Genomic DNA, 288,358 nt, shown 5'->3' with positions numbered 1-288,358 from the left:
CATCCGGTCCATCACTTCATGGCAAATAGATGGGGAAAAAGAGGAAACAGTGACAGATTTTATTTTCTTAGGCTCCAGAATCACTGTAGACAGTGACTGCAGCCATGAAATTAAAAGACTCTTGCTCCTTGGAAGAAAAGCTGTGACAAACCTAGGCAGTTTTTAAAAAAGCAAAAATTACTTTGCCAACAAAGGTCCATCTAGTCAAAGCTATGGTTTTTCCAGTAGTCATGTATGGATGTGAGAGTTCAACCATAAAGTAGACTGAATGCCAAAGAACTGATGCTTTCAAATTGTGATTCTGGAAAAGATTCCTGAGAATCCCTTGGACAGCAAGGAGATCAAACCACTCAATCCTCAAGGAAATCAACCCTAACATTCATTGGAAGGACAGATACTGAAGCTGAAGCTCCAATACTTTGGCCTCCTGATGCGAAGAGCTAGCTCACTAGAAAAGATCCTGATACTGGGAAAGATTGATGGCAACAGGAGAAGGGGGCAACTGATGGTTGGATGACATCTCCAACTCAACAGAGATGAGTTTGAGTAAACTCAGGGAGATAGTGAAGGATAAGAAAGCCTGTCATGCTGTCCATGGGATCGCAGAGTCAGACACGACTTAGTAACTGAAGAGCAAGCACAGACCAGATGTGTCAATAGTGAAATGGTTAAATAAACCGGAGTAAATTCATATTGCAGAATATAATTCAGTCATGAAAAAAGAGCTATTCTGCCTAATTTAAATTTGTAATTTCCACAATGTATAGTTATCTTAGAAGAGGAAGATCCAGAGAAGTGTAAAATCTATGGTCTCATCACTGTAAAACAAGCAATGCATTTTTTAAATCTCTCTTTTACATGGAGGACATGTGACTAATAGAGACTAAGATTATAGTACTGGTTTTTCTGGAGTGAGAGTGGAGATAATAATGAATGAAGTAGAAGAGAGTGAAAGAATAACAGTTCCATGAGTAAAGCAGCATATATATATATATATATATCAAAAATATTAATTGGAAATTAAGAACCTTAAGAAATATTTACCCTGCATAAATTGGCCCAACTCCTTCTAAAACCTCAAATAACCAAATCATTACCAACCTTACTTTTAGTTCCTGTAATGTATTAATATAATTTGGACAAGAGTAACTTTTATGAATTTTTTTCTCAAGAGTTAGATAGCGTGAAGAGTCTTTTGAAGTTACCTTTAGTGACTTTAGTGTACATACTCATGACTCCATGTAATTAAAGAATTTTTATTATATATAATAAACCTGAAGCCAGAATTCCCATTCTTAAAACTTACAAATAAGTTAACTATGGGCTGCAGAACTTATGTCTCAATTTTTAAAGCTTCATATTATAAAATACACTCTTAGTTTTTATCACTACTATTTTTTTCTCTTTTTCATTCTTCTATTAATCAAAGTTTATTATTTAAAAATACCTTAACAAATGTGCTATCTACACATTCTATCTAAATGTGCTATCTAAACATTCTAACTGAAATTAGAATATGCTTGTTCACACAAACATTTACTTGCTCAGATTTTGTTTGCTGATATAAAAAAGGAAAAGGCCTGTCTACAGTTTTAATATCTTATTTAGATATTTTCTTATAATACAAATTACAAAGCTACAATAAAAATTATAAAAATGTCTGCATCCTCACCCAGCTCCTGTAAAATATGGGAAACTGAAAATGTGCTGGTTTTCTCAAAGGAGCATAAAAGGTACAGAAATGAAGTACAACTATTTAAGCATTGCTTTTCCTTGGAAACGCAAAACTGGAAGGATATAACATTTCTTTCTCCTATTTGCAAACCCATTCTTAAAAAGTTTTGAAATTCCCTTAATGTTTCCAAAGCATTCCCAGTAGGTAGGATGAAGTAAAAGTTGTTCTACTGGGCATTGTAAGCTAATCATCAAATCATCATACACTTTTAGTTATAACAATTAAAACTAAACATAATGTCCTAAAAATAAACATAAAGTTCACTGTCAGGGGCATTTTTATAAAATGTCACTGAATAGAATTTAGAATAAGCTATTTTCCTTCCTCTTATTTTTCTTAATCCTGCCACTCCCCAACTACCTACCTGACTTGCTCACTTGAAACTCCCAAAGATACCTTAGAATTAACAGGTCCAAATCTGAAATTATGGTTTTCCTCTATTCCGCCCTCAAACCTGGTATTCTTCCAGGGTTTCCTGTCACAGGAAATAGCGTCACAAACCAAAAGTTTATCTACTAAATATATCTTAAATCTAACTATTTCTTTTTATGCGTTCAGTACTAAAATATAAAATACAGTCATCCCTTGCCTGCCTTATTAAATAACCTTTTAACTATACTATATGTGTCTCCTAACAGAGTCATCCCATCTATTTTCCACACTGATACCAGACTGATCCTTATAAAATGTATACTGTTTCAATACCACACCGTAACTCATGCTTGCCACTATTTAAATGTTGTTAATAATTTCTCATTGAAAATAAAATAACAACTGAAATTCGTTTTTAGTTTTTTATTTTTTATTGGAGTATACCTGGTTAACAATGTTGTGTTAGTTTCAGGTGTACAGAAAAGTGATTCAGTTATACATATCCATGTATCTATTCTTTTTCAAATTCTTTTCCCATTTAGTTTGTTATATAATATTGAGCAGAGTTCCCTGTGCTATATAATAGGTTGTTGTTGATTATTTACTTTTTAAAAAAGAAATTATTTATTTGGCTGTTTCAGGTCTTAGTGGCAATGCACAGAATCCTCCTTGGGTTCTGTGGGATCTTTTGTTGTGATGCATGGACTCTGTAGTTATGGCACACGACATCTGTAGTTGTGGCACACAGATTCTAGAGATGTGGGATACGGGCTCACTCGCTCCCCAGGATATGGGATCCCTGTTCTCTAAGCAGATATCAAACCCATTACCCCCATACTGCAAGGCAACTCTCAACCACTGGAACACCAGGGAAGCTCCATTACCCGTTTTAAATATAGCAGTGTGTACATAGCAATCCCAGACTCCCTACCAATCCCTCTCCCTAACCCTAACCCCCTGGTAACCATAAGTTCACTAAGTCTGTAGGTCTGTTTCTGTTAACAACTGAAATACTTAAGCCTTATATACATGTCCCTGTACTGAGAAATAGGCCTCATAATTAACTGTATGCAGTTAAGGAACTTTATTGCATTGTATGTGTGTGTCTTTTACAGTAACATTAATTGAACTTATAGATAATTTTCAATATCTAAGTAAAACGAGAAAATAGAAGGTAACTTCTCATTCATGGTAAGTATAGGTCACATGTTCCTAGTTGTTAGATTATTCTACCCCAACTGATGATCCAGAATCCTAGGCTCCATCTTATCATTCAGGGATTTTCCACACATAACTTTCAGTATTGCTTCTGCTTTAAGCCTTGGCCTTTTGGCCACGAGGCATGTAAGATCCTAGCTCTCCAACCAGGGATTGAACCTGCACCCCCTGCAGTGGAAGGTGAAGTCTTAACCACGACACTGCCAGGGATGTCCCCACACATACCTTACTTCAGTGATTTTGTTCTCGTCTGGATCAAGCTGGAAGGGGACAATTCATGAGGGATTCCAACTGTGAACGGCTGATGAGCTAGTTTATCATTTGCAATCCTAACCTCAATCATGATATTGCACTCAGTTGAAAAGGGAGGCCATTTATCTAGGGAGAGAACAAAATGGTTATCTGGATTTGGTTATCAGCTAATGCTTTCTTCTTCTGTACTTCTTTTGTTTATGATTTACCTGTTTTATCCTCCTTTTCACTTGTAGAACAATCTCAGCCTCTCCCAACGAGAGTCAAACTAATTGAAAATTCAGTTCAGTTCAGTTCAGTTGCTCAGCCGTGTCTGACTCTCCACGACCCCATGAATCACAGCACACCAGGCCTCCCTGTCCATCACCAACTCCCGGAGTTCACTCAAACTCATGGCCATTGAGTCAGTGATTCCATCCAGCCATCTCATCCTCTGTCGTCCCCATTTCCTCCTGCCCCCAATCACTCCCAGTATCAGAGTCTTTTCCAGTGAGTCAACACTTCGCATGAGGTGGCCAAAGTATTGGAGTTTCAGTTTTAGCATCAGTCCTTCTAATGAACACCCAGGATTGATCTCCTTTAGAATGGACTGGTTGGATCTCCTTGCAGTCCAAGGGACTCTCAAGTCTTCAGCACCATAGTTCAAAAGCATCAGTTCTTCAGTGATCGGCTTTCTTCACACTCCTACTCTCACATCCATACATGACCACGGGAAAAACCATAGCCTTGACTAGACGGACCTTGGTTGGCAAAGTCATGTCTCTCTTTTTAATATGCTATCTAGGTTGGTCGTAACTTTCCTTCCAAGGAGAAAGCGTCTTTTAATTTCATGGCTGCAATCAGCATCTGCAGTGATTTTGGAGCCCAAAAAAACAAAGTCTGACACTGTTTCCACATCTACTTCCCATGAAGTGATGGGACCAGATGCCATGATCTTCGTTTTCTGAATGTTGAGCTTCAAGTCAACCTTTTCACTCTCCTCTTTCACTTTCATCAAGAGGCTTTTGAGTTCCTCTTCACTTTCTGCCATAAGGGTGGTATCATCTGCATATCTGAGGTTATTGATATTTCTCCCTGCAATCTTGATTCCAGCTTGCGCTTCTTCCAGCCCAGCGTTTCTCATGATGTACTCTACGTATAAGTTAAATAAGTAGGGTGACAATATACAGCCTTGACATACTCCTTTTCCTATTTGGAACCAGGCTGTTGTTCCATGTCCAGTTCTAACTGTTGCTTCCTGACCTGCATACAGGTTTCTCAAGAGGCAGGTCAGGTGGTCTGGGATTCCCATCTCTTTCAGAATGTTCCACAGTTTATTGTGATCCACACAGTTAAAGGCTTTGGCATAGTCAATGAAGCAGAAATAGATGTTTTTCTGGAACTCTCTTGCTTTCTCCATGATCCAGCAGATGTTGGCAATTTGATCTCTGGTGCCTCTGCCTTTTCTAAAACCAGCTTGAATATCTGGAAGTTCCCGGTTCACATATTGCTGAATACTGGCTTGAAGAATTTTGAGCATGACTTTACTAGCGTGTGAGATGAGTGCAATTGTGCGGTAGTTTGAGCATTCTTTGGCATTGCCTTTCTTTGGGATTGGAATGAAGACTGACTTTTTCCAGTCCTGTGGCCACTGCTGAGTTTCCCAAATTTGCTGGCATATTGAGTGCAGCACTTTCACAGCATCATCTTTCAGGATTTGAAATAGCTCAATTGGTATTACATTACCTCCACTAGCTTTGTTCATAGTGATGCTCTCTAAGGCCCACTTGACTTCACATTCCAAGATATCTGGCTCCAGGTGAGTGATCACGCCATCGTGATTACCTTGGTCGTGAAGATCTTTTTTGTACAGCTCTTCTGTGTATTCTTGCCACCTCTTCTTAATATCTTCTGCTTCTGTTAGGTCCATACCATTTCTAGATACATACATACGTATATATACATATCATATTATCTTGCCACATGTTATACATATCTTATATGTATCTCATCTTGCCACATGTTATAATTACACACTCCCAAAATGCAATTTTTTAACTTATTTGTTTTTAATTGAAGGATAATTACACTATTGTGTTGGTTTCTGCTGAATATCAACATATCTCAGCCATAGGTATACATATGTCTCCTCCCTCTTGAGACTCCCTCTTACCTCCTGTGTCATCCCACCCTTCTAGGTTGTCACAGAGTACCAGTTTGAGTTCCTTGAATCACACAGCAAATTCCCACTGGCTATCAGTTTTACATATGTTAGTGTATATATTTCCATGCTACTCTCTCCATTTGTCCCACCTTCTTCTTCTTACTCCCCATTGGGTCCATAAGTCTGTTCTCTATCTCTGCATCTCCATTGCTGCCCCACAAATAGATTTATCAGGATCATCTTTCTAGATTCCATAAATATGCATAAATATATGATTTTTTTTTCTCTTTCTGACTTACTTCATTTGCATAATAGGTTCTAGGTTATCTACCTCATTAGCACTGACTCAACTGTGTTCCTTTTTATGGCTGAGTAATATTCCATTGTATATAAGTACCACAGCTTCTTTATCCATTCATCTGTCGATGGATATCTACATTGTTTCCATGTCTCAGCTATTAAAAATAGTGCTGCAATAAACGCTAGGGTATTGCATGCATCTTTTTAATACATGTGTTTAATAACACATGTGTCTTTTTCAGTTATGATTTTCAGGGTATGTGCCCAGTATTGGATTGTTGGGTCATATGGTAGTTTTATTCCTAGTTTTTTAAGGAATCTCAAGGCTGTCTTCCATACTGGCTGTATCTATTTATATTCCCACCAACAGTGCAAGACAGTTCCCTTTTCTCCACCCAAGATGCAATTCTTATAGGATTTTTCTGGCATCCTGTGGAGCACATGAACTTTATAAAGATATCCATAGTACTTATCAGGTTCAATTAACATATTGTCATCAATATAATAAACCCACCTACTGTTCAAAAAAATTTCTGGAAATAAAGTTTTCTTCATATATCCCTGGGGCAAGACCTTCAGTTTATACTGTTACCCTTCCCAGATGAACATAAAAGACTTCTAATCCTCATTCATGATTGGTATTGGCAGAATACATTTTCCATACATCAGTAGCATATGTCTCATACCAGATACTGTATTGAAATTTTCTACAGGGCTGTTTCTGGTTTCTATCATTATCAGCTATGCCTTATACAGTTTTTGCAAAGACTAGGATAGTAAAACAAATAATGATTTATTGAGGATCATCACCATTGCAGCTTTTGAGTTTCTGTGAATCACACTAGTTACACCAAAAATGCCTGATACATTGCTCTGAGATGCAAACTTTTCCATTGAACCAAGGTGGCAGACCCCACCATTTGCATGGGGAAACCTGTAAAGGACTAGTTGAACTGCTTGTTCTGAGGAAGTCTGTTCTAAAGAAGGTCACAGGCAATTTCAAATCCTTTAAATGCTATAGGAAACCATGGTCTAGCACTGTGTTTATCTGAGGTGCTTTGAATACCTGCAAGAATTGAATTACTTAAAAAATGTTAAATCACAGAATCACCAGAAATAAATGTATGTATTTGTGTCACAACCCTCTCAAGGTTTGGGTTGTTGTTTCCATGTTTTGACTATTGCAAATAGTGCTGCTATGAACATTGGGATGCATCTATCTTTTTTAGTTAGTGATGGACAGGGAGGCCTGGCGTGCTGTGATTCATGGGGTCGTGGAGAGTCGGACACGACTGAGCGACTGAACTGAACTGAACCCAGGAACAAGGTTGCTGGATAATACAGTACCCCATTTTAGTTCTATAAGGAAACCCCATACTGTTTTTCATAATGGCTGCACAAATTTGCATTCCCTTCAACAGTGTACAAGGGATTTCTTTTCTCTGCATCCTATAACATTTGCTATTTGTAGACTTTTTGATGATAGCCTTCTGACCAGTGTGTGGTGATATCCCATGTGGCTTTCATTTTCATTTCTGTAATAATTAGTGATATTGTATATCTTTTCATGTGCCTGTTGGCCTGGGTGTTTTCTCTGGGAAAATGTCTATTCAAGAGTTTTGCCCAAGGGGGAGGGAACAAGATGGCTGAGGAATAGGATGGCGAGACCACTTTCTCCCCTACAAATTCATCAAGAGAACATTTGAACGTGGAGTAAATTCCACAAAACAACTTCTGAATGCTGGCAGAGGACATCAGGCACCCAGAAAAGCAGCCCATTGTCTTCGAAAGGAGGTAGGAAAAAACATAAAGGATAAAAAGAGAGACAAAATAAGTAAGGACGGAGCTCTGTCCCGGGGAGGGAGACTTTAAAAAGAGAGAAGTTTCCAAACACCAGGAAACACTCTCACTGGAGAGTCTGTGGCAAGCCTTGGAACCTCATAGGGCCACATAACCAGGAGGGAAAAGTAAGAAATAATTAAAACCCACAGATTACCCACCAAAGGGTAACTCCCAACGGAGAAGCAGCGCAGATGCCTGGATCCGCCATTAGCAAGTGGGGGCTGGGCAGGGAAAAGCCGGCTGAACTGCTTAGAGAGAGGACTGGGCATGAATGCCACGAGAACAATCTGATAGAACTAACTGGGGATTGCAAAGCAGACTGGGATAGCTTCCCCCGCGAAAAAGCGGAAAGCCCTAACCTAAGACTCTGCCAGCCCTGCTCACAGAACAAAGGACTGAGCAGAGCGAGCTGGTTGCAGTCGGCCCATCCCCTATCCCCTGCGAAGACAAGCAGGGAGGGCAGCCAGAGCCGGAGGGGGCAACTGCTGCCCCAGAAAAGCATCCAATACCAAGCTGCAGGCAAGCATTGTTGCTAATCAAGACTTCTTGGGCTCGGGCCGGTCGATATCTGCCTGAGAAGGTGTGCCGGTTGTACACCCAGAAAACTGAGTGTTAGGGACCAGGGAGGTGATAAGTAGCAGTGACTGCGCTCACCAAACACCTGGTCACCTGAGCTGCACTGACCGGGGAAGGCACAAAACGCAGGCCCAACCAAGCCTACGTCTTTGTGGAGTACCCGAGGACCTGAACCTGAGCCGCTCAGACCTGGGAAGTGCATACAACCCAGCGCCGGCCTTGGACAGTTCCCAGGAGAGCAACCTAGAGCCTGTGCAGTGTAAACTGGGACAGCACATGCGCTGTGAGTGGGGACAAACCCATTGTGGCCAAGACACTGCGAGCACTCCCCACAGATGCCAGAGATATTTGTCTGCAGTGTTCCTCCCTTCCCAGAACAGGACTGAACTACTGACCCCTAAAAAGTGTCCACCACCGCCCCCTAGTGCCAGGGCAGAAATTAGACAGTGAAGAGACCAGCAAACAGAAGCTAAAACAGAGGGAACCACCTTGGAAATGACAGATAGAGAAGTCTAGAGGCTGCTCCAAGAATAAGACCGAAAACTAGAGCAAGAGGCTTAAGCCCGAATCCTGAGAACACCAGAGAACTCCTGACTCCAGGGAACATTAATTGATAGGAGCTCATCAAATGCCTCCATACCTACACTAAAACCGAGCACCACCCAAGGGTCAACAAGTTCCAGAGCAAGACATACCACGCAAATTCTCTAGCAACACAGGAAAATAGCCCTGAGCTTCAATATACAGGCTGCCCAAAGTCACTCCAAACCCACTGACATCTCATAACTCATTACTGGACACTTCATTGCACTCCAGAGAGAAGAAATCCAGCTCCACCCACCAGAACACCGACACAAGCTTCCCTAACCAGGGAACCTTGACAAGTCACCCGTCCAACCCCACACACAGCGAGGAAACTATATAATAAAGAGAACTCCACAAACTGCCAGAAGACGGAAAGGCCATCCCAAGCAAAGCAATATAAGCAAGATGAAAAGGCAGAGAAATACCCAGCAAGTAAAGGAACAAGATAAATGCCCACCAACACAAACAAAAGAGGAAGATATAGGGAATCTACCTGATAAAGAATTTCGAATTTTGGTGGTGAAAATGATTCAAAATCTTGAAAGCAAAATGGAGTTACAGATAAATAACCTGGAGAAAAGGATTGAGAAGATGGAAGAAAGGTTTAAGAAGGACTTAGAGGAAATAAAAAAGAGTCAACATACAATGAATAATGCAATAGATGAGATCAGAAACACTCTGGAGGGAACAAACAGTAGAATAACAGTGGCAGAAGACAGGATAAGCGAGCTAGAAGATAGAATTGTAGAAATAAATGAAACAGAGAGGAAAAAAGAAAAACGAATTAAAAGAAATGAGGACAATATTAGAGACCTCTGGGACAATGTTAAATGCTCCAACATTCGAATCATAGGAGTCCCAGAAGAAGAAGACAAAAAGAAAGACCATGAGAGAATACTTGAGGAGATAATAGTTGAAAACATCCCTAAAATGGGGAAAGAAATAATCACCCAAGTCCAAGAAACCCAGAGAGTCCCCAACAGGATAAACCCAAGGGGAAATACTCCAAGACATATATTAATCAAATTAACAATGATCAGACACAAAGAACAAATATTAAAAGCAGCAAGGGAAAAGCAACAAATGACACACAAGGGGATTCCCATAAGGATAACAGCTGATCTTTCAACAGATACTCTTCAGGCCGGAGGGAATGGCAAGACATACTTAAAGTGATGAAAGAAAATAACCTATAGCCCAGATTACTGTACCAGCAAGGATCTCATTCAAATATGAAGGAGAAATCAAAAGCTTTACAGACAAGCAAAAGCTGAGAGAATTCAGCATCACCAAACCAGCTCTTCAACAAATGCTAAAGGATTTTCTCTAGACAGGAAACACAGAAAGGGTGTATAAACTCAAACCCAAAACAATGAGAAAATGGCAACGGGATCATACTTATCAATAATTACCTTAAACATAAATGGGTTGAATGCCCCAACCAAAAGACAAAGGCTGGCTGAATAGATACAAAAACAAGACCCCCATATATGTTGTCGAAAAGAGACTCACCTCAAAACGAGGGACACATTCAGACTGAAAGTGAAGGGCTGGAAAAAGATATTCCATGCAAATAGAGACCAAAAGAAAGCAGGGGTAGCAATACTCATCAACTTTAAAACAAAGGCTGTGAAAAGAGACAAAGAAGGAAACTACATAATGATCAAAGGATCAATCCAAGAAGATACAACAATTATAAATATTTATGCACCCAACATAGGAGCACCGCAATATGTAAGACAATTACTAACAAGTATGAAAGGGGAAATTAGCAACAATGCAATAATAGTGGGAGATTTTAATACCCCACTTAAACCTATGGATAGATCAAGTAAACAGAAAATTAACAAGAAAACCCAAACTTTAAATGATCCAATAGACCAGTTAGACCTAATAGATCTCTATAGGACATTTCACCCCAAAACAATGAATTTCACCTTTTTCTCAAGTGCACACGGAACCTTTTCCAGGATAGATCACATCCTGGGCCATAAATCTAGCCTTGGTAAATTCAAAAAAATTGAAATCATTCCAAGCATCTTTTCTGACCACAATGCAGTAAGATTAGATCTCAATTATGGGAGAAAAACTATTAAAAATGCCAGCATATGGAGGCTGAACAACACGCTGCTGAATAACGAACAAATCATAGAAGAAATTAAAAGAGAAATCAAAATATTCATTGAAATGAATGAAAATGAAAACACGACAACCCAAAACCTCTGGGACACTGTAAAAGCAGTGCTAAGGGGAAGGTTCATAGCAATACAGGCACACCTCAAGAAACAAGAAAAAAGTCAACTAAATAACCTAACTCTACACCTAAAGAAACTAGAAAAGGAAGAAATGAAGAACCTCAGGGTCAGTAGAAGGAAAGAAATCGTAAAAATTAGGGCAGAAATAAATGCAAAAGGAACAAAAGAGGCCATAGTAAAAATCAACAAGGCCAAAAGCTGGTTCTTTGAGAGGGTAAATAAAATTAAAAAACCACTAGCCAGACTCATCAAGAAACAAAGGGAGAAGAACCAAATCAATAAAATTAGAAATGAAAATGGAGAGATCACAACTGGCAACACAGAAATACAAAAGATCATTAGAGAATACTATCAGCAATTATATGGCAATAAAATGGACAACTTGGAAGAAATGGACAAATTCTTAGAAAAGTACAACTTTCCAAAACTGAACCAGGAAGAAATAGAAAATCTTAATAGACCCATCACAAGCACGGAAATAGAAGCGGTAATCAAAAATCTTCCAGCAAACAAAAGCCCAGGTTCTGATGGCTTCACAGCTGAATTCTACCAAAAATTTAGAGAAGAGCTAACACCTATTCTACTCAAACTCTTCCAGAAAATTGCTAAGGAAGGGAAACTTCCAAACTCATTCTATGAGGCCATAATCATCCTAATCCCAAAACCTGGTAAAGATCCCACAGAAAAAGAAAACTACAGGCCAATATCACTGATTAACATAGATGCAAAATTCCTTAACAAAATTCTAGCAATCAGAATCCAGCAACACATTAAGAAGATCATACATCATGACCAAGTGGGCTTTATCCCAGGAATGCACGGATTCTTCAATATTTGCAAATCAATCAATGTAATACACCACATTAACAAGCTGACACATAAAAATCATATATTATCTCATTAGATGCAGAGAAAGCCTTTGACAAAATTCAACATTCATTTATGATAAAAACCCTCCAGAAGGTGGGAATAGAAGAGACATACCTCAACATAATAAAAGCTATATATGACAAACCCACAGCAAACATTATCCTCAATGGTGAAAAACTGAAAGCATTTCCCCTAAAGTCAGGAACAAGACAAGGGTGCCCACTCTCACCACTACTATTGAGCAGAAAAAGACATAAAAGGAATCTAAATTGGAAAAGAAGTAAAATTTTCACTGTTCACTGATGACATGATCCTCTACACAGAAAACCCTAAAGACTCTACCAGAAAACTACTAGAGCTAATCAATGAATACAGCAAAGTCAGTTCAGTTCAGTTCAGTCGCTCAGTCGTGTCCGACTCTCCGCGACCCCATGAATCACAGCACGCCAGGTCTCCCTGTCCATCACCAACTCCCGGAGTACACTCAAACTCATGTCCACAGAGTCGGTGATGCCATCCAGCCATCTCATTCTCCGTCGTCCCCTTCTCCTCCCGCCCCCAACCTTTCCCAGCATCAGAGTCTTTTCCAGTGAGTCAACCCGTCGCATGAGGTGGCCAAAGTATTGGAGTTTCAGCTTTAGCATCAGTCCCTCCAATGATCATCCAGGATTGATCTCCTTTAGAATAGACTGGTTGGATCTCCTTGCAGTATAAGGGACTCTCAAGAGTCTTCTCCAACACCACAGTTCAAAAGCATCGATTCTTCGGCGATCAGCTTTCTTCACAGTCCAACTCTCACATCCATACATGACCACGGGAAAAACCATTGCCTTGACTAGACGGACCTTGGTCGGCAAAGTAATGTCTCTGCTTTTTAATATACTATCAAGGTTGGTCATAACTTTCCTTCCAAGGAGCAAGCGTCTTTTAATTTCATGGCTGCAATCAGCATCTGCAGTGATTTTGGAGCCCAAAAAAACAAAGTCTGACACTGTTTCCACTGTTTTTCCATCTATTTCCCATGAAGTGATGGGACCAGATGCCATGATCTTTGTTTTCTGAATGTTGAGCTTCAAGCCAACCTTTTCACTCTCCTCTTTCACTTTTATCAAGAGGCTTTTGAGTTCCTCTTCACTTTCTGCCGTAAGGGTGGTGTCATCTGCATATCTGAGGTTATTGATATTTCTCCCGGCAATCTTGATTCCAGCTTGTGCTTCTTCCAGCCCAGCGTTCCTCATGATGTACTCTGCATATAAGTTAAATAAGCAAGGTGACAATATACAACCTTGACGTACACCTTTTCCTATTTGGAACCAGTCTGTTGTTCCATGACCGGTTCTAACTGTTGCTTCCTGACCTGCATACAGGTTTCTCAAGAGGCAGGTCAGGTGGTCTGGGATTCCCATCTCTTTCAGAATGTTCCACAGTTTATTGTGATCCACACAGTCAAAGGCTTTGGCATAGTCAATGAAGCAGAAATAGATGTTTTTCTGAAACTCTCTTGCTTTCTCCATGATCCAGCGGATGTTGGCAATTTGATCTCTGGTGCCTCTGCCTTTTCTAAAACCTGCTTGAACATCTGGGAGTTCACGGTTTACATACTGCTGAAGCCTGGCTTGGAGAATTTTGAGCATGACTTTACTAGCGTGTGAGATGAGTGCAATTGTGCGGTAGTTTGAGCATTCTTTGGCAAAGTAGCAGGATATAAAATCAACACACAGAATCCCTTGCATTCCTATACACTAATAATGAGAAAATAGAAAGAGAAAGTAAGGAAACTATCCCATTCACTGTTGCAACGAAAAGAATAAAATACTTAGGAATATATCTACCTAAGGAAGCAAAAGACCTGTACATAGAGAACTATAAGACACTGGTGAAAGAAATCAGAGAGGACACTAATAGATGGAGAAATATACTGTGCTCGTGAATTGGAAGAATAAATATTGTGAAAATGAGTATACTACCCAAAGTAATTTATACATTCAATGCAATGCCTATCAAGCTACCAACGATATTTAGAACTAGAACAAATAATCTCACAATTTGTATGGAAATACAAAAAACCTCGAATAGCCAAAGCAATCTTGAGAAAGAAGAATGGAACTGGGGGAACCAACCTGCCGGACTTCAGGCTCTACTACAAAGCCACAGTCATCGAGACAGTGTGGTACCGGCATAAAGACAGAAATATAGACCAATGGAACAAAATAGAAAGCCCAGAGATAAATCCACACACTTATGGACACCTTATCTTTGACAAAGGAGGCAAGAATATAAAATGGAGAAAAGACAATCTCTTTAACAAGTGGTGCTGGGAAAACTGGTCAGCCACTTGTAAAAGAATGAAACTAGAACACTTCCTAACACCATACACCAAAATAAACTCATAATGGATTAAAGATCTAAATGTAAGACCAGAAACTATAAAACTCCTAGAGGAGAACATAGGCAAAACACTCTCCAACATAAATCACAGCAAGATCCTCCATGACCCACCTCCCAGAATATTGGAAATAAAAGCAAAAATAAACAAATGGGACCTAATTAAAATTAAAAGCTTCTGCACAGAAAAGGAAACCATAAGCAAGGTGAAAAGACAGTCTTCAGAATGGGAGAAAACAATAGCAAATGAAACAACTGACAAAGAATTAATCTCTAAAATATACAAGCATCTCCTTCAGCTCAATTCCAGAAAAATAAACGACCCGATCAAAAAATGGGCCAAAGAACTAAACAGACATTTCTCCAAAGAAGACATAAAGATGGCTAACAAACACATGAAAAAATGCTCAACATCCCTCATAATCTGAGAAATGCAAATCAAAACCACAATGAGATACCATTTCACACCAGTCAGAATGGCTGCTACCCAAAAGTCACATGCAATAAATGCTGGAGAGGGTGTGGAGAGAAGGGAACCCTCTTACACTGTTGGTGGGAATGCAAACTAGTACAGCCACTATGGAGAACAGTGTGGAGATTCCTCAAAAAACTGGAAATAGAACTGCCATATGATCCAGCAATCGCACTACTGGGCATACCCACTGAGGAAACCAGAATTGAAAGAGACACGTGTACTCCAATGTTCATCGCAGCACTGTTTATAACAGCCAGGACATGGAAGCAACCTAGATGTCCATCTGCAGACGAATGGATAAGAAAGCTTTGGTACATATACACAATGGAGTATTATTCAGCCATTAAAAAGAATGCATTTGAATCAGTTCTAATGAGGTGGATGAAACTAGAGCCTATTGTACAGAGTGAAGTAAGCCAGAAAGAAAAACACCAATACAGTATACTAACGCATATATATGGAATTTAGAAAGATGCAAATGATAATCCTGTATAGGAGACAGCAAAAGAGACACAGATGTATAGAACAGTCTTTGGAACTCTGTGGGAGAGGGTGAGGGTGGGATGATTTTGGAGAATGGCATTGAAACATGTATATTATCATATGTGAAATGAATCGCCAGTTCAGGGTGGATGCACGTTACAGGATGCTCGGGGCTGGTGTGTGGGGATGACCCAGAGGGAGGATAAGGGGAGGAGGGAGGTGGGAGGGGAGTTCAGGAAGGGGAACTCATGTACACCCGGGGCAGATTCATGTCAATGTGTTTCAAAACCAACCAATATAATATTGTAAAATAATTAGCCTCCAATAAATATTTTTTAAAAATTTTAAAAAAAGAGTTTTGCCCATTTTCTAATGGATTTTTTTTTTAATATTGAGTTGCATGAGCTGTTCGTACATTTTGGATTTTAACCCCTCTGTTATTCACAAATATCTTTTGTAGATTGTCATTTCATTTTGTTTTGGTTTCCATTGCAGGGCAAAAGCTTTAAAGTTTAAACAGGTCTTATTTATTTAATTTTACTTTAGCCTCTTTTGCATTGTGAGACAGATTTATGTCAGAGAAAGTTTTGCCTATGTTCCCTTATAGGAGTCTTATGGTCTTGTGTCTTATAATTAGGTCTTTAAATCACTTTTGCTTTATCTTTGTCCATGGCATGAGAGACTGTTCTAATTTCATGATTTACATATAACCGTCCTGCTTTCCTAATGCTACTTCTTGAAGAGACTGTCCTTTCTCTATTGTATACTTTTGCCTCCTTTGTCAAAGATTAATTAACACAAAACATATAAAACTCTTGTAAGAAAAAAAAAAACAATTTAAGTTACATAATTATGAGTTGAACAAGAGCACCTGCTATTTAAGTTTGTTGTCAACTCTGGGGTGGGAAAATGTATTCACTTGGTATATGAATGCTCTGAACAAGGTACTCAGTAAGATTACTTAACAAACTGAAAAGGAAAACATTTTAAAGACTCAACATTTTATTGTACTGCCAGAAAGTTCATTGTATTAACAACTATTTGCTAAATTAATATCTTTCAATGAATACAACACAGATATAATTAATTTTCAAAATACTTTTAAATCTAGAAATATTTATTTCAAAGCCTTCAAGAGGAATGTATGTATTCATATTTAGTATAACAATATTAATTTGATGTTCATATATTTTGGATCATTATGAGTAGCCACTATAGTTTCCAAAAACTCCTTGCCCAACAATTATTTTGGAGGGCATGAGTACCTTTTCAACAGAGTATTTACACAGACTGAATCTTCCTCTAAAAGAATATAAGCTCAAAAGAGTTTTAGATATGTGTATCTGGAAATACAAGAGTTCATATTGCAAAGTTTTAGCAATTTTGCGATTCATTTTTCATTTTCATCCTTGAAAGGTAATTTAGAAAAAACAAAAAGTCAGTGATTGTACTTATTGTATTCATTATTTTGATGATCACATTAACTTGTAACTAAGACAGGCATATCTAGACAAAATATTATTATTTATTCATTTTACAACTATTCATGCAATCCCTACTATGTGAAAACTCAGAGACAGTCATTATACCTTATTTAAAAACAGTAAAATGTAAAGAATAATGAAAGATTTCCTGAAAATACTTATTTCTTTATTATTTTTGTAAATGCACCTAAAACTTCCTTATTTCTTAGGCTATAAATAAAGGGGTTTAGCAGGGGAATTATAATTGTGTAGAACAGTGAATACATGTTATCCTGATATTGATCTGGACCAGACCCAGGACGCACGTACATGAAGAAGAGAGTGCCATAGAACAAGAAGACAGAGAGCAGGTGGGCACTGCACGTGGAGAAGGCTTTGCTCCTGCCCTTTTCAGACTTCTTTCTCAGGATGGCAAAGAGGACACAGGTGTAAGAGGCCATGATGGTCATAAAAGTAGAAGCTTGTATAAAAGCAGCAGAAATAAAAAGCACCAAAGCATTAATAGATGGATCAGTGCAAGAAATTGTAAAAAGTGGCAAGATTTCACAGTAGAAATGATGTATTATGTTGGACCTACAGAAGGATAATCTAAATAATAATCCTACATGTATTATAGGATGCAGAAAACCAATTGCACATGATGCACTTATCAACCAAGTGCAGAGTCTGTCTGACATCACCACTGGATAAAGCAAGGGATTGCATATGGCTACATAGCGGTCATAGGCCATGACTACCAGGAGGAAACATTCCGTGGTGGCACTGGAACCAAAAAAATAGTATTGGGCCATGCACTCAAAGAGAGACATCATTTGACTCTTGTCTAAGATGTTGACAAGCATCTTGGGAGTCACAGAAGATGAACAAGAAGCATCAGCAAAGGCCAAGCTGCCCAGGAATGAGTACATGGGGGTGTGAAGACAGGGGTCCTTCCAGATGAGAAAAATCAGTCCAAGGTTGCCCACCATGGTGGTGAGGTAGATGACCAGGAACACCAAGAACAGGGGGACTTGTAGCCCTGGGAGATCTGTGAGTCCTGTGAGAACAAACTCTGTCACCAGAGTATTGTTTGCCTTCATCATATCCACTCAGGCTGATCACTGCAATGGAGAAGTGAAATAAAAAATAATGATCATGAAAATGTATATTGGATGGTAATGTCTTAGTTCTCTGTGTCAGATGCCCTATCTTAAGGTACAGATTCTCTCTTTTTTGAAACACACTGAAAAGTATTATAAGTATATTATAAATATTATAAATTATTTTCAGAAGTTAATGTGTGTATATACATATATATGTATACATCTATATAATTACTTAAAGGGTTGTGGAGGAGGCTCTAGACATCTACCAGGTAATTTAGTCCATATCTTGTCACTCATAAATACCCTAAAACTGAATGTATTGCATTAACACTGAAATTTTTTTTACAGAATTAAGAGTAAAAAATTGCATACTGCATTTTATACTAAAATCTCTAAAAGTGAGACTCTGGTTCAGAATAAAACATTTTCTCTGATTCAGAGGAACTATTTCATATATTTTCTATTGAACCAAAAAATATCTTTTGGTAGTATACCTTTATACTACTAGTAGTATATAGTAGCATAGTAGTAGTATAAAGTAGTATACCTTTATACTACTGATATATATAATTTTTTCTTTCTAAGACATTAATAAGTAGAGTAAGAAGATAATAAGCTAAAATCCCGTTTCTGTCTATTTCTATCCGTTATCATTATGTTCTTTGATTATATATACAACAACTTACCCCATATCCTTATAGTCCCTTTTGATTATATATTCATAAAACCACTCCAAATTTAAAATACATTCTTGTTATTTCATAATTTTATCCAACAAATTCTTATACATGATTGTAATGATTCCTTCTGTCATCAAACCTTTTTAGTTTAATGTCCTAAACTAGAACACTGTTATTCCTGGCTCAGTCAAATAAAGAACTTCTAACTCAGGTGTTATACTGAGATGCTAAAATAACCCTCCTTTAAGAAGAAAAATAACAGACAATAATCAGTTCATCTACAGATTTGGGAAGGATCTAAGAGACGTTGTTAAACATGCCAAGTAAACAATTATCATTCAGTTCAATCAGTTCAGTTCAGTTCAGTCGTTCAGTCGTGTCTGACTCTTTGCGACCCCATGAATCACAGCTCGCTAGGCCTCCCTGTCCATCACCAACTCCCAGAGTTCACTCAAACTCATGTCCACAGAGTCGGTGATGCCATCCAGCCATCTCATTCTCTGTCATCCCCTTCTCCTCCTGCCCCCAATCCCTCCCAGCATCAGAGTTTTTTCCAGTGAGTCAACTCATTGCATGAGGTGGCCAAAGTATTGGAGATTCAGCTTTAGCATTAGTCCTTCCAATGAACACCCAGAATTGATCTCCTTTAGAATGGACTGATTGGATCTCCTTGCAGTCCAAGGGACTCTCAAGAGTCTTCTCCAGCACCACAGTTCAAAAGCATCAATTCTTCAGTGCTCAGCTTTCTTCACAGTCCAACTCTCACATCCATACCTGACCACTGGAAAAACCATAGCCTTGACTAGACGGACCTTGGTTGGCAAAGTAATGTCTCTGCTTTTTAATATACTATCTAGGTTGGTCATAACTTTCCTTCCAAGGAGTAAGCTCAGTTAACCAGGAATGTTTTTGATGTGTCAAAGACACATAATACTGAAAAATTATTACTTTTTTTTCCTAATACATTTGAAATTAGAACTGGGACTTTCAAAATCAGAGTGAATTGAAACATTACAAAAGATACCACAGTCAAAAAATTAGCCACTGTTTTGAAGCTGTTTCAATTTAAGTAGTAAAAATTATAAATGTTGTTTATATCCAAATCATTGCGGAAGTAACTAATATAAAGATATCTGTAGTGGGAATGTAAATTAATACAACCACTACTTTGGCCACCTCATGCGACAAGTTGACTCACTGGAAAAGACTCTGATGCTGGGAAGGATTGGGGGCGGGAGGAGAAGGGGACGACCGAGAATGAGATGGCTGGATGGCATCACCAACTCTGTGGACATGAGTTTGAGTGTACTCCGGGAGTTGGTGATGGACAGGGAGGCCTGGCATGCTGTGATTCATGGGGTCTCAAAGAGTCGGACACGACTGAGTGGCTGAACTGAACTGAACAGAAGGAGAACAGTATGGAGATTCCTTAAAAATCTAGGAGTAAAACTACTATGTGATCCAGGAATCCCACTATGGGGCATATACCCTGAGAAAACCATAATTAAAAAAAAAAAAACATGTACCCCAGTGTTCATTGCAGCACTATTTATAACAGCCAGGACACAGAAGAAACCTAGATGTCCATTGACAGATGAATGGATATATTAATTGTGGTACATATACTCAATAGAATATTACTCAGCCATAAGAAGGAACAAATCTGAGTCAGTTGAACTGAGGTGGATGAACCGAGAGCCTCTTATACAGAGTGAAGTAAATCAGATAGAGGAAAACAAATATCATATATTAATGCATACAATGGAATCTAGAATAATGGTACTGATGAACCTAATTGTAGGGCAGGAATACAGTCCCAGATGTCGAGAACAGACCTGTGAACACAGAGGGGGGAAGGAGAGGGTGTGACTAATTGAGAGAGTATCATTGAAACATATACATTACCATATGTAAAACAGATAGCTAGTGAGAAGTTTCTGCATAACACAAGTTCAGCCTGGTGCTCTGTCACAATCTCGAGGGGTAGGAGGTGATATATGTATGCTGTGGCTGATTCATACTGATTTATGGCAGAAACCAATACAATATTGTAAAGCAATTATCTTCCAATTTAAAAAAATCGTTGTAAAGCTATCTGCGAAGCAATTAATCCTGGGAAGCATGTAAGAAGCATAGATCCTGTGGAAACCCAGGGGGTAAACCTAAGTCCACATCATCACAATGCATTTCATCAATGAAAAATTATGCAGAATTCTGGACACAAAATGTGCCTTGTGTACCCAAATCCCTGCCTGGTTTATATAAAATAGGGTATGGCCATTTAGAAGCAGCTGACATAAGTACATAACCCTGCAAGGGAGTCCTCACAATTGTTGGATTCACAGCTCCCTGCTTTCATGACATGTCCAGCTAAGTGAGAGTCATTCCAACACAGATCTTTATTTCTATAACCTAGTCACCAATCCTGTACAACGTTGTTGAAGACTTTATTGCTGAGTCTCTGCTAGCCTGAAACATTTTCTCCAAGTGCCTACTTTATGATTCAAAGAGAGGACACCATGTGGAAAATTAAAGAATATAGAGTTTGTGAAAAATTCAGTTCTGACAAAGTTAACCTCTGAAGAGTATATTTTCTATAAAAGAGGTTATGTTGAGAAAAAATTCTTTTGCATCTACATAGAGAATAGGAAAAGAGATTTTTTGAGATTAATATTAGACTTTTTAAAGTACAGAGAGTTGGTAGCATTGGCAGTAATTATTAAGTAACCACACTGCTGTCAAATCCCTGAAAGGATCACATTCTCCTGTTTTACACTCTGCCTAGAATATAAGGTGTGACTCTGTGCAGATGTGGTCAACTCCATCTTTCCACCTATTTCCAGAGAAGTACAAAGTAAACAAGAACCAGGATAAAGGCAAAGACAAACTGCCCTAACAGCTCCATAACCCTATCATTCTTCAGTGTTGGAAAACCTTCCAGATTTTGTGAAAGTACAATAAAGGCCAGAATGAATTCCATCTTTACAGATAAGAATATTAAATAGATTCATTCTATAAGTCATTATACCGGCAAAGAAAAATGTAACAAAAATGTAACAAATTTTCTGAAGCTAATTTTCTACCTCTAAATTATTAAATGATTATACCTAAAACACTTTATGGCTTCATTTTAAGATTCTTATCTGTAGCACCCTGGATTTTCTAAGGAACATCTGCCTACAGCCTATGAGACTATGAGTCCTCTTTACTATTTAGTAAGTAGCATAGAATAGTGGTTAAGCAAACAGACTCTATATGTAATAGCATGAATTCAAGTCTTCGTTCTGCAAGTGTTTAGCTTTGTATCCATAACGATTCAGAGAACATGTATGTGTATGCTTAGTAACTCAGCCATGTCCAACTCTTTGAGGCCCTATGGACTGGAGCCTGCCAGGCTCCTCTATCCAGGGCGATTCTCCAGGAAAGAATACTGAAGTGGTTGCCATGTCCTCCTCCAGGGAGTCTTCCCAATCTTGGGATTGAAACCAGGTATCCCGCATTGTAGGTGGATTCTTTACCAGGGAAGCCCCACAGAACATAATGTATATTTAACTATTCAGTTTAGGATTGCTTTCTGTTGTATTTGGTAGATAAATCATCTGAAAAGATGATTTAAATATTTTGACAGTTGATGAGAGACTCTAGGAACTAAAATTAAATATGTTCTATCCCTTTCTATGGAAAGAATAATGACAATAAAATAAAGCATTGTGTTCTTACCTGAAATTCCCATAAGAAGATACAAAGATGTCGTAAAATACAAACTTTCATGAAGAGTTCGGTGTGTAAGAACAAAAATGTCAAAACAAATGTTCATTTCTAATTAATATTCTTGAAAAATGTCCTGTGAAGAAAAAGGTATTTATATCTTCTGTCTTCAAGTCTGTTTGTGAAGATAATATTGAAATTCCCCCAAAGGCATCAAAGATTCCCTATAGAATAAAGTCAACCTACTGGGCATTACACACTAATCAACAAATCATTTCAAACATTGTTTTGAAGCTGTTATTTTTATAACTAGTTTTGAAACTATTCTTTTATAAAATAAAAAAAAAGAATCACTGTTTATTTGCAGAAAAAAATGAAAATGTACAAAACACAAAGGAAACAAATTCTTCTAATTTCACTAATCACTTGCCATTACAGCTAACTTTTGGGTTTTTTATGTATAATTATACACAGAAGTTATATAGATACTTATATATACATAATTCATATAAACATTTATATATACAAATAATATTAAGGTAGTGCTGCACATAATTTTCAAAAATAAGTTCAGCTAAATAATATATTATTCATATTTTCTTGTTATTAGCTTGAGAAACTTTTGGGTTGTTTCCTTGGCAACATCATTATCATAAAAAACTTTAATTATGAGTACACACATAATCATATTATTTATATTAAGCTTGGCAAGATATATGCCTGACCTATATGTATTTGGCGAACATGTAAAACTACTAAGAGCTATAAAAACTTGTTTACTGTAGCTTTATAGTATAAAGTCAGGAAGGTTGATTCCTCCAGCTCTGTTTTTCTTTCTCAAGATTGCTTTGGCTATTTGGGATCTTTTGAGTTTCCATACAAATTTTAAGATTTTTTGTTCTAGTTGTTTCAAAAGTGCCATTGGTGTTTTGATAGAGATAGCACTGAATCTGTAGATTGCTTTCGGTGGTATTTTCATAATATTGATTCTTCCAATCCAAGAGCATGGTGTACCTCTCCATTTGTGTCATCTTTGATTGCTTTCATCAGTGTCTTATGGTTTCCAGCATACAGGTCTTCTGTCTCCTTAGGTAGGCTTATTCCTGGTACTTTATTCTTTTTGTTCCAATGGTGAATAGGATCCTTTCCTTAATTTATTTTCCCAGTCTTTCATTGTTGGTATATAGGAATGCTAGCGAGTTTTGTGTATTGATTTTTATCCTGCAGCTTTACTAAATTCATTGCTTAACTCTAGACGCGAGAGACGCCCGGCTCCCGGCGGCGCAGACGCGAGAGACGCCCGGCTCCGGGCAGCGCAGACGCGAGAGACGCCCGGCTCCCGGCGGCGCAGACGCGAGAGACGCCCGGCTCCCGGCGCAACCGACCACGTGCAGAATCGTGGCTGAGAGGAGCTGCCCCGCACCCAGGGTTAGGGCGGTGGCCGAGAGGAGCTGTACCACCTCCAGGAGGCGGTGGCTGCTTGGGCGCCGGAGGGCCGAGAGGAGCTGATCCACATTCAAAGCAGGAGGCGCGGCCTTGAGGAGATACCCCTCATCCAAGGTAAGGTACAGCGGCTGTGCCTTGCTGGAGCAGCTGGGAAGAGGTACTCCACGATCAAGTGGAATATAAGAATCCAGTGTTCTGGGGAGGAAGGAACGAGATGGCGGAGGGATAAGACGGCGAGACCACTTTCTTCCCCACAAATTCATCAAAAGAACATTTGAATGCGGAGTAAAGTCCACAAAACAACTTCTGAATACTGGCAGAGGACATCAGGCTCCCAGAAAAGCAGCCATTGTCTTCTAAAGGAAAGAGAAGAAATCAAGCTCCACCCACCAGAACACTGACACATGCCTCCCTAACCAGGGAACCCGGACAAGTCACCCGTCCAACCCCACACACAGCGAAGAAACTACATAATAAAGAGAACTCCACAAACTGCAAGAAGAGGGAAAGGCCACCCCAAGCAAAGCAATATAAGCAAGATGAAGAGGCAGAGAAATACCCAGCAAGTAAAGGAACAAGATAATTGCCCACCAACACAAACAAAAGAAGAAGATATAGGGAATCTACCTGATAAAGAATTTCAAATTTTGATGGTGAAAATGATTCAAAATCTTGAAAGCAAAATGGAGTTACAGATAAATAACCTGGAGAAAAGGATTGAGAAGATGGAAGAAAGATTTAATAAGGACTTAGAAGAAATAAAAAAGAGTCAATATACAATGAATAATGCAATAGATGAGATCAGAAACACTCTGGAGGGAACAAACAATAGAATAACAGAGGCAGAAGACAGGATTAGCGAACTAGAAGATAAAATTGTAGAAATAAATGAAACAGAGAGGAAAAAAGAAAAACGAATTAAAAGAAATGAGGACAATATTAGAGACCTCTGGGACAATGTTAAACGCTCCAACATTCGAATCATAGGAGTCCCAGAAGAAGAAGACAAAAAGAAAGACCATGAGAGAATACTTGAGGAGATAATAGTTGAAAACTTCCCTAAAATAGGGAAAGAAATAATCACGCAAGTCCAAGAAACCCAGAGAGTCCCCAACAGGATAAACCCAAGGCGAAATACTCCAAGACACATATTAATCAAATTAACAAAGATCAAACACAAAGAACAAATATTAAAAGCAGCAAGGGAAAAGCAGCAAATAACACATAAGGGGATTCCCATAAGGATAACAGCTGATCTTTCAACAGAAACTCTTCAGGCCAGAAGGGAGTGGCAAGACATACTTAAAGTGATGAAAGAAAATACCCTACAGCCCAGATTATTATACCCAGCAAGGATCTCATTCAAATATGAAGGAGAAATCAAAAGCTTTACAGACAAGCAAAAGCTGAGGGAATTCAGCATCACCAAACCAGCTCTCCAACAAATGCTAAAGGATCTTCTCTAGACAGGAAACACAGAAAAAGTGTATAAACTTGAACCCAAAGTAATAAAGAAAATGGCTACAGGATCGTACTTATCAATAATTACCTTAAACGTAAATGGGTTGAAATTTTCAAAAAGGCTAGGAAACAATTCTCATAGCCATCAATAGTTCAGTGTTGAGTTCATGAATAGTTTTTAAAGTTTGGGACAAACTGTAGTATTTGCTATTTGAAGTACTATTTGTAATTGGCATATTACGATGTAACATTGGTCTTCATTTCCAACTTAAAACGCCTAAAAATGCCTAACAGGTTTTTAGATTTGTGAATTTTAGTTGAAATGTATTTTACGATGTTACTAAACCTGCAGAAATATTGAAATATTTCAGAGAACTTATTCACTGTACATTTAATTTATTTTATTTATAAAAGTTATGAACTGTAGAAAGTTTTACTTGTTGGGTCAAATGCTTGTTGCTTCAAATGCTTGTTGCATTTGAAGTGCTAGTTACAAGAAAATCAAATACCTTCAATGTATAAATGCTATTAAGTTTTTAAAGGACTCTGGAGTATAAGTAAGTTTGTTTAAAGAAATTTAGTCTATTCAACCTGAATCAGCTCTGTCAAACATTAATTAAAAGCCTCATTTTAAATAAATAAATAAATAATGGTGGTGGGAGGGAGGGTTGGGAAGCTGGCTGGAGGTGGAGGTGGTGAAGTTTATAAATCTAATTAAAAATGAAGTTGCATTTCCATTTTCCAAATCCACCCATCCACCAGCGTACTGTGTCACTAGACATTATGTACGATTTTACTTTGCGACAGAAACCATTACATTTAAAAATTCATTACAGCAAGGTGAGTTAGACACATGATGGATGCAGCTTTAATTCTGCCATATATTATTACAGTTAAAATGTAAATGATGAAAAATATTTTGTGCTTATCAGCATTTATGTGGAAATGTGTTTTACAGTGATATATGATGTTATATTTCTATTACTGTGATGAAAAAACAATACAAAAAGACGAAGTGTTTATTAAAACATGAAAAAAAAAAGAAATAGATGGTTTTGCAGCACTGAAGAGATTATAGAAAGTAAATAAGCTAGATCAGACCTGTTTTATGTAGTAATTTTATAGTTTATTTTAATTATTTCAGTTGTAAAATATTGTTATACTGTTAATTAGTTATGATTGTTCATATTAAACTATTGTAATGCAAAAAAATAAATAAATTAATTAATTAATTAAAAAATTCATTGCTTAACTCTAGCAGTTTTCTGGTTGCACCCTTAGAATTTCCTATGTATAGTATCAGGTTTCCCTGGTGGCTCAGATGGTAAAGCATCTGCCCACAATGCAGAAGACCTGGGTTCGATCCCTGTGTCGGGAAGATCCCCTGGAGAAGGCAATGGCAACCCACTCCAGTACTCTTGCCTTGAAAATTCCATGAACAGAGGAGCCTTGTAGGCTACAGTCCATTGGGTCGCAAAGAGTCACAAGTGCATATTATTATACTCATTGTACACATGAAGAAATTAAGGCACTGTCTACTAAGTTTGCATTAAACCCTTATTCTTTCTTCTCTCTATGCACTAGCAGATTTAATGGAGGTTCTTGTAATCACTTTTAACCTCATCTGAGCTTTAGAAAAAAAATAATAGGTCTTCTGATTTGACATCCAGTGAGCCAGGGCCGGAGGCAGAGAGGAGCTACCCCACGTCCAATAGGCGGTGGCAGCGCAGGCGCAGGAGGGCCGAGAGGAGCTACTCCACGTTCAAGGTCAGGAGGGGCGGCCTTGAGGAGATACCCCTCATCTAAGGTGCAGCGGCTGCGCTTTCTTGGAGTAGCTGTGAAGAGATATCCCACGCCCAAGGTAAGAGAATCCCAAATAAGACGGTAGGTATTGCTAGGGGGCATCAGAGGGCAGACACACTGAAATCATAGTCACAGGAAACTACTGGATCTGATCACATGGACCACAGCCGAATGTGGTCCACTGGAGAAGGAAATGGCAAACCACTTCAGCTCAGTATACTTGCCTTGAGAACCCCATGAACAGTATCAAAGGGCAAAATGATAGGCTACTGAATGAGGAATTCCCCAGGTCAGTAGGTGCCCAGTATGCTACTGGAGATCAGTGGAGAAATAACTCTAGAAGGAATAATGGGATGGAGCAAAAGCAAAACCAATACCCAGTTGTGGATGTGATAGAAGGAAGGTCCAGTGCTGAAAGAGCAATATTGCATAGGAACCTGGAATGTTAGGTCCATGAATCAAGGCAAATTGGAAGTGGTCAAACAGGAGATGGCAAGAGTGAACATAGACATTCTAGGAATCAGTGAATTAAAATGGACTGGAATAGGTGAATTTAACTCAGATGACCATTATATCTACTACTGTGGGCAGGAATCCCTTAGAAGAAATGGAGTAGCCATCATGGTCAACAGAAGAGTCTGAAATTCAGTACTTGGATACAATCTTAAAAATGACAGAATGATTTCTGTTTGTTTCCAAGGCAAACCATTCAATATTACATTAATCCAGGCCTATGCCCCAACCAGTAATGCTGAAGAAGCCGAAGTTGAACAGTTCTATGAAGACCTACAAGACCTTTTAGAACGAACACCCAAAAAAGATGTCTTTTTCATTCTAGGGGACTGGAATGCAAAAGTAGGAAGTCAAGAAACACTTGGAGTAACTGGCAAATTTGGCCTTGGAGCACGGAATGAAGCAGGGCAAAGGCTAATAGAGTTTTCTCAAGAGAACGCACTGGTCATAGCAAACACCCTCTTCCAACAACACAAGAGAAGACTCTACACATGGACATCACCAGATGGTCAACACCGAAATCAGATTGATTATATTCTTTGCAGCCAAACATGGAGAAGCTCTATACAGTTAACAAAAACAAGACCAGGAGCTGACTGTGGCTCAGATCATGAACTCCTTATTGCCAAATTCAGACTTAAATTGAAGAAAGTAGGGAAAACCACTAGACCATTCAGATATGACCTAAATCAAATCCCTTATGATTATACAGTGGAAGTGAGAAATAGATTTAAGGGACTAGATCTGATTGATAGAGTGCCTGATGAACTCTGGATGGAGGTTCATGACATTGTACAGGAGACAGGGACCAAGACCATCCCCATGGAAAAGAAATGCAAAAAAGCAAAATGGCTGTCTGAGGAGGCCTTACAAATAGCTGTGAAAAGAAGAGAAGCGAAAAGCAAAGGGAAAAAGGAAAGATATAAGCATCTGAATGCAGAGTTCCAAAGAATAGCAAGGAGAGAAAAGAAAGCCTTCCTCAGTGATCAATGCAAAGAAATAGAGGAAAACAACAGAATAGGAAAAACAAGAGACCTCTTCAAGAAAATTAGAGATTCCAAGGGAACATTTCATGCAAAGATGGGCTCGATAAAGGACAGAAATGGTATGGACCTAACAGAAGCAGAAGCTATTAAGAAGAGGTGGCAAGAATACACAGAAGACCTGTACAAAAAAGATCTTCACAACCAAGATAGTCACGATAATGTGATCACTGACCTAGAGCCAGACATCTTGGAATGTGAAGTCAAGTGGGGCTTAGAGAGCATCACTATGAACAAAGCTAGTGGAGGTGATGGAATTCCAGTTGAGCTATTTCAAGTCTTGAAAGATGATGCTGTGAAAGTGCTGCACCAAATATGCCAGAAAATTTGGAAAACTCAGCAGTGGCCACAGGACTGGAAAAGGTCAGTCTTCATTCCAATCCCAAAGAAAGGCAATGCCAAAGAATGCTCAAACTACCGCACAATTGCACTCATCTCCCATGCTAGTAAAGTCATGCTCAAAATTCTCCAAGCCAGGCTTCAGCAATATGTGAACCGTGAACTCCCAGATGTTCAAGCAGGTTTTAGAAAAGGCAGAGGCACCAGAGATCAAATTTCCAACATCCGCTGGATCATGGAGAAAGCAAGAGAGTTCCAGAAAAATATCTATTTCTGCTTCATTGACTATGCCAAAGCCTTTGACTGTGTGGATCACAATCAACTGTGGAACATTCTGAAAGAGATGGGAATCCTAGACCACCTGACCTGCCTCTTGAGAAACCTGTATGCAGATGCAGGTCAGGAAGCAACAGTCAGTACTGTACATGGAACAACAGACTGGTTCCAAATAGGAAAAGGAGTACATTAAGGCTGTATATTGTCACCTTGCTTATTTAACTTATATGCAGAGTACATCATGAGGAACGCTGGGCTGGAAGAAGCACAAGCTGGAATCAAGATTGCTGGGAGAAATATCAATAACCTCAGATATGCAGATGACACTACCCTTACGGCAGAAAATGAAAAGGAACTCAAAAGCCTCTTGATGAAGGTGAAAGAGGAGAGTGAAAAGGTTGGCTTGAAGCTCCACATTCAGAAAACGAAGATCATGGCATCTGGTCCCATGACTTCATGGGAAACAGATGGAAAAACAGTGGAAACAGTGTCAAACTTTATTTTTGGGGGGCTCCAAAATCACTGTGAATGCTGATTGCAGCCAGGAAATTAAAAGACGCTTACTCCTTGGAAGGAAAGTTATGACCAACCTTGATAGTATATTAAAAAGCAGAGACATTACTTTGCCAACAAAGGTCCGTCTAGTCAAGGCTATGGTTTTTCCCGTGGTCATGTATGGATGTGAGAGTTGGACTGTGAAGAAAGCTGATCACCGAAGAATTGATGCTTTTGAACTGTGGTGTTGGAGAAGACTCTTGAGAGTCTCTTGTGCTGTCTGGAGAGCCAACCAGTCCATTCTAAAGATCAATCCTGGGTGTTCATTGGAAGGACTGATGCTAAAGCTGAAACTCCAATACTTTGGCCACCTCATGCGACGAGTTGACTCACTGGAAAAGACTCTGATGCTGGGAAAGGTTGGGGGCGGGAGGAGAAGGGGACGACGGAGAATGAGATGGCTGGATGACATCACTGACTCGATGGACATGAGTTTGAGTGAACTCCGGGAGTTGGTGATGGACAGGGAGGCCTGGCGTGCTGTGATTCATGGGGTCGCGGAGAGTTGGACACGACTGAGCGACTGAACTGAAATGAACTGAACTGAACTGAGCCTGGTAGGCTGCAGTCCGTGGGGTCGCTAAGGGTCAGACACGACTGAGCGACTTCACTTTCCCTTTTCACTTTCACACATTGGAGAAGGAAATGGTAACCCACTCCAGTGTTCTTGCCTGGAGAATCCCAGCGACGGGGGAGCCTGGAGGGCTTCCATCTATGGGGTCACACAGAGTTGGACACGACTGAAGTGACTTAGCAGCAGCAGTAGCAGCAGCTTTTCCACTGCTCCAAGCTGCCTGATTTGTAAATGGAGGAAATACCACCTCATAATCAATTAAGATTATTCCTATGAACACATTTTGAAAGACTTGAAGTAATAATTAAATATGAGATAGTGTCTTAGTCCATTTAAGTGAAAGAGAAGTCGCTCAGTCGTGTCTGACTCTTTGTGACCCCATGGGCTGTAGCCTACCAGGCTTCTCTGTTCATGGGCTTTTCCAGGCAAGAGTAATTGAGTGGGTTGCCATTTCCTTCTCCAGGGAATCTCCGTGGCCTGGGTTCCCTATCGAACCCAGGTCTCCCACATTGTAGGCAGGCACTTTTACTGCCTGAGCCACTAGGGAAGTCTGGGCTGTCATAAAAGCAGACTATCTAGACTGGATAGCTTATGAACAGCAGAAATTTATTTCTCACATTACTAGAGGTGGGGAAGTCCAAATCAAGGTGCTAGGATGACCGAATTCTGGTGAAAACCCTTCCCCTGGTTATTAGCCTACTCATTCTCACTGTGTCCTCACATGGAGAATAAAGGTAAGGATCTCTCTGAAACCACTTTTATAAGACTCTCATCCCATTCATGTTGTGTCTGATTCTTTGCAACCCCATGGCCAATAACCTGCCAGACTCTTCTGTCCATTGAATTCTCCAGGCAAGAATACTGGAGTGGGTAATCATTCCCTTCTCCAGGGGGTCTTCCTACCCAGGGATCAAACTCTGGTCTCCAGCATTGCAGGCAGATTCTTTGCCATCTGAGCCACCAGGGAAGCCATCATCTTTGGGGCCTGGTATTTCAGCATATGTATGCTGAAGTGATGCACACATTCAGATCATAGTAGGTAGGCTTTCCTATTAGGAAAAAAATCAGAATTCAGACTCCAACTTGGTGGCCATGGATGATTGAGAAATATTAGTCATTTGACTTTCAAAATGTGGTCCAATGCCTTCAGGCTCATCAGAATCACATGAGATGCTTCTGAATGATGAAAAACCTCAGGCCCAGCCCAGAATGATCTGCTGAATCTAAAAACTGTGAGCTCGTGGTTATCTAAGTTTGACAATAACAAACTCAAGTGAAAAATCTCTATATTATTGTTTGGTTTTCTACTTAAGTGACCTAATTAAATATTATATAGCGGCTATGCACTCCAACTATATAAATTCAATACCTAGTAGACATTTTATAATAATTCAGCTGATATTCAGTGGATTGATTTTAATACCCAATAACATGGACAGATGGATAAGGAAATGGCAACCCACTCCAGAATTCTTGCCTAAAGAATCCCATGGACAGAGGAGCCTGGTGGGCTGCTGTCCATAGGGTCGCACAGTCGGACACGACCGAAGCGACTTCGCATGCATGCATGCATTGGAGAAGGAAATGGCAACCGACTCCAGTATTCTTGCCTGGAGAATCCCAGGGACAGAGGAGCCTGGTGTGTTGCCATCTGTGGGATCGCAAAGAGTCGGACACAACTGAAGCCACTTAGCAACAGCAGCAGCAGCAACATGAACAGAAAATGGAGAGCTGTCCAGCTAAAACTTAAGTACCTGCTTAAATAAGAGACTCTAATAAGGCAAGAAAAGAATTTCTTAGGGAATAATTGCAGGTAGCTTTTTGTGAACTGATAATCATCTGTTTTCACAGGCTTGTTAAGTTTCATAGAAGACTTGTTTCTAGTCATTATCAACACTGACTGTACATTAGAATCACTTCAAGAGGTTTATAAAACTACCATTGCTGAGAACCCTTCTACAAATTCTAATTTGTTTGGTTTGGGTTGATAACCAAGAGTGAGAACCACTATCTGTACTCTCTGGGTGAGGAAGAAGAAAATATTCAAGAACTGATGAACATGATGACATGTATTTATTCCCTGGTTCTGTAACTTATCAGCAGGATCTGATATGTCAAAAATTATTCCTTTTTATGATATGCTGTAAACTGGATTGAAGGTTACCTGAAATGCCCAGTTCTCGTGGATTATTGCAGGTATTGGGTGGATTCCAAACCATCTTTTACATGGAAAACCATGTAAGATAAGTTTCTGCAAAGAGTGCACAAGATCCTATGGAAAACCTAGCATAATGGCCTAAATTTTCATGAAGAAAGAAGAAGTCAAGAAGCAAATACTGAGGCTCACTTCCCTTCTCTTAGTCCAAGGACAAGTGTTACATGAAAAATGCAATTGAGATTTGGCCAGCCCCATCTCTTCCCCTGTGCCTCTTCAGCTGTTAGCATCATCATTCTATTTTCCTATTTTAGTTAGTCAGTTCAATCGCTCAGTCGTGTCTGACTGTGACCCCATGAACTGAAGCATGGCAGGCCTCCCTGTCCATCACCAACTCCTGAAGTTTACCCAAACTCATGTCCATTGAGTCAGTGAGGCCATCCAACCATCTCATCCTCTGTTGTCCCCTTCTCCTCCTGCCCTCAATCTTTCCCAGAAACATGGTCTTTTCAAATGAGTCAGCTCGTCGCATCAGGTTGCCAAAGTATTGGAGTTTCAGCTTCAACATCAGTCCTTCCAATGAACACCCAGGATCGATCTCCCTTAGAATGGACTGGTTGGATCTCCTTGCAGTCCAAGGGACTCTCAAGAGTCTTCTCCAATACCACAGTTCAAAAGCATCAATTCTTCAGCGCTCAGCTTTCTTTGTAGTCCAACTCTCACATCCATACATGACTACTGGAAAAACCATAGGCTTGACAAGATGGACCTTTGTTGACAAAGTAATGTCTCTTCTTTTTAATATGCTGTCTAGGCTGGTCATAACTTTCCTTCCAAGGAGTAAGCATCTTTTAATTTCATGGCTGCAATCACCATCTTCAGTGATTTTGGAACCCAGAAAAATAAACTCGGCCACTGTTTCCACTGTTTCCTCATCTATTTCCCATGAAGTGATGGGACTGGATGCCAAGATCTTAGTTTTCTGAATGTTGAACTTTAAGCCAACATTTTCACTCTTCTCTTTCACTTTCATCAAGAAACTCTTTAGTTCTTCTTCACTTTCTGCCATAAAAGTGGTGTCATCTGCATATCTGAGGTTATTGATATTTCTCCCTGCAATCTTGATTCCGGCTTGTGCTTCTTCCAGCCCAGCATTTCTCATGATGTACTCTGCATATAAGTTAGATAAGCAGGTTGACAATATATAGCCTTGATGTACTCCTTTCCCTATTTGGAACCAGTCTGTTGTTCCATGTCCAGTTCTAACGGTTGCTTCCTGACCTGCATACAGGTTTCTCAAGAGACAGATCAGGTGGTCTGGTATTCCCATCTCTTTCAGAATTTTCCACAGTTTATTGTGATCCACACAGTCAAAGGCTTTGGAATAGTCAATAAAGCAGAAATAGATGTTTCTCTGGAACTCTCTTGCTTTTTTGATCATCCATCAGATGTTGGCAATTTGATCTCTGGTTCCTCTGCCTTTTCTAAATCCAGCTTGACATCTGGAATTTCATGGTTCACATATTGCTGAAGCCTGACTTGGAGATTTTTGAGCATGACTTTACTGGCATGTGAGATGAGTGCAATTGTGTGGTAGTTTGAGCATTCTTTGGCATTGCCTTTCTTTGGGATTGGAATGAAAACTGACCTTTTCCAGTCCTGTGGCCACTGCTGAGTTTTCCAAATCTGCTGGCATATTGAGTGCAGCACTTTCACAGCATCATCCTTTAGGATTTGAAATCACAGACAACTAGCTAATCTGATCACATGGACAACAGCCTTGTCTAACTCAGTGAAACTAAGCTATGCCATGTGGAGCCACCCAAGACAGACGGATCATGGTGGAGAGGTCTGACAGACTGTGGTCCACTTGAGAAGGGAATGGCAAACCACTTCAGTATTCTTGCCTTGAGAACCCCATAAACAATATGAAAAGGCAAAAAGATAGGACACTTAAAGATGAATTCCCCAGGTCAGTAGGTGCCCAATATGCAACTGAAGATCAGTGCATAAATAACTCCAGAAAGAATGAAGAGATGGAGCCAGAGCAAAAACAATACCCAGTTGTGGATGTGACTGGTAATAGAAGCAAGGTCCGATGCTATAAAGAGCAATATTATATAGGAACCTGGAATGTTAGGTCCATGAATCAAGGCAAATTAGAAGTGGTCAAACAGGAGATGGCATGAACATCAACATTCTAGGAATCAGCAAACTAAGATGGACTGAAATGGGTGAATTTAACTCAGATGACCATTATATCTACTACTGTGGGCAGGAATCCCTTAGAAGAAATGGAGTAGCCATCATAGTCAACAAGAGTCCGAAAAGCAGTACTTGGATGCAATCTTAAAAACGACAGAATGATCTCTGTTCATTTCCAAGCAAACCATTCAGTATCACAGTAATCCACGTCTATGCCCCAACCAGTAATGCTGAAGAAGCTGACGTTGAACGGTTCTATGAAGACATATAAGACCTTTCCTATTTTACTCTTATACAAACACTTACTTGTCCTTATTTATATTTGACTATTTTTTCCTCTCCCGTTTGGTATTTTCTTCCCCCCGTATAAGACATTACAGTAATATAGAAGAGTAGTGATTAAAAGCATAGACTCAAGCACCAAAAGATACAAAGGAGATGGAGTATGACTATCTATTGACATACAGCAGTTGCATAATGGCCAAACCTAAACTGTCTGTGTGGCCCTTAAGAAAAAAGAAAGCTTTACCACAGGCTTTGACTGTAAGGAGGTGGAAACAGGAACTCCTACAGAGCTTCTGCATCCATAGGGAGCAAGCTGCTTAGTATGAGTCCTCACAGCAGAGGCAGAGCTCATATGCCTCACAGGATCGAGGGTCTGAGCAAACAAATCCCAAACACACCGTATTGAAGGCTGTCTGCCCACTTGGGGCTTTGCAGTATCTGACCCACAGATTGCTTGTTTCCTCAGATCAGTTAATAGGCTAGGGGTCAGGAGAATGTATCATGTTCATGGAGATATCATTTCCTTTATTTCTCACTAAGATATTCACAAGGCGAAATGTTATAAAGTCAAGAGGCAAACGGCAAAAGAGCCTGTTGGAAACTATGCTTAGCTTTTGTAAAGAAAATTCCATTTAAGTTATGTAATCATGATTTGATCAAGCATAGCTATTATTCATGTAGCTGCCAATTCCTTATATATATACACATGTTCAAATTCATTCATTCAGTATGTGTGTGTCAGGAAAAGGGACTCAGTGAGATTACTTAATAAATTAAGAAAGAGAAGTTTTTAAAAGCTTTTAAAAGCTTAAAATAATAGGAAAATTAACTATTTTTATTACTTCTTAATTTTTGTACCTTTTTATGAATAACATACAAATCTAATTTAATTTGTAAAATTACTATTAAAGCTCTTAGAAGTGTTCATTTAACTACCTCAAGTTTCATTAAAAGTATTAACTGAAGAGAAGGTTTTGAAAAATTATGCGCTCAGGAATTATTTTGGAGGGCATGAGTACTTTATAAATAGAAATTTCACATGGACTTGAGTCTTTCTTTAAAAGCATTTTAGTTCATAAAAATTTTAAAACGTGTATCTGGAAATAGAAGAGCTTATACGTATTTCAAGTTTAGCGATTTGAGAATTAGTTTCATTCATAAGAATAAATTTAAACCAACAACAAGTAAGTGATATCTTACCCTTTTCATCAGTTATTTTGAGGACCTAGGTTCACTTATAACTAAGGCAAGCATATCTAGTCTAAATATTATTATTAATTGATTTAACAGCTACTTTACTGGCCCCTATGTGCAAAACCCAGGTCCAGTTATTATTCTGTCTGTAAATGGAGAGTAAAAAGGAAAGACTATGAAAGGTTTTTTTGATAAATATTTATTTTTTAATTATTTTTCTAAGTGCACCTAAAACTTCCTTGTTTCTTAGACTATAAATAAATGGGTTTAGCAGGGGAATTATAATCGTGTAGAACAGTGAATACATTTTATCCTGATATTGATCCTGGCCAGACCCAGGATGCACGTACATGAAGAAGAGAGTGCCATAGAACAAGGAGACAGAGAGCAGGTGGGCACCGCATGTGGAGAAGGCTTTGCTCCTGCCCTTTTCAGACTTCTTTCTCAGGATGGCAAAGAGGACACAAGTATAGGAGACTATAATACCCATAAAAGTAAAAGCCTGTATAAAAGTGGCAAAACTAAAAAGAACTAATGCATTAATTGATGGATCAGTGCAAGAAATTGTAAAAAGTGGCAAGATTTCACAGTAGAAATGATGTATTATATTAGACTTGCAAAAAGTTAATCTAAATAATAATCCTACATGTATAATAGGTTGCAGAAAACCAATTGCATATGATGCACTTATCAACCAAGTGCAGAGTCTGTTGGACATCACCACTGGGTAAAGCAAGGGGTTGCAAATGGCTACATAACGGTCATAGGCCATGACCACCAGGAGGAAACATTCTGTGGTGGCACTGGAACCAAAAAAATAGTATTGGGCCATGCACTCAAAGAGAGACATCATTTGACTCTTGTCTAAGATGTTGACAAGCATCTTGGGAGTCACAGAAGATGAAGAGCAAGCATCTACAAAAGCCAAGCTGCCCAGGAATGAGTACATGGGGGTGTGAAGATGGGGGTCCTTCCAGATGAGAAAAATCAGTCCAAGGTTGCCCACCATGGTGGTGAGGTAGATGACCAGGAACATCAGGAACAGGGGGACCTGCAGCCCTGGGAGATCTATGAGTCCTGTGAGAACAAATTCTGTCACCAGAGTCTTGTTTGCCTCCATCATATCCACTCAGGCTGATCACTGCAATGGAGAATTGAAAGGAAAAACATTAATCAAGGTTCATGAAAACTTACACTGGATTGCAATTTCATATTTCTATATTTCAGATGCCCTTTACTGAACAAATATAAAGGTATAGGGTCTTTCTTTTTTAAAAAACTAACACTAACTTAACAATGTTAGTGTTAGTCGCTCAGTCATTTCCAACTCTTTGTGACCCCATGGACTGTAGCCCACCAGGCTCCTCTGTCCACGAAATTCTCCAGGCAAGAATACTGGTTGGGTAGCCTTTCCCTTCGCCAGGGTATCTTCCTGACCCAGGGATTGAATGCAGGTGTCCTACATTGCAGGCAGATTCTTTACTGTCTGAACTACCAGGGAAACCCCTAAGAGTATTAAGTATATTATAAAGAATTTTGATGAGGAAGGAGTTTTTTAAAGGTTTTAAATATATATATATTTACTTAAAGGTTTACGGAGTAAGCTGTTAACACCACTTGACTTAGTCCATAACTTTCACTCCTTAATACCTTAAAATTGAATGTATTCATAGTGAAATGTACAAAATTAAGAAAAAGAAGCATGTAGTATGTTTTAGTCTATAATCTCCAAAATGTGAGAACAGTTGAGGTTCAAGAGTGTTTTCACTCTTTCTTAAAAACTCAATTGTAACTTTTCTATTGAACCAAAAAATTAGCTATACCTTTGTACTACTGATATGTTTCATTATTTCCTACTAAGACATTAATGGGTAAAGTAGTAATACAGTAAGTTAAAATTTCATTTTTGGTGTGTCCTATCCATTACCATTATGTTGTTTGATTGTGTATTCATAAAAAGTACCCCAAATTCCTAATAGATTCTTTTGGTTTACATGCCTCAAAGTAAAACCAAATTTCAAATAGATCCTTTTTAATTTTACTGAATAAATTCTCGTATGTGAACATAATCATTCATTCAGTCATCAAACATTTATTTAGTTCTTCCTAACCTTTGACTGTGTGGATCACAATAAACTGTGGAAAATTCTGAAAGAGATGGGAATACCAGACCACCTGACCTGCCTCTTGAGAAACCTGTATGCAGGTCAGGAAGCAACAGTCAGTACTGTACATGGAACAACAGACTGGTTCCAAATAGGAAAAGGAGTACGTCAAGGTTGTATATTGTCACCTTGCTTATTTAACTTATATGCAGAGTACATCATGAGGAACGCTGGGCTGGAAGAAGCACAAGCTGGAATCAAGATTGCCGGGAGAAATATCAATAACCTCAGATATGCAGATGACACCACCCTTACGGCAGAAAGTGAAGAGGAACTCAAAAGCCTCTTGATAAAAGTGAAAGAGGAGAGTGAAAAGGTTGGCTTGAAGCTCAACATTCAGAAAACAAAGATCATGGCATCTGGTCCCATCACTTCATGGGAAATAGATGAAAAAACAGTGGAAACAGTGTCAGACTTTATTTTGGGGGGCTCAAAAATCACTGCAGATGCTGATTGCAGCCATGAAATTAAAAGACGCTTACTCCTTGGAAGGAAAGTTATGACCAACCTAGATAGCATATTAAAAAGCAGAGACATTACTTTGCCAACAAAGGTCCGTCTAGTCAAGGCTATGGTTTTTCCCGTGGTCATGTATGGATTTGAGAGTTGGACTGTGAAGAAAGCTGAGTGCCGAAGAATTGATGCTTTTGAACTGTGGTGTTGGAGAAGACTCTTGAGAGTCCCTGGACTGCAAGGAGATCCAACCAGTCCATCTTAAAGGAGATCAATCCTGGGTGTTCATTGGAAGGACTGATGCTAAAGCGAAACTTTGGCCATCTCGTGCAAAGTGTTGACTCACTGGAAAAGACTCTGATGCTGGGAGGGATTGGGGACAGGAGGAGAAGGGGACGACAGAGAATGAGATGGCTGGATGGCATCACTGACTAGATGGACGTGAGTTTGAGTGAACTCCGGGAGTTGGTGATGGACAGGGAGGCCTGGAGTGCTGTGATTCATGGGGTCGCAAAGAGTCAGACAGGACTGAGCAACTGAACTGAACTGAACTGAACATTAAGATAGGTAAGAAGAAAAGTGCTCCAAATTACACATGTATTAATACCTGTTAACTGTATAGTCTTGGGAAGCAAATGCACAGGCTAGATCCTATGCAAACCCCAGGGTAAACCTAAGTCTGCATCATCACAGTGCATTTTATCAATGACAAAGAGTATATATTTATTTGGTACATCCACATCCTTGCCTTAGTTAGTTGAAGGGTCTAGCCTTCTAGAAACAGCCGATCTAAGTATATAACCATGCACGGGAATACATGTAAGACTTGAATGCACAGTTCCCTGACTTTTATTACATATCCAGTCATGTGGGAGTCATTCCAGCACAAATTTTTATTTCTGTAACCTAGTTGCCAATTCTTCAGAATGTAACTTAAGATTTCACTAGAAGTCTATGCTAGCCTGAAACATTTTCTGAAAGTGCCTACACTGCACTTCAAAAAACAAGGAAACAATGTAGGAAAGTTGAGGAAGATAGGGTTTGTGAATTCAGTTCTAACAAGATAAATATTTGAATAGTAAATTTGTATAGAAGAATTGGGGTATTTTCTACAGGAAGGAACCTAGAGGTTTCCTTTTTCTTTTAAAAGGAGGTGGGGGGCTGTGTTGAGGAAAACAGTTCTGCAACTTCATAAGAGATAGGGAAAAATACTTGTTTGAGATTTATATTAGACTTTCAAAAGGGCTGGTAGTGCTGGCAGTAGTCATTTATGAGTAAGCACACTGCTGCATATCACTGAAAGCGGCAGATTATCTTCATTTTACACTCTGCCCAGAATATGATATTGAGATGTGGCTTGGAGTAGATACAATGAACTCCTTTCTGCCTGTCTCCAGAGAAAAACAGTCTAAACAAGGACCAGGTTGAAGACAAAGGCAGAGACTCCTCTTAAAAGCTTTCTATGATTCATCATTGTTGGTAAAACTTCAAATCTTGTGACAATGTGGTAAAGGCTAGAATGAATTCCTCTTTTATAGACATTTGTAAATAGATTGGCTCAGTAACTCATCTTCTTGGCAAAAAAAAAATGTTCACAAAAATGTGACAAAATTTTTGAAGCTTTGAGTCTCAATTCCACCTCTGAATTACTAAATGATTATACCTAAGCCACTTTATGACCTTATTCTAAGATTCTTATCTGTAGTGCACTGGATTCTCTAAGGAACATTTGTCCACAGTTTGAGTCTGTGACTCCTCTTCATTATTTAGTAAGTAGCAGAGAATGTAAGTTAAGCACACAGGCTTGATATGTAATAGCATGAATTCAAATCATTCTACAGGTATACAGCTTGTATCCATAAGGGTTCAGAGGATTGAATATAATAGTTTTTTAACTGTTCAGGATTGCAATCTCTTCCATTTGCTAGATAAATGAAAATTTTTTCAGATATTTTGACAGCTCCTGAGAAACTCTTGGTACTAAAATGATATGCTCTATCACTTTTCATGGGAAGAATAATGACAATATAGCATTGCATTCTTACCCAATCCCAATAAGAGGATGCAGAAATGCCATAAAATGTAAATTTTCATAAAGAACTCAAAATGCAAAAACAAAAAATGTCAAAAACAGTTATTCATCTCATATTAATCTTCGTTGAGAAATGCAGTTTAGAAGGAAAGGTATTTATATCCTCCTATCTTCAAATCTGTTGTGAAGATAATATTGAAACTCCCTCAATGCTCCCAAAAGATTCCCTGTAGAATAGTCAGTCTACTGGGCATTACAAGTTAATCAACATATCATTTTGAACACACTCTTTTGCCATTATTATTTTTATATCTTCTTTCATTCTTCTAAAAGTAATTTCAGTTTACTACTTAAAAATGGCAACTTAATTGTTAAGTTAACATAAAAATAAAATAGGCAGGAAAGCACAAAGAAAAAAAGTTGCTATAATCTCACTAATCACTGAAAAATACAGTTAACTTCTGGGGTATTTTTTCTTCTACTTTTAAACAATGCATGTAGCACTATTGGTATATTAACATATACATATTACACATACATTTACATATAATTTATTTTAAAATTATATGATTATGATTCTGCTATACATATTTTTAACAAATTATTTTAATTGAATAATACATCATTTCTATTTTCCTGTGCTCTTAGTTTGAAAAATTTGTGGATTGTCTCTCTAGCTGTATCAATTTTATAAAACTCTATAGTTATAAAGTTATAGAGATGAAGCTAATTTGTCCAAATATGTGTGTGATGTTAAGGATTTTCTTTCAACAAATCTTCAATGGACTTCTTGGGAAATTGTACTGATTTACCCTACAAATTTTGAAATTACTAATTTCCCAAACTTTATACTACCACAAAGAAATTTATTATATAGTTGGCCCTTGAACAGCACAGATTTGAGTGCACATGTCCACTTATACTCAGGTTTTTTCCAATGTTAAACTCTACAGCACTACATAATCTGCTGCCGGTCAAATCCATGGAGGCAGAACCATGATTAACAAGGGACCATATTTTCAGAGGGCCAACTATATGTTAGACCAGATTTTCAAGAAAGCAGAGGGTTATCACTCCTAACCAGCATTTTTCAGTGGTCAAGTGTAAGTGAAAAGTGAAAGTGAAGTCGTTCAGTCGTGTCCAACCCTTAGCGACCCCACAGACTGCAGCCTACCAGGCTCCTCCATCCATGGGATTTTCTAGGCAATAGTACTGGAGTGGCTTGCCATTGCCTTCTCCGCTATAAATATATAGGTATACACATATTCATATATATGCACAGATACACACATTCACAAGGGGCTCTCAAGAGTCTTCTCCAGCACCACAGTTCAAAAGCATCAATTCTTCGGCACTCAGCTTTCTTCACAGTCCAACTCTCACATCCATACATGACCACGGGAAAAACCATAGCCTTGACTAGACGGACCTTTGTTGGCAAAGTAATGTCTCTGCTTTTTAATATACTATCAAGGTTGGTCATAACTTTCCTTCCAAGGAGTAAGCGTCTTTTAATTTCATGGCTGCAATCAGCATCTGCAGTGATTTTGGAGCCCCCCAAAATAAAGCCTGACACTGTTTCCACTGTTTTTCCATCTATTTCCCATGAAGTGATGGGGCCAGATGCCATGATCTTTGTTTTCTGAATGTTGAGCTTCAAGCCAACATTTTCACTCTCCTCTTTCACTTTCATCAAGAGGCTTTTTAGTTCCTCTAGACTCTTGAGAGTCCCTTGTACTGCAAGGAGATCCAACCAGTCCATTCTAAAGGAGATCAACCCTGGGTGTTCATTGGAAGGACTGATGCTAAAGCTGAAACTTCAATACTTTGGCCACCTCATGCGACGAGTTGACTCACTGGAAAAGACTCTGATGCTGGGAAAGGTTGGGGGTGGGAGGAGAAGGGGATGACAGAGAATGAGATGGCTGGATGGCATCACCGACTCTGTGGACATGAGTTTGAGTGTACTTGGGGAGTTGGTGATGGACAGGGAGGCCTGGCGTGCTGTGATTCATGGGGTCGCGGAGAGTCAGACACGGCTGAGCGACTGAACTGAACTGAACTGACACACATTCACATAATTATGTTTATATATTAATATATTTATATTTAAGATTAAACTTGGAAAGAAATATGCCTGACCTTATATATTTGTCAGAAATGTAAAACTACTGAAAAGATAAACATTTGTTTAATATATGAAATTTCATAATTTTACCTAAAATGGAAGAATTGAATCTAGTAAAGGTGTTAATTTTACCAAATTAATATATGTTATATGCAATCTTAAAAAAGAAAAATTGGAAGATAGTTTGATTAGTAAATGTTAATTCATCAGGAATCAAACTGGTTTTTACATGTCAAAAGAGTTTTACAAAAAGAATAAAGACTGGAGATGTTCCCTGCTCAATATTGCAAAATATCATAAAGTTAACTAACAACTGAAACTATGTTTGATGTCATCAAAGTTCACTATGAGTACAAATGCACTAAAATATGATAATCTGCTTCTATTATGGAAAGAAAGAATATCAAAGGTGATTGAAAGCATAGACTTTTAAAGACAGACTTGGGATCAAAACTGGCTTTGCCTCTAAAACTGTGACCAATAACTTAAATTCTGAGCCCTGATTTCCTCATTTTGAAAATGTGTACTTACAGGATTTTTGATTTGCACTTACAGCATTGTTGCAAGAATCAGATGAGAAGATAAACAAGTCTTAGTGTTGTACTTGACAGGTAGCAAAGGCTAATTAAATATTAACTTTATTTGTGTTGGTTATTTATTCATAAATAAAAGAGCTAAGCTCTTTTTTTAAGGAAAGGTATTTTGGGTGAGAAGAATTGAAATATTGCTAACTGCTGAAAATGATAGTTTAACTTTGTACGTAAAACAACTTTTACATCTAGCTCATGCCATCTGCAACTTGGCACAGAAACTAGAGAAGTCAAAAAAGTGATTTTTGTGGAGTAAATGAAACATATCACTTGAATGAAAAAAAACCTATAAGATTTACATATTATACTTATCTTACTGAAGTATAGTTGAGTACAGTGTTAAATTAGTTTCAGGTATAAAATGGTGATTCTATATTTGCATAGATTATACTACATTTAATTTATCATTAAATATTGGCTACAGTCTCTGTGCTGTACCGTGTCTCCTTGTAGCCTGTTAATAACTTGCATGGTAGTTTGTACCTCTTAATCCCTTACCCCTCTATTGATCCACTGCCCTTCCCTCTCCTGCCACCCTCCACTAACCCCTAGTTTGTTCTCTACATCCGTGAGCCTACTTCTGCTTTGTTATATTTATTAGTCTTATTTATTAGGCTCCACATATAAGTGAAAGCATACAGTATTTGTCTTTCTCTGTCTGAGTTATTTCACTAAGCATCATACCACCCAGGTCTATCCATGTTGTTTCAAAAGGAAGGTCTTCATTTTTTATACTGAGTAGTATTCCATTGTATATATATGCCATATCTTCTTCATCTGTTTATGGGCTCTAAGCTTTCTTCCATATCTCGGATATTGTAAATAATGCTGCTGTGAACATTGTCGTTATTCAGTCGCTCAGTTGTGTCGGACTCTTTGCCGCTCAGTGGACTGCAGCACACCAGGTTTCCCTGTCCTTCGTCTCTCCCTGAGTTTGCACAAACTCATATCCATTGAGTTGATGATGCCATCCAACCATGTCATCTTCTGTTGTCTCCTTCTCCTCCTACCCTCAATCTTTCCTAGCATCAAGGTCTTTTCCAGTGAGTCAGCTCTTCACATCAGGGGGTCAAAGTATTGGAGCTTCAACTTCAGCTTCAGTCCTTCCAATGAATATTCAAGGTTTATTTCCTTTAGGATTGACTGGTTTGATCTCCTTTCTGTCCAAGGGATTCTCAAGTGTCATCTCCAGCACCACAGTTTGAAAGCATCAATTCTTTGATGTTCAACCTTCATTATGGTCCAACTCTTATATCCCTGGGCTTCCTTTGTGGCTCAGCTGGTAAATAATCCTCCTGCAATGTGGGAGACCTGGGTTCGATCCCTGGGTTGGAAAGATCCCCTGGAGAAGAGAAAGGTTACCCACTCCAGTATTCTGGCCTAGTGAATTCCATGGACTGTATAGTCCGTGGGGTCGCAAAGAGTTGGACACAACTGAGCGACTTTCACTTTCACTCATATCCATACATGACTACTGGAAAAACGATAGCTTTGACTATATGAACCTCTGTCAGCAAAGTGATCTCTTTGCTTTTTAGAACACTGTCTAGGTTTGTCATAGCTTTTCTTCCAAAGAGCAAGCATCTTTTAATTTCATGGCTGCAGTCACCATCTGCAGTGATTTTGGAGTCCAAGAAAATAAAGTCTGTCACTGTATCTCTTTTTTCCTGATCTGTTTGCTGTGACGTGATGAGACCAGATGTCGTGATCTTAGTTTTTTTAATGTTAAGTTTTAAGCCAGGTTTTTCACTCTCCTCTTTCAGCCTAATCAAAAGGCTGTTTAGTTCCTCTTCACTTTCTGCCATTAGAGTAGTATCATCTGCATATCTGAGGTTGTTGATATTTCTCCGGGCAATCTTGACTCCAGCTTGTGCTTCATTCAGCCCAGCATTTCGCATGATGTAATCTGCATAAAAGTTAAATAAGCAGTCAGTCAATTCAGTCACTCAGTCGTGTCCGACTCTTTGTGATCGCATGGACTACATCATATCTTTTTGACTTTTCATATTCTTCATGGGGTTCTCAAGGCAAGGATACGGAAGTGGTTTGCCATTCCCTTCTCTAATGGACCACGTTTTGTCAGAACTCTCCACCATGACCTGTCAGCCTTGGGTGGCCCTACACAGCATGTCTCACAGTTTCATTGAGTTAGACAAGCCTGTGGTCCATGTAATCAGTTTGGTTAGTATTCTGTGATTGTGGTTTTCATTCTGTCTGCCCTCTGATGAATAATGATAAGAGGCTCATGGAAACTTCCTGATGGAAGAGACTGACTGTGGGGAAAACTGTGTCTTGCTCTGATGGGTGGGGCCATGCTCAGTTCAGTTCAGTCGCTCAGTTGTGTCCGACTCTCTGCGACCCCATGAATCACAGCACACCAGGCCTCCCTGTCCATCACCAACTCCCGGAGTTCACTCAAACTCATGGCCATCGAGTCAGTGATGCCATCCAGCCATCTCATTCTCTGTCATCCCCGTCTCCTCCCACCCCCAATCCCTCCCAGCATCAGACTCTTTTCCAGTGAGTCAACTCGTTGCATGAGGTGGCCAAAGTATTGGAGTTTCAGCTTTAGCATCAGTCCTTCCAATGAACACCCAGGACTGATATCCTTTAGAATGGACTGGTTGGATCTCCTTGCAGCCCAAGGGACTCTCAAGAGTCTTCTCCAGCACCACAGTTCAAAAGGATCAATTCTTCGGCAATCAGCTTTCTTCACAGTCCAACTCTCACATCCATACATGACCACGGGAAAAACCATAGCCTTGACTAGACGGACCTTTGTTGGCAAAGTAATGTCTCTGCTTTTTAGTATGCTATCTAGGTTGGTCATAACTTTCCTTCCAAGGAGTAAGCGTCTTTTAATTTCCTGGCTGCAATCAGCATCTGCAGTGATTTTGGAGTCCCCCAAAAAAATAAAGTCTGACACTGTTTCCACTGTTTCCCCATCTATTTCCCATGAAGTGATGGGACCAGATGCCATGATCTTCATTTTCTGAATGTTGAGCTTCAAGCCAACCTTTTCACTCTCCTCTTTCACTTTCATCAAGAGACCTTTGAGTTCCTCTTCACTTTCTGCCATAAGGGTGGTGTCATCTGCTTATCTGAGGTTATTGATATTTCTCAATCTTGATTCCAGCTTGTGCTTCTTCCAGCCCAGCGTTCCTCATGATGTACTCTGCATACTCAGTAAATCCTTAATCCAATTTTCTGTTAATGGGTGGGGCTGTGTTCCCTCCCTGTTGTTTGGCCTGAGGCCAAACTGTCAACCCACGCCTCCAGCAGAGACTCCTGGAGACTCACAGACAAGTCTGACTCAGTCTCTTGTGGGGACACTGCTCCTTTCTCCTGGCTTCTGGTGCATGCAGGTTTTGTTTGTGCCCTTCAAAAGTCTGTTTCCTCAGTCTTGTGGAAGTCCTGTAATCAAATCCCACTGGCCTCCAAAGTCAAATTCCCTGAGGGTTCTCAGTCCCTTTGCAGGATCCCCAGATTGGGAAATGTATTGTGAGTCTTAGAACTTTCTTATCAGTATGAGAATTTCTTTGGTATAATTGTTCTGCAGTTTGTAGGTTGTCTGCTTGGTGACTCTATGGTGGGTAATGCTGCATGACCCAGGTCTCACTATCCTTATTCAAGAGCCTTGCGTTGGAGACTGGAGTCCACTGGCAGAGTTATGGCCAGATGGCCCTGGTCTTTACAGGAGAGAAAAGGGTCCATGTTCCCTAATAAGCAGAGTTTACAATATACAGATTTGATGTACTCCTTTTCCAATTTTAAACCATTGTTCCATGTCTGGCTCTAACTGATGCTTCTTGACCTACATACAGGTTTCTTAGGAGACAGGTAAGGTGGTCTAGTTATCCTGTCTCTTTAAGAATTTCCCATTGTTTTTTGTGATCCACACAGTCAAAGGCTTTTGCATAGTCAATGAAGCAGAAGTAGATGTTTCCCTGGAATTCCTTTGCTTTTTCTATAATCCAACAGATGTTGGCAATTTTATCTCTGGTTCCTCTGCCTTTTCTTAATCCAACTGTACATCTGGAATTTCTCAGTTCACATACTGCTGAAGCCTAGCTTGTAGGATTCTGAGCATTGCCTTGCTAGCATGAGAAATGAGCTCAATTGTATATTAGATTGAACATTCTTTCACATTGCCCTTCTTTGGGATTGGAATGAAAACTGACCTTTTCCAGTCCTGTGGCCACTGCTGAGTTGTCCAAATTTGTTGGCATATTGAGTCAGGACTCTCACAGCATCAACTCATAGGATTTGAAATAGCTTAACTGGAATTCCATCACCTCCATTAGCTCTGTTCGTAGTGATGCTTCCTAAGGCCCACTTGACTTCACATTCCAGGATCACTGCCTCTATGTGAGTGATCACACCATCGTGATTATCTGGGTCATGAAGATCTCTTTTGTACAGTTCTTCTGTGTATTCTTGCCACCTCTTCTTAATATCTTCTGCTTCTGTTAGGTCCATACCGTTTCTGTCCTTTATTGTGCCCATCTTTGTGTGAAATGTTCCGTTGGTATCTCTAATTTTCTTGGAGAGATTTCTAGTCTTTCCCTTTCTATTATTTTCCTCTATTTCCCTCCATTTATCACTTTAGAAGGCTTTCTTATCTCTCCTTGCTATTGTCTGGAACTAAGCAACACCGGCTCCGAGCACACAGAGGTGACGCCGGCTCCGTGACCGACCACATGCAGAAGCGTGGCCGAGAGGAGCTACCCCACACCTGAGGTAAGGGGTGGCAGCCAAGAGGAGCTAACCCATGTCCAAGAGACGGTGGCTGCGCGAGTGCAGGAGGGCCAAGAGGAGCTACTCCACGTTCAAGGTCAGGAGGGGCGGCCATGAGGAGATACCCCTCGTCCAAGGTAAGGTGCAGCAGCTGCACTTTGCTGGAGCAGCTGTGAAGAGATACCCCAGATCAAGGTAAGAGAAACCCAAATAAGATGGTAGGTATTGTGAGAGGGCATCAGAGGGCAGACAAACTGAAATCTAGTCACAGAAAACTAGTCGATCTGATCATATGGACCACAGCCTTGTCTAACTCAATGAAACTAAGCCATGTTGTGTGGGGCCACACAAGACAGGTGCGTCATGGTGGAGAGGTCTGACAGAATGTGGTCCACTGGAGAAATGAATCACAAACCACTTCAGTATACTTGTCTTGAGAACCCCATGAACAGTATCAAAAGGCAAAATGACAGGATACTGAATGAGGAATTCCCCAGGTCGGTAGGTGCCCAGTATGCTACTGGAGATCAGTGGAGAAATAACTCCAGAAAGAATGAAGGGATGGAGCCAAAGAGAAACAACTACCCAGTTGTGGATGTGACTGGTGATAGAAGCAAGGTCCGATGCTATAAAGAACAATATTGCATAGGAACCTGGAATGTTAGGCCCATGAATCAAAGCAAATTGGAAGTGGTCAAACAGGAGATGGCAAGAGTGAACGTAGACATTCTAGGAAACAGCAAACTAATATGGACTGGAATGGGTGAATTTAACTCAGATGACCATTATATCTACCACTGTGGGCAGGAATCCATTAGGAGAAATGGAGTAGCCACCATGGTCAACAAAAGAGTCTGAAATGCAGTACTTGGATGCAATCTTAAAAACGACAGAATGATCTCTGTTCATTTCCAAGGCAAACCATTCAATATACAGTAATCCAAGTCTATGCCCCAATCAGTAACGCTGAAGAAGCCGAAGTTGAACGGTTCTATGAAGACCTACAAGACCTTTTAGAACTAACACCCAAAAAAGATGTCCTCTTCATTATAGGGGACTGGAATGCAAAAATAGGAAGTCAAGAAACACCTGGAGTAACAGGCAAATTTGGCCTTGGAGCACGAAATGAAGCAGGGCAAAGGCTAATAGAGTTTTGCCAAGAGAACACACTGGACATAGCAAACACCCTCTTCCAACAACACAAGAGAAGACTCTACACATGGACATCACCAGATGGTCAACACTGAAATCAGATTGATTATATTCTTTGCAGCCAAAGATGGAGAAGCTCTATACAGTTAGCAAAAACAAGACTAGGAGCTGACTGTGGCTCAGGTCATGAACTCCTTATTGCCAAATTCAGACTTAAATTGAAGAAAGTAGGGAAAACCACTTGACCATCCAGATATGACCTAAATCAAATCCCTTATGATTGTACAGTGGAAGTGAGAAATAGATTTAAGGGACTAGATCTGATAGATAGAGTGCTTGACGAACACTGGATGGAGGTTCACGACATTGTACAGGAGACAGGGATCAAGATCATCCCCATGGAAAAGAAATGCAAAAAGCAAAATGGCTGTCTGGGGAGGGCTTACAAATAACTGAAAAGAAGAGAAGTGAAAAGCAAAGGAGAAAAGGAAAGATAGAAGTATCTGAATGCAGAGTTCCAAAGAATAACAAGGAGAGATAAGAAAGCCTTTTCAGCGATCAATGCAAAGAAATAGAGGAAAACAACAGAATAGGAAAGACAAGAGATCACTTCAAGAAAATTAGAGATACCAAGGGGACTTTTCATGCAAAGATGGGCTTGATAAAGGACAGAAATGGTATGGGCCTAACAGAAGCAGAAGATATTAAGAAGAGGTGGCAAGAATACACAGAAGAACTGTACAAAAAAGATCTTCACGACCAAGATAATCACGATGGTGTGATCACTCACCTAGAGCCAGATATCTTGGAATGTGAAGTCAAGTGGGCCTTAGAGAGCATCACTACAAACAAAGCTAGTGGAGGTGATGGAATTCCAGTTGAGCTATTTCAAATCCTGAAAGATGATGCTGTGAAAGTGCTTCACTCAATATGCCAGCAAATTTGGACAACTCAGCAGTGGCCACAGGACTGGAAAAGGTCAGTCTTCATTCCAATCCCAAAGAAACTCAATGCCAAAGAATGCTCTATTGCACAATTGCACTCATCTCACACACTAGTAAAGTGATGCTCAAAATTCTCCAAGCCAGGCTTCAGAAGACGTGAATTGTGAACTTCCAGATGTTCAAGATGGTAGAGAAGGCAGAGGAACCAGAGATCAAATTGCCAACATCTGCTGGATCATGGAAAAAGCAAGAGAGTTCCAGAAAAACATCTATTTCTGCTTTACTGACTATGCCAAAGCCTTTGACTGTGTGGATCACAATAAACTGTGTAAAATTCTGAAAGGGATGGGAATACCAGACCACCTGACCTGCCTCTTGAGAAACCTGTATGCAGGTCAGGAAGCAACAGTTAGAACTGGATATGGAACAACACACTGGTTCCAAATAGGAAAAGGAGTACATCAGGGTTGTATTGTCACCCTGCTTATTTAACTTCTATGCAGAGTACATCATGAGGAACGCTGGGCTGGAAGAAGCACAAGCTGGAATCAAGATTTCCGGGAGCAATATCAATAACCTCAGATAAGCAGATGGCACCACCTTTATGGCAGAAAGTGAAGAGGAACTCAAAAGCCTCTTGATGAAAGAGAAAGAGAAGAGTGAAAAAGTTGGCTCAACATTCAGAAAACAAAGATCATGGCATCTGGTCCCATCACTTCGTGGGAAATAGATGGGGAAACAGTGGAAACAGTGTCAGACTTTTTTTTGGGGGGCTCCCAAATCACTGCAAATGCTGATTGCAGCCATGAAATTAAAAGAGGCTTACTCCTTGGAAGGAAAGTTATGACCAACCTAGATAGCATATTAAAAAGCAGAGACATTACTTTGCCAAGCAAAGTCCGTCTAGTCAAGGCTATTTTTTTTCCCGTGGTCATGTATGGATGTGAGAGTTGGACTGTGAAGAAAGCTGAGCGCCGAAGAATTGATGCTTTTGAACTGTGATGCTGGAGAAGACTCTTGAGAGTCCCTTGGGCTGCAAGGAGATCCAACCAGTCCATCTTAAAGGAGATCAGTCCTGGATGCTCATTGGAAGGACTGATGCTAAAGCTGAAACTCCACTTCTTTGGCCACCTCTTGCGACGTGTTGACTCACCGGAAAAGACTCTGATGCTGGGAGGGGTTGGTGGCAGGAGGAGAAGGGGATGACAGAGAATAGATGGCTGTATGGCATCACTGACTCGATGGACATGAGTTTGAGTGAACTCCGGGAGTTGGTGATGGACAGGGAGGCCTGGCATGCTGTGATTCATGGGGTCCCAAAGAGTCAGACACGACTGAGTGTTGAACTGAACTCAACTGATGCATTCAGTTGGGTATATCTTTCCCTTTCTCCTTTGCCTTTCACTTCTCTTCTTTTCAGCTATTTGCAAGGCATCCTCAGAAAACCACTTTGCCTTCTTCAATTTCTTTTTCTTGGGAATGGTTTTGGTCACCACCTCATATGCAATATTACAAATCTCCGTCCATAATTCTTCACACATTGTGTGTACCATATATATCTAATCCCTTGAATTTATTTGTCACCTCTACCATATAAATATGAGGGATTTGATTTAGGTCATACCTGAATGGCCTAATGGTTTTCTTTACTTTCTTCAACTGAAGCCTGAATTTTGCAATAAGGAGTTCACGATCTAGCCACAGTCAGCTCCCAGTCCTTGTTGTTGCTGATTATGTAGAGCTTCTCCATCTTCTGTGGCAAAGAATATAATCAATCTGATTTTGATTGATTATAAAATGATGTCCGTGTGTAGAGTTGTCTCTTGTGTTGTTTACTATGACCAGTGTGTTCTCTTGCCAAAACTCTGTTAGCCTTTGGCCTGCTTCATTTTATACACCAAGGCCAAACTTCCCTGTTACTGCAGATGTCTGTGACTCTGTACCTCCAGACAATTGAATATTATTCAGTGCTAAAAGGAAATGAGTTATCAAGCCATGGAAAGATATGGAAACAACTTAAATGCATGTTACTAAGCAAAGGTAACCAAGCTGAAAAGGCTATATTCTGTCTGATTACAACTAGATGATACCATGGAAAAGGCAAACCTATGGAGGCAGTAAAAAGATCAGAAGCTGCTAGTGTTTGAGTGAAGAGGGATGACTAGGTGGAACACAGAGGATTTTTAGGGCCGTGAAAATATTCTGTCTGATACCTTAATGATAGATATATGTTACTATACGGTTGTCCAAACCCATAGAGTATACAACATAAAAAGTGAAAGCCCGTGTAAACTGTGGGCTTTGGGTGATTATGATGGATCAGTGTATGTTCATCAGTTGTAACAAATGTAACACTTTGGGGTAGGATGTTGATAGTGGTAGAGGGGCTGTACATGTGTAGGGAAGAGGGTAAATGAAGGTTCTCTGTACCTTGTTCTCAGTTCTCTGAACAATTTTCTTCTCTTTAAAAACTGTCTTACTTAAAAACAAAAGAGGAAAAAGTTCTGGAGATGAATGGATGGTTGCACAATAATTTGAATATACTTAATACATACTTAACTGTTCCCTGAAAAATTATTGCAATGATGAGTTTTAGGTTGTGTATTTTCCCACAATTTGTAAATTGAGGAAAAAATTAATTCTGTCTGCATATACTAGTGATGTATAATTGGAAGCCAAAAATTTAAAAACCAATGTCATTCATGGTAACTCCAAAAACAGAAAATATTTAAGTATTAAATCTAAAAAGCAAATGTCCAAAATGTAGATGCTGAAAACTGTACAACACTATTGAAAGAAGTCGTAAAAGACTTAACTGGAAGCAAACCATGCTCCATAATTGGAAGATTCAACATAAGATGTCTATTCTCACCAAACTGACCTACATACATATTTAATGCAATGCCAATCAAACTCCTAGCAGAATTTTGTAGATGTATAAAACTGGCCCCAAGGTGTATAAAAAAAGAATAAAGGAACTAGAATAACTAAACAGCTTTGAATAAGAAAAATAAAGTTGGAGGATTTTAAGATTTATTTACTCTAAAGCTACTGATAAGACACTGTTTGCAAAGGTGTAGTAACATAGGCCAATGTAACATAATAGGTTTTCTCCTATAGGCAATAGGGAGTCATTTTAACCAGAGAAAAGATGTTAGAAAAAAAAGTACCACCAACAGAAATTTTGCAACTGGATATAGAAGAGAGGAAAATAGAAAGGTTTGGGGCAAGGAGACTGACTGAAGTATTTATTTATGTTAGAGGAAAACAGTCTAATGGTACTGGAAAGACAAGGGAACTTTTCTTTAAAAGTTTTGAAGAAACAAAAACTCAATTTTGAAAAGATAGGGGTCAAACATGAGTTTGAAATTTCGAATGGTGGTAGTTTTGATCAAAGTCATGATATTGGAAATGCAAAGACTACATTAAGAGAGATGAATAGGATTGGCTGCTGCTGCTAAGTCACTTCAGTCGTGTCCGACTCTGTGTGACCCCACAGATGGCAGCCCATCAGGCTCCCCCGTCCCTGGGATTCTCCAGGCAAGAACACTGGAGTGGGTTGCCATTTCCTTCTCCAATGTGTGAAAGTGAAAAGTGAAAGTGAAGTCACTCGGTCATGTCTGACTCGTAGCAACCCCATGGACAGCAGCCTACCAGGCTCCTCCATCCACGGGATTTTCTAGGCAAGAGTACTGGAGTGGCTCGCCATTGCCTTCTCCAGGATTGGCAGTTAACATTAATTATTTTACTGTGTTTTCAATCTATCAGACATTGTACTGAACAAGTGGTGTTATCCCATCAGTTTTGACTGTAATCTTAAGAGCCAGGTCCTAGTGATGTCATCCCTGATTGACATAGGAGCTAACTGACTCAGACAAAAACACCAAACCACTGCCAGTGTTCATATATCTAGTAAGTGGAAGAATTAGGATTTGCTCCTCAGAAATCTGTTGCCAAAGTTCACCTTCTTAACCACTATATTTGATTATCTCCTCAGGGATTTAAAAAAATCATCCAAATCCATCTGCATAATGAATACCGAAAAGGAAATAGAAGCCCATACAATAGTGCCACATCCCATCCCAGAGCCAAATCTCCTAGTTCGTTATCACATGTGCCTTCAATGCATCACTCATGACATCACTCATGGAAAGCTTCTTTTTTATTGAAGTATATTTGATTTTCAATGTTGTATTATTTTCTGATATACAGCAAAGTGATTCAGCCTATATATAGGCTCTCTTTTTTTCAGATTCTTTTCCATTCTAATTTATTACAAGGTATTGAATATAGTTCCCTTTGCTATATGGTAGGACCTTGTTGTTTATCTATTTTATGTTTAGAAGTTTATGTCTGCTAATTTCAAACTCCTAGTTTATACAACCCCTCCCCTTGCCTTTCCCCTTTGGTGTAAGTTTGTTTTCTATGCTGATGAGTCTGTTCATGTTTTGTAAATAAGTTCATTTGTATAATCTTTTTAGATTTCACATATAAGTGATGTCATATGATATTTTTCTTTCTTTGGAAAGTTTCTTTTTCCAGTGCTCACCTCTGTAGCCAACCGTTGCCAGAGATAGAAATGCTGATTTTATATCCATTAAAAAAACCTTTAAAATATGCTCAATGTTCAATCTCCATACAAGGTAAATAATTGCATCTTACTCAATAACAGGAATTTTCTTTTTGTTTGAATCATTTGGCATTATATTATTCATCGTTTCATTTAATTTTATAGGATCTTAATTGCGTAAGGGACTGCTTAAACAGCATTGTGTCGTCTATGCTGCCATCTCGTGGTTATATTGTATTATTACACTATGACTAAGATCATTTTCCTCACACCCACTTTCCACTAATGCGGAGTTCCCGCTCCCATCTCTCTTGATTCTGTAACTCGGGAATGAAGTAAGAGGGGAATGAAAGAGGCAACTGAACGGAAAGAAGCTCCATCCAGGCTCTGGTCGTTCTGGGAAACGCAAGAGACACCACCATTCCTGAGTGAGCAACATTTTTTGGAGGAATGACAAGTGCCACCTAGGGGCTGCTCTTGGCATAGCCATATTATATTATAAAATATATTTCCAATATACCGAAGAAAACTAAAGCGAAAGCAAATGAAAAAAATAAGCAAAATGGTGTGCTTAATCGCTCCAGTCTTAGTTTCCTCATATATAAAAAAGAGAAAGATTTGGATCAATGATCTCCAACAGCCTTTCCATATCTCTCGTTTCCCTCTCAAGATATTTTGCCTACCCGGCATCATGCAGACACAGTGGGGAATTTCTGGGGGCCTGGAATATTTTATTGTTGTTGTCAGATGTTTTTGATTCAATATAAATAAGACTTCCACTTTCCTTGTGTTTTCTATTTGTAAGCAAAATAGCTGCATACCCCAAGATGAATAATGATGACACAGGCACGCTATCCGAGTGTTCTCTTTGGCTTCCTGCCAAAGGAATAGAAACTAGCTGGCATTCTCAGAGCGGAAGCAGAGTGATCAGGAGGCGAAATATGTGAGGGAGAGCTTAACCATTACAAAAGTCTCTACTGACCCTGTGATTAATTTTGTTCCCTGGTAGTTACCTCTTTCTAATGTTGACAGATGTGGTTTTCTGGTTTTTGTTTTTTTTTTTTTTTAAGAAGCTTACTGGGCTTGCAAAGAAAGCACTAAAGGGATAAGGAGCAGATTCAACAACAGAGACAGATGTTTTGCTGTAATTGAATCGAAACCCTAAGACCTTCTGTAGGCTAACTCTTCGTAGCCTAGGCCATCGCCTCATTTTTATTTTTATACAAACTTAAATTCACACTGACAGCATTTAAACTGCTTTTATTTCTCCCTTAATGTTGATGTTGATATGCAGTTTTTTTAGCAAAGATGATTTAATAAAGAGGTCAGAGGACTTGCGTCATTTCTACAGTGTGGAGGGGGACACGTAGGGCACCTGATAAGACTAAGTGGTGGTGAGGAGGTATATGACCTGCCAGATATTTCTGAAAAACATGTGCCCCCCAGAAGCTCCAATGCTGACCTGGCAGGTGGGTGAGTTCTGCTTTAGTGCTTCATTCCTTTAAGACAAAGTACTGCTTTAAGAAATCCCGTTAATGCTTCCCCAAGGGCTCAGCAGGTAAAGAATCCACTTGCAATGCAGGAGACACAGGAGACTCCAGTTCAATTCCTGGGTCAGGAAGATCCCCGGAGAAGGTATTGGCAACCCACTCTAGTATTCTTGCCTGAAAAATCCCATGAACAGAGGATCCTTGTGGGCTATAGTCCAATGAGTCACAGAGCTGGATCTGACTGAATGACTAAGCACAAGCACAGTGCCTTGCTCACCCTTCATTGGCTACCAGTATTTCATTATGAACTGAAAAGTTTAATAGTCATCAAAAATAGGGGCTTCACTGATGGTGCAGTGGTTAAGAATTCCCCTGCTAATGAACGGGACACAGGTTCGATCCCTGGTCCAGGAAGATCACACATGCCAAGGAGCAACTAAGCCCACGTGTCTGAGCTGTGGGCTACTGAGCCTGTGCTGCATCTACGAAGTTCACACGCTGCATCTGCTGAAGCCCACATGCCAAGAGTCTGTGCCCTGCGAGAGAAGCCACCACAAGGAGAAGCCCTGGCTCACTGCAACTAGAGAGAAGCCAGAGCAGCAATGAAGACCCCTCGCAACCAAAAATAAATAAACAAGCAAAATTGTACAAAAGTAGTCTCAAAATGCTGGCACCTAGACTTTTGATAAAGAGGGCATGTAAAGCACAGATAAACCTATAAATCAGAATTTTTAGGGAATATTAGGAGGTCTGGTGGATTTTTTTTTTTTAAGGAGATTTGAGGTCAACCAAGTTTGGAAAACACTGAATTCAGCAGAACTAAACAGACTTTTTACTGATGCTTTTAAAGCAGCAAATATTTATTAAACACTGATTATATGCCAAAAATGGTTAGAAGTGTTTAGGATAACCCAGGGAACAAAACAGACACAAGATGCTTCTTTGTAGAGCTTACATTCTAGCAGGATTAGACAAATAATGAACAGTACATATAATAAGTAAATTGTATAAGACATGTTAAGTGGGGTTTATGGTAGACTGGTAACATATTTTGGAGAAAAGGGAGCATATTGTGTTTTGTTTTTTTTTTAAAGGAGGTTAGGGTGTGCTTCATTGAATAAATGACATTTGACATTTGAATTAAATATGTTAAAGGAGTTAGTCATATAGATTCTTGTGTATAGAGTGGGTCAGGCAAGGATGACAATCAGTGCAAAGACCCTGCCGTGTGAGTGTGTTTGGTGTGTTGGAAGAACAGCAAAGAGACCAGAGTTTGTGGAACAGCCCGAGTGGGTGGAGCAGACAGTGGAAAAGCCGGAAGGCAGAAGGAATGGAGAAGTGTAGATTACCTAGCCTTCATAAAGACTTTCACACAGAAGAAAAGGAGCCAGGGCAGAGTTTTGAAGAGAGGAGTAGCTTGATCTGACTTTAATTTTTTAAAGATCACTGGTTGCTGTGTTGAGAAGTAAGTGAAACAAGGAAAGGGGAGAGGCAAGGAGACAAAGCACCACTGCAAACATTCAAGCAAAGGACAAAGGTGGTTAACAGACCAGGGCAGCGGCTGAGCGGCAAGTGGGAAGTCTGTGGATCCTGGATGTGTGTTTAAGGTGGATTGGACAAGGAATGTCAGGGAGAGGAGTCAAGAAGGGACAGTGTTGTTATCAGCTGATTTAGAGAAGGCTGTAGGTGAGCTGCGGGGAGAGGGATATTAACAAGCCTACTTTTGGACGTGTTGAGCTTGAGATACTTTTCAGAAGTCCAAGTACAAATATTAAGCAGGCAGTTGGTGGCTCAGATGGTAAAGAATCTGCCTGCTATGCGGGAGACCTGGGTTTGATCCCTGGGTCAGGAAGATCCCCTGGAGAAGGGAATGGCTACCCACTCCAGTATTCTTGCCTGGAGAATTCCATAGACAGAGGACCCTGGCAGGCTACAGGCCATGGGGTCACAAAGAGTCAGACATGGCTGAGCCACACATGCGTACACATAGTTCTCAAAACCTTGAGAATGGCTGAGATCACAAGAGGATAGGAAGGAGGCGTACTAAAGTACTGAGCACAGAACCACTCAAGTACTGTGAAATCTGAGAGAGGAAGGGGGATCAAATTGTAGAACCGAGAAGGAATAACCAAGATGTAAGAAAAAACAAGCAAGTCCAGGACCCAGAGGGCAGGTGAAGAAAAGGTTTCAGGGAGGAGGGAGAAATCAGGTGTGTCGCTGTTTCCAACAGATCTAGTAAGATAAGCAGAGACCAGACCATTGAAATCACATCCTCCTGGTTGCTGGAGGACCAGAGCACTCTCACTGACCCGTGTGATGTGAGCTGTGAATCCCCAGCCTAGACTCGGGGTTGGAAAATTACGCCCAGTGGGCTGTATTCATCCCACCAAATGGTTTTTACAGTGTTTAATTGAGGGGTGGGGGAGGGACAGATTTCATGAGAAGATGAAAACGCTATGAAATGCAAATATCAGTGTCAACAAGCAAGGCTTACTGCTACACAGCCACACACACACCGAAAAAATATTATAGTGTTTCCCACACTCATTTAGCACAGAATGTTTTTTTTTACAAAACATCTCCAGGGTAGCCAAGAACTGCTTTGGGAACTACTTACGTAGATAATGGTAGAACAGGCTCAGGTACTTGTGAGCACTAGGGGTCAAAAGCCAGGGCCCTGGATCTCACGAGATCACAAACTGACCATGATGGCATCCTTCAGCAGCCAAAGTGACAGCCGCTTACGAGCAGTAGATTCCATGTCCCGGCTATTGTAAATAGTGCTGCAATGAACACTGGGGTGCTTGTGTCTTTTTTAATTATGGTTTTCTCAGGGCATACACCCTCGGAGAAGGCAATGGCAAGCCACTCCAGTACTCTTGCCTAGAAAATCCCATGGACGGAGGAGCCTGGTGGGCTGCAGTCCATGGGGTCGCTAAGGGTCAGACATGACTGAGTGACTTCACTCTCACTTTTCACTTTCACACATTGGAGAAGGAAATGGCAACCCACTCCAGTGTTCTTGCCTGGAGAATCCCAGGGATGGGGGAGCCTGGTGGGCTGCCATCTATGGGGTCACACAGAGTTGGACACGACTGAAGTGACTTAGCAGCAGCAGCAGGGCATACGCCCAGTATTTGTGCACTGTAAAGTGATTATCCTCCAATTAAAGAAAAAGAGAGAGAGAAAATGCTTACACTTTGAGGGGAAAAAAACAAAAAGACCAGCAACTTTTCTCACATTTCTTGTATTGACTGGCTTTTTGCAGAAGAAACCTTACTGGCCCAGAAATAGATGAAAAAAATTGCTCAAACTTCTTTAGCCATTAGGGAAATGAAAAGTAAACCTAAAAGACTGATTGGGTAACATTTAGAAACTTAATTATATTAAAGTCAAAAAAGATTTTAAGAAACGAGAGCTCTCATTCACTGTTAGTGAGGCTGTAAATTGGTGCAACTATTGTGAGCATTATGGTAGTCTCCTATAAATTTGAAGATGTGAAAATTGTTCATCCTAGAGGTTTTATTCCTAGGTATTTATACTAAAGAAACTGTTACATATGAACACAAGAAAATATTGACCAAAATGCACCACAGACTTGATTATAATAGATTATTTATCATAGGAAAATAAGAAATAATGTCCATCAGCAAAAGAATAAATAAATAAAATGTTAATTATCCACACATTGAAGTATTGTATTGCACTTAAAAATGAATTGAGTAGGACTACATCTATCGACATAATAAATCTAAGCATAATGTGGAGAGAAAAAAGTATGTTGCAGAGGTAAAGGTATAATTTAACACCATTTTTATACAGTTTTCTGAAATGTGCAAAAAAAACTGTAGATTATTTATGAATATATATAAAAGCATATATTATGAATATATATAAAAGCATTAATGATAAACATGAAATAGGGGATGAAGGGAAAGGTAAAGACTTATTACTTTATTCTGTATATTTGTAATATTTATAATATTTTATATTAAACACATTTAAAGAGGAAATACTTGCCCCAAAAAGCATAGGAGGTGTTAATCCATGGGCTAAGAAAAGAGGAAACCCAAGTCAAAATAAGCATAATCAAGCAGTAACACAAGATATGCAGTGTCAAGGAGACAAATTAATTTGAGGAAATTTAAGAATTTCCTTCACACTATATTCCTGGGAAGAAAACAGCATTCTTTTTCAGTCCTAGTAAATAGTCGGCTGTCACTGACTTGTTCACCTTTTATTTTAGAGCTGAAGAAACTGAATTTCACTCTCATACCCGTGCATTGGCACTTTGCATTATAGAGGGACTATTTCTACTCAATATGTGCAAAGTATCTTTAGCCTCCTATGTGGCCATAATTTAACATAATTCCTTACCCTCTGCCCAAGGCTAATTTCTTCTCTTATTTATCTGGCTGCTCACCATATTAAACCTTAAATTGAACCACTTGATTGATATCAATGGAATAAACCACCATCTTAAAATATGATTATTTATTTGACAAAATAATCATTGAATTTTGTCTGTACTCTGGCAATCTGTACACATTTGGAGAAGGAAAGATTCCTTTCTGGATTAAACTAATCATCTTTGTTCTCATTAAGCATATTATTTTGCTGAGTCGTTAAATATATTCAAATGATATTGTGTTGGATTAAGGGGACTTAAAGCCTAACCTCACTTCTTTGTCTGCCTACGACTGTCACTGAGATTTTATTGGGTCCAGGATCAAGCATCCCACTAAGAACCTTCCCTGCAAAAAATGAAAAAATCTGCTTTGTTTTTCTTGAATGGCTGATGATCCAGACAGATGTTTGCCTCTAAATGATGTCAATCCACTTAACCTACTAAAACAAAGGACACAGCCCTGAAAGCAATGTCTCTATTTCTTCCTTGATACCTTTTTACCTGGCACTCTAATTACTTTTAAAAGGACAAGTGAAGAAGCAGTATTGATAACAGCATTGGTTGTATCTGTCCACATTTCTTTCTTTTGGAAGAGATGATCCTGGCTTCCCAGTTGGTTTTCTTCATCTGCATCTGGATCACACTGATGCCAAATGCTTCTGTTGTTGCTGAAATCAAGACACCCCACCCACGCTGCTCCTCTTCAATGGAACAGACTCGGTAAGACACCCATACTATAGTCCCAATTTCTCTCACCAGCTGCCTCAGACCTATGGGAAATATATCTTTAATGGTAGCACATTTGTGGCAGTGATTGTCCCTAGAGAGGGTGCTCACTCATCAAAATAAATCACTTTTGGTTATCATAGAAAGAACAGAATCTAGGGTTCATGCTGGCATTTCCGTGCTTAATTTTATTCAAAGTAGTTAAAGGGCTCTTGTATGAGTCTTCTCTCAGGGATTGTATTTCTCCAATGAGCAATGCATTTATCATTAATAATGACATGAGTTTAATGTTCCATCAAAAATTTTGGAGTAGAAATTAGTCTAAGTACCAATTTCTGATGTCAAGTACTTGCAGAGTGTATATAGTTCTCTATACTGATGAGACAGTACCGAAAGGCATCAAAGCCATTTGTTGTTTTTCAAGATTCATTTTCCATTTCGAAAATCATCTTTGAAATATCATCCTGAATGTCAATACATTGTCATTACTATCCTGTCCTCAATAATCAGGGTATGTTTGGATCTGCTAGTGAAGGGGCATAGGTCTCTACTAGAATGACCAGTTCATCTGGTTTGCCTGGGGCTCCATGGTCTTTTGGAGAAGGAAATGGCAACCCACTCCAGTACTTCTGCCTGGAGAATTCCATGGATGGAAGAGCCTGGTGGGCTGCAGTCCATGGGGTCGCTCAGAGTAGGACACGACTGAGCTACTTTACTTTCACTTTCATGAATTGGAGAAGGAAATGGCAACCCACTCCGGTGTTCTTGCCTGGAGAATCCCAGGGACAGGGGAGCCTGGTGGGCTACCGTCTGTGGGGTGACACAGAGTCGGGCACGACTGAAGCAACTTAGCAGCCATGGTCTTCAGCGCTAGAAGTCCCAGGAACCCCCTCAGTCTCAAACTAGAACAACTAGACACCGTAGTACACAGGTAGTGCTTCCCTAGTGACTCAGTAGTAAAGAATCTGCCTGCAATTCAAGTGACTCAGGAGATAAGAGTTCGATCCATGGATCAGGAGAATCCCCTGGAGAAAGAAATGGCAACCCACTCCAGTATTCTTGCCTGGGAAATCCCTTGGACAGAGGAGCCTGGGGACTGCAGTCCATGGAGTTTCAAAGAATCAGACACAAGTGAGCAACTGAGCATGCATGTAGCCCAGTGCAATGCCTAGTACTACCCAGGTAACTTTAATAACCAATGAATAGCCTCCTGTGCTAGGGAAAGTCTTTCCTTCTCACCAAGTGCAAGAGTCCCAAAAAGACCCAGTAAGAGAAATTGAGGAATGAAAGTGAGTGAGATCACCCCGCCAACCTTGGTGACATATGTTTCAGCCAGATTGCTCTCACATTTTGAATATTTATGAAGCACTCACTATAAGATCAGGAAAGAGAACATAAAAATTTAATAAATCCTTCTGAAGCCTCAGGTTTAATGACCAAAAACAAAAGCACTGCGGGGGAGTGGGGAGGAGTGGTTGCTAGAGTCCTGATTCCTGCTCTGCTCTTAGAAATCAAACCATCTCCCATACTTCCCTTCCAGACTTGGCTTCCACACTCAGATCGACGATGTTATGAAGTCTTGTCCCTTTTAAACACTTTCTGTCTCCCCCGAGGCAATTAGGCAAGCAATATTTAGGAAATGTGAGGCTATCCAACCAGGCTGTGTGTTTTTTTCAGGCTGCTTATAACGTCTAGTGTGTTTTGGTAGGATATTGTATCAATTTTGAAACAAATGGAGATTGCTTAAAATATCATCTGTGACTTAAACAGTAGGGGGTTTGCCCACTTTGTTTAGTGGATGTGTAGATAAGAAGGGAGATAGTCATAGGGACTCAACAGTCCACCAGCCCACTATTGGTGGGAGAATTGCTGGAGAAAAATCTGCCATGTGTATTTTGTAGGTGTCATTTAATGGGCAAGAAGAAAACATCTTTTTTGTGATGGTGTGAGAATTTCTCTCTCATGTTAAGCGTCTAATTTTTAGACTCTAGTTAAATGAAGAGGGAACCCTGGGCTTTCTACTCTGTGGGGCAAGTGTTTGTTTTCACTCTATATCCTAAGTGATAAGCCACAATATGATTCATTAAAATTTATACCTACCTCTTTTGTTCTTCAAAGAAAAATCCTCTAGGACTCTAGGGATGGCGTAAAATACACACCCTGGTTCAGAAGCAACCACTTACGATGAAAACCATCCATTTCCCCAGTGAACAGAGTAATGCAGCCAGCCAGCTTCTGAGCTGTCATTCAGCACCCTCTCAGGCAGATTTTAAGGCATTTTGACAAAAGTACTGAAATTACTGTGTAAGATAGTTTATAGAGTAAGGAACCCAGGATAATTTAGACCTTAGTATATGAATAAACACTGTGAGGTTCTTTACCCCACATATGATCTGATTATCAATAATTAAATAAGTAATGAATTAATAATCCACTCTGTCATAAGTTCAGTTCAGTTCATTTCAGTCGCTCAGTCATGTCCGACTCTTTGCAACCCCATGGACTGCAGCATGTCAGGCTTCCCTGTCCATCACCAATTCCCGGAGCTTGCTCAAACTCATGCCCATCAAGTCAGTAATGTCAGCTCATAATGCAAGAGAACTAATAGAATGAACATGGAAAGAAGACTTGATCTTTCTTTGAAAATTAAGAAGTATATTTGTATATATTAGGTCACATTTATGTACATTATTTTGAGCCAGTTTTCCTACCATCCTTAAACAGGCTATTAACTATTTACATTCAGAATATAATTTTACTTTTTGCCCAAAGACTCCCTTTTTTATCCAAATACTTTAAAAATCTTTCATCCAAAGATTCATCCCTTTATTTCTTAAAAACAAAGTAGGGGAGAGGAGGAGTTGGTGAATAAATTAAGTATGGCAGGGGAAAATATTCCTGTTTGGCCTAGGGGAGAGATCTGGCTCCCCAGTGATGCAAAGAGGATTAAGCATCCAGACTTGCTGAATATTTATTCATCCTTTCAGCAACTGTACTGAGTGCCCTCTGTAATGACAAGTATTGGGTTGGGAGTTAAGAAGAACATACTGTCTCAGCCTTAAGAGTAATCAGCAGAGTGCCCAGTTTCTGTGTAAATCAGCTTGCAAGAGTCAGTCGTGACATTTTAAGGCTGCTAAAATTAAACTTAGTAAAAATTAACTTATACAGACATACAATTAAATAAATTATTTTTAATGAAAGTAATAAATACTTAAAGTTCACCATTTCCTAACTACTTTACTACATGTTACTATCGTGTATTGTTCTCCACTATTTGTATCTATTGATATCAGGAAGAAATACTACACTGTACTGTAATATAGTATGCTACGCTGTTCGCTCAGTCATGTCCAACTCTTTGTGACCCCACGGACTGCAGCACGCCAGGCTTCCCTGTCCTTCACCATCTCCTGCAGCTTGCTCAGATTCATATCCACTGAGTCGATGATGCCATCCAACCATCTCATCCTCTGTTATCCCCTTCTCCTCCTGCCCTCAATGTACTATAGCACAAACTACATAGTATAGTGTAACTGTATATGGTGTACTGGTACTATATGTGCTATACACTAGTATACAGCATGATGTGGCACGCGCTGGTATACAACATGGTGTGGCACGCGCTAGTCTAAGCATGGTGTGGCACGCACTAGTATATCACATAGTGTGGCACACACTAGTCTACAGCATAGTGTGGCACACGCCAGTATATCACATAGTGTGGCACACGCTATACAGCATAGTGTGGCACACGCTAGTATACAGCATGGTGTAGCACGCGCTAGCATACAGCATGGTGTGGCATACGCTAGTATATAGCTTAGTGTGGCATCTACTATGTAGTGTACAACCATATAGTAGGGTATACTACTGGATAAGTAGTATTGTGTATTACACTAATACAGAATACTGTATTATCATATAAACTGTAGTGCACTACCATACACAAAACTTATATTACATTGCATTGTATTGTACTATACTATACTATGGGCTACACACTTCTCTGTCATATCCTTAGCTTGAAATCAGCTGTGATGACAGTATGGAAATCAGGAAACACCACCAACAGGGCTTTTCTTCCTAGAGAGTTTCTTGTTAAACATTTACTAGCACATCGAGTGGAGAAGGAAATGGCAACCCACTCCAGTGTTCTTGCCTGGAGAATCCCAGGGTGGGGAGAGCCTGGTGGGCTTCCGTCTATGGGGTCACACAGAGTTGGACACGACTGAAGTGACTTAGCAGCAGCAGCAGCACATTGAGAACCTAATGTAGAAGCCAGGAGTGTCCCCGAGATTGCCAATTCAAACTGCTCTGCAAGTAAGACAGAAGTGGCTGGCAGAGACTGAGGCTATTATGGGCTCCATGTTCCTCTAGGGGCAGAGGCTGGTCAGGTTAAGACTTTTCTTCTTGGAAGAGAACTTCAGCCCGGTGTCGCTAGATTTCCTGATTTTTCAAAAGAAGAATTCAGATTTTCAAGCAAAATTTTCCAATTTAATACAAAAGGTTTCTTTCAGTAATGACTAAAAGTAGAATCATTTTTTCTAGAAAAAGGAAGAAGGCAGAAAACAAAGGGTCTTCAAATGATTCTTAGAGGGAATCAGACCAGAAAGTTCTGAGCTAGATCTGGTTCTCTGTCATAAATTAACCTCCCCTTTAAGCACATTTGTTTCTTTTGCCTTTGTCTGTTTTATTTGTCTTCATTTTATTAAACTTTCTACTTGTATGCTTTTTTTTTTTCAAGTCAGGGGTCTTCAAATAGGACACTCATGCTCCTAGAGTATAATGTTCCCCTAAGGGTGCATGCAAGCTCTCAGAGGCACATGTGAGCATGAAAAGTTCTAAAATAATTATTTCTGGATCTCTGACTTCCTCTGACCTCTTTCCTAAAATGGATCCTCCTGAAAATTTGCCTGCAGTCTTCTCTCTAGCCTCCCTTTAATGATTGCTCTGTCCCATTTGGCAAAATAAAAGCACACACACCTCTTCCTTTTTCTGAATCTTAACCGTGTGTGTTACACGAGTGGATAAAACCCACCCGGGTACAAAGGATCCATTACAGATGTTGTTGTTAAGGCAGCTGATGACTTTAGTTTGAATAACACATCCTTTTCCAAACTGTTTTCCTTTTTTTTTTGCTTTCAGCAATATTGAAGAAAGAACCCACCTAATTTGTCAGATTATAAATCATTAGAAAGAAGTCTTGATGAAACACCACAATGTGAATTTTGAAAAATAAGTAAGAAGGAATTGTTTAAGTTATAGTCCTGAAACAAAATTTCTTCCAATTCCATGTCCATGAACAAAGTTTTTCTGTATTTTCATCTATAGAAGTGAAAAATAGGATCAAGGAAATGTAAATCAAAACCATGAGATATCACCTCACATCTATTAGAGGGGCTTTATCAAAAAAGACAAGAAATAACAAATGCAATGAGTAATATCCATACACAGATACACAAAATAGGGAAAATGTACCATCACTTTATTAAGAAATACTTCTCCAATAAAATATAATCATAATTTTAATAATGATTATCAACATTTATATGAGTTATGTTTTGCTCCATTTTTAATAGTCATAGAGGCTACAAAATAATTTATTTTAGTGTGTATACATGTCTTCTTGGAAAGAAGTATGACAGGTGATAAAATTCAATAAAGAAAATAAAATGGAAATGCAAGTTTCAAGAAAACGAATGAGACAAAACTTCTGGTTTTTAAAGAGGAGCTTATTCATGTATTTTAAAATGCATATTTTGAGTATTTCAGGTTCATTGGATACATTTAAAGGAGGAATATAAGTTTTATTTTAAATTATCAATATTAATTTTAAATTTTATGATGAAAAAATTGAAGATGACTACTTAAATATGTGTGAGGTTTTCAAAATTATTTCAGAGGGTGTTTAAGCCCATAAACCTTTTTGAGAAATAGATGGTGTATAAAGTCAAAAGTAAGTAAACATAGGACATCTCACTGCACATAAGTAGAGCCCTCAGGTAAGAAGAGGTGTGTGTGCTTTTAGGAACTGCCAGGAGTGCCCTTCACGCACGCGTGCTCAGTCATTCAGTCCTGTCCAACTCTGCGACCTCACGGACTGTAGCCGGCCAGGCTTCTCCGTCCTTGGGATTGCCCAGTCAGGAAGATTGGAGTGGGTTGCCATTTCCTACTCCAGGGGATCTTCCCAACCCAGGGATCAAACCCTGTCTCCTGCTTGGCAAGCAGATTTGTAACCCTTGTGCCACCTGGGGAGCTTCTTGCCTTTCATAGCAGGTGGCATGTTCATTGTTCTGGAGATTCTTTCTTTGTTTTTTAAGGATTACAATTCTGGAAATTTATTAGGATTTTTTTTCTTCACTAGGGAAGCTCCATGCAAAAGATACAACATACAGAATATCTTTAAATAACACAACTCCCAGACAGGGACAGGGTGATACTTGGGGGAGGGGCATTCTGTCTTTGCTTTTCTATGTTCTATTTTTAATTTTTAAATTTTTTTTTTTATTCCTCTGGATGGAATTTCTGAGATGGGTATCCTGGGGATTCTTAATTAAAATTCATCCCTTCCAATCTCTGGAGGGCTATGCTTTCGAAAAGAGTACTAGAGATTGCCATTGAGTTATATTGCTAAAGAAGTTCACAAATTTCCATGAATTTCTACCCAATGTAATATTCCAATTTTTCTTAAAATAATAACAACCAGCTAGCTTTTATAAAACGTCTATTATTTTCCAGACCAGTAGTTCTCCTGAGAAATTGTTATAAATGCAAATTCTCATACCCTAAAACTATGGAATCAGAAACTCTAGGCATGGAGCCCACCAAACCTGGTAATTGAGATTCATGCCAAAGAATATAGTACTTACAAAACATGTGGTAGAGGGCCTGGAACACAATAGGCATTTAATAAAAACTAGCTGCTATTACTTTTTCAATCAATGGATCATTCTAGCTCCTTGAAAGAGGTTTTCTAGTTAAGAGATCCTTGGAAGAAATAGTTCTCTGTGTCAATTATTCATAGGATAAAATGACTTGTGTTTAAAATCAAACTCATTTGTCTTCTACACAAAATCAAATCTGTTCTTCCAACTACCCTATTTCTATCAATGGCAAAAATGCATACATAAATCTTTGAGAGTTTCAGCCAGAAACTTCTGTACTTAAAGATCATACTGGGTGCTCTCCGGTGCCCATAAACCTCGACATATTTCTTCAACCAGCTGCTTCAGGATGTGAAATTCTCACCATCAAAGTATTGAGCTAAGAAATTGTGTCCACAAGTATTATATTAAAAATTGATGTGTATTTCCTGAAGAAGACATGTATCAATGCAAAAGCCAATCAAGAAAAAGTAACTAGAACTTGCCTAGTAGAGCCCTCAGTGTCTTGTGTTATTGCTGCTGCTGACAATGACAGTGATGGTGACAGGAATGTTCTTTTTAAAAAAATAATTTTATTTATTTATGGCTGTGCTGGGTCTTCGTTGCCGTGTGGGCTCTCTTTAATTGCAGCGAGCTGGGGTTACTCTCCAACTGCAAGCTTCTCATGTTGGTGGCTTCTCTTGTTGCGGTTGCCACTAGAGCACAGGCGCGATAGTGGTGCCTGGGCTTCGCTGCTCCACGGCATGTGGGATCTTCCCAGACCAGGGATGGAACCTGTGTCTCCTGCATTGGCAGGCAGACTGTTTACCACAGAGACACCAGGGGAGCCCAGGAATGTTCTTCTGGAAGAGGGACTGAGCAAGGTCTCGGGCACCTGGGACAAGAAGTCAGCTGCATGTCACGTAAACAGTTAGAACATGTCTGGGAAGTATGCGTCAGAGCACAGGAAATGAGCCAGGGAGACCCAGGCAACTTGTCTGAGTTCAGAGCCCAGGGAGCCACAGGCCTCGCTCCCAGATCAGGTCTCCGTGCACACCGGGAAGGCCACTCACTCTGCCTTTGCCCCAGGTAGTGCCCCTGCTTCACCACTGGGCCAGTCTTAGGTCCCGTCACTGTCAGCTCATCCATTTCCCCCTGGGATTCCTCTCCAAGCCCATAGCCCTCCCTCGTTCCAGAATCTACTACTGGGATTCCTCCTCGAATCCCAACCAGCACCTATACTTTTTGTACTTTTTGTAAAACAGTTTTCATCAGTTTACAATTTTCAGGTCACTTGTTTTGATTTTTTTAACATTATCTTAGTGCAAGAGGTCGGAGAAGGCAATGGCAAGCCACTCCAGTGCTCTTGCCTAGAAAATCCCATGGATGGAGGAGCCTGGTGGGCTGCAGTCCGTGGGGTCGCTAAGGGTCGGACACGACTGAGCGACTTCACTTTCACTTTTCACTTTCACACATTGGAGAAGGAAATGGCAACCCACTCCAGTGTTCTTGCCTGGAGAATCCCAGGGACAGGGGAACCTCGTGGGCTGCCGTCTATGGGGTCACACAGAGTCGGACACGACTGAAGTGACTTAGCAGCAGCAGCAGCAACAGTGTAAGAGGTAGTTTAACTTCTGTGATTCCAAGAGTCACTCGGGTACCACGTTGAATGCAGATTCCTAGGCCGTGTGTCCTCTGGTTCTGGTTTAGTTGATCTGGGTTGGGGTCTATGGGCCTGAATGTTGATCAGCTCCACCCAAGTGCTAGTGATCAGGTTTCCCTACTAAAAACCACATTGTCAGGACCACATCCACACTCAAGTGTGTCATTCAAGGTACTTTACCTTACCTGTCCCACCCTTGTGAAAGAAAGAGTAAATATTGGTTGATCTTTGTCTGTATGAAATATGAACTGAGAAAATGAGCTTTATGTGCATATTTTGGAGCATACCGTGTTGAGCACAGAAAGCTAAACTAAATCAAAATATCCAGAAGCACATGTATCTCAGAAGCATTTTTCTCCTTGGAGGTACAGCAAACAAGAAACTCGAATGAGAAAAGTAGACAGTACCAAAGTGTGGCCCCTGAAATACAAGCAAATCCTCCACATAGACGACCATGATTTTGCAATGAGACCTGGATTTGGAGGTGAGCACTATCTTTACAAAACTCCTGCGTTATAATCCACTGCATTGTCAAAACCGAGTTGAAAATTTGAAGTCATTAAGACCAAAACACAACACCATCAGTTTAAAAAAGAAATAAAAACCTTTTACAATGATCTTCTCTTGAATAAGACCAATTGATAATTTATGCAGTGTAAATTAACCAAAATGACCCATTGTTTACTATATACATTATCATAAAAAGTGTGTTCAATAAATAATACGTGTTCAAAAATAGTGAATGTATATATCTTGCCCATACAGCAATATATTGTTTTAATTAAAATCTATTGAGTTATATGATCCGTTCCGTTCCGTCGCTCAGTCGTGTCCGACTCTATGAGACCCCATGGACTGTAGCCTACCAGGCTTCTCCGTCCACGGGATTCTCCAGGCAAGAATACTGGAGTGGGTTACCGTTTCCTTCTCCAGGGGATCTTCCCGACCCAGGGATCGAACCCGGGTCTCCCGCAATGGAGGCAGACGCTTTAACCTCTGAGCCACCAGGGAAGCCTGAGTTACATGATGGCGTTCATAAAATCTTGTGAAACATGCTTATGAGCTGGAATGCCTAACTTTTCCTGAAGAACTAGTCTGCCAAATGCCATGGCTCCCTGTGAACCGCCTCTGCTGAGGGTTTTTCTTTTAATTGCACCTAGCAATAAAAATTGATTGAAATGTTGGGAGTGCCAGGCACTGTGCTAAGTCCTTTAATGCACTGTCTCATTCCACGCTTGCAAAGTATGTGTTACAACCCTAATATTACAATGTGGAAATTAGGGCTTAGAGAAATTAAGAAATGTTCTCAAGGCCATGAAAAAAGTAATGTGGTAGAACCAAGATGCAATGACTGGTAAGGAGAACAGAAGCAAACCACAGTAGGAGGATATATTACTTGGAAAAAAGCCTTTCCTCCTGTCAGATTGTTTCATGTGCATATAGTTGCATCCCTGGGGGTACCAAGCTTTTCAGAGATACACAGGGTGTGGTAAAATCACCCAGTTAAGCTGTACTCTCCACCTTAGTGCTAAATCCATCCTGACTCTTCTGCTCCTGCCCTAAGGTCTCCCACACCCACAATTTCCTGAAGTGACAACTTTTCATGCTAGAGACGTGGAAGTAAGAGCAATGAGTGTGGGGGTGAGGAACCAGGATCCCCCAGGAGTAGAATAGGTACCACTTTTGGATAATTAACACTGCAAGTACTTGGTGTGGGTGGGAAGACCTCGATACTCATCATATTGTGGTTATGACAAAGGGAAGCACAACACACAGGTAGGTACCACAGCAAACTAATGTGTTAACTGGTAAAATTTAAAAGTACATCAGGTAACTCTTACGTTAAGGATTGTTTCGTTTTGTTCTTTAATTTCCTGGAATCCACTGGGTTGCAATTCTAAGGGTCTGGTTTTGATTTTGTTAGGTTATGTGTGTGTGTGTGTGCTTAACTGCTCAGTCAGGTTCAACTCCTTGCCGCCCCGTGGACTGTGGCCTGCCAGGCTCCTCTGTCCACCCAGGGGGAATAATCAAGTGGGTTGCCATTCCTTCCTCTAGGGGATCTTCTCAACCCAGGGATCAAACCCAGGTCTCCCACATTGTAGGCAGATTCTTTACTATCTGAGCCACCAGGGAAGCCCTTTATTAGGCTAATGATGTAAGTTTCAACAGGCCTCAGAGTCCCCTAGGGGCTCCTTACCACCCAGATCACTGGGCCTCACCCACAGAGGTTTTGATTCAGTAGATTTGAGTGGGGTCACCAATTCTCATGTCTTATACATTTCTTGGTGATGTTGATTCTGCTGGGTGACAATCACATTTGATAACTACTGATTATTTGATAACTACTGAATTAGATTATTAGCATCAGATTAATTCGTGGTGAGTATAATGTTTTGTTTTTCAGGAGCATTTCTCACATTTATTGAACCTAATTTAAGATTTTTAGAAGCCTCAAAATCAGTCAGGTTCAAAGATGTATGCTGTTTTTTTAAATTACCTATAGATCTATTTTTAAACTTCTTTTTTTTTTACATCACTACTCAGATGTGTCATCCTTAACCACAATTCTCCTGAAGATGTACTCTTAACTGCCATTCCCAATAGACTGTTTATTTCCCCCAACAGAATTTGCCCAAAGTTTGGATAATATACTCTGCAACTTTTAAGAAGGTATTCTGGACCTTGGTCTCTAATTCTAAAGAGTCTCTAAAATCTTTCCGCTCCCACAATTTAGCTGGGGAACTTTTTTTTTAATTTAAACTTGACAGGATGTGGGTACTTGAAGCCATTAGGGGGCTCCAGACGCACAGGAATAGCTTGGAATTGGCCTCTCTGGAGTAGTGATTAGCAGCCCAAAATGATCTATTTCCTTCTATAGGAATTCAAAAAGCTGCCCTAATTCCTGTTAGGTTAGGTTCGTCAATTTAATGAATTCCTATCCTAGAGGAAAGGGTTTTATGGGTTTATTTTAGACCACTGAAAGCCAGAGAGATTAAGAGAAAAATTGGTGCCCTTGAATTTGGACCTTGAAACAAGCACTCCACACTTTGTAACTCAAAGTGTTCCATGGACCAGCTGCAGAGTCGCTAGGGAATTAGTTGGACATGCAGAAGATCAGGACCCACCCCAGGCTTTCTGAATAAAAATCTGCATTTTAACAAGATCCCCAGGTGATTCAACTACACTTTACAATTTAAGAAGTACCGTCATAAATTACCAAGAGTCGACCCAAAGCTTTTATCTTAAAACATTTATGCCTTCTTTCTCCCTCCTCTGTATCACCCCCACCTCCCCAGGAAAACATAATATTGATCTTAAGTTTCCACTTCTCTTGATCTGTTAGGGATACGTGTTAAGAATTTTTAAAACATTTTTTTTTTCCTGAGGCTACTTTGTGGGGGTCATTAAAAATGCAATGGAAATGTACTACTTAGTGGCAGGTGGCAAATCATCCCAGGATTAAGAAATTTTTCTAACAATCATGGACTGGGGCTAAACAGTATCCAAGTGGCTTGTGTATTCAGTCAGTTCAGGCAGAAAAAATCCGTAAATTCAGTCAGAAGTGTCAGTCTGGTAGTTCTGCGAAATACAGTCCTTAACCTTCTCTTGTCTTGGTCAGAACAGCTTTTTATACTGGTGACCCATTCTCTGTTCTCTCAAGCCTGCTTTCCTGGGAAAATCAAGCTGCAGGATATAAAAGACAACCTTAAATTTATCTTCTCTTTCTTTATACTTGTCCATAACACAACACACACACATTCTTCTTTCCTCTTGAGCTAAATGTAACTTCAGCACTTCTCTTGCCTTAATGTTTTCCTAATTAGCTTTAACATTAAAACCAGCTGCTACTGCAGTGTTTTTTACTTTTATAAAGCATTAGAAGATTAATTGACTCATTATGTGGAAACAGGAGGATATAAATTTAAGGGAGCCTTTTGTTTAACTTGGGTTATAAATTGCTGCTCATTTTATTTATACTTTCCCTACCCTTTACATCTCCCATAACTAAGGGCTTTTTTTGTTTTAGTTTTATAGATGATGATTTCTTTGTTTCTTTAAAGTGAAATCAATTCAGCATCTTGATACTGGCTACTGAGATAAAAGCTGAATTTGTAAAAGCCACTTGTGTAGTCTTTGCTTGTCAAACAGGAGGACCAGATTGGGAACCAGGGGGAGCTGGCTGTATTCCTGCATTAACCAGCTCTAGCTTTCAGACAAGGTCTTCAACCTTGCTGAACATGAGTTCCCTCATATGTCAAATGGAACTAAATTGGTTCTACCTAGCTAACTAACAAAGTGGCTGTAATAATAACGTGAGATAATATATCAAGTATTTTAAATGTACTACACAAATAAGATGAATAACTGTTATTCAGATCCCCTTATTCCAGCATGCATAAAAGTAAGATTAATGATTTTTATATGTATAATAGAATATAGTATAATATGTATGGGAGCAGAAATGTCTGTGCTACTACCTAGTTAGTGATCCTGGGGAATCAACACCTAATTGTAATACCTAATATTTATTTAATTTTTCAGTTCAGTTCAGTTCAGTCGCTCAGTCATGTCCGACTCTTTGCGACCCCATGAATCACAGCACTCCAGACCTCCCTGTCCATCACCAACTTCTGGAGTTCACTCAAACTCATGTCCATCGAGTCGGTGATGCCATCCAGCCATCTCGTTCTCTGTCATCCCCTTCTCCTCCCTCCCCCAATCCTTCCCAGCATCAGAGTCTTTTCCAGTGAGTCAACTTGTCGCATGAGGTGGCCAAAGTATTGGAGTTTCAGTTTTAGCATCAGTCCTTGCAATGAACACCCAGGATTGATCTCCTTTAGAATGGACTGGTTGGATCTCCTTGCAGTCCAAGGGACTCTCAAGAGTCTTATCCAGCACCACAGTTCAAAAGCATCAATTATTCAGTGATCAGCTTTCTTCACAGTCCAACTCTTACATCCATACATGACCACTGGAAAAACCATAGCCTTGACTAGACAGAACTTGGTTGGCAAAGTAATGTCTCTGCTTTTTAATATACTATCTAGGTTGGTCATAAGTTTCCTTCCAAGGAGTAAGCGTCTTTTAATTTCATGGCTGCAATCCGCATCCACAGTGATTTTGGAGCCCAAAAAAATAAAGTCTGACACTGTTTCCACTGTTTCCCCATCTATTTCCCATGAAGTGATGGGACCAGATGCCATGATCTTTGTCTTCTGAATGTTGAGCTTCAAGCCAACCTTTTCACTCTCCTCTTTCACTTTCATCAAGAGGCTTTTGAGTTCCTCTTCACTTCCTGTCATAAGGGTGGTGTCATCCGCACATCTGAGGTTATTGATATTTCTCCCGGCAATCTTGATTCCAGCTTGTGCTTCTTCCAGCCCAGCATTCCTCATGATGTCCTCTGCATATAAGTTAAATAAACAGGGTGACAATATACAACCTTGACGTACTCCTTTTCCTATTTGGAACCAGTCTGTTGTTCCATGTCCAGTTCTAACTGTTGCTTCCTGGCCTGCATACAGGTTTCTCAAGAGGCAGGTCAGGTGGTCTGGTATTCCCATCTCTTTCAGAATCTTCCACAGTTTATTGTGATCCACACAGTCAAAGGCTTTGGCATAGTCAATGAAGCAGAAATAGATGTTTTTCTGGAACTGTCTTGCTTTCTCCATGATCCAGTGGACGTTGGCAGTTTTGCCAAAATTGTCCACTGGATCATGGAGAAAGCAAGACAGTTCCAGAAAAACATCTATTTCTGCTTCATTTAATTTTTATTATATTCCAAATGCTTTATATAGAGAATTAATAAGAGCAATTATGAAACGTATTATTCATGTTCTGTGTATCACACATTACTATATACTGAATAAGTTGGTTAAGATATTTAATGTTAGGTTAGGCTAAGGACTCGATATGCATTTTTTAATTTAGTTTCACAGCAACCCCATTAGGCACAGACCATATATGTATGCCCCTATTTTACAGATGAGCAAAACCTGAGGCTTAGAGGAGTTAAGGATTACAGAAGGTTAAACTCAGGTTTATATGGCTACAAATTTCATAGTTTTTAATCTTTTTGCTTTATTGCCACCTTCTCTCTTGGACTTAGCTCCTATTTTGCAAAAAAAAAAAAGAATGATCTCTGGAGCTTTTAAGAAGCTCCCAAATTCTATGGTTTTGCTTCTTGCCTTTACTCGCCCTCAGCCTCCACTCTGTCCTCAGAATGTCAGAGCAGAGTTTAAAGTCCTGGACCCAGGAGAAGATCCACTTGGGCATCAAATGCAAAGGAGACAAAAATGATGTCAGATAGCATCTGAGGACAAACACTTTCCTTTGAGATGAAAGAGCTTTTCCTGACAAAAACAGAATAAATAGGAGGAAGGAAAGAAGAAAGCTAAGATATATTAGGAACCCATTCCTAATGGACAAGCCATGTTATTACCCCGCTGTCAGTCCAGCCTTCAAACAACCCCGAGGGCTGTGCTTGTCCAGTGGTGGCACGAATGTCCTTGTATGGTAGTGTTAGAAGACTGCCCTGGCTTGCAGAGATACTCATCAGTAACTGGGTACTGCTTACAAGGCATAAACATCCTGAATCCACGTTGTGCTCACACTTTGTCATAAAATAAACACTGTATGAGAAGCACTGGATCATTCTTTAGTAAAGAATGGACTGATTGTCTCAGTGTTTGAATGTAAGACTGGAAATTGTGGTCTGTTTTCTGAGGAATAGATTTACATTTTTGCTGAATTCAGTTCAGTTCAGTCGCTCAGTCGTGTCTGACTCTTTGCAGCCCCATGGACTGCAGCACACCAGGCTTCCCTGTCCATCACCAACTCCTGGAGCTTGCTCAAACTCATGTCCATTGAGTAGTGATGCCATCCAACTATGTAATCCTCTGTAAATCTGCTGAATTACAGTAACAATAACATATATTCTATGCTATTTATTGAGTATCCACTAAGTTTATCAACTGTATTATTTCTAGTCTTTAAATAAGTCTCCTTGGTGAGACTACTACTGGATCTGATAGTTGAGGACCCCAAGCTTAGAGATTTTACTGATCCTAGTTCTCATGTGAGTCGTGGAGCTGGATTCAAGCTCTGCTCAGGACTCTAACACCAGTATTTTCTCCAGGATGCTCTGTTCTCTCTCCAGGGCCTCTCCCATCACTTTAGTCTTTTGGAGTATTGGAGTTAGTGGGAGGAATTACTCATCCTGAAAGGCCACATAGGGCCAGGGATGAGATCTTTGCATGAAGTGTATATTTTGATAGCTCGACCAGTTAAAGAGGGCTTCCCCAGTGACTCAGTGGTAAAGAATTCATCTGCAATGCAGGAGATGTGGGTTCGCTCCCTGGGTTGGGAAGATTCCCCCAAAGGAAGACATGGCAACCCACTCTAGTATTCCTGCCTGGAGAATTCCATGGACAAAGGAGCCTGGAGGGCTACAGTCCACAAGGATGCAAAGAGTTGGACATGACTGAAGCAACTGACTATGCACAGACACATCAATTAAAGAAAAAAGGCAAAACAAAAGCATCAGAGCTAAACCTGATAAAGGAATAATACTGAGCTGTTCCCATGTTAATGCTTAATCATAATTATCACTAAATGACATTTTAATAGAATTGTCATTATTAATACTATTGGAAGTAATTGGTCCGATATGGCAGGAAATAGTTAGCAGTTGAGATGCAAGTAAGGTGTTCCTACAGCCTGAAACAGAAATATGTTCTAGTGACAGTCCCAGTGCCTGGCTAGTTGAAATCCTTATAAGTAAGGAACGATATTGAGGGTTTAGATTTATAAAAGAGGGAATCTGTGTAGATAAAGTGAAGATAATGTCAGCCAATTAATGGGGCGGGTAGGCATAGATGGTGCACAGGGACTGGTGAGGCATGTCTTGTTTTATAATGTACTATATTGGGGTTTCCCTAGTGGCTCAGATGGTAAGAGAATCCATCTGCAATGCAGGAGACCCCAGTTCAGTCCCTGGGTTGGGAAGATCCCCTGGAGAAGGGAATGGCTACCCACTCCAGTATTCTTGTCTGGATAATCTCATGGACCGAGGAGCCTGGCAGGTTACAGTACCATGGGTTCCCAAAGAGTCAGACACGACTGAGTGACTAAGCATACACACACAGAGTACATTTAAAACACAATAATTTGGTGCTTTATTAAATTATAGGCACATATATGTCACATGTAGCATATCCAGACAATAAGGAATGAAGTCTTTCTGGCCTGTCCCTTCTAAATACCAGAATCCTGTCTGAAATAACCACTTAGGATCCATCTAGGCAAGATTTCTGTTTTTTTCCAACAATAGTTGAAAACATTTTTTAATTAAGGGCTATAAAGCTTGAGAATTGGTCACTGTGGAAAGAAAACATATGAAGAGTCTATGTATAAATATACAAATTATTTGAACATATATATACATCGGGACTTTCCAGGTTGTGCTAGTGGTAAGGAATCCACTGCCAGTGCAGGAGACACAAGGGAACTGGGTTTGATCCATGGGTCAGGAAGATCCGCTGGAGGAGGAAATGGCAACCCACTCCAGGATTCTTGCCTGGAAAATCCTATGGACAGAGGAGCCTGGTAGACTATAGTCCATGGAGTTGCAAAGAGCAACTGAGCACTGAGCACACATGCATATATGCATCACAGTTCATACACGGTACTAAATAATGAAGTTATTAGCATCAGCATCCCCTCATACAGGAACAGATGAAACCCTCTGCAGAGTGTAACAAGGAATTATCTTGGTCTCTGTTTGTTTCCTGGGCACATGAGCCTGATTCTGTGAGACCCAACTGCACACAAATCTAGAACTTGCCTGTCTGAAGTTGCTCCCATTCTGATTTTCAGAATACTCTCAGCATTCACATTTCTAAGGATGTCTGCTTCACCCTACATGCAAGTTATGGTTTCTGTTTATCTGGGAGGGGACATTTCTGAATGTGCAGCATCCTGGGTAGCACTGTTGTCAGTGTGTCCCTCTAGCCTGCCCACGTGAAAGAGACTGATTTTTAAGCAAGAGAAGAAAGGCTCCCATATTTGCCAAAATCATGAACTTCCTGCTAGTCTGCTCCCTGAATATGTAATAATATATCAATAGATAATTGAGAAATTTATCGTTAAAACTTGAAAAGTAATTCATTTGCAGCATTGATCTCTCTCTGTTTTAAATGTTTCCAAAAATAATCCTGATTCCTCACTGTATTCTCATTCTTCTTCTGAAGGGTCTCCAGTGCCAGTGGGTATAGATGTCCAGGTTGAAAGTATTGACAGCATTTCAGAGGTTGACATGGTAAGTTTCTCCATGAGAGGCTTTTTTCTGAAAGGATAGATTCTCAGTAGTGTCAGAATCACTGACGTTTTAATAAATCATCTTAATTATGCATGTTATTTATTTTTCCTGCTTTGCTTAATAAAGTTGAAGTTGTTTTATTCTTTTCTATTATCTCTGCCCGAGATTATAATTCTCATTCCTTTCTTTCTCTTCTCCTTTTCTTCTACTGGCTTTATAGTGTCCCAGAGGACAGGATATACTTAGCTATGTGACTTGAACCTTGGTCCTCAGTATCAGCAAAAACTGGTCTGCATTCTCCATGCCCAGCTTGAAAAAATGATCAAGTGGTCCCCAGTGTTGGCTTCTTTTGCTTCTCATTTATCATTTTCCCACCCTCCCTTATTTCACCCTGAAATCTCTTTCAGTCTCTTTGGTTTTGTCCTGCTCTCCTCCCAGTGGGAGGTTCAGCCTCCTTCCCATGACAGTGCCAAGTAGTGGCGATGCTAATGTACCACTGACGTGCGCCAGTGTCTGCCATTTGACTTCATAGGCTCAGTTGTTTGCCGGGTGCCCTTCAGATCAGACTGAGCATCTAAACACAAATATATGCTTATTAAAGCAATCCATGCAGTAACCCACAGGATTCCCTGTGGAGTGGTGTTATGGCAATGAATGAACTATTGTATTTATTCACTCTTACCCTAATTGAAAATTACACGTGGCTAGTGCTCCCAGATTAACCCAGAGCAATAATACAATGTACCTCTATTCAGATCCTAAGAAAAACAAATGAGCTCATCATTACTTGATGACTTGTTTGTGGTTTGCTGTGATTTGTCCTTTGCCCGTGTAGTAAATGTTGAAGTTCTATTATCTGTGTTATTTCAAGAAGAATTTGAGTGTTGTTGACAAATAAAGGATAGTAAGAAGTAAGCAGTTGGGAAATGTGAAACACATTGTCATTGCCTACATCCTATGACTTAGGTGAAGATAGGAGAATTTCTATTCAAACAAACAAAATACTCGTACCTGAGAGCCAAACAAAACTCAAATCATTGATTAAGCTTTTTTTTTCTGCTAAAATAATAGCTTTTCCCCCTCATCCTTTCCTCCTTAAAACTGGAATGCATATAAACAATTTAAAATCCTGAGTCATACTGGATCAGAATCTCTGAGAACTAGCTTCTGGGGGATGTGCCATATTAACAAATGCACAAGTGATTTTTGGCATATTACAATTCCAGCACCACCATTTCCTGGTACTTGTTCTGTGTCTCAAGCTGAAGATCACCATGTCTTTCTCAGGACCTCTTTCAACGTTGCTGTTGTTTAGTGGCTCAGTTGTGTCTGGCTCTTTTGCAACCCCAGGGTCTGTAGCCCACCAGGCTCCTCTGTCCATGGGTTTCTCCAGGCATGAATACTGGAATGGGGTACCATTCCCTTCTCCAGGGTATCTTATCGATCCAGGGATTGACCCATATCTCCTGCATTGCAGGAGGATTCTTTACCTCTGAGCCCCCAGGGAAGCCCCTCTGACAACATGCTTTCCATTAAAATGCTTAAAAACTCCAATAAATGTTGTGTTCAGGTTCTTATAGGACTATAGTTTATTCAATTTGGGGAGGACTGCTTTAACAAAAACAGTAGAAATATATGGGTATAAAATCAATCATAAAAGTGAGTATTTATTTACAGTGAGAGAGAAAGCAAACTAAACTACCAGGAAAAAATCAAAATAAAATACCAGACCATGAAGTTTCACATCCCTCTCTTCTGATATCATCTTAGGTGATTTACCAGAGTGCTTAGGCAGAAATGCATCACACTTATAACCTGTTTCCCCTCAACAACTTGAATACTTGGTGGTTTTCAGAAACTCTCAACAGTCACCAGAGTCCAGTTGAGGGGAGGCTCTGTGACAGAAGCTTAGTAGCTTCATTCTGAATCTACCTGAAGATATAATATAGGCCATTCAGGCACAGGTCGTTAACACCTACAGAAACCAATGGAGACTGATAATACTGACTGGTCATCCCGAATCATATTTCTGCTGGCCTTGACTTGTCTCTTTTTCTCCCTGCCTAGGACTTTACAATGACTTTTTATCTCAGGCATTACTGGAAGGATGAAAGGCTCGCCTTTCCCAGCAAGACCAACAAAAGTATGACTTTTGATCATAGATTAATTGAAAAGATTTGGGTGCCTGATATCTTCTTTGTCCATTCTAAGAGATCCTTCATCCATGACACAACTGTGGAAAACATCATGCTGCGTGTCCACCCCGATGGAAACGTCCTCTTCAGTGTCAGGTGAGGAGGGCTGTCTCCTGCCTTGGGCTCCGCTGCACCACACCATCGACTCCAACAGTAGGGGGGCACTCACTGCAGGCTGAACTCCCAATGTTGCTGTGTTTAGTAATGCTGGAGCTTCAGACACAAGCAGAAGATGTGACTTTTTTCCTGATTCTAACTCCCAGGTTTTGTTTCTTTAATGACTTTTAATAATTATCATTTTGTTTACTCTTTTTAAGATTTATTTACTTATTTATTGGCTGTGGTGGGTCTTCGTTAATGCATGAGGGCTTTCTCTAGTTGTGGAGAGCAGGACTACTTTTCACCATGGTATGCAAGCTTATCATTGCGGCAGCTTCTCTGTTCCAAAGCACAGGCTCTAGGCATGTGGGCTTCAGAAGTTGCAGCGCGTGGGCTCAGTAGTTGTGGCACACAGGCTTAGTTGCTCAAAGACATGTAGACTCTTCTTGCACCTGGGATCGAGCCAGTGTCGCTTGCATTGCAAGGTGGATTCTTAACCACTGAACCACCAGGGAAGCCCCTGACTTCCAGGTTTTAAAGAATGATTTCCTAATCTAACTGGACCCACTCTGGGTATATATTGGAGAATGATAGGAAATAAGGTTGGGCAAAATGGAGCTGAATTATGGATATCCTTAAGAGTCTAACCCACAGTTTTTTATAGGTACCCAAACCGCTTTTCCTTCTTACCAATACCACCCCACCCTGCACCCCACCAAGCAGTCTTAGAATCTTGGATTAACTAAATAATTTTGTTAAGTATGTCCTTCACTCTTCACATGAAGATATAGTCATCAGGCACGTTACCCCTAATTTCTTCATTTAAAAATTATTGAAAATGAATAACAAAATTTTAATTTAAAATATTTGATCTGTGTTAATGGACCTATCCAAATGATAAGCAGGAGTTCTGTATTCTGTTGGATATCAAAAAATTTAATAAAATATTTGTTCAGACACTGTGCTATGATATCCCTCCATTTTTACTATAACATTTTTTTTTTTAGCCTAATGAGTCCAGTGCTTACTGACTGACCTGCCATAGGTAATCTTAAAAATGTTTGGTAATCCAAGAAATTCATTTTTTCAAATGTCTTAGAAATTCCAGAAAAATTCATTAGTAAACTGATAAAGAAGTTAGCTCTCCAGAGGATATCCGTGTCCTAATCTCTGGAACCTAGGAAGGTTACTTTATTGGGGGGTGGGGGAAAACTACGCAGACGTGATTAAATAAAGGGTCTTGAGACAAGGAAACTATTCTGGGTTATCTGGGTTGGACTAAATGCAATCATCAATGTCCTTGTAAGAGAAAGGCGGAGGATTTGACACACGTGGAAGAGTAGGAAGCAGTGTAATGGTGAAGACAGAGATGGGAGTGACCCAACCACCAGCCCAGGAATGCTGGCGACTTCCGGGAGCTGTAAGAAGCAAAGGGTGACTCTCACCCTAGGGCTCCAGGAGGAGGCAAGGTCCTTCTGACACCTTGGTTTCAGTCCAGTGATACTCATTTCAGACTTAAGGCCTCCAGAACTGTGAGAGAATAAATTTCTGTTGTTTTAAACCCCAAGTTTATGGCAATGGTTTACAATGAAAATATGTTTTTTATTCATTAAAAACACCTTGCTCGCTCTAGTACAAAGATTCTGTTACTTGACATTTTATAAAAAGCTATCAGTGTTTTTTAAAAAATGAAATGAGAGGAAAGTACCACTTTCCATAAGAACTTTCACATCCGAGGTAACCTAGGACTCTAACAAGTACTGGAATCAAGCCTTAGTAGGAATCAGCCCCTGAACAGCAGCATCTGGCCAAGAAATCAACTGTTTCAAATTAATTTTTTTTGATGAGGGGATATCCACTGGAGAAGTAGCTCAGTGAATTGTCCTTACCCTGCACATTCCAAAGAAAAATTTGGCTCTTGCCTGGCTACTGGGAAATAACCTACAAGCCCTTGGAATGTCCTGCCTGATAAGTGTATCTTTGTTTACCCAAAGACCTTGAGCCACATGGTATCAACTTGACCTCTGGACGGGCGAAAGACCAAGATCAGCCATGGCTATGTGAGCAAACCTCAATTAATGCTTTGAACCCCTAGGCTCAAGTAGCTTCCCTGGTTGGCAATACTCCATGCATGTGGTCATATGTCATTGCTAGGAGAAGTAAGCACTGTCCATATAGCCTTGTCCACTAGAACAGAACAACTGGAAACTTGCTCCTGGTTTTTCCTGGAACCTGCCCTGTGCATCTTAATTTCATTGCTGATTTTAACTGGTATCCTTTCATTGCAATAAATGATTAGCTATTAGTATAACAGCTTTGATGAGTTCTATAAGTCCTTCTAATGAAACATTGAACCTGAGGTTGGTCTGGAGATCTCCAAACACAGAAGGGCTCAGAGTTGTCTGCACAGCTATTTCGGCTGAGAGCAGAGCCAGCCCAAGCCCAGAGCCAGGTCACCTGGTTTCAGGCTTGGTTCTGACATCATCTACTGACAATGAGTCTCTCCTTGACCAAATTCTACTCAGTGTCCTCTGAACTGTCTTCTCATGTTGGCCCCGATTTTGAGCTTCTGTTTCTTTCTCTGCATAGTCAGTTTAACCAGAGTCCCCATCCTCAATATCTGATCACCCTCCATATCTGATAAAGTTCCTCATCCACCTCTCCAGCCCCCAGCTGACATCTGACCACCCTAGCCCTCCTTCAGCAAGAATTCTGTTAGGTCCATTTAGCCAGGTTCCCCCAACCCCTTATGTTTCCTCTTAGTAATTGTCCATCCACTGACTTGCACTCCCCCCATCCTGGCCTCCTTGTTCCTTTGCTATAAATTCCCAGTTGTTATGTTTGGATTTGTTCCCAATCTCTCTTCCCAATTAAAAAAAAAAAATTATAGTAGCTCTCCTAAATAGAGTCTACCTTACCATTTTTTAAACAAGTGTCATGAATAATTTTTTCCTTAACACTGACTACCTAATCTCCTTGGCTGTTAATTTATTTATGGGTACTTTGAAGGAAGGAGACTGAAAGACTTCAGAAGTCCTTGTTTTAAAGTACCAGAGAGATGTCAAAATGAATATGTTTTGTGTCTGAAGGTTATCCAGACCCCTCCCTGGCTTGGCATTTTCCTGCATGACTACTGACAGTAGAATTCAAAACACAGCAGATAAAATGGTTTTCCCCCTCTAATTAACTGAGGGGTGCCATGGGTAGGAGCAGCTGTTGCCTTTGTTTTCTGCAGACCTGCTCAGGGGCCTTTTATGAACCTCTGATCTGCTTTTCTGGGTACCACAGTTCAGCAGCCTCTGCCTGAAGCCAGGAAAAGCTAGGAGGACATAAAATGTGAAGAACAGCCCTCATCAGTATGTAAGCCCCTTGACTTAATAGCACCTGAATTATGCATTGTGCACATAGATCTCTAACTGAAAATGCTGCAGGCTTTCCACTCACTCCTGCAAAGATAATTTCCTCAGGTAAACTTGCTTTGTGCAGGAAACCTTTACTCATAGGTTTTTATTACCACCATTCCAGCTCTTTATTACTGGAAACTATTTCAGTTTGAATCTTCCAAAAAGCAGAAAATACTTAAGTCTATTTAAAGTCTTCTCGCTTTGAAGTGTGTTTTCCTGAAGACATCCGAGCCAGAAAGTATAGAGGAAGCTGACCAGGAAATGGTGAGATCAGAAGCAATTCTTACAGCAGGAATTCACTCATTAACTCTGGATCTTAAGCAATCACCCACCTTCCTGGGTTTGCTTCCTTATGGGTTACTTGGATAGAAGATGGTAACACCTGTTTGGCATTATTCTTGAAAGGTGCAAAAAAACAGGCAGAGTGTCAGATAGCTTTAAGCTACATTACTTATTTGACAGTGTGGTGAAATGACCTGCAGTTTTCCTTTTCTTATTCTTCCTATAGGATAACTGTTTCAGCAATGTGCTTTATGGATTTCAGCAGGTTTCCTCTTGACACTCAAAATTGTTCCCTTGAACTGGAAAGCTGTAAGTGTAACCTCCTGATGGAGTGAGTACCTGTGGTCTGAACACACCATCACATACTTGCAGAAAATAAACAGACTCTTAACAAGCATGTGAACATTTTGATATAAGTTAAATATGTTTATCCAGAAAAGCTTATCAGTTGGTTGGTTGGTTGGTCTTTTTGGTAAGAATGATGATGCAAATTGTCTTGCAGATGAGAAGACAAAAGAGTCAAGAAAAAATACTTTGGTAACTACATATTCTGCAGTTTCCACAATGATTTTAAAGGAATAGCTCCCTAAAAACATGTATTCTTGCTACTGTTATTAACATAGAGTGGCAAATTTAGAAAACTCTGCTGTTTATGTTCTCATATGAATCCCAACCTTCCATTAAGCATACTCCGTTTCCCCAGAAAAACCCAGCTCTAACTTTAGATCACCCAGTCAAAGCCGTGTCAAAGGGCATCTGAGCCAGAGCCCTGTCAATTACTTAGATCCACACCCCCTCCCCAGCTATTTTTGACATGTCTTATTAAAAGCTGACTGCAAATTTTCATGATGCAGGTAAAATGCTGGGAATCTCAAAGTATGTCTCCTACACAGACAATTCTCCCCAAACCCATTGTAGACTCTCTATCACACTATTTGATCTTACAAGAAAATTTTCTACAAGCCCATCTCACTTTGCAATTTCATCACAGAGGGTCACAAAACCAAAGTTTGAGGCCTAAAGCCTTGGCATCAGACCTGTGAGTGAGAGGCGGTGCTGTGACATCACAATGCACATAGGGGAGCAGCTGTTTGGAGAGTTTTAAAGCATCATATAGGCACGAGAAAACCCAACCACACTCTGTCAGTAATCAGGGTCTAATTTGGGGAGGGTTTTTTTTTTTATAATATGGGTATTATCAGTCTTTTGGCAAACATATATTTTAGAACCATGACATTGGACCAAACCTTGGGGATACAGAACTTTATAAAACACCATCATGGACCTCATGGAATGTACAGGAGCTCATTCTAATTGCAGGCATGTTATTTTCTTGTCTTAGATGCCTACAATGAGGAGGATCTAATGCTGTACTGGAAACATGGAAACAAGTCCCTGAACACTGATGAGCATATTTCCCTGTCTCAGTTTTTCATTGAGGAATTCAGTGCATCCAGTGGATTTGCTTTCTATAGCAGCACAGGTGCAGTATTTTATGTGGACAAGTCATGAGCATTTATTGAGCATCTGCTGTCTGCAAAGCACACGTGGCTAGTCCTGAGTCCAAACAAGCCTCCCATTTGACCAATAATATCAACCTTCTTTTCCCAGCAGCCGTCTCTATCTTTGCAATACAGGTCTTCTTCAGCTGACAATGGGGTACCTCCCAGTAAACCCATCATGAGTTGAAGTACTTTTAATATACCTAACCTCCTAAACATCATAAAGTAGCATAGACAACCTTACACAGGCTCAGAACACTTATATTAGTCTATGGTTGGGCAAATCATCTCATGCAAATCCTATCTTAAAATAAAGTGTTGAGTATCTCCTGTAATGCAATTGAACACTGTACTGATACTGAAAAAACAGAATGGTTGTCTGGGTACAGAATGATTATAAGTACATCAGTTTGCCCTCAAGATCATGGGGCTGACCAAGAGCTGGCTTGCTGCCACTGCCCAGCATCATGCAAGAACATATGGCTAGCGTGGGAAAAGATCAGAATTCAAAACTGGAAGTACAGTTTCTACTGAATGTGCATCACTTTTGTACCATCATAAAGTCAAAATAAGTCAAAGCATCCTATGTCAGAGACCATCTGTACACATTCCTGTCTTTATCATGTAAACACCTTTAACTAGATGTCTTGATTCCCCTAGGCCCCTGCAGTTTACTCTTCATACAGCAGACAGAGTGTTCTTTTGAAAACATAAAGAGCACATTTCTTTCCTGTTAAAACCCTGAGGTGTTTTTCCACCAAACTTACAGCAGAATTTAAGCTTCTCATCATGGCCCACAGGTCCTACATGATCTCTCTCTGCCTAAGGCTCTGACCTCACCAACCACCACTGCCCAGCCTCCCCACTTCTTGCTTGTCTTCAAACACACCCACCTCATTCCACCTGCAGGAGTTCTGCTTTCACCTTTCTTTGCCTGGTGTGTTTTCCCTGATTTTTTCATGACCAGCTTCCCCATTTTGCTCAGAACTTCATTCAAATATCATCTCCTCAAAGACTGCTTTCCTAGCCATCCTAGGTACAATAAACCTCCCTCCTCACCATTCCCCATGTGTATTTGTCTTCACAGCACTAACCACTTCCTGAAATACATCTCTGTTTGACTGCTTTCTTGTCTGAGTGCCTGGCTAGAAAGAGTGCAGGGATCTATCTGCCTTGTTCACTGTCTCTCACCCAGCCCCTCAAACATGCCTGGGGCGTGATAGATGCTCAATAAATAGCAACTGAATGACTTGATCAGTAAAGTGATTCTTGCACTTTATATGCCTAAGAGAAGTAAGTACAGATATTGGGGAAATTTTCAATTTTATTTCAATACTTCTATATTTTTTGTTGTTACACAGACATACTTTATAATGAGAAAGATTAAAATGGGCCCCTGTATGTGTGTGTGCTCAGTCACTAAGTCATATGTGACTCTTTTGTGATCTCATGGACTGTAGCCCGCCAGGCTCCTCTGTCCATAGGACTTTTCAGGCAAAATACTGGAGAGGGTTACCATTTTCTTCTCCAGGGTATCTTCCCAACTCAGGATTGAACCCAAGTCTCCTGTATCTCCTGCATTGTAGGCAGATTCTTTACCACCAGCACCACCTGGAAGCCCAAAATGGGCCCCTAACATTACTTTTTTTTAAAAGAGAAGAATAAAGCATTTTGAAAGTTGTATTCAAATATCAAGTTATTAATGATATCTGAGTTCATTCAAGCATTTCTTAGGTTTCAAAAAGATCAGCATTTAGAAATTTATTTTAGTTCACAAGTAGGTAATTGTTCTTCCTCACATTATCCATGACTTACCAAACAAGGTCACCTGAGAGACAAATTCAAGTGTTTTTCTCAAATTAAACATATTAGTTTCATAAAAATATTTTATATTTTGTCTTCATTCCTATCATTAAAACAACCACCATAGCTGCCACTCCTAAATCAGCTTTACAGAAAAAACTACAATTCTGGCTCAGTTACAAGAGTCAGAAGTATAGTTACAATTATGAAACTTTAGCTTCCATCTGATAGTTGAACCACCAGGTCCTCCCTTATTCCCCTTGGCATTGCCTTCACCAATGCTTGTCAATATTAACAAGTTGATGAGGACCTCTGTCCCCTCATGTCTCTCAGTATCCCTCAGAATCATGCCCTGTTAATTTAGAAGGAAAAAGAAATGACTGTTGCCCTTGGGGGATGCATTGAACAGTTATTCTTCATTGCAGCATAATGTAGTGGCTAGAAGTACACGCTCTAGGGACTGCGTGAGTTCCAATTCTGGCTCTACCACTTATCAGAAATGCAATCTTAGACAAGTTGCTTAATCTCCCTCAGCCTTAACTTCCTCATTGGTTTCATAATACTTTCTACCTCGTAGACTTGTGAGGATACATAACTTAACACATTTCAATAACTTAGGATTCTGTCTGCCATACTCAAAACATACTAGCTAGTAGCTATCATTTTTACCATTTTTATCAACATCATCATCTTTACCCTTTCAACACAGAATGAAACCTTAGCATCAACAGGCCATCGAAGGTGACAGTCTGGACATAAAAATCTTCTTGAACGTTGTCTTGGACTAACTGCCCAGTTACTGTCTGCCTCTTCCATTTTCCCGCCGCCAGTTCTCCAGCCCTTCTCTCTCCTTCATAAACTTCTTTTTTTTCCTACCATGTGGCAACCAGATGGAGGTGGGTGGACACTTCCACCCAAAATTTGGTTCAGATGTCAAAAGTGATGATGGCACACAGATGCTGAAAGGGTATAAAGAGATTTATTACTTACATAATGAAGTTTTCTAGAGAGAGCAGGGCAGGCTTCAAAGCATATCTGAAAATGTCTTGAGAGAACAGGAAGGGGCCTCTGACTGGGGTTGTATGGTGCTTAGAAAGTGGGACTCAAGTGAGGGCTCCTTGCATGGGGCCATGTTTTTATGGTTTGATCTTCCCGTCAGTAAAGAGAGAACATCTGGCTTTCTTCCTAGCTTGCCCAGGTGTGGAGCAGAAGGAGAAGTGGATCTAGCAAGCTATCAGTAGTCAAATAACAAAAATAGAGTCCTACTCTTTTCCACTCCCAAAATGAGAGCTCCATTCCTTTCCAGAGCAGCACTATCTTTCCTGGTGCGTAAAGGGAGCTCTTCCCAGCTACAGCTTCAACAACAGAAGTATCCCTTGTCTCCCCTTCCCAGAAAAACTGCAAGACAGAGCAACATGTCTCCTGCTTGGTTGCCAAAAAAATTATTCAGAAAATTATGAGTTAAAAAAAGTCCTCATTATCTAAATACATTTCAGAACTTAAAAGCATATGCGTAAGTGTGTCTTTATGAAGTCCTTTCCAGCTTTTCCTTATCCCTTGTAATCTCACAATAATTATATGAAGCTATAACATCAGAGATGCTATTATTCCACTCTATAGCCATAATCAAAATTCTCAACTGCAGACTGTAACATGGGTAATACAAGACAATGAGTAGCTTAAAAAAAAGGCATATTTTGACTTTAGAGTACATTACATCATGTATCTTTTATTACCCTTGGTAATGAAATTGTTTAGTGTTCCTGAAGCGTATCAACTGGTAGTAAGAGAACCTAAAACCAGTAGGAAAAAGAAGGGTAACCAACAGTTAATTAAGAATAGAATACTAGGCATACGGTCTGCAAATTCAGTGCAGATTGACTAGGTGTATGTTTTAGGCTAAGTGCCTAAATGTTTACCCGATCTGTCTAGTAAGTTTGCCATCTTGGGTTCAGAAATTACTACTGAGGAAGTAGAAGAGTTCTCCAACTTTGCAACACCTGTAATTTAATTTTATTATTTTTAACCTATAGTCTCTATGACCTGAATAATTTGGATCACGGTAAACTGCATTTATAATGAAAAAATTAATCTTACCACTTATTTATAAAAGGTATATTTTCATTTTTTTATTATTCATTACTTACTTTAGAAAAGATTTAATAAGATTGGCATCAGTTGTAAAATAAAGCAAGATGATATGAAAGAGAAATGTGAGAAAGAAAAATGTAAAATAAGCATAAGTTATCATATAGAATCTAACATGTAGTTATCAGGAAATGGCATCAGAGAAGTCCTATAGATGGTCCAAAAGCATGCTCTAACCTTCTGAACATGGTTCCTTGCAACCAATGTGAAATGGGAACCTGATCAAACTATGCGTATTGATATGACTGCAATTGGTGCTTTGATCAGTACAAACTAATACCAGCATAAGTTTATATAATTCCAACAAGAGGCAAAGAAACACCATTTGGCTACTCAACAGATTAGTATAGATAAATTAATGGTACCCTTGAAACTTTGAAATAATAAAAATTGTTTATGGATACTCCCTTCCCCCACCCCCTCTTTGAATCCCTAGCTATCTGGATCCTAACTTGGAATCCAATGATAGAGGAGCTGCTATGAATCTTTTCCTCCAGATGAAATGTTTCATTTCATTTGTTATAGCTCATAAATTGTTAATTGGCTTTTGCATCAGTCATTAGCCATATATTGAAGACTTTTTCACCTGCAGAAACACTGCAAACACAATACATTTTGGAATAAGGTGTTTAAAGGCCATCCCACAAAAATATAATAACCATTCATCCCTAAACAGCAGCTATGAAATTTAAAGGAGAATCTCTGAGTCAGATAATTAAACCTACTGCAGTTCAGTTAGTTCAACCAACATTGGAGGCCCAGGTCCTATCCCAGCACTGGGTAATCAAGGGTGTGTTAAGTTCCATGTTACCTAAGAGCTTGGGGTCTAAAGAAGAAGGTTGTTATCACTAAGTATGGCATTTCCACCAAAAAAAAAGCCTGTACTGACAAAAACTTTGACTTTTCCTCATAGGTTGGTATAATAGGCTTTTCATCAACTTTGTGCTAAGGAGGCATATTTTCTTCTTTGTCCTGCAAACCTATTTCCCAGCTATGTTGATGGTAATGCTTTCCTGGGTTTCATTTTGGATTGACCGAAGAGCTGTCCCCGCAAGAGTTTCCTTGGGTGAGTCTTTCTGTACCTTTGTGAAATGTTAATGCGGGAGAAATGTCGAGGAGGGTGAATGAATTGGTGATATATGGAGAGGGAAAGAGGGTGATGGGTTAGTAGGGATAGTTATGATGTGAACTCAGGTTACAGTATTTGGCTTGACAGCCGTAAGGGCAAATTGTAACTGGACTCTTTCCTCGGAAACCAAGACATTCGGTATGAAGACTGTACCAACTGACCTAAGGTGGAGGATGGGGAAGAGACAGGGTGAAGTTATGAAGCATAAACAACCTCACTTCACAGAGGTCTCTTTTCTGCCTTTCAGGAAAACCTCCCTATCTTGCCCAGGTTCACTTCACTTTGCCTGACAAACTCTTACAGTGCAGAAGTTTTCAGTTCAAATGAGTTCACACTCTACTATTGGTACCTTAATAAATTACCTCTTGGAGAGTCGAATGCTTGAATATGGAAACATAAGCGCTAGTTAAAAAAAAATATTGGGGCATAACCTGTTAATAAATACTAAAATCAGAATCAACTGCAGCAGAATTTTAGGTGTCATGGCACTTCAGAGATTTTCAATGGGGAAACATCGCCAGCCTCATTAACAGGTGTGATTGTCACTCTGTCTAGAGACATCACATGCCACTGTCACATACACAGATTTATGGAAACCACTTCAGACCCACTTAGCGATTTTGATTGAGTCCTTACAAAGTAGAGTTGCCAAGTTAAGTACTTAGACAACATGTTACTTAATGAGAACCCAGGAGTCAATCCCACCTGCCTTCTTGGCTGGTTTGGGGCAGAACTCTCTCATTTGGGCTGATTTTGTTCTTTCACCCATAACGCTCTGTTTAGGGAGAAGATTGTTGTAAGTGGTTCACAGTCATCATAATTATCACACAATTCATTCCAGAAGGAGTGATTTCTAAGTTAATGTTGACAAATTACATGCATACTTCTAAAGATATTTGAAAGACATAAACTGTCATTAATATTAATGATTTGTTCACCGCTTTCCCCTACTAAAAGTTTCCGTTCACAAGCATTTGAGTCTTGAAAGTCTTCAAGGGGGAAAATACCATCTGAATGAGTAACGAAATTATTGTGGCTGTTCCTTCATATCAGAGCAGCCTGGCCCTGACCTCAGGACGGCAGTGGGGCAGTATAGACCCAAAGAGGAGACTAAAGGCCCATTTCCAGCCCTTGAGACAGAATGAGAAAGGCATTCAGTCTCTAAAGGTTTATGGACATGAGTTTCAATGGGATCCCTGAAGCTGACTGCCTAGCTCTTATATCAAGAAAATGACAGCAATAAAAGCTGGCTCTCAGGCAGGTTGGACTGAATGGGCAACACTGAAATTCTGTGCTTCTTGTGTCTACAGAGTTAGGAAATTGCTAGGCAGATTTATATAAAATAATATACAAATCAGAAGTGTCCCTCCTTCATTTTAATAGAGAAACAAACATTTCCAGAACACTACTATGTTCTCGGGCTTTTGTTTCTTCCCACCCTCAGGTTGTTTGAAAGATACTTTGCCCTCTGTTTTTTTTTTAAATTAATTTATTTGTTTATTGAAGTATAGTTGATTTACAGTGTTGTGTTAGTTTCGGGTATACAGCGAAGTGATTTAGATTCCTTTCCATTATAGTTTATCACAGGATATTAAGTATAGTTCCCTGTGCTATGCAGTGGGTCCTTGTTATCTCTTTTATATATAGTAGCTTGTATCTGTTACTCCCAAACTCCTAACTTATAGGTGCACCTAGTGCGGAGCAGAGATCCAACCCAAGCTCCTCGGCACATGGTTTGGCGTGACATCCTCCAGAGGAAGGGATACCTCTCACTAATTTGTACAAAGATGGAGTTTGGGCTTGCAGAAGCCTTGTAATTGCTTATCTCACCTCCTTTTCTTCTTGCCCAAGTTCAACCCTACCACCAGAGTGATACTTCTGTGACACAAATGTGATCATCATACTCTCAATCTCACACGTGATTGGAGTAAATACACTCAACTTGGAATTCAAGGTATCCCTTGAGGCTTGCCAGATAAAATACAGGACACTGGGTTAAATTTGTGTTTTAGTTAAGCACCAGATAATGTTTCGGTATAGGAATATCTGAAATATTGCATGGAACATGCTGATACTGAAACATTATTCATCTTTTATCTGAAATTCAAATTTAACTCTTCTGTGTTTTTATTTGCCAAATTTTCAGCCATACCCCTGCCCCAAAATACTTGCCCCTTATGGTGAAAGTAGCTCAGTTGTGTCTGACTCTTTGCAACCCCATGAACTGTAGCCCACCAGGCTCCTCTGTCCATGGAATTCTCCAGGCAAGAATACTGGAGTTAGTTGCCATTTCCTTCTCCGGAGGATCTTGCCAACCCAGAGATCAAACCTGGATCTCCTGCACTGAAGGCAGATTCTTTACTGTCTGAGCCACCAGACTTACCCTAATAAGCTTCATTCAATTTGAATATTCAGTGTTCTCAAACAGGCCCTCTTGCCTATCTGCTTATCTCACCTCTGGACATTTGTCCTGACTCCCACTCTACCTAGAATGCCCTCCCTACCTGTCTTTCTCTGGCAAATTTAGCCATTTCTGAACAAGCCAGAAACCTTTACTGATGGTTTCAGGCAGATATGGTCTCTCTCATTTTGAATCACAGAGCACTTTGCATCTACCCTAAGGAACCTGCTTCATCTATTTCATGTTCAGCTGTGAGGTGGGTTGGTAGCTCATCTTGTCTTCAAGGATGGTGACTAGCACAGTGCCACGCACGTATTTTGTGCTTAATATATAGTTGTTAGACTGCCAGTATTTCACCCACCATGTTTTTAATAGCTGTATTTTAGTTACTAACTGAAAACAAAAATGATTCATTTCTCATTAAGACTCTTCTGCATTTGGGTTCATTTGCTGACTGAGGATGAATCATTTGCTGGTTAAAACCCTTCCACATCTGTCATGTTTCAGAATAAGAACAGTAGAGGCAGAACAGCACAGAGTATCAATTGTGATTAGGCAATTCTATTACTAGAGATAATAGCAACCATAATTCAGAGTATGTATTGGGTTAAAATACTAGTCTATGATTCCATTCAATTTTACATGGAGAAAGAGTGAAGAACTCTTACAAAGTTGTTCAAGGATGTTTTTACTGTCGTGAAGGGTTCTCTTCTCCCCTCTCTCATCCCCTTCCTTCCTTGCCTGCCTCCATCATTCCTGTTGGGCCCCTCTGCATTCCTGTTGGGTGTCCCCTTCATATACAATGTATGAAGTAATGGGGTCATTTGTCAGGAAATAGTTATTTCCTGGCAGAGGAAGGCAACTAAAACTTTCAGACATATATTCATTCATAAAGAGAAATGCATAATGGAGAATATGCCATATACCTGGAAAATAATACTTAGAAGCTATTCATTTTACCGTTAAAGAAGTAACTAGAACATCTAGGCAGTGGACTCCGGCACCACATCTGTGAGATAATGGTTGGTACTTTCTGTCCAAAGAGCAGTATTGGGATATCCAGCCTACCTTCCTCTCCCTTATATCACTTAATATTTTCTTTCTGCCTTGGCCCACAGGGAAAGTGTTTTTACTCATTTAAAGATGAATGTAGACATCTTTCCTTTCAAAAGAGCTCCCCTACAGCACAGCTACTGAGGGGCTGAGCTGACCTAGTTGTTCTAAGTGTCACCTGTAGGCCCTCAGGCCCTCACGGAGATCGAGGCATGTAAACTGCATAGCTCAGGGCTACGGTGGCCGAAGCTTTCAACCAAAGCTTCCTTCCTTTCTCTGGTTCCCGCTCTGACTCTTAATCCAGTGGTCTTTGCATTGCATCCCATTTAATCCACTCAGAAGCTGAGATCATGCTGAAGTTCTCTCACAGCTTTCTCTCTCACTGTCTGCCCATCCCCCAGAGGCGCTTGAAGTTTGATCTGAGTTGTCTGTCACTTACCACCTCTTTAGTCTTCTGCCAGTTCAGGAAACACCATCCTTTCCTGGCATGGTGCCCCACACCCCTGACATTTGCCTCATCATGCGTGGCAAAACATAGCCAATGAGAAATAAAAATAGATAAACAATCCTCCCCTGACTGAAGGGCTCCTAGGATCTCATATGTGACCTTAAGAATTAATAGAGGGGAGAAACTGCACGGCTCAGGGAAGTTGAGTCCCAGGGGCCAGACTAAATATTGTCTCAATGCTTTCCTATCTATGCATAGCGATTTCAGTAGATGGGAAGATAATTCCAACACAGGCCCTTTCTTTGACTAAATGCTCACTTCATATAATTCAAAACTCCTTTATTGCAGTGTTAACTTTAATGGGCTTAGAAGGAATACAATTTGTCAAGATTAATGTATTTCTAAGGGGCGGTTCAAGACATAATATGTGTGTTTAATGTAGTTGTAATACTCCTCACTCTAAATTCTGTTGCTTTAGGAATTTATACATCAGTTTTCTCATCCTTTACTCCCTTTGCCCCACTCCCCGCCCTCCCCATTTGCTTCTTTTAAACAGGAAGATCTAGAATGCTGGTTTAAAAATAAACAAACTTAACATTAGTTCGTTGGACTAAGCACCCTTCTAAAGAAAATGACAGCTTGTTTATTGCTATCTGGCAAATATAAATGATCCAATCCCCTTTTATTGACTCAACAGTCATCAATTTTAAATATATGACAAGAGCACATATTTGTGTGTTTTTCTAAACCCTTATTTCGTCTGCTAAGCCTCATGTTACTGTCACTGAAAAAAAATCAAGTTTTATCTTCCATATCTTCAAAACCCAGTAAGAGGAAACATTTAAAAAATTTTGAACAAGTGAGGTAAGCAACTAAACAGGAATGTTCATTTAGGATTTTCATAGTTTTACCAGTGAAATCCTGACGGAATAAGACTTCTGGCCTCTTGAAAAGCACAAAATACCTTCACGCTTCCTGACATAATTCTACAATCAGTTTTATAGCATCTTGTCTCAGAGATACTCCATGTATAGAGACTGGTCTATAATCTTAAAAACAAAAGGAAACTTCCTTTACAGTTTCAAAATGAGAGGCCACAGGCTTGCATGAAAAAAAAAGCCTGGGTTTCTATATTCAGAGAGAAGGTTTCAATTCTGCTTCTGACAAAATTTAGGCTAAACAGCCATTCTCCACTCATATTTCTTTTCTGCAATGTGTGGCTAATATTTACCTAGGTTTATGGTGGGTAAACATTCAATAAAGGTAAACAAGTTGTATTTATTAATCTCAGCTTCAGCTATATGTACACCTGTACCTTAATAAAAATTTCCTATCTCCATGTTTATGTAGCAAGGAATGCTAACGGTATCCACCAATATGCAGACTGTTGACATGACCAGGTTGGGGAGACCTGAGACTCAATGAGTCAGTGGCCTGCATGTAATGTAATTGTAACTGCTGGAGAAGCATTTAGGTTTCTTATTCTGGAGTTCAAATCCATGTGAAGGTGAGATTTCGGGTCCTCCCACGGTGACTGTCAGATTGCCAAACTGCTTTGGTCTCGACCATCCACGGGAAAATACTTAATTTGAAATTGAATAGCTCTGTAGCACTGTCATTGTCTTCGATATGGGCCTCCCTCAGATGAAAACCTCACAGAATGATAGAATTTGTTGAAAAGGTAGGAATGTGTGGGTGAGAGCTGTCCACCTGCCGTGTGTGTACATTTTAGGAGTAAATCACAATGTTCTTCCTGCTGTTTGGGACTCTGTCTGCTTACATTAAAATGTCCTCACAACTTATAAAAATCATTAAGGATTCCATTTGCACCTCCCTGGTGGGAAGTTAAGAAATAAAACCACGCCAGCCAGCATACATTTCGAATATTTACAATACTAGGCTTTCTCTCCAGGCACTCTTGCAGCGTCCCTCTGAGAAATCAGCATAGACACAGAAGAGCTCTCCCTAAAGCTGTCATTTTTATTAAGGAAATCTCAGTCGCTTCTTTCTCCCTTGTCCCCCAGAATCTTGACTCATTACCTCTGATGCCCATTGCAGGGATTAAAGAAGGGAAAGGAAGAGAAGAAAAGGAAATGAAAGGGAAAGCAGTGAGAAGGGAATAGTAGGGAAGAAGTGGGAAAAATAGCAGACAGGGTAATGGGAGGAGCGGGGCAAAAAGTAACTGGTGTTTAGCAGCTGCTTAGTAAATACTTACTCGGAACCAAGCCTCCACCACCACACTTCCATTCTGAGTCTCAACTGAGCTGTAGTTTCAGTAACACGGGACAAAGTGACAGCAATGACAATGGCTTGTAAGTATTCTATGTGAATGGAAAGTACAGGGACAGCAATCTTTAATGCTACTAAAGCGCACTCCCTGACAAACGAAAGATTTAGGATTGACACGAAGATATTTTTGTAACAGTAAAAGTTGTGAAATGATGGGGAATAGTGATAGAAATGGTTTTAGAATTAATTTCTTTTTCAGAAAAATTTTTTTCTATGGCTGATTCATGTTGATGTTTGGTAGAAACCAACACAACACTGTAAAGCAATTATCCTTCAATTTAAAATTTTTTAAAAAATTTGTTGGAGTATGGTTGCTTTACACTGTTGTGTTAGCATCTGCTATACAGCATAGCGAATCAATTATACATATATCCCCTCTTTGGATTTCCTTCCCACTTGGGTCACCACAGAGCACTCAGTAGAGTTCCCTGAGCTGTACAGTAGGTTCTTGTTAGTTATCTATTTTATTCATAGTATCAATAGTGTATATATGTCTATCTCAATCTCCCAATTCATATTCCCCCCTTTCCCCCCTTGATATCCATCTGTTTGTTCTCTATGTCTGTGTTTCTATTTCTGCTTGCATATATACAATAGAATATTACTCAGCCACACAAAGGAATAAAACCGGCTCATTTGCAGAGACATGGATGGACCTAAAGATGGTCATACAGAGTGAAGTAAGTCAGAAAGAGAAAAACAAATGTCGTATATTAATGCATATATGCAGGATCTGAAAAAAATTGGTATAGACAATCTCAGAAGAATTTTTAAAAATGGAATACGTTTTTACTTTTCTGGGATAGTTAAAAGAGGCCCAGCTGAAGGTGGGAGCCATGAATCCTTAGGGACACATCTGACTCTAGAAACTTTAGCTGGAGGGAAGGGGAACATCATGGACAATGGGGCTGACGGTAAGAAAAAGACAGAGGAAGAGAAACTGAAGGAGAGGTTCTGGCTTAGGCTCAGGGTGTACTCGGTTGACCTGCTGAGGTTCCACGGCCCTCACACACCTGTGATCAGCAGATAGCCACCTGGAAATGCGCCCCCGGTATCCTCCGGCCCTGGGACCTGAAGCTGAATGGTGCTGTCGCTGAGCTCACCACTGTTCTTGAATGGCAGGAATCACCACGGTGCTGACCATGTCCACGATCCTCTCTGGGGTGAGTGCCTCCATGCCCCAGGTGTCCTACATCAAGGCTGTGGACGTGTACCTGTGGGTCAGCTCCCTGTTTGTCTTCCTGTCGGTCATTGAGTATGCAGCTGTGAACTACCTCACCACAGTGGAAGAGAGGAAACGATTCAAGAAGACCGGGAAGGTACTGCCTGGCTTTCACTACCGGATCCTTTTTGGGATGTAAAAAGGCTATCCTCATCCACGCCCTCTCCTGGCAGTATTGCAACCCTTGTATGAAGTTCATGTAACTTGGCAGAATGCAGGTTTATGACAAATAATCTTGAACTTTATTCTTTCTGCTCTGTGCTGGCTGGTTTCCTTGGCATCCCAAAGGAAGGTTTTGCAGGAGGTTTTCTGCATGAGGAATTTCCTTCCTCTGACTCTAACCCTTGAAAAGAAGGGGTTGATGTACAAATCATACCCTTTCATGCAGATGAATGATGATGATGGTGTGTATGTGTGTCTTAGTCACTCAAACCTGTCCGACTCTCTATGACCCCATGAACTGCCAGGCCCCTCTATCCATGGAATTCTCCTGGCAAGAATGGGTAGCCTTTCCCTTCTCCAGGAGATCTTCCTGACCCAGAGATTAAACCAGGTCTCCTGCACTGCAACCCACTCCAGTGTTCTTGCCTGGAGAATCCCAGGGACGGGGGAGCCTGGTGGGCTTCCGTCTATGGGGTCACACAGAGTCGGACATGACTGAAGTGACTTAGCAGCAGCAGCAGCAGCCTGCACTGCAGGCAGATTCTTTACCATCCGAGCCACTAGGGAAGCCCAATGATGATGATAGCTAACGTTTAATGAGTGTTTCTTATCTGTTGGCTTTGTGCTAACCACACAACATATTATATTACTTAATTCTCACTGTAACCCGAAGAGGTCAGTACTTTTATCACCTTCACTTTACAGAGGTGAAGTAGGAGCAGTTGGGGAGTAAATTGACCAAGGTCATACAGTTTAAGTGGAATCAAGATATTCTCTGGAGCTCTCCGACTCCAAAGGCTGTGCTCTCAACCAGTAAATGATAGATCTCCACCAAGAGCTAGGATTTATTTTTCTTTCTTGTCACTCGGGTGAGTGGTAGAGCATAAAGAAAGGTTCTTCTCTTCACCATATACAGGGAACAAGTGTTGTCACGTATTTCTTATGACGTTGCTTTACCAATCTGGATTGATTGATCTCTACCTGCTTCATTCACAAAGTGTTGGGGCACCAATTTCCTGTTGTTATGAGAACTGAAACATGCTATTTTACTTCAGAAACCTAGCAGATCAAATTAATATGTGTTTATACATACATACACATACACGCAAATTAATTTGATACACAAATATATGTATTGTTGTTGTTCAGTTGCCAAGTCATATCCAACTCTTTGCAAGCCCATGGACTGCAGCACTCCAGACCTCTCTGTCCTTCACCATCTTCCAGAGTTTGCCCAAGTTCATGTCCATTGAGTCAATGATGCTATACAACCATCTCATCCTCTGCTGCCCTTTTCTCCTTTTTCAATCTTTTCCAGCATCAGGGTGTTTTCCAATGAGTTGGTTCTTTGCATCAGGTGGCCAAAGTATTGTATATGGCCAAAATGTGTGTGTGTGTATATATATATTCATATGTGTGTATATATATATATGCAATAATTTTAATGTGCTATATTCACACTGGTTTAAGAAGAAATTCTTAAATGAGTATTTATACACACCGAAACAGTATTTAATATTTTTTATACTTCTAGTGAGCGTATTTCATCCTTTTTAAAAAGAACATTTTTATATCCTCTTCTTGAACTGAACCCTCATATTGGCTCCATGATATAGGCCTTAGAGAGGTTATTATCTCTATTTTTAAACTGAAACAGAAGAGTTTTAGTGAAATGAAATGATTTGCAAAAAGATCCACAGCTAAAAGACCTGCAATTGCAATTCAGATTGCCTGTAATGCTACTTCATTTTTTAAATTTCATATTCTTTGAGTCAAAGCTGTAATGGAAGCTGATTTTGCTTCATCAGAGATTCTTTAGTTCCTTTTGTTGACAGCACGGAAGTAGGTGTCTCTGTCACATACACAGTGACTGCTATGCAGGTGTGAGAAAATCAGGAGCTTTTAGACAAGCATGAAGTGATCAGAATGTGCACCTCACCTGGGATTTGTTAAGATTCTCAGTAGGTCTGGGTGGGAGCTAAGAGTCTGCATTTCTAAGATGGCCCAGACTCCACTGATCCACAGCCACACTGTGAACAGCAATGATTAGGTAAGCTGTGAAGTGAAAGAGAAAACTGTGATGACAAAAAGAACTTTGTTCCATTTTTTATTTTGTTTTGTCTTTATGTGGGGAGTGGTTAACTGAAGAAAGAGGCACTATAGTGATTGTGACGACCTGTATCTAGTCCTTTGACTCCCAAATACCTACATCTTCGCCTTCCCACCCATACCCCTAGCCACACGCACCAAAACATCTGTGCTCACATAACCTGAATTTTTTTCACTTGATCAAGTTGTACACAATCTTCTGTGTACCACAGAAGAGATTCTTTTGCGTTAATAAGCATCATTCACTTTAAAAGATATTTTTTATTTTTAATTGTAGTAAAATGCACATAACATAGAACTTGCCATCTTAATTGTTTTTCAGTGTACAGTTTGGTAGTATTAATAATATCTACATTGTTGTATACAACCAATCTCCAGAAAGTGTTCAGCTTGCAAAACTGAAACTCTGTACCCATTAAACAACTCCCCATTTCCCCTCCCCCCACCCAACCTCTAGAAACCACCATTCTAAGCTTCCTTCAAAGGTGAAATTATCTCAAAAAAGAGTCCTACTTGCCCTTCATATGTTTGTGGGACAAAGGAAAGAGCACAGATTTGGAGTCAGAAGTGATGCCAAACCTAACAGCGTAGCTCAGTATCCAAGACTGTCTCATTCTTTATTTGCAAAACGGTGGAATTTCTTCTCTATTACCTTGTTGTAAAGATCAAAATTTATAAATGCATCTGAAAATTTTGCAAACTATATAGCGCTACACAAATGTTACATTCTTATTGTGACTAGTGCCCAAAGCATATGCTCTGAAGGAGCAGCAGTTTTGGGAACAGGCTGTTTGAGATCTTTAAAGAGACCTTTAAAGGGCTGGGATGCTCTGGTGAGACACGAGGAAGACAGATGTTTCTGAAGGTTTCGGGGCTAATCGATGATACCTCTCCTCTCTGTACCTGAATTGGGAAACCAGTTTGAGGGAGAGAGAGATGTAGCAGCCAGACAGACGGATGTGATGATCTTACCTTTGTTACTGGTAAAGTAGTTTGGAGAAAGTGCGTTAGATCTGTGAACCAGGGGAGTCCCACTAATATTTCATCCCTATATTCAAGGTACTTACTCTCCTTCAGTTCAGTTCAGTCGCTCAGTCGTGTCCGACTTGCGACCCCACGAATCACAGCACGCCAGGCCTCCCTGTCCATCACCAACTCCCGGAGTTCACTCAGACTCATGCGCATTAAGTCGGTGATGCCATCCAGCCATCTCATTCTCTGTCGTCCCCTTCTCCTCCTGCCCCCAATCCCTCCCGGCATCAGAGTCTTTTCCAGTGAGTCAACTCATCGCATGAGGTGGCCAAAGTATTAGAGTTTCAGCTTTAGAATCAGTCCTTCCAATGAACACACAGAATTGATCTCCTCTAGAATGGACTGGTTGAATTTCCTTGCAGTCCAAGGGACTCTCAAGAGTCTTCTCCAGCACCACAGTTCAAAAGCATCAATTCTTTGGTGCTCAGCTTTCTTCACAGTCCAACTCTCACATCCATACATGACCACTGGAAAAACCATAGCCTTGACTAGACAGACCTTGGTTGGCAAGTCATGGGCAAATTTTGATGATTCAGGATTTCCCTGTAAGGACAGTCTCCTTTACCTCATTTCAGAGAACAAACCTGGACACCAATGCAGATCCAAAAGTAACTCCAAAGGGGCTAAGCCACACATGTTAGTTCCCTCCTCCAAACCCCTCGGGTGGAGTGATTGAGGGATGATAGGAAAGACCAGGAATGTTAGGCTACAGAGCTCCTCCCTGTGAAACCATGAAAGAATCTGCCTGTGATGCAGGAGACGCTGGTTCGATCCCTGGTTCAGGAAGATCCCCTGGAGAAGGAAATGACAACCCACTCCAGTATTCTTGCCTGGGAAATCTCTTAGACAGAGGAGCCTGGTGGGCTACAGTCCTGGGGTTGCAAGTTCAGACACAACTTAGTGACTAAACCACCACCAACACCACACAAAGCTCACTTCCTACCACCAGCACCCCATCACCACCATCCACACGTGTCCCAACCAGCCCCATCCGAGCCCCCAGACACCAAGAGCTGGGGGAACAGCAAGGGCCGTGGGAAATTCGTCCCTGGTGTTCACCTTTGCCCAGAAAGGAGAAAGGAAGGTAGTAATATTTTATTTCTTATTCCTTCACCCAAATGTCTTCCTAATTCTAGGACTTAGAATTTAGTCTAAGACAGTCACATCTACACTTTAGATACAATATGCCTTAGTTATGTGCTAATTTGTAAGCTGGAGAGAAAAAAAATAAAGACCAGTTCAAAAGCTACTTCTGTTGAAACAGCCAACTTACCTACTTGTGGAAATTAGCAGCCTGCTGGTAAATTGTGCACTATAAGACTTAATCAGTTTTAGAGATCTAAATTATCATAATGGAGAAAGAAAATGGTACCCTTGTTTTTCAAAGACAAATATATCTTTCCATAACATGCTAATGACATTTTTGGGACTTCCCTGGTGACTCAAACAGTAAAGAAACCGTCTGCAATGCAGGAGACCCATGTTTGACCCCTGGGTTGGGAAGATGCCCTGGAGTAGGAAATGACAACCCACTCCAGTATTTTTGCCTGAAGAATTCCATGGACAGAGGAGCCTGGCGGCTACAGTCCATGGGGTCACAAAGAGTTGGACACAACTGAGCATAGCACCACAGTGACATTTTTATTAAGATAAAAGTGAGGATGTTCAGTGAGACGACTCAGCAGTGTTCTGGGTGGCTAGCAAAACCACCAAGGGGGCTATACAGAGCTGTTCTATCCTCCAATCCAGAGTTAAATATATTATTAATGTCATTATTGGCTATTGGTTAGTAATTTAATCTTGATGCTATTTCATGTTTATTTTACTCATTTTCATCTTACTATCGAAAATTTCTGGGACTAAAACAAAAAGGGACAACATAACTTGAATATGCTTCAATATTTAGTTTACTGATTGAACAATATTGTCCCTATGTGTCTTGAATTCGGTAAAATATTAGGCTTTTGAGTCAGTACAAACAAAATACACGTTTTGGCAGAATTTACTCTGCAGCCTCTGATTTGAATTCTGAGTACTTTCATCCAACAATAGCCAGTGTATATTTGTTCATTTTTAAACCTCCATTGAAAGGACTGATGCTAAAGCTGAAACTCCAATACTCTGGCCACCTCATGCGACGAATTGACTCACTGGAAAAGACTCTGATGCTGGGAGGAATTGGGGGAGGGAAGAGAAGGGGACGACAGAGAATGAGATGGCTGGATGGCATCCCCGACCTGATGGACATGAGTTTGAGTGAACTCCGGGAGTTGGTCATGGACAGGGAGGCCTGGTGTGCTGTGATTCATGGGGTCGCAAAGAGTTGGACACGACTGAGCGACTGAACTGAACTGAACTGAATAGATCAAGAAGAGATTTTGTTTTCTGGTAAAGCATCAGTTCAGTTCAGTCGCTCAGTCGTGTCTGACTCTTTGCGACCCCATGAATCACAGCACGCCAGGCCTCCCTGTCCATCACCAACTCCCGGAGTTCACTCAAACTCATGTGCATTGGGTCAGTGATGCCATCCATCCATTTCATTCTCTGTCGTCCCCGTCTCCTCCCGCCCCTAATCCCTCCCAGCATCAGAGTCTTTTCCAGTGAGTCAACTCGTCGCAAGAGGTGGCCAAAGTATTGGAGTTTCAGCTTTAGCATCAGTCCTTCCAATGAACACCCAGGATTGATCTCCTCTAGAATGGACTGGTTGGACCTCCTTGCAGTCCAAGGGACTCTCAAGAGTCTTCTCCAGCACCACTGTTCAAAAGCATCAATTCTTTGGTGCTCAGCTTTCTTCACAGTCCAACTCTCACATCCGTACATGACCACTGGAAAAACCATAGCCTTGACTAGACGGACCTTGGTTGGGAAAGCATCACCAGATGCTATTATTCTGTTTTGGGACCAAAAATAAAAAACAAAAACACACTGATTAAGCATACTGCTCTGTTTTTTCTAAAAAGGAAAACTACATTGAAAAACAACTCCATTTAGTTGATACATCATGTTCCATTTCAATTCACAAACTTAGAGCAAACAATTCACACTACTCAGAAACAGAAAGGAACACCTGAAACAATGTTCCCTCTTGGGGAAACAAACATTGAGTGTTACAGTCTATCAGGCCAGGACTAAATTAGAAAACGTTTTCAATTATAGTTGTGGTACATTTACTTGTATAATGCTCAAATGTTTGTATAATGCTCGCTCCTTAAAGCCATATTAAAAATGGATGTCTAAGATGATGTTTTCCATTTATGATGAAAATGAGTTTTAATCAGATACCAGAAGCAAAACTAGAATTTTACTTTTTAAAATAAGCAAAGTGTTCTTAATATTTACGAAAACTGTTTTAAAAATCTGATTGTTTAGATGTTGACTGTAATTCCTTCTCCTAAAACCATATTCATGACTTACTAACAAAGTCTTTTTGTTAGATTTCTAGAATGTACAGTATTGAGGCAACTCAAGCCATGGCCTTTGATGGTTGTTACCATGACAGTAAGACTGACATGGATCAGACTTCCTTTTCTCTGCACTCAGAAGAGGACGCCTTGCAAGGAAGATGCATAGGCAATCTCAGTGCAGATTTACCTCGGATAAAGAGGAGAAAATCCCTAGGAGGGCAGATTGGTAGAATCATTCTGGAGAACAACCATGTCATTGACACCTATTCAAGGATTTTATTTCCCACTGTGTACATTACGTTTAATTTGTTCTACTGGAATATTTATGTTTGAAGAGGAAATCCCAATTGATAAAATGTGCTTGGAGTCAGATTATGTTAAAAACAACAACAAAACCCACCAACTCTTAACTATAAGTTGAATGGTACCAGACTAAACTGGAGTCAGCCAATCACCTATCCTGTTCTAAAGAAAATGTGAAAGTTGACTGATTTACATCAAGGAAAGAGTTTAAAGTCTTAGGAGAATTTGGCTCTATCAGTAAGGGTCACAGGTATGCGTAGTATGGAAAACCAATTTCCATAGGGAAGGGCTTTGTACCTACTTTATCTGGACGCTCCTTGCTTTCTAAATGTAAATTATCTGCATCTGAGTGAAAAATTAAGCTTGACTATGCCCATGGTGGCTCAGATGGTAAAGCGTTTGCCTACAATGCGGGAGACCCAGGTTCAATCCCTGGGTCGGGAAGATCCTCTGGAGAAGGAAATGGCAACCCATTCCAGTACTCTTGCTTGGAAAATCCCATGGACGGAGGAGCATGGTAAGCTACAGTCCATGGGGTCGCAAAGAGTCGGACACAACTGACTTCTCACTTTCAGTAAAAACTTTTCAATGCCAAAAATTCAGGGCGACTATGTTCCTTAGTGCTAGCCAGCTGTCAGATTCCCTGACAGTATTGACTCCTTCTGAGGAAGAATATTAGCATCAAGGTGGCACCATGGACTCTCATGCAGCTGAAATCCTCGTGAAGAGCTTCCTTCTTCCGTCTCCATCAAGTCTTTTATCCTATCTTACTATTGTTTCATGCATTATTGACACCAAGCAGGACAAAAAATCTAAACGTCGGTCTTCCTATCCTAATATTAAGTGGATATTATACATTAATTTTCAATAATAGCATCTTGTAGTTATAGTTTTCATACCTTTTTGGAGGTGTTTAATTAGTTGCCTTTGTTTACTAAATGTTCATTGACTTCCTACATGTACTGGGTACTTTATTAGGTGTTATATATACTAAAAGAATGAATACAAAGTGACATTCCTGCCATCAGTCAGTGCGCCGCATAGTAGGAACAGTGAAATGGCAGCTATAATAAACAGTAAATGGAATGGATGTTAAAGTAGAGGTATATGTACTGTGCTACCGAGGTCCTGTAAAAGGGATGCCAAAAGAAGGAAAAGAACCCCCACAATGGGATGTGGGCTCTTAATTTACAAACAAAGATACTTCCAGACATGGGGTTAAGTGGAAAATACTGAATGAAATTTATGTATCCCATAGCAATCTTTAGTAACTTTGGTTGAACTAAGTAAATAGGGTCCGGCGGGTATTAAGTAAATGTTTGGTAAGTAGAAAAAACCTCCAAAGATCAGCATTCATTTTGCAGATTGACAGTATGCATGTTTTCATGTTAAGTATTGTGAAAAAGATTCCATTTAGAGATGAGCTCTTGATAGGAAGTATGAAATATTTCTCATCCTATTTTGATTTCTGGGATTGAATTAAGGGAAATAAACAGTGTATTACTTTCAGGTGTCTTGCCATTTATTTTTTACCATAAAGTGAGCTAAAATTATTTGAATTATTTCATGCCAGGTGAAGAGACAAATAACGTCCTACTTGTTTACCAATAACATTGGTTTTGGTTCTCTATCGTTAATGACATAATGTTCTAGAAATTTATTTTCCTCTTGGGTGCAAAAGGCAAATTCTTTCTCTATGATTTCCCTCATGGGCAGGCTAATTTGGGGATATTTCATTCTAATTTCTTAATAAAACTCTCCAATTCTTTCAAAACTTTCTAAGGATTATGTTTTTCTAGGAAACTGTCCAAAGTTGAGCTAATTTAATTTATTTTAAAACTTTATTTGATTGGAGATAGACAATAAATAAAATTTAAAACTATTTATTAAATAGTTTTTAAGCATTACTTAAAAGGGATAATATTTTCTAGGATTATATTTTCAAAATGTAAAACAGATTAATATCCTAAGTGGATCTTTGAGAATTTGTAGCTATTATTTAAGCAAAATACTATGCTGGATTAACATTTCTGCTTCTGATATACTCTGTATATAATTGATGCCAAAAAAAAAAAAAAAAGAGAGAGAGAGACAGATCTACAAATGAACAAAGCAGATCTACACAGTTCCCTTCTTCTGACTCTGGTTTTTCAGATATTGCCTCCTTTCTTCTATTTGAACTGTAACATTCAGGACATCTAATGCTTCCCTTGGGCATATTCATTTCACAATTTAAAATCAAATGCATCATTGAATATATTTGGCAATCTAGACTAGAAAAATGAGTCTCTATCACACACACTTAACTCAGCATTCCTCTTGAGGACCATTAATGCACAATTGTTGGCCAACCAAATGTAACTTTTGTTAATTTTATTTTTCAGTAATAAGTGTCTAAAATACATTTGCTGCTCAAGAGAATTATTGGAGCATTCAGAGTAAGCTGTTAGGATTTTAGCTCATTTTCTTTTCAGATCAGTGACTTCTTGATAACAGTGAGGACAGAGCTGTTCCTGTGAGTTTCATTTCTGCTGGGGAGCAACAAGGTTTCTGGGTTTAGTTCTTATTTCATGAAGAATGAAGTCACACTTACCTGGGAAATTTGTGAGTAACAGACAGCATATAATGGTTACCTCACTGTGATTTTCACTTCATTTACTGATTACAGTCTGGAGCAGACTGTGTGTGATTGTTCGCTGAGGGATAAGCTTGGATAAAATAGGAGGATTTCAGAAAATAAGTTGCTTTCCAAGCTTAAGAAAAAGCCAGCCAGCTCTATAAACTGACTAAATATAGAAACAGGCTATTTTATAAGGATTGTGCTAAAAAACCTATGAGCAGATATATTTTAAATTTATTGTTTTTTTTTCTGATTACAAAAGATTTTAATTTTATTATAAAAATTAAAAACAATCAGCAAACAAAATCCACTTAAACAGTTTTCATTTTAATGAATATTCTTAGAGTTTTTCTATGCATAACATTATACATTTCTAACAAAATCATTTTGCATGCATTTTCATTTATTAATTAAACCCTTATGTCATGGACTTACATTGTGGCTCAGCTGGTAAAGAATCCACCTACAATGGGGGAGACCTGGGTTCGATGGATCCCTGGGCTGGGAAGATCCCCTGGAGAAGAGAAAGGCTACCCACTTCAGTATTCTGGCCTGGAGAATTTAATGGACTGTATAGTCCATGGGGTTGCAAAGAGTTGGACAAGATTGAGCGACTTTCACTCCAGTTCAGTTCAGTTCAGTCGCTCAGTCGTGTCCGACTCTTTGCGACCCCATGAATCACAGCATGTCAGGCCTCCCTGTCCATCACCAACTCCCGGAGTTCACTCAAACTCATGTCCATTGAGTCGGTGATGCCATCCAGCCATCTCATTCTCTGTCGTCCCTGTCTCCTCCCGCCCCCAATCCCTCCCAGCATCAGAGTCTTTTCCAGTGAGTCAACTCTTCACATGAAGTGGCCAAAGTATTAGAGATTCAGCTTTAGCATCAATCCTTCCAATGAACACCCAGGATTGATCTCCTCTAGAATGGACTGGTTGGATCTCCATGCAGTATAAGGGACTCTCAAGAGTCTTCTCTAGCACCACTGTTCAAAAGCATCAATTCTTCGGCAATCAGCTTTCCTCACAGTCCAACTCTCACATCCATACATGACCATGGGAAAAACCATAGCCTTGACTAGACGGACCTTGGTTGGGAAAGTAATGTCTATGCTTTTTAATATGCTATCTAGGTTGGTTCACTCACTTACCTCATACTAAACACTGTTGGGGATACACTAACTGAAGAGGGATACTCCCTGACTTATTAAATATACATTCTGTTTGAAAATGTGTCTAAACTGTGCTGTTTTCAGCCGGGTTTCCTTCCTTGGATTATAAGCAATATTTTTTTTCAATTTGTTTGATTTTTTTCATTGACAGCTATGCCATTCTCCCCCCTCCCCCAGCCCCCACCCTCTGCGGGCCAAACTAATCTTTATACGCACAGAACAATTCACTGAATGAGTGTACCACCGTTTACTTAACCCGTTTCTTATGGGACATTTGCTTTATTTTCCACTGTATGCTATTATAATGGGTAGCAATTAGCAACATAAAAAATATTTATAAGTGACATTATTTTAGAAACAAATGAAGTTTCTAGCCATATCCACGGAGAAGGCAATGGCAAACCACTCCAGTACTCTTGCCTGGAAAATCCCATGGATGGAGGAGCCTGGTGGGCTGCAGTCCATGGGGTCGCTAGGGGTCGGACACGACTGAGCGACTTGACTTTCACTTTTCACTTTCACACATTGGAGAAGGAAATGGCAACCCACTCCAGTGTTCTTGCCTGGAGAATCCCAGGGTCAGGGGAGCCTGGTGGGCTTCCGTCTATGGGGTCACACAGAGTCGGACACGACTGAAGTGACTTAGCAGCAGCAGCCATATCCAAGTTTCACCATTTATTCTCTATAGAATCCCTGTTTGCTTCCCTGGTGGCTCAGACAGTAAAGCATCTGCCTGTAATGTGCGAGACCTAGATTCAATCCCTGGGTTGGGAAGATCCCCTGGAGAAAGAAATGGCAACCCACTCCAGGACTCTTGCCTGGAAAATTCCATGGACTGAGGAGCCTGGTAGGCTACAGTCCATGGGGTCGCAAAGAGTCGGACACGACTGAGCAACTTCACTTTCACATGTCAGACTCACCTATCTATCTGGAAGCTCTGGGGTATAGATTACTGTCACTGAAGGAACTTTTTATTTTTAGTTCATTTTTTCCCCCAAAGCAGAGCTCTCATATATGAATATATATCCCCTGACATTCCCTGTATATAAAAGAAGTTTCAGTATTATATAAAATACTTACATTAAAGCAGTCCAATCTGTTGGAATCTGGCTTCCATGATTTTATTGCTGCCACAAACCATCTTTGTAAGTAGGAAAACAATGGAGATTACAAATAGTTGCCTATGAGTTGCTACAAAATCATAGTTTAAGGTACGTTTTCTTAATCCTTGCAAGCAGGTGAGTTTTCATGAATGAGGTTTCTCGTTTTGTTTTGTGCCACTCATAAGCCTGTTCAAATCACACACATAAACACACAAATAAATGCATATGTACCTTTTTTATATGAAGATTAATGAGGAAAATAATTATATCTAATTCTCTTTTATGCTGAAGGTCAAAATTTCAATGAGATTAAGTAACATCCTCAAAGAAGCAAGAGAAGGAGGTAGTAAGGAAATTGCTATTTCAACTAAAATTCTATACCTGGTGTTCCTGTTATTTCCTGGCAGGAACTTAGGCAAAATAGTCAGTTACATTCCCAACTACCTCACTTGTGATAGAGCCACCCACTCTCTCCTTGTAAACATTGTTTTAAAACACTACATCAAACTGTAAAGTCCTGCCTAATTTCAAAGTCCTGTTGTTGTTCACTCACTAAACTGTGTTCGACTCTTTTGAACTGCAGTGTGCCTGGCTTCCCTGTCCTAACTCCCTGAGTTTACTCGAACTCATGCCCATTGAGTCAGTGATGCCATCCAACCATCTCATCGTCTGTTGCCCCCTTCTCTCTTCTCTTGCCCTCCATCTTTCCCAGCATCAGGGTCTTTTCCAGTGAGATGGCTCTTTGCATCAGGTGGCCAAAGGATTGGAGTTTCAGCTTTAGCATCAGTCCTTCCAATGAATATTTAGAGTTGATTTCCTTCAGAATTGATTGGTTTGATATCCTTGCTGTCCAAGGGATTCTCAAGTCTTCTCCAGCACCACAGTTCAAAAGCATCAATTCTTTGGTGCTCAGCCTTGTTTATGGTCCAACTTTCACATCCATACATGGCTACTGGAAAAACCATAGCTTTGACCACATGGACATTTGTTGGCAAAGTGGTCTTTGCTTTTTAAAATGCTGTCTAGGTTTGTCATAGTTTTTCTTCAAAGTATCAAGTGTCTTTTAATTTCATGACTGCAATCACTGTCTTCAGTGATTTTGGAGCCCAAGAAAATGAAATCTGACACTGTTTCCACTTTTCCCCCATCTATTTGCCATGAAGTGATGGGACCAGATGCCATGATCTTAGTTTTTCAAATGTTGAGTTTTAAGCCAGCTTTTTCACTTTCCTGTTTCACCTTCATCAAGAGGCTCTTTATTTCCTCTTCACTCAGATCTGCATGTATATCTGAGGTTGTTGATATTTCTCCCAGCAATCTTGATTCCCGCTTGTGAGTTGACCAGCCCAGCATTTTGTATGATGTACTCTGCATATAAGTTAATCAAGTAGGGTGACAAGCCTTGATGGACGCCTTTCCCAATTTGGAACCAGTTCATTGTTCCATGTCCGGTTCTAACTGTTGCTTCTTGTCCTGCAGACAGGTTTCTCAGGAGGCAGGTACGATGGTCTGGTATTCCCATTTCCTCAAAGTCCTATCACTTTCCAATTGCAGTTTGACTTCCCTGGATTTGATAAAGAACTTGAATATTTTTTTCCTCTTGTAAAGAAGTTATGAGAGACAAAATGCATGGAATAATTAAGGAGATGGGTTTTTTTAGGCTATTGCAATAGGAAGGATGTTCATAATTAGGAACATCTCAAAGAAAAGGAAGGGGACCAAGAAATCCAAAGAGAGCTATAAACAAGAGAGAAACAAGAGAGTCATTCCCTACGGAGGAAAGGGAATGGTGGGGGTTAACTCAGAATGCATGAAAGCAAGGTGGCCATTTCTCAGAAAATAAAATGGTAGGGGTGGGTTTCAACCTTTGCCATACTTTGCAAGAACACAGGAGCTTCAAAAAAAGTTCAGCATCATCAGGTATTCTTCAATCCCCTGCTTAATGGTAATGCTTTTGGTCAATGATGGGGCCAAAAGTGATGACAGATTTCACAGTCACTGGGAAAAAATGACCAGTTTTCTTTTCAATATATTGCTACTTGTTTTAGGAAGAAAACTGGACAGTGTTTTATTATCAGGTCTTTCGAAAGGTGAGCTATTACTTTTAAACCTAGGATCAATATAGAAACTTATTTGTACAAGATTGCTTCAAAGGCTTCCGACAGAATTGTGCTACTTAGCTGATCACTTGTTGCCTTAGGCAGTCAAAAGTAGATGAAGTTATAATGTCATTACTTACTATTTTTAAACCTAGTGTGAACTAATAAGGCTTTCTGAGATTGATATGCAAGCCTGTGTCCTTTAAAAGTAGCATATAAGTTCTAACAGCTCCAAGAAGACCAGCTGAACAAGGCATCTGAAGAAAGGAAGTTCTTGCATCCATATTCATTTCTTCTCTTCTTCAAGTATTAATGCAGGTGTTTCAAGAATTTTGCACTTTAATAAAGAAGTGTTATTAACACCACTCATTAAATATATTTTTAGAGCTATCATACCACCCCAAAATAACTTAAAATGTTTTGTTAATTAGCTGTATCTTGAATGAGGCCATATTTAAATTAAATGGTGAATCAAGGTGAAAGGAGGCTCGCTTGGATCATGATAAACACCTTTTAAATAAATATGCAATTCAGGTAGACAGAAAAGAGAAGACTTTGTGAAAACAAGCTCTAATAATTTAAGATGACCTGTAAAGATAATATGAATTTGATGTAGGAGAGAAAAATAAAACAAGGAAAAGCCAAGGTGGAAGCTAAAAATGTGATTGATTCATAAAATGAACTCTTTAAAGTCCCATATATCTTGGGAAAAGATTTGGATTTAAATGTAGAGTTAATTATCTTTGATTATTTTGGATAATATCATGGTCTAGATTGATGCAGTCAGATAACTATTGCTCATTTGAACAAAAAATGATATGTCTTTGGGTAACCAAAGCAATTACATGATAGTCACTAAGCAATCAATACAATATGCCATCTTGACTCAAATAACCCATTTCAAATTACTCTTATGACTTTATCATTTACCCCTTTTATGCAGTGATTTTACTGGTGGGAAATTTCCAGTGAGTTCCACTTGGTTACCATTTATCACATTGTTGAACCATAGTTTTATGTGAAACAATTGGAACTTAGAGGTACTGGCAGAAAACGGCTGTATTTTTCATCAGTCATTGTCAAACATGCTTTATTGGTGATTCCTTCTCTGCCCCTTGCTGACTTCTCAGGTGAATTCCATTGCCTCTTGGATACTTTGAACTGTCAATCAACCCAATCAGTCAACAAGTATACAATACACACACCAAACACTCACTTTGATAACAGCGATACTAACTTTCAGGCATAGATGGATTCAGGTCTGTTTTCCTTCCTGCCAGCTCAGGCCTGCACCCTCAATCGAGGAAACTGTCCGAGGAATAATGTAGAATCCGCTCTTTCATACTTCCCTGCCGCCCACCCTCCTCCCATTCCACCAGGTTCAGGGGCCAGGAATGGATGGGGAGGAATAGGGAAAGAACTGGCAAATCTTTTACTGAAATGATATGTATTTGAGCTGACTTTGCGTCCTCTGGGTAGCAGGTAGGGCCTGTCTCTTGAGCAGACAACCAGCACCCTCACACAGGGCCTCACCCTTGGAGTTTAATACTCTGAAGTGGCTATCTTGAAATTGTGCATAACATAATCTTTGACTCTGTTTTTGAAGGGATATCTTCTGGAACAACTAGCATGTACCAGGCTTGGCATGTGTGCTTCTGCCTCCCACTTTGTGAGATCGGTTCTGGACCTTGCTTTCCCAGACTCTCCACCCAACCCCCACCCCCATGGCAACCAATGTCCCTGGCTTCCCTCCGCCCCAGGAGAGGCAGGTACATAGATCTGGGGATGGAGGGGGCGTTGGACCGGGTGCACATCCTACACCCTGTAACTGCCCTGGGCTGGCAGTGCCATGGTGTGTTTGGAGGGTGACTGGACTGGGGCAAGCCTGTAAGCACCCCATCCAGGTAAGGAGTGTGCCCCAGGTGGAAGGTTGCGGTCTCCAGCTGGTTTGCTGTGGGCTGGGGCTGTGACCAGTGCCTCAGAGATTGGTTTCCCCACCCCTGGCCAGGGCACAGCAGTGTGGGACCAGTGTTTAACAGGTGGGAGAACTCGACAGCCTGTGAGGCCGGTTCTCCTGTGCATCCATGGCTCCAAGAAGCACTGAAGGGCCCTCCTGCATGTCATCACTCACCTTTCAAGTATTCCTATGCTCCCAAGAACATGACATTAAATACTGCAAATTGCAAACAGTACCATTGTAGTAGACAGAGAGGAGGCAAAAGAAAGGAACCATTTTAATTCTTAGTATCTTTAATGACACTTTACCCCTACCTTGGACTTCCCTGGTGGCTCAGACAGTAAAGGATCTGCCTGCAATGCAGGAGACTGGAGTTTGATACCGGGGTCAGGAAGATTCCCTGGAGAAGGGAATGGCTACCCACTCCAGTGTCCTTCCTTGGAGAATTCCATGGACAGAAAAGCCTGACGGACTACAGTGCGTGGGGTCACAAAGAGCTGGACACGACTGAGTGAACAACACTTTCACTTTACTTTACCCCTCCCTTTGGAAGAAGCTCCATGCTTTCATTTCACACTGAGCTCCACCAATTATATACCTGGCCTGATAACAGGTGTTCAAATGTTGACATTTTCAAGTGATGCAGACAAAGGTTCTTTTGGCGGTCTACACATTGGGGTGCATTGAAGTTAACCCTGAGATCACTGACTGACCTCCTGTGGCCCCATACCTCCTTTCCGGTCCATGCCAGTGGAACCTTCTGCTTCTCAATGCTTGGCCTTCATCACCTGCTATGTCACTCTCTTTGACAGGGTACCATCCAGATGTACCAAACCCAGGTACTTAGCACAGCACCCACTCCCCCCAGAGGATGTTCAATGGTCCTTGACTTGACAAAGGGTGCCAGAGGTGCTCTTGGGGCTCAGAGCGCTGCCCCTCCTTCAGGATCCTCCAGGCAAGCAGCCGCCACCTGGATTTCTGTTCACAAGCCATTCCCTCAACTCCAAGCCATGACTCAGGGTTCCAAGACCTTTGTAAACACACTGGGATCTCCTCTGATAGCAGCCCTGGAGTAGACCAGCACAGCCCACAGCTCAGCAGACAGCCAGCTGCTCAGGATGGCCTGCGGATGCCCCAGGTCTCTCTGCTGGCACAGGAGCCCCTGCCAGTTGTCTTGGGGGAGGAAGGGAAATGCTACAGCAATCTCTGCTACACTGATCCACAATCTGCCCTTCAGTTTCCAGTCTTCTCCTTATATACTCTGATTGTGGGTGCTGCTCATGGAACCTGTTCAGGCCTTTTCAGTGTGTCCTACAGGGCAGTATCGAGCACCTCCTCTTGAGAAGTGTGGCATGTAACTGCACTATAGTATGAAGTTAAACGCTGGGTGGGGGCTACTACTAAAGCAGTGGTTCGCCACAGAGAAATTATGTAGGGTCTAGAGACATTTTTGACTGTCACAACTTGGTGTGGGTACCACTGGCATCTAAGGGGTAGAGGCCAGGATGCTGCTACAATGCAGATCATCTCCATACAAAATAGAATTATTGGCCCCAAATGTCAGAAGTGCCCATGGTAAGAAAGCCTGCCTTTGGCTAATAACTTAGTCTCCTGGTACCTCCTTTTCCTCCCATGCAAAATGAGCTAACTGTAGCATTCTCGTAGATTTTTGTGTGGATTAGTAAGTTTGAGTACAGAGCTTTTAAAAGTGCCTGGGAAATGGTATGTGCTCAAAAATGGTAGATGTCTCCTGTTTTAGGGCTTTCATTGAAATTTCAAGTAAAAATTTCATTAGGTATACTCCTATACAAGTTATTTCATCACAGTTTATGCATTCATTTTTGGAAATATTCGTTATTGTTAGTTTTGACAAGCATAAGAGTATACTTTGTTCCCATTTGCTTGTCACTTGACCATCAGAAACAGCTTCTGGTCTCAATCATCTTAACAGAATGAAATAAGGACTTCCTTTGTGTCCCCTCTGGCTGTCTAGAGAGCAAAGAATTGCACAGGCCAGAGCAAAGGTGAGCAGCTGATTCTCTGCCCATTGGTTCCAGGCCTCCCCGTCCAAAAGTCCTGATGAGTCAAAAGGAGAGTGTTAGGCCGTAGTTACTCAAATAATTCCTTTTTGTTCTTTGCTTTTACAGCCGGTCTCAAGAATTTCCAGTATCCTTTTAAAATCAGGATTCTCTCTCCGGGAGCAACATGATACAAATTACAGTTCAGTTCAGTTCAGTCGCTCAGTCGTGTCGGACTCTTTGCGACCTCATGAATCACAGCACGACAGGCCTCCCAGTCCATCACCAACTCCCGGAGTTCACTCAAACTCATGTCCATCAGGTTGGTGATGCCATCCAGCCATCTCATTCTCTGTCGTCCCCGTCTCCTCCCACACCCAATCCCTCCCAGCATCAGAGTCTTTTCCAGTGAGTCAACTCGTCGCATGAGATGGCCAAAGTATTGCAGTTTCAGCTTTAGCATCAGTCCTTCCAATGAACACCCAGGATTGATCTCCTTTAGAATGAACTGGTTGGATCTCCTTGCAGTCCAAGGGACTCTCAAGAGTCTTCTCCAGCACCACAGTTCAAAAGCATCAATTCTTCGGCGATCAGCTTTCTTCACATTCCAACTCTCACATCCACACATGATCACGGGAAAAACCGTAGTCTTGACTAGACGGACCTTGGTTGGCAAAGTAATGTCTCTGCTTTTGAATATGCTATCTAGGTTGGTCATAACTTTCCTTCCAAGGAGTAAGCGTCTTTTAATTTCCTGGCTGCAATCAGCATCCGCAGTGATTTTGGAGCCCCAAAAAATAAAGTCTGATACTGTTTCCACTGTTTCCCCATCTATTTCCCATGAAGTTGACTTAGTACAAAGCAACACAGCGTAGCAGAGCGCCCCCAGAGAAAGCGCGGGAGAACTTGGACCACTAACTAGTTCCTTGGACAGCTCACTTCCCCCTTCCAGGCCTCAGTTTCTCCATTCATTAAAGGAACAGAATTGTACTAGATCACGTCCCTCCAAATCCCGAGCCTCATCCCTCACCAATTCAAGAAAAGCTCTCATTTATTTCCTTTAATATCAAAAAAAAGAAACCTCCGGGCACGAACTCCGAACACCCCTCCGCACCTAGACGTTAGGCACGTCTAGGCCAGCCAGGAGGCCGGCTCAGAGTAGGAGGGCCGCCCCGAGCATGCGCGCGCCGCCCCGCGCCGCCCCGCCCCGGCCCGCGTCGCCGCCGGTTCCGCTGGAGGCCGCGCGCAACTGGCTCGAATCCGGTGAGTGCATCCGTCCCGGCCTGGCGTCCGCCTCTAGGCTGCCTGGGGTGGTGCTCGTTCTCCCGACGCCCAGGCGCGAGTGTGGGTGGAGCAGGATCGGGGTGGGGGGAGCCACAGGCCTCGGGCTGGGAGCGTCGGTGCGCCCCGGCGCGCGCGGGAGAGCGCTGGTGGTCGCTGGGCCGGGGCGCGCGCGGGCGCTCTGCGATCCCCGGCGCGCGGACAGGGCGCACGCGGGTTTGGCGCCGCTCAGATCCGGGGTTAGGGTCTGGAGTGGCCTAGGCACTGAGACAAGCCGCGTGCTCGGCCGGTGGTCTTGAGACTGGACGAGCACACGAAAGTTCGCAGGTTTCGCAGCGAGTGTGATGCCCGCTTTCGCCCTCGTGGCCGGCGGTCTGGGAGCGCGGCCACCACGTGGGCTGTGCTCCCAGGCGGGCCTAAGACCCCGGGCTTTACCGCAGGGAAACCTGACGTTCGGGCAGAGACAGCTGCCTTTTTCTCCCCGACCCTGACTTTAAAATGACAGCTTACCCTCCCAGTCATTCTTTCGTTCCTGAATATTTCTAGAACAGCTCCCCGACTGCTGTTGGGTCATCCATCAGGGTAATGAGATCAGGTTGGTGGTTCACAGTGTTTTCAGGAAGTGTTAACTTGGCTTTCGCTATCTCCAGTGGGTGCCTGCGTGCCGTGGTCAGTCATGTCCGACTCTTGGCGACCCCATGGGCTATATCCGCCAGGCTCCTCTGCCCATGGATTCTCCAGGCAGGAATACTGGAGTGGGTAGCCATTCCCCTCTCCAGGGGATCTTCCCAACCCAGGGATGGAATCTGGATCTCCTGCATTAGCACGCAGATTCTTTACCATTGCACCATCTGGGAAGCCTCCTGACTACTCAAAACTTAGCTGAAAGTTCGGCGCCAAGCCTTTGATTTCACTGGACTCATCTTTATAAGTGGAAAAACCTGATTTATCAAGCTTCTTCCGCCATCGCTTGGATAGTTTTGGTCCTCAGTCCCCATCCATTGTAACAAGTCATGATTACTAAAATATATTAATGAGGTTCAATCCATTATTTCTAAGATAGAACTGAAAAGATAAGTGCCAATCACTGCTTTAGGTCAATAGGAGAACCGCTTTTCCCTGTCTGTATTGGTAAACATCCCCCCAGAGGAATCTTTTAGGAGGAGCCTGGTGGGCTGCAGTCCATGGGGTCGCTAAGTCCATGGGGTCACGACTGAGCGACTTCACTTTCACTTTTCACTTTCACACATTGGAGAAGGAAATGGCAACCCACTCCAGTGTTCTTGCCTGGAGAATCCCAGGGATGGGGGAGCCTGGTGGGCTTCTGTCTATGGGGTCACACAGAGTGGGACACGACTGAAGTGACTTAGCAGCAGCAGCATCAGGCAACCTTGTTACAGGTGATGATGTATCATTTCTGTCAGCTTATTTGAATGTAAAATCTTGCCTGGAAAATCCCATGGATGGAGGAGCCTGGTGGGCTGCAGTCCATGGGGTTGCTAAGGGTCAGACATGACTGAGCGACTTCACTTTCACTTTTCACTTTCACACATTGGAGAGGGAAATGGCAACCCACTCCAGTGTTCTTGCCTGGAGAATCCCAGGGACAGAGGAACCTGGTGGGCTTCCATCTATGGGGTCACAGAGTCGGACACGACTGAAGTGACTTAGCAGCAGCAGTAGCAGCAACTGAGCTTGAGTTTGCCTAGATCTTCCTCTATGTTCAGTTCAGTCGCTCAGTCGTGTCCGACTCTTTGCGACCCCATGAATCAGCACACCAGACCTCCAAGGCCATCACCAACTCCCGGAGTTCACTCAGACTCAAGTCCATTGAGTCGGTGATGCCATCCAGGCATCTCATTCTCTGTCATCCCCTTCTCCTCCTGCCTCCAATCCCTCCCAGCATCAGACTCTTTTCCAGTGAGTCAGCTCTTCGCATGAGGTGGCCAAAGTATTGGAGTTTCAGCTTCAACATCAATCCTTCTAATGAACACCCAGAACTGATCACCTTTAGAATGGACTGGTTGGATCTCCTTGCAGTCCAAGGGACTCTCAAGAGTCTTCTCCAGCACCACAGTTCAAAAGCATCAGTTCTTTAGCGATCCTCTATGTTAGTGGATCTAAAATTCCTGCAGATAACGTTTTTTTAAAACTTTTGTTTGTTTTAACTGAGTTACTGCAGGTTTCTGGGCCTTGGCTCCCAGAAATGCTAACTCAGTAGGCTTGATAGGGTGCCCAGAAATTTGCATTCTAACAAGCTTTCCTGGTGATTTGACTACAGTCTGTAAAACACAGCTCTGGAGATTAAAAGACACACCTCCCTCTCCTGGTTGGTGGTTGGTTGTGTTTGCTGGCTGTAGAATGGGTATCAATATTGATTTTCTTAGGGAGTTTTTAATCCTTCAAATTGTTTAGTGTCTGTGTTTCATCTGTAGGCAGTTAGTAAAATAGGAACCTTGAATCTTTTTTTTTGATTTCATATTTTTACACTTTAATGCTATGCTGCTGCTAAGTCGCTTCAGTTGTGTCCAACCCTTTGCGTCCCCATGGAGTGTAGCCCACCAGGCTCCTCTGTCCACAGGATTCTCCAGGCAAGAATACTGGAGTAGGTTGCCATTACCCCCTCCAAGGGATCTTCACAACCCAGGGATTGAACCTACATCTCTTGCAGATTTCTTGCGTTGGCAGGTGGGTTCTTTACCACTAGCGCCACCTGGGAAGCCTCTTTAATGCTATAGTCAACTCAAATTGGAAACAGATGCTTTTTAAATGCTGGCTTTTTTTTTTTTTCCTCTTGTAGCTTTATAAAAATATTTACTCTTAACTTCTGTTTGGGTGGTCTGTGAGGTTTAGAGGCAGGCTTGTGTCGGCTGTATTTTTCCAAAATATTTTCTTGTTTAGTTCCTATATTTCTTTCAAGACACACAACTTTTTTTTTTTTTAACTTTTTGTTTCTGAAATTGTGATAGAGCTTACTATTTTTATGTGTTTAATGTGGTGGAGTATGTCATCTGTTCTCCTCTCGACCTCCCACAAGCTGTTAAAAAGAATGGTTGTCTTACAATATGGGTAATGTGAGAATCAGAGAAATAGTAAGTTTGCCTAGTAACCTCTCAGCTAGGTTCCAATTAACTGAGCCTCAAATCATTTCAGTATGAACACAGAGAAACAATAAATGATGTAAGGTTTGGCAGTAAAAGTGGTGAAATTCATATTCTAACAAAAGCATTTGTTATGCACTGTTGGGATTTATTTTGTTACTGATTGTAGATGGGAAAAATGCTTCAAGTGATCTTATTTTTTGGCTGAAGTATTCTGCACACTTTGTTTCACCACACTTTCTAGTGAATGTGCTCATACTGTGTTCGCATATTGTGCTTAAACAAAACAAACTTTTTGTTTACATCTTCCTGCTGCTTGCATTCCTTAAATAAATTTTAAAGTGACCAGTTGTGAGGGATAAGAAATGTGTGGCTGAATATGCAATTGATTTTTCATTATTGAGTACCTTTAATGACGCAGACCTTCTGAGGCAGCCTAACCGTTTTTAACAGTTAAATGTGAGCAGTATGTCAGGGGTCCCTGAACCATCCCCTGGGCCAGTGGTTTGCTAGGACTCACAGCTAATTTATTACAGCAGATGGAGACCAAACGCTTCACTGCTGCAGCAGCTAGTTGTGACAGCACATGTGAAATGTGCCAACCAGCGAAGCTCATTGGACGTTCAGTGTCCAGGGCTTTTACTAGGGGCTCATGTCTGGCATATAACCACATATAATCACATTGTTTGTCCAAGGAGCGTAGTCACAATGAGTCCCTCTTTTCAGTTAGTGGTGTTAGGAACACTTCTGAAATCTACGTTCCCAGCCCAGACATCTGCACATGCTGACTTTCAAGGGATAGTGCATACGTGCATGCTCAGTCATTTCCAACTCTTTGGAACCCCATGGACTGCAGCCCGCCAGGCTCCTCTGTCCATGGAATTTTCCAAGCAAGAATACTGTAGTGGGTTGCCATTTCCTCCTCCAGGAATGTTCCCAACCCAGGGATTGAACCTGGGTCTCCCACACTGCAGGCGGATTCTTTACCACTGAGCCACCAGGGAAGTTCTCAGGGGGTAACTGTTTTTTGCACAAGCAGTGCTCTTCACTGAGTCTGTTTTCATTTGTCCTTGTATTTCTACCTCAATTCTGGGCTCCAAGTAGTAGCAGTACTTTGTATTATCAAAGCTTTGGTTATTCAATTGAGAAAGCAAACTGGTCTGTTTAACTTAAAAGGAATAGGAAACATTTTTAGCAAATGTATCTTATCAATGATATATCTGAAGTTCCCCCCCTTCCAGGAAAAAAGCTTAACCCCTTACTCTTCCATGCAAGCTTTTAGTATCAATTTGTATTGCAAACACTTGGTCCTGTGTTTCCTATCAAAACCACTTGATCTTTTGAAGGAACTGTTTGTGGGCACAAAATTTAGAAGCTAAAATGAGGCCACTAGTGAGTTTTACATAGTAGTGCCTCCTTATCCATGGCTGATAATGTTTTAAGGTCCCCAAAAGATGCCTGAAACCATGGATGGCAATGAAGTCTGTATGAACTGTGCATTTCCCCTCTGCACAGATAGCTATAATAAACTTTAATTTATGAAGTAGGCACGGAGAAGGCAATGGCAAGCCACTCCAGTACTCTTGCCTAGAAAATCCCATGGATGGAGAAGCCTGGTTGGCTGTAGTCCGTGGGGTCTCTAAGGGTCGGACACGACTGAGCAACTTCACTTTCACTTTTCACTTTCACACATTGGAGAAGGAAATGCAACCCACTCCAGTGTTCTTGCCTAGAGAATCCCAGGGATGGGGAAGCCTGGTGGGCTTCCGTCTATGGGGTCGCACAGAGTCGGACACGACTGAAGTGACTTAGCAGTAGCAGTAGCAGGCACGGTAAGAGAATATCCGAATTGCCAGCATCATTACTCGTGCACTTTGGGGCCATTATCAAGTAAAATGAGGGTCATGTGAGCACAAGCTTGATACTGAAACAGCCGATCTGATCAGCAGGACGGCACCTAAGTGCCTAATGGGCTCATACACTAGACAAAGGGATTAATTCTAAGTTTATTTTCTAGATTTATTCTGAATTTATCAATTATAAATTTTTAGATTATTGCAGTGTGTAACATGTTGTTCGGGTACGTACTTCCCAGACCAGACCATTATTTCTTTTCAGCCCACAGTGTAGCTGAAGTATGGCTTAGTTATCATGACAGAAGAGCAGAAAATTCTTGATAGCCCAACAACATAGGAAAGCATAACATTTATAAATAAATTACCAGTCTTTGGGAAACACTGGTTTGTTTGTTTGTTTTACAAGCACAATGCTTCTTAATCTTTTTTGGGGATGGGGGCTTCTTTAAGAATCTGGTAAAAGCAGTGGACCCTCTCCCCTAGAAATAAATGTACTTTAAAATAGAATTTTGCTGTCTCAGGGAACTCCTCTAATTGAAGTATTATTCTTGAAATCCAGATGAAGGGCCCCTGCATGTAAATGTGATAACAGTTGTAGCTTGGTCTCGCAGTTCTGAGAGACCTTCGGCAAGACTAGGAAGGTCGATCCTCCTGCCACTCAAGTGTGGTCTGTGAGCCAGCAGCAGCATCCATTACCTGTGGGCTCGCTGAAGATGCAGAATCTCCGTCCTACCTGAGACCGGTGCTTCCAGGGAATGTGTGCGCATCTGCAACCTAGAGGGTGGAGGGCTGCGTTAGACGTTAATGATGTTGCCGTTTTCACTTCAGTTCAGTTGCTCAGTCCTGTCCGACCCTCTGCGACCCCATGAATCACAGCTCGCCAGGCCTCCCTGTCCATCACCAACTCCCGGAGTTCACTCAAACTCACGTCCATCGAGTTGGTGATGCCATCCAGCCATCTCATTCTCTGTCGTCCCCGTCTCCTCCCGCCCCCAATCCTTCCCAGCATCCGTCTTTTCCAGTGAGTCAACTCGTCGCATGAGGTGGCCAAAGTATTGCAGTTTCAGCTTTAGCATCAGTCCTTCCAATGAACACCCAGGATTGATCTCCTCTAGAATAGACTGGTTCGGAGAAGGCAATGGCAAGCCACTCCAGTACTCTTGCCTAGAAAATCCCATGGATGGAGGAGCCTGATGGGCTGCAGTCCATGGAGTCGCTACAAGTCAGACATGACTGAGTGACTTCACTTTCACTTTTACACATTGGAGAAGGAAATGGCAACCCACTCCAGTGTTCTTGCCTGGAGAATCCCAGGGACGGGGGGCCTGGTGGACTGCCGTCTGTGGGGTCACACAGAGTCGGACACGACTGAAGTGAATTAGCAGCAGCAGCAGAATAGACTGGTTAGACCTCCTTGCAGTCCAAGGGACTCTCAAGAGTCTTCTCCAGCACCACAGTTCAGAAGCATCAATTCTTCAGCGATCAGCTTTCTTCACAGTCCAACTCTCACATCCATACATGACCACGGGAAAAACCATAGCCTTGAGTAGACGGACCTTGGTTGGCAAAGTAATGTCTCTGCTTTTTAATATGCTATCTAGGTTGGTCATAACTTTCCTTCCAAGGAGTAAGCGTCTTTTAATTTCATGGCTGCAGTCCGCATCCGCAGTGATTTTGGAGCCCAAAAAAATAAAGTTTGACACTGTTTCCACTGTTTCCCCATCTATTTCCCATGAAGTGATGGGGCCAGATGCCATGATCTTTGTTTTCTGAATGTTGAGCTTCAAGTCAACCTTTTCATTCTCCTCTTTCACTTTCATCAAGAGGCTTTTGAGTTCCTCTTCACTTTCTGCCATAAGGGTGGTGTCATCTGCATATCTGAGGTTATTGATATTTCTCCCGGCAGTCTTGATTCCAGCTTGTGCTTCTTCCAGCCCAGCGTTCCTCATGATGTACTCTGCATATAGGTTAAATAAGCAGGGTGACAATATACAAACTTGAGGTACTCCTTTTCCTATTTGGAACCAGTCTGTTGTTCCATGTCCAGTTCTAACTGTAGCTTCCTTACCTGCATACAGGTTTCTCAAGAGGCAGGTCAGGTGGTCTGGTATTCCCATCTCTTTCAGAATTTTCCACAGTTTGTTGCTGTTTTATTGTGCCTTATTTTAGTTAAAAAGTATTAGCTTTTTAAAAGCCTTGGGATATGACTGTCTTTACCCTTCACTTTCAGTGTCTAATTTTTTGTTTTATTTTTTAATGGGATGTTTCTGATACAGTGGCAGTTTTCAGGAATAAGCTGAGGTTTGAAGTGAGGCAGTCCGGGTGCTTGAGGAAGACTTGGGAGCGGGCAGTGTCTTGCTCTGGCCACCAGGTGGCACCACTGGCCCAGGTGGCTCCCAGGACAGCAGCCGGGGTGGGGCGGTGGCAAGGAGCACCTGGCTGTGGGCGGCTCTTGATTGAGTCAAGTGTTTATTACTTAGCTGCATCTAATTCGATTTGGGACCTGGTGCTGATTAAAGCCAAATTTTAAGATTTTGACTTTGCTGTGTCAATGGCCACAGGCTAAAACCGTGACCAGAAACTGCTGAGATAGTTGAATCATTTAACTTGGGATAATTATACCTCTAATAAGTAATGAATTCCATGACTTAGTGCTTCTGTACAAGGAAACGGGCTTCGCTTTCTATGACTGTGTGCTCTGCGCGGTATCTCAGGCAAATCATACCCTGGAAGATATGGTGTTGGCTTCAGGTTGTATGTTAATCCTGGAGGAAATGGCCTTGACTTAGAGTGCACACGAAGGGTCTCGTAGTCTTGCCGGTCACGTGTACGTGACCCTCTGACACTGGCCCCGGGAAACCTAAACGCACGGGTCTTGTTCTTCTGGCAGGTTTGCATTTCCTCACTGCCTCGTCTTGAAGACAGCGATGCCAAAGAAAGCAAGGCCTGCAGGGGATGGGAAGGAAGAAGGGCCTGTTCCAAAACAGGTGAAGGTGGAGGCAGCCTGTGGACCTTCTTCCCCTTCTTCCCCTTTGAACTTTGACAGCCCCAGTGGGTTCTTTGAAAGCTTCATCTCGCCCATCAAGACAGAGACGTTTTTCAAGGAATTCTGGGAGCAGAAACCCCTCCTCATCCAGAGAGACGACCCTGCGTTGGCCACGTACTACCAGTCCCTGTTCAGGCTCTCTGATCTGAAGGGTCTGTGCAGCTGGGGTATATACTACGGGAGAGACGTGAATGTCTGCCGCTGTGTCCATGGGAAGAAGAAGGTTTTAAATAAAGATGGCAGAGTGCACTTTCTTCAGCTGAGAAAAGATTTTGATCAGAAAAGGGCCACAATTCAGTTTCACCAACCTCAGAGATTTAAGGTAACAGGCTCTCCCAGGGGCAGAGTCCGCGTGTGTATTAAAGTACTAACATTTGGCCATGGATCAGCTCAGGGATAAATCCATTTTGGTGATGATTAGTCTCCTGCCAGTTTCAGAAGGGCCAACACCTGTTTGGTCTTCGAATGCATTCCCACTTCAGTGATTTTTTTTTTTAATGTTCCCTTTTGATTGAACTGTTAGAATCTGCAACAGCTCACATGGTTTGGTGTCATTGAACTGCAAAAAAATAAATTATATTGCAGGTTTATAAAGTTTGTTAAGTGACATTACACCTCCAGGAGTATTTCCGTGGGCTGGTTTTTGTTTTGATCCATGGCAGACATTTCTCTCTGGATTGTTTCTTCACCGTAACGTAAGGCATGATAGCATCAAGGTGATCATTTTATTCTTGAAGTTGCCTCCCTCTGCTACCCACATCTCCTTAGCAGAGGCTTCTGAGAAGTGACCAGACCATGTACTAGATGCACATTTATGGAAGAGACTTCACCCTTCTTGATAGCCCCACCGGGCTGGCTCTGAGAGTAGGTCCTGGCGTTGCCCCCTCTCCTCCTGCCTTCAGTCTTTCCCAGCATCAGGGTCTTTTCTAATGAGTCGGCTCTTCACATCAGGTGGCCCAAAGTATTGGAGCTTCAGCATCAGTCCTTCCAATGAACATTCAGGGTTGATTTCCTTTAGGATTGACTGGGTTGATCTCCTTGCAGTCCAAGGGACTCTCAACAGTCTTCTCCAGCACCATAATTTGAAAGCATCTCTTAGATGTTTGAGATTTTTATAGGACAGGTGTCCAACAATTGAAGGCTCTTTCTGAGTTTTAGAAAAAAAGTCTTAATCGCCATCCAGAAATCCCCCTCTGTGGCCCTTGGCTGAGTCAGAACACCAGCTTCGGGGAGGAGGAGAGCAGTGTGTCAGGTTCCACAGGATGGCTTCCGGCTGCGTGGTGGCTCCTGGGACTCTGTCATCAGACTTCTAGTAATGCTTGTCATTATAATCTTGAGTTGCCTTCTGAGATCCATTAGGCCTCCCTCATCTGTGAATGCCTTTCCCTGGTCTGTAGGATTTTGTATTATTTGTATTCTGGATAAAGTACAAGTACTCTTAGACTTTTCAGTACAGGTCCTCATTCCAGATTGTCCACCTTGGGCAATCATGAGCAGCTGAAACGTCCCTGGGATGCCACCCTTTTGGGCATCCTACCTGAAAGGAATTTATAAATCACTTGCATACCAAGTCATGATTTGCGTTCAGAAAATCTGTACGTGTGGTACTTCCCTCTGAGCTAGTCCTTGACTCTTTGCTTGGCTAGAAGTAGCACTTAAAAAAAAAAAAGTAGTTTTTAGACTCTGAAGAACTATGAATAGAAAAGATCAGTGATGCTGATTACATGTAATTTGCTCACAGACCAGCAGAAAATTGTTGTTTGGCATGCATGTGGCGTCCTCCGTGGCTGTCATTTCTGCTTAAGCGCTGCACACTTCTCTTCCCCAGTTTCAAGTGGCCAGGACTGTTTCCTTTGCCCTGTTGACTCAGCTCTTTAAGTCATGTTTATTAAAGCAGGAAGGATGAGTTTTCCCAGTTTCAGCTCAGCCCCCTAGGCTGGGATAGGAGGCATCCTGATTATTTGTGGGTTTGTTTTTGTTCTTTTAATTACTTATTTTTGGCTCTGCTGGTTCTCTGTGCCTATGCAGGCTTTTCTCTCGTTGCAGTGAGTGGCGGCTTCTCTGTTGCAGTGCAGGGTTTCTCATTGTGGTGGCTTCTCTTGTAGAACATGGGTTCGAGGGCACACAGGCTTCAATAGTTGTGGTTCCAGGCCCCAGAGCATAGGCTCAGTAGTGTGGTGCACAAGCTTAGCTGCTCTGCAGCACATGGAACCTTCCTGGATCAGGGATGGAACCCACGTCTCCTGCATTGGCAGGCAGATTCTTCACCACTGAGCCACCAGGGAAGCCCCGTTTGTGGGATGTGTTTTTTTTTCCCTCTGACCTTCCACCACCAGAGCTTGAGAAACCTATAAGCTGCTGGAGTTTACTCTCAACACAGGAAGCTGGGTTCTGAGTATTATATTGTGAGCAGATTTAGTGTTGTGTGTATTTACTAGTGGGCCTACTGATATCAGGATAGAGAAGTCGAGAGGCAGTTCCTGATTGCCTGGGTTGAAGGACTCGGAGTCTGCACTTTCTTGTTCACATCACAGAATGGGCACAGTTTATTAGTCTAGTTTGCCTGGAAATGAGCGAGGAGGTAACCAGAGAGTGGTAGGCTGTTCCCCACCTGCTTTGGGTAATCTGTGTATCAGGAGTCCAGATGAGTTAACCAAATATTTACACGTGTTCACTTTTGAATCTTCCAACACACATTTGAAATAACTGAGGCCATCACTGTGGTCTCCACTTTACATGAAAGAAATGAGTTCACATTTGTGACTTACATAGCTATGAAGGAAGGACTTCTAACGTCAGAATTAAAACATTTTCTGAACCATGTATCTAAAGATCCTCCCTGAAATGTAGTTGGGCTTTTGGCATGTTTGTTTTCACCTTTCTTTAGGTGTTAATGTGGGCTTCTGGTCTTCACCATTGCAGCTGATTCTGCAGGAAGGTCAGTGCAGAGGAGAGGGCCTCCCCGCCCGCCTCCGCCCTCTTCGCTTTTCCATTGTTCTGGGGTCCTCCTTGGCAGCTCCAGACAAGGCTGGGGGACACGAGCCAAAGGAGACAGGTTTCAGGAGCCTTGTTTGTGCCTAAGCAGGGCTGTGAAGCTGTGACACTTGTACACTGTTGTGCAATTGAAATAGAATTTGAGACGGTTTCACGCTCTTTCCCACAGTCTTAGAGTGGGAGTCCTCCTTTCACGGATGAAGAAGTTGAAGTCATCTAGCTTGTAACTACAACCTGAACTCAGACGGTTTGACTCCAGATCTCTTTCTAGTGGGCCACACTTGGCAGATTGAGAATCTAAAAGTGAAATGAAAAACTTGTACAAATGATAGGGTTTTCTGTAACCTTTAAGAAGAAGGAGACATGTGCTTCTTAATTATAGACCCAGAAACTTCAGTTGGCAGCCATAAGGTCACCCATATGGTCCTCAGGCCATCAGCGGCAGATACGGAGAGAGACAAGACAGTTACTGTACAAATGTAATTACGCTGCTGGCCGCTCCCAGGTGTTCATTAGATTGCTTGGGAGATCTGCGAACTCTTTGGAGCTGTTCAGGTGCCATTGAATTATTCTTCTTGTGTTAAATAGAAACCTTGAGCTCTATATGTAGAGTAGCTCAATGGCTTATATGGAAATGTCTCCCAGAGCTTGTTTAATGCTGACCCAATTCTTTCCCACTTGGTATTTTTAATTCTGTAGTTTTTTTTTTTTTTTTCATTCCGGTGGGTAAGATTGGCTTCTAAGCCATCTTACATCTTAAGTAAAAGGATTTAATCAACAAATCTTTTCAGTATCTTCTGTGTGCCTGGCACGTATGGATGCTTGAAAGTTGGGCTTCTGCGGTGTTCTTTGCAGGTGATTTTTCTTTACGGTAGAGCCGTGGTTATGGGGCTGCATGAATGTGAATCCTGGATCCATCACTGACAGGCCTCCTTACTCGTCGGTGTGGATGGGCACCCACAGGTTGATGGAACCCGCCCTGAGAGGGTTGCTGGGAGGGCTGTGTAACTAAAGTCGGTGAAGCCTGGCGCACAGAAAGTGCCGATACCCACGTGGCCCAGTTCTACCTCTCTTCCCCTCACCTGCCGGGGGACAATCAGGTTTCCTTCTCTCGCAGGCGTGCCTGGCTCCTCTCTAGGTCCCTCAGCCTGACGTAGGTCCTGAAGAGCCAGTGAGTGAGTGAGAGGGGCGTGTTCCTCGACCCCCCTCCCCCGCAAGGACCCTCCTCCCGGTTTGTTATTTCTGCTCCCTTTCCTCTAAGGACCCTTTCGTCAGGCAGTTCCCAGACGCTCACCCTTCATCTTGCCTGAACTTCAGACTTAGCCAGCCGGCACACGGGGGTCTTAGCAGCTCATACGTAACGTCTCTAATGTACAGCTTTGCTTTTTTCCCCCGAAAACTCATTCTTTAGCAGATCTTTCCCACTTTAGTGGTGCTGGGAGCTAACTAACTGCCTCAGCCAGAACCCCCAGAGTATTTCTCTCTCATCCTCCCCACTCGCAGGCCCCTGCCATCTCGGGGCTGCCTGCCGAGCACATCCTGGCTTTTAGTCTTCTCCCTCCCCTACTGTGATCACCCCCGCCTGCTCTGTTGCATTTGTCGCTTCCCCACCTCTGTCTCTTGCTTTCCCACAGTCCAGCCTCCTCCACACCGTAGCCAGACTGACCTCTCGTAAGTGTGAATGGGGTTGTGTCATTGTCTGGCTTGAAATCCTTCATGGCTCCCTGTCACCTCCTCCTGTCCATGCTCGGGACAGAAGGTCCCTGAGGGTAGAGGTGCCGGTCCGGTCACCGCTGAATTCCCAGCATCTGGGCTTCCAGGTGGCACTAGCGGTAAAGAATCCACCTGCCGGTGCAGGAGACGTAAGAGAGAAGGGTTTGATCCCTGGGTGAGGAAGATCCTCTGGAGGAGGACACGGCAACCCACTCCAGTATTCTTGCCTGGAAAATCCCATGGACAGTGGAGCCTGGAGGGCTCGTCCATAGGGTTGCAAAGAGTCGGACATGACTGAAGTGACTTAGCACAGAGCATAATAGCTGTGCAATAAAGACTTGCTGAGTGAACAAGAACAGATTCCTTACTTCTGATGTATTTTTCTCTCCTTCTCCCTCCACTGTTGTTTCTTAAGGATGAGCTCTGGAGGATCCAGGAGAAGCTGGAGTGCTACTTTGGCTCCTTGGTTGGCTCCAATGTGTACATCACCCCGGCGGGAGCCCAGGGCCTGCCGCCCCACTACGATGATGTTGAGGTGAGAGGGGGGATCTGCCCGGCCACGGGAGGAGGGAGTGGCCGTCAGCCCAGGAAGGTGGGGTTGTCGGGGTTGAGCTGTCGGTTAGGTCCGGGCCCACTCTTCCTGTGTGGGCTCTGGAGAGCTTGACCTCCCTCACCCAGATGTTGGACCAAAATTAACCCCACTGAACTGGTTTCCTGCTCCTTTGGAAAGGGGAGAGATTGTTTATTTACTAATATAAAGAGCTGCACATTCCTCCGAAACATGTATTGATTTTCTACAGAGAAGTGTGATTGGATTTTTTGTCTTTAATTTCACAGTTTAATAAGGTGAAGTCACAAGTATTCCATACATCTGCTTTTATTTTGTCCTTTTTCTGTAGCTGCCAAAAATATATGCTTTTTTCCATTTGTGAAAATCTTGGGGCAGCTTAAATGAAGGTCATGGTTTCGCTTAACCACTGGCGCCAAATGTGGATTTCACTCTCCTGTGGCTGCCAAAAAAAGAACTCTTGGGCTTAGGTATGCTGTAGTTTTATTTTTGTACTGATACATTCTGTGAACACAGATAGTAGGAAATAAAAACCTCTTTTTTCCTCTGAGAGCAATTTGATATCAATACGTTTTCCAAAAGTTTTTTTTTTTTCCTTTAATATTTCTAACAGGACTTTAAAATATCTTTGGTTGAATGAAGAATAAAAACTTGACATTTTCCTATGTGCCAGGGATTATCGTCAGGGTTTTGGACACTCAGTAATATGTGAAGCTTGGCTTTTCCCTCAGAGATTATGGGCTTCCCGCTGTCTGATGGAAGATTTAGAGGAATGAATAGTGGGATAGATAGTGGGATATAAAGAACTCAGCGAGGCTTTTAGGGAAGTGAAAAGAATGACTAGCCTTCCAGTGTCAGAGTTCATGGTCACCTGTTTTTAAAAAGTGAATGCCAGTGGTGGCAGCTTTTAAGTGTGGAGCGAGATGTATCTGTGACCCTTTATTTTTTTATATCAAAGTTGTGATTCGTTTAAGCCCTGGGAGGGCCAGCACCCACCCCAGAAGCCTTGTGAGCAGTGTGGAGGCTCTCTTAACACTCTTGGGGTCCTGTGCTTCCTGCAGGTGTTCATCCTGCAGCTGGAGGGAGAGAAACACTGGCGCCTGTACCAGCCGACGGTGCCTCTGGCGCGGGAGTACAGCCTGGAGGCCGAGGACAGGATTGGGAGGCCCACACACGAGTTCATACTCAAGGTACGAGCCTGCCAATGCGCGCGCCAAGTTTGGTTTGAGGTTTGCGCTTGTGTAACAGTCCCCCGAGAATGTGTCCAGGAGTTTGGGGGCAGGTGGCTCCCATTCCAGGTGGCCCCTTGGGGGGGCCTTGGAAGGAGACCTGGTAGTTTGAACTTGCAGATGTGAGCTGAGGAAACGTCTCCATATGCTGAGCCCAAAAGGAATGAATTATAAATACGGTCAACACTGACTTTTCTGGAGTAAAAGTGGAAGGCATGGCCTTGGGTAGCTTCACCAGATCTAAGGCAGTGGTCACCGCTGGGTGGGAGGTTGCTTGAAGAGGGCACGGTCAGCGACCCTTCAGTTTTTCTTACTGGTCAAACTCAGACGCCCCCTTTACCTTCTGACTGCAGTAGACCCTCTGCACCCCCTTCCTCCTGCATGTAGTTGTCAGAAGAATCATCATGAAGGCTCTTGAGGGGACCTTCCCCAGAAAACCAGGCGGCCCGAGCATGCGCTGGTTCGCTGGCATCTTGCTGCTGAGAAAGTGTGTCCTTGAGCAGTTAGCTGGGTGGGATCACAGCCAGTCCCCAGCAGATCAGGTTGTTGAGAACAAAGTCTAGGATAAGAATAGCTGTGTAACTCAGTTTTACACCTTTTCCTATAAAACTTAATTTCAACAAAATTTAATTTCCTTCAGTGGTAATAAGATAATAGTTAATTTAAATCATTCCAAAGCTTTTAACCAAACTGATGGACTTGCATATGGTTGTTTTTGTATTTCTTACATCTTGAAATTATACTTGGTATCTAATTTTTTTTTCTTTATAAATTACTTATCTTTGGCTACACTGGGTCTTCATTACTTTGTGCTGGCTTTGTCTAGTTCCAGCGAGTAGGGGCCACTCTCTTGTTGCAGTGCGTGGGCTTCTTTTTGCGGTGGCTTCTCTTGTTGTGGAGCTTGGGCTCCAGGTGCGCAGGCTCCAGTAGCTGCAGCACATGAGCTCAGCCATTGTGACGCATGGGCTTGGTTGCCTTGCAGAATGTGGGACTGATTCCAGCTTGAGCTTCACCCAGCCTGGCATTTTGCATGACGTACTCGGCATATGTGTTAAATAAGCAGTGGCGGTGGTGGTGGTTTAGTTGCTAAGTCGTGTCCAACTCTTGCGACCCCATGGACTATAGCACAGCAGGCTCCTCTGTCCATGGGGTTTTCCAGGCAAGAATACTGGAGTGGATTGCCATTTCCTTTTCCAGGGGAACTTCCCAACCCAGGAATCGAACCCAGGTCTCCTGCATTGCAGGCAGATTCTTTACCTAATGAGCTACGAGGGAAGCCCCAAAATAAGCAGTGACAATATATATAGCCTTGGCACATAAACCGTGTCCCCTGCATTGGCAGGCAAATTCTTAACCATTTTGCCACCAGGGAAGCCCCTCTGATTCTTACGCAGTGCCTTGTGGCTTCTTGATATTAAAATCTCTGCCTGCATGCCATAACTGGGAAAAACTCCCTGTTTATGATGTTGTTGTTTAGTTGGTCAGTCTTGTCTGATTCTTTGCAACTCCATGAACTGCAGCATACCAGGCTTCCCTGTCCTTCACTCTCTCTCTTTTTTATTTATTTATTATTTATTACTATTTTTTTATTGGAGGCTAATTATTTTACAATATTATATTGGTTGGTTTTGCCATACATTGACATGAATCCACTCCGGGTGAGTTTGCTCACACTCATGTCCATTGAGTCGATGCTGCCATCCAACCATCTCATCCTCTCATGCCCTGTCGTCCCCTTCTCCTCTGTCTTCTGTCTTTCCCAGCATTAGGGTCTTTTCCAATGAGTCAGCTGTTCACATGAGGTGGCCAAAGTATTAGAGCTTCAGCATCAGTCCTTCCAATGAATGTTCAGGGTTGATTTCCTTTAAGATTGACTGGTTGGATCTCCTTGCAGTCCAAGGGACTCGCAAGAGTCTTCTCTAGCACCACAGTTCAAAAGCATCATTTCTTCAGTGCTCAGCCTTCTTTATGATCCAACTGTCATATCCGTACAAGACTACTGGAAAAACCATAGCTTTGAATATACGAACCTTTGTTGACAAAGTGATGTCTCTCCTTTTTAATATGCTGTCTAGGTTGGTCATAGCTTTTCTTCCAAGGAGCAGGCGTGTTGTAATTTCATGACTGCAGTCACCATCCACAGTGATTTTGGAACCCAAGAAAATAAAGTCTGTCACTGTTTCCAATGTTTTCCCATCTGTTTGCCATGAAGTGATGGTACGGGATGCCGTGATCTCAGTTTTTTGAATGTTGCGTTTTATGCCAGCTTTTTCACTCTTCTCTTTCACCTTCAAGAGGCTGTTTAGTTCCTCTTCACTTTCTTCCATAAGGGTGGTGTCATCTGTGAATCTGAGATTATTGATATTTCTCCTGGCAATCTTGATTCTAGCTTGAACCTCATCCAGCCTGGCATTTCACATGATGTACTCTGCATGTAAGTTAAATAAGCCAAGTGACAAGATATAGCCTTGACATATTCCTTTCCCAATTGTGAACCAGTTCATTATTCCTTGTCCAGTTCTAACTGTTGCTTCTTGACCTGCATTCAAGTTTCTTAGGAGGCAGGTATGTCTGGTATTCCCATGTCTTTAAGAATTTCCCACAGTTTGTTGTGATCCACACAGTCAAAGCCTTTAGTGAATGAAGTAGATGTTTTTCTGGAATTCCTTTGCTTTTTCTTTGATGCAGATGTTGGCAATTTGATCTCTGGTTCCTCTGCCTTTTCTAAATCCACCTTGTACATCTGAAAGTTCTCGGTTCATGTACTGTTGAAGCCTAGTGTGAATGATTTTGACCATTACCATGCTAGCGTGTAAGATGAGTGCAATTGTGTGGTAGTTTGAGCATTTTTTGGCATTGCCTTTCTTTGGGACTGGAATGAAAACTGACCTTTTCTAGTCCTGTGGCCACTGCTGTTTTCCAAATTTGCTGACATATTTACTGCAGCACTTTCACAGCATCATCTTTTAGCATTTTGAAATAGCTCAATTGGAATTCCATCACCTCCACTAGCTTTGTTCATAGTGATGTTTCCTAAGGCCCACTTGGCTTCACATTCCTGGATGTCTGGCTCTAGGTGAGTGATCACACCATCGTGGTCATCTGGGTCATGAAGATCTTTTTTGTATGGTTCTTCTGTGTATTCTTGCCACTCTTCTTAATATCTTCTGCTTCTGTTATGTCAGTACCAATTCTGTGCTTTATTGTGTCCATCTTTGCATGAAACGTTCCCTTGATAGGTCTAATTTTCTTGAAGAGGTCTCTAGTCTTTCCCATTCTATTGGTTTCCTCTATTTCTTTGCACTGATCACTGAGGAAGGCTTTTTTATCTCTCCTTGCTACTCTTTTTTGCCACAACAAATTTGCGCCTCGCTGCTGTTCAGTGCCTGTGTCCTCGTGCAGGCCACTGTTGACCCATGTGTCCACAGGAGGCCCTCAGACCGTCAAAGGCGGGTCTGGTTCAGTCTCTTGTGGGTTCACTGCTCCTTTCCCTGGGTCCTGGTATGCACAAGGTTTTGTTGTGCCTTCCAAGAGTCTGTTTCCCCAGTTCTATAGAAGTTCTGTAATCAGATCCAGCTGAACTTCAAAGTCAGATTCCGTGGGAATTCTCAGTCCCTTTGCTGCATCCCATGTTGGGAAATCTTTTGTGGAGCCTGGAACTTTCTCAACAGTATGAGAACTTCTTTGGTATAATTGTTCTCCAGTTTGTGGATTGCCCACTCGGCAGCTCTGTGGTGGGGCTAATGGCAACCTCACCCAAGAGGACTCATGGCACACGCCATGCCTCCCAGGTCTGCTGCAGCCAGAACCCCTGTTCCCGCACAGGCCACTGTCGACCCATGCCTCTGCAGGAGACCCTCAGACACTCAAAGGCGGGTCTGCTTCAGTCTCTTACGGGGTCATTGCTCCTTTTTCTGGGTCCTGGTGCCCGCAAGGTTTTATTTGTGCCCTCCAAGCATCTCTGGCAGGTATGAAGTTTGATTTTAAACGTGGTTATGCCTCCCCAGCTGTCTTATCGCAGCTTCTCCTTTGCCCTTGCACCTGGGATCTCTTTTTCTAGTGGGTTCCAGCATTCTCCTGTTGATGCTTGTTCAGCAGCTAGTTGTGATTTTGGTGTTCTCGCAGCAGATGAGCACACGTCCTGCTGCTCCGCTCCGTCTTGTTCCTTCTGTTATGTGATAGGGGACTTGAATAAATACAACAATAAAGGTATCTTTCTTCATTGTTTTGTGCTCTTGGTCAGCAGTTAGCAAAGTATGGCCCACGGGCCAAAAATTGAGCCTGCTGCCTGCTTTTGTCTGTAAAGTATTTGGGAACACAGCCACGACCATTCCTGTGTACGGTCTGTGGCTGCATTCGTGTCATACTGGCAGAGTCAACTAGTTGCCACGGGGACCAGGCGGCCCACGAACCACAGATATTTACTCTCTGACCCTTCACAGAAAGTTTGTCAACCCTGCGCTTGGCTGATTATTTTTAAGCCAAGACTAAGCCATCCATGGTCTCTGAGGCCAGGGCTGAGTGACTCAGACTGACATCTGGCTACTTGCCCTACCTGAGAGGGTTGGGCTCCATGGTGGTCATAGAGGGCGTGGGACTTGGAAGGTGGAGCCATGCCCACTATTCATACCCATCTGGATCACAGCTCACAGTGAGAAGCCCTGGGTCTTCTGAAAGGAGAAAGATAGCATTGTGTTCTGCAGAGATTCTCAAGTTGTATGCTTGTCGAGTTTTTAATCCGTGGAACTAACTCTTCAAGTGGAATCTTGTTTAAATGCCCAGTATGTGAAATTGAAGAGCAGAGTCGCCCTGGGAAGGGGTGGACTTGGGGGCTACCATGGAGAGGCCTGGAGCCCTCCTCACCCCTCTTCCTTCCTACCCGAGTGGCAGCCTGAATGGTACTTCTGCCAAACCTGGGTTCTTGGGGTGAAGAGCCCCCCATAATGGAAACACATCTCTGTGGCTTGGGGATCTGACAAACCTCGGTTTGAATTCAGCTGCTGTCACTTATGAGCTGCATGTCCTTTGGCAAGATCTTGGTCTCTGTGTCATTTTTTTAATTAAAATGGAGATCATTATGTTTATCTCATAGGTTGTAAAGATTTAAAAATACTACTTTGATGCTTCTTTTACAGTGAAATTGCTTGAAAGCAATGGCTATATGTCAATATATGGCTGCCTATCAAATTAGCACAGACTCAGTGACTTGAAAGAACACCACAAACTTTATTATATTGTGGTTCTGTGGTTCAGAGGTCCCTGAGGGGTTTCACTGGCTGAAATCAAGGTGCCAGCAGGACTGTGTTCTGGAGGCTCTAAGGAAGAATTCTGTCCTTGCCTTTTCCAGCCTCTGGAGGTAGTTCATATTCCTTGGCTCATGGCCCCTTCCATGCAACACGGAGCTTGGTCTTTCTCATGCTACCCTCTCTCTGGTCCTCTCTTCCAATACCTTCTTCCACTTGTGATTACATTGGGCCTGCCTGGCTGATTCAGAATACTCCCCCCATCAGCATTCTTCATTAACTGTGACCATGTAACCTAAATCTTCACAGATGCCAGAGGTTAGGGTGTAGACATTCTTGGAGACCCAGCCACCATGTCCCGTCTTTATTTCCGCTTCTCTCCCACTCTTGGGAACCCTTTCCAGCAGGCTCTCTTGGCCATTGTTCCCCTGGAACTACTCTGAAGGCCACCTCCACACTGTCAGCTACTGCAGTCAACTCCTGGTCCCCACCTTAGTCTGTGTGTCATCAGTATTCAGCTCAGTGGGTCACTGCCACCTGCTCCACTGGCTTCCAGGCTGTGACTGTCCCTTGGTTCTCTCTCCACCTGACTGTCTTGTTCGTTCTCCTTTGCTGTTATGTCCTCAAGTCTTCCTGCTTCTGTAAGCTGGGGTGCAGGGCTTGTTTCCTGGACTTTGATCAATGAGCATTCACTCCCAAGGTTTCAAATACCTTCCACACTGATGTGTTTTCAATGCTGTATTAGCTTTCTAGACCACATCTAATCTCTAGATTCATAATTCAGCTACCTACTTAATGTCTCCCCCTGGAAAGATAAAAGATACAGCAAATTCAGTTTTTCCCAAACCAAAGTCTTGTGTCCTACCCTGTTCCTAGCCTCCTCCCTGCACATGTGTCCCCATTCTGCTTGTTTGGGGCAAAATCCTTGGACACAGATTTATACAAAAGCCTCCTATCTAGTGTTCCTTTTGCAGACTTTTCTGACATAACAGCCATGGTGATCCTTTTGGGATCCTGTGAACCCTTTGCCCAGACCTCCAGTGACTTTGTTAAGCCCAGAAAAAAAGCCGAAGTCCTTGAACTGGTCCAGAGGGCCCTGTAATCCAACCCCTCTGCTGCCTGCCTACCTCACCTTCCATCATCCCCAGCTTCACTCACTGCCTTCCTGCCACACTGGCGCCCCTCAACCTGCCAGGCCCATTTCAGCTGCAGGACCTTTGCACCTGCTCTTCCCCCCGCCCGAGAAGCCTTTCTCCCCAGGACGCTGCATGGCTGTGCTGTGCTTAGTCACTCAGTCGTGTCCGACTCTTTGCCTGCCAGGCTCCTCTGTCCATGGGGATTCTTCAGGTGAGATTTCTGGAGTGGGTTGCCATGCCCACCTCCAGGGGATCTTCCCAATCCAGGGATTGAACCCAGGTCTCTCGCATTGCAGGCAGATTCTTCACTATCTGGCTTGCTCATTTCCTGAAGTCTCTACTGAAGTGTCACCTTAGCAGAGAGGCTAAAATAGCACCTGTTGCCCCAGACACACCCACCCTGACTTACATCAGCATCATTCTCCTCACTCTGGCTTCTTTGCATTCACCACTACTTGACATTGTTTATTTGCAGCTTTCTTTATTTTATCCCTCTTGCCCCCACTCGAATATCTTCATTGCTGGTGTCTCTTCTTCTCAAATGCTTGTCGGTTTCTCTGGAACATGTTCTATCAGGGCAGGGCTTTCTTTGGTTCAGCACTCTCTCCCTGGCACCTAGCCTGGTGTCTGGCATGGGCAGGGTGAGTGGGGAAGAGTTGGTCAGGTGTTTGTGGGATGAATAAACAAACAGATGGATGAGCTATATATGTGAGGGCCTCCGTCACAGGGCAGGCACTCAGACTCACAAATGAGAGCTGTAATTATGAGTGATGCATTGGTTTACTTGAAGGACCAGTTTCCCTGTCAGGTTGGTGTTATTCAGGGCAAGATAGCTCCTATGAATACATAATAATTGTATATTGTTTATTGCTTTAAGGCAAACCTTAGCATTAAAATAAAAAAATCTCTCTCGTGATGTTTCCTGAGCTCTTCTGCCAGGACCCATGGTCGTAGCCAGGGAGCCAGGCTACTTCCTGGGTCACAGAGAGGAGACAAGTGACTCCCGGGACCGCCTCTCTTGTCCTTTCTGCTGTACAGAATGTTCTCTGTCTGGGTGGGATCAGGCAGGAGGTGGTGGCTCCAGGGCAGGAGTGATTTGGGGGAAATAGTTCTCTTAACCGGCTTGAAATCAGACCGGGTGGGCGAGGCTTGCCTGCCTGAGGACGTGACTGGTCTGTAGTTACGTCCAGTGTTCATTCTCAGAGGCAGGGCCACAGGGTTTTTGTCCCTTCTTCTGAACATCTGTTGAGCCCGTGTGTGCCAGATGCTTAGGTGGGTTAGGCCCTGGGATACAGAACAGATGTGGGCCCTGCTTGGGAGACCACACAGATTGTATGGGATGGCGGGTAACATAAAAATTATAATACAGCCACGTGCCCAGCATTGCTCCAAGAGCTTTGGCTATGTTGTCTCCTTTAATACTCCAGGAATCCTATGAGATGTGGGGCAATTGCTTCCCTTTTACACATAAAGGAACTGAGGCCTCGGGGTAACATGCTGGGGTCCCCAGTCAGCAAGCTCCAGAGCTGTCCCTCCTCACCACCCCCTTTGAAGGGTTTGGAGGGCGGGTACAGGCTCTCACCTTGAACCTCGGGCTAGTTTCAGGGGTGTCTGTTCTCAGCTTACGAAGAAAGTGACTTCAGGCACTGGAAGCCTCTCCAGGACTGGGTTCATGGTGACAGACTCACAGACACAGCGGAGCTTGACCAGTGGAGCCCACAGAGCCCAGCATGCAGCCCACTGCCTGGTCACCACTCAGAGGTTTCTAGAACGCAGAGCTGAAACTCACAGCCTCTACAGAGGACCAGGAAGACACCCTCCCCACTAACCCCTTGCCCCTCGTCCTTGTCTAGCCGGGAGACTTGCTGTACTTTCCCAGAGGGACCATCCATCAGGCGGACACTCCCGAGGGGCTGGCCCACTCCACGCACGTGACCATCAGCACCTACCAGAGCAGGTAAGCACTCGCCTCTGAACTCATGCTCCTGACAGCTCTGCTCCGAGCTGTGGTGCTGGCGGCCAGGATCAGAAGGCATGAGAGAGGTGGTCGCTGCTCTTCTGCTTCTCCAGCCCCAGGGCTTGCTCCATCCCTGCTGGCTTCCTAGTCCCACAGTGTCCCACCTGTGCCGTTGACCCTCTCGTCTGGGCCTCCTCCTGGACCGTCCTGACCCCGTCTCACACAGAACACTGGGAGCTGCCTACATCCAGGTTCCCAGGATCGGGAAGACGGGCACAGCTGTAGGTGTGGCGGTGTGTCTGTGACGCCAGGCTGCACTTCTAGTCTCTTCCCACCCCCACCCACTGACTCTCTCCATTAAAAAAGTTTTTTGATTGTGGCAAAATATTCGTAGACCATTTTAACCATTTTTAAATGTCCAGTTCAGTGACGCTAATTGCATTCACACTGTTGTACAGCCATCCCCACTATCTTTTTCCGAAACACTGTCATCACCCCGAACATAAACTGCATCACAGAAACCTCTGGGTCTCTTTTAAGGTTTCCAGTTTTTACAGTTCATTAAAGTTGGAAAGGATGTCTGGAACAGTGAGTCCTAGAAGCACATGTGCTGGAAACAGTTCCAATTAAAACCACGTTCCCGTTCAGCGAGCGCCTTGTCACATGACAGGACCCGGGCAGCGGCCCTGCCCGTGATTTCCTGACAGCAGTGCCTGGCTAGTCCAGGTCCCACTAAAAGCGCCCATCACTGGTTCATCCATCATGAGCCCTGGGCCTTGCGGTGGTTGCTGGGATGGTAGGCGCTGGACTGAAGGGGCTTTGGGAGGACTTACACTCTGGTCACGGTAGAAGGAGGGGAGCCAGGTGTGTAGTTCCCAAACAGTGTGACATGTCCCATCATAGCTTTGCGGAAGAGTCCCTGGGAGCACAGAGGGGTGTGGTTAGCTAAGCTGGGGCATCACGGAAGCTTCAGCAATGATTTGACACCCAAACTGAGGGAGCCGAGGGGATGAGTAAGTGGAGGTGGGTCCGGAGGTCAGAGTGGGACAGGACATTCCAGGCCTGAGGAACAGTGGGTCCTCCTAGCCTCAGCGCTGTATCTTGCACAAGAGAGCAAGCATTCCTCCGCCTCCTCTTCTGGCTTTGCAGCGAGAAGTGAGCCACTGTGTTTAAGGGACAGGAGGAACTAAGCGGGAGTCTGGCCTGAAGGCAGAGCTTGTTTTAGGCTTTTCTTGTATAAAATGCCTTCTCAGCATGGTTGGGTTCCTTGCAGAGCGAAGGCAGAGCTTGTTTTAGGCTTTTCTTGTATAAAATGCCTTCTCAGCATGGTTGGGTTCCTTGCAGAGCGAGGTTTCCACGGGCGACTGAGGGAGCGGGCCGTGGGAACCGGGCCGTGGGGAGGCTGCCCCAGAAGCCCGTTCTGGACCGAAGCAGCTCTGGGCCTTGGCAGCCACGTTGCTCAGTCCCGTGAGCGTCCGTCCTGGGTGTCCTGCCACTGCTGTCACTCAGCTGGTCGCTGTCACTCTTTCCCTAGTTCTTCCTTTTTCATTTTTCTTGCAGCCGTCAGCTGGTTTTCTGGCTCCCTTGGTTTTCACTCCCCCGTTTTCCTTCCTCAGCTCTGATTTACTCACACCATTGGCGCATCACGAGGCATCGTCAGTTACTTCTCTGACTTCCCCCCATCTCCTTGACCCTGTTAGCTTTTGGTGCCACCAAGTGACTGTTTCCCAATCCCCGGGGTGAAGAACTGGTAGCTTTCCCTGGTCCCACCCACCCTGGAAGAGCTGCCTGAGTTAGAGAGGATGCCTGCCGGCTGAGCCACTGCTAGAACAAGACAGGTGTGACGCGAGGACCGTTGCTCCCCGGAGATGTACTGTGCTTTGGTCCTGGCGCTCCTTAAGGCGTTATGGCAGGGTGGAGATTTGGCCTTTCCCTAAGCCTTCTCAAGGGTGGCATTTAGGGCCTCCTCCCTCAGATAGTGGCATGTCTATGTGACCGATTTATGAAGGTGAACCCCTGAAGAGGTGTTGTTTCTAAACTGCAGCCCAAGATCAGGCTCCTAGAAGAGCACGGAGCTCAGTGTAATAACTGCAGTCTAACTCTATGAGCTACTGCTGTGTGACTTATACCTGGGACCGCTCGAAGGACGATAATATTTCATGCTGCTGTGAGGTCTGCGTGTGTCCTCCAGGTCCACGTTCAGTCCAAGGTGTGAGGCTGGGTGTAGCATTTTGTCAGAAACCGGTGAGGCCACCATGTGGGAGTGGATGCCTGGTTAAGTGTCTCTCCCTTGGCTCTGGTCCTCCCTTGCCACTTCCAGGAGGTAAGCATAAAAGTGTTCATTTTGCTTACAGAGTGAGAGGCAAAAGTCATACTGTGAATTTCCATTTTGCACGTAGCCAGCAATTTGAAATCTGCTGGTGACACAGAGGGAAATTTTGAGCAGCTCAGAAATGTTTATAGAGAGAGCATCCCCACAGCGTGTGCATCTTACACTGACACACATTTAGGAGCGAGTGATTCTGAATGCCCAGGAGAAAAAGCAGAGGTAACTGAACACTGATGCTTGCCCTGTAATGGTATTTTTGGCATCTGGTTTCTCTCTTCTGCCCCAATAAAACCATCATTAGAGTTTAACTAGTTGCAAAATAAATCATTTTGAAATTGTTGATGTTGGATATTTTACTGAGAACAGTGCCCCTCTTTTTCTTAAGAAAGAAACAAAGGAAAATGTCATATTTAACTATTCAGATAATTGCACAATCCAGGATCTTGCTGTTACCCTACATATATTGCTTTTTGGATTTTTTGCACATACAAATTTTTTTAGGTCCTCTAATGATTGAGAGTTACTTTTCTGCAAAACTCAAGGCAGTTAGTTGAAAACGTTAAAAAAAAATAAATTGTTCCTTTGAACCTCCTACTTTATATGATAGTTTGTAATTAATTCTGATATCTTTACCTTTACAATAAATCATGAATAAAGTCTAGCTTCCCACCTTTAACTTTCCATGTGAGTGTCTGAAGTGGGGAGAAAGGGAAGCCTGTGATGGATGACGCTCTTAAGTTTTTATGCTGAGTGATGTGAAGTTATTGGAACTCAAGATGTCAGGGCCGGGGGATTGGTGTGGTAGTTTGTAGCTTGAGGCTTATCCACAGTGGTTTATCCACATGTCTTATGCTTTCATTGTTTCGTTTTTTCATTTTATTTTGTTTTTTACTTGGCTTGTGTTCCAGTTCATGGGGAGATTTCCTTTTGGACACCATTTCGGGGCTCGTGTTTGACACCGCCAGGGCAGATGTGGCACTCCGGGCAGGCATTCCCCGGCAGCTGCTCCTGGTAAGGAGCAAAGGCAGGTGGGGAGGGAGGGGCTCCCCGCTCAGGACCCCAGAACCTTTTTCCCCACATGACCCAAGCTTGTCTCCTCCTGGGCTGGGTGGTTTGCAAACGAACGGAGGGCTGCATATTACTTGCGACCCAAAGGACCAGTGGTGGTATGCAGAGGGCGCACTTCCTGTATTTCAGGGTGGCAGCAGCAGGCCCTGGGAGCGCTGACCGAATCAGTGGTTGAATAACTAATGTGGCTCAGAACTACAGCCTCAGCACATGTGCGATCCCTTAGGAGAGACCCACTGGAGAGCCTGGCCTTGGTGTCCTCCCTGGCTTTCCTGTCCATCCTGATTTTACCCTGTTGGCAGGTTTTGAGATGATGGATGCATTAGGGCTGAGTTGAGCAAAGGTGCCTTCATGGTCTGAAGCAGTGACTTCAGACAGTGATTTTTTTCTTCAAAAGGCAAGGCCAAGACTGCACCATATTCCCAGGGAGCCCTCTTTCCAGGCAAAATGCTACAAATTGATCTTCTTTTGCAAACGGTAGTGGTTAAGAGGACATCAAGGGATGCTGTCCTTACGGGAGTGGCGTGGCTCCGTGTCTGTCCTGGGTGGTGGTGCCGTTTGCACCACTCTGGAGACGGCCTGGGCAGGAAGGTGGCTGGAGTCTGGGCCAGGACTCACTTCTGTGTTTCCAGCAGGTGGAAACCACAGCCGTTGCAACAAGATTAAGTGGCTTTCTGAGGATGCTTGCAGACCGGCTGGAAGGCACCAAAGAACTGCCTTCAGCAGACATGAAGAAGGATTTTGCTATGAACAGACTCCCACCTTACTACGCGGGAGATGGAGCAGAGCTTGTGGCACCAGGTAGAGCTTGCTGTTTCTTCTAGGTGGTCAGGGGCTAATGTGGGATATTTTGATGCTTTTCTGGGTGTGCACTTCTTTGAGCTGATGGGAAGTATGAAGCATTTCAGGGTGAACATGAGCCTGTCCTTAGTGTGTTAAGGTTGGACAGGACACGCTGCTTGATGGGGAGCGAGAACCCTGTGGTTTGGGGTGAGGAGTATGTATTTATGGCCCCTCTGCAATTCATCATCTGCAGGAAGTTTCAAGAACTTGAACACTGAAATAATCTTGCTGGAAATTAGCTCAGGGATGGGTAAAACGTTGCCATCAGCAGGTGAACTCCAAGAATTTGCAGGCTCATCACAGACCTTCCCCAAGTCCCAGGTGACTACTTGTGACAGGTTTAAGTTACAGATGATGTAGATAGACTTCTGGGTGGATGGGGATACCAGTGTTCTGGGGCACAGACTATACCGTGCTCCTGTAGTCGAACAGAGCTGGGTTTACTGACTTGTAACGGGAGATAGCACGCCGCTGGGGACTACAGACATCTCAGTAAAAGGAAAGGATTTCTAGGATTTGGGTTTGAGTTAGGTGATTTCAAGAGGGTTCAGGAAGTCGGGCTTTGCTCTGGGTTGGATGCTGTCGGGAAATAGAGGTTCTCGGATTGGGTCTCCTGTAAATCCTAGTTATGGTTAGTAGCAGGAGGAGTGAAGTGGGGATGGAGTGACCACTGGGAAAGCAGCAGCAGTCCCTCAGGCTAGCCAGGAGAGGGGCACGTGTGGTCACTCCCGTGGTTTGGACAGTCCTTCCTTTTGCCTGTTGATGAAGTGGTCTCAATTTTCTCTGTCTTGCATAGTCACAGCGTGGCCATGTTTAATGTTGGGGTCCTTTAGAATGGCCTGTGTTCAGCAGAACAGGGAGACACAGCTGGGGGTGTCAGGCTGGCTCTCGGGCTGCTTCTCTTGTCAGGCAGAGGGAGAGTCTCATGTTCACTAACTTTTCTAAAAGCCTTATCCATCCCGCATGGAGGACCAGCGAGACACACAATCGACAAGGTCCCTTCTAACTTCATTCTACGTACATGTTTATTGTGGTCTGAGGTGGGGAGGAGTTTAGAGTATGTTTTTGATGCATCTACTCAAAACAGCAATTTTCCCAGCACATGGTTTAATCTCTAGCAGAACTGTTCAGAGAATCAGCTTATGTCCCAGGATATTTTATCTGAAGTTTTCCTTGTCTTAGCCCTTACTGTCAGTATTCAGTTCCCTCAACTCTGTCTCCAACCAGATCACCCTGTCAGGCTGGTCTGTTTGTAGTGGCTGCTTTTTCACTAAGTTAAATCCAATCTAGGAAAGAGAGTTGTTTCTGTGCGCTTTATTAGGTGGCTTTTCTTTTGACACAGCGCTCGACCTGCCTAGACTGAATAATTCACCATGGTCATGTAACTGGTAATTGGAGGGATGGTGTACTTTGAGCTCAGGAAGTCCTTTCAGAGTCCACCTGTGGAGCAAGCCAGGGATAGAAACTGGAGTGGTGAGAGCGTTCCGTGCAGAAGGCAGGGTGGCCCAGTCTGTACTGAGATAGTGTGTGCTTCCCAGGTACTGGTGACAGCCTTTTATAAACTTCTGTTGTTAATTATCTGATTGACATCTGTCTTCAGTATAAGAATGTGGTCCATTGGGATGTAAGCGGTACTTTTAACATCATTGTGAATATCTAGTTGGAGCGGATGCCCCATGTTTGGATTCACCTGCACACTGTTAACTAATTTTCCCAAACAGCTGCTCCTGCAAACAAGTTCGAGCCTGCTTTCTGTCTGGGTTTTCTAGGTGGACAATTTCCGGGGTTGGACAGCACAGTGAAACTGCAGTTTAGAGACCATGTGGTTCTCACCGTAGGACCCGATCAGGACCCATCCGTGAGTATCCAGAAGGGAACAGGGTTCCACTCAAGGCATTTCCATCGCAGGCCTCAGGTTAGCAGGCTGACAGGTGGCCCTGCCCACCGCCTCTGGGAATCTTCCTCCTCACAGTTCAGTCCCATTGCTCTAGGTCAGATTATGCCCAGATCTCACTGCTCTGGTTCCAAAGTTTGCTGCCCATCAGGCATTTGAGGGTTTGTCCTTAGCCCCACAGAACTCTGGTTCTTCCCCTAGTCAGTGATTAATGTCTGGTCTCTGCCTCCTAATTAGGGCTAGGTTGCCTTTGCCAAATTATCAGTACAGGTTTCTGGTCTTCCTCTGGTGTGGGACTTCTGCCTTTATGAAAGTGCCCTGCACAACTCTAAAGCCCTTGGGAATTCTCCCATGCCTGGTGGCTTCACCCTGGTTCTCCTGATCAGCTTTCTTGGGAGGGGCCCGTGAATGACTGGCGAGGTTGGGAGTCAGGGGCACCTGGATGTCTCCATAACCGGACTGTTCTAGCCATCAGGGCCAAACCTGGTGAAAACTTTATATATGGAAACCTTGAGATTATATACTCCCACAGCCTCATTTTTTTAAAAAAAGCTAGTTATTCTGATAATTAATTCCATTCCGTTCCGTTCTGTCGCTCAGTCGTGTCCGACTCTTTGCGACCCCGTGGACTGTAGCCTACCAGGCTTCTCCGTCCATGGGATTCTCCAGGCAAGAATACTGGAGTGGGTTACCATTTCCTTCTCCAGATAATTAATTGGAGGCATTTATTTTAGGTCAGTGTGTTTGATCCTCATCTAAGAGGTGACAAGGAATGACTCAAGGTGCTGGAAGAGACAGTAAACTTCCCTGTGTAGGGTGGATACAGAGGGAGGGGACGCCTACTATAAGTGGAAGGAAGGTTTTTATAGATCACATGGCTGGTATTTAGAATTAATATTTACTCTGTGGTGTTTATAAATTGAAAATTTATGTAGACCTAGGAATATTAAATTTTTCTGATGCACAACGAGTACAGGTATTGCTAAATGAAGAAAGTTGAATGTTTCATTGGTAAGTTGAAATAGAAATGGTTTTTTCATTAAAGTTTCTGAAGGGGCTGTTATCTTTTTAAAAAATGACTTACAAGTGCTTATTAGCTACATACAGATAGTAATCTATGAGAACTATAAAAAAATACATACATAAATTGTATTTATGTATCTACATGTTTACATCTCCACTTTTTGCCAGGAAGATTCTTTAGTATTCAATAAGTTTCACTTAAGCACTGAGGCATTGAGATTTTTCTTGGTATTGCCCTATATTACTGGAAAAGCCTCCTAGCATCCCAGTGGTCAGTATTTTGTTGTTGACAGCTTTTTTTGTTTTTTGAAGGATGAAACTCAAGAGAAGATGGTTTACGTCTATCACTCCTTAAAGAATAGGAGAGACACACACATGATGGGAAATGAGGAAACAGAGGTTTGTTCCAACTCAAAATGCATGTCTTTGCTGTGGTTTGGTGCTTGGTGGGAGGACTCTATTACCTTTGATGTATGGGGTAATGAGCTTTTCTGTGACTGCAGTGTGGACTTAACATTTCACAAATAGACAGCCCTTCACAGGGATAGTTAAGTCAGACATTTCTGTAATATATAAACACCTGTACCCACTTTAAAAGACACTAGCATGGGACCTGTGGCCTTGTAGGGGAGGTGTAAAATAACAAATAATGAAGCATTTCAAATGACTAATATTTAAGACTTTTTATTCTAATGTATTTTGATTTGGCAAGTAGGGGCTGTTTCTCTGCAGTTAAAAAAAAAAAAATTTGGGCCACACCTGATGGCCTATAGTATCTTAGTTCCCCAACCAAGGATCAGACCTGTGCCCCTTGCATTGGAAGGTGGAGTCTTAACCACTGGACTGCCAGGGAAGCCCCAAATGACTAATAGGCCTTTCATGAAGTCTGAGTTTTCACAAGGGAATCATTGACTTTTAGAAGTTATCTAATTATAGTTTGCAGTTTTTGTAAATAGCTTACCTGTAACAAGTTTCATTCTTATGAAGGATCTCAGTAATGATGCATTGAGAATTATGGAAAATGGCACTTAAATGACTGGTTTATCTTTTTTCAGTCTCACGGACTTCGCTTTCCTCTCTCACATATGGATGCACTGAAGCAAATTTGGAGCAGTTCAGCTATTTCTGTCAAGGACCTGAAGCTGACTACAGATGAGGAAAAGCAAAACCTGGTATTATCCCTCTGGACAGAATGTTTAATCCAAGTAGTCTAGTGCCCTTGCTGCTTTAATAGTAATATGTATATGTAAAATACTGGACATTTGATTCTGCAAAGATTTGTGTGCTGGGGACTCCTGTTGCTTTGAGCCATAGACACGATGAATGTAACTTTCCTTACCTGTGTATTTAATAAAATGAGCTCTACCTCTTATAGGTGGTCATTTGGCCATATGTACTAACAGATGTACACAGAAGAACAGCAAATTACTCAGTGTCCCAGAAAGTGACAAAAGCCATATTTCGACAAGTTTATTTAATCCAGTGTGGTAGAAAAGGCACAGCTCCAGTAAATGTAAATTTAACTGTCATTACCTGGTGTTCTTTGGAAGAAACAACTTCTTTAAAGAGCCTCACTGGCTCTAGAAAAATTTTAAACAACAATTAACATGAAGAAAATTTTTTAACTTGGTTTTTTACAGTGAAAATATACATACCATACCTTTGTGTATACACAAGTCCCCCCCCCCATTAAAATAAAGTTATCCTAAAACAAATTTCATTAAATAATACTGCCGCATTTAATAAGAGGCACTCACATCTATGGGCAAGGGAGTTTTACAGGTGTTGTTTGAAAGATTACGAAAGAGCCTGAGATTGAAGGAAGAAAAATCCCCAATAATATTTACACGGAAAGACCAAGTCTCTATAAAAAATAGTCAAAATAGTGGGTCTTTGAGTTTAAACAGTTCACTGTTACTTTACATTCTAAAGTGCATATAGATTGATATTTTTAAAAATATCACTGGAAAATTTACTCTTTCTATAGAAAAATAGAGCAGACATTTTTCAGCTTTACTGGCAAAAGTTGGGGATGAAGAGAACAGTTATCTCAGTGTAAGTTTAAAACCAACTTAGGAGGGAAAAATGCTTGAAAACTCTATAGTGATGGTGGTAATGCTTACTTGAGACTTAAGTCCAAGACAATATCCTACCTGATTTTGCTTGAATGAAAGCTGTTTAAAATGGAAGTGAAAAACTGAGTTTCTTGTCACATTTTGTAAAGGAAAATGGTATAGTCAAGGCTGAAATACTACTTGGTATTAACTTAAAATTTCCCTTTGGTCAAAGGAAAATTTATTATACGTAGGTGACAGAGTCCTTCCTTATAAACACTTGAGGGTAGATCAGGTGAGGTCAGCACCAGGATAGGAGTGACCCCTGGTTAGTGTTGTCATCCAGGAGAGAAAGGACAGCCACAGGCTATTTGTGCATTTTTAGTTTAAAGGATCAGGCAAAGAACAGCAACAGAAAGCACTCCTGTACTTGCTGAGGTCCCTCCCTGGGGTGAGTCACAAGCGTGAATACTTACGGTACTTCATATAAAAGCTTCAAGAGAGAACTTTTAATGTGTATCTGATACAGTAGCTTAATAGTGGGGTTTATTAAATATGTTTTCAGATATTGCAAAAAAAGTATTCATCTTCTTAAAAGTATGACTTGACCTGTAGGACTTCGCTTCTCTGTGCCTGGCACTCAACCACACACTTAGTTGTTAATAGCTAATAGAGGGTGATAGCATCAGCAGTGTCTTGTAACTATTGGGAATAGGATTTGTTTGGTAGAAAGGAGAGAAAACTTCAAAAAACCTGCTCACCAAAGCTGGAGATCAAGTGGGAGTAGAACCTTCCACAGAGATCATAACGCATTCTTCACAGGAACGCTGAATAGCTGGCAAGCCTATTTTGAGCTCTTCCATGGTGAAGAGCAGCAGTCTTCACGGTTGGGGGAGAAGCCCATTCCGCTCAGTGGTCCTGGAGCCTAGGATGGGCAGGTCCTTTCCACGGGGCATGAGGGCCCTCCTGCCTCCGTGCTCTCCCAGGGACACTGCGGATTCTCTCACAATATTTCAATGTCCCATTTCTGTGTTTCTTCTCCCTCCAGGGGCAGGTTTACAATTATGTGAGTTTTGTCATAATAATTTCCTCCTAAAATAGCAATTCCAAAAGGAAAGATTAATTTTTTCACACAGGTGCTTAACAGTTTCACAACTGTCAGAAGGCTTTCTTTCGTTCAGCCCACTTGCTGGTGGGGTAGATTCATATGTCTTTATAAAAGCGATGGTCTGAAATGGGAAACTGAGGTTAAACAGGTGTAGCTGTGAGTGACTGAAAAGCTAAGCAGTACAGTGTGCAGATGTGTCAGTGGCGCCAGCAGTGGGGCTCTTAAGAGCACACGCTCTCGGTGCTCCAGCTCAGCCCCACACTGCATCTTTGTTGCTATGCCAAGAGTGGCTATGACTGACCCAGTTAAAGCAGCAGCACTCAATAATGTTGGCCCTGACCTTGTGGAATTCAAAAGTGAGTTTAAATGATACCTACTATAAATTTTAAGAACCACACAACTCAGAACAGAAAGTCAGAGATGTTTCTTTAGGGATGAGATGACATGTTACGGTTGGTAATGCTTCAAATTTCGAAATGCTCTCAAAGATCACATAGCAAATAAACATTTTACTACTGGACTGATAAAATCCTTCATAGGCTTGGTCCTTAGGCTTTTGATCCACCTATAGCTAATTGTTCTGCTTGTTGTTTGTTAAAATGGCATATCAGCTTTTCCAAGTATAATTAAAAATGACTTAATATTTCCCTTATACATAAGGACCAGGAGGAGGTGGAGGTTTGGAATTCAAAATGAATATCCAAGGACACAACACACTGGCTTTTGTCATAGACCTACCTTTAACATCAAGGACCAGTTGATCACTGAGGTAGGAGCTGATGGTTCCGTTTCTGTTCAGTCTCCACTTCTGCCTGAACTGCCCATGTTCGGTCCAGAGGGCGACTTTAGCTCCAGGTACGTCTCGACCACCGATGACATCTAGACATGTGTCACTGGCCTGAAAGGTCAAGAAATACATTGGCAGTACTACATTTGCCAAAATCAGTTGGATTGAGTCCTTTTTCTTTCATGTATGTAAATCAGACAAGCCCACCTAAAAAGAAAACATTTGCCAAAATCAGTTGGATTGAGTCTTTTTTCTTTCATGTAAGTAAATCAGACAAGCCCATCTAAAAAGAAAACAAGATCTAAAACTAAATCTAAAATTATAATCTCAGTCAACTTTTTAAGTTGTTATGGCTGAGGGAAGGCAATAGTATTGAAATAAACCTACTGAACTAGAGGTACTTTTATTTTTTTTTTGTGATCCCTTGACTCTCAAACTGCTGTGGTTGGAAGGAATCATAATTTTCCATGGTACAGATGAGTGTCAGAAAATCACATATCATTTTAGAAATCATGTAAGTCTCAGTGTGGTGGTGGTTCAGTCACTAAGTCGTGTCCAACTCTTGCGATCCCACCTGTCTGGAGCCCACCAGGTTCCTCTGTCCATGGGGTTTCCCAGGCAAGAATACTGGAATGGGTTGCCATTTTCTTCTCCAGGGGATCTTCCTGACCCAGGAATTGAACCTGCGTTTTCTGCATTGCTTCCCTCATAGCTCAGTTGGTAAAGAATTGGCCTGCAATGCAGGAGACCCTGGTTCGATTCCTGGCCTGGGAAGATCCCCTGGAGAAGGGATAGGCTACCCACTACAGTTTTCTTGGGCTTTCCTTGTGGCTCAGCTGGTGAAGAATCTACCTGCAATGCGGGAGACCCAGGTTCGATTCCTGGAAGATCTCCTGGAGAAGGGAAAGGCTACCCACTCCAGTATTCTGGCCTGGAGAATTCCCTGGACTGTATATGTATAGTCCATGGGGTTGCAAAGAGTCGGACACGGCTGAGCGACTTTCACTTTCACATTGCAGGCAGACTGGATTGAGCCACCAGGGAAGCCTGAGGTATTTGTTTTTAAAAGAACATCCAGATCTGACAACAGATTGTTAAATAAAGATTTGCTGAATTAGAATTAAATGTTGAGTCCGTGTCAGCTTAAATATATAAGGTTGAGCTTGTTTTTCTTATAAAAACATTGCGTGATGTGCTGGATACCCAGATAATTAATTACGTTTAAGTGCTTTTCCTTTATTTCTTTGCATTGATCACTGAGGAAGTCTTTCTTATCTCTCCTTGCTATTCTTTGGAACTCTGCATTCAGATGCTTATATCTTTCCTTTTCTCCTTTGCTTTTCGCCTCTCTTCTTTTCACAGCTATTTGTAAGGCCTCCTCAGACAGCCATTTCGCTCTTCTGCATTTCTTTTCCATGGGGATGGTCTTGGTCCCTATCTCCTGTACAATGTCACGAACCTCCGTCCAGAGTTCATCAGGCACTCTATCAATCAGATCTAGTCCCTTAAATCTATTTCTCACTTCCACTGTATAATCATAAGGGATTTGATTGAGATCATATCTGAATGGTCTAGTGGTTTTCCCTACTTTCTTCAATTTAAGTCTGAACTTCGCAATAAGGAGTTCATGATCTGAGCCACAGTCAGCTCCTGGTCTTGTTTTCGCTAACTGTATACAGCTTCTCCATCTTTGGTTGCAAAGAATATAATCAATCTGATTTTGGTGTTGACCATCTGGTGATGTCCATGTGTAGAGTCTTGTGTTGTTGGAAGAGGGTGTTTGCTATGACCAGTGCATTCTCTTGACAAAACTCTATTAGCCTTTGCCCTGCTTCATTCCGTGCTCCAAGGCCAAATTTGCCCGTTACTCCAAGTGTTTCTTGACTTCCTACTTTTGCATTCCAGTCCCCTATAATGAAAAGGACATCTTTTTTGGGTGTTAGTTCTAAAAGGTTAGAACCGATTAACTTCGGCTTCTTCAGCATTACTGGTTGGGGCATAGGCCTGGATTACTGTAATATTGAATGGTTTGCCTTGGAAACGAACAGAAATCATCCTGCCATTTTTTGTATATTGTCACCTTGCTTATTTAACTTATATGCAGAGTACATCATGAGGAACGCTGGGCTGGAAGAAGCACAAGCTGGAATCAAGATTGTTGGGAGAAATATCAATAACCTCAGATATGCAGATGACACTACCCTTATGGCAGAAAGTGAAGAGGAACTCAAAAGCCTCTTGATGAAAGTGACAGAGGAGAGTGAAAAGGTTGGTTTGAAGCTCAACATTCAGAAAACAAAGATCATGGCATCTGGTCCCATCACTTCATGGGAAATAGATGGAAAAACAGTGGAAACAGTGTCAGACTTTGTTTTTTTGGGCTCCAAAATCACTGCAGATGCTGACTGCAGCCATGAAATTAAAAGACGCTTGCTCCTTGGAAGGAAAGTTATGACCAACCTTGATAGTATATTAAAAAGCAGAGACATTACTTTGCCAACCAAGGTCCGTCTAGTCAAGGCTATGGTTTTTCCCGTGGTCATGTATGGATGTGAGAGTTGGACTGTGAAGAAGGCTGATCTCCGAAGAATCGATGCTTTTGAACTGTGGTGTTGGAGAAGACTCTTGAGAGTCCCTTATACTGCAAGGAGATCCAACCAGTCCATTCTAAAGGAGATCAATCCTGGATGTTCATTGGAGGGACTGATGCTAAAGCTGAAACTGCAATACTTTGGCCACCTCATGCGACGAGTTGACTCACTGGAAAAGACTCTGATGCTGGGAAAGGTTGGGGGTGGGAGGAGAAGGGGACGACGGAGAATGAGATGGCTGGATGGCATCACCGACTCTGTGGACATGAGTTTGAGTGTACTCCGGGAGTTGGTGATAGACAGGGAGGCCTGGCGTGCTGTGATTCATGGGGTCGCGGAGAGTCGGACATGACTGAGCGACTGAACTGAACTGAAGTGCTTTTCATTTCTGCTGAAACATGAGAAAAAGGTCGATAATCCACTGGTGATATAATAAAACTGGTATCTTATTCCCCATTCCATCAAACGTCATAGAAGGGGTACAGAAAAACAAAGAAACCTGAGTTTTATTTTCTAAACTTCCTCCAAAAGCAGCAGCTTTTTTCTGCCTTCATTATCTGTTTCGAAGATACGCTTAGTTGCTCAGTCATGTCCAGCTCTTTTTAACCCCATATACTGTAGCCTGCCAGGCTCCTCTGTCCCTGGGGATTCTTCAGGCAAGAATACTGGAATGGGTTGCCATGCCCTCCAGGGGATTTTCCCAACCCAAGGATCGAACCTATGTCTCCTGCATTGCAGGCAGATTCTTTACCAGCTGAGCTACCAGGGAAGCCCGTTTTGAAGATTAAAAAGATTCAATTCAGTGTGTTTGGAATCACAAATACAGCTAAACTGATCTGGGCCACAGAGTGTAAGAAACATCTCAGAAAAGCACACGATCCATTTGGGTACGATGACTTTTATCACTAGTTTTAAAAAAACCATTTATTAGTCTTTTTACTTTAAAACAGGATTTTTGGCTATAGAAAGTCTAGTTTGTAAGTCCATTTCACTTAAATGCTTCAGTAATATATGTCAATGTTTTTATAATCATGCAGCAAATTATTCACAGGAAGTTGCATTAACTGTATCATGCCATTTGATTTGGGAAGATTCTGGTTTCTAAAAGACCAAAGATCAACAAGCAAGCTATAGCATCGGTGGGGCTGGTTACCTTGGATTTAAAGAGTCCTCGACAGTAGTGCCAGATCTGAGTATTCTTCCCGCTGTAGGGAGAGATGCACACAGAGGTTGCCCTGGTGTCGGCCACGTTTCCGGTGACGGTCAGGTACCCGTCCTGGGCTCGGTTCCTTATTCTGATATACACTGCGGGCTGTGGCAGAAGGGGCAGAGCCAGTTAGAAAAATACCTTTTGAATCTGGAAATCAGCCGTTTCCAAGGAAAACTTGAAGGAAACATGTAAGAGGAAACGGAAGTTAGCTTATTTATACCTGTTTCAAATTTTCCATTAAAAAACCCTTACACCACTGAGCACATACCTTAAATTGTACAGTCTCTACTGTCTTTTCTGAAGTACACTCTTGGGAGGGTGAAAGGTAATAGTTTCATTCATTCACATTCTGCCATGACAAGGGGTGGGTGCAGAATTAGGGACTTGATGAGGTTCATGCAGTAACTGCTATGTCCTTGCGGGTCTGGGGAAGGCTGGGGAGTAAGAATAAGGGCGAGGTACTGCCTCCGTGCATGGAATAACAACTGAGCAGGCAAGGCACAATAACAAGACACACTGGCTTGTGCCAAATGACTGCTATGGGAGGCTGTGAAAAACCCAGGTGGCTGAGGGTCCTCTGGTAATTTTTTTGTTTCTATTTATACTTCGTTGAAATTGACCTTGATATTTCAAGGAAAGAGACCTTGCATATAGGTGGTCACTGTGTAGCTACTCAAAAATTGGGTTACAAAAAATTTCATCTCTTGGGCCTGAAATATACAGGAAGTTTTCAAATAAGATACTAAGTCTAGGACTTGCCTCTAAGGATCACAGTTATTATTTATTGAGACTTAGTCCTAAATGCTATCAGAGTTAACGACCAGAACAACCCTTTAAGAGATTACAAGGGACTTCCCTGGTGGTCCGGTGGTTAAAACGCCACAGTTCCACTGCAGGGGGCACAGGTTTGATCCCTGGTTGGGAAACTAAGATCCTGCATGTTGCAGGGTATGGTCAAAAATCAAAACAAAACCACCCCAGGAAAAACAGAAAGAAAGTATAATTATGACCTGCATTCTTACAAATAAGGGTAACACAGATACGGAAAAACCAGGTTTGCCTGTGCCAAAACCCTCCCTATTCTCTCTGATGCTCTAAGGCCGGTGCAGAGATGCACTCATTACTCTGAGACAGGGGGAATAAGAGACCGATTCCAAAGTTGGCAGTGGAATAGGATGATAAAAGAACAAGGCATATGACTGAAGCATCACAGGAACTATTCTCTCAGCCCCAGGACTTAGGCCTCCAGTCTTAATGTAGTGATACAGGACACTCAGTATCCTTGCCTTGGATCAGATGTTGTCATCCCACTTAGAACCTTGTCAAATACCAGTAACACATGATCTGTTACTGAATAAAGAAGCGCTTTTCAAGCTGAGAAAGATAAGAGCTAGGGAAGTGCAACAAGGCACTATGGTAAGCCCACCAGTGAATATTCTGTTTTGAAGTTTAAGATGGCTCAATGTGAGGCCAGTTGAAGTTTGGTAAATTGGTGTCATGTTTAGCCTTCCTATGGAAATAAACATTCTGGGCACTTAAATAAGCAAATAAAAGGACAGTTTTTTAAATCTGGTAATGTGAAGCAGGTGAAAAAGATCTCTTAGTTGGTAAAGTGTTTTAACTGTTTCAAACCACTATTTCCAAATTCACAGTGCAACAGTAAGGTATTTAAATTCCTGTAATCTGTAAGTCTATGAATCATATAATTCTGTAAGTCTCCTACAGTTATTAATTCTGGAGGCTTCACTACATTCTTTACAACAGTTTGCTTACTTGTACATGTAAGAAAACAGGTGCGACCTTCACAAAGGACAGTTTCACTTATGTTAGGACCAAACATCATAGTTTTTAATCAGTTGGCTCAAGTAAGGTAATAATCCCCCTTATGCACTTGTAGTCTGACTTCTCTGTGATTATACTTTAAAGCACTGATATGCACTGTAAGTGCCTTACTGAAGCCCTAATTTCCAACCTCAGAGGTTCACATTTTGATGATTCTTGAATTTCTAAACAATAATATGAGCCAAAGCAGTGCCAAGAGGCCTACCAAAAAAAGGAATTATGACCCATAATACATCCATCTATGGCCAAACCACCCTGAACACGCCTGGTCTTGTCTGATCTTGTCAGCTAAGCAGGGTTGGGCTGGGTGAGTGATTGGACAGAAGACTCGTAATACTGTTAAAGGTACCTAGAGTTCCTCTGCTGGTTTTCAAAGCTGTGGCCTAAATAAACAAAGGGAAAGTATTAAGTATTATTTTGAAATTAAATGTTTAACTAGGAATAATTTCCTAATGCAGAATTCAAGGAAAGTAACAATGTTATTAAAAAAAAAAAAAAACTTCTATGTAGAATCAGAGGCTACTGTTCTAGCTATCTTGAATAACAGCCAGGGACATCCTTCCCAGCATGGGACCCTCTTTCAAAAGTGAGGGAAATATTCTCAGCATCCAACTTGGCTTCCAGAGTTTCTAACAACATGGGATTAAGTGTTACTACTAATATATAAGCTAAACCAAAATCCCACTTCTGCCGTACTTTTTCACCACGGCTTTTCAGGGCAGTTCCCTATCATCCTGTGTGACAGGTCTGAGGAATGAGCAAGATGCAGTGCAGGAAGATCTGTACCACACACTGTGCCAGGGAAGCGCACTGATGCTTAGTATCCCTCAGCCGGGCATCTCTGGTTCTCTCCAAGGACATTGGGAATAAAAATCTTTCAAAATAAAGGTGTCACCACAGCAACATGAGCCAGATGTTGTGTCCGTCCTCACGATGATTTAATCCTCATGATGATACTGAGGGGTAAGCAATGGGATCACGGTTTCACCGGTGACAAATCTGAGATGCCAAGAAGTGGAGTGACTCACTCAAAGTCGCACTGCTTCTGAGTGGCAGAGCTAGGATCTGAACCGACAGAACAGTAGTGGGAATGAGCATGGTGTGCACATATGTGCACGCTCATGAGCACACACACGTGTGTCTTTATCCGTTCATCTGTTCATCAAAAAAACATTTCTCTTTTGCATTCTTTTTGATAGACAGCGTTCTGACAGGTGGGAGGTGATATCCGATAATGGTTTTAGTTTGTACTTCTCTGATGACTAGTGATGCTGAGCATATTTTTATGTGCCTGTTGGCCATCTGCATTTCCTTTTTGGAAAAATGTCTCTTCAGTTCTTCTGCCCAAATACTATAGGGGATCTCTTCCCGGTGCAGTGTCCCCAGGCTTGGGTGCCCAATGTGGGGCTCAGACTCTCACTCCTTTGGAAGAACTATTCTCCAGTATTGGGTCACCCACCCAGGAGATGTGATCTGATTATATTGCAAATCTGTCTCTCCTACTCCTAGTGGCTCCTTTTTCCGTATCTTTAGTGGTAGAGGATCTTTTCTGGTGGGTCCCTCTTTTTCATCCATGGTCGTTCTGCAGACAGTTGTGGCTGAGGTGTGCCTGTGAGAGGAGGTGAGCTCAGGGTCTTTCTAGTCTGCTACCTTGGTCCTTCTCCATTTTGCATTTTATATGACTGCTTTGAGTTGGGCATGTTTTCCCAACGAAAACTTAAGCTCCGGTAAGGCCTAAATCATGTCTACCCTTATATATCTTCTGTAATTATTTTTTGCATAGTATCAAACATTCAACTTATCCATTTATACATACATTCCTTCACTGAAAAAATAGTCCCTCAGTGCCTACAATGTGCCAGACATTGTAACAGGCAGAAGTGCAGAGTGAGAAGCCCTTCACGGGGCTTGTTGTAGAGCTAGAAAGTGCCCAATCCAAAAAACACATCATTACACACCTCAGGCAGCATCTTGTAGAAACAGAACCAGGTCTTTAAGGATGTAATTTAGATTCAGAGAGAGAGAGAGAAAGAGAGACTTCCTGGAGGGCCTGACACTTCAGATGAACTTAAAGAAGGACAAAGAACTAGCCAGGCAAAGAATGAAGGAAGAAACTTCTAGACAGAGCCCGTAAGTGTGGGAAAGCACTGTGCTTGTGCATGGCACAGAGCTAGCGTGTGAGGGGGAAACAGAGACGAGGCTGGAGAAGCCAGGGGGAGCCAGATCACACAGGCCATGGAAGAGATGAGACTGAACCCAAAGAACAGTGGGAAGTTTCTGCATAAAAGACTGACAAGCAGTAGGTGTGTAATAAATACTATGTTCATTAAATTGCCAGGATCCATCCTGAGTATTATATAAGCGGGGTTGGGGGGAGCCAAATACTTAGGAGGTGAAACTAGTGCATTCTCAGAGTTCATTTTTGTTTCCATTGTTTGCTATGGAGCTTCAGTTCAGTTCAGTTGCTCAGTCGTGTCTGACTCTCCGCAACACCATGAATCATAGCACGCCAGGCCTCCCTGTCCATCACCAACTCCCAGAGTTCATTCAAACTCATGTCCACAGAGTCGGTGATGCCATCCAGCCATCTCATTCTCTGTTGTCCCCTTCTCCTCCCGCCCCCAACCTTTCCCAGGATACTTATTTTCCCATGAAAAGACAACAAGGTCAGTCAGACTTAAGACTCAAGCTAAAACCCAACACTGACCTTAGGTACAATTTTATGATTTAGTTTTATGATCCCATCCTAATGGGATCCTCTTGTAACATAAATGGCAAACTAAATTAAATGGCCCACTGTTCAGATGCTGTGGTTTATGACATTTCTACTAGGAAACTGAGCTCTATTATTGGATCATACGGTTCTTTTCTCTGTACCTGCTTCACAGGACGGAGGGAACCAATGGTTTTCCATCCACTGAATGCTCTCCAATTAGGGATCTCATTAGGCTCGAGTAGGATTTGTCTTCCTAAGAAATTGGGTCCTTCATAAGCTATCCACCTATATGAGAACAGGAAAGAAAAAAATGGGATGCTTAAAACAAAGCAATCTCTCATCAAAAATACCTTTTACTATACCATATAGGGTTCATTCGTTACAAACGTCTAGGTTTGTAGATTGTTATTAAGAGAAAAAATGTTGGGTATTTTCGTGTTCGTTTTCATTTACTGATTTCATTTGGCAGCGCCTGGTCTTAGCTGTGGCATGCAGGATCTTTAGTTGTGGCACACAACGCTCAGTTGCAGCACGTGGGATCCAGTTCCCTGACCAGGGATTGAACCCGGACCGCCTGCATTGGGAGTGCAGAGTCCTGGCCACTGGACCAGCAGGGGAGTCCCAGATTTGTATTTTAGTGGAAAAACCAAAGAGGATGAGGAGAAAGCGCACTGGACTGTGGCTCAGAAGATCACAGGAAACGGGTTGTCTTCCTTTCAAAACAAGGTTCCCTCCAGCTCCAGAATTCTGTGTTATTTGGATAATACCAGGTTTCTCCCCCTAACATTCTAAGACTCAGACGATAATCCCTCCCTAATTACCCAGTTAAAAAATACCGGCTTCCTCTCCCGCTCTCAGGCTTGCTGTCCCACGTCCTTGACAGCTAGTTGTGCATGAACTGGTATCCTGGGAGCCATTTGTAGCCTAGGAAAACCTTCACACAGTCTTCCCTCTTCCTATCCTGTGTACCGATTCTCTCACAAAGAATCCAGAACCATAAGGGGAAGTGAGAAGAAATAAGAATGTTAAAGTAAAATGGGACCAGTTTTCTACAAGAGAGTGAAAAATGTTCATGAGAAATTTCTAGACGTGAGCTAGTAATGATCAGTTCCACTTAGAAATGTAAAGAAAAGAAACATATAAAAATGCTGTGCAAGTTCTACATCACAGGGACGTAAAATTCAGCTCAGAGTTCCAGTCAGTAACATACTGGAATACAATACGGATTTTATGCTTAGAAAGAATAAACCAATTTATGTTTAATAAACATCAGACTGTGTGAAATACCTTGCAGAAGAAAATTTAAACTGCCGCACACGTGAGTGATACAGAAACTAATTATAACTGTTAAACTTCATTTTCAAATCAGTTTATAGTCTCGGCTTTCTCTTTCATTATCCCCAGACAATTTAACAAGGAGAGTTGATTGTCACACAATTTCAAAGTCATAAGACACACAAACGGCATCCTTATATTAATTATAGAGAGCAATGTGTGTTCTTTTGGATGACTTTTGGTACCAAAACACCAAAGGTGCAGGAGGAGGGGCAGGCTAGGCTGACAGCCACTCTCAGAAATGGCCTGAGATGAAGATTTTTTAGGAAGCATGAAAGCTTCAACTTCAGGGCCCCTCACTTTTTGGCCACTTACCATTTCTGTCCTGAATAAATATGCCAGTTCATGCCTAATTTATATACCCATCGCTTTTCATTTCTTTTCTTAGAGTCATCTTCCCAGACTGTAAAAGTGCAGGCCCCATATGACCTGCACCCACCCTGCCCAACATCCTGCATAAGCAGCAACACTGGTAGGCAGGCTGGGTCAGCCAGGACACCGAGCATGAAAATAAGTGCCCTAGATCAAAACAGCTCTAGCATAAACAAGACATCAAATCAAAACACCAAAAAGCCCTGTTAGTTTTCGTCACTCGTCTTAAGCAGGTAATGGTCTCTCACCTAGTCAAGGTCATTGATTCAATTAGGTTCCTTCCAAAAGGAAAGAGGGCTCAAATCGTTACAGTCATCTGACCCACCCACTCTAGGACCCATGCTTTGAACACATGGCAGTCCTTCTCCCAGATCACTGCCTGCTACTACATACTGGACACAGTCCACAGTCTTCTCTTATTTGAGAGAAACTACGATTATTACATGGAGACAAAAGAAGTGAGGGTCCCATCACACCAAGTAACAGGCAGTAGGGGATAGAAAGCTCCTGTGCAATGCTGACCTGCCACAGTGACTGAAGCAGGCCCAGCCCCATACTTACAGTCCACTTTTCACCCACACGGACTGGGTGTAGAAGTGCAGGTCCTTGTTCAGAACAGAATTCACAGCCTCTTCTAGGTGTAGCTCTCTTCCCTCACAGCGTTCCAGAGCAAATAGGCTGAGGGAGGGCTCCTCAAAAACCTAAAAGCAGAGAAAAGAGAAAGCATCGCCAGAGGGTGGTTATACCTCGGTGACATCCAGTCACAGTGCAGGGCGTCCTAGATCCACGACTTCTCAAATGCATACAGTTGACTGCTGCACCTGCTAATGATGCTATTGTCAAAGCTGCAGTGGTGAGACTAGATGCCATTAATAATGCTTACTCAATTTTTTTTGTAAATTAAAATTGAAATTTTAGAAAAGCAGTCAATCTCACAATAAAAATAGAGACCTGTTCCAGTCACATATTAAGGTCTGAATGTGCTATAAGACAGACCATGTTTTTGGTCCTGCAGGTACTTTTAGCTGGTTACAGAATAAACACAGAACGGAACAGCACTCTCTCTTCCCAGGAGGTCACAGGAGTAATCACTGAGGATATAAGACTTCATGGCTCTAGGCTCTTAAAGGTATTCCTAGAAGGGAGAAGGTATTTTTAATTTAACAATAATAACAACAAAAAGCCAGAGTGCAAAGGGGTGGGAGTGATTTCAACATAAAAAGTACTTATTCCCCCTCATGTCAGACAAGAACAGAATCAATTTTGCTCTCTTTCATTCATTTGTGTATACAAGATAATCATGCTAGGAGACTTTTGTGGGATGAGAAATCAAAACAAGTCAACATCCTTATGTTTGAGGCATTACTAACTAGTAGCTACACTAGGAGAACTGCATACACATCGTAAAGTAATCCAGGGTAGAAAAAAAGATGCCCTATGAAAATACCCAGTGGAAGCCCACATTCTTTTTAGCAGAAGGCTGTAGGAATCAAGGAGGCTTCACAAACATGGTGGTGTGTGAGTTCAGTCTCAAAAGATGCCAGTGACCTGCAGAAGCCTAAGGAGAGCAGAGGGAAGGTGCTCTGTGCAAAGAAGGGAACAGAAATGCATGAGCTATGTTAGGGACACAGCAAGTAAACCAATGTAGCCTAAAGACAGACTCTGGTGGGAAACAGTGCCAAGTCCATTCACTGTTTGCTACTGTGTATTGAGCTGCCTGCTTCTCCTTGACCCTGACAGAGCAGACTGATTTACTGCCAGCTGGGAGTCCTGGAAGGCATTTGGGCAGAGGAGGAGGAATGGGCTGAGCCAACTGTAACCTGGTACATGAGAAGTAATACAATAGGCAGGAACTGGCTGTTTGGACAACAGTAAATGAACAGTCCAGCAACAGACTCTCACTATACCTGCATAAGACTGAAATGACTTACGAAAGTGTTATTCCTGGCAGCCACGTTAGGAATAGCAAAGATGGAGAATGACTTAAAAGTCCACCATGAGGGCATGGGTTATGTCTGGTGCATTCATGAAGGAATTCTATCCAACTGTACAAATCAGTGAGGAGATTGTTATGAAAGATCTCTAAGGTATGTTCATTAGCAGCAGGTACAAAGTGAAGAGTAATGCAGAAGAGCAGACTTTTTATGCAACAGTTTGTGTACAAAAGGGAAAATTTATGGACACACATGTCTAATACGTGCTTTATACACATGAAAATTTTTCTTAAAAAAATCAAGTATAAAGCACCTCCATGGCTAATGTGTCAGAAAACTAGGATCTAAGAAGATAAAGGGAGGAGTGGGAGCAAAGTTCTTCACTGCAGGCCTCTGGTCCTTTTCGATTTTTGAACTATGGAAATACTTATTCAAAATTTAAATTGGTAATTATTATGCATATGTTTGCATAGAAATGTAGTTTACGTGTATTTTTCTTTAAATGGATTTCAGGAAACTTATCTGGCAACAAATGAGTGAAGAAAATAAGAGTGTAAGTATCAGGACATAGAAAGAATCTTCTAGAACAAAGAAAAAGAGCCTGACCTAAAAACAGGAGGAGGGTGTGGAAGGTCAGGACTGGTGAAGAAGGGGTGGCCAGAACAACTACCACAGTGATAAAAGGGCCCAAGTAAGACAAACAGATGAATGAGCAAGTGAGAAAAACATGTAAGAGTGTGGCTGGGGGCACGGTCAACCCTTGAATGATGAGGGCTGGAGCGGCGTGGGTCCACTTATGCAAGGATTTTTTGCAATAAATATTCACTACATGATCTGGGGTTGGCTAAATCCTTGGATGTGGAAACAGAGATGGAGGGCCAACAGTAAAGTCATATGCCAACTTTCAGCTGTGTGGACAGTCAGCACCCTTAACCCCTGTATTGTTCAGGAGTCAACTCCTGGACTTCCCTGGTGGCACAGTGGATAAGAATCTGCCTGCCAGTGTAGGGGACATGGGTTCAATCCCTGGTCCAGGAAGATTCCACTTGCTGTGCAGTAACCAAGCCTGTGCGCCACAATGGCTGAGTCTGCACTCTAGAATCTGAACTCTGCAACAAGAGAAGCCACTGCAATGAGAATCCTGTGCTCTACAACTAGAGAAAGCCCGTGTGCAGCAATGAAGTCCCCAGTGCAACCAAAATAAGCAAGTTTTTTAAAAAAGTCAACTGCAGTTTGTCATATATGAGAAACTCTGGAGAGCAAACACGCCGAGCAGCTAAGAACTTTTACTGAGAACCAGAGGTTTTATTGTTGAGACAGAGGCAGGACAGCCCTAACAGAAGTGCCCAGTGAACACTGTGCCCTTTGATCTGGAGTTCAGAGAGAGGATCGAATGTAGAGATGATCATTTGGGAGCTCCCAGAACCTGAGTAATAACTGGAGTCAGTTACAGGAAAGGGCATGGAAACAGGAGAACAGAGCCACGCTGACACACAGAGCCCGCCAGTGGTGATGAAAGGCGGGCCTGTGGAGGTGGCAGAATAATGAACCTGGAGAGGAGCCAGAAGAGGACGTATCACAGAAGTAAAGGGGAAAGAAAATCAAAAGGAAGAGCTGGCCTCAGTATAAAATTCTTCCCTGATGTGGAGGAAGAGGGTAACTGTGACAAGGCAGCTTGGGTTCAGCAATTGGGGCAGCTGATAACCAACACGGGAGCTTAGCGAGCCATCCACCAGAGATGAGAGGTGGGAGCTAGGCTGTCAGGGCTGAGGAATAAGTAAGGGAGACTGGAGATGAGGCATACAGGCTATATTTAGAAAGAGAAGGAGGGAAAGGGGCTGTGGCCTCTGTGAACACCTGCAGGTATGGTGGAAGGCGGCAGCATCAATAGGAAGAATCTGAATAAGGCAAGGCTAGAGGGATGGGTTCCAGAGAAGGAGGTGAGGTCCAAGCCCCAGTTCAGAACCTCGGATTGGAATCACTCTATGAGGGAAAGGATCACTTTGAAAAGGATGAACTATGCTTCCTCTGAAATATAAGGAAAGATAAAGGATGCTGAGAATTTTCCAGGTTTTTAAAATTGGTAAAGACTGAATGACTAAACAAAGCATAAAGATGTAAATAATGTTTATGTTATGTGGTTGCCTGAGGATCACGGAAGGTGTGGAGCATTGTTCAATAGAGCTTCCTGTAGCGACAGCCATGCGGCATACCTGCCTCTTCAGTGTGGTAGCTCCCAGCCACCTATGGCCATTGAGCATCTGAAATGTGACTCCTGTGACCAAAGGACTGAATTTGTTTTATTTAACTTTAACTAAAAAACTATATGTGATTACTACTATGGTATTGGACAGTACAGATGTAGGGGTTTGAATATGCTGGAAAAGAAGGCAAGCATCACGGCATACAGTGAGACAGTAAGCTAAGTGTGAAAAAGCTGCCCGGGAAGCACCGATTTTCCTTCAGTAAACAACATAAACTGGGTCAGGAATGGATATTCGTCTCAAGTCACTGAGTTCCTGAGTGACTGCACATGGGATCAGGCTTCTCCTCTGCTATCTGCAAAATAAAAATTGGAAGCATCTGAACAATTTATAGAAGAAATGTCCTTACAGGAGAGTCCAGAATAGCAGGTTAGAAATGCAGCCAATAGCAGGCGCTAAGTTAGTCACTAAAACTGGTGACTGAAATCGAACGGACAATCACAATCCACAGATAAGACCCTGACTTCATTGCTGGACTTTTCCCAACATCTTCACCCTCAAGCTCATAGAAAAGCATTTCCACTTACCTCTACTTGTTGAGTTACTAATCAGAAAGGAAGGGCAGACAGGCAAGGAGCTTGGTGGACTCATGGTCCACTGCCAGCAACACTCTACCCAAGTGAAGAGTTTGCTGTGCCGAGAGCAACAGACCCTTACATTAGAAGCATCTAATGATGTAACTGTTTTATATTCCACAGGAAAAAATGAAAAGCTTATGTGAGGATATAATTTAAAAGTTAAAAGTGATATTTTAAGAAAATAGGTTCTCCATATTTACATTTGTTGTCTTCCTTTTGGGGAATGTCCATAAAAACATTTTTAAAAGGCTGTCATTATCATTCAGACTGCATCAAATTCACTCTCCAGTTCAAAGGCAATCTAGGAATTCTATACCGAGGAATTTGCCTTAAGATAATAGTGTGATGATGCCAAGAGCAGACTCACTGGAAAAGACCCTGATGCTGGGAAAGACTGAAGGCAAAAGGAGAAGAGGGCAACAGAGGAAAAGATGGTTAGATAGCATCACTGATTCTGGACATGAATCTGAGCAAACTCTGGGAGACAGTGAAGGACGGGGACCCTGGCATGCTGCTGTCCACGAGGTTGCAAAGAGTCAGACACAACTTAGCAACTGAACAACAACGGACAATGGAAAATTTGATGGACGGATCTCACAAATTGTTTTAAAAATGATGAAGGAGGAAGACTGAGAAAATAATTGCAGAAAATGACAGAGGAGGGTATTTGTATCAGTTTACTGAACTCAGTAAGGATCCTCTAAGAGACCCAATACATAAATGGGTGAAGAACACAAACCAACAGCATTAGCCAAGGATGAAACATGACTAACCAACATGGACAAATGTCCTTCTTTTCCATTAACAACAACAGGATATCATCATGTGGTCCCATTTATCAAACTTTCCTGAGAACATCTATTGTTTCTAAGTTTAAATTCATGCCCTCTTTAGAGGTCTGATATATATTTACTCTCTCTCTGTGTTGTGTGATAAGTCGCTTCGGTCATGTCCGACTCTTTGAGACCCTATGGACTGTTACCCACAAGGATCCTCTGTCCATGGAATTCTCCACACAAGAATACTGGAGTGGGTTGCCATTTCCTCCTCCAGTGGATCTTCCCAACCTAGGGATCGAACCCATGTCACTTATGTCTCCTGCATTGCCAGGTGGGTTCTTTACCACTAGTGCCACCTGGGAAGCCCAAGTCCAACTTGCTCTTTAAACTATTTTATTTATATTGGTCTTAATTTATACATACACAGTTGATCTTTGAACAATATATGTTTGAATCGTGCAGATTCATTTGTGGATTTTTTTTCAGTAAATATTTTCATTTTACAGTTCTTTCAATTAACTCAAGTGTGGGGGAAAGTCTGTGTTCATTGGAGGTCACAATGTATGGAATTGGAAGAAGTGGGTTTGAGTCCTGATTCTACCGAAATTGTTTCATCTTCCTGCCCTTGGATGAAACATTTATCCAGTCCTTTGTTTTGAGGTAGAAACAGCCAAACGCAGACTTTCTACCGCTTACAGTGGATGGGGTGGGGGAGGTGGGCATCTCTAACCCCCTGCATTTGTTCAAGGGTCAACTGTACTTAAATTTATAAATGTACTTAAAGGTTAGGGAGATTAGGAAGATTAGGAATCATTCAGAAGTAGAAAGCACTGAAAGAAATAGAAAGAAGGATTTAAAAGTCTTATTTTTCTGATACATTTTCCAAACATGAAGATAGGAAGAATATATATATATATACTACTAATAGTCTTTAAAACAGACGATGACAGAGCAATCTGACCTTTCCAAGGAAACCACCAGAATTTAACTACCATTTGATCTCTACAAATCTCTTGGCTTCAGGCCATGCTAACTCAGAAGACAGCCAACTATTTGGGGCCAAACACTCTTCTTAGGTATCAGCAGGAACAGAACAGGGCATTCCTGCTGGGTCAAGTCTAAATCATGCAATGAGGATACAGTTTCTAAAAGGAGGAATGTGGATAAGGAAGAAAAAGAGTATTTAAACTGCATTAAAAAACTCATCAGTCTATCAACTAAATATTTTAAATGATAACAATATTAATAATTAACATGTGACAGCATGCGCTGGGCATCATACACACATACAGACACACACACACACATGAACTACATATAAATGTTTGTAAATGATGGATGGAGAGGTGTATATATATATTTTCTAAGTTTTTTTTTAAACCTAATTTATTTGGCAACAAAATCTGACCTGAATAAGCAGAAGACTATTTATAATATTTATCCGATCTGAATAGCTATGATTATATTTTGCTACAGAAATAGAAATGTGTTTAATTATGGGGTACTGCCCAGAATATTTCTGGGGATACATGCTGTCTATGAACCAAATCATATATTGTTTAAAATGTGAAAAATCCAAAATCCCAAAATACATTCATGTTGGGAACTACAAAACCGTATTCACTCCTGTAATCCATGCAACTTTCCTTTGACATGGGTACCATTATTATCCATGCCATGTAGATGAAGAATTAAGGCACAGGTCACACACAGGAAGTAAAAGAACTAGAAACTAGACAGAATGGCTTCAGAGGCTGTGCCCCTTCACTACAGTTCTAAAATGTTCTAAGTAATTCCATCATGTAGATTATTTTTGATTGGCAGGTGTGATACTATCTGACGCAGATGACTTCATCTTGCTCAGCTGGGCAATGTCTATGACCCCCATTCTTACCTATCTCAGCAATTTAACAGGTGTGTCCACCACTTGGGACTTCCCTGATGGTCCAGTGGTTAAGAATCTACCTGACAATTCAGGGGATGCGGGTTCAATCCCTGGTCAGGGAGCTAAGATCCCATACTCCAGGGAGCAACTCAGCCCGTACACCCCACCTATTGAGCCCGTGGGCTCCAGAGCTCGTGCGCCACCACTAGGGAGCCTGTGTGCCACAACTACTGAAGCCTGTGAGCTCTGGAGCTGATGCACCTTGACCACTGAGCCCACGTCACAAATAGAGAGTCCACGTGCCACAACGAAAGATCCCGCATGATGCAGGGAAGAGCTCGTGTGCCATGACCCATGGTAGCCAAATACATACATAAAGAGTAAATAAATAAATGTGAAGCTTGGAGACCCTGTGTACAATTACTCTGCTGGAAGGATTACATTTACATCAGCACAACTTCTATTATATTGGATAAAATGTTTAAATCTAACTACTAAGCTTTGGTATTTTTCAAAACTATACAGACTTGAATATAAGCTCAGGCAATTTCCTTCTTCATCAACTGCACAAGTTTTCAAGATGGTAAAGAGAACATATGTATTTTATATATTTTTTTCATTCACTTTTTATCCATATAGAAAGTCTCTGAGGTAGAATGAAGACTGTCAAATGGTCTTTTCCTAACTTTAAAGACAAAGCAAATGTTAAATTGTATTGGTCAGCTCAGTGTCAATATGGAGCCAAAGCTGTAATCTTTCACTCCAGAGAATATATAAACTATAACCTGAAAGCACATAATTAAAAGATTATTGAAATGAGCATATGTGGGGGTTAGAAGTATGGTTTGTGTAATTACACAGAACATCTTAGGTTAGAGCCTGTGATTCATGGGGTCGCGGAGAGTCGGACACGACTGAGCGACTGAACTGAACTGAACTGAACTGAAGCCTATGGGGGGAGTAAAGGTAGGAGAAGGGGCAGAGAGAGAGAAAGAGAGCTCTGACAAAAACATAAAAAAAGGGAACGTCCTGTTCAAAGATCACACTGACTGGACAAAGAGGTCATCCCGGGAGTGAGAATGTGGAACTTTGTCTATTTTGTTCACCATTCACATTTTTTATTAGAGGCTGGTACATGGCAGCTACTCAAAAAATATCTTGTGAAAAAGTCTGTCTTAGTGTCTTAAAGACTAAATAAAGGTGCCTTATGATGTCCTTTTCATTATAGGGGACTGGAATGCAAAACTAGGAAGTCAAGAAACACCTGGAGTAACAGGCAAATTTGGCCTTGGAGCACGGAATGAAACAGGGTGAAGGCTAACAGAGTTTTGCCAAGAGAACGCACTGGTCACAGCAAACACCCTCTTCCAACAACACAAGAGAAGACTCTACACGTGGACATCACCAGATGGTCAACACCAAAATCAGACTGATTATATGCTTTGCAGCCAAAGATGGAGAAGCTGTATACAGTTAGCAAAAACAAGACCAGGAGCTGACTGTGGCTCAGATCATGAACTCCTTATTGCCAAATTCAGACTTAAATTGAAGAAAGTAGGGGAAAACCACTAGACCATTCAGATATGACCTAAATCAAATCCCTTATGATTATACAGTGGAAGTGAGAAATAGATTTAAGGGACTAGATCTGATTGATAGAGTGCCTGATGAACTCTGGACGGAGGTTTGTGACATTGTACAGGAGACAGGGACCAAGACCATCCCCATGGAAAAGAAATGCAAAAAAGCAAAATGGCTGTCTGAGGAGGCCTTACAAATAGCTGTGAAAAGAAGAGAAGCGAAAAGCAAAGGAGAAAAGGAAAAATATAAGCATCTGAATGCAGAGTTCCAAAGAATAGCAAGGAGAGATAAGAAAGCCTTCCTCAGCGATCAATGCAAAGAAATAGAGGAAAACAACAGAATAGGAAAAACAAGAGATCTCTTCAAGAAAATTAGACATTCCAAGGGAACATTTTATGCAAAGATGAGCTCGATAAAAGACAGAAATGGTATGGACCTAACAGAAGCAGAGGATACTAAGAAGCGGTGGCAAGAATACACAGAAGAACTGTATAAAAAAGATCTTCACAACCAAGATAGGATAACGTGATCACTGACCTAGAGCCAGACATCTTGGAATGTGAAGTCAAGTGGGCCTTAGAAAGCATCACTACTAACAAAGCTAGTGGAGGTGATGGAATTCCAGTTGAGCTATTTCAAATCTTGAAAGATGATGCTGTGAAAGTGTTGCACTCAATATGCCAGCAAATTTGGAAAACTCAGCAGTGGACAGGACTGGAAAAGGTCAGTCTTTATTCCAATCCCAAAGAAAGGGAATGCCAAAGAATGCTCAAACTACCGCACAATTGCACTCATCTCCCATGCTAGTAAAGTCAATTCTCCAAGCCAGGTTTCAGCAGTACGTGAACCGTGAACGTCCAGATGTTCAAGCAGGTTTTAGAAAAGGCAGAAGCACCAGAGATCAAATTGCCAACATCCGCTGGATCATGGGAAAAGCAAGAGAGTTCCAAAAAAACATCTATTTCTGCTTCATTGACTATGCCAAAGCCTTTGATTGTGTGGATCACAATAAACTGTGGAACATTCTGAAAGAGATGGGAATACCAGACCACCTGACCTGCCTCTTGAGAAACCTGTATGCAGGTCAGGAAGCAACAGTCAGAACTGTACATGGAACAGACTGGTTCCAAATAGGAAAAGGAGTATGTCAAGGTTGTATATTGTCACCCTGCTTAGTTAACTTGTATGTAGAGTACATCATGAGGAATGCTGGACTGGAAGAAACACAAGTTGGAATCAAGATTGCTGGGAGAAATATCAATAACCTCAGATATGCAGATGACACCACCCATATGGCAGAAAGTGAAGAGGAACTCAAAAGCCTCTTGATGAAAGTGAAAGAGGAGAGTGAAAAGGTTGGCTTGAAGCTCAACATTCAGAAAACGAAGATCATGGCATCTGGCCCCATCACTTCATGGGAAATAGATGGGGAAACAGTGGAAACAGTGTCAGACTTTATTTTTTGGGCTCCAAAATCACTGTGGATGCTGATTGCAGCCATGAAATTAAAAGATGCTTACTCCTTGGAAGGAAAGTTATGACCAACCTAGATAGTATATTAAAAAGCAGAGACATTACTTTGCCAACCAAGGTCCATCTAGTCAAGGCTATGTTTTTTCCAGTGGTCATATATGGATGTGAGAGTTGGACTGTGAAGAAAGCTGATCGCCAAAGAATTGATGCTTTTGAACTGTGGTGCTGGAGAAGACTCTTGAGAATCCCTTGGACTGCAAGGATATCCAACCAGTCTATCGCAAAGGAGGTCAGTCCTGGGTGTTCATTGGAAGCACTGATGCTAAAGCTGAAACTCCAAAACTTTGGCCACCTCATGCGACGAGCTGACTCACTGGAAAAGACTCTGTTGCTGGGAAGAATTGGGGGCGGGAGGAGAAGGGGACGACAGAGAACAAAATGGCTGGATGGCATCACCAACTTGATGGACATGAGTTTGAGTGAACTCCGGGAGTTGGTGATGGTCAGGGAGGCCTGGCGTGCTGTGATTCATGGGGTCGCAAAGAGTCGGACATGACTGAGCGACTGAACTGAAATATTTCAATTAAAAAAAAAAGAAAAGAAAATTACTTGGAAATGTTAATAGTAAAAACAAAGCACCTGATAAAATCTTGTCTTATTTCTTATTGTTTAGAAGGAAGATGACATTATTCAATTTAGCAAACATTTCTGAACTCCTGTTGCATGCCAGATAATTTGCCAAGTGCCTGGGATACTTCAACAAGTTCGTCTCTGAGCTGGAAGGAAGCTCTTGGGCTCTGATCTCCAGCAGGAAGTGTCCAGAACTTCCTTTCATGGGCTACAAAGCCCTTCACATTCTCATCTCCAGAGGTCTCTGCAGCCTCGTCTGCCAGAATCACAGTTAGCATCATCTCTACTGCGTTTTGGCATCTCACATCCTTATCTGCCTTAACCAGATCTTCACTCTTAGGTACCTGCAGGTGCCAAGTCCAGTGGAATTGTTCTGTCCCATCACCTGTCTCTCCCTATCGATTATCTTCCCCTCTCTGACATTTCCACCTTTCACTTTATCTTGGCTTTTTTCCTTGGACAATAAACATGCTTACTTATTTACATACCAAAAAACCCCCCCCAAAACAAAAAACCCATACAGACTTGTACAGTGGCACTCTGGAGTTGAGTTTCAAATCACTGCTTGTATGGGAAAGGTGCCGATATTACTTCAGGATTATGCTAATTGGCTAGATTCTAAATATAACATGTTGTTTCATTTTAAAAATATCTACCTGACAATATCACTTCACCCTGATCTTTGCCAAATGAACCATGTCTAAAAAACTAAGAACAACTGGACTGAATTCAAGGACAGTAACCATAATACACTGTGCTGTGTGCACTATACTGTGTGACTACATATAATGTACACCTCAAATATCATTCCAGTCCAGAGAAATACCAGTGTGCTGGCAAAAAGGCATTTTTCATCTGCTGCAGTGATGAAAATGTAACAGAAGGCTCCTAAGTCTCTAATTAGACTCTAATTCAAAGTCTTCTAAGTTTGGTCTATGTAAAATTAAATCATATAAATACCTCAGTCTATCAAATTTTGATGTTGCACAATAAATACTAATTCTTGTCTATGAGCTATTATAGTACTACTGAGTGCTTTCATGTGCTAAAGGCTTCACATGCACTAGCTCCTTTAATCCTCATTTTATTAGACAAGAAATTTGAGGCTCAGGGTGGTCAGAAACATGCCCAGGGTCACTCAGCTAACAAGCAATGGTCTGTCAGACTCCCAAACCAAACTCTTCTCCAGTGGACCATAATCCACCTCATCAAAGCCTCTTTCATTTGGCTTAGAAAATCAGTTTCATCACAACCTACCTTTCTAACTGGTCTTTTTCCTTAAAAAGCAAACAAAAAAACCCACTACATTTCAAAAAGAATAAATATTTAGATGACCATGTATCTAGCACCCAGAAATAAGACATTATATTTATAACAAACTGTATAAATAAGAAAAACATAACATGCAGAGCTGAATTTTAATCTCCCCGCTCCCTAGAGGTAACCCCTGTGCTGAAATTGTTAATCTTTCTGTGCTTATACATCCTTTGTTTTTAAAGTTTATATAAATGCATTTTACTGTAATATCCATAGTAACACATGAACCTCACCTACTATATTGTATTTCCTTAAATGCTTTTGCCTTAATTTGTTTCATCCATCAATGCTGCAACAAACATCCTTATTTTTCCCTCATCCCAATAAATTCTTCTTCCAGTAGTTTTGTGTAAATAATACCACTTCTCTGCCACTGACTAAACTCTGCTGTTGTCACATCTTCCAATATTTGTATCTGAAGTAAGGTAATAAATGCTACCTAATTACTGTTTTAATTTGCATTTACTTGCTCACTAGTGAGGTTTAATATGCTTTTTACGTCCGAAGCCATGTTTCTCATATCTATGAACTGCCTACTCATATTCTGTGCTGATTTTTTAAATAAGGTTTCCTTTTTTTTCCCAAGTATTTTTTTTTTATTGGAGGCAAATTATTTTACAATATTATATTGGTTGGTTTTGCCATATATTGACATGATTTTGAAAGAGTCCTTTTTATATCCTATACATTAAACCTTTGGAGCTTATAACATATTCTCCTAGTCTGTGGCTTGCTGTGGTAGTCTTAAGAATTGTCCTCCTGTGCTGTGCTAAGTCACTTCAGTCATGTCTGACTGTGTGACCCTATGGACTGTAGCTTGCCAGGCTCCTCTGTCCATGGGGTTCTCCAGACAAGAATACTGGAGCAGATTACCATTCCCTTATCCAGGGGATCTTCCTGACCTAGGGATAGAACCAGCATGTCTTACATCTAACCTGCATTGGCAGGTGGGTTCTTTACCATCAGCACCACCTGGGAAGCCCAAATTGTCCCCCCACCTCCATGCAAAAAAAGTCTACACCCTAATCCCTGGGACCAGTGAATATGTTATCTGATGCAGCAAAAAGGCACTCTGCAGGTGTGATGAAGAGTTAAGAATCTAGAGGTGGGGATATGTGTCTGGATTATCCAGATAGGCCTAATATAATCACACGGGTCCTTAGAAGAAGAAGGCTGGCAGGGCGGAGACAGGATAGATGACAGAGGATGAAGTAATGTACCCTGAAGATGAAAGAGGGTCAAGGAATGCTGGGGATCTATGGAAACTGGAAAAGGTAACGAAATAGTATCTACCTAAGTGTCTCCAGAAGGAATGCAATCATACTGACCCCTAATTTTACCCCAGAAAGGCCCATTTTAGATTTCTGACCTCTGTTAGATCATTCCTGCTGCTTTCAGCCACTAAATCTGTGGGAACTTGTTACAGCAGCAACAGGGAACTGATACACTCGCCTTTTATGCCTCCTATTACTGACTTGTACGTTTTGCATTTAAATCTATCTTGCTCCAATATCGTCAGCACAGTCTCCTCTATTTTCTCATTATTTTTTTCTTCCAATGTTATTGAGCTATAATTGACACATAGCACTGTATTGCCTACCTGGTGGCTCAAGACTGTAAAGAATCCGCCTGCAGTGTGGGAGACCTGGGTTCGTTCCCTGGGGTGGGAAGATCCCTGGAGGAGGGGATGGCAACCAACCCACTCCAGTATTCTGACCTGGAGAATCCCAATGGACAGAGGAGCCTGGCAGGCCATAGTCCATGGGGTTGCAAAGAGTTGGATGCGACAAAGCATAACTCCAATACTTTGGCCACCTCATGCGAAGAGTTGACTCACTGGAAAAGACTCTGATGCTGGGAGTGGTTAGGGGCAGTAGGAGAAGGGGACGACAGAGAATGAAACGGCTGGATGACATTACCGACTCGATGGACATGAGTTTGAGTGAATTCCGGGAGTTGGTGATGGACAGTGAGGCCTGGTGTGCTGTGATTTGTGGGGTCACAGAGTCAGACACGACTGAGCAACTGAACTGAACTGAAGCATAGCACAGCACTGTATAGTTTTAAGGTGTACAGCAAAATGAGTTGACTTACATACACTGTGAAACGAATACCAACATAAGTTTAGTGAATACTCATCATCTCATATAGATACAAAACAGGAAAAAAAAAATGTTCTTCTTCCTGATGAGAACTGTTAGGATTTACTTCCTTAACAACTTTCATATATAACATAGAGCACAGTTAATTATATTTATCATATGCATTACATTGTTAGTATTTATCTATTTTAGAACTAGAAGCTTGTATCTTTTGGCTCAGTTCAGTTCAGCTCAGTCACTCAGTCGTGTCCGACTCTTTGCAACCCCATGGACTGCAGCATGCCAGGCCTCTCTGTCCATCACCAACTCCAGGAGTTTACCCAGACTCAAGTCCATTGAGTCGGGGATGCCATCCAACCATCTCATCCTCTGTCGTCCCTTTCTCCTCCTGCCCTCAATCTTTCCCAGCATCAGGGTCTTTTCAAACGAGTCAGCTCTTCGCATGAGGTGGCCAAAGTATAGGAGTTTCAGCTTCATCATCAGTCCTTCCAATGAACACCCAGGACTGATCTCCTTTAGAATGGACTGGTTGGATCTCCTTGCAGTCCAAGAACTCTCAAGTGTCTTCTCCAACACCACAGTTCAAAAACATCAATTCTTTGGCGCTCAGCTTTCTTTATAGTCCAACTCTCACATCCATACATGACTACTGGAAAAACCATAGCCTTGACCAGACAGACCTTTGTTGACAAAGTAATGTCTCTGCTTTTTATATGCTGTCTAGGCTGCTCATAACTTTCCTTCCAAGGAGTAAGCAGCTTTTTATTTCATGGCTACAATCACCATCTGCAGTGATTCTGAAGCCCCAAAAAATAAAGTCTGCCACTGTTTCCACTGTTTCCCCATCTATTTGCCATGAAGTGATGGGACCGGATGCCATGATCTTAGTTTTCTGAATGTTGAGCTTTAAGCCAACTTCTTCACTCTCCTCTTTCACTTTCATCAAGAGGCTCTTTAGTTCTTCTTCATTTTCTGCCATAAGGGTAGTGTCATCTGCATATCTGAGGTTATTGATATTCCTCCTGGCATTCTTAATTCCAGTTTATGCCTCTTCCCGCCATCCAATTACTCCTCCCCTCTCCTCAGGTAGGGGCTTCTGAAGTGGCTTAGTAGCAAAGAATCCTCCTGCCAATTCAATCCCTGGATCAGGAAGATCCCTAGAGGAGGAAATGGCAACCCCCTCCAGTATTCTTGCCTGGAAAATCCCATGGACAGAGAAGCCTGGTGGGCTACAGTCCATAGAGTCACAAAGAGTTGGACATGATTGAGCAACTGAGTGCACACACACAAAATCCTCTGGTAACCACAAATCTGATCTCTTTTTCTATGAGCTTGTTCGTTTGTTTTGAAGTATAACTGATCTACAACACTATGTTAGTTCCTGGTGCACGATATAGTGATTCAATATTTCTATACATTTCAAAACTATCACCATATGGTCTAGTTGTCAACTGTCACCATACAAAGATACTTCCTAATTGCCGACTATATTCCCTGCATTGTACGTTTCACTCAGGTTTGTTTTCACATTTAGGTTGCCATTAATCCATCTGGAACTTATTTTTGGTGTTTGGAATAGAGCAAGATTCAAACTGTATTTTTTCCATATAAAGGGCCAACTGTATTTCATAATAGCCCCACTAAAATGCTATTTCTGTCACCTACCAAATTCCATTATTCATGCAAGTCAGTTTCTGCGCTTTCCTATTTCACTCTTTAATTGGCCTCTCCTTGCACCTATACTATCTTAACTATTACTGATGAATAATGCTATATATATATATATATATATATATATTTCGTAGGACAAATAAATGATCCTGCCTATTGTTCTTAAAATTAATCTTGGCTATTTTGAACCCCTATCTTTTCCAAATTAATTTTAGAATGAATCCATCAAGTTTTACCTTCACCCTCCTCCTCACAAAAGACCAAAGATTCTGTAAGCATTTTGCCCAAAATTCTAGTAATTTGGGGAAGACCAAAATATTTACAATACTGAGTATTTCCATCTAAAAAAAAAATCTCTCTCCATCTTTTATGTCTTTCAAGAAAGTTTTTACCATTTTACTCATAAATGATTTACTTGCATTATGTTAGATTTATTAACAAGTATCCTATATTTTAACTGCTATTTATCTTGTATCCAGCTAATTTTAAAGAATTCATATTAACCCTAATGGCTTATCTGTGGATAGTCTTGACAATGTTGTTTCTTCCTTTATATCTTTTTTGGTTTTAATCTTATTAGTGTCTAAGATTGCAAAATGATATTGAATCAAAGTGGTGATAGTAGAAACTATCTTCCTCCTAAATTTAAAAGGAAATGCTTCAGGTATCTCATTTGCAAGTGTGATGTTTACTGTAGGCTTCTGCTGGCCTTCATTTTCAAAATGAACACAGTTGTTACTGCTATTAACTACATATGAGTTCTTCTGAAAATTTTACAGTAAACAGACTCTTTAACACTCTACAGAGTCATTGCTTCCTTTAATCTGTGGCTGAATTTACAGTCTTCTTCTATTTATAGCTGCATCCCTTTTTCGTTACTCGCACACAGCATGAATTACTGCCTCACCAATTCTTATTCTACCTTTTAAGATCATTTATGTCATCACAGTCATAAATTTCATTTAAACTTTTTCTACAACCTCGTGTTGCAATGTTTCTTTTGCTGTGCCAGGATTGGATTATACTTCAAAGGAGGCCAACTTCCATGCCAGGCCACCATGGAGACACTAAAGGAGTAGTAATGAGAAGACTGCTGCTCCCATGGAAACAAAACAAGAGCAGGTTACCTCACACACTACTAGACCAATAATTGAAACAGTTTACTTAAGTTCCCCATCCACCTCTTAGCTCCGCATCAACTCTTTTGGGGACCGTCACATGGCATTGTTTTTGCTATTGTGTATCCTCAGTCACATCCAACTCTTTGTGACCCCATGGACTGTAGCCTGCCAGGCTCCCCATCCACGGAATTTTCCAGGCAAGAATACTGGAGTGGGTTGCCATTTCCTACTCCAGTGCATCTTCCCAACCCAGTTATATGGGCATAACCTTATTGAAAACTAACATATCATCTTATTCCCTCAGACCATGTGAATCCTAAGGCTGGACACAATGTTTTTCATGTCCAGTTAGAAATATGCCCTGGATATTTATTCTGTTGAACTGGAGGCTGTTCAAAGATATAAAAAATACCTGTTCTAACAGTTTATTTACAGGTGAGTTAACTGAGGTCAAAATAAGTGATTTGTACAAGGTCACACTAGTGAAAAGCAGAACTCTATGCTCACAGCTTCTTTCACTGTAAAATGACTGAAAATTATGCATTCATGGGCCTCTAGAAGGTAACATATGTCTGCACAGATAGAACTCAGCCTGGGGCAAACTGTCATTTGCAAGACATACTGATCTTATATGAATTATTAGGATTCTTCAATATCATACTATTATGACACTTGAGCACTAAGTCACAGCATGTCTGGGAATGCCAACTACAAGCGACACCCTCATAAAACTCTGCAGTTTTAACTAATAAAAGCAAAATCAAAACATGAGCCCATATGTATGTATTGGACTGCAAGGAGATCAAATCAGTCAATCATAAAGTCAACTCAACTGGATGTAACATTTCCCCAAATGAATCCAGAATCACACCGATTGTGGCACAGGCTGCAACATTAACCAATCTATCTGCAAAGGCACATCAATACCTAAGTAGGAACACAGCAGGGGAGAGGGGCTGTGAAAGTAATCAGAAGAGCAGGATAGATAAAGCGCATCTAAAATTTTTCAAGGGAAGGATACACACAGTCTGGAGAATGCAAACAACTAGGAGAGGATTCTCTTCTGTGGCTCATGTTAGCTAGCTCAGGTAAACTACTCTTAAAGACATTTACCTCACTTTACCCAAATCTTAAATCTTCTGATGACTAATTGCATTTCCTGTGCTCTTCCAAAAAAGCAGAAAAATGCTCAGGACAGAATTCCCAAGTATTTCAGTCATTCAGTTCAGTTCAGTTCAGTCGCTCAGCCGTGTCCGACTCTCCGCGACCCCATGAATCACAGCACGCCAGGCCTCCCTGTCCATCACCAACTCCCGGAGTTCACTCAAACTCACGTCCACAGAGTCGGTGATGCCATCCAGCCATCTCATTCTCTGTCGTCCCCTTCTCCTCCCGCCCCCAACCTTTCCCAGCATCAAGAGTCTTTTCCAGTGAGTCAACTCGTCGCATGAGGTGGCCAAAGTCTACCTAAAGCTATTACCAACCTAGACAGCATATTAAAAAGCAGAAACACTGCTTTGCCGACAAAGGTCCATCGAGTTAAAGCTACGGTTTTTCAAGTAGTCTATGGATGTGACAGTTGGACTGTAAAGATGAGTGCCAAAGAATTGATGGTTTTGAACTGTGGTGCTGGAGAAGATTCTTGAGAGTCCTTTCGACAGCAAGGACATCAAATCAGTCAATCCTAAAGGCAATCAGTCCTGAATATGCAATGGAAGGACTGATGCTGAAGCTCTAGTACTTTAGCCACCTGATGCAAAAAGTCAACTCATTAGAAAAGACCCTAATGCCAGGAAAGACTGAAGGCAGGAGGGGAAGGGGACGACAGAGGACTGGATGGTTGGATCGCATCACTGACTCAATGGACATGAGTTTGAGCAAGCTCTGGGGAATGGTGAAAGACAGGGAAGGCTGACGTGCTGCATTCCATGGGGTTGCAAAGAGTTGGACACAACTTAGTGACGGAGCAACAACTACAAATCACCAGGTTGGCCTTCTGGTTTACCTGTCAGTCTCCTAGGTCTGATCAGCTTAGGGTTTCAGGGCTACCAGGGTGAAGCATGGTTGACATCACCAAGGAAATGTTACCTGTTGAGGTTGACTCCTGGTCAATTTGCAGGTCTTTGCTGGAATGCCTAACCTCACTTCATATTCCTTCTATTTCTCCACTAAACCTACTGCCTAAACATGTCTTGAACAAAGCCCTTTCAGGACTTCCCTGGTGGTCCAGTGGTTAGAAACGTGCCTGCCAGTGCAGGGGACAAGGGTTTGATCCCTGTCTGGGAAGATTCTATATGTCAAGGGGCAGCTAAGCTCATTGACCACAACTGTTGAGCCAGTCAGTGCTCTAGAGCCCACACAAGCCACAACTACAGAAACCTGCATGCCCCAGAACCTGTGTTCCACAAGACAAGCCGCTGCAGTGAGAAGCCTGAGCACTGCAACTGGAGACTAGCCTCTGCTTATCTCAACTAGAGAAAGCTGCACAGCAATGAAGACCCAAAAAGCCAAAAATTAATTAACTAAAAAATACAGTACACACAATAATTAAAAAATGCAGACCAAAAAAAAAAAAAAAAGACTTTTCAAAGATTCAAAACATATCTGGTAAAGGCATTAAGAAAGGTCAGTGCTCTCTTTCATGAACTGAATATACTCTTTAATCATCTTGGAGTGAAACGGCTATAGCTCACAAGTCCTCTCCAAGGGGCACCTTCACCAACACTGCTGTATCCCACAGGACCAAACCAGGGACATGCAACGGCACATTTCAATTTACACAGAAACATTCTCTATGTCTTTGCTCCTAATTTTTTCATTTTTGACTTTGTGAATGTGGAAATGAGAAAGAGAAATTTAACTCCTCAAAGAAAAATAGTAATTCCATTCATTTGAAGCATTTAAGCATCTGTCTGCTAGTTTGATGAATAACATATGCTAATAAAGTTCCTTTCCCAGTAAATGCAGACTACTTTCCAAAGCTTTTTTCAGCCTTATCAATACTTAGACTCACCAAAACACATTCTTTTTTTTAAACCAGTTCTCCTGCAATAAACAAGCATCAGTAGCCACTTAGTCTTTCTGAGTTGGTGTCTAAAGGCCACTGAGAGAGATCGGACTCTATTTTTATTCCTGTACCTCTGCCAAGACTCTATTCTTAGCCTGATACCACAAATATTCTCTCCAGGAATGCCCTGTGAAAGAAGATGATGCTGTTGAGGCTGGGATCAGGATCCTGAGTAGGATCATCATTCCTGGAGTTCGCTCTGATTAAAGATCTGAGTCACTGCCATCACCATGGAGGGCTTCTTGTCATCAGTGCATGAATCTCAGCTTTGACCAAATGCTCTCAGGGAATCATCTTAGCTGGACACCTCGAAAACATTCCAGATCTTTACCACTTCCTCTGCAAAGACACCACTAACCAGGAACACAGAATGAATTCCCAGAGTAGTCATCCTGCTTTTCTCACACTTAAAATTCTGAGTAAATATGACAGAAAGGAGAAACCACTTACTCTATAAAGGTAGCCCTCCAAGGTGGCCCAGGTAATTCTGCACACACTAGGCAGGAAAGCCCTAGTTCCCCAAAACAAGGTTTGAAATCAAAACCAATGGAGGTCCATGCCTTAAAAGTAACACTGTAAACCTAAGTAGCTGACAAGCTGTCATGTGACTTATCTAACACAATGATGAAATGATCAGGTTATTAGCTTTAAAAGTTATAACCATGATACTAATAGCTAACTCTTATTGAGAGCTTACCAAATGGTAGGCATTTTACAAGCACCATCCCATTTAATATCCTAGTGACTGTATAAAATATTGGGTTGGCCAAAAAGTTTGTTATGGTTTTTCCCATAACATCTTTCAGAAAAACCCAAACAAACATTTTGGCCAAATTGATACTATTATCTTTTATAAACGAGAAAACGAAGTAACTGCCAATGTCACCCCAAGTGGTTAAAGTATTCATTTAAGCTGAAGGCTGTATTAGTCCGCTTTCTAAGTTTTGCATTCTACTCAAAAAAAAAAAAAAGGAAGAAAAGTATCAAACTTAACATTAGTTAGATTTCATGAGTAAATCTCAATCTTATAATCTACAGGCAAATTACTTAAATTTTTATATTTTCCCTTGTAGCATGTCTTCCAACTTCACATTCTCATTCACGGTAATTAAACAGGAGAAGAATACATATAAATATGCATTCAGCAAAGTACTTACGTAGTCAATGGGCTTCAGGGATTTGACTCTAGATGTTGGGCAGCCGCAGGAAGTAAGGTCGGCATAGAGGCCTTCTTCTAGCACACACTGATTAGTGGAAACACCCTCTTGGTAATACAGGAGCCAGCTGAAAAAACAAGCAAGGAAACTTTGAGTGAAACTGTATCAGCTGGCAGTTGGACTCATTATCATGCAGAGTGAAACAGACTGAGAGTAGGATATAAAAGTTCCAGTGCTGATCAGCAGCAAATATTCCGAGTCGATTTAAAAAAATAAAAGCTACCGCTATCACTTATTGCCTGCTTACCATGTGCCACACTTGGTACTCCACGTGTGTTCCTTTACTGTGTACTCATTAATTTATGAGGGAGAAACATGTCCTTACTTTTATTTTATTTTGCATTTATTTTTTGCGGCATTTATTCCTGGGCCATAAGTTTTTGTTTCTTCAGTTTCTTCTGGGATATCTTTTTCTTCTGTGCAACCTCCTCTTCTGGTTTAGGAACAATCTGTTCTTTTTCAGGAAGGATCATCTCAATGTGGCAGGGAGAGCTCATGTAGGGGTTGATCCGACCGTGAGCTCTGTAAGTCCTGCGCCGCCTCTTGGGGGCTTTGTTCACTTGGATGTGCTCCATGACCAGAGAATCTACATCTAAGCCCTTCAGTTCAGCATTACCCTCTGCATTTTTGAGCATGTGTAGTAAAAATTCAGCACTCTTTTTGGGCCACCGACCCTGCATCCAGCCCCACTGTTTGGCCTGTGCACACCTACCAACTCCACCGTTGTAACGACGGAATGGCACACATTGCTTCTTTAAAGTGACATCCTTCAGATACTTGGTGGCTTTTCGGATATGCATACCCTTTATGGCCTGGGCAGTTTCACGAGTGTTCTTAAAGTGAACACGAAGATTTGAACCTCTTGATTTGCATGATTTTGTGGGGTTTTCTGGGTCAAGTGAATAGCGCACCATTTTTAGGGTTCACCTTAGGCCGTTTACCAGAATGTGTCCTTACCTTTATAGACAACACAACTAAGGATTAAAAAAGTTAGGTGATTTGCCCAAGATTCCCCTATTAAATGACAGCTGAGATTTGACGTAAGATATGTGCTGTAAGCTAAAAACATTAACTTAATTTGGTGCTTTCAAGTATAAAAACCTGGGATTAAATTACAGTAGTTATTAAGTGCTTCAACAGATCAGAAGTTCTATTTGAGAAAATAAAAATTTTTACCTTTACTTAATAATTAGCTTGCTTTCAGTCTAGGCTGAGTTAGAAGCTAGACTTCTAAAATCACACACAAATATTTAAAACCTGTCATCTACACAGCTGATAGCTAGCAGAGACTTTTTTAAAAGAAAATGAATCCTTTAGAATCTTCCACAGCAAATTCTCTTCAGCAGGGCTGCTGCTGCTGCTGCTGCTAAGTCACTTCAGTCGTGTCCGACTCTGTGTGACCCCATAGATGGAAGCCCACCAGGCTCCCCCGTCCCTGGGATTCTCCAGGCAAGAACAATGGAGTGGGTTGCCATTTCCTTCTTCAATGTGTGAAAGTGAAAAGTGAAAGTGAAGTTGCTCAGTGGTGTCCGACCCTTAGCGACCCCACGGACTGCAGCCCACCAGGCTCCTCCATCCATGGGGTTTTCTAGGCAAGAGTACTGGAGTGGCTTGCCATTGCCTTCTCTGCTTCAGTAGGGCACTCATCAAAATTTTTATTAAAACATGGCATTTTGAAGAAGCCCAAGGGAGAAACTATATTGGCTGTTACTACTTTAACTTTGGTGAGTTTAACTTCTAGCCCTATATTTTAAGATCACCAGAGCTGTACTATAGATAGACAAGGTTAACATCAGATAACCACAGAGATGCTCCATAACACAATTTACTGCCATGTCTCCTATGTGATAAGCATTTTATTTTTTAAGATTTTTTTTAGGTGATCCACTTATTAAAATTATTGACTTTGGTACAATGTCACGTCTGTTTCATGTTTTGGTTTTTTGGCAGTGAGATATGTGGGATCTTAGCTTCCTGACCAGGGATCAAACCCACACCCCTGTATTAGAAGGTGAAGACTTAACCAATGGAATGCATGGGAGGTCTCTGTAATTAGCATTTTATAGCCAATATTTATGAAAAAATTTCAGTGTGTTGGACATGCAGCTAAGCCCTTACATGCTTTATTTAGTTCTTATAAATAGAATCCTTTGAGATAGGTACTGTTATCTCAGTTACAGAGGAGGATTCTATGGACAGAGGAGCTTGGTGGGCTACAATCCATGGGGTCACAAAGAGTTGGACACCGCTGAGTGACTAACAGACAGAGGAGGAAACTGAGGTTCAGAGAAATGGTCCCATTTGTTTAAGATTACATAGCTAGGATACGGTGAACTGGGCCCAAATCCAGAGCTCTAAAGCATCTGCAATCATAAGCAATCAGCATAGTTCCGGTATCCTCTTATTAAAACTAGTGTTTAATAAATCACACATAAATATAAATATATAAGTAAAATGTACATTTTATACATAGATAGACCTCTATATCTACTGGTTTCCTACCTACAGACACGAAGGCCTGACTATACTAAGCTACTTTACATAAGGCACTTGAGGATTCCATGGATTTTGGTATATGTGGTGGTTTCTGAAACCAATTCCTCAGATACCAAGGGACTAATACATACACAAATTATATATACACACACACATGCACACACACACTATATATATATATAAATAATATATATTTGTTTGTAAGTAAATAACATATTTCCAACATGAAGCAATACACATGACTAATCTAGACTTCAGTGTCAGGAAAATATATTTGCCTCAAAGGGGGAGAAAAATCCAAAATTTCAGTGCTTTATCACAAAATTAAAACTTACATTGCAAAATACTTTCATTTATCTTAGAAACTCAGAATCAAATAGTAGGAACAAAATTATTTCAGGCCCTTGGCATACAGATTTCTCACTAAAAAGCTGCAGCTAATCTATTCAAGTGTGTCCTACTTCATGTGTTTTCATACTGTAAAAACTTTCACATCCTTCTTGGAAGTAAGTATAAACACAGTAACATCCAAAGAGGTTCAAAATAGTGAGAATCACTGGAAAACAGAATGCAAAAAGACAGCCTAACTTACGGTTAGTCAAGAAGGTTAACAGAGGGAATGAAGATGCACTGAACTTTAAAAATATATATGCAGATTAGTACTAAGCAAGATTCATGAACTTACACACCTGCAGGAGGCCAGGTAGGTAAATATAAATGAGCAGTGTACCAGGTGAAAAAAAACTGGCAATATATCTTATGGTACATTGGGAAGCACACACACCTCTACTCGATGCCAGCTATTAATAATTATCAACAAAGGTGAATGTTCCCTCATGTTCCAAATCTGATTTTTTTTAACAGAAGGTGAAAAATAGTTTCTTCTGGAAAATATCCTAAATCTTAGTAATGATACGAAAAAACTTTTTAAACATAGCATGTAGGCCAACCAAGTAACGTCCACTGACAAGATCCCCTTGAAACCTACACACTTTTGTTAGGTAGGAAGTTCAGTCAGTTCAGTTCAGTTCAGTCGCTCAGTCATGTCCGACTCTCTGCGACACCATGAATCACAGCACGCCAGGCCTCCCTGTCCATCACCAACTCCCGGAGTACACTCAAACTCATGTCCACAGAGTCGGTGATGCCATTCAGCCATCTCATTCTCTGTCGTCCCCTTCTCCTCCCACCCCCAACCTTTCCCAGCATCAGAGTCTTTTCCAGTGAATCAACTCGTCGCATGAGGTGGCCAAAGTATTGCAGTTTCAGCTTTAGCATCAGTCCTTCCAATGAACACCCAGGATTGATCTCCTTTAGAATGGACTGGTTGGATCTCCTTGCAGTACAAGGGACTCTCAAGAGTCTTCTCCAACTTAGGTATGAGCAAAGAGGGATGGGCCTAGCCAAACGGATCTCTAAACAGCATCCCAGACACACCCAGAAGAGTTCACAGATATGCTACAAAATAACCAGAGAGAGATTTTTCCAACTCTTACACATGTGTCCAGGGCACACAGCGGATACAAACTAACCACAGGGGCTTCCCCAAGTACCCTCAGGCAGCCAGGAGCCAATTAAGGGTTCATAAATATTCTGCACATATATACAACTGACTGCAACAGATTGAATTATGGGAAGACATACACAACAGAGCCTGCAGTTATATAAGTTGCAACTGTCAACTGGCCTTGAGTGTTTGCTCATTTGCATTCCCTTTCATTGACTGGTGGTGGGTACAAGCCCTCTTTCGCACAGGGCACAACCAAAAGGAGAAGACGGAAGTATATAAAGGGGGACGCCAAGAGGAATCAGGGGGACAGCCCCTTTGGTGTGGGCCTGCTTCCACGTCTTGGGAATGTCTGTCTAATAAAAGATCTGTCTGCTTGAGCTGAACTAAGCTGCAATTTGTCTGCTGTTTTAAACCCCTTAGTCCCTTGTTCCAAATTTTTGTTGCAGCCAGACAAGAACCAAGGGAGAGAAATAAACTGACTTGACACTTTGATGCAGAGCTGTAAACTACAGCATGTGGGCCAAATCCACTCCACTGCAAGTTTTCCAATAGCTCACAAGCTTAGACTGGTTTTGGCATTTTTAAATGGTTTTTTAAAAAAAATTTAAAGATTTTGTGACATGTGAATATTATATAAAATTCAAAGCTCAACATTCATGAACAGAGTTTCACTGGAACACAGCCTACTTGTTTATGTATTGCTGGTGCCTGCTTCTGTGCTACAATTCTGAGTAGCTGGGACACAGCCTCTATGGCCCACAAGGCTAAAAATATCCACTACCTAGTCCTCTGCGGAAAAGGCTTGCTGACGCCTGTTACAGAGGCATAAGGAGGAAAACACATAGCTGAGTAAATGCCCAGAGACAGGAGGAAAGGGGGGTAGTATATGGATAGAATGGAGCTTGGATATGGAAAGTGACCCTTTTTTTTGGATGGTAAATCCTGGAAAGGTTCAGATCAATCCTGATCTCGATCTGACTGGTATCAGAGAACAACTGTGGGATTTAAAGAAGAGCAATAAAAATATTAACCTGGACTTTGGGGAAAATAATTTGGCTTTGATTGGTTTGTGGTAAACATTGGAAATAAGATGACACTGGAGTGTGTGGCTCAGTAGGACACTGAAATTCCTCAAATGGTAAACAGGACTCTTGTCTACTGGTTCAAGAGAAAAGGAGGAGAACTGATGAGTCCAAGATATCTTGAAGAAAGAAGAGACTTTGATGAGTTATTAGGTAGATGTCTGACAGAGATGCTACTGTAAAGATACATACACTTCAAAATGGCTAAAATGGTAAATTTCATGTTATAGATAGTGTACCACAATAAAAAAATGATACATAGAGAATATATGTTAGAATATAAATGGAGAATCACATATAGTTTCATATACATGTAAGAAAGGTCCGGTATGCTACCACAGTTGGAAGGACATAGAATTAAAACAACGACAACAAAAACACAGCCAAAGCAATCCCTGACATGTGATGTGTGACCTTGAGAAAATAACCCTGAATCAGGGATTTTCAACTGTGAAATAGGGACAACAGATACTTTAAATACAAAGTTTTGTTTTTTTTTTTAATTTAGGAGTAATATGTCTTATCTGGACAAAAAATGCTTTTTAATAGCTTTCTATTATACTACTCAGTAAACACACAATATAAACATGCAAAATAGTTAGGGAATAATCTAAGACAACAATGAGGAAAAACAATTCAGCAGAATGGTCTCAGAGTTGGCTACTTAGCATTCTCTTTCACAATGGCTCATAACATAAGCTGGGCAAAGTTCGCATAGGCTAATTAGCAACTGACTTATAAAAATTCAGCAAAATACAAGACTCATGTTTTATTTATTAACAAGGAATCCATGTGAAGGAAGATTGAAATGATTAAAATTTTTTCTTTCACTGAGTACTCAAAAGAGAAAGTCAAATTTGTATAAATTTAAAAGAAATTCACTTATTTAAACAACAGCAGAGATCAGCTGATAGGCATACTTACCAACCCCGAAGAACTTTAAAAGAACATGGCATGAATGATGAAGTCAAGTCCAAAACTTCTTTTGTGAAATCGATGCATTCACCTTGGAACCCTGGTTTACTGAAAGCTTTGAGCTGCAGAGCAACAAAACAAACAAGAGAACAGCTGTTTGATATCATCACAGAAGCAAACGAAAACATTTTAGTCTCATGTACTTATAAAAATTCAGCAAAATACTAGACTCATGATTTATTTATTAATAAGGAATCCATGTGAAGGAAGACATTCTCTTTAAACTATTTTTTTTTCTCGTTATGTGTTTGTCAGAAATGTCACAATTTATTTATCATTTCAAACCACCAGATTCTGGGCACCAAGGCCCAGAAAACAATTCTACCTGTAGAAGTAAATCAGAATCCCTCCTCTGCTAAATTTGGTCCCTGTCCATTGCATCAAGTGATCATTATCCCCTGTGATGGGAAAACATGTGTTAAAAAAATAAGCACTTTAGTGCTCAACAGGAAGGCAGTTTGGATTGGTATGAGGGGTGGCGACGGCTTTTCTCTCCCCAAGCCTTCTTGATTCACAGTTAATAAAACGGAGAAGGAGAAAGCACAAGCGCGTGACCATAAATGAGCATGAGGATGCCTGTGAGGCCACAGGAGCAGATGGCAGAGAAGATAATAATGATGGGATTAGTGCAAGATTTATAGTGAAGAAAGAAAGATGGTTGTGCCATGTATTTCAGCTTACAGGCTTCAGTCTACTGATAGAATACCTTAAACGCACAGCTTACAGCCTTATGTAACTATTAACTACATTTCTGCTTTAGTTCTTTATGTCAAGGAAAATTCATGAAATCTCAACTATAATTCCCTTTAGAGCAGATATATAATAATCTGCAATGCCAGTGGCCTTGGATCTCTAATAGGTAAGAAAAAATTAATGAGGCCTATAAATATTTTATAATACACTGGAGCCTTGAAATAACACGGCCCACAGATCCACCCGGCACTGACAGGCCTGTGTTGTAGCTGAGAATGCATCATAATAAGCAGCTGCAGCACCACCCTCTTTCCTGCCACTGCTTCATCCAGAACAAGGCTTCATTGAGCAGCGGATGTTCGCCTCCTTCATCTTCCCAAGGGTCCACTTAAGAGTCGGATGGTCTCTGAACCCCGAGGAACTGTTTCTTGGCTATCTCATTCTGCTCTGACCTTGCTTGGTCTGATATCAAAGCCAAGTCCAAGCCAGAAAGCTGAGAACCCACTCCCCCTTATACAATATGATTTCCTAACGTGTAACGAGGCTGTATTTGGAGTGTTAAAACACCAAGGGACTCTCAGCCTTAGGGAGGCATGATCTGTCAAATTCCTACCATAGGCCTTTGGGAGGAAAAGGCAAAAGCAAGTCCAAGACAATACAGACCTCTGGAATGCTTCCTTGTATATGCACAGTTCTACATGTCCAGGCAAACTGCCCTGGATTCCTTGATAAGGATTTCAGTTGGTGGTTTTCCAGATGATGCTTTTTAACTTAAAGGTTTGTAGAATGGGAAGCTAAAAAGTAAATCACGTTTAACTCCTCAAAATGTAGAGTGATTTCTCCTACAGGCAAATATTATCTTTATTCACAATAACAATCAGAAAAGGCACATGAGAATAGAGATGACAGCTGTCTGATTCGCTGCATGTATTCCTAGTTTGTTGAATTAATTATATTCATATTGCTGAGTTTAAGATTTATACTTCAACATCTTACCGTGAAGCCATGAAATGTCAGATCCTGGAGAACTGACGATGCACGTCAATCATATTTCAGATATGTTATAACTGCTTCTACTTTTTAGTCTTAGCCTTCACACCCAGAAGCATTAAAATTCTGTCTCTCTCACACAGAGTCTGTCATAAAGTATTGTTTTCATTCAAATAGTTAAAATACTCTTTATGCAAACCAAAAAAAAAAAAAGGACTTAATACTGATTTGAATTTATTTTTATCCCCTAAATGAGATATGGTTCAATTAAGATGTGTTCAAACCCCAGAAAAGTAACACCTCATTTTAACTACCTTACAAATGCCTCAGAACAGAATAATTCTCATCATAATGTTCTGAGGATGGACACACAGAAACCAACTCAGTGCCTTCTAATTATAATAATTAATCTGTGGTTTTTATACTGGCTTGGAGAAGGAAATGGCAGCCCACTCCAGTATTCTTGCTTGGTGAATCCCATGAACAGAGGAGCCTGGTGGGCTGCTGTTCATGGGGTTGCAAAGAGTCGGACACAGCTGAGTGACTAAGCACATACTGGGTGAAATTAAGTGGCAGTGTCCTGATGAGTGAAGGGCTAGCTGGATGAGTCACTATTTTGGTTTCCTTTTCAGGTTAATGGGGAATAAATATACAAAACAACTCGGATACATGGCATAGAACACAGATGAATAGTCAGATGAACAAGAAATGAGTTGTTTCTAACTACACCCATTGTTCCGTACCATGTAAGCACAGTTCCATGCCTACCAGCCCCCGATGGAAGTGTATGGAGGGAAAAAGCAGCAGTGTATCAGTGGTTTCCAAGGTGCCTTTTCACATATACTGTCTCGAGTCTTCTTTAGAACTATGCTTTGAAGCAGATATTATCACCCCTTTATGATGAAAATTTTGTAGAAATCCTTTCTCTTTCACTAAGTATTTTTCATTTATAATACACATAAATAAATGTAATAGCTCTTCAATATGACAAACTAAAACCTCAAGAACTTAATTACTGAACAAAGAAAGGCATGCTTTCTTAATTTATTTCATAATATCAGAATAATTTTTGAATGTAGTTTTATTTATTTCAATGCTAAAATAATTCAACTGAGAACACTCTGTCCTATCTAAATGAGATGTTCTGCAGCACTCTGGACTTCCTGCAAGTAAACATACTGGACGTTAAACAGAGAAAAGTCTTTGTTTCCACTCTTCCATTACATCACACTGTCTCATATTGCAGCGCTATGTACTGCTCATATCAGCTGCATATTCTACCGTGATTTTACTTCCCTGTTTACTCAGAGAAGCTTTCTTAACTTAGATAAGTACTACTTCCTGAGTATTTCTGGCCTCTGGAGTCTATAAAAAGGATCTGGTCATGCTGTTCTTATTGCTGTTCTTCAGTCACCAGTCATGTCTGACTCTCTGCGACACCATGGACTGCAGAACACCTCATTTAGACAAGACAGTATTCTCAGAGAAATTATTTTAGCATTCGGATAAATAAAACTATCTGGTCTTAGTATCCCCCCAAAATGTTTTCCTGTATTGCTCTTGAATCTTACTAATATCTGACTTGACTAGAATTGTTGATTTCTTATCTTCCTTACATGGTAACAGTAACCACCACTGTTAAAGGTCCTATGATCTCTTGAGAATTCAATCTGGCTGAATTATCCAATACAAGAAAATACTCAAGTTGCTTCTTCTGAGCTAGAATCAAGTATAAAATGGAATAGAGGCTCAATATTTAAAGAAATTCAAACTTATAACTATACTGCAAATGGACTTGAAAAAGATCCCAGGAAAGAAAGGCCCTTAGTTGGGTCACAGGGGAGAAGACAGAATTTCTAGAGAATGGAGGCCTGGAATACAATCTCACTGGAAACAAAACTCACTTTTATACGAGTTAATCTAGTGAGAGTGCAGATATGCAGGGCTTGTGAAAAGAGAGAGACGAGGACATCATGAACACAATTCACATTCTATTTCTGTTTGGTCTGGGAAAAATAAAAATAAAATGCCATTTGCTAATTATGAAAACTCTATAATGATCCTGTTCTTGTATCATATATTGTGAGCTGGCAATCGGACCTGGTGAATCGACCTTCAGTCACAGGTAAAAAATAATCTTCTCAATAAAAGGAGGTATTCTGTGTCTCAAATAAGACATATATCATCATCCTATGCTTCTATATTGGCAATAGTATTTTTACTAGCATAAATCTCTATACATGTACTTTTTGGCTTTTCCCTTCTCAGGTGACTTGAGGTTTACTTTCAAATCACCAGCATGTTAAGAATTCCCTCTATTACTTGAACTGGAGATGTAACTTCCTTCTTATTCCTCAGACAGAGAAAAATAACTACCCCATATAAACACAGCCTCTACACGGTCAACCTAACTATCACAACTACTTTTGAAGGAGAAAATAACTTTATAGTTACTGAAAGGAACCAGACTATCAGCCAAGATCCACTTGTTTTCATTTGGGTAACTGAAAACAAGCTAAACTTTCTGAAAATCTGGTCCAATGGAAATAATAAGAGCTTTGATACTGGGTAAATAAGGCGGCTTTGTCTGCTTGTTACCAAATGTCCAGCTGTCATACACTTGTCAGGACCTTTATTTCACAAGGCAGTGGTTGAACCATATTCAGAAAATAAACGGGGCCAATTTCGCTGGGTGTTTGCGGCTGCTTCCTTTTTCTTCAAGTTGGACTGGAAATACTATAAAGAAAATCCTCTGAGCAATCGGTCCCAAACAAGGAAGTTCATTAAAAAAAAGCGGGGGGGGAATGGAGGAAGGGGAGAAACAGAGCTTAAAAGAATGTGATTTTTTTATCTGCACTTAAAACTCAGAGAATGTGCAGCTTGGAATTATCCCAGTTTTATCTCTTTTATCTACTCATGTTACATTGATTCATGTAGAAAAAAAAGTGCTTTGAAAGTTCATGGTTGGAGTTTTCTAAGATTCAAAATAAAGATCTGGCAGGAAGTGTCTACAGAAACTGAGTTATATTCAGAGAGGAAATGTTCCCAAGAGGCCTGAGCTAATCAGAAAATAACAAAACCTGAAAACATTGTGAACAGAAACATGGTTTAAACTAAGCTGATTTGAAATATAAACACTGACAGGAACGTGCAAAATGTACACAGAAAAAGATTCAACATTATGTATAACTAGCAAATGTCAAATACTTAGAACCAATCATTATTTTTGGCTTTTTGAAGAAATTTTTCTAAATCTGTTATTTTAAATGAGACAGAGGAAGCACTGTATTTTACCCCCTTTCTTATATGATTGTACTGCTTGTACCACGCTATGTCTTTCTTTGATGTAAAATCTTGGAATTTGATACAAAAAGTGCCTCTTTTGTGACCTCGAGCTGTGTGAAATGATGCTCACTTGAATTCTAAATCTTGGTTTTTCTCATGAATAAACGGGATAAATCCTGACCTCACAGGGTTATTAGAAGCACTAAGTAAGCACAATCTTAGCTCTTGATGGATAATAAACAAACATGAGGCTCCAGAGTATTACCCAATCTTTCAAACCATTAACACAATAGAAATAAAGAAGCAAGGTTGCAGTTTTACCAGAGCTTTTAAGACATTTGTGACTTAGGTTTTAGAAACACATTTACATAATAAGCATGCCATCTCTCAATGGTAAGTTTGCTCCTCCACAGGACAGCGTAACATACTATGCTGATTAAGAATGTGGTGTTGAAGAATGGATGGGCAACAGGAAAGAAAAAGTGACAGAGGTTTGAGACAAACCCAAAGTGGTCAGTGCTAAAGCTCTAGTAGGAGAAAAACAAAGGACCGTGACAAACCCAGGCCAATGTGATCAGTAACAAGGATAAGCACACTGGTGCCCACAGGTTCCTAGTACAATATAAACTGCCCTGCCATGCAGACACATAAAAGTTATCTCAGGGAAAGAGACAGACTTGAGAGAAAGGGCATACATATTTAGTAAGCAATTTTTAACAATTATAAGTTAAGAATATTTTTAAACATACCAAATGTGCAGGCTCATTTATCCCAAGTGGTTCCTGAAACATATATAAAAACATTTTAAGAATTATAATCATATATTCTTAGTTGTCTTTGAAAGTGCTGCAAATATCCTTTGGAAAACAAAAAAGTATGTGATCTGACCAATTTACTAGATTCTTTGAACTGGTAAGAACCCTCAAATAATCTACTAAATTAGTTTATAATAACCTTAATATTTATTTAATTCATTTGAGTAATATTCATTTTGAGCTAAAAGAAAAATGTGCCCCAGTGTCCATTAGAAAGACAGACCCTGAACTTCCCCTACTTCTCTCCCATCTCTGTGTCATGGGGATCCTTACTGTCTGCAGTGCTTGTTATCCACACTGGCCACACTCTTTCATAACTTTGTAACTTTGCACATGTAGAGATGATTCCTTCTTTGTGAACTGCCTTTTCTGCCCCACTTTCTTTTCTGGAAAAATTGCTTTTATCCTCTAAGACATCACTCAATGAATCTCTTCTTGAAGTCTGGCATGGTCCCCAGAGCCCCAGGCTCTCCATGCTCCCTTTCCCCGGTCCCTCAGCACTGCTTACACCTGCCTACACACTTCATTTTCTCACTAGTCATACTGTAAGTAATAGTGCATAATTGTCTGTCTCCTCTAAGAGACACAGAGACCCATCGGGGCAGGCTTATTCATCCTTTATCTCCAGTAATCAGTCCTGTCTGACATGTCAAAGGCACTAAATACATGCTACTGGATGAATGAACTAATCGAATGACAGAGTTCCTAATCATGGAGGTGCTAATACTACCTACCAGCTCTCTATGGAGTCTACAGAAGCATATGCTGTTTCATTTTCTCTATAGATACATACAACATAATCCAACAGTCCCACCTTTTTAAAGCCTGTTCCACACATTACGTGCCACTGGCACTGGCTATGTTCATATTTAACTCACCAACTGGATGGGTCGTATTGACATGATTGTATTATTTGATCCTCCCCAGTCAAAAAAGCACTTGTATTTTCCTTTCTCTAAAATGTACTGTTCTCCACAGAAGAACTTCTGCTGGTAGGCAACCCATCTAAGTAGGATAAAAAAGAAAAAGAACAGAGGTGACACAGAATTGAGCAACCAACAATTTAAACACCAAAGTAGCTCATGATTCTTACGAGACAACTTACACGCCACTTTTAACGTGAATGGACCTTGTTTCACTGCCAAAGCCAATTTCTCCTAAGTCAGAAATTTCCTGATTTGTAATGTCAATAAACTTCCCACTTTCCAGATCAGATTCAAACAGTGTGATTGAAGATTCTATGAAATTCTAAAAAGAAGAAGAGGAAAGTTTAGGGAACACAGGCATTTTGTTTTATGGCTTGCTATATCTTAGCAATTTTCACATGCTTTTGGGATAATTTTCACACAACTTCAGGAAGAATTTTAAATGGCACTGAAGACAATTTTAATAGGCATTACTCCTAAACTGTTTAAAGAAAACTTAAGTCTGAATTTACTTTAGGCAGGGAAATACAATTTTATGAAACTAGAAATTAGTTCACAGTCAGTAAATTGCTGGGACTTACAGACTATCATATATAACAGTAATTATAAAGGAAACTCAACTCTAACTTGTGCCTAAAGAGCAAAAGCCACCTGAAACAGAAAGTAAACATACAATGTACTGTGGGCATCGTGGGAGACGATTTTATGAGCTTAAATGTAACAGAATAAATGAAATTTGCTTGAAAAAATTGTTTTATAAAAATTAAAATCAGAGGACAACATCTCCATGTAGTCAGACAGAATACTTAAAAATAACAGAAAAATTATAAGACCCAACTTGACACTTAACTCACAAAATAAATATTATTCACAAAAAAAATTAATGTTAAAAACAAACGTCTAATTTCACTACAAGAAAAAAGAAATTCAAATTAAAACAGATACAGTTTCACTTTTTAAGTCAAGAAATATCTAAAAACCCAGTTATATCAGGGAACATCCCTGGTGGAAATATACGTTCTGCAGCTATTTTAGAAAACAATTTAGACATACATTTAAAAGACTGAAATTGTTTATTCTTTGAGTGTGATATTCCTTTTTTCCTAAAACTAAATGACAGTTAATTTATATGCAAAGATGAATTATTTATCATAGTGAAAAGCTATAAATAGTATAAATGTCCAAAAGATTTATAAACACAAACCTTTAAGCATCCACTGTTTGATGGAATAAATTAAGGAGAGTTTTTAACAAGTTAACAGTTAAAAATATACCACATACTCACTTCTGCTAAGAGTGTTACATGCCTTATTTCTGATGTGATTATTTTACTATCACTCCTGTTTTACAGCTGACAAAACTGAGTCAATTCCCTGATATATCACAGCTATTGAGGGGAAGAGATTGAATTTGAGTGTAAACCTGTCTACTCTAAACTCTTAATCACTGTCAGATATAAACAGAAGGATAAAAGAGTAGGACAAAAACTAAAACGTGAAAGCTTGTTAAGATTATAAGTTCTCACAAAACCCTCAACTTTTCATTTAAAAAAGGATAGGAAAAAAAAAGAAAAAGAAAAACCAAGAGTGGCTACCTTTGGGTCCAGAAGTTGAAAAATTTTACCCTATATTTTTTCAAAATTTCAAATAGGTATATTTTTAACTGGAAAATACAGAACACATTAAAAAAATAAAAACTCTTTATTTCTGCCTATTATTTCATTGTTTGTAGCTCAAGTTTTAGACCTACAGAAAAATGTTATCAGCTTCTATACATCTCAAATGCTATCAAATTTCTCATTATGATTATTATTATTACAATCTAAGATTTCCAGGACAAACATTCATTTTACATGAACAAGCAAAACAGTATCCAATAAAAACAAAGCATCTATGAGGCGAAAGAAAATACATTTGAAAAAAAATTCTCTTGCACTTACAACACATGTCAGCTTTTAAGGATTTTAAAAACTGCTGATACAGCTGGGTCAAATTTCATTTGGAACTTCAGGAAAAAAGATAAAGGCTTTTTACCAGAAATTTTTATTATATTCTCTGAGCCATATTTGGGTTTTCAATTCCTCCTTGAAAGTAAACACGTGGAACCTGAGAACACCTGTCACCTTCATTACTTTTACATCTTTCTTAAAAATGTGGAAGCTAGGTGAATTTAGTCTTTACGACTCCCACTATCTATCCCTCATCTTATTAACAGAATACTTTTCAAACACTTGTTATCTTTTTTAGCTTCCTTAAATCCTGATTTTACATATATATGTGTATACATTTATGCATGTACATATATGCATATACACATATTGATATTTCTGTATCTCATTGTAGACATAGATCTGGAGTTCTCCAAATAGAAATCTAGAATATACATATATTAAATCAAGGCTCTAACATCCTATTAGAGATTTCTTGGGTTCCCTGGTGACTCAGTGGTAGAGAATCCACCAGCCAATGCAGGAAACATGGGCTTGATCCCTGGGTTGGGAAGATCCCCTGGAGAAGGAAATGGCAACCCACTCCAGTATTCATGCCTGGGAAATATCATGGACAGAGGAGCCTGGTGGGCTACAGTCTATGAGGTCACAAAGATTTGCACACAACTTAGCGACTAAACAACAGAGATTTGCTTGCCCAGGACAAGCCTCCCTAATGAAATTTTACAGCCTGGGTGCCAGGTCGACAAACTTGCTTATAGTGACAAAATAAACTTCCGTCACCCAAGGAACATGAACTTGCCTCTGTTTCTTACAACCTGAAAGTATATACCTAGCTCCAGGTGGCTGTGAGGATACAACGTGGTGATGACAACCGAAGGTGGCCATCCAGGTCCTAGCCAGGAACTTATATCAACAGCTGCCAACTAAGTCAGGCCCAACCACAAGGGGCAGGTCTTCAGTAGCTCTCACACACAGACCTCTCCTGCCCTACTCTCGTGACTCTGCGATGGCCCACTTCTCCTTTTGCCTTGTCTGTGCCCCTGCCACTGTTCTCAACTCCCTGTTAGGGTTATAGGGGAGCAGAGATAAGCTGACGTATTCTATGGGCCACTGCATCATGCTGGAATAAAATGGGAACATGTGCTGCAATTATGTCTTTTCATTAAGAAACCACTTGTGTTATGGTGTGATGTTTACTTGAGCACTGATTTGATGAATCCTATGGCATGGGTTGTGGGAGACTGGCAGCCGTGAGGAGGGTGAGCTGGGAAGCAGGCTGGAGGGCCATGGTGCAGTCTGGAGCTGAGCAGAGAAGGAGGGGTTTACTGTCACAGGACCTGGTGCCAAGTACAAGTGCTGGCAGTCCACGGGTTCACAAATAAATATACTCACATGGCTGGAGTCTCTGTCCTTCCTGCTCTGGCTCCTATGCTCAGAGATGTGGCCAAGGGCACAAGGGTCTCCTAACAGAGACACTGTTCTCCCATTTAACCTCCTGCTTTTGTTTATTCATAGCTTTCCTTGCCTTGTAGCTTCTGCCTTCCATCTTTTTCTAAAAACGTTTCTGAGTCTGTCTCCTGGCTTTGACCCTCTCTGCTCGTTATAACCAAACCTACCAAATACACAATATCTGATCCAGTTGACTAGTTGCCATCAATACGGTGTACCTGCTGCAGGGAGCTCTAACTCTAAGCCAAATCCAATCATCTGGAGCTAAATCTCCAGGGTCACATGTCCAAAGTAAAATAAATAAATATGCAAGAAAATACAAAAACAAAAAACCAAACCTTCTAACTGCCTTGCTCATGAGGTGACTGTAATAGGACATAAGTCCTGTGAGGTTACCAGCTTACCATCATTCCGACTATAAGCACAATTAAATAACTTAAACTTATTAAATAACTTTCAAAGTCACACGGATTTAAGTGGACCTCTGTTGCTCCAGAAAGATGAATAATGATGGAACCTCAAATCTGCACTCTATGTTAAAGTTCTTAAACAGAACCAAAAATCTGGAGAGTCTAACGCAGTCTCAGGTACAGTACTCCCCACTATCAGAATGAGCTAATGAGCAGTTGCTTCAGGACCAAAAATAAGTCTTAAGGATCAATAATTTGATTATTTTTAAATTCCATAAAATCCCTCAGCTCATCAGGTTCTGGAACTCCTGCACGACAACCTCCCTGGGTGGGCAGCGTAAAACAAGACACCAAGACACCAGGGGAGATCTGATGTGTCCACTAATTTAGGGGACACAACGGTGTCTGCTGCATACCACCTGGTTTGACAGATCTGAAAAGAGGCCCCGAGTCTGAAAATCAGAACAAAAGCAAATCCAAAACTTAGGCGAGTATGAAACTGAGGGAAAACAAGCATACCAAGAAACTTATAGAGAGAGCCAAGAATAAAAATTCCTTCTTTAATCCCTGGAGTCTAAGTTACTGCTATATTCCTTCCTCCTGGTCCTTTTCTCTTTATAAAATAATCAACTCCAAGTCACTATATCTGCCTGACTCATTTGGAATTAGAAACACATTTCTGGTCATCCTCTCCAAAGCACTCCGTGACACAGACCACATTATCCCTAAGGGACATGTCCAAGATCTGACCTTTGTAGATCCAGAGTGTTCCATATACTAGAGCCAGGACATTAGAAGACCGTATTATGTTATGCAACTTTTCTACCTTTCATCTGTTTATTTGATATTATTTCAACTTAGATCTCAAAAGCAGTACTTTACTCTTTCCCAGGTTAGAGACCTTTGAGAGTCTGTATGTCTCACATCAGCTCTGCCTGTTAATCCCACTGTCTATGACAACCCCAAGAGCTGTTCACCCTATGTCTAACAATAACTGTATCATATACTTAAAATTTTCAAAGAGGGTAGATCTTATGTTGTGTCTTATCACGAAAAATTAATAATTATAAACAGGGCATGAGGAAACTCTGAGAGGAGACAAGTATGTCCAGGGCGTTGATGGTCTGATGGGTATATAAGTGAAAGTGAAATCGCTTAGTCGTGTCCGACTCTTTGCGACCTCATGGACTGCAGCCTACCAGGCTTCTCCATCCATGGGATTTTCCAGGCAAGGGTACTGGAGTGGGTTGCTATTTCCTTCTCCATACTCATTCCCTAATGCCTCAACTGTATACAATAAATACGTACAGCTTTCTACATGTCAATCATACTTCAATAAAGTGGTTTTTAAAAAGAGAACCTCCACCCAATTCCATGCTATGTCTGAAGAAAATATTTCATGTGAAAACATTTGTGTAAACATAATTTTCAGACTGTTTATAATTTAAATTTATGTAAATAATTCTTTATTATACACGTGTATTAGTCTGCAGAGTAACTATATATTTACAGCTACAAATGAAATGCTAATAAGCTATTGGCTGAATGAGATTCCAGCTTTCCACTCCTGAAGTGCTTTTTAGTCTAATCATTCTGTGACAAGGACAATGGGAAACGTGACGTGGGCAAGACAGAGTCTCCCATCAAATTACAGCTCTGCACCTGGCATAGTACCTAAGCTCTGAGATCCTTAGTTTCTGTATCTGTAAAATGGGAGTCATAAAAGTCTCTATCTCATCATTTTTGTGAAGATTAAATATAAGCATGCATGTAAAGCCATTAGTAAGCACCTGAAGATATTAGGAATATCATAATGAGGATGATGATAATATCTTTACAAGCTAGTCTTAATTTTTTTAAAACCTAATTTAAAGAGAATAGATTTTCTTTGAAGGAAATTATGTGTATTAAAAACTATGTTTTATCATTTTCATAAATCCCCAAAACTTCTATTTACAGCAGTGGTTTAACATGGCAATTTTTGGCAATTTTTCCAATGTATTTTCTCATAGACTGTCTATATCAAGTATCTCCTGACTTTTTAGCTATAGTGTTTTTTTTCTTTCGACATTTTCTACTATTTGAAGAATTCAACTAGTGAAATCGTGGAGTTTTGCCTGTTTTAGTCACAGTCGCCTTGGAAGATACCATCACATTTTCTGCTGAACATTTCTAGGAGCAAACTTCGGCTCCACTTTTTTTTTTTAAATCAGGAGGGAAGTTCTTAAAATCATTCAGTACTAGGTGGGAGATGCTCTGAATCATGATGCTTAACTTCCTCAATGCATGTGGTTATCACGAACTAAAAAAGAAAAAGACACAGGCTTTATCATGTTTTGTCTGGCGTGCCTTTCAGTGCTCAAGGAATAAGTGGCTAGAGAAAACCTTTGGCCCTTGTACATTAGACTTGTGTACTAAAGACCTCAAAAGCTACCTGTCCACTGCTCAGACAACTTAGTACCCAATCTTCAATTGGCTCTGCTACCCTTCTTTTAGGAGAACTGGTTTTTCAACTCAATTTTTTTACTAACAAGGATCACTGTGGACAAAAAAAAAAGCTCCCTTATTCCCTGTGATTCTTCTCTCTCATTCTGGCTCCTGCTGCCCGACCAAGTGAGGGGTTGCAACAGTGGAGCTTGTGACCCTGACAGACAGAAACTAGGGAACAGAGCACACAGAGCCCACCTGGACCCAATAATCACCCTTCACTGCATCATCAATTCTTTCAAAAGGTGGCTTTGGAGGCCATGCCAGATAGTTTAGAGTTTATATGGGTAAAGATTATTTTGGAAATATACTGCAGTGGTATAACTTCTTAATTATGAGAAAGCATGGCCCTCTGAACACATTACAGAAGTCTCCAGAGCTGGTCAGAAAAGTGAGCAACATCTGATAAGCAAGCCTTGATATCCTGCAGAACTCTCTAGTGTCCGTCTATCTCCTCTTCCCTGTGTCTTCCAGTCCTGGAACATTCTAGACCTTCTGCCTCCAGGCTTACCTCCTTCACCTCATGCTATTTCTTGATACATTCACCAAAAAAATAAAAACCTTTCTAAAATGCTAATCTAATCACACTCACTGAAGCTGAAACTCCAATACTTTGGCCACCTCATGTGAAGAGTTGACTCACTGGAAAAGACTCTGATGCTGGGAAGGACTGGGGGTGGGAGGAGAAGGGGACGACAGAGAATGAGATGGCTGGATGGCATCACCGACTCAATGGACATGAGTTTAAGTGAACTCCGGGAGTTGGTGATGGACAGGGAGGCCTGGCGTGCTGTGATTCATGGGGTCGCAAAGAGTCGGTTACGACTGAGCAACTGAACTGGACTGCATCACGCTCACTAGGCCTAAAATTCATTCTTTCTGGTCAAGTCAAGAAAAAAAGTGTGAACTCCTTAACATAGCATATAAGGCCCTTCATTTTCTGGCTCTGGATTCATCTTCCCGAGCTCTAATATCCTGATTTTACTGCATTTCCAAAACATCAGTTTCACTTATATGAGGGTTTCTCAACTTTAGTACCAGTAATATTTTAGGTTGATGATTCCTTGCTGTGGGGGCTGTCCAATGAATTGTAGGGGCTGAACAGCCTCCCTGGCCTCTAACCACTAGATGTCTGTAGCCTGACAACCCCCCACCCTCCCAAAGTCATAACAATCCAAAATGTCTCCAGACACTGCCAGATGCCCCCTGCATGAGCTCATCCCCAACACTGGCTCCCATCCTTGCTTTTTAAAATGTTAACCTCTTGCTAAAACACCCATCTTTCTTCTTTACCCTGTTCCAAAATTGCACTGAGCTAACTCTAAAACTTGAAATTTCAACTCAGCTGCCCTCTTTTCCTGTCTACTTCAAAAGGGAAGTATTTGACTTTTCTCTGGGTATCCTGAATACTTTGTGTTGAATCCAATCACAGTCAAACAACATCAAACATTTACATAGGTACTATCAACCCTACCACATAGGGAGTCAGTGTCTAGCCATCATATCTCCAGCACCTGACACAATCTATCTAACAGCAGGTGTACAAAAATGATTATGGAATCAATGGATGAAAAATACACATAAATATTCTGTAATAATCATGGCAGTTAAGAAAGGCAAGTCATATAAGCCATTCAACTTAACGGTCTCAAGTAGTAGAAACATTTTATCATTTTATGTTCTACCAGAGGTCATGTCCAATTTTCATGGAAAGCTAAAAAAAAAAAAGAAAAAGAAAATCAAGAATAAGGAAATTAACTCACAGCTTGTAAGTACCGGAAAGACAAGATGGAACCACTTAATGCCCCAAAGGCATTACTGTCTTCAAAATCTCCTTCTTCAAGCAAGAACTGCTGGCCTTTAAAATGTTCTTTTTCATAGGCAACCCATCTAAAAATAGAGGACATACAACTGAGTTATTAATAAAACCGCAGTCAAGAAAGAGAGAAAATCATGATAAAGCACATCACCATCTCTTAAAAAAGCAATACACTTATTTTGCTAGCATTCACAGAGACAAACGAATGGTGTAAACTTCATGGATCAATAATTTTTATAGTTTGGAGGCTTTTCCCAACAAAAGGTTAGCTGTTACAGGACTGCAACACAGTAACACATTAAATGTTTGTGGCCTGACCCTATACCACCATCACAGCATGGTCAGAGAACAGCCTGCCAAGGAAAAAATAATGGAAAGCACAGACAATGAGAAATACTGCAAATCCACAATGAGAGTCAAAGACAATCAGTCTTATTTTTCTGATTAAGCCCTGCTGGAATCACAGAATGATCACTATATTAAACATGTATTTAGGGTTTAACTCGAAGGAACCTATCACCAGCTTTGGATCAGAAACACATTACAGGAGGGTTTAGCAAGGAGAAACTGGGAAATGCGACTAGGGCTGGTATTAGCTCTGGGGGTCTAAATATATACAAAGACTTCTGTAAATATTTACAGGTAGGAAATGTTGCTCCCACCATTTTATTAGTGGTGATAATGGAAACAGGAAGCACCATGGCGGACTTTCCAAGGACAGAGGCTTCTTGACTTCCAATTTAAAATTATCAGTACCGAACACGGATAAACACCATTACTCATTAGTTCTTCAGGAAACTTACCTTAATCTGTGGTCACCCAAGTAGCTAATGCAGTGTGGGCATAGATAAAACACACGCTGCCCTGCTTAAATCTGCCCTGAGCTGGCACTGTGTAACTAGAGTGGGACCTGCTCCAATGGGGCAGATTCCAAGAGTGACTACTGTGGGCTCCTGGGCTGGGGACTGCTGAATTCTAGAGTTTGTCAAAATGAAGCCGGGTAGGGCTAACTACATTCTTTTGGGAAGATACAGAAAGTATTCCTAAGAACTGTTTTCCTAGGGTACAAAGTAACAGTACTCTTGAACCCATATCTAATTTCTGTAGGTGTGCATACGGTATGGAAAAGGGTGAGGGTCCATGTGAGTTAGAATAAACATTTTAGATATATCAGCATGTTTGGAATATATAAAGAAACTACTATTATTGTGTTCTTAAACTACTATGTGAAAATAAATTTTATAAGAGAACTTTCAAATTCTAAGTTTAGATAAATGGGACTATTCAAAACATGCTTTTAATATACCTGAATGGGAAAAATAAGATGCAGAAGACCTAATATTAAAGGAGAAATCAGTAAAGTATGACAGTTCAAAAATCTGCACAGCCTTTCTCAGTAGATTAAGTTTTAATTAAGATTCAATTTACATCTATCTGGGATATTTAAAAATAGATGTTATCTCAGAAAAATGAAGACACATCAACCTCATTTTCTCTAGATTCCTTAAGACAGGACAAAGGTGAGGAACAGTTCCTATTATTTACAGATAAAGTTCAAGAGTTAAAAGTGAAAAATAATGAAATCGTGAAGCAGTAAAAAAAAAAAAAAATAGTAGAATTAGTGGAAAAAATAAAAGTCGCCTGTTCATCTTTATATTGGACATCACATTTTTCTCCTGCAGGCGTCATATAAAAAATGAAAGTGTGTATAATGTTTTACTAGCCATAATATTTTGAGATTTTATAAAATAATCACAAATACACTTAGAAAATAATGCAAATCAAAATCTAGTTCATGATAAAAATCACTCAGATCTTAAAGAAAAGAAAAATATTTTATCACAGGACTAACAAGAAGCGGACATGTCCACGGATCAGAGAACACTGCGACTACATACAACACAATAAAAATTTATCCAAAACAGATTTGTTTTTCAAGTCTCTGATAAATTTTTTAATTTTAAAGGTGAGGAAGTGGATAATAACTAATATGTCAGACTGAGACAGGCTGGGGCCTGGGACCCTTTGCTGCAGTGCTGCAATTCTTACACGTGAATAAACCTCTCCCAGAGGAACAAAGTACGAAGAAACTGTGGGACTACAAATCACTGTGTTCATGTACAGCTGAGGCAAATTCTGGACAAAAGACATAAAGAGACAAAAAAGAAAAGAAAGAAAAAGCAGGGGGTCAGGAGCAAAAGCGGAGAACTGTGCATGCCCTCTGCAGATGATACCACCTTCAGTTCAGTTCAGTCGCTCAGTCGTGTCCGACTCTCTGCGACCCCATGAATCACAGCACGCCAGGCCTCCCTGTCCATCACCAACTCCCCGAGTACACTCAAACTCATGTCCACAGAGTTGGTGATGCCATCCAGCCATCTCATTCTCCGTCGTCCCCTTCTCCTCCCGCCCCCAACCTTTCCCAGCATCAGAGTCTTTTCCAGTGAGTCAACTCGTCGCATGAGGTGGCCAAAGTATTGCAGTTTCAGCTTTAGCATCAGTCCCTCCAGTGAACATCCAGGATTGATCTCCTCTAGAATGGACTGGTTGGATCTCCTTGCAGTACAAGGGACTCTCAAGAGTCTTCTCCAGCACCACAGTTCAAAAGCATCAATTCTTCAGTGATCAGCTTTCTTCACAGTCCAACTCTCACATCCATACATGACCACTGGAAAAACCATTGCCTTGACTAGACGGACCTTGGTTGGCAAAGTAATGTCTCTGCTTTTTAATATACTATCAAGGTTGGTCATAACTTTCCTTCCAAGGAGCAAGCGTCTTTTAATTTCATGGCTGCAATCAGCATCTGCAGTGATTTTGGAGCCCCAAAAAATAAAGTCTGACACTGTTTCCACTGTTTTTCCATCTATTTCCCATGAAGTGATGGGACCAGATGCCATGATCTTTGTTTTCTGAATGTTGAGCTTCAAGCCAACCTTTTCACTCTCCTCTTTCACTTTCATCAAGAGGCTTTTGAGTTCCTCTTCACTTTCTGCCATAAGGGTAGTGTCATCTGCATATCTGAGGTTATTGATATTTCTCCCAGCAATCTTGATTTCAGCTTGTGCTTCTTCCAGCCCAGCGTTCCTCATGATGTACTCTGCATATAAGTTAAATAAGCAAGGCGACAATATACAACCTTGACGTACTCCTTTTCCTATTTGGAACCAGTCTGTTGTTCCATGTCCAGTTCTAACAGTTGCTTCCTGACCTGCATACAGGTTTCTCAAGAGGCAGATCAGGTGGTCTGGTATTCCCATCTCTTTCAGAATGTTCCACAGTTTATTGTGATCCACACAGTCAAAGGCTTTGGCATAGTCAATGAAGCAGAAATAGATGTTTTTCTGGAACTCTCTTGCTTTCTCCATGATCCAGCGGATGTTGGCAATTTGATCTCTGGTGCCTCTGCCTTTTCTAAAACCTACTTGAACATCTGGGAGTTCACGGTTTACATACTGCTGAAGCCTGGCTTGGAGAATTTTGAGCATGACTTTACTAGCGTGTGAGATGAGTGCAATTGTCCGGTAGTTTGAGCATTCTTTGGCATTGCCTTTCTTTGGGATTGGAATGAAGACTGACCTCTTCCAGTCCTGTGGCCACTGCTGACTTTTCCAAATCTGCTGGCATATTGAGTGCAGCACTTTCACAGCATCATCTTTCAAGACTTGAAATAGCTCAACTGGAATTCCATCACCTCCACTAGCTTTGTTAGTAGTGATGCTTTCTAAGGCCCACTTGACTTCACATTCCAAGATGTCTGGCTCTAGGTCAGTGATCACATTATCGTGACTATCTTGGTCGTGAAGATCTTTTTTGTACAGTTCTTCTGTGTATTCCTGCCACCTCTTCTTAATATCCTCTGCTTCTGTTAGGTCCATACCATTTCTGTCCTTTATCGAGCCCATCTTTGCATGAAATGTTCCCTTGGAATCTCTAATATTCTTGAAGAGATCTCTTGTTTTTCCTATTCTGTTGTTTTCCTCTATTTCTTTGCATTGATCACTGAGGAAATCTTTCTTATCTCTCCTTGCTATTCTTTGGAACTCTGCATTCAGATGCTTATATCTTTCCTTTTCTCCTTTGCTTTTCGCCTCTCTTCTTTTCACAGCTATTTGTAAGGCCTCCTCAGACAGCCATTTCGCTCTTTTGCATTTCTTTTCCATGGGGATGGTCTTGGTCCCTGTCTCCTGTACAATGTCACGAACCTCCGTCCAGAGTTCATCAGGCACTCTATCAATCAGATACCACCTTAGGGGTGGGCAAATCACTAAGCTGTCAATTCCTGGACAAGCTCGCCTCTACCTCAGGGAACAAGCAAGCAGGGGAAACCTGTTGTTTGTTCTTGATCCCCTCTGCTGCAACAGGAGCTCTAATAAAGCCTTACCTGAATTTCCAGTCTGGTCTCTGATCAATTCCTATTGTTTAAGAGGTCAAGAACCTTGGTCAGTAACAAGACCAGTTACAGACATGACCTACATATCCAATGCATTGCATAGTACATTTCCATTTTGGCTGGTGTATCCATTACTTAATCTAGTGTCAGAAACTGCAAACTCTAAGTCTCTAAATATAGACCCTTGAGTAATCTTAAACAAGTCATTTAACTTCTTTGAATGAAACATTTGAGCAGCATCTTTTGCTAGAATACAATGAACAAGTTATATGATGTACTGCAAATAAGAGATATTGATGCTTAAAATTAAAATAAACACATGTACTCCAATGTTCATCGCAGAACTGTTTATAATAGCCAGGACATGGAAGCAACCTAGATGTCCATCTGCAGACAAATGGATAAGAAAACTGTGGTACATATACACAATGGAGTATTATTACTCAGCAATTAAAAAGAATACATTTGAATCAGTGCTAATGAGGTGGATGAAACTGGAGCCTATTATAAAGGGTGAAGTAAGCCAGGAAGAAAAACACCAATATGGTATACTAACGCATATATATGGAATTTAGAAAGATGATAACGATAACCCTGTATATGAGACAGCAAAAGAGACACAGATGTATAGAACAGTCTTTTGGACTCTGTGGGAGGGGGCGAGGGTGGGATGATTTGGGAGAATGACACTGAAACATGTATATTATCATACGTGAAACGAATCTCTAGTTCAGGTTCAATGCATGATACAGGATGCTCGGGGCTGGTGTACTGGGATGAACCAGAGGGATGGGATGGGGAGGGAGGTGGGAGGGGCGTTCAAGATGGGGAACACATGTACACCCAGGGCAGATTCATGTCAATGTATGGCAAAACCAATACAATAATGTAAATAAACAAATAAAAATAAATTAAAAAAATAAACCAACATTTCAAATATTAATAATTCAACCTATCAACAGAGAGATTAACACATGTCTGAAGGAATTCTAGCCCTGAGTTGACCATGGCAATTAAGTTATGAGGAAAGCTTCTTTTCTATGGTTTTACCTGTGAGGATACAAATGCAAAGTTTCACCCCAGTCCAGTAACTTCTGATTGAGAGTGGGGTAGAGGTGCGTTGGTTACATTTGGATTTGTTCTTAGGGAGCTTTCTTAAAAACAGTGCAGGGCCAGAAGAACCCTTGATTTTGTAAACAGACAACCCAAGCTACCTCTTTAATGAGAGAGGACTCACTGCCAAGACCCTTAGCACCAAAAGTCAGCTGAGGTAGAACAGAGTGAAAACTGGGACTCTCATGCATGCGCATAAGCTGTCGAGAAATAATCTTGTCTTGCAATTCTTATCTTCTACACTGTGCTTACAAATACTAAGTGCTCAAGCTTTAGAGACTGTTCCCTTCATTTAATCTATGTCAAAATCTCTAATAATAACAAGAGTTCACACAAAGCCGTCACTAATAGGTTCTATTCCCCACATTTCAGAAGGGATGTATATTTTTAGATTAAAGTAAGTTGTTTTTGCTCTGATCAGCACATTTGTTTGTGCTGATCTTCAAAACTAGACAAGGGAATCACGTATGGAAAATATATAATACTCACACTCCACCGATGACACGGATTGATCCAATTCCATGAAAGTCTACATCATTTTTTAAAAAATTAGGGACAGAATCTATGTGTTCACTAAACTCTTTGGCCTGTCCACGGAAGTGAGGTTTTTCATAAATAATAACCTAAAAAATATGAAAAAAATCACTTAGCATACTCATATTTTAGAATAGATACATACTGATTTGTGACACTAGAGGCCACAACCTGAATGAAGGACCAAAGTTCATTTTCTTCCTTTATACTCAAAATATAGAATACTGTCCGACATTCACAAGGAATATGAGTCTTTATCCATTATAAAATATCTTGATAATTTCTCTTATATCAACATACTCAAATATAATTACATGTTCTATTTACCCAAATCCTAGGACCATTGCAAAGAGTGAACTGTCTTGAACTATCTACGTTTTTCTCTCTGTTCAATGTTTGATACAGACCCACTTTATATTTACTGAATTTCCTCTATTAAGACACCCAAACTCTCTTGAGTTTGAGAAAACTTGCTATTTCTTGCAACATTGCTTGTATGGTCACTACTAAGAATTACATACGCAAATTCTTGAATTTAAATAAAAAACTTCCTAAAAGTTAGAAATGATTGAAAAACATTTGGTATTCTTACTGGATATTTGGTTCAAATGGAGGAGGAAATGCAGTAGGACACAGCTTTCTAGCATTTCGTTTACTTCAAACTTGGATTGGTACAAGTACTTCCCTTCTATTTTTAAAATTTTATTTCCCAAGCATAAGCTGCCCGTGGGGTTCAGGGAAGCGATGACAGTAAGAGCACTCATCCACCCACACTTTATCACCTGGTCCTATTTATGGCTGATGGCATAATTTGTATACAATTGGTGAATAAAATCCCATGCTTAAAACACACTGAACCAGCAAGTTATAGCTTCTTTATTTAAAAACAACAACACTAAGAACATAACACAGACTGAAAAAAAAAATTTAGTACTGGTCCTGCTGTTTTCTACATATTAAATTTTCAGAGTGCTGTATTAGAAGTGATGAAGTATTATTTGGGTTTAACACACGCTACATATGTTGAACACATTCAAAGTAAGCAAGAAGCAGTAATTCTTTGATGAGTAAGTCACAAGCCAACATCTAACAACTTAAAAACTGTGACCATTCCATTCACATGCCTCAGACTGCAACTGTCCACAGAAGAGCCAGCCCAAAGTCCTGATGCAGCACACAAAGGGACTGAGACAAGTCACTCAGGGAGTGTCACAACCAATTCTGCACTTATTAGGTCACCAGTTCAAAACCCTGGCTGCATGTCAAGAGTCACCTAGGGAGCGCTGAAAAATTTTAACCACACCCCAGGCCAAATAAGTATCTTTTCCAGTGTAACACAGGCATAAGCATTTTTTTAGAACTCACATATGTATGATTCCAACATACAGCCAAATTGCATTAGATTCATTCAGATACTAAGTTTAAAAAAAAAAAAACAAAACTCCATCTATGTGATTGGGAGAATGGTAGTCAATTCCACAAATTAGGAAGCCCAGGAATGAGAAAGCTGGGGGAATTGTGCCTTGGTTTGGAGAGAAGGATGGATGAATCCCTGTGTCCCTGCCTGCCTCTGAAAGTGCTGTACTCTAATTAAACAGAGGTCTGTTTGCATCTTTCATCACTACACTGATTTTCTTCCTGTCTCTTTTTATAGGCATTCTACAATTCCATTTCTTTTTCTTTCCCAAAACATACTTAATTCTGGCATTACACCACCCTAGTTTCCGGTGCCTCTACTGTTCCCTTCAGATACTCATACTTTGAAACTGACATCACCTGATAGAAGCTGCTTGCTTCTCCTCCTGATCATCCTTGATCTCCATCCTGAGCACTGCTCCCAAATGCCTGCGGGGCATTTCCACTTGAAAGTCTAGCTATCACCTCAACTCCTCGCCCCCAATAAAATAAATATCAAACCTATCATCTTTCCAGCCTGTAGGAGCTTACCGGTTCTGACTGGGTTGTCAGAACAGACCTCCACCTTTCTGTACTGAGCCCTCTCGTCATTTGAGCGTGGGCCCTCAGAAAGCCCTGTGTGCAGTCACTGCCCACCAACCCAAGATACATTACCTAGATATTGCCAGCATACATTTTTACTGTAATAGTCCCAAATAGTTAGGGGCTTCCCAGGTGGTGCTAGTGATAAAGAACTCGCCTGCCAATGCAGGAGATACAAGAGACGTGGGTTCAATCCCTGGGTCGGGAAGATCCCCTGGAGAAGGAAATGGCAACCCACTCCAGTATTCTTGCCTGGAAAATCCCGTGGACAGAGAAGCTTCATGAGGTTGCAAAGAGTTGGATACGACTGGAGCGACTTAAGACACACACAAACAGTTAAAGATTTAATTCTCAAACTTTTTAGCCTGCTACCAAAGTCTGTTCAAGACTCACCTTTAAGTTCATAGGCATTTCCACTTTCAGTCCACCCTTAAGATGACAAAAAATTTTAATATTAGATATATTCATATTTAAAATGTAACTAACCACAACTAAGTAATGTATGTAGGTTATATAAAAACTTGATTGGTGAAGCTTACATACCAAATTTAAGTTGTGGTATTTAAAAATTTTAAGTATAGAATTCTACAGTAGTCAAAATCAAGTCAGACTACTCTATATCAATGTAAATGGGGTAAGAAATCTTGGAAAGATACTTTCCAGAGTACAGCCACTACAAGGAAGGAAACCAAGCTTTAGTGCTTAAGTACATGTGACCAATTAAAGATTTAATCCCACAGCAGAATGTCTCAAAAAGAAGAGTGGAGTTGTTAGTAGACTGAAAACTTTGATTTGGCAGGGTAGATTTCTAAACCACTTAATACTCAGTCTCTTCTCTACCAAGGCTTGGGCTTTCTGTGTTAGAGCATTTTATCTTCCAAGTCCTGTCATACTTGCTGTCTTCATGACCACATGGACATAGAGCATAAAAGGTAACCCACTCCTCACAAAAGCTCTAGTCTAGAATTTGTTTCCAGTGCTACTCCACATTGTGATACTCCTTAAAATTTCTGCTTTTTTTCTGGTTTTTAGTATCTTTTTAAGGCACAGCACAAAAATGGTTTGTCACATAGCCACTATTTAATTGAACAGTTTGCCCCCAAATAAAAATATTTGCAACAAATCATTAATACAAATATTTATTACTTTTAAGTAACCATTCACAGACCTACCCATTTATTATTAATGCTAAACTTATCATTCATCATTGCAATGGAAGAGTATAATATACAACACACAATTTTCTAAGAAGAATCAAAAAAACAAATTCAGAATTTTTTAAAGTAGGCTAATTGTTCAAAGAGTAATACAAGGAAACTGCATAAATGGTGATAAATATAGTACAAAGTAAATTCAGACATCTAGAAAAACATTAAAATGGAGATGTTTCTAGAAAACATTAAAATATTTCACAAAGACTGAAAGAAACAAAACAACAAGGTATGACTAGTCTGCCAGTTTTGTAGTAGACATATACATGTCTCAAGACCGAGATGCATGACCAATCATCAGAGCTATCTCATTTTTGAATTCATGGATACTTGGGGAAATGTTTCATTTTATATCTGCTTACCATTTGAAGTGGATGCAATGATTTCAGTTCTGCTGCAGAAATCTCAAAGAGTCCATGGTCTTCCTCCAAAACTATAGCTTGCCCCTTGAAATTAATATCCGGGTAGGCAAGCCAACTAAATAAGAAATGAATGGTTCGTTAAAGTATAATAGGAATACTTTAATCTGGTTCTGTAAGAGTTAAAAGCTAAAAAAAAAAAAAAAGCTACAAAAGAAGAAGAAATCTCTGTCACAGAATTACATCAGTGAAACACATTCAAAGTGACACTGCTAGACAACATATAACGATGAATCAACATGTTATTAACTACTTACATTCACACACTATTCTAAGTTTATTATATGTTTTCCAAGCACTGGCATCACCTTCCTATTATATGTTTTCCAGTATTTAAAAGTTGTGAAACCTTTAATGCAATTAGGATATAACTGAAAAATATCATTCCATTATATTTCTGTTTTAAACTTGGGCAATCAGAGGTAGGGATTCCACTATGCATTTTACACCTTTGACCCATAGTTTCAGCATCAGTATTAGTTCTTGGTTTCTCTCAGGAAGAGTATTTGAAATAAGATTCCTAAAAGAACCATCCAGAAACCAGCTAAACTTGATAATTACAGACAGTTCTCGGGACTGTGTTAATTACCGGGTCTGCCCAATAGTTCTAACATGTGGTAGAGATGAAGGGAGATGTCCAACAGTGACCCCTAAATTCAACACCAGCCATCATCAGAGCAGATGAAAACGGACGAAGAGGGAAGAAGGATCCACATTGAACCAGAAATCACAGAACTTACGACTCAAGTCAATCTGAGACTGAATTAACACTGAACTCAGACCCACAGTCCTGAAGATACCTTTGGAATCAGAAAGGCCTAGTATTAAATCCATGCTTACCAGCTGGCAGCTTAGGACAAGCCACGTAATTTTTTCATTTGTGACAGGAGAGTAGCTCGACCTATCTTCCAGGAATAGAAGAGTAATAAACACGGGTACGATAAAGGCCCTCAGTAACTACCAGCCCTGAGACAGACACTGCAAACAGCTCAGGCTCCAGAGATTTAGGTCAGGGATATGTATGTATTTCTCAGTCCCACAGACTGGTGGGTGAAAAGACAATGGATTCCTCTTTCAAAAATGGTGTCTGGGAACCTGTATCTGTTTCTGTGAGTCATCTATCAAAAACTTAACTGGATCTGAAAAAAAGACAGAATCTGTTTTAAAAGATGAAAAAGTCTTTCTTAGGCATTCAGAAGTATACACAGCAAACTTAACACTTCAGAAATGTGTAGGTCACCAATTGAAATATGAGACAAAGTTAATTTTGGTAGCCATCAATCACTGTAGTGAAGAGAAGCAGATACGCACATGCCTGACTTCACGGTGAAGGACACAGATTTGGGGATATTCAGCTCTTCCAAATTGGGGACCGCTCGCTGGATGGAGACAGGGCAACATGCCGGGTCAGACTGTGGGCAAAGCTCTATCTCTGGAATACTGCAATCCTGGAAAGAAAAAAAAAAGTTGACTTTGAAATATCTAGAGACACACACTGTAGTATCCTCAATACCCTGGATATGCAGTTACAATTATTCTCACCATTCAGCTGAATTTTTAACCAATAACAGCATAAAGGAAACAGTTTTTCTTCAGTTCAGTGTTTCTTACCAGTATGTTAAAGTAAATTTTTCTAAGAAGTTACATTGACAACATGAAAATTATATAAATATTATTGATTGAAAAATATCACCCTGATTCTTTCTGCTTTGTTTTTAAAAGTCCTGCTCCATTAAGCAATGTTCAAAGTTACCAATATATGAGTGCCAAGAGTTTGTAAGCCTTCCTTCTCAGAAGCATAACAAAGCCATAGGGAGGAAGGGAGTTAAATAAAAGCTGATCTCATGGGGAACATAAAAAATAAATAACTGAGAGGCACCACTCTCTCAGCGGGTTATCTAAATTACATTGACAAAAGAAGTAGGAATTAGAGGTGAGGGTAAAGGAAATCTGTTTTCTTACTTGTGGTATTTATTTTCTATAGTATAAGTTGGTTTGAAGAAGAAAGACATTATGAAATTTGATCCTACAATTCATCACACATCCACTGTCACCATGTCCTGTCAAACTTTTCTTTAAAATTGCCACTGTCAAGGTCTTTCATCAAGGCCAAGACTTTGATTACGGGCCTAGACCACCGATCCAGTAAGCTTACTCTTTATACAGCTGGGCATGTGGGAACACCACATCCCTCGTCATACTCCTTGACTTGAGACCCAAGCAATTCATATTCATATTTTGGTTTTCCTTTTAAAATACGGCAACGACCCACAACTAACTCACAATAACCCACGACTACACTACCTACCTACAACTCTTCAGTCACACTGTTATCCATGCTATCTCTGCACCTGGCTTCTCTAAGCTTTGTAAACATTTCCCTTATTCCAACTGAAGACATACTTTTCTGTATTCTTACTTATGAAAATCTTTTTTAAAAAAATACTACTGGAATATAATTGATTTACAGTCTTATGTTAGTTTTAGGTACACAGCATACCAATTCAGTTATACATATATTTATTCTTTTTCAGATTCCTTTCCCATGCAGATCATTACAGAATATTAAGAAGAGTTCCCTGTACAATCCAGTAGGTCCTTGTTGATTATCTGTTTTATATATAGTAGTGTGTATATGTTAATCCCAAGCTCCAGTTTATCCCTTCCTGTCATGTTTCCCCTTTGGTAATCATTAAGTTTGTTTTCAATAATTACTTCTAACTCAAAACGACCGTATCTTTTCTTAAGGAATCAAAACCACAATTATTTTCCCCTTCTCTGAAACTACAGTCATGCTGTCTAATCTATCTCAGTAATCCTGAGTGTTTCATTATATGACTCAAGTTTCAGTAGCATAATTCTCACCTAGGACATTGTGGAATTCAATTGGCTTTGCTTTAATGAAATAGGTAAATGCAATAAACTGTTAGAGGTGACATTTATTAGAATGAACAATTAAATTTATTATTATCATCTGATGTGCAATTTCAAAATGGTGTCTAATTTTTTAATCTTTTTTCCAAACTGAGTTCTATTATTAATCATTATTAACCATTCTGATTAGTGTGTAAAAGCAAGCAAACTAATACATCTTGTTTTCAGAAAGTTCTAAAATGCAATACAGTTAAGAAGGTATAACCTAAAATATCCTTTAAAGTATAAAAAGTTTATTTCCATCTAAAGCTTCATTAAAAAAAAATGGCCAGAAATGTCCAGAAGAGTCACCTGTCAGTCTTCAAGTCTCTTTTGTTTGCTATTAAAAATAGAGTTCTAGTAACATTATTTAAAATGTTCCCCCAGGGATCTGAGGTACAGTAACAGAACACATAACTAAGTGTCTCACACAAATAAGTTTCCTCTGCATTGTGTTATACAAACAATGTTTGGGTGGTGTATTTTAAAAGGGAAAAAGCTAAGAGGCATTTGAGTCTACATCACACAGGGAAACAGCATAATGGGAAAGAGGTAATGATGGCTAAAAAACTGAAAATATAAACAAGATCGCTTATATTCTCAACTATCATACTAGAGGACTGATTTTTTTTCTCTAGTTGGCTGAAAAAGATTTCACTAATAAGTTCTATTTTCTCCATGGTGGCTATACACAGAAGTAATGCCTTTTGCAAGATTTGTATAATTCTTGATGGACAAAGGGAGTAAACAACTAGCCTTACAGGAACCTAGCAACAAGAAACAGTTTGTACTCTTAGTAAAGAAAAGTTTATACAGTTTCCTCCCAGACTTTTCTAGTCATGATATACTTTCTAAATACATTTTGGTGAAATCTATAAGCTCAGACTATTAAAGCAATCAGTAAATGGAGACAAAGCTATGGGAGGGAAACAGGGTAGGAATGAACTACATAAATAGTAAAAAAACAAAACAAATCAAACCTCCCAAAACCAAAAACCCAAGAAACTACTTGCCTCTGCCTTACATGAAAAAAAGCTGGTGTGGGCCTAGGTGAATTTGGAATGGCCGCCATGAAAATGAAGCTATCAACAGGCCGAAATGTGACAAGTTTACAAAAGGAAGCATTTTGATGCCTGATTCTTACTTTGTATAATATTTAGAACAATGCTAATGCCTTTTCCATTCAACGCTCAATAGTTTTATTTTCCTTCCTCACTTGAAGTTGCTAGCAAGTCCAAGTCAAGTAGGTACTAACACTGCAATTAAAAAAAAAAGACTCTATGAACAAACAATGGAAGAAGGAAAAAATGTAAGCATGACTTATTCTTTCTTATAATGCATCCAAAGAAATTGCGGATGTGCAAATACCCATTTAAATACCCATGCTCAACAGACTGAATTTTTTGTTTGATTTTATTGTTTGATTTGGGATGAGGGTGTGAAGTTTGCTGCTTACAATACCTTATTCATCGTTTTTTTTTTTCCTCCTTACTAGGCCTGGCATGGTGCCTGACATTCACAAGGCAGACACAAAACCACATGCTATTAAATTTTAGAAGATTCCAACTACAAAGTGATTACCTGCTTCAAGGAATTTCTTTTGAGTTAGCTAATGAAGTGAGCACTCAAATGATGCCTGATGAGCTGAAATGCTTGTGATTAAATTTTTTGATGAAAACGCACACTGCCCTCTATCCTATAGCCATCAATCTCCCCGCACTACCAGCAAGGCACGGACATCCACCTCAGTGACACAAGTGGCTCTGCTAGGGACTCCCTCACACCTCCTGTGCTGCCTAACTCCTGTCTGCTCTCTCAAGGTGCTACCCAGGTGCTGCCTGCTCCAGGAGAGGTGCGTCTTCTTCGTGCGTCTCACAGCATACAGCCATGTGATTCAGCTGTCCCTGTCCTGGACTCTGAGCAATCTGCAGGAAGACCCCATATGGAACTTGTGTTTCTGTTCCCAGTGCCTATGACAGCATTCGGTCCAAGCGCAGACACAAATATTTGTTAGACAGGCATAACAGTTTTGCAGAAAGTATTAATTCATGCAGACACCCCTTTATGATAATACGTTTTTCTGTATGCTGTCTGCAACTATCAAGGGTTTTAACAACATTGATCCAAATCATGATAGGGTCCACTTCAAAGTAGACATTTTTAGCATATAAATAGAATTTCCATAATTTGAAAAATATATATGTCCATGACTGTCACAGGAGTAAGTGCACTAAATCATGTACTACATTACTGCTGAAGGAACCCTTAAAATACATGGGACAATTCTGTCCTTATCGCTAACTCACTTCTCTAAACCATCAAGGCACTTCCCACAGTATGTTTTATTATATGAGGAAGGCAAGGTCTTCCTCATCTTAGTATTAATAAACAAAATTAAAGCAAGCAACATCTTCCCCTTCCCTTCCCAACCTACATTCTATAAATTTCTTCTAACACTCATCTATCTCCCCTTCTCTTGTAAACACCATACACACCCACATATACACACCCACAAACTTCCACGAGAAAAACATGTTTGGAAATATCCTAAAGATGTCTGGGTGGTATACTCCAACTACTATTAAAACTACATATATATTACAACATGTAACATTTAAAATTTTCATTCAACTTAATACTTTATACATATCTAGTCAAAAAATTATCACTATGATAATGAAGATTAACAAAATTATCACAATTATGATTAATAGCAACTATTTCTAAGCAGTGCTGGGCCAAAGTACAGCTTTACTACATGACAAATGACACAAAATTTAAAAATCAACTGTTCTGTTACCTTTAAGACACGTTTGATAGAGCCCAACACAAAGTTTCTTTGTGGATGCTTTCTGTTCTGAAGAAGCCAGTCACGATTTAACACCTTTTCTCCTTCTTCCAGAACACATTTCTGACCTTGGAAATGTGGTTTCTCATATAAAATCCAGCTGAACAAATATAAAAACGCATGATCAGTTATAACTAATATTCTAAAAAAGGAGGCATAAAACAAATATGAGAGTTCTAAGTCACAGACTACATTGTCTATTCAAATTTAAAAATTTGGGCTATTTTCTACTACTAGCGTATAAAACTATTTTGAAACAATGATGTACGCTGAGCAAAGAGTCCAAGAAAGAATGTAAAGTGCACACAACTTAGAATGCTTCCTAAACACAGCACCACAATCTATGCTTGGGCCTATGTTTATGTATACATACATTTTATAGACGTTATATACACATTTACATTCAAAACAATAGCTTAAAAATTCCAAATTCCACTTCTACCCTAATTTTCCTGTGCTGGATAATAAAGCACACGCGTCTCATTTTATTATTTGAAAACACACTACATCACACTGCTTATAACCTGAATACTGACCAGTGGGTAGCCCAAACACCAGACAAAGAAATTCTGGTCCCCGGATGTCCATGAGACATGGTCCATAATAACAAACGAGATTTTCTAGCATTTTGGCAACCCACTCCAGTACTCTTGCCTGGAAAATCCCATGGACAGAGGAGCCTAGTAGGCTGCAGTCCATGGGGTCACGAAGAGTCGGACATGACTGAGCGACTTCACTTTCACTTTACGGCATACAAAGAATCCTTCACTTGTTGCTTATGTCAGTGATACAAATGACTTTAAGCATGTTGCCTTCACATTCCTTGGCATCCCACAAATTTTGAACTCATTTTCAAAGCTATGTTTCATTCAACTGAAGCATTCAACTTGTTAAATCTATCCTGCTAATCATGCAGTTACGAAATGGTACTATTTTACTGCAGCCTGTAACCCTGGTAGGCTGCAGTCCGTGGGGTCGCTACAAGTCAGACATGACTAAGCGACTTCACTTTCACTTTTCACTTTCACACATTGGAGAAGGAAATGGCAACCCACTCCAGTGTTCTTGCCTGGAGAATCCCAGGGATGGTGGAGCCTGGTGGGCTGCCATCTATGGGGTCACACAGAGTCGGACACGACTGAGGTGACTTAGCAGCAGCAGCAGCAGTAAATACTAAAAACAACCTATATTTTCTAATTAAGTTATAAAACTCTAATGATGTTTCAAAAAAATATTCTGGAGAGAAACGGATGCAACCTTAATACAAGAAAAACATACAGCATAAGCAGCAAGAAAACAACTTATGGGAAAATATTATAAAATTTTAAGAGCTCTCTTACCAGCCCCTTACAACTTTTATCAGTACCCCATTCGGATAAGACCAAGATGTGGCATCAGGAATATTACGGTAGATCTCTTGTTTATATTTTCTTCCATGGAGATCGTAGATAACCATCTGCAACATACAGTAAGCATGCATAACAACTCATTTTTAGAATGCATTTAAAATTCTAAAATGTCCTACAATGCAGAAAATAAAATATCCTAAATAAATAAAAGTAAATGCCACTTAAGATGCTAAACTCCTGAATGAAATGACCATTTACTAAGTCAGTTAAAAGTTTCTACCTTAAACTCCCCAAACCTAAACATAATCTTATTTCTTTTATTTTAGTCTATCTAAGAAACTTATGCTTACCTTCCCAGGTCTTGGGTTACATTTCAGAGTCTGCTTGTCAACATTCTGAAATAATAAAAGTGGAAGAAGTGAGCCATAAGAAACATAAACAGAAAGATAGTTTACTTTCTTAGCAGTCACAAATCCAATTTATTGCATATTTGTTTAGTGACCATCATTACAAGGTGAACTTCTAGGTGTTACAAAGGATAACAAAGTAAGTACAAAGGATGTGTCTCTGTCCTCAAGAAGCTTATAGTTTGGAAAGAAAAGATGATTGCATTTCTGTGACTCTTCCGGTGAGAGGTTAGGTTAAACCCTCCGGTACAAAACAATCAAAATGTCAAGTTAAGGAAGTCAGGAGAAATGGCACCAGCAGGGAGGTGTGAGGTGATGGCAGACAGGTTCCCAGGAGGCTTGTGTGAGGAAGTGGTATGGAGAAGACCTTGAAAAACAGGATTTCAGTAAGTGAAACAAAGTGGCAGGCTGGAGCAGGAGTAGTAAAGAAAAAAAATTCCAGGAAGAGAACATCTTGAGACAAAGTACAGACATCTTAAGAGGGTGTGTAACCAGAGCACGAAGTGACAAGGCTGAACAAACAAAACCTGGGGACCTTGCAACACAGAGTGAAGAGGTTGCACTTGATTTAATAGGCAACAGGAATCATTAAAGAAACATTTCTGCAAAGCCCAGCCTTTCTAAAAGGACCTTGCCTTACAAGCAACTGGCTGGTATTCAAGTATTAGCACTTGGAGTCGGACACGGCTGAGCGACTGAACTGAACTAAGGGTATTCAAAGTAAAGATATAGTCCTTGGGAATCCTAAAGGAAGTTCCATGATCTTGGGAATGTCAGAAAGAAATGTCCCAGGTTCAGTGAATATTCTGTTGCAAACATTCAAATATTTCTAAGTTGAATAAAAGTGTAACTGAATTTTGAGACATTTTCCAGCTACAATGTTTTCATCTCCTTTTTCTCAAATTAGTCTGCTCATTGCCCTGCTAAGTACGAACAAAAACAAGACCAAGTACAGTGAGACTGTTGTCAGGCAAACACTTAAAATATTTTAAATATTTAAAATATTTTTAAATATTGCAAAATCTTTTCATGAGACACATTAGTTCAACAGAAAGTGACAATCTTTCTACATTCAATACCTTGAGAAATTCAAAACGCTGTCACGATTTACTTTGAAGACTAGAAGTCAGCAAAGAACTGAGATTATAACTTGTTTCTCTCTTGCTTTTAAATTCTGATGAAGCAATTTTGTTTTCTCAAAAGTAACAGTCCAACTAAAATAAACAAGTTCAACTAAAGAACAAAGTAATCTCTGGAATTTTTTTTTTTTTTTTTGAACAGAGGAAAATTTATGCGTCGAACCTGGACTGGTCACTTATGATAATATACATGCTACAATTCCATTCTCTCCAATCATTCCACCTTCACCCTCTCCCACAGAGTCCCAAAGACTGTTCTAAATGCCTCTGTCTCTTTTGCAGTCTCTTATACAGGGTTTAGGTTACCATTTTTCGAAATTCCATATATATGCGTTATTATACGGTATTGATGTTCTTCTTTCTGGCTTACTTCACTCTGTATAATTGGCTCCAATTTCATCCACCTCATTAAAACTGAACCAAATGCATTCTTTTTGATGGCTGAGAAATACTCCATTGTGTGTATGTACCAAAGAATTTTTTTAAACAATCTTTACACAAGCTCAAAACACTGATTCTCCTAATAAGCTTTTAGATTATTTCATGACCCAAAGCACTACTTCACTAGTTAATAATCATAACAACTTACCTCTGTGAATGGGCTTAATCGGCCAGGGGTGTCTTGAGCGCGGAAATACTTTGACACTGGTTCCTGAAAAATTCCACCGAATCTGGATCCTTTTTCTGAGGAATGGGTTTTAGAGGTCTGCAAATACTGATGATAAGCACTCTTTAGAGAAGAATGTAGTTTGGAAGTAAGGTCAGATTTTTGTAGAAATGAGGCCTTTTCTGGCCACAGACCAATCTGCAGATTAGAGGTAGTAGGCTCATTTGACACCACATAAGAATTCTTAGAGACTCCAGTACTTTCCTGGTCATCATCAGAGCAAAACGTAAGAGAAGAGTCTGGCCGCTTGAAGGTAACAGTTTCCTGCCTTTGAGCTCTCAGACTTTCTTTATGCAGTGGCTCTTCCTCATCTTCCTCTTCTCCGCCCTCCTGTCTGTTATCTTCATCAAAATTCATCTTTAAACGCTCTGATACTGACTGGAGAAGCGATAATACAGAAGAGGGCTGGTTTGCACTCTCTCTTGATTTCGAGGCCCCATGACGGCCAGGTGAGACCTCGCTGGACAGAATGTCCTCCTGAGAGCTGTCGTCCTCGTAAATGGGAGACAAAGCCAAGGGATAGATCTTATACCTTTTGGCCTCTACCGATAAGAATGTTTCTGAACTGTCACCATCGAACGCCTCACCTAATTTGGCTTCCTTTTCAAAATGATGGACGAGGTCAGTTCTACTTTCAGACCTTTCACAGGCAAAGACAGGCATGCTGTCGGGAGCTGTGCGAGGAATCAGGAGGGAATGAGTTCGTCTGACCTCGGTGGCAGCGTACTTGTCCTCATCTTGGAGGGGCTCTTCATACAATATAGTAAAGGAAGAATTTTCTTGCTCCTCCTGGGAAACGAAGGCTAAGTTAGGTTCTTCCTTTTCGTCTCCATAGTCTAGGTCTCTCGCTTTCTTATGTACTGTAGTAACAGATGTTTTTCTGTCCAGCCTTCCCATGGTACCCTCAGGCTGAAAGTCCGGCACTGCTAAGGCTGGGTAGCCTTCATAATCCTTACTTAAGGTAGGCGATTCATAATCCCTGAAGTGCGAGGCGCACCTAGTGTCACACGCTATCAAGCCTGTCCTCGTTTCAGGAGGCTCTTTCTCCACTTCTCTACCTCTCCTGTCAGCCTCCTCTTGGTATGCCTTTTCAGCCTCAGAGATGGGAGATGTGGCCTCCGCCTGCGTGACGGGCAACTCCAGACCTGTTCCAGACGCTCTGTGTTTCCTGATGGTCCTATCAGAATCTTCTGGGAATGTGCTTTCCATTTCTCTCCTAGAGGGTGTGGACAAAGTTCCCCCACTTGTCCCCTTCACATCTCCCTTACAGATTTCGAAGGAAGCAGGTGCTGCCTTCCAGGGTGCTTCTTTCATTTCTAACACAAAAGGAGGCATCATTTCAGTTTTCCTAATAACCCCTTCAGCATCATTTTGGTAAGTGTTTTCCAAGTCTAATAAAGGTCCTTCAGTCTTTGCTGGGATCCCCTCACCATCTTTTCGGTAGACATTTACCACTTCTAATGTAAGGGACATCACCCCAGTTTTGTCCACCTTTCCTTCAGCATCTTTTTGGTAAATACTTTCCATTTCTAGTGTGGCAGGTATTGACTCAGCCTTTTCAGTAGTCCCCTCAATATCTTTTTGGCAGCTACTGTCCATTTCTGACACAACCGATGTCATTCCCGTCTTACCAATATCGCCCTCAGCATGCTTTTGGTAAATATTTTCCACTTCTAATGTAACAGGTGTCACCTCAGTCTTTGCAATATCCCCTTCGGCATCCTTTTGGCAAATATTTTCCATTTCTAAAGTGGCAGGCAATCCCTCAGTTTTTTCAATATACCTCTCAGCATCCATTTGGTATGCTTCTCGCATTTTAAGAATTTCAGCTGTTGGCCCAGTTTCTGAGGTACTCAATTCAGCATCCTTTTTATGTGCTCTTTCCATTTCTGACATTGGTGGGACTGCCTCATATTTCATAATATTCAACTCAGCATCCTTCTTATTTGGTTTTCCCATTTCTAACATGGAAGGAATAAGCTCAATGTTTCTGATATTTACTTCAGTGTCCTTGTGCATTTTCCCTACTTCTGACATTACAAGGGGTGTGCTTTTGTTACTGTGTCCTGGCAAGCTTTTTTCAGATAAACATACAGAAGTATCAGACAAGCTGCTTTTAGATGTCCCAGGTACATGAATGTCATCATTCACAAATGGAGGCCATCTGAAATTTAATACAGGAGTTCTTGCATCCTCTGTCTCAGGTTTGTGATTATCAACACACTCTGTCCCCATTTTCTCTTCAGAGTCCTCCTTGTGAAACGAGTGTGTTTTTGCCTTATCATCTAACCCTGTAAGGGGTATGTTTTCAACTAGTAAAACAGTATCTGATTCCTGCAAATTTATACTATCAGACTGTCCATCTCTAGTTCCTGAAAAGGGGGATTTTTGGTAGAGAACAATTTCTCTTCCTCTTACTGATGCTGTATCACTATGTAAGTTACTTACAGCAAAGAATCTACCTGATACTTTCCCACTGAATTCACATGTGCTTTGATTTACTGCCTGTTCTGACACCAAGAACTCTCTTACCATATCACATGGCTGAACACTATCACTATTCAGAATTTTTGAAGTATTAGCCTGAAGTTCAGAATCTGAGGTATCCTGAGCATCATTTGCTACAGTTTCTTGGGCTGAATAAATAATCTGATTGACTAATTCCCTCGCTCGGTCCTCTAACAACCAACATTCATTCATTTTATCAGAATCAAAAAGGAGACTGTTCTCACCAACCACAGGTGAAACACAGGCCTTTTCTTCCCCTGGGACTTCAGGTACGTTTTCCACAGCCTGCTCTTCCAAATGCTCTGTGGGCTGGATCTCTGTCAGTGTCACTTCTGATGGGTTTTTCTCAGGGATGTCTTCTTCCAGGGTACCTGGATTCATTATGCCGTCTATGGCTCTATGTTCCTGGCAGGTACCGCCTGAATGTTTGGATTTTAGCTCGTCCCTGACAGAATTAAAGGCCTCCCCAATCAATGTAACAGCCTTTTTACAGAAATCACTCTCGAGATCCAAAAGTTGGGCATGTGCTCTCCTCCTCGCTTCTATATGCTCAGCAGAGGCCTCAGAACACTGCTGGCTTGAGCTGTTAACTGACGCTGGGGTCCTAGCAACTGCTCCAGTTGCTGCTTCCAAGGGATTGTCAAATTGGGCAGCAGCTGGGAAATCAAGAGATACCATCCTAGTGGGATCCTCCAAATGGTCCTGAAGTGGGGGGACTTCTGCCCCTGTGAGGACAGATGTTTCTGATTCCAAATAAGAGCTTTTAGGGTCCAAAAGGTTAGTTAAGGAGGCACCTTCATGTGGGACATCTATGGGAACTTTTACAGAACTAAAATTATTTGCGGGGTTATGTGAACTTCTAACCATGCTAACTTCAGAGTTACTGGAGGAGGAAGGCAGGCTGTGAGTATCACCTCTTAAGGAATGAGCCTCCTCTTTCTTTCTGGGAGATGAGGCTCTCTTTACTGATCTCAGCACAGAAGGATTAGGAAGGAAACTTGAATCCTCAGATGCAAAAGCCTCTTTTCCCAAACTGATACCAGAACCCAGAAAAGGTGACTTGGCTTTTGCGCTGTCAGTTTCTTGAAATTTGGGGGAAGTATTAGCTAAGCTGAGCTCTGAAAAATCAGAAATCTCTTTGCTCCCACAAGGAACTGAAGGTGGATGGATCATAGAAGCCCTGGCTGCATAATTCTGTGCCATTTGCCTAGAAATTTTCTCATCATGAACAGGAGGTGAAGTCTCAGGTCTGTTACTCTGGAGATGAGTAGGTACAGCACTGGGGGCTCCCATCTCTGTTCCCTGTACACCCTGATATTTGGAGGTAGAAGGGGAAACCTCAGTTTGGCAACTCTCTTTAAGGTTGGCATCTAAATACTTCTCTTTAATCTCCTCATGATCCACTAACTGAAAAATTTTGTCCTGTTCAACTTCTAGGGAAGTCAATTCTGATAAAGTGGGATTTGCTGGCACACCTGTGATTTCAAGTGAAGAAGAAATTTCATCCTGAGCAATGTCTCTGGGCTCTGTTCGGGAAACAGGTATCTTGGAGAGACTTAGAGATTTTCCTGTTCCAGAATGTGACTTAACTGGAACATTGTTCTGACCACCGACGTTGGCTTCTGGTAACCTTTCTGCAATGCTATCAGTTTTGGTTTTCAAAGAGAAAGAAGAATCAAGCTTGTCTGCAGTGTTCTCACTTGCTGTGGTGCTTGATAGCGCTGCCTCTGCTTTCTCAGGGTCTTGAGATGAAGTGGAGCTGTGCCCCCTGGAGAGGGTTGCAGACTCAAAGCTCAAGTCCGCTGTAGTTATGTCGGTGTCACTGGTTTCAAGATGTGGTGGAAACTGGCATTTCTCCCTATCAGGAAGAACTTCCTTGGATTCAAGAGTTGTAGGTGCATGCTCAGAGTGAAGGCACGCAGGGAGATGCTTCCTGTCTGTGGCCTCCACATGATTCGCCACATGTTCTTGTTGACACTGATGAGACTGACTGGAGATACCAACAATGTTGACATCTCCAGTTTCAACAAACACAGAAGGACTTTCATTCTTTAAAATAGGGATATCCACTTGGCTCAGCATGCTGACTCCGGAAACAAAGGTAGGCCATGAAGCACTGAAATCTGACTTCTTATGGCCAAGGCTGGGAGATGTCCTGGCATCAGGTAATGCTTTGGCTTGCTGAGGACTCTCAGAGTCAAGAAGGGATTCTGAAATGTGATTTCTATTAAGTTCAAGATTCAGTTCAGTGGCTATTTTATTTTCTAAGCATGTTACAACTACTGATTCACTGGTCTGTTTTACAGAGGCAGCTTCCTTTTGATTCATCCTAAAGGGAGGCACGTTGCCATGTGACCTAACAAGGTTTTTGACTTCTGCTAGTAATAGTGGGTCAGTATCTTTGTGTAATGACTCGATTGAATCTTCTGGATCTTTGACATGACTTGAAGTAGTGGGTTCCTCAACTGATGTATTTTCTGTTTCTTGCTTGATTTCTGCAGGAGTCAAATTTTTCTGTGTATCTTGGGCAGATGATGTGTTTCCAGCATTTACAAGTTCTGTGTCTGTTACAGCTTGTTTCTGGAAAGCTATGGGGCTGGTGTGATTGGCAGCCTGCTTTGATGAGTTCTCTACCGTTTGCTTGTCAGAACACTTACTCTCTGGCAACTGCAGAGCTTCACGCCTAATTGATTTATTTGGACTTGGCAAATCTCCACTTCCATGTGTGGTAGGGTTACTCCCATCAGATTTACTACAAGAGAAGTCAGAAATAGCAGGATTCTCGGCCTGCACTGGTATCCCAACACTCATCACGGGGCTGGTTCGTTTTACCATAGTTCCTGGTGTTGCTGTCCTTTGCAAAACCGGACTGTAAGGAATTTTGTTGCTGTTACTTTCTGTAAACAATGCTGAACATCCCAAATTTCTGTCGGTCTGAGAACCTGGTACACAACTCAAATGGTGCCGTGAGTCAGAATCTCCAGCAGTGGAGCTGGAGCTAGTCACAGAACAGGATGATCTACTTGTCTCGGGTCCCCCAGGATAGGCTTTATTTAAAACACCCCTAGAGGAAGCCGTGTTGGCTAGTCCTTGGTTGTTTGTTGAATGGCTTTCTATGTTGAGATCTCTTTTGTTATAATCAGAGTCTTCTAACTGGCCTTCAGGCACTTGTCCTTTCACAGGTATGCCTGTGCTAGCTGACGACAGTAATAACACCTTTCCAGTCTCCATCTCACTTCCAGGGCCACGATGCGTGCTTGTACTAGAGTCAGAACTTGCATTTTCTCTGTCTAAGGGATTCACTGTTTCCGACGCTGTCTGCTGCTTCAAATACTTCTTAATTTGTCTGGGGCCTCGGTAGGTTGCATATGTTACTAAAGGCCTCTCTGATTTATCATCCATTTGTCTGCAAAAAGAACAGCATGAGAGTATCAGGAAAGGTAGTTAGTGACACTTAACAGCAATTCCAGAAATCATGGTGAAGTGTATCTTTCAAATGCTCCTATTCTTAATATATCTAAACTTGGGAAGGAAATTCTTGAATGTTTTAGTTCAGGCTGTCTGTATGAAGCATAATACAGATTTGACCAGCAGCATAGGAACGTCAAGCCAGCCTGAATGTTTTAGCTCCACAGAACTGTCCCTTTCACTTGATTATGTCTGTCTCTCCAATGGTGATTAATGGGGAGAACATAGGCTAACAAACCTAAGGTTTAGGTTCTATCAATAGTTTTGATCTCCAATGAGTGCTTGACTAGAAGGAAGCACATTGCCTTTGTACCCCATATTGGTATCTCATGGCTACATTACTGATTTCGGCACCATATCAGAGTATCATAGCAAGTTTCTCTTCTTTCACTTAGATGTGAATTTGGAACAGCCGCTTGTAGCACAGAGGCAGAGAAGTTGTAAAGAAAACACCTGGCAAGACGTCTAGCCTGCAGTAAGCATTCAGCATATATTTAAGCCAATAAATGACAGAACTGCCTTAAAAATCCTCTCCTGTTAATCTCTTCAGAGATTCATTAGCATGTGCTGTGTTTAGTCACTCAGCTGTGTCCGACTCTTTGCAACCCCATGGACTGTAGCCTGCCAGGCTCCACTGTCCATGGGGATTCTCCAGGCAAGAATGCTAGAGTGGGTTGCCATGCTCCTCCAGGGGATCTTCCCAACCCAGGTCTCCCACATTGCAGGCAGATTCTTTACCATCTGAACCACTAGGTTAGCATCAGTTCAGTTCAGTTCAGTCGCTCAGTCGTGTCCGACTCTCCGCGACCCCATGAATCACAGCACGCCAGGCCTCCCTGTCCATCACCAACTCCCGGAGTTCACTCAAACTCATGTCCACAGAGTCGGTGATGCCATCCAGCCATCTCATTCTCCGTCGTCCCCTTCTCCTCCCGCCCCCAACCTTTCCCAGCATCAGAGTCTTTTCCAGTGAGTCAACTCGTCATAATGAGTATTAAACTGGCTGGGCAAATGCAGAAATCAAAAAAGATTTCTAGCACCAATTCCCAACTTTTTCTCAGCCCTAGACTACAGTTCCTGATATTCTCAGTGTCCACTCGTCTGAAGAATCTATCTCTGGGAGCTCTGATGCTATGCTATGCTGCCTTACGGTCTTTCATACACACCATTCTTTCCCCTTCTTCAATGCCAGAAACTCATACCCTCCGAGACTCAGCTCCCAAGTTATTTCGAATGCAAACCCACCCCGGGACCTGTTTACTGTTACTAGAATGGGCAGTTAGCCTCTAATCTGTGGGTACAAACAACCCTGAGCACAGACTTGCCATAAAAAGATCTATGCACCAATTTATTTCCCCACTAACCTAGTGACTGTTTGAAGACAGACACTATATCTTCATCATCTTTGTATTTTTAAGTGCCCTACAGAAGACCTGACAAATGGTGTATGCTTAATAGCTTTACGTGAATTAACGAATGGCTTAAGTAATGATACTAAATGCTAAGCAATTTGTTTTCGACTTTCTTAATCGGATCCAAAGAAAGCTGATACAAAAGTGTTTTCAATTCTGCGTACTAGTTACATTTTACTGTCTCAAATACAAAAATGTATGGTAGAAAAACCTGACGTATATTCGAACGTTTTCAGGTTAAACATAATTAACAAAACATTATAGAACTCACATGAATAACTAGGAAATTCAGTTATTCCAATAACTAAAAATGATGTTTTTTTCTCCCCAACTTTAAAGCAACACCATGAAGAATGATAGATTTGTCTGCATGATAAGATATAAAGTAAACTTCTGAGACGTAAATCTTCATCACCTGGCCCCTTACAAATTTCTTTAATTTTAACTGACTGTTTATTTCAACCTATAAAACTGCTGGCCTCTAAAATCCTACCACTACACTATTGTACAAAATTTGTATTGGTTACATTCATTTATTTTACTGTCCATTTTAAAACGGGTATAGGAGATGTGTAGAGAAAAGCTTTGCCTTGGAGAAGTGATTTTAGCTGCTGCAGGAGTTTCAGGCTAGACCAAAGACTGTTATGAAACAAAGTTAAAATGCTGGATAAGGGAACCTAAGAGAAAAACACATATATGTAAATTTATGTAATTTGTAAAATCCTATTTTAAAATGCATAAATCATTCAGAAAGTACAAGAGCTTTTCAAAACAATATATCAAGATCCAGAAGTATGAAAAATGACAAGTTTTGTTTGATTTTCCTTTTAAAAGGTTTTACATTTTATAATTAAAAATCTGCTTTCAAGACTGCAATGTTTCCCTCCACCCCAAAGATCTCCAAAATGTACATGATGTCCAAAGAAACAGGCCATGAGAGAGAAGGATCCGAAGTTTATTCTTCATGTGTAGTAAAACTGAGGTTTTCTTACTACCAACACCATCCTAACCATTTTACTCTATATCAATCCAACAATGAAACTCTTGATCTAAAATAACTTCTATTAAAATAAACTGCAGAGAAAAATCCACTCCAGGAAAATTTCAGTTCACTGTAAGAATGCCTTTGGTAGTTTTGGAATCCTTTGCAGAGGGGGCTGGGGGAATAATTGTTTTCCATTTGGGGATTTTCTGGGTACTTTCAACGGAAATGATTAAATTGATTTATATGATCTAGTTTAAATTTCTGACGAGATAATCTCCAGCAGCACCCTGTATGGAAATGTTACATGCTTGTAAAATATGCACTCTTTATACTAAACAACTACACTGCCACGTTTAAAGCACTGAACATCAAAGTCGCAAGCTTAGCTTCATGTATTATAATTAGTCCCTGCAGGTACTGATGAGCCACACTCACACTCTATAAAGGGTTCGTCATGCCGAGACAGTCTATTTTCTACAGCGTTCTTTCACAGGTTGTAGCTGAGTCTTCACAACTGAATAGTATTAAGAACGTAAAACTGTCCTTTGTTAAGTTTTTCCCTAATTAAGAAACAGGAACAAAATGGAAATGTCAAAAATATATAACTTTACAAATAAGCTAAATATGTAAAATTAAAAAGGTTTTCACAAAATAAAGAATGTATTGTCATGTGTTATATAATTGTGCATGGGATGTGTGGCTTTTCCTATAACCAACAGTAGAAGTATGTGATCCAAATAATACTAATAGAAAAGTAAAATATCTAAAAAATTCAAATATTTAAGGGAATAGATGTACAGATCGAAAATGTGAAAAGATTTTTATGCATTTCAGCCCAAACCTACCTACCTATCATGTGAAGGCTTACTAAGCCTCCAGGCACTACACATGGCTGTGTTCTATCCTGGATAAATCCGATACATCTGATTCTACAAAGGACAACCAGAGACATGCATCATTCTTCAAAGAAAATTCTGTAAAAGCTGCCTGAAAATAATAGCATTAGAGCAAACATCTACCTAATTCATTTTTAGCAAGTATGATTAAGCCACTTTTTTAACATTAAGATTTATTTTCTTTTAAATTATATAGTTAAGAATATCTTCTCTCACAATAGGGAAGATTTTTAACTTTTCTATGTAAAGGAAAGGTATAAAACCAGCAATTTTTATAAAAAAAATCACAATAAAGTTTTGACAGAGTTTCTCATGATGATAGGAATCTGCTGAAAATGGAAGAATTACAACATTTTCAAGAATTTCAACCCAATAACAAAGTAGCTTCCTATACAAATTACACCAGAAGGGTGAGTTAAAGTATGGAAAGCAATCTAAAAAATGTTATTAAACAGGTTTATGTAAAGGCTTTAAGGATATTAAAAATGAAGTCTATATAGTCAACTACACATAAAAACAATTACAAAGCTGTTTATTATTTTCAATTAAGTGAAGATGAAATCATTTACAATGCTTTTTGATGAGGATTTTTTACAAACACACTTCAAATTATAGCTAATAACTTGTTTAAAATTTGAAAATTGTGTTAATAGTGATTGATGTGATGTGAAAGTCATTCAGCTGTGTCTGACCCTTTGCGATCCCAAGGATTATACAGTCCATGGAATTCTCCAGGCCAGATCACTGGAGTGGGTAGCCTTTCTCTTCTCCAGGGGATCATCCCAACCCAGGGATCTCCAGTAATTTCAAAAGTATAGATTCAATTTTAAATAAAGTTTTATATTTGAAACATGCTCATAGATGACTCAATGAACATGAATTTAAGCAAACTAAGAGAGAGTGGAGGACAGAGAAGCCTGGTGTGTTGCAGTCTTCAGGGATGCAAAGAGTTGGACAAGGTTGCAAAGAGCTGGATATGATTTAGCAACTGAACAACAACATGTTCTTAATAAAAATGAAATGTCCACGCTTTTAGCAAATTCATATCACAGAAATAAAACTTCAACCTTTAAAATGCATATTTTCAAAATTATTAGTAAATATCTTCTCCAGATATATTATTGAAACAATGTCTAAAATCAGGTATAAGCAGACTGTAATTATACTGTCAAAATGTACTATTAACCAAAACAGTATTTGACTTTTATATAATAATTCCTAAAACTGACAGTTTTTAACAGAAAATTACTAACACTATAAATAATTCTAAGCCTGATAACCTGTAGGATTTCTGAAGCTGGGCTGGAGAAGCCTGTGCCTCAGTAAAAATGGGTGCCCAGTGGTCTTTCTCTTTCCTCTAAGAATCACTGTTCTTTGCTGAGGTGGTTCTGGTGAACTGCCTTAAGCAATTATTCTATCATCAAGGAGGGCTTTACTAAAAAGAGGCACAGTATCCTCTTCCATTTTCTGTTGTCTAATATCTAAGGAAATAAACCTAACCTACTAATCAAACCCAAAGGAGAAAAAAGAAAAAACCACAAACCTTTTATTCTACCCAATTCCCATGTAACCTCAAAATATGCACCATTTTAAACTGCTTTATACAAAAAGTCACTTGGAGAGATTGTTAGATGGTTGGTGGGCCCCACTCTTAGAGATTCTGATTCAGTGGGTCTGAGTCAGATAACTTTCATTTCTAATGCTTCCCAGGTGATGCTGATCCAAGGACTTAACTTTGAACAGCACTGCTTTGGATAATCCTTTATTATGATGTACCCAAATTTAACCATTTGTCTGCTATTGGACATTTGTTACCAATGATGTGTTCCTACACGTTTCAATAAACACCTTTGTATATCATTAGTAATAACCTACAAGCTTCTCAAGGTTCCTGATACATGCAGCCCTTCACTCACAGCACTGTATATGAGCATTAGCCAAGTTAACTCCAACTCCTACAGAGTATTATCACTTATTACCGTTATCAGTTTAGTAGAAGAAAAGTTTTCACTTTAGTTTGCATTTCCTTGATTGCTAGTGAGAATAAATCTCTTCCTCACTTATATGAATGACTTGTTTTTTTGTTTGCCCATTTTATTCTATTGGTGAGCTAACTAAAATGCTTGTCAGTTAAAGCATTCTCATTTGCCAATTTACTGTATTGCTTATGGTTTAGGACATAGAGAGTTTGAAAACTGGAAGCAATTTTGTGTACTGACTTTCTCTTTTCAGATAGTTTCCATTGCTATCATGCTTAGAAAATGGCTTCTCACCAAAATAATTCACACTTAGATGCTTTTAGTTTTGTATGTTTCTTAATCATTTTTATTCTACTCTAATTTTAATATAAAATGACATGAGTATCTAGTTTTTATTTTTTTCTCCCAATTGTTACCCAATTTCCTCAAGTTTTCCTTTCTACATGAATACATAATGCCATCACATTTGAAAGCTTAAATCTCAAAATATACAAGGGTCTATTTCTAGACTATTCTGTTCCATTTAAGCATCTGGCAAATATTACACCAGTATTATGACATCATTTCAATTAATATAGCTTGATGGGCACATTTTAAGATTTGGCAGGGCAAGTCCCACCTCAGCATTCCTGATGGGCAAACCTGAATCCACTTGGGGTCTCAGTTCTCACAACCATAAAATGGGTCTGTGCCTACACATACCTTAAAAGCTTACTATGAGGGACTGACTGAAAGCACACTCCTGAGGACACTTTGAACTAAAAAGATCACACAGTTCTAAGTTGTCATCTATATCTGCCTATGGTATGGATGATCTCTTTAAATAATAATTCTCAAGTAGAGGTTAAATTAAAATCAATGAACCAGATCCTTACTAGCTATGAATGAATACTTATATGCTACACAAAACGTCTAATGCACTCAACATTGTTATAAACATTTTCTGGATAGAAAACATTCCTTCTAGCTCATTTGAATAAAAGAATAACAAGTTAGTGCCCATTTGTTAATCAAAGAAAGAAAACGGTTGGTGAAATGCTCCTTAAATTTGTGCAAGATTTGTTTCTTGGAGCTGTGAGAAAGGTTCAAAAGGCTACTTTTATAAATACAGTCAATTTCTTCTCTTAATCCCTTTAATTGGATTCCACAAAGAAACGATATTGAAAGAATGTGAACACAAATCATAGGACTATTTTTGTTCCCAAAACGCAGAGACTGCCTGTCCAACTCCAGAATTCAGACAACAGAAAACATTCCCATTTAAAGAAGTCTTAAATCAGAAATAAATCTTGTGGGCTTCCTTGATGTCTCAGTGGTAAAGAAACTGCCCACCAATGCAGGAGACATTGGTTTGATCCCTGGTCCAGCAGGGAACACATGCCGTGTGGCAGCTAAGCCCACATGCCACAACTACTGAGCCTGTGCTCTGTAGCCCATGCTCTTCAACAAGAGAAGCCGCCACAATGAGAAGCCCGCGCACTGCAGCTAGAGAGCCTGTGTGCAGCAACCAAGACCCAACACAGGCAAAAATTAATAAGTAAATAAAATTATTTTTAAGAAAAGGAAGTAAATCTTGTACTATAACAAAGTTTTAGCATCTAAAAGATATTAGAACCACCCACTAGAATAGCTCAAAAGACCCTAGATATAGTATACAGAATCATGTAATTTTTCACCTAGTAGCAGGGACATAACAATATTTTTTCAAATCCTCTTAATCAACAGTAGTAGAACTAAGGCTAAGTCCAAAAGCTCAATTTTTCAGCTAAGTAAATTTTAAACTTACTTCAGCAAGTCACTGGTTTCCTGTTCACTGTCTTGTGTTGTATCCAAAGAAAAGGCATCTGAGAGTTCGGTTGAGCTGGACTCCTGTTCCTCTGCTGGAAGTGCCTGGGTTCTCACGGAGCCACCAACACTTTCCCTTTGGCCCCCTTCCTCATGACGACTGGGATTTCGTACGTCTTTCTCAGGTTTGTCATGTTCATCTTTGAAAGAAGATTGCTTGGCTTCACCGAGAGATGATTTTCCTGAGATATTGAATAAGTTACCTAGAAACTGGAAGAAGCTTTCTTTTGGCTGTTTATCGCTTTCTCCTATTTTGGCCTCTGAAGTGGAACTGGAAAGGTCGTTGGGCTTTTTGGAATCTTCCTGCGTTGGAAGAGTGATCAGCTGCTGGGCCTGGGTCCTTTTGTCCTCGCTTTGGGGAATCTTGGAAAACAAAACAGAGAATATTAAGCATCATCATTTTAAAAAATGACACGGGATGACTGATAACCTATACGTGACACTCTCTGTGCCAAAGGCCAGGGATATTTCTGTGAATGAGATGGATGGTTTCCACTCCTTAGTAGTTTATAACCTACTAGAGGGCACAGTCAGCACAGCATTAACAACATGATACGGTAAATGTCACAAAGGGAGAAGTACAGTCCACATGGGAGCCCAGGGGTAACTAGTCTAGGTTTGGGGGCGGTGAGAGCAGAGGAGGTAACTTGGGGGGGGAATGTGCCCTTGGAAGGAGATGTAGACAGAGCCAGTCGGATGCCTGTGTATCCCCCTCTCTCTCTGCTTCCTCCCCACCCCACTACCTTCCCCAGCCCACACATCCATCTTCTCTCCATGTCCAATGAGGAGTCAGCTTCTAATTTAAAATGACTGGAGGTAAGATTGTGAAATGAGAAGAGTGAAAGGTAAGTATGGAGAGACAAGTAAAGGGACACATCATAGCAAACTTTCTATGTATCTTAATTTAGCCTTTATTATTACAGAACTAATAGATAGTATTCTCATGCACTCCATACAGACAACACCTAAACAGACTTCAGCATTTCTGCATTGTGTTAACCCCTGAAGCTACCACATGGTAGAAAACTGTTTCTCAAGAAGATGAGGAAAGACAGCAGCGCGGTGGATCAACTGAGAGGGAAAGCCCACTATAAACTCTCCATGGTGTGCATGGTATTTATGTCAAACCTACTCTCCCAATTCACAGCACCCCTCCTTCCCCTCCCTGTGTACACGTCTCTATTCCTGCCCTGGGAACCTGCTGCACAGCTTGGGGAGCTCAGCTGGATGCTCTGTGATGACCTAGATGGGTGGGATGGGGCGGGGGAGGAAGGACAAGAGGGAGGGGATATATGTATGTTAATACTTGGAGCTGATTCACTCCGTTGTACAGCAGAAACACGAGCTTATAAAGCAATTATACTCCAAATTAAAAAACAAAAAGCTTAATGGTAAAACACAATGCCCTGATACATACGTTAACGCAGATGGTGGGCAGCACCAGGAATTCTTGCAGATGCTGAACCTTTCAGGGGTGTGTTTTACCTGCTCATAATTAACCTACTAGTGAAACACTGGAGAAGGAAACGGCAACCCACTCCAGTACTCTTGCCTAGAGAATCCCATGGACAGGGGAGCCTGGTGGGCTGCTGTCCATAGGGTCACACGGAGTCAGACACAACTGAAGCGACTTAGCATGCATGCATTGGAAAAGAAAATGGCAACCCATTCCAGTATTCTTGCCTGGAGAATCCCAGGGACAGAGGAGCCTGGTGGGCTGCCATCGATGGGGTCACACAGAGTCGGACACGACTGAAGCGACTTAGCAGCAGCAGTGAAGCACGCCCCCATTCACATGTACACCATGCGGCCGTGCTGGCAGTCCACGTTCTCTCCTGCCTAAAGCGTCCTTAGCTTCAGGCAAAGGGGCCAACTCAGCCTGCCTTCCCAACATGCTCACTCACCTACTTGTACGAGCAATGCCGTCTGATAGTATCTGTCAGATGTCACACTCACTGGTCCTTATAAAAGGAAAGCTCAAGTGTGAGTCAGAAAAATATCAGCATGCCAAGGTGAAACCACCTTAGGCCACTGCAGGTTCACAGGATGAAGTTTTGTAAGAAGCTGATCTTCAAGAAGGCAAGAACATCCGAATGTCATTTGTTCACCTCCTTTCTTGTTTTAATCCAAATTCAAAACAGCTTAAAGGAGTGTTCCACTAACCACTAATAATACTTGGCATATGAATGGTTGTGAAATGTTTAGAACCCATTAGCCTAGGAAATTAATTTCAAGTGAACCGTATTTCAAGGTCTGTTCCAACCTTAGGAGTCAGGACTATTTTTGAATTAACATATTAGCATTTTTCTATGTGTTAGGTCCTTAATATAACTTGTGAGTCTTTTACATTTAGAATACCACCAGCCTTATAGAGCCAAAGTCTCACCTTTTACTGGTTTCAACTGCAACTCAATCCCACATGTCTCCACCTCATCCCCCCAGCCTTCTGCTCTTTATGGGAGCCTGCTCTATAAATGGAGAAGGCAATGGCAAGCCACTCCAGTACTCTTGCCTAGAAAATCCCATGGACGGAGGATCCTGGTAGGCTGCAGTCCATGGGGTCGCTACGAGTCAGATATGACTGAGCGACTTCACTTTCACTTTTCACTTTCACACATTGGAGAAGGAAATGGCAACCCACTCCAGTGTTCTTGCCTGGAGAATCCCAGGGACGGGGGAGCCTGGTGGGCTGCCGTCTATGGGGTCACACAGAGTCGGACACGACTGAAGTGACTTAGCAGCAGCAGCAGCAGCTCTATAAATGAACTGCACTCTCTCCTTGTGTCAACAGCTTAAATAGCCTCTCTATATGACAGCAAAAAATATGCTAGATGACATTTTGAAAGTGCTCATGTGTTATGTTTTTTTAGGTCCTTTACTCCATTTACTTTGTTGTAATGGCCAGCAAAAATGTTTCTTCCTTATTCAAAGTGAACTAAGGCTGTAACACAAAAAGAAGAGTGATTTCTTTCCTGCAACAAGTATGAATGACTGTTCATCCTGGGGATGACTCCAGTTAAGTGAACTGTAGGCTACTCACTATAATAACACCAATATTCTTAAAATGCATACAGATTCACAAGGGGGTTTTATAAAATTGGGGAAGTGTTTTTTTTTTAAGGAAAACAATTATTACATTTTTGACATCAACAAAATCAAGACAAAAAACTATAAAATCAAAAATACTATTTATCTCACTGCCTCCATTATTTTTACTTACTTGACAATTCCTTTCAAAATGCAATGGACTGCTTCCAACAGTATGGAACTGGCACAAAAACAGAAGTATAGACCAGTGGAACAAGACAGAAAGCCCAAAGATAATCCACACACATATGGACACCTTATCTGTCACAAAGGAGGCAAGAATACACAATGGGAAAAAATAATCTCTCTTCAATAAGTGGTGCTGGAAGAACTGGACAGCTACACGTAAAAGAATGAAATTAGAACACTTCCTATGAGAAATAGATGGGGAAACAGTAGAAACAGTGTCAGACTTTATTTTTGGGGGCTCCAAAATCACTGCGGATGCTGATTGCAGCCATGAAATTAAAAGACGCTTACTCCTTGGAAGGAAAGTTATCACCAACCTAGACAGCATATTAAAAAGCAGAGACATTACTTTGTCAACAAAGGTCCGTCTAGTCAAGGCTATGGTTTTTCCAGTGGTCATGTATGGATGTGAGAGTTGGACTGTGAAGAAAGCTGATTGCCGAAGAATTGATGCTTTTGAACTGTGGTGCTGGAGAAGACTTTTGAGGGTCCCTTGGACTGCAAGGAGATCCAACCAGTCCATTCTAAAGGAGATCAGTCCTGGGTGTTCATTGGAAGGACTGACGCTAACGCTGAAGCTCCAATACTTTGGCCACCTCATGCGACGTGTTGACTCACTGGAAAAGACTCTGATGCTGGGAAGGATTGGGGGCAGGAGGAGAAGGGGACGACAGAGAATGAGATGGCTGGATGGCATCACCGACTCGATGGACAGGAGTTTGAGTGAACTCTGGGAGGTGGTGATGGACAGGGAGGCCTGGTGTGCTGTGATTCATGGGGTCACGGAGAGTTGGACACAACTGAGCAACTGAACTGAATACCAAACACAAAGATAAACTCAAAATGGATTAAAGACATAAATGTAAGACCAGAAACTATAAAACTTGTAGAAGAAAACATAGTCAGAACACTGTATGACATAAATCAGCAATGTCCTTTATGACCCACCTCCTGGAGTAATGGAAATAAAAACAAAAATAAATAAGTGGGACCTAATTAAACTTCAAAGCTTTTGCACAGTAAATTATAAACAAGGTGAAAAGACACCCTCAGAAGGGAGACAATAATACTAAATCAAACAACTGACAAAGGATTAATTTCCAAAATATATAAGCAGCTCATACAACTCAATACCAGAAAAACCAAGCAACCCGATCAAAAAGTGGGCAAAAGACCTAAACAGACAATTCTCCAAAGAAGACATAAGGATGGCTAATAAACACATGAAGAAATGCTCAACCTCACTCATTATTAGACAAATGCAATTCAAAACTACAATGAGATACCACCTTGCACCAGTGAGAATGGCCATAATAAAAATCCACAAACAACAAGTGCTGGAGAGGGTGTGGAGAAAAGGGAACCCTTCTTCACTGCTGGTGGGAATGTAAATTGAGAGAGCCACAATGGAAGACAGTATGGAGATTCCTTAAAAAACTAGGAATAAAACCACCATACAACCCAGAAATCCCACTCCTAGGCATATACACTGAAGAAACCAAAACTGAAAAAAATACATGTACCCCAATGTTCCCTGCAGCACTATTTACAATAGCCAAGACATGGAAGCAACCTAGATGTCTTCTGACAGATGAATGAATAAAGAAGTTGTGGTACATACATATGATGGAATACTGCTGCTGCTGCTTAGTCACTTCAGTCGTGTCCGACTCTGTGTGACCCCATAGACGGAAGCCCACCAGGCTCCCCTGTCCCTGGGACTCTCCAGGCAAGAACACTGGAGTGGGTTGCCATTTCCTTCTCCAATGTGTGAAAGGGAAAAGTGAAAGTGAAGTCGCTCAGTCGTGTCCGACCCTTAGCGACCCCACGGACGCAGCCTACCAGGCTTCTCCATCCATGGGATTTTCCAGGCAAGAGTACTGGAGTGGCTTGCCATTGCCTTCTCCAGATGGAATACTACTCGGCCATAAAAAGGAATGCATCTGAGTCAGTTCTAATGAGGTAGATGAACCTAGAGCCTATTATACAGAGTGAAGTAAGTCAGAAAGAGAAAAACAAATATCATATATTAACACATATATATGGCATCTAGAAGGATGGTACTGGACCTCATCAGTATCATCCTTCTAGATTCCACATATATGTGTTAATATAAAACACAGACATAGAGAACAGACTTATGGACAAGGGACGGGGAGAAGAGGGAGATGGTGAGATGAATGGAGACAGAAGCATGACTGCATATACACTGACATATGTAAATAGATAGCCAATGGGAATCTGCTGCTTACGACTCAGGGAACTCAAACTGGGGCTCTGTAATAACCTAGAGGGGTGGGGATGGGCAGGAGGTGGGAAGGAGACTTAAGAGAGAGGGGACTAATGTACACCTTTGTTTAATTCATGTTGATGTCTGACAGAAATCAAACCAATATTGTAAAACAATCATCAATCAATAAAAAAAATTTTTTTAAATATATAATGGACTGTTTCCTAAGCAAGGAAAATACATTTTGCTAAACTAGCGAATGCCTTCACATTTAACCTTTTTAGAGTGATATATATAAGTTTTTAAAAAACCACTTAATTCTCCTTCCTTTCAATAATCATTTCTCTGCTATCCCAGAATCCCTGTATCTTAAATGTAATAAGAACGTTTTCTTAGTTTCCTTGAATTTATTAGTTGCTTAATTTTTGCCTAATAATCCTATGAGAAATTTGTGTCAGTAATTAAAATATCTTCAACAACAAGAAAATTATTTAGAGACCAAAATTAGAAGGAAAGGGCACTGTTATTAACATGACAAACCGTGTACTTATATAACTACATACTAAAAATGTGATATAAAATAACTGCCCTTAAGCCCTCAGCCTAGACAGCAATGAAGTTCAGCCTGCCACAAGCTAGGGCCAATGTCACCTGCCAACTGGACGATCTGACACTGATTCTACAAGTGAGAAACAGAATGGAAACACTCAGGATTCAAGCAAACACTAATAAAACATTGATTCCAGTTTCCTCAAAGATGCTGGTACTCTGCATATAACATATAAAGGCTACTTATGAAGGCATATGTATTTTGGGGAATTTAATTTTTTCCCCTACATATTCAATATGTTGTAATGCAGTGTGCTTAGGTCAAAATTTATCTGTCTGTCTATCCTCTTTGCTATGTGCCCAAAACAGGGAAACACAGGAAAGCATTAGGTACAATGATTAATAAGACTTAGTTGTGGATTCAAGGAGCTGACAGTCTAGCAAGACACTCATCATTGCATCACCATGTGGAGCACAGGAGAGCTATGTACACAATGGGTTGGTCAGTCATGTCCGACTCTTTGCAACCCCAAGGACTGAAGCATGCCAAGCTTCCCTGTCCATCACCAACTCTCAGAGCTTCCTCAAACTCAAGTCCATAGAGTCTATAATGCCATGCAACCATCTCATCCTCTGTCATTCCCTTCTCCTCCTGTCTTCAATATTTCCTAGCATCAGGGTCTTTTCCAATGAGTCAGTTCTTTGCATCAGGTGGACAAGCTTTTGGAGTTTCAGCTTCAACATCAGTCCTTCCAAAGAATATTCAGGACTGATTCCCTTTAGGACTGACTGGTTGGCTCTCCTTGCAAGCCAAGGGACTCTCAAGAGTCTTCTCCAACACCACAGTTCAGAAGCATCAATTCTTTGGCACTCAGCTTTCTTTATAGTCCAACCCTTACATCCATACATGACTACTGGAAAAACCAAAGCTTTGACTAGACAGACCTTTGTTGGCAAAGTAATGTCTCTATTTTTTAATGTGCTGTCTAGGTTGGTCATAGCTTTTCTTCCAAGGAGCAAGTGTCTTTTAATTTCATGGCTGCAGTCAACATCTGCAGTGATTTTGGAGCCAAAAAAACATAAAGGCTCTCATTGTTTTCACTGTCTCCCCATCTATTTGTCATGAAGTGATGGGACCAGATGCCATGATCTTAGTTTTCTGAATGTTCAGTTTTAAGCCAACTGTTTTGCTCTCGTCTTTAACTTTCATCAAGAGGCCCTTTAATTCTTCTTTGCTTTCTGCCATAAGGGTGGTGTCATCTGCATATCTGAGGTTATTGATATTTCTCCCAGAAATCTTGATTCCAGCTTGTGCTTCATCCATCCCGGCATTTTGCATGATACACTCTGCATATAAGTCATACAACCTTGATGTACTCCTTTCCCTATTTGGAACCAGTCTGTTGTTCCATGTCCAATTCTAACTTTTGCTTCTTGACCTGCATACAGATTTCTCAAGAGGCAGGTAAGGTGGTCTGGTATTCCCATCTCTTGAAGTATTTTCCAGAGTTTGTTGTGATCCACACAGTCAAAGTCTTTGGCGTAGTTAATAAAGCAATTGTTTTTCTGGAACTCTCTTGCTTTTTCAATGATCCAACGGATGTTGGTGCTTAAGATCCCTTGGAGAAGGGAATGGCTATCCATGCCAGTATTCCTGCCTGGAGAATTCCATGGACAGAGGAACCTGGTGGGCTATAGTCCATGGGGTTCCAAAGACTATGGGAAAATTCACTGCAGAGAGGAGATAACATTTGCGCTTGCTCCTGAAGGGCGAGAAGTGCATTTGAGACAAGGTGGAGCATGCATCGAGCACACGGAGTGTGAACTAAGTTTATTATGGCAAGGGTGTCACTGAAGAAGACTCGGGCACAGAGGAGGGAGAATGAGGTCGATAAGATGACCAACGAGAAGTGGCGGGTGAGGGATAACAAAGTCACAGATAACTAAGTTTTCCAAATGGGGAGACTAAGTAGTTAAACCAAAAATGGACTAGGGAAACAGAAGGCAAGAGCCTTTGTCGGGGCTGGGTGGGTGAGGCAACAAAGTAGATGTCAGACATACTGAATCTGTGGTCCCCGGTGAAGCAGTCAGAGCCCAGTTAAGGATGTGATTTGGTGATACACAGCATGTTCAGGGGAAAGCAGGACTAACACAAAAGCATTGGGGGACAAAAAAGATTAAAAGGCAGGCACAAAGAAGGGAACAATCAATGAAAGAGATGGGGAAGGCCAAAACCAGAACAGTCATCCCAGCAGACATTTCCAAAAGCAAAGGGGAGCAAATGGCAAATGCCACTGGGAGGTCAAGGAAGATGAGGACGGGGCATCTCACTGTTCTTCAGAAACACGAGGCCCACTCATAGCTCAAGAACTGTGCATTCACTCTTCTCTCTGCTAGCATTTTCTTCCCCCACAGAGCTATCGACTCACACCCCCTCACCGCCCTCAGACCTTTACTTAACTGTCATCCCTTCATTGTAAGTTTCCCCATCACTCAGTCTGAAACAGTAAACTCCTCCACTCTGAAACTGCCTGCATCTCTTCTCTGCCTTATTTTTCTCCTATGTACTTGCTAGTATCAAATACACATTTCACACATACACATTATTTGATATGTTTCTTTCTCTAGAAAGTAAAAGCCACAAGGGCAGGGTTATTTGTCTGTTTTATTCATTGCTGTTATGTTTAGCATCTTGAAATGTGCCTGACAATAAGAGGTGCTTAAATACTTGCTGGATTAATAAAAAAGAAACTGAATACCACAGGGAATCCCTAGGAATGCAGGAGAAATAGTCAAAACAGCTCAGGAATTCATGAGTACAGCCCTAAACTCAAGGTGTTAAACAGTGGACACACAGGAAGGAGACAGGAACACTTGGTAAATAGCGGGGAACACTTTTGAGAGACTTTTTTAACTAGAAAAAAGGGGAGGAAAGGTGACAGTTTAAGGTCCAAGACAGAAGAAATGGCTTTTTGTTCCTGTTTTATGGATCAGCTGTATACCTGGTGGGGAGGGAGTAACTGCTGAGCAAGATAAGGATGACAGGTTCAAGAAAGAAAAGCAGAAGGTGATGAGGTGATGAGTACGGTCCCTAATATGTCTAAAAAAGGGGAAGCATGAGCCTCGGAGCATAGTAGGAATACTTCCTCTTCCAACTACAGTGATAAGGAAGCAGCTAAAGCCTGAGAAATTCTGTAAGGGGGAGAAGATAACGAGCAAGCTCTAACACGTGGCTCTGACCTCAGAAGTGAGAACAGAGACGCTTAGCTGAAGGAGGGATGCTGAGGTGGAGCTGGGATCTGAGCTCCCCAAATAGAGAGGACTTGAAAGAGCATTTGGCGAAATGCAGCCAGGGGCCGTGACCAGGTGTACCAAGGTGCAGTCAGGGCCAACGTCGATGTCAAGGTATTCATTCTTCTTTAAGTGATGAATTCTAAGATACGGCCCTGTGCTTTGATGCAACAGTGAAAAACAAAACAAAACCCAACGGTCCTGCTTTCATAGAGTGTACATTCCAGTGATGTAAGAACCTGTTTTCAGGTCTAATGGGCATGAGTATGTCACCTCCTTTGGTAGTCTCTAACAAGTGGCAGGTGCTGTCCCAACATGGTGAATGGCAGAGGGAACAAGGTCAAGATGGTCAAGGGACAGGGAGTGTCAGCAAAGCGCCTGCTGAGTGAGAAACAGTGAAGAGCCACATGACTCCTCCTTTAGTGTCTCCGGCACATGGGCTGAGCATCCCTTCTCCCTAGGCTCTGCCTTCATCGTGCATAGCAGGCACGATTCTTACAACACCTTGAGCCCCAGCTCCCTAGCACCCTCAACTCCGATGATCTCCACTTCTGCTGGGCCTTACTGCTTGGCTAACCCTTGTCTTTACCCATAAGCACCCAGCCTGTGAATCTCAATCTCCGGCATTCCCGAAGTATTCAAACCCTTTCATCTCTTCAGCTCTCTTACCCTGCTGTGCCAGGTGCATCAGTCCTTCTGCATCATCACGGCTTCTGGCCTCTCTTGTTCTGTCTCAGTTCCCACAAATTTTCATATCTTTTCTATCCAGTCATCAAACATGGCTAACACACTCAAAGCTTCTTTTGTTTGTTCTTTGGTCATCCCTACCCCCCAAAATTCCGGTTTTATCTTTTCCACAAAGTAACTATGTCTTGGTTTAAAAATCCATGGGGATACACACAGCAAAGTGGATGCAGTCGGCCAACAGTTCACGATTTACAGTTTCTGCTGGAAATCAGTCTGCAGCCTCCTCATTTCCCTTGGAAGCTGTTTCCAACCTTTACCACATCCCTTAAGTCATGCCCCCTCCACCACCTCATCCCTCGCTGAGCAGAGGACCCTACCTTTCACGTCACAGAGATGCTCTCTCTTAGTCCTGCCCCCACTCCCCCTTTATCTGCATCACAGCAGCAGCAGCAGCAGCCCCACTTCCTTCATTCGCCCTCGCAAGGCAGGGAGGACGACTCCTCCTCCAAGGATCCACCAGGGCACCTCTTCACAGTGCTTGATGTCTTCTAAACAGCCCCCTCACCTCCTCATCTGCCCCTGTCCATAAGCCTATAATTCAGAGTTTAAGTCCAGGGAAAGATTTCTCCTCTATTCACTACCAACCTCACTGATAGAAGTCACCAACTGTTACCATCTTCTTTCCCTTTCCTCTCAGTGACTCTTTAGCCCCTGCAATCTGGCTTCAGGGACACTTTCATACTTGTTAATTCAATGTACTTTTTCTGCTCTGATCTAATGTGATATGTCTACAGGAGGTGAGACTGGATCTGATCCTGAAAACCAATCTCCCTTTGGCTCCCATGCCATCACCCTGAGGTTTCCCTTTTTCTCTCAACATTCTCTCCGCCTCCTTCTAGTTAACATCCTTCTAGCCATCCTTTCTTTACATATCACGTTTTTCCAGCTTCCAGCCCCGGGCTGCTTTACCTTCATGATCTTCTTAAGAGTTCTCATTTCTTACCAATCAATCTGCTGATTCCCAGATGTGTATTCTCAACTCAGACTGTATATCCAATCATCAGCTAGCCACCTGAACGCTTCTGGAACCTCCAACTCAGTATATCCAAACTGAGCTTGACCATGCTGTTTCTCCATTCTTGCCCATTTTCTGTAAACTGTAACATTTCCACTTGTTGAACAGTCAGTGAAATGCCAGGATACCATGACCTCACCCCGAGAACGCTGCTGGCAGTGAGTGACTTAACCTGTGTCCCTGCTTCCATTCCTAAAGTTCCCCAGTCTGCTCTCCACACAAAAGCCACAGCAATGTTTCAGATTTAAAATCTGATCATCCCTAAAGGGCTCCCATGCCTGTGCACGCTTGTCAGGATAAAATCCAGACCTCCGAGCGTGGCATTCGAGGTCCTGGTGGATCGAGCTCCCATGTGCCCCTTTGATTCCATCTCTCGTCACTTGTAATGCCTACAGGGCCTGATGTCACCATGTGTATTCTCAGATATTCTGGAGACCTATTTTCTGCTCCTCTCCCCTCTTGCTTCCTCTTACTACAGGTATGTCTTTGCACAACACTACTATCACTGCTGACACCATTTATCCCTTGCCCTCTCTGCCTGGGAAATTACTACATCTCAAGTTTCTCAGCATGGAAACTGCCCACATACAACATACATACGTGCATGTGTGTGTTCTTCCAATAAGCAAAATCACCACAAGGTGAAGGCAAACAACTTTATGCTTTCAACACGAGCAGGACTATTACCTAGATTACTAATGGTTACCAAAATTGGGCATTTATAAATTAAAACCAGATGCCTACAAGAGAATTCTAGTTAGTTTTCTCCTAAGATATCTGGCCACAACACACTGCTTGGCAGAATCTTTCTCTGATGTCAAGACTGAGTAATTGGTGGCACCTTTCGGCAGGACTTTTGCTTCCCTGGTGGCTCAGATGGTAAAGAATCTCTTGCAATATGGGAGACCTGGGTTGGATCCCTGGGTTGGGAAGATCCCCTGGAGGAGGGAACAGCTATCTATTCCAGTATTCTGGCCTGAAGAATTCCATGGACAGAGGTGCCTGGCAGGCCACAGTCCATGGGGTTGCAAAGAGTTGAACATGACTTTCACTTTTTTTGGCAGGACAGGGAATATGGGAACAAAAGGAAATTAGGATAAAAAACACTGAATTCAACTTTGAGTCAAATCTCATACCCAGTGACATTGATAGGAAAGGCCCATCAAGGAACCAGCTCCATCACCCTGAAGCTCAGAACAACATACTGCGCTGGAAGGACAGATTTGATGTAGGCTAAAATGTAGGTAAAAGTTAAATCAACAAGGGTGTAAGGTAAGAAAAGAACTTGACGATATAACAGGAGAAAAGCCATTCCCTCCTGTTATGGTATAAAGACTTCTCCAGTGAAAACACTGGGCCACAATAATAAATGTTTTTAATTCTAGAAGAGCTTTCATGAGCTCCTTCTGATGTTCTCAAATCAGTATCTGGCACCTCTGAAGACGTATTTACTCACAAAAATCTGGAGTAGGTACATGACCCTTCATCCCCAGTTTCCACTCTGACAAGGTACTCCATCACAACACAGAGTAGGACTAAGCAAGGTCTACTTAGTAGGACTAAGTAGGTCTAACCTACTAAGAGAGGTTGGAGTTGTAGCAAATCACACCAGATATCATGCAATACATTCAACATTCAAGAACGCTGGGATATCAAGGCCCCAGACCAGTGTCAGCTGCACTGACAGGCTTCAGCTCTGGCAGCTTTGTCACGTGAACAGTAACACACACTGTCATCTCCACTTCAGGCACCTTGACGGCACTTAGTCTTTACAGAAGCAATCAAGCGGTGAGATGCTTCGACCTCTAGCTAAAATTCAGGGTGTGTACATATATGTTCATGTGTGCCTTCAAGTGTGACAGAAAAATCAATGCTTCTAATAGTTGATTTCCATACTATTCACACAGAAAAAGTCAGCACCATTCTTACACAAACAGATTCTAAGCTGGAGTCAGACTTTATGTGACAAGAAGGAGACTCTTTTCCTGAGGACCTCGTCTGTGTCAGGTATTGTACAGTGCAGCACATGTTATCTCAGTGCATTCTAAAACATTTCTATAAAATAAGAGTAGGACACCCCTTCCCCCTCTCCCCGTCTGCCCTGAGTAAAGAGAACAAGCAAAGTTCAGAAAGGCTGAATAAATTTTCCAAGGTTAGAAAGCTACCACATGGAGACCTACGATTTAAGCCCAGATACATCTGATTCCAAAGACTGTTCTTTCCATCACTGCTTGTAATTTAAAAACTTGTTCCAAGGAGGTGCCATGGCTGGCAGAGGCAGGGAGTAGTGGCTGACTCTGAGGCTCCAGGCTACTCATTCCCATCACCAACAGGGGAGCTTTGCTTTAACCTGTTTATATGTGGGGTTCCAAGTCCAATTACAGTTAAAATTTTTAAAAAGAGTTCTTGTGCTTGAAAAAGAAACACTTTTAATTTTGATATTAAATTGCTGTCAAAGGGCTATTTGCACTGCTGAGAATAAAGGTAGCAAGCATGTATTAAGGCCATGCTGCTAAGTCACTTCAGTCGTGTCCGACTCTGTGTGACCCCATAGACGGAAGCCCACCAGGCTCCCCCGTCCCTGGGATTCTCCAGGCAAGAACACTGGAGTGGGTTGCCATTTCCTTCTCCAATGTGTGAAAGTGGAAAGTGAAAAGTGAAAGTGAAGTCGCTCAGTTGTGTCCGACCCTTAGCGACCCCACGGACTGCAGCCTACCAGGCTCCTCCATCCATGGGATTTTCTAGGCAATAGTACTGGAGTGGCTTGCCATTGCCTTCTCATTAAGGCCATAATTTATTCCAAAAATTACTTCAGCAATTAAATTTCTCCTAACTATGAAAACATCCAGTATGTTTAAGTTTGACTAAAATTTCCCCTCTCCCTCTGGCCAGAAAAGTGTTGAAAAAGACCAATAAGGAAACAAGCACTACAGAAATCAAAATATGAACAAATGCATAATTTAACATATTCATCTTACTAAATAGTACTGTACCCTCAATACAGGTATTGATATCAAGAATAATTTGTGACTACTTTTCCTCAGTGAGTTATTCTTGAGTCACACTTCTACTCTTATATATCAGTAAACAGTGGCAACAATTTAAAAAGCATAGTTTTTCAGTAATTTACTTATGATAATATTATAAATAAAGGCTATGAATTATTAACAACTAACAGTAATAGGCACAATATTGATACTCCGTGGTTACCTCTAGAAACATCACAGGCATACATCAATCACTGCCTTTTAAAAGACGCCAGGGCCTTCACCTACGTTGTATGATTGGTTATAAGCAACAATTCTAAAATAAAGTGAGAGTCAAACTTTACATAAAGCAGGTGCTAAGCTACTGAAAACAAGCCTAAAAGTCATCAATTTATTTAGGCCTGGTCTGTAGATTCTATAACCTATGATCTAGATTTAATTCATTTTATTTAGCTCATGACTCATTCTGAAAACAGACTTATTGCCGTAGCTCCTCTAACTTTTAACAGGATTTCTTTTCAGTAAATTAAGTCTGTAAGTTATAAATTAAGTTCACAAACGGGAAGCATTATTGTGTAGAACTGCATCTGAATTCTCCTGCCTCCTCTCTATAACAGTGTGAGTTTGTTGAGTGACAGTCTCTCCACATTTTTGACTACGAAGAGATAAAAATTCTGATTAACACTGGAGACAAACCACAAACACTGATTTCTTCTCTTGTACAAAACACTCTGAAATGACAGTAAGGCATTTTTTCTAAGTTATAAGTACAAAGAGAGGAAGAGCATAGATATTAGCAGATAAGAGATTTCAGAAAAGGCTTAGATGGCAAAAGCAGATGAAAGCATGGTAACTGACCAGATCCATCCAAGTGTCAGCCACAGGGAACTTTGATCACAAAGGGAAATAATCTACAGACACACTGTCAACAGACCACCCTAAAAGCTCAGGATCTGAAGACCCTTGGTACCACTTAGGACAATATGAGACATGGGATCAAAAGAAGAGTACTTGTTGGGATCAAATAGAGTACTTGTTGCTGCAGGCTCTTCTCCCATCCCAGGCAGTTACATGATGCTCTCCACCTCCTCCCAAACAAATATATCAATATATATAGAGAGAGAACACCTCTGAAAATACTAGGGCTTTGGGGCAGACTGAATTTGCAGTATGTAGAAATGTTTGGAACTCTGACAATCAAGTCTAAAGCTCAAGAGGGATGTTGGGTAGAGATGTGAGAGCCGAAAGATGAAGTGAAGTAATGAGACTGGAAGATACCACTTTGAAAGACTGATGTTGAGGGTTGAGGACTTTGAGAAACATCCACACAAAAAGAAATTTATCCGGAAAAGAATCAGGGAAGGAAGGAGAACAACATGGCGGAGGAGTAGGTGGATGTGAAGTACAACTCTCTGCACAGACACATCAGGAATACATCTTCAGACACAGAAGTGCACGCAGAACACCGGCTGAGAGCAGACAGGAGAACCTGACCAGAGAGAAAGAATACAGAGAACCATGCAAAAGTAGATATCAAGCCCTGAGCCTTTGGAGTGGAAGAACTGACTCCAAGACCCTGGGCTACCAGAGAACTAACCCTAGGGGGTATCAAATAGTGAGAACTCACACAAAGGAAACCACTATAATACAAGGCCCGGCATCACCCAACCACCAGTAGCACCCTGTGCAGGATGCCTCATCTAAAAAGCAAACAAAACAAAAATACAAACCCAGTCATCAGCAGACAGGATTACTACCTCACTCAGCCTTGCCCATCAGAGGAAAAACAAACAAAAACTCAGCACAAATCTCACCCTATACTAAGCTTACACAAACCACTGGACCAACCTCAGGAGGGCAGAAACCAAAAGGAAAAAAGAATTCAACCTTGAAGCCTGGGAAAAGGAGACCTCAAACACAGTAAGTTAAAAAAAAGAAAAGGCAGAGAAATACTACACAAATGAAGGAACAAACTAGAAACACAGAATTCCAAATATGAGGAAATAGGCAAATTACCTGAAAAAGAATTCAGAATAATGATAGTAAAGATGATCAAAAACCTTGAAAACAAAATGGAGAAAATGCAATGATCAGTTAACAAAGACCTAGAAGAATGAAAGAATAAACATAAGGAGACAAACAACACAATTACTGAAATCAAAAATACTCTAGAAGGAATCAATAGCAGAATATGTGGAGCAGAAGAACCTATCACTGAGTTTGAAGACAGAATGGTGGAAATAACTTCTGAAGAGCAGTATAAAATAAAAAAGAATGAAAAGAACTGAGGATAGTCTCAGAGACCTCTGGGATAGTATTAACTACACCAACATTGGAAATATGGGGGTCCCAGAAGAAGAAGAGAAAAAGAAAAGGTACGAGAAAATTTTTGAAGAGGTTATAGTTGAAAATTTTCCCAACGTGGAAAAGGAAAGAGTCAGTCAACTCCAAGAGGCACAAAGACTCCCATATAAGTTAAACCCAAGGAGAAACACACAAAGACACATACTAATCAAACTAACAAAAACTCAACACAAAGAAAGAAGATTAAAAGCAGCAAGGGAGAAGCAACAAGTAACATACAAGGGAAACCACATATGCTTAGCAGCTGATCTTTCAGCAGAAACTCTGCAGGCCAGAAAGGAATGGCAGGATATATTTAAAGTACTGAAATGGAAAAATATACAACCAAGATTACTGTACCCAGCAAAGATCTCATTCAAAATTGATGGAGAAATAAAATGCTTTTCAGACAAGCAAAATTTAAGAGAATTCGGTACCACCAAATCAGCTTTACAACAAATGTTAAAGGGACTTATATAGTCAAAAAATACAAGAGAAGAAGAACGATCTATAAAATCAACCCCAAACAATTAAGAAAATGGCAATAGGAACATATATATCAATAATTACTTTAAATGTAAATGGATTAAATGCTCCAACCAAAAGACACAGACTGGCTGAATGGATACAAAAACAATACCCATATATATGCTGTCCACAAGAAACCCACTTTAAACCTAAAGACACATTTGGACTGAAAGTGAGAGGATGGAAAAATAAATTCCATGCAAATGGGAAGCAAAAGAAGGCTGCAGTAGCAATCCTCATATCAGACAAAATAGACCTTAAAATAAAGAAGAATACAAGAGATAAGGAAGAACACTCCATAATGATCAAGGGATCAATCCAAGAGGAAGACATCACAATTGTAAATATCTATGTGCCCATCATAGGAGCACCTCAATACATAAGACAAACACTAACAGACATAAAAGGAGAAACTGAGAGTGACACAATAATAGTAGGAGACTTTAACACCCCACTCACACCAATGGACAGATCATCAAAACAGAAAATTAGTAAGGAAACACAAGGCCTAAATGATACATTAGATGAGCTGGATCTCATTGATATTTTCAGGACATTCCATTCAAATGCTGAAGAATATATCTCCTCAAGAAACACTGAACATTCTCCAGGATAGATAACATTGTGGGTCACAAATCAAACCTCAGTAAAGTTAAGAAAATTGAAATCATCAAGTATCTTCTCTGACCACAATGCTATGAGACTAGATATCAATTACATGAAAAAAACTGTAAGAAACACAAACACATGGAGATTAAACAACACATTTCTAAATACGCAACAGGTAACTGAAGAAATCAAAAGGGAAATCAAAAAACTTCTGGAAACAAATGACAATGAACATATGACAACTCAAAACCTATGGGATGCACCAAAAGCAGTTCTAAGAGGGAAGTTTATAGCAATATAATCCTAGCTCAAGAAACAAGAAAAACATTGAATAGACATCCTAACATTACACCTAAAAAAACTTCTTTTCCAAAGACCAAAAAACCCCCAAAATTAGTAGATGGAAAGAAATAATAAAGATCCAAACAGAAATAAATGAAAAATAAATGAAAGACACAATAGTAAATATTAATATTAATAAAACTAAAATCTGGTTCATTGAGAAGATAAATAAAATTGACAAGTCCTTAGCCAGACTCATCAAAAAAAAAGAAGAATCAACAAAATTAGAAAGGAAAAAGGCTACATTACAACAGACAATGCAGAAATAAAAAGGATTATAAGAGACTATTATGAACAACTATATTGTAACAAAATGGATGACCTGGAAGAAATAGATTCTTTAGTTCAGTTCAGTCATTCAGTCATGTCCGACTCTTTGCAACCCCATGGACTGCAGCACGCCAGGCCTCCCTGTCCATCACCAAACTCCTGGAGTTTACTCAAACTCATGTCCATTGAGTTGGTGATGCCATCCAACCATCTATACTCTGTTGTCCGCTTCTCCTCCTGCCTTCAATCTTTCCCAGAATCAGGGTCATTTCAAATAAGTCAGTTCTGTGCATAAAGATGGCCAAAGTATTGGAGTTTCAGCTTCAACACCAGTCCTTCCAATGAACACTCAGGACCGATCTCCTTTAGGATGGACTGGTTAGATATCCTTGCAGTCCAAAGGACTCTCAAGAGTCTTCTCCAACACCACAGTTCAAAAGCATCAATTCTTCGGTGCTCAGCTTTATTTATAGTCCAACTCTCACATCCATCCATGACTACTGGAAAAACCATAGCTTTGACTAGACAGACGTTTGTTGGCAAACTAATGTCTCTGCCTTGGAATATGCTGTCTAGGTTGGTCATAACTTTCCTTTGAAGGAGCAAGAGTCTTTTAATTTCACAACTGCAGTCACCATCTGCAGTGATTCTGAAGCCCCCCAAAATAAAGTCTGCCACTGTTTCCATTGCTTCCCCATCTATTTGCCATGAAGTGATGGGACTGGATGCCATGATCTCAGTTTTCTGAATGTTGAGCTTTAAGCCAACTTTTTCACTCTCCTCTTTCACTTTCATCAAGAGGCTCTTTAGTTCTTCTTCACTTTCTGCCATAAGGGTGGTGTCATCTGCATATCTGAGGTTATTGATATTTCTCCCAGAAATCTTGATTCCAGCTTGTGCTTCATCCAGCCCAGCCTTTCTCTTGATGTACTCTGCATAGAAGTTAAATTAGCAGGGTAACAATATACAGCCTTGACGTACTCCTTTCTTGATTTGGAACCAGTCTGTTGTTCCATGTCCAGTTCTAACTGTTGCTTCCTGACCTCCATACAGATTTCTCAGGAGGCAGGTAAGGTAGTCTGGTATTCCCATCTCTTGAAGAATTTTTCAGAGTTTGTTGTGATCCACACAGTCAAAGGCTTTGGTATAGTCAATAAAGCAGAAATAGATATTTTTCTGGAATTCTCTTGCTTCTTCAATGATCCAGTGGATGTTGGCAATTTGACCTCTGGTTCCTCTACCTTTTCTAAATCCAGCTTGAACATCTGGAAGTTCATGGTTCACGTATTGTTGAAGCCTGACTTGGAGAATTCTGAGCATTACTTTACTAGCACGTGAAATGAGTGCAATTGTGCGGTAGTGTGAGCATGCTTTGGCATTACCTTTCTTTGGGATTGGAATGAAGACTGACTGTGGCCACTGCTGAGTTTTCCAAATTTGCTGGCATATTGAGTGCAGGACTTTCACCGCATTCTTAGAAAAGTTCAATCTTCCAAGAGTGAACCAGGAAGAAATAGAAATAATGAACAACCCAATTATAAGCACTGAAATTGAAGCCATGATAAAAAGAATATCCCACAAAACAAAAGCCTAGGACCAGATGGTTTCACAGGAGAATTCTATCAAACATTCAGAGAAGAGCTAATATCTATCCTTCTAAAAATCTTTCTAAAAATTGCAGAGGAAGGAACACTTCCAAACTCATTCTACGAGGTCACCATCACCCCAATACCAAAACCAGACAAAGACAACACAGCAAAAGAAAACTACAGGCCAATATCACTGATGAACATAGATGCAAAAGTCCTTAACAAAATTTTAGCAAACAGAATTCAGCAACACACCAAAAAGCTCATACACCATGATCAAGTTGGATTCATTTCAGGAATGCAAGGATTCTTCAATATATGCAAATTGACCAATGTGATACACTACATTAACAAATTGAGACATAAAAACCATATGATCATCAACAGATGCAGAAAAACCTTTGACAAAATTCAGCAACCATTAATGATTAAAACTCTTCAAAAAATGGGTATAGAAGGAACCTACCTCAACAGAGTTAAGGCCATATGTGATAAGCCTACAGGAAACATTATTCTCAATGGTGAAAAACTAAAAGCGTTCCCCCTAAGATCAGGAACAAGACAAAGGTGTCCTTTCACCACTATTATTCAACATAGTTCTGGAAGTCCTAGCTACAGCAACTAGGGAAGAAAAAGAAACAAAAGGAATCCAGATCAGAAAAGAAGAAGTAAAGCTCTCACTGTTTGCAGATGACAGGATACTGTACATAGAAAACCATAAAGGTAGTATCAGAAAATTACTAGAGCTAATCAGTGAATTTAGCAAAGTGGCAGGATACAAAATCAATACACAGAAATCACTTTCATTTCTGTATACTAACAATGAGAAATCAGAAAGAGAAACTAAGGAATCAATCCCATTCACCATTGCAACAAAAAGAATTAAATATCTAGGAATAAACTTATCTCAGGAGACAAAAGAACTGTACACAGAAAATTAAAAGACACTAATGAAAGAAATCAAAGATGACATAAACTGATAGAGAGATACTTCATGTTCTTAGGTAGGAAAAATCAAGATTTTGAAAATAACTAACTACCAAATGCAATCTACAGATTTAATGCAATCCCTATCAAATTAACAATGGCATTTTCCACAGAACTAGAACAAAAAATTTCAAAATTCATATGGAAACACAAAAGACCCTGAACAGCCAAAGCAGTCTTGAGAAAGAAGAATGGAGCTGGAAGAATCAACCTTCCTGACTTCAGATTATACTACAAAGCTACAGTCATCAAGACAGTATGGCACTAGTACAAAAAACAGAAATATAGGCAAGTGGAACAAGATAGAATGCCCAGAAATAAACCCATGCATCTATGGGTACCTTATTTTTGACAAAGGAGGCAAGAATATACAATGGGGCAAAGACAGCCTCTTCAATAAATGGTGCTGGGAAAACTGGACAGCTACATGTAAAAGAATGAAACTAGAACACTTCCTAACACCATACACAAAGATAAACTCAAAATGGATTAAACACATAAATGTAGGATCAGAAACTATAAAACTCTTAGAGGAAAATATAGGCAGACATTTGATGACATAAATCAAAGCAAGATCTTCTTGCTTTGACCCACTTCCTAGAGTAATGGAAATAAAAACAAAAGTAAACATGTGGGACCTGATGAAACTTAAAGGCTTCTGCAAGCAAAGAAAACTATAAGCAAGATGAAAAGACAACCTTCAAAATGGGAGAAAATAATAGCAAATGAAACAATTGACAAAGGATTAATTTCCAAAATATACAAGCAGTTCATACAGCTCAATACCAGAAAAACAAACAACCCAATCAAAAAGTGGGAAAAAGACCTAAACAGACATTTCTCCAAAGAAGACATACCAATGGCTAACAAACACATGAAAAGATGCTCAACATCGCTCATTATCAGAGAAATACAAATCAAAAGTACAATGAGATATCACCTCACACCAGTCAGAATGGCCCTCATCAAAAAGTCTACAAACAATGGAGAGGATGCGGAGAAAAGGGAACGGTCTTGCACTGTAGGTGAGAATGTAAACTAATAGAGCTGCTATGGAAGACAGTATGGAGATTCATTAAAAAACTAAGAATAAAACGATCATATGACCCAGCAATCCCACTCCTAGGCACATACCCTGAGGAAACCAAAACTGAAAAAGACACGTGTATCCCACTGTTCACTGTAGCACCATTTACAATAGCTAGAACATGGAAGCAGTCTAGATGTCCGTCGACAGATGAATGGATACAGAAGTTGTGGTACATATACACAGTGGAATATTACTCAGCCATAAAAAGGAATGCATTTGAGTCAGTTCTGATGAACTAGAACCTATTATACAGAGTGAAGTGAGTCAGAAAGAGAAAGATAAATATCATATTCTAATGCATATATACGGAATCCAGAAAAATGGTACTGAAGAGTTTATTTACAGGGCAGCAGTGGAGAAAGACATAGAGAATAGACTTCTGGACATGGGGAGAGCGGAGGAGAAGGTGAGATGTAAGGAAAGAGTAATATGGAAACTTACATTCAGTTCAGTTCAGTCGCTCAGTCGTGTCCGACTCTCCGCGACCCCATGAATCACAGCACGCCAGGCCTCCCTGTCCATCACCAACTCCCGGAGTTCACTCAAACTCATGTCCACAGAGTCCGTGATGCCATCCAGCCATCTCATTCTCCGTCGTCCCCTTCTCCTCCCGCCCCCAACCTTTCCCAGCATCAGAGTCTTTTCCAGTGAGTCAACTCGTCGCATGAGGTGGCCAAAGTATTGCAGTTTCAGCTTCAGCATCAGTCCCTCCAATGAACATCCAGGATTGATCTCCTCCAGAATGGACTGGTTGGATCTCCTTGCAGTATAAGGGACTCACAATTGCACTCATCTCACACGCTAGTAAAGTCATGCTCAAAATTCTCCAAGCCAGGCTTCAGCAGTATATAAACCGTGAACTCCCAGATGTTCAAGCAGGTTTTAGAAAAGGCAGAGGCACCAGAGATCAAATTGCCAACATCCGCTGGATCATGGAGAAAGCAAGAGAGTTTCAGAAAAACATCTATTTCTGCTTTATTGACTATGCCAAAGCCTTTGACTGTGTGGATCACAATAAACTGTGGAAACTTACATTACCATATGTAAAATAGATACCAAAGGGAATTTGTTGTATGGCTCAGGGAACTCAAACAGGGGCTCTGTGTCAATCTAGAGGGGCAGGAGATGGGAGGGAGGTTTAAAGGGAGGGGATATATATATATATATATGCTGCTGCTACTGCTAAGTCACTTCAGTCGTGTCCGACTCTGTGTGACCCCATAGACGGAAGCCCACCAGGCTCCCCTGTCCCTGGGACTCTCCAGGCAAGAACACTGGAGTGGGTTGCCATTTCCTTCTCCAATATATATATATATATATACACACACATATATATATATATATATATATATACCTATGGCTATTTCTTGCTGAGGTTTGACAGAAAACAACAAAATTCTATAAAGCTATTATCCTTCAATAAAAAAAAAAAATAAACTATAGAACAGCCTTGGGGCAGGGTCCTGGTACCCACGTAAATGAATATACATAACAATATATTTGAGCTATTTTGCAGATACTGAAACCCCTACCAAAAGAAGTTAACCATATACTTCCCACAAGCATCTAGATTCCAGATTGGTTGGACCAGGAGACTGATGATGCTGACTCCCAATTACCTCATCACCAACCAAAGAATGGCTATGAGCTAATCAAACCATCCTCTTCAAACCATTACTATAAATCTCATAACCTCCTCTTATGCCAACAGTTTTGAGGGCATTAGTCTGCTGTGGCTCCCTTTGCCAGGAGAAGCAATAAAGCTATTCTTTTCTACTTCACTCCCCCCAAAAAAGAATCAGTGAAGGAAACTCAAGGGAATGGCCAAAGGCAGGAACAGAAACTAGAATGTACAAGGTCATAAGAGCAAATATAAAAACATACAAGTTCTGGAAAGAAGACAAATGGAAAATCAAGTGTCTCAACTGGTTATATACAGTAAGAACTGAGAACAAGCCACTGATGGGATGGGTAGCAAGAGATCAGGTTTCATGGAATTACTCTCATTTAACAACTATGAAAAAGAAATGCAAAAAGGCAGAATGGTTGTCTGAGGAGGCCTTACAAATAGCTGAAAAAAGAAGAGAACCTAAAGGCAAAGGAGAAAAGGAAAGATATACCCATTTGAATGCAGAGTTCCAAAGAATAGCAAGGAAAGATAAGAAAGCGTTCCTCAGTGATCAGTGCAAAGAAACAGAGGAAAACAATAGACTGGGAAAGACTAGAGATCTCTTTAAGAAAATTAGAGATACCAAGGGAACATTTCATGCAAAGATGGGATCAATAAAGGACAAAAACGGAAGCAGAAGATATGAAGAAGAGGTGGCAAGAATACACAGAAGAACTGTACCAAAATGATCTTCACGACCCAGATAACCACGATGGTGTGATCACTCACCGAGAGCCAGACATCCCGGAATGCGAAGTCAAGACCACCTTAGGAAGCATCACTACGAAGAAAGCTAATGGAGGTGATGGAATTCCAGTTGAACTATTTCAAATCCTAAAAGATGATGGTGTGAAAGTACTGCATTCAATATGCCAGCAAATTTGAAAAACTCAGCAGTGGCCACAGGACTGAAAGGTCAGTTTTCATCCAATCCCAAAGAAAGGCAATGTCAACAAATGTTTAAACTACCACACAATTGCACTCATCTCACGTGCTAGTAAAGTAATGCTCAAAATTCTCCAAGCCAGGCTTCAACAATATGTGAACCATGAACTTCCAGATGTTCAAGCTGGATTTAGAAAAGACAGAGGAACCAGAGGTCAAATTGCCAAAATCCGTTGGATGATCGAAAAAGTAAGAGAGTTCCAGAAAATCATTTACTTCTGCTTTAATGACTACACCAAAGCCTTTGACTGTGTGGATCACAACAAACTCTGAAAAATTCTTCAAGAGATGGGAAAACTAGACCACCTGACTTGCCTCCTGAGAAATCTGTATGCAGCTCAAGAACCAACAGTTAGAACTGGACATGGAACAACAGACTGGTTCCAAATCAGGAAAGGAGTACATCAAGTTAAGTAAGTACCCTGCTTACTTATATACAGAGTACATCATACGAAATGCTAGGCTGGATGAAGCACAAGCTGGAATCAAAATTTCTGGGAGAAATATCAATAACCTCAGATATGCAGACGACACCACCCTTATGGCAGAAAGTGAAGAGGAACTAAAAAGCCTCTTAATGAAAGTGAAAGAGGAGAGTGAAAAAGTTGGCTTAAAACTCAACATTCAGAAAACTAAGATCATGGTATCTGGTCCCATCACTTTTGGCAAATATATGGGGAAACAATGGAAACAGTGATAGACTTTATTTTGGGGAGCTCCAAAATCACTGCAGATGGTGACTGAAGCCATGAAATTAAAAGACACTTGCTCCTTGCAAGAAAAGCTATGATCAACCTAGATAGCATATTACAATGCAGAGACATTACTTTTCCAACAAAGGTCTATCTAGTCAAAGCTATGGTTTTTCCAGTAGTTACATATGGATATGAGAGTTGGACTAAAAAGAAAGCTGAGCGCCAAAGAATTGATGCTTTTGGACTGTGGTGTAAAGACTCATGTGAGTCCCTTGGACTGTAAAGAGATCCAGTCAGTCAATCTGAAAGGAAATCAGTCCCGAATATTCTTTGGAAGCACTGATGCTGAAGCTGAAACTCCAATATTTGGCCATCTGATGCGAAGAACTGACTCATTGGAAAAGACCCTGATGCTGGGCAAGATTGAAGGTGGGAGGAGAAGGGGACATCAGAGGATGAGATGGTTGGATGGCATCACTGACTCGATGGAAATGAGCCTGAGTAAGCTCCGAGAGTTGGTGTTGGACAGGGAAGCCTGGCGTGCTGCAGTCCCTGGAGTTGTAAAGAGTCGGACACGACTGAGCTACTGACCTGAACACCTATGACACATGTATCAGGCACAATACTAGTTTTCTCATGTCTAAGCAAACCAGGAAGGGGGACCAGAGTCAGATGAGAAAGCATTAAGAATTAAACAGTGATTATGACAGACTTCCATAAGGAATCTTTGGGTAAAAGATAGCAATAAAGTGAAATGATAGACTGAAAGGAAACCAGACCAATGAAAGAAAAAAAAATTATTTTACATATTAAGAGTGAAATAGAAGAATCCAGTGAAGATGGAGAAATGAACACAGTGCAAAGTGAGGTCCAGGAGAAGGCAGGAAATTAGAGACCAGTACCACCCATGGGGGCATTTAGGGGGTGGGCCTTGGAAAGTGGGAAGGGATGAACAGTTCTCTGAAGTAGGCAGAAGGGAGCAGGGTGTTATAACATGCCTTCCCTCTCTTTAAAACAATAGACGTGAACGCAGCAAGAGTCTAAGGTGACGAGACAAGAATACATATTCCTTAGAGAAAAACTGAATAGAGTACAGACTAAATATCTGGAAGTCTTACCAGCTAGATATAAAAAGTGATTAATACAGAAGAAATATATATTTCAGTGGAATGATTGATGCATGTGAGAAATAGATTTCAATGTTAGCAAAACAGTGAAATTTGTATAGCATATATATTTTAAGAACCAAGAATCTAATTATGTCCAAAAATAATACAAAGCTTCTATAGTCTCCAGTTGTTTAAAAAAATACAAATTTTTTTTGTAGCTTAAATTTATAACAAAACAATCTTGAACACCTTGATTTGGTATCTCAAGGTCAAATACAAAAAGAAATGCATAAAAACATTTACTGTACACAAATCTGTTACATTTTACACTGGAGAGAAAAAATGGTGCACATTTTTCCTTATCATGCAAGGCATTATCATAAAATTCAGGTTATGAAGTTGGAAGTGTGGCAAGAAATGTCACATTACAATGGAGCACTATGTTTCAGAAAACCATTCATTAGAAAGAAAACAAATGAATATTTTATGCTACTTGCCAAGTGAGAAAACTTTAAATGAGACTATTTAAAATAACAGGATCATAAATATCATTGTTAACCTTTTTAGTCCCCCAAAGTGTGGGCCTAGCCATTGATTTTATCAAAATATGTACTTTTTTCTTTTCTTTAATTGAAGCAACAGGGATTAATCATATAACACAGGGAATTATACCCAATATCATATAATAACTTACAGTGGAATATAATCTGCAAAATACATATTCTTGATGCCTGGCAATAGTAGGTCCCACCACAACTGGGTCTGTGCAGCAAAGATGAGCAAGCCTACCAGTAGTTTCCAGAAAGTAAAGCAAACAAACAAGCTTACATGGCCCAAAATGCTTCCACTACACCAGTGAGAATGCCAAGGTGCCTGTTCTAATACAGGCTAACCAGACTGCCCATGTATTGATATAAGTAATCCTATAGGCCTCAAACCGTAAGAGAAAAACTTTCATGACTGTAAGCCCTATTTACTTGGGGGCCCAAATCCCAAACTGAAAGTATCCTGAACATTCAAACCAATATATTAAAAATGGATAGAGAAGATGGTAACCACAGAGGCCCAGCCACTATACTGCCTGCCATGTAGACTTACTGAGGCCAGAATAATTTCTGGAGTAAATCTCTGCAGATAGAAAGCAGTTCTACTGGAAACTAAAGTCTCAGGGCCAAGTTTGAAGACCAACATTTTTTTCAGTGAGATTAACAGCTGAAGTGATACCTATCAGTTCCAGGTTAGTTAGGCAAACAAGTAGCGACCAGGAGAAAAGAGCAGCGAAAGCATGATGGTTTGCTGAAGCTCGAAGGTGGGCTCAGAGGCAATGAAGGACTAAAGACCAGGAATGACAGGAACTGGCTGATAAAGAAACCTCTCAGCTGGAGATTTCAGAAGTAAAACACATGCTTCCTGCGAGACGACTCAAGAGCAAAGCTGCACATAAAATGAGAAGTAAAAATCTTGAAGCTGGGCAACTCAGGACATGTAAACACTGAACAAAACAGAGAAAGCTACAGAGTCCATGCAGTGGTAAACCAGTGAGTTGACTAATGACCGGCCGCAAAAGAACAGGCAGGAAGCGCTATAAATTAACCCGGGGGGCGGGAGTTAGTAGCCAAACTCACAAAGGAAGAAGAAAGGAAAGGGAAGCAAGGTGATTCTGATTTTTTTCTTTCAATAAAGTTTAAAAATAAAAAAGAAAAATCAGATTCTGATCTTTTTTTTTTTTCTTTTAAAAATATTTATATTGTTAACTATGGTGGACAGGGCGGGAATAAAAATTGAAAACAGCTTTACCTTTACCATCTTTAAGGCCTCTAGACCTCATGTAATGTTTAAGAGTAATGAAGAATCATCAGTAACGAAGGATTCAGTTGACTTTCTGGTCCTTCCACTGACCAGGCTAATGCACCCTGGAATCCCTGACAAGCTTTGTCCTTGACTGTCACAAGCCATTTAAAAAGAAAGTAACTGGGCCCAAACTCTATGAATGTGGAACAGCTATCAGAACTTGATCCTAGCCTCATGCTCCCAACCAACACAAACATCCAATTCCTAGAAAATCACTTATGATGAAAAAGAAGTATTATAAGGTTTAGCAGTTTTCAGAGATTTTTAACCACAATTATCAATAACCATCTGCGTAGAAGTGTAGCATATATGATTTCATGGTTGTTCTGTAGATGCAGAGAAAGCCAGTTCACCTATGAGCTAAACAAACACATCACATACTAATGACATATACAAATAGGTCATTAACTTCCATGCCCTCAGAAGCACTCTTAATTGTCAGGAGCATTTGAGTAAACACAACATAAATTGAAGAACTTCCTAGGGGAAAGGGACAGTGGAGGTTAGATGAACCCATTTACAGATTAGAAAACCAAGGCACAGAGAAGTTAAATGTCTCAACGGAAGACCTCACAGCTGGTTAGTGGCTCGGCTGGAGTAAGAGCACCAATGTCTCAAGCCTTTCTTCAATGATCTACCCCCAACCCCATTGCAAGATGCAAATATCCAGCAGAACTGGCCTAGAGTTTCCAATAAGGAATAAGACTTTATGCTCTTTTTGAAATGTGAAATGAGATGACAGAATTGGAAAGAAGAGCGAGCAGAAATTAAGAAAAAATTATTTGCTAGCTATAAAACAATATTAATTTAAAACTATACCTTTACTGCTTCTGATGAAAGTACATTTTCCTTTTTCTGACTTGTGCTCATGGGCTCATTTTCAACACTGGAAAAAAAAACAACAGTTTGTTTTTTTTAATTAAAAGAGAATTACTAAAATCATACAGTTTCTGTGTTTAATGCAAAAACTGAAAGGTCCTTTTTATCTGTAATGCCCCAAAGATTCACATACAAAGTGTTACACTAAGAAGCTATTGATTTGAGTGTCTACACTTGAAACACACATTCAAAAATGCTCATCAGGCTCCAGAAATTTTGGTGAGTCCATTCTGTTTTATGACCAGCATCACACCAACTATGCACCTGAATTTGGAGCACCAGTGTACAGCTATCATAATCTTGGAAAGTGTTGGCACTCTCTGACTCTATTAAGGTTCTCCACAGCCCAGTCTTTTCTTAATCCTATGCTAAGAGTTATCTGAAATATATTTCTACTCAACAAATTTTTATAAACATACAGGGTCATCTAGAGATTTCTGGGAATACTTAAAAGAGATGCAAAAAAAAAAAAAGAGAGAGAGAGATGTAGGTTTATCTAATCCCAAGTATATTCTTGGGCTTCCCTGGTGGCTCAGACAGTAAAGAATCTGCTTGCAACGTGGGCGACCTGGATTCAATCCCTGGTGTGGGAAGATCCCCTGGAGAAGGGAATGGCAACCCACTCCAGTATTCTCGCCTGGAGAATCCCATGGACAGAGGAGCGTGGCAGACTACAGTCCACGGGGTCACAAGAGCTGGACAGGACTTAGCGACTAAACCACCACCACCACCATGTTCTGCTTGTTTGTTTTTAAGATAAGACTGAAGCACAGGACCTGTGACAGGCAGTGATGATCCTGCTAGAGATGAGAATGAGAACAGAGGTAAGTGGATGCCAGACCAAGAAGAACCCGTCTGACCCATCACAGAATGTGACCTTTGTTCTGCTAGCACTGGGAAGCCTTCAGGCAGGAGAATGACTGGGTGGGGAAAAACACATGGATGGAATCGTGATGACTGGCAGGAGAGGGAAAGGAAAGGGGGGTTCCACAGCTCCCATTAGGATACTAAGCAAGGACACTGTGCTGCTTAAGATTTTCTATCCACACAATCCAGTACAATTGAGCAGACTATCCAGGCAACAAATGACAATGATTAAAAAAGAAAAAAGAAGAAGGAAAAAATAGATCATGAACACCTGGAAAATACAATGGATTCAAATTTCATTCAGTCTCAGACTCTATGCAGGAATACAAGGACAGAAAAGATACAGCCATGCTCAAATGCCAGTAAGAAAAACTAAGCATGTAAATAAATACATAAGCTATGTGTTTAACATATGAAAATTCCATAGGGAAAAATAGGGACAAAAGTAGGAAAAAAAATGTAAAAGTCAGAATTGTAACCTATATACAGGGACATGTCTATAAAATAATGTCTCAAACGGTTAACATTTTAAATGTGAGTGGGTTATCTTTGTTTTTTTCTGTTTTACTAGGCTTATCTTTTGCCACAAGGTTATTTATAATTCAGTTTTTTTTAAATTAAATGTCAATACTTGTCTATCTAAGCTCAAATCAAAGAAAAGAGACTGGCAAAATACACATAAAAAGAGCATGATAATAAACATTTGGGGTATAACCGTGACTACTACTGACCCTGGTGATTCGATAAGTGTATTTTCTAACTACAATCTATTTTGAATCTAGTTAATTTCTAAATATAATCTATCTAAATATACAATAGACAATTTAGTATCCTAGTTCAAGATTTCTGAAAGTATACTTATTTAGAGTATTCACAGGGTATTCTATAAGCTTGGAGAATGAAATGGCAACTCACTTCAGTATTCATGCCTGGAGAATTCCGTGGACAGAGGAGCCTGGCAAGCTTCAGCCCATGGGGTCACACAGAGTTGGCCATGACTGAACGACAAACACTATAAGCTTACTGACTTACTGAAATTGTATATGAAAACAGTAAAAAGTGTCTTTCCCAATACAAAAGCTCTGCAAAAAATGCAGCTCAGGGTTCATGGGATTTAAGGCAGAAGTTAGGATTTTCAAGTAGCTATAATTATTTCCACACTGTAAACACCCACAAAATGCCAAAAAAAAAAAAAAAGTTTTAAGTCAGAACATAAGTATTCTGCATTGCGCAAAAAACTGCAGAATTTAAAGCTGAAATCACCAAGAGCAGTTAATACTTGACACTTTGTAAAATGCGTTGAAATTTATATCCTAAGGTTTATGTTTCACGAATCTTATGGCTAAACCAAAATTTTAAAATGTGTCAAGTTTTAAAACAAACAACATTTTAAAATTCTGGATTAAGTAGAAAAATCACTGTTTCAGTTAAAGCTTTCCCCACGTCCTTCCTGGATGTCTGGAGTCCCTTCTCCATTCGTCTCTGACATCCTCCGGATGGCTCTGGTTCAATCCATTCTTAGACACAGTGATCATTAATCTGACCATGATATTCTCCTGCTCAAAAACTCCTTCAGTGATTGTTCCATCAGCTGATGAATGAAATGAAGAGTCCTGAGTGTAACTATAGAAAGTCCTTCATGACCTGGTTGCAGACACACTGTCACCTAGAACCCATTCTCAGAACACACCAAATTCATATACCAGCAAACTACTTTCTCCTCCTGCCTGCAACACCCTTCCCCACCCTGTCCAACTCCTAATCCTTCCCAGTTGATTTCTATGTTAACCTGTAATTTTTGTGTTCCCACTGCACAGAGTGATACCCCTCATACATTCCTGCCAGTAATTACCACAATGGCTGGTTGGTTATCCATTTGTCTAACTAGATTTGAACTCATATAACCCAGGGACCGTATCATTCATGGCTGTATCCCAAAGCCTAGCATCACGCTTGGCACTGTGAAGGCACTCAAGTATTGTTTGTCAGATAGACTGTAAAAATAACTACTATCAAACATTCTGTTTGTGCGTGCTTACTCAGAAAACACTGTGCCATTAAGAACAATATAATAATACACAGTAGTCCTTTTTCCTTAATGACACACTAGTATGTAAGTCTCTTGAAAGAACGTACCATCCACTCTCATCCAGCAACAACTTTCTCAAAAGATATAAGAGAGAGAAGTCGGGCTGGGAGAAGATTACTAAATAGGAACAAGGGTATTTTCAACTGACTTAGAAACAAAACACACGAAAATTAGGACAGGATTCATAAAGATACTCGAAACACTGGATATTGAGGTGTCAGCCTAGATTAAAAAAAGAAAGAAAGAAAAGGAAAAGAAGAAATATTAACAGAAAAGTCTCTAAAGGCTTGGACTGGTACTCTCAGACTCAAAAATAAAATACAAGAGAAAGAAAAACTTTTCAAATTCAGATGATCTCAAACCTTAAGAAAGACAAGCCTTTCCTATTGTTCTCTCACAATTTAATCCCCTTTGGGACCTGGGAGTATTTCAATAGTAGTATTTTTAGAAAGCACACATTCTGCTCAAGGCAGGGGGTGAGAGGGCAGGCATCATGATCACAGGTGGGCACAAATAAGACTACCTTGAATTTTAACATCCTCATCTAACTTAGCTAACACAACTCTGGAAATTATCTGGAAATTAAATCCAGATAAGCGTCAAGGTCAAAGTGACACAGAAGCTCCTCATTTTTGATGCAGCCTTATTTAGACCATAGCTGAAAACCAGGAATCCAATGTACAGCCATTAAGAATCCACTTACTTTATGCCAGACATAAAATAAAACAAACCTCCTGGGCCATAAAAAAAGGAGGCATATTTACATTCTAAAGTTCAAATAATTTACACAGAGAGTCCCTATCCTGTCACTTAAAATATCTTACACTATTACTTTTAATCGAATTCTAACAGAATTCCCCAACTCACAGGAAGTAAGGAGGAGGAAACTAGGTCCAAGAACTCAGTCACCAGACATGTCCTTGCACTTTTTAGGTGCCAGACGCTGTTCTCGGTACATACTAGGAAATGAGCAGTGAACACACCAGACAATACCCTGGCCCTCTTTCCCTGAGAATCCCTCTCTAGAGGCACCATAATCACCTGCACAGTTGTTTATTAAACAGATGTGGGGGCCTGACAGTCAAGGATTCCAGCTGGAGTGGGGCCCAGGAATCCACATTTTCCACAACCGGCCCCCGCTTCCCTGGGTTGTTCAGATGCAGGCCGTCCTCTGATAAACAACAGCGTGAGAGTCTCTTTACTGAGCTGAAACCAGCAACTGAGAGTTGCACAGAGAAGAGAATGATCTGGTTACAGGGATATCCATTAACATTATTTAAATGTCTTATATGGTGATAATTAAAGGATAGGTATCAATTATTTCGAAAGCTCACGCCTGTGAAATAGCATTTTCCAACACTGATGTTCAGCAGATGGTCCCAGTGAAGAGCTGTTGCCTGAATGAGCATGCAGGGTATGTGAAGTCCAGTGGGACGGGAAAAAAATCCCCTCTTGGAGTGTTTATCACAGACTGAAACCGAAGGGATGCTGCTCGGCCTCTTCCAGAGTCAGTCCCTCAAGTGGTAAGAAGGCCACTTCCTAGACGGTCACTGGATGGTCACACAGGAGCGGGTGTGGGTGGAGGCAGGGTGAGGCAGACAAAGCTCTTCACTCCTCTCCTCCGGCAACAAGGCAGCCGAGTGCCACCTCCTACTCCGCCGTTTCTCTCACACACCGTTATGGTAGCTGCATCAGAAAAATCTGCAAATGTTGAAGAAGCGAATACAGCTTCCATAACTGTCTTCCAAAGGCCAGCCCACTTTTCAGTGGATTCCTGAGTCTGTGATTTCTTGCTATTTCCAGAAAGGAGGCAATCTCTGGTACTGGTGACATCGTGGCCATAATTCTGAGCATTCTCAAACTCAAGGTGACTTCATAGAAGGTGGTGCCTTGTTTGGGGCTTCCCCAGTGGCTCAGCAGGTAAAGAATCCTCCTGCAGTGCAGGAGACACAGGTTTGATCCCTGGGTAAGGACGATTCCCCTGGAGAAGGAACCGGCAATCCGCTCCAACATTCTTGCCTGGGAAATCCCACAGACAGAGGAGCCTGGTGGGCTACAGTCCATGTGCCTGCAGAGAGTTGGACACGACTGAGTGATGGAGCACACACGCCTGGCTTGGGCATGGCCTTATCTCTAAGCAGGACCCCCAACCCACTGGCCCCAGGAGCTTGCCACCATTCTGAGGGGCCTGTGCTGAGGACTTCTCTTCCCTGCCTCCTCTCTTTCCCACTCTAGGTTTCAGTTTCATCCTAGAAGGGATAGTCTACAGCACCAGCAATATGGCTGAGGACAGGGAATGAAAACACAGGTTAATCTGTTTCTCTCTTCCCTCACTAACATAAAACCCTGCGAGTTCTGGAAGCCTGGTCCACACCACTTCAGTAAAGCCTTGGAGGACTAAATGAAAAAGACTATGGAACAAGGAGGGGATCTCTTCCCACCCTACTCCCTTTCTTGCTGTTACCAGAAGCGAAAAGCTCTGCAAAAGCGAAATGGACAGAGGTCTGTTTCAGGGATGGCAGCTTATGGACAAAAGGTTCTTCAGTCAAAATGCCCCTTTCTGGAGCTTCCTTTTTCAAACACGTACATTGAAAGGATCAGACCATCCCTCTGCCAGATCTAAAATCACATATGACCCTCCAATAAGCAGAGTGAGTAGAAAGAGGAAAAGGCAGATGAATCTTGAGGTTTTTGTGGTAAAGAAAGAGAAAGACTGTGATCAAAAAGCCAATTCAGTTAAAATATTAGGGCGTGACAAGGAGACAGAGCTTCCACTGTCCCTGACTACAAAGTGACTGAGGCCACCACGGGGCCTGTCCTCTATTCCTTTGGATTTCTCCCTCTCATTGCCACTCAAGTGCCGAAATAAAGTATGAACTTTACCCCCTTACCCTCCAAAGGGCCTGCTCACGCCATGGGGCACCTACACTACATTTAGGATCTTTTCTTAGAAACACATCTTCACTAGACAAGCTCTGGAGTTCTCTTTGCTCACTGCTCTACTGAAGGTACTGTGTGGTTGTGGTTAGTCGCTCAGTCGTGTCCAACTCTTTGCGACCCCACAGATTATGACCTGTCAGGCTCCTCTGTCCACAGGGATTCTCCAGGCAAGAATACTGGAGTGGGTTGCCATGCCATCCTCCAGGGGATTTTCCCAACCTTGGGACTGAACCCAGATCTCCCGCACTGCAGGCAGATTCTTCACTGTCTGAGCCACCAGGGAAGCCCAAGTGAAGGTACAGTATACTACGGATTAAACTGACTTTTATCTACTGGCCTGGAGCCCCACCCAGCATCTCCAACCCTGCTTCTGCAGGGATAAAAACAGAGTTCCACACTGACAATTTCCAAACAACCATCTGGAAAACTGTCCATTCATAAACAGTGACTGCCAGCAGTAGAGTAGTACTTGTATTTTTTAATGACCATTAGCAGAATATAAAACAGGTGGTTATGGTTATTTCTGGGTTTCAAATTAAAAGGTAAGTAGAAGCTGCACTTTTAAGACAAACAGCATGCATTTTGGCCCAAACATCTGGTGTCTCAATGTCAGACCTCTTTGGAGAGAAAAGAGTAACAGATACGATCATGAAGCTCCATGGCTTTGAAGTCTTAGAGCTTCTGACAGTTCTTTCCCCATAATGTCAACCCTCTCCTATAATTTTTCTATCTACATGGAAGCTGATTTACTTCCTGTTCCTATCACATGCTCCCCAAATGAGACCCATAATTACAGTTTAATCACAGGCTACAATGTGAGAATCTCAGGTGGTTTGACGTGACCTGAGCTGCCCATCAACACGTGACATCAGCAACTGCTGTATTCTCACAAAGTCCTCTTTCTCAAACCCTTCAGATTCTGAACATATGTGATCAACCTCACAAGGATCAATACCCTGATCTTTTGCTGTGACATGAACTCAAAGCAGTACTCTAGCTGCCGTCTAGAATGGGACACTCATTCATGTACCACTTGACACACGACCTGAGAGAGGAGCTCTGGAGACCCCAGAACAGGTGAGCCTGGACCTCCCCAGGGCCTGACCAAGCCTCACCTCCAACTCAGACCCTTCCTCCTCTGTCAAATCTTCCGAGCCCAACAAGCTGAGAAACTATTTAAGAGGATACAAGTACATACGCACATACAAACCCAAGCTCAAGTGATACTTTTCTTAAAAAGTAATCTTATCATCTCAACTCCTGACCAAGGCTGACCTCATCTGGCCCCTGGCTCCTTTCCATTGTTGTCTCTGCCTATTCTGACACCTGTGACAACATGAGCCTGCCCCAGGATCTTGGAGCAGGCTTTTCCCTCTGCCTGGAAAGTCCTTTGCTCTGATTTGCTCATTTCCTAATCCTTGGGTCAAGAAGATTTCCTGGAGAAGGAAATGGCAACCCATTCCAGTATTCTTGCCTGGGAAATCCCATGGACAGAAGAGCCTGCCTGGTGGGCTACAGTCCATGGGGTCACATAAAGTTGGACATCACTGAACGATTAATTCACATTAATTCAAGTATCACGTAGGTCTTGGGTCAGGTGTCACCCGGCAGACAGGCCTCACGAGCATCCTCTCTATACCTTAATCCACACTCACTACTTCTGTCACGTCCTCTTCCCTCATCTGGCTTTATTTTACTACAAAGCACCTTATATATAAATCTATATAACTTTCCCATCAGAATACAAACCCTCTGTAAACAGAGACACATTCAGACATTCACACTAGATTCTGAAAAGTGATGACCCATCTAAGATCTTTCAAAAGATTAAAATAAAATTATTTTGATTATTTCTAAGAGTGTATGTACTACTGTATAAAATGATAAAGCACCAATGTTAAGTGGGGAAAAAAAATCAAATTTCAAAATCCTGAAGAAGATTTTTACTTTTTCTAAAAATATGTATACATGTAGACATGCATATCAGAAGTGATCTAGCAGAACAGCACTTGTCTCTGGGTGGATAGGGTTATGTATGAGTTGTGCTTTTCTTTCTTTTTGACTTTTCTTTAATTTCATACCTGTCTTAGAAGAGCGTATATTACTATTCAAAGGCAAGCAAAACAAACAAAAAATCCCAAAGTATTATAGTTGATTCTAAAAAGCAAATAAAAACAAGTCAGTGAAAATATGCAAGCAATAAACCCAGAGAAGACAAACAGCTAAATACTAATAATACAAATAGTACATAATAGCAATTTCTTTGTATCATAATAAATATAACATTGCCAAAGAAGATCTTATCTGCCTACCTATAATAGAACAATGGAACAATTAAATTGATTACCAAACATATTTTCAGCTTTGATTAATATAGCACAATGCCACCTGTCCAGCCAGGGTATGCTCTTTAGTACTTTGACAACAAAGACAATAAAAGGCTAAGAGTTTACATCTCATGCTACCTGTTCCCAGTTATCAAAATATAAAATTCAAAGAATTTCATTCCTTGATAGGCACAGCAGTTAATAGAAAAAAAAATTATGACCTGCAAAGGTAATTTCCATATTTTGTATAAATTTTAATATAAAGAGTAAAGCAGAAATTTCTAACATATCATGTAGCTATCACATAAAATTAGTATTCATGAGAGCATTCAAATACCATTTTCATGTCATTTCTGTCATTTGTGATACTTATCAGAAAGGACATATAAGAGATGTGCTGCTTCAAAAGCATGTTGTACTATTCTAAACAGAGCTGTATTTTATATACATGGAAAAGTTGACTTCTGATTTAATCCCAAAATTATAACTCTTATTTTGGCTGAATGAATAAAGAGAAGTGGAAAGAGATATAAAATAGCTCAATCCTCATCTACTATCACCAGAAACCAATATGGATTGTCTAAAGTCTACAAATCAAAAATAGTAAATAGACACGTGTACAGAAAGATCAGAAGGAACAGACTGAAGGAGATTAAAACAGTTTCCTCTAAGAGTGTGTCCACCCCTGTCAAACACTCCACAGCCCGTGAGACATGCTGGTACTTATTTTAAGAAGGGAAGAGGATCTGTGCTACGTCTGCCTTCCCCACAAAAACTGCAGGAGTGTTTTGAACCAATGCCATGCTGCACTAGATTCCCAGAGGTTAGCACAGCACCTGACGTGAGTGGTACCAAAGGGATTCTTGTTAAAAACACTGGTGAGCTTTTCAGATCAAATGATGAAAATGTTACGAACACACAGAGGAAATACCCAAAGCATTTTCATATGTGATCTTTCCAGTAAAACAAAAGTCTTCCTAACCTATACTGCATACACCTGTTACCCTACAGAGTTTTGGCTGGCGTTCTAAAGCTGGAAGAGAGCTTAGTTATGAAGCCAACTCCTTTCCTTTATAATCAAAGACTGAGAGAATATTTCAGCTCAGAGTCACATGGCTACTCAATGTGGATGATTTAGGTGATCTCACAAAAATGAGTTGGTATTTTTGAGGCTCTGTTAACTCTATCCAGTTTCATGTTGCAGATTAAAAATACATATACCTCCCTCATACCTACAGAAAGTATCTAAATATCCAATTATTCTGCATTACAAATATTCCATTTATTTGTAGCCTCAATCATAGCTTTTCTCACTTGAACAAGTGAAGGGAGTTCATTCTTCCTTTGGAGAATTTTTGCCAACACATGATCATAAATTCTTTTATACAAAGATATTCACTAGGTCATAACCAGTTTTCTGAGATAGGTAATTCATGTAATTTAAGTATAAAAAGGTTTTTTTTTTCTTTTTGCAGCTTGAGGCAGTTGTAAAATAACTTAATGTAGCTTTTTACAACTGTGTATTCTATAGTATTTTTTCATTTGGTGAAATTTTAACTGTTGATGTTTTTGGCACTGTGCTTTGTACCATTTATTAAATAAAAATTTTTAAAAAATGAAGAAAAAAATAAATAAAATGCTACATTTTCATTAAAAAAAAAAAAAGGTCTGAAATGAAGAAGTCTCCCTATTCCTCATTCCTTCACCCAGTCTCTCATTCTTCCCAAATAGTTAACACTAGTAACAGACTTTTCATACTCCCCAATCTTCAAATGCAAATGGGAGCATACTATACACAATGGTTTGTATCTTGCTTTAAAAAATTTTTTTAATGTATTTTTCTTAACAGTATACAAATAGCTTTATCATTCTTTTTGACAGCCACATAATACTCCACTACAAGGATACATGGTGATCTACCAATTAGTTCACTATTGGTAAGACTTCATTTTAATCTTCATCTCTTACTAATTAAAACAACACTGCAATGACTAAATTTGTAGTGCCAACTTTCGACTTGTTTTGCAAGCTGTATACATCCAATGGAATTTCTACAAGGGAACTGTTAAATCAGGGTATGTGAATGTATGATGTTGATAGAGCTCGTCAAAATTCCCTCCAAAATGGTGTCTCAATTTACACTCCTGCTAGTAGTGTACAAGAGTTCCTGTCTACCTACATTGAACTCAAGTTTTGATTATCAGACAGGTGAATATGGTACCTTGCTATAGGATTAATTTGTATCTTTTTAGGAGACTAACCCTTTTTATGTGTTTAAATCTAAATTTATAAAGTATATATAATTTCCTCTCTCAACTGCCAGGAGTATCAGTTCTTTATTGTACTCAGTACTGACCCAGGCCATCTGGGCAGATACCCAGCTACAGGCAATGGTCTTACTTGCACTCAAAACATTTTCTAAGGCCTGCCTTCTGTTTGGGTCTTCTTCCCAAGTTGAGCAGAAGAAGCAGTCACAGAATGCTGTAGGTTTTGAATTCAGGAAGGAGGATGACTCCTCATTCTACAACAAGATCTGTGAGACTTTTGATTAGCTACTGGACCTCTCCAAGCCTTAAATTATGTGTCTGTAAAATGGAGTAAAGATTCCTGTCTCATAAGGTTGCTCTGAGTATTAAGTGATTGCATATGTTGAAAGCCCCAAGCACAGGGCTTGGATCTTACTAGGGCCTCAATTAAGGGTGGTTTAGTTTTGTCATCACTAATCTGTCAGGCACAAAGGAACACTTGACTAAGCAAACTTGAGTTGTTTCACTGCTTTGGCATATTTCCAGTTAAATACCCCCAGGGGTTAAACATTGAGGAATAACCCTGCTGGAGCTGTGCCAGTACTTGGCCTTCATGACTGCCACACAACGAGTTATTTCTAGTCACAAAACCAATCTGTTTCTCTGTCAACATTCAACCATTCTGTATAAGGATGTCCACTCAATTGGAATGCCGATTTTTTGCAAGAATGTGCTTTTCTGCCTCCACCTAAGACTTGCTGGGTCAAGGAGCAGCAGGAGGGACCGAGGGAAACCATGTCCATTCACCCTGCTGGTACAGCTCCTACTCCACCTCCCCACGAGTCTGCCTCAGCAAAGGATGCTCATCAAACCATGCTCAGAGAGAAGAGAGTGAGAAGATACTTTGAAAGCCCGTTGAAAGTCCTCATAGATATGTGTGACACGCATGAAACAGTGAGTGTGTTCTGAAACACACAAGTCACACACACCAAATGCATGTTTGGCTTATAACTAGTTCATCTGGAAAACAGAGACGTGCAGGTTTATCTCCTCCACTAATTTAAGAACTATTTGAGGATAGTTTTGGTCTTTTATTCATCTTTGTATCCCACACCTTAGCAATATACTCAACACATAGCAGTCAAATTTCTGGAATGGACAGACTCAAGATAAACATGACTTCTTGAACTTTTATCTCATGCTAATCCTCTCTCTTCAGTAGACAGTCTGGATTACCTTCCTGAGTTTGAATGTACTTCAATCTGTTTTCTAGTTATCACAGCCGCACTGGCATTTTTGGTATCTCTGCACACGAGTGTACTTTATCAGAACTCTGGTAATACTGTGAGGGAAAACTCTTTTCTTCTTTTTAAAATTCAATTACCCTTTTTTACATATTCTCCACTGAGATGAAATGTTTGTTTCAAAAAAGTTAGACGTTGTGATTAAATTTATTGCAGGTCAACTTGAGGTACACTTGCAACTCAACACACATTTGGAGTGTACAATAGAGTTAGTTTTCAAGGAAATGCCCTCAGCAAGAAACAGAATCCTCAAGTTAGACATCTGGCAGACACCCTGTTAAACCCAAAAGACAGATTCTCACTTGAAAAAAAATATGGTTTCAATACCCTAAAACAGTCTATATGTCTACTTCACTGCCAAAAGTAGGTTCTGTGTTTTCCATTAACCTAGAAGCTCAAGATTCTCACAAAATACACACAGCTGAGGACTTCTGGAATTTTCCAGTCATCTTTATTGCTGCAGGCATGAGCCTCAGATGTTGCCCTTCAACACCACATAGATATCTTATTCCACCAAACTATTACTGATTATTTTATACAGTGCTTTCAAATGACTATTTGAAATGTAATCACCATGAAAATTCGGAGCACAAAACTCCTTTTTCTTACATAAATGATGCTGTGGTCAACATTTAACTTAACAGCTGGGATCAGAGGCACTATCAACATTTGATCAAACTATCTCCTACACTTCAGCTCACTAGTATCATGGCTCCACCCATTTATCAACCACACTCAGCCATGGTGAAAAGCAAATATTCTCTGAATTTTAAATCAAGAGCAAAACACTCTCTAGAAAACTTTATGGTACCCACCCACTACCAGGTCTCAGAAATGCCCACTTTAAGGGCAGGAGTCTATTACCCCTCGTCAAAAGCCACTAATAAGCGTTTTAACGATCCATCAACAGAGATTCACTCCCTCACCTGAACCAGGTATGGAGGACAAGAAGATAAATGAGACGCAGCCCCTGCTCCCTGGGTCGAGTGATCCTGTCTTACCTTCTATCAATGGCACTATATCAGGACACTCAAAGGAACAGTCAAAAAGTGTATATGTGAAATAGGCCACACTGTTACCCATTCTGGAACAAAGGAAGGAAAGGTCCAACTGAATTACATATTCAGATGTATTTTGAAGGAGCACAGTTCAAAAGGTTGGTGGGCAAGATGGTGTGGAAAAAGAATCAGAGTAACTGAGTCAGAGAGACCCAATCTCAAATCTCACCCCTGAAACTTATCCCAGTTATGATTTGGGATAAACTGTTCTCTCCTGGGAGTGCTCTCCGTCCCGCCCACCTTGGGGTAGGTGTTCTGGGTTCTCCCAATGACTACACGATGCTATTGGCAATTTGTGGGCAGGGCCACAGATGCCAAATGTCCTGCAAAGGACAGGAGAGTCCAGTGCAGCAAAGAATTGTTCCTTCCAAGATGCTGACAGTGTCCACCTCTGGGAATTCTCTTATCCTCAGTTTCCTCAGTTCTCAGAATAGTGATAAGCCTACCAACATTCCAGGCTGAGGGTGACGTTTAAAAAGACGATACAAGTAAAAGTACCCAGCCCAAAGGAGTGCACTGTCGGCTTTTGATAAACGCTGTTCTTGCCTCACTATCATGTGTGATACAGCAAAGAAACAAAATTGAGAGATCATTTTCCCAAAGCAAGGAAAATTAGAAGGCAGGTATCCTCTGAATTTCACAGTTTAGCAGTATCTGTTGAACGGGGCTTCACAAAAATTCTCTAAATTGATACCAAACACTCTTTATGACACAGTGCTAAATCTAATTTTCTTAACACCTCTTTCACTCTGCCTGCACTGATGTATACAGCCCTTAAGAGATCATAACCCCAGGACTTTGCTCAGCCTAGAAGACCCATCCTCTATTTCCATCTTCCTGGCTAAGTTCTCTACCTGTGGAAAACACCACCAGTGCTCTGAAGGCCCAGATAAAACCACCTCTCCCATGAAGTCCTCCTGGCTCTCCCCTACCACTTTTGCTGAGCCCATTCATTGCACACTCATAAACCGGGCTAAACATTATAACCATGAATTGAATTCAACTGCAGTTTTCATTTCTATATAATTAAAAACAAATTAATATAAGCATTTTCTGGATGTGGTCAACCACCGAAGATAAAGAGTATTAACAAGCAATTCAACTGCCAACACCTGAATTCACATTGTTGATGCAAACTAACTTTTAACTGCTGCAGGTTAATGAAAGCAGCAGCGAACATAGTATATAAATGGCATGTTCACAGCAAATGATGTCCAAATATCTGACAGCACACCGTAAAAGCAAAAGTTTTCCTGTGATTCAAGTGGGGAAATATTGGAAAACCTGAATCATGGCATGGTACACAGTGGTACAGTCATGGCAACTCCTCAAAAACTTTTTTTTTCTAGTTGGTACCATATGCATTTTGTGAGTAGCCAAAAAACAGCTGTCAGGATAATGCTGTAAATTTTACTTTTATTGGTCTTGTGGTTACATCTGTGTTTAATTTTCAATTCTGTTCTTAAGGAATTGCTAAGGAATTCTGTTCTTAAGGAATTTATGTCCTGTTTGTATTTGTACCTACACAAGTTACATCACGAAACTCATGTAAGTCAACACTGGGAGTGCAAAAAACGAAACTGTGTAACTCAAGTTTGAGAGAATGCACTTCAAGTACAAGAAAAAGTCAGGATGCAGCCATTAATCCTTAATAAATGTTAAGTGGCCTCTGAGTTGCAGGCACTGCACAAGACTTAAAACTTGTTCATTAACTGAAAAGTAGCTATGTGACTCTGGGCATGTTTCTTTAGCTGTTTTTTATAGTAAAACTAGAATACTGATCGTACAGGTCTGTCTGACCTCAGGTGTAGTATTTTTAAAAGTATTCTGTTAATTGTAATGTGCCAGACACACCGCGGCAACCCACTCCCATATTCCTGCTTGGGAAATCCCATGGACAAAGGAGCCTGGCAGGCTACATGGGGTTGCACACGACTTAACAACTAAACAAGATACGTCATAGGTAATAGGATGGCTGTTTTAAGTGGTCTCCTCAGCTTCTCCCAATTCTGTGCAACAGCCCTTTTCTCAGTCATCTTTACATTCCTATCACACCCAGTCCCATGTTCTGAACAGACTCCTCTGCATCTAAAATCACAAGTACAAAAGGTAAACCAGGCTCCCACTAAAACCAGTTTTTACTGCCTCTAAAAGAAACAGCCAAAATACTCTTACATTTTGAAATAAGATCACAGTGACAAATCACAATTCTGTTTCCAATCTTGTTAACACCAGGGTGTTGTGTTACTAGGACATTCGGTACTACTAAGCGTTTCCATTTGTTTCATTAAACTTTCAATAAAGGCTTTGTGTTTATGTCCTTGAAAAGAAAAGATTTAAGCTCATTTAAAAGGTAAACACCCACACAAAGGATTATCCGCTATCCCCTTAACATCTGGCAAGTTCTAAAACAGATGAAGGACAAAATTAGTGTTCATATAAGCACAATGAAAATTATGACTGTCAAAAAGCAGCAGTCGGTGTCTCTCTGGAGATAAGGAGAATGGAGAAGTGGTAAGCAGACAAGAGACAAGTTGCGGGAGTGGCTAGCACCAGACAGAAAAAGAGATTAGATCTGAGAAGTGGCCAAAAAGCCAAAGAGGGCAGGGAGGCGGGCAAGCTTTCAGGACAATTCTGATAGGAACCTGAAATTGGCCTGCCTGTTCCCTTCTAATCCTGACTCAAGGCTAGTTCCATCTACTTCGGGTTTCTCTTAAATTCTGCTTCCATATTATCATCCAAGATTGTCAGTGCTGTTACACTGTAGGCAGGCACCAAGGGCTGTCTGCCTACACCAGCATTCTGACATTCTGGTTGAGCCCTGTCAGACTTCAAAACTATTTTTAACTACTATGTAAGTCTGAATTTTAAATTCTCTCTTAACAGGGCAATAATAGCTGAAGACTTCTTCACAGAAGAAGTCTTCCAGTTGTAATAGGAACCTTCTTGGAAAGATGTGGCAGTTTTGTTAAGAGGGTCATAATGCAAATGCTTCACCAGCAGGGAAACTGAGGAACACATAAACGACCAGGACCCAATCACAAGACAGGAATGAATACTGATGGAAGCAGCTCAATCAGTTACGGTTCTGTTGCCTAGCCAGTTTTCTTTGAAGCTCTCCAGGAAGCCTTTAACGACTGAAGTAAAAACACCTTTCAGGAGAGCGTCCTTCCAGTCACGAGTGATATTCTGGTGCAATGTGGGGAAGAGGCAGCAGCAAGCCTCTCTAGCCATCAAAAGTTTTAAACAGCGAGTTGTGTATCACTTAACCCCTCTTCCTCCCTCAGGACAGATGAAAAGACTCCGGGAACAGGTATTTTTATTAGTCATGAATTTTTCAAAAGGCTCCATTTTACAGCAGCAGGTGGAGGAAGGAGAAATGACTGCAAAAAAGGGGGCACGTTTTTATTATTACAGAAACCAAGACAGCTCGAGTCCAGGTTTCTGGAATCAGTTTGGGATCTTGAGGCAGATGTTTTTTCCAAGGAGGTTTGGGAAAGAAGGGTGGCATCATTTAAATGTCAGGCAATGAATAAGCCTAGCGACGGTTTGATATTTCGATGGGGTCTCGGGAACTCAGCATCATCATTCTTTAAAAATATATATATATATTTTGAGAAACTACGATTAAGACGGCAAAATCCCAGCCGAGCGGGTGGCGCTTCAAAGCGTTACCTTTCCCATCAGAGTGGTTTTCGGATCGCGCCCTCCTCGCCCTGGCGGACGGCTGGGTTCACTACTCTTTCGCTTTACCGCCGGCAGGACGCCGGGGGACTCGCTTCTGCCGGAGAACTTCGAGCAGCGAGTGTGGGACGGCAGACGGGGGGCTGAGCGCCCCGCGGGCTGGCCCGGCCGCTGGCCACGGACTCACCCGGGTTTACAAACCAAGTGATGCGGCGCGGGAACTGAGAGAGGAGGAAAAAACTTGGGCAATGGAAGAAGGAGAACTGAAAGTGGGGAGCGCAGCCTGGCCGACAGCGGCCGGCTGCGGGCACCGGGGCCAGGAACCCCCCGTCCCGTGAGCCGGCGCGGGGCCCCCGACGACCCCGCGGCTCCCACCTGGCAGCGGCCCGGCCCGGCGCGGGCGGCTGGTTTGTCCCCGGCCTCTCCTCCTCTTCCTCTTCCTTGTCCCGGGAAGGGCTCCGGGGAGCAAAGAATCGGGAAAAGCTATGCCAGGGGGCGCCGCCCCTCCTCCGGCCGCCGGACATCTCCCCGGCGCGGCAGCCGGTCCGAGGCCGTCCGCGGGGGACGCGTGAGGCGGTGTCCGGAGCCCGGCCCGCGGCCGTGGGACCCGGCGAAGGCAGGAGCGACTCGGCGCGGGCGGCCGGCGCGGCTCAGTCCATCCCGGGCGGTGGAAGCACGGGCGCGACTGGCAGCCCGCACTACTGCTTCTCGTGCTCTGAGGCGGCTCCTCCCTCCACCGCCGGGCCGCCCGCCCCCAGGAGGAGCCAGAGGCCGCGGCTCCGCCCCAGCCCGGCCGCCGCCGCCGCGGGCCGGTCCCGGTTCTCGGCGTGGGCCGGAGATCCCGGGGACGCGCCACCCCGCAACGCCGGGATCCGGGCTTCCCGCCCAAAAGAGCTCAGCCTGCCAGCCCATTTGTCTTTTCTCTCAATTTTTTTCTATTACTGATTTGTTTTTCTATCGTCCAGTCAGTGCACGGAACGGTTTTCAGAGTTTTGAAACAAGTTCATGAATTAAAGTTTGAAAGAAGCTCATGAACTAAACTGCGGTACCAGAGTGCCCTAGGCTGCCTTTCAGCTAACGAACAGTAATTCCTTAAACAGTTTCCCAGGGCCGAAAAAAGTTGCGGCTACCCCGTGGCCCAGTCGCAGAAGTGGAGGGCGCCATAAGTGCCTGTTCAGGTCTGTCAACAGGTCCTTTCTGGTTCGGCTGGCTTACTATCTGTGGGGTGGCTTACCTTAACCCAGATGTGCTTTGATATTTCTCACACTCCATGGCGCCGTAGGTGTTGTCCAGGTCTGTCAACAACTCTTTTCTGGTTCGGCTGGCTTACTATCTGTGGGGTAACTGACCCTAACCCAGATGTGCTTTGCTATTTCTCATATTCCGTGTTATTATTACATACTGCTCCCTGGCGAACCCTCTTGCAAAGACGACGCTGATCAAAAACAAGTATAATTCAAACTACGCGGAAACAAATATTTTGTAGTCATTACACAGACGTCACTGGAAATCTGGAAACCAAAAGGTCCTTAAGATTTACTTTGAATTATGCCTAAATACAGTCGTTTGACTTTTCTGTTTTATTTTTTTATACATACAAAAAGCTGTAATAATGTATGTATGCAACTTGATGAGACCGAAGATAAATATACACCATGAAACTGTCATCACAGTCTATGCTATAAAACCATCCATGACTTCCAGAACTTTCCTCCCACTCTTATTATTATAAACAATTATGAGGTAAGATCTGCCCACTTAGCAAAGTTTTAAGTATATAATACAGTCCTGTGGACTACAGGCACTGTGCTGTAAGTAGAACTCAAAGGTTTACTCGTCTTGCATAACTTCAACTTTTCCTTTGAATAATACCGTTTATTAATAATGCCCTGTTTCCCCTCCCCCCAACCCCTGGCAACTCCCTTTCCACACTGCTTCTATGGATTTGACTGTTTCGGATTCATCAGTATAAGTGAATCCAAATATAGTATTCGTCTTTCTGTTTCTGACTTATTTCACTAATATAGTAGCATAGATTCTTTTTGTTTTTTTAGTTTTGTATATCCTGGTGGCTGGTAGAGAAAACATCAAGGGGCCCATTCACCCCAGGTGGTTTATTTTAAAGCCAAGCTGCCCCTGAGAGCGGAGAAGGCAATGGCAAGCCACTACAGTACTCTTGCCTAGAAAATCCCATGGACGGGGGAGCCTGGTGGGTTGCAGTCCATGGGGTCGCTAGGAGTCTGACGTGGCTGAGCGACTTCACTTTCACTTTTCACTTTCACACATTGGAGAAGGAAATGGCAACCCACTCCAGTGTTCTTGCCTGGAGAATCCCAGGGACGGGGCAGCCTGGTGGACTTCCGTCTATGGGGTCACGCAGAGTTGGACACGACTGAAGTGACTTAGCAGCAGCAGCCCCTGAGAGGGTGCAGAAGTCATAAAAGTGATTATCTTATACCTGTTCACTAAAGATTCTATACAAGTAAATGAGATAAAATGAAATGTCCAAGGCAGTTCTGACTTGGGTTGGGGGAGAAGGAAGGTACCCTGAGGTTGGCCTGCTCTGACTGGAGTCCTGGAGGAGGAGAAGGTTGCTTATGGGTAGACAGGATGTCCATAAGCCCATTTCAGTATCAGCTGAGGGCTGTTGAACTTTCCTGCCACAAGGCAGCTGCTTCCTGCTGCTGCTGCTGCTGCTAAGTCACTTCAGTCGTGTCCGACTCTGTGTGACCCCATAGACGGAAGCCCACCAGGCTCCCCTGTCCCTGGGATTCTCCAGGCAAGAACACTGGAGTGGGTTGCCATTTCCTTCTCCAATGTGTGAAAGTGAAAAGTGAAAGGGAAGTCGCTCAGTCCTATCCGACCCTTAGCGACCCCACAGACTGCAGCCTACCAGGCTCCTCCATCCATGGGATTTTCTAGGCAAGAGTACTGGAGTGGCTTGCCATTGCCTTCTCCGAGCTGCTTCCTAGAAGCACTCTAACCCCTACCGACTGCAGCAGAGACCAAGGCCACTCACCTTAATTTGTTCTGGGTCAGTTTAACCTACCAAAGTTAAATCAGTACAGATTCCTTCTGCTGGGTTCACCCCAGACCATCCCTCAAGATTGAGCAGCGCTTTTCTTTTGAAAACCTTCTCCTGTGAGGAAAAAGCTAGAAAAATAAACTAGAATAAGACAAGTAAAGTTCCTAATTGAGTCTTACTCTTTTGGGGAGGAATCTCCTTTAAAGGCCTGCTTGCCAGAAAGCCCAGAGAATATGAAAGCAAAGAGAGTAGGAAGCCAGTTGTTCCCTCCAGCTAGAAGGCCTGGAGAATTAATCTCCCCAAAGGAATGCTAGATGGCTACCAGATGTATCCAGCCCTTGTACTATGACCAAAACAGGTCCTACACCCTACTACCTGTCCAGAGGGTGGACTGTTTAGGATATTTCTCTGGGGATAAAATCTTATTGGGGCCAGTACAGTTTATCACTGACTTATGGGTTTATCTAATAATGCTATTTCTTTAAGAAAATAATTTCTCTAAAAAAAATAGCCCTCAAGGGGAAAGCTGGGCTAGCCATATTTTTTCAATAATGACTGTCAATGGGAGAAGGCATCAGAATCATGTCAAGTAAAGTCCTTCATTTATCTAGAAACTATCTATAGTATTGGTGGTGATGGTTGAGGTAGTAGAATGTTCATCCAGCTAGAATCCCTCTATTAATAAACAGCTTGCAAAGGTGTAAGATAATATAAATGTTATTAGAGACCCCTATAATAAACAGTTGGGCCAATACAAACCTATTATATATATATATATATATAAATAATATATATATTCATACGAAAAAAAAAATGTTAGTTGCTCAGTGGGGTCAGACTCTTTGTGACCCTATGGACTATAGCCCACCAGGATCCTCTGTCCATGGAATTCTCCAGACAAGAATACTGGGGTGGGTAGCCATTCCCTTCTTGAGGGGATCTTCCCAACCCAGGAGTCAAACCTGGGTCTCCTGCACTGCAAGCAGACTCCTTACCATGTGAGCCACTAGGGAAGCCCCATATACCAAGTGATCACATTCCTGAATTCACATTGGAAATGACTATGCCAACGAGGTACCTTGAAGCTTTGGCTTCATCAGCTTCACAGTATATATGCTTCTACCATAGATACTTAAATGTCTTCAAGAAAAACTGAATGAACAAATGAAGATGACTGTACTAAATTAGAATCTCTAAGATCCTTTAAACTCTAAAATTCAACCTTTTTACAGACTTCCTAAATCAATCCTGGGTGTTCATTGGAAGGACTGATGCTAACGCTGAAACTTCAATACTTTGGCCACCTCATGCAACGAGTTGACTCACTGGAAAAGACTCTGATGCTGGGAAAGGTTGAGGGCGGAAGGAGAAGGGGACGACAGAGAATGAGATGGCTGGATGGCATCACCGACTCTGTGGACATGAGTTTGAGTGAACTCCGGGAGTTGGTGATGGACAGGGAGGCCTGGCGTGCTGTGATTCATGGGGTCGCGGAGAGTCGGACACGACTGAGCCACTGAACTGAACTGAATGCAATTCTAGAACTCAGTGTTCAGAAACTCATTATTATGAGTTCAGAACGTAAGAGCAGATGACATCTAGAAATGGATCAGTACTTGAAAAGTAAATAAATGAAAATTCAGGGGTCACTGATCTATGGCTTTAAGCTAATTTTTCATAGACACAGTTTGCCTTAATGGAGGCAGGGCACCAGGTACACTTGCATTCATTCAAATGCTTTGCAAACTCTATGAAAAATTAGCTTAAAGCCATAAATCAATGACTCCTGAATTTTCATTTTTCAAGAACTGATCAGTTTCTCATTTAATGAGTATGTTAGAAGCATATTTACTGTGAGGCTGATGAAGCTGAAGCTTCAAGGCACCTCACTGGCATGGTCTCTTCCAAGGTGAGTTCAGGAATGTAATCACTTGGTGGTGTTTATGAAATTTACAAAAGCAAATATTTAAACTGCACAATTAAGACCACCATCTCTTTCCACTTGGATTTTCCCTCCATCACCTTATTCCTAGAGTCAGCTGGTATGAGAGTTACTGGAGGCCCTTTAGGACATACTGGGAAATGTGTGGTGTGGATTTTAGTTTGGATTTAGTGGGATGTATTTATGTGGTTGTCAGTTTCTCCAAAGAATAGCTGTTACTGCTTTAATTTCAGTTTGTTCACTGGGCAACTCACCAAGCATACACCTAAGATACAGGACCAGAGGCAGTATCGCGACATAAACATATCCTCAGTCCTCTAACACTGGAAATGTGTGGGTAGTAGAGGTGAAACAAGATTTAAAATGTACAATAGCAAAAGGTGAGTTGTGGAAAACTATTTCAGGCAACAAAAGACAAAACTTAAAAGAATCACTTCTAATTTATGTAATTTCTCTCAAAACAGTTATATGTTAAATAATGTAGTGCATACAATTTTT

At 41.1% G+C, this 288,358-nt stretch overlaps 5 protein-coding genes across 7 annotated transcripts; 2 read left to right on the top strand and 3 right to left on the bottom strand.

Annotated features, from left to right (window-relative positions):
* Positions 1-17,133: 17,133 nt before the first annotated feature.
* Positions 17,134-18,057, bottom strand: LOC129550353 (olfactory receptor 5AC1-like). Its single transcript, XM_055417946.2, has one exon. It carries the CDS (start codon positions 18,055-18,057, stop codon positions 17,134-17,136), a length of 924 nt encoding a protein of 307 aa, XP_055273921.2.
* Positions 18,058-36,496: 18,439 nt separating this feature from the next.
* On the bottom strand, positions 36,497-37,420 carry LOC129550343 (olfactory receptor 5AC1-like). Its single transcript, XM_055417934.2, has one exon. The coding sequence runs from the start codon at positions 37,418-37,420 to the stop codon at positions 36,497-36,499; it is 924 nt and encodes a 307-aa protein (XP_055273909.2).
* A 24,141-nt stretch (positions 37,421-61,561) lies between these two features.
* GABRR3 (gamma-aminobutyric acid type A receptor subunit rho3) lies at positions 61,562-109,041 on the top strand. Of its 2 annotated transcripts, XM_088838274.1 has the most exons (10): positions 61,562-61,686; positions 70,584-70,702; positions 79,470-79,537; positions 81,605-81,828; positions 85,744-85,826; positions 86,860-87,000; positions 91,884-92,036; positions 99,413-99,609; positions 106,250-106,437; positions 108,981-109,041. In XM_088838274.1, exons 1-10 carry the CDS (start codon positions 61,562-61,564, stop codon positions 109,039-109,041), a joined length of 1,359 nt encoding a protein of 452 aa, XP_088694400.1. The 2 variants fall into 2 exon arrangements, with proteins under 2 accessions (XP_088694400.1, XP_055273896.2); XM_055417921.2 differs by lacking the exon at positions 108,981-109,041 and having other exon boundaries at positions 70,590-70,702; positions 106,250-106,552.
* Positions 109,042-118,697: 9,656 nt separating this feature from the next.
* Positions 118,698-150,141, top strand: RIOX2 (ribosomal oxygenase 2). Of its 2 annotated transcripts, none has more exons than XM_055402730.2 (10): positions 118,698-118,753; positions 126,619-127,096; positions 131,897-132,016; positions 133,111-133,239; positions 141,511-141,614; positions 144,852-144,954; positions 145,647-145,812; positions 147,624-147,712; positions 149,084-149,170; positions 149,827-150,141. In XM_055402730.2, the coding sequence occupies exons 2-10, from the start codon at positions 126,656-126,658 to the stop codon at positions 149,983-149,985; spliced, it is 1,398 nt and encodes a 465-aa protein (XP_055258705.2). In that variant the 5' UTR covers positions 118,698-118,753; positions 126,619-126,655; the 3' UTR covers positions 149,986-150,141. The 2 variants fall into 2 exon arrangements, with proteins under 2 accessions (XP_055258705.2, XP_055257878.2); XM_055401903.2 differs by having other exon boundaries at positions 145,644-145,812; positions 149,827-150,140.
* Positions 150,142-150,226: 85 nt separating this feature from the next.
* CRYBG3 (crystallin beta-gamma domain containing 3) lies at positions 150,227-283,608 on the bottom strand. Its single transcript, XM_055400895.2, has 22 exons — positions 283,269-283,608; positions 266,319-266,385; positions 237,319-237,740; positions 224,207-230,198; positions 222,422-222,466; positions 222,063-222,178; positions 220,675-220,822; positions 216,273-216,409; positions 214,905-215,019; positions 213,725-213,760; positions 211,289-211,422; positions 205,238-205,364; positions 197,357-197,499; positions 197,130-197,256; positions 196,186-196,218; positions 190,418-190,530; positions 184,346-184,472; positions 163,348-163,487; positions 161,241-161,364; positions 156,465-156,623; positions 152,672-152,831; positions 150,227-151,917 (listed from the first exon to the last, which is right to left on the bottom strand). The coding sequence occupies exons 1-22, from the start codon at positions 283,415-283,417 to the stop codon at positions 151,829-151,831; spliced, it is 8,703 nt and encodes a 2,900-aa protein (XP_055256870.2). The 5' UTR covers positions 283,418-283,608; the 3' UTR covers positions 150,227-151,828.
* Positions 283,609-288,358: the final 4,750 nt, after the last annotated feature.

The sequence above is a fragment of the Moschus berezovskii genome, chromosome 1, assembly GCF_049115385.1.
Source record: "Moschus berezovskii isolate FMDL1 chromosome 1, NW_MosBer_1.0, whole genome shotgun sequence".
NCBI lineage: Eukaryota > Metazoa > Chordata > Mammalia > Artiodactyla > Moschidae > Moschus > Moschus berezovskii.
The sequence above is the reverse complement of the archived record's forward strand: the minus strand, read 5'-3'. Positions and strand labels throughout refer to the sequence as shown.

Coding starts and splice junctions, on each gene's coding strand:
- LOC129550353 (XM_055417946.2), bottom strand. CDS start 18,057: ATGATGAAGGCAAACAATACTCTGGTGACAGAGTTTGTTCTCACAGGA.
- LOC129550343 (XM_055417934.2), bottom strand. CDS start 37,420: ATGATGGAGGCAAACAAGACTCTGGTGACAGAATTTGTTCTCACAGGA.
- GABRR3 (XM_055417921.2), top strand. CDS start 61,562: ATGATCCTGGCTTCCCAGTTGGTTTTCTTCATCTGCATCTGGATCACA. Junction 81,829..85,743: donor AACGTCCTCTTCAGTGTCAG/GTGAGGAGGGCT, acceptor TTCTTCCTATAG/GATAACTGTTTCAGCAATGT. Junction 92,037..99,412: donor CCCCGCAAGAGTTTCCTTGG/GTGAGTCTTTCT, acceptor CTTGAATGGCAG/GAATCACCACGGTGCTGACC.
- RIOX2 (XM_055401903.2), top strand. CDS start 126,656: ATGCCAAAGAAAGCAAGGCCTGCAGGGGATGGGAAGGAAGAAGGGCCT. Junction 133,240..141,510: donor CACACGAGTTCATACTCAAG/GTACGAGCCTGC, acceptor GTCCTTGTCTAG/CCGGGAGACTTGCTGTACTT. Junction 141,615..144,851: donor ATCAGCACCTACCAGAGCAG/GTAAGCACTCGC, acceptor CTTGTGTTCCAG/TTCATGGGGAGATTTCCTTT.
- CRYBG3 (XM_055400895.2), bottom strand. CDS start 283,417: ATGTCCGGCGGCCGGAGGAGGGGCGGCGCCCCCTGGCATAGCTTTTCC. Junction 197,257..197,356: donor ATTCACGTTAAAAGTGGCGT/GTAAGTTGTCTC, acceptor TATCCTACTTAG/ATGGGTTGCCTACCAGCAGA. Junction 163,488..184,345: donor CCCTGAAGCCCATTGACTAC/GTAAGTACTTTG, acceptor CTCTGCTTTTAG/GTTTTTGAGGAGCCCTCCCT.